Genomic DNA, 288,358 nt, shown 5'->3' with positions numbered 1-288,358 from the left:
GAAATTCATTTTTTAACTAATTTTAGCGTACAATCTAACTTTTTTACTCAAAATAAATCAAAATAATTAAAATAAATAATTTGAAGTTAAAATATAATATATTAAAGTTTGGAAAATCCAAAAGTGCACGACTCATAATGCTCATTTAATTATGAAATATAAAAAAAAAAAAAAAACTTGAAGTTGTTCAAAATTAATTGCCGAAAAAACAGCTGTAGTAGGAAGGTACTGCACAAGCGCCCCTGGTGGAATAAAATGTACATCATATCTATAGATATAGATATATCACCATCCATGTTAATTTTACATGGATACCCGAGAAAAAATGTTTCTATATAATCATATAAAATTGTATATAATTATATATGATTATATATGGAATCACATATATAATTATATACAATTATATATAATTATATATGACAATGGAGCAATATACAGCCATGCAGGATTATATATAGTTCCATATACAATTATATATAAGTATATATAATTATATATAATCATACATGATTATATACCGAATTGTATATGAGGTTATATATAATCATATATAATTATATATGACTATATATGGAGCAATATACAGCCAAGCAAGATTATATATAATCCCATATATAATTATATATAAGTATATATAATTATATATGCTTATATATAATTAACATATATAAAAATTTTTTCTTCGAAAAAAAATTTTATTTTTGGTAATCTCGAAAAGTGTAAAATGATGTTTATAATTACGTTTAAATAATTCTGAAATACAAAATTTGTTACATTTCCTATGAGATGTTTTGGTTTGCTTTGCTACTACCTAATAGTAAAATCATTATTTATTTTATTATTTAAATAAGTGTTATATTATAATGAGATTCGGTCAAATAAATAAATTATGAATTATGACTATCCAAATATATTATAAAATCAATTCTTATATTATATTTATGATAAACTCATATGATACATTATGTAGATCATATAATCATTGTCATCTAAGACAGCAGCACAGCAGACAGAAACTTCAAGACGCACGGAGATCACTAAAATTAAGCAGCATTGAGCAGGGTAAATAGTTGGATGGGTGACCGCTGGTGTTATAGCCGTAAAATTATAGCTAGATATTTTTTTGCATTATAATTGGTTACAGAGAATTGCGTAGGACCATATTAAATACTATATCCATAAAATTAACCCAATAATTAATTAGATGTAATAAATATATAATTAAATATTGTTATATATAATTATATATGATTATATTTGGCCATTTTTCATATATAATCATATATAACCAATTTATATATAAATATATATAATTATATATAAATATTTTTTCTCGGGTATATATAGATATACAGTCTTATAGTTTTCGTTTTTTATTAATTATAATTAAATGACACTGAATAAATTAACCATTCACGTTCAGTGACCTACAATCGTCGATTAGAATTTAAAAAAAAAAAAATTTAACTCAAATAATTGATTTTTTCACAAGTTACAGTGTTTCCGGGGTTTCATACATGACGGACAGGAAAATTTTTTGACATATTTTGATGTTTTTTTCCGTTTCTATTGCAGTAAATCAATTTTTAGAAAGTATGGAATTAATCTCCATTAAATTATCTCGACAATAGTATGCAAAATATCTTGATTCCGTGAACTAACAAGGCTATAATACTAAAAATAGTTGCTAAAATGAGGCGAAAAAAATTTTTCGATTGTAAAGCACTCTCTGATGCTTCGCATCATGAGTCGTGCAATAAAGAAAAGAATCTCATTAAATTATAATTTTTTATTTGAGACATTTATAAAATTTAAAATTAAACAAGTTTTTAACATATCAATAATAGACTAATAGAAAATTTTAAACTAAACTCCACTGAGAAATGACATTTAAGCCATTTGGGAGTATGTGTGTTTTCAAAAGGAAGATAAATCTCCCAAAAACGAGCCGAATAAAATAATCTGAGTCAGTGAATAGGTTATGTATCACATTGGAATTAAATTATAGCCATCTACCGACAATACTTACACTGATAGAAGGATTTATTTGTATTAAATAATATTTGTTAATATTTAACAAATCATTTATTAGAGACCACTTTTTAATATTAAACAAATATTTCTTAGTATTTAAAATGATTTGTTTGTATTTAATAAATCTGATATTCATTTATTAAATATTAATAAATCTTTTTAAATACTAAGAAATATTTTTTAAGGACCAACAAATGGCTTCTAATAAATCATTTATTAAATATTAACAAATCTTTTTAACTATAAACAAATCCTTCTATCAGTGTACCAAAGAAATATTTAGTGCCTACTACTAAATATTATTAAGAGGAAACAAATATTTATTTTGATCTAATATGGCTTTGTTTATATTGATATAATTTATTTATTAAAAAAATGATTTATTAAACTGTAACAAATAATATTGACGGATAAAAAATATTTTTCTCTCCCAAATAAACATTTTGTTACTAAATCAGTTTAGTACTCCGTACTTAATATGGAATATAATATTACGGTATTACCTTGTAAGTTTAAAATCTACTTATTAAATTTAATAATTTTTGTATACATTTCCTTCAAAAATAAGCTTATTATATATTTAACAATATAATGATTAAATTACTAGACGAAAACACACTAAAATAAAATTTTGAATTTTATAAAAGAAAAAAATTAAACTTTCGTAAACATAACTTACAAAATAAAAGATAAAATTGGAAAATTTTATGGTAATTTTAATTAAATATTTTAATAATTTTAATACACATTTGCGAAATTTTAGTAGATAAAATGAAATTTTTAAATAAAACCGTTTTTTGTGGTTTTACATACCCAATTTTGTAAAATTACATGTTAATCATAATTTATAAAATAAAAAAAATTTTTTATTAAATTTTTTACTAAACATAAACAGTTTTTTTGATATAAAATAAACGTGTCAAAATATTTCAAAAATAACTTTGATAATTGACGGTGATTTACAAAATAAATGATTTAATTCGTACGATAAGAAGTCTTTCAACTCTCACCGCCCATAGAAAGATTGCAACAGGTAATACTTAAAAGTTGTTATAGCTTAATGATATTGTATGCGCTTTAACGCTAACTTTTCTACTTACAATGTACGAGTCTCTCACAAAACTTTTCAGTGAATTATAGGTTAATATATAACTCAATACTGTTTAATTTATTTGCATATTCTTTATATTTATAGAATTAGTTCAAAAAGTTTTATAAAACTTTTATATTATTCGATTTTTATAGAGTAGCTTTTTTTTTTCTTGAATCTGAAATAAGACGAACTGTCTTCTTCATGAGTCGTGCAAAATGATTAGTCACTTACGGTAATTGCCAATACATAAATCAAATGAAAATATTTTTAATATTAGAAATCGCAATATAGTTAATAAAAAAAACAAATTTTTTTAATTAAACTCTGAAATTTTATCAGATTTAGACAGTTTATAAATAATTGCTTAGAAACACCTACGTAAATAAATTCAAACGTAATTATTCTGAATAGAGTTGAGAGATAAAACTCTCTTGATCCAATTACCCGACTCCCATTAATGGAAAGTAGACCGCAGTAGAACTTTCAATTTCATTACAATAACTATACATAAAAGTGTCTTTCACTGGTACGATCTCCATTTTATTTATATATACATTTTCACGTTGTAATTGTTCCAACTAACTCTACATCTACTTGACCTCTTCCTTGTTATTACTAGCTTTGCCGATGCACTCTTCCGATTAAGAAAGTGATCTACATAAATTTATGCAAGGAAATATCTCAAGAATAACGAGTAAAAGTGGTCACTTATAAGATACTATTATGTTTGTATTGTTATAGTATATTACACACCTGTGGCAAGAAAAAGAGAAATGTCTCAGAACACATATATGTTGCCCGAGGCAAAGCCGAGGTCGACATATATGTGATCTGAGATATTTATTATTTTCCTGCCATAGGTTTGTATACTATTTTTCTGTCCGACAGAGGCGGAAAGCGGCAATTTCGTTTAGCGCAGCGGGCCGAAAGTTGCCACTTTCCGCCTGGAGGGTAGAAAATTTGTTTTTCGGGTTATGAAAAATAGTATATTACACCCCTTGGGAAGGAAAATAAGAAAAGCCTCAGATCACATGTAATTGTTGGCCGAGGCGAAGCCGAGGTCAACAAACATGTGATCTGAGGTTTTCTTTTTTACTTCCCAAGGGCTGTATAATATTTTTTTGTCCGAGGAAGGAGGAAAGCGGCAACTTTGTTTAGCGCAGTGAGACCAAAGTTGCCACTTTCCGCCCAGAGGGCAAAAAAAGTTATAAAAACCGAGTACACGGAAAAAAGTAAACTGTAATATTCACTCGGATTCCGGTTAATTTTTAACTTCCCGCTAAGAAAATTGAAAATTTTCAAAAATCGGGAAGTTATTGGTTTTACCCCGTTTTTCGAAAATCGAGTTTTCATCAGATCTCGACGTTCTGAGGTCCTAGGAAGCTTTCCTGACTATTCCCGCGAGGGTGTCACTATGTCTGTATGTATGTGTGTGTGTGTGTGTGTGTGTGTGTGTGTGTGTGTGTGTGTGTGTGTGTGTGTGTGTGTGTGTGTGTGTGTGTGTGTGTGTATGTGTAAGTATGTAAACCTCTTATAACTTTTGAACGGTTGAACCGATTTCATCGCGGTTGGTGTCATTCGAAAGGGCTTCGCCAAACTTAGATTTCCTGTTAATTTGAACCGATAGATTTTGAGAAATTTGGAGAAATCTAAAAAAAAGTAGGAACAAAAATTTTTTCTGAAGTGGTTTTTTTGGGATAACTTTTAAACGGCTCAACCGATCGATTCCAAAAACTAATCAGCTCTCAACCTTAAAAAACCACGTCGATCTCCACCAATCCGGTCAAAATCGGTTGATTCGTTCGAGAGATATCGTGAACGAAAGAAAACCGAAAAAAGTGTTTTTTCAGAGTTACTCCGAAATTTCTAGTTTGACCAATTGAAACTTAGAAATTATTTATAAGGCTTAAAAAACTACGTAGAATGCCGCCAACCACGTAAAAATCGGTTCATTCATTCAAAAGTTATTGCGGTATAAACATTCAAAAAATAGTGTTCTATGAAACTTCTATCAGACTTTTGAGCTCAAAGAGCTCAAAAGCATAGAAAAGGTATCTTTTTGAGCTCAGAGAGCTTAAAACAACACACAGATTGTACTTTTGAGCTTGAAGAGCTCAAAAAAGCGGCCAGGTATTAACGGAAGTTGCAGGGATGGCCTGTAGGGTCAACCGTTTTCCTAATTTTTATAGTTTCAAACAGTTAAGCGGACATCGGGGTGGCAAAAATATAAATATTACAGAACTTAATATAGAAAGTATAAAAGCCACAAATTATAATTTAATATCCAAAATAAGTGATTAGTAGCTGTCACTATAGTAAATAGGGACTCTTTCATCTTAAAAAATTACAGTTTTAAACAGTAAAAATTGCCATTTCAATATATAATCCATATTATGAGGAGAAGGGGAACTCGGATGAAAGAGAAGGGGGTCTCACTCTGGGAGAATTTAACATTTAAAACAGTAAAAATTATACTTTTAAAATATACATTTTACCAGTCCAAGCAAGTCAATAATTACAGTTTGATTTTTAGCGTTGCGATTAAAATTTACCATTTTACTTTGTAAATATTGACATTGCATGTATTAAAAATTTACTAACTTTATTTTATACTTTTTACATATAAGATCATTTTTTAGGTACGAAATGATAAATATCAAAGTCTGAATTTTTAATTATTATACTTAAACATTTTAGACATTTACATAGCGAATATTACTGTTTGAAATAGTATTTTCTTCCATGTTAAGAGTAAATTGTAACGTTTAAATGGTAAATATTATAAAGTGAATAGTAAAATCACGATTTTACTGTTTGAAATGGTAATTTTTAGCAGTTGATCATTACTTATTATAAATCGACTGTTATTTATTACAGTTTACTTTTTTCCGTGAAGAAAAAAGTGAAACTTATTACTGTCGATTTGAATAAATTCTAGTTAAATAGCATCACCACTACACTGATAGAAGGATTTAGTACAGAGTACTAAACTGATTTAGTAACAAAATTTTTAAGCATTTATTTGGGAGAAAAAAATATTTTTTACCCATCAATATTATTTGATACATTTTAATAAATCGTTTTTTTATTCTAAATAAATTATATTTATATAAACAAAGCCTTATTACATGGAAATAAATATTTGTTTCCACCAAATAATATTTATTAGTAGGAACTAAATATTTCTTTGGTAAATATTGTCGGTAGATGGCTATGCTTTAATTCCAATGTGATACATAACCTATTCACTGACTTAGATTATTTTATTCAGCTCGATTTTGGGAGATTTATCTTCCCTTTGAAAACACACATACTCCCAAATGGCTTATATGTCATTTCTCAGTGGAGTTTAGTTTAAATTTTTCAATTTATCTATTATTGATATGTTAAAAACTTGTTTAATTTTAAATTTTATAAATGTCTCAAATAAAAAATCATAATTTAATGAGATCATTTTCTATATAATACCTTATATTTTTACTTAAAATTATTTATTTTAATTATTTTGATTTATTTTGAGTAAAAAAGTAATGTTGTACGCCAAAATTATTAAAAATTAAAAAGTTTGGAAAATCCAAAAGTGCACGCCTCATAACGCTCAATCATTTTTTAAGAAAAAAAATTAATTGTATAATTAATTAAAAAAAAAATTATAATTAAGTAATTTCTTACAGAGTATTTTTTATTTTTTTTTAAATATCGGCGCCCTTTTTTCTTGTCATATGCGCACGCAGTCTAAAAAAAAATCTAGCTTGATCAAGTGGCGCCATAGTTTTCACGTGACAAATAAGAAAAGTTCGTTTGGCTTTGTACGGTTGTATCCGTGAATTTTAATAAAAATTCAATTAAAAAAAAAAAATACATAAGCTAGGCCACTGATATGAAATACGGACCCAGTTCATCGAATTCTTAAACTAATAAAAAAGGTCCGGTCTTGAAATATCAATTTGTTCGGGAGTAATCGTTGGTACATCCAAAATGGGGTGACATCCGGACGTCCACGTAAAATTTTTTTCAAAACGTTTTTTTTTTTCAAAATAGCAACATGAAATGATTTTAGAAAGTAAAAGATAGTTTAATTTAAGTGTTTTTCGATGTACATCTACTTATATTATTGAATAAGTGTAATATAGTTGTGATAGAGGCATTTAAAGATCACAAAATTGTTCGATCTTGACGAGTCGAGTATAAAGCACAACCTCACGCGCTTCGCGCTATGAGGCGTGCAAAAAATGAATTTCTTCAATACCAATAAACGATTTATTGATAAGCAATAAATAATTTATTAAATACTTCTAAATATTTATTTAGCGGAAATAAATAAGCTTGAATAAATGATTTAGTAACTATTACTAAATATTTGGTAATTAAATTTTTGTTACTAAATTATTTAGTAACTTTTACTAAATCTTATTAAATAGAACTAAATCCTTCTATCAGTGTACACAGAAAAAAAAATTAATTTGAATGAAGAAAAAAATTCTTGAACCAAAAAAAATAATTTTGAAAAGTTTGACTGTCTTGTCTTGAGTCAAGACGAAAAATTCTTGAATCAAGTAAAATTTTTTAATGTTTTAATTTGTCAATTTTTTTACTTGATAGAAATGATTGCTGAAAAAGGAGAAGAAAAATTTTTCGATTGAGAAGCACTCTCTAATGCTTATCACTGTGAGTCGTGCAAAATGAGTCATTCAGCTATTCGATATATAAGAACAATAGACAGATTAACGATAATGATTCTTAGCTCATAAATTATTGAAAAATATCATAAAACGTGAGTACGTGATGGTTGGAAAAGTATAAGTCAATCATAGGCGTGGATGATCCCGAGATTGAAAACGATGACCTGAAAGAATAAGAAACGAGAGTGGTTAAACTTTCTTCATCTTCCTAGTTTGGAATACAATATTATGGTACAAGTATTTATATAGGTTAAGCTAGGCAGTTTGTATTTACGAAAAATAGAGAATAAGTATCTATCTTACTATACAGACAGTCACGCTCTTGATATGATGGCGCTTCCGGGACAGCTTTATTGAAACTGCAACTGTGAGACAATATCTAATTTTACTTTTCCCTCATTTTACATTGTCCAGCTGGTTAATTGGTTTCTTTAACTTTCTCATACTTCGATTGCAAATTAAGATTTATCATTTTTGCAATTATTTATCGTTTGTTCTAAATTAATTACCGATTTTATACTTTTTTCTGGATTAATTTATGAAAAAAAGGAAATTTTATTTTCTTTATTTTGTGCATTAACAAAATAATTTTTAATTGTGAATTTTTAATTCATCATCTAGATCTTACAATTTATAAACATATAAAAAATTTTGTGTCAAAAAATTTTTTTGTTAAATATTTAACATAAAAATTTTCAACACAAAATTTTTTGACACAATGACGCAAAATTGATAGACATTAAAAATTTTTTTAGAATTTTATAGCAATAAAATTATTATGAAAAAAGTTTAATAAAAAAATTGTACGTGTAAAAATTAAAAAAAATTACTAGCGGAAATTTTTCAAAACATTTTTTTATTGTAATTGATTTGTTATAAAAACTTTTAAAATTGACAGCTGTCAGCTAATTTCAGTATCATAAAATTTTTTACTGTGTAACTTCCTATCAGTTTTATTTTATAATGCCCATCAAATATAGTTCACATACGCATTAATCACACAACCTTGGAATTCGTCATGGATTAACGAAACGTAATCTTGGTACAAAATTGACTTACCGATTTATTTCGTTCCGTATTAATTAAAATTTATAATTTAGTAGAGTAATTTTTTTAATTAAACTTTTTTCATAATAATCAAAAAGTAAATAATAATATTTTAATAAATGTTAAATGATGATTTTAATTTTTTTTTATTAATTAAATTAGAACTACAAAAATATTTAAAAAAAATTGCACGTATAGTTCTTAAAATTTTTTACATTTGAAATTTTTTCTTTTAATTTTTTCTTGATAATTTTTCAATAAAATATATATTACAAAAATTTTCAGATGTCGGCTAATTTAATTTTCAATGATACTAAAGTTAGTCGACGTTTTTAATTTTTTGATTATTTTTTATTAATTAACTTAGAACTAAAAAATATTTTTTAAAAATTAAATTTGTAATTTTTCAAGTTGTTTATTAAAGAACATTTTATTTTCATTTTTTCGTAATAATTTTTTCGATAAAAAAAAAATTCTAAAAATTTTTAGATTTCAACTAATTTAATTTTCATTGTTAAATAAGGTATGATTTGGTGTTTGTTTCAGTAGCTGACGAAAACGTAATATATTCTCGTGACTCGAAATTGAAAAGTTAATATTACGACATGAGGACAACAACCCGAAGTAAACGCACTCAAATATCCGGGTATTCTGACATAACAATAACTGGTAGTTATATTGGTATTTAGCGAGTTAGATAGCGTTGTAACCTACTTATTGTTTTAATAGTTTCATAGTTACATACTTGCTTCTATATCGTTTCCTAGCTCTATGAAACACTGGAATTAATTACTCATTTTTCTCTCATTAAAATCTACAAAAAATTATCCAACTATAGATTGTGTTTTTTTTTTTTTTGGATAAAATATTTTACATTCGTCAAATTCAAAAGTCGATCATATGCAATGGAAATAACTGGAAAAAATTTTATATGGCCTGAACTAATCATATATGGCCATATCAAGCTAGGTAAGTACACCAATAGATGGACAAATATTATTTTTTAAAGTCAATCACATTAAACTTAAGAACAAAAATGTGAAGTCATAATTTTTTTAATAACTACACATAGTTCGGAGAGCGAAAAATGTTTTTTTGAATTTTTGTATTAAAAATTATAGTTGCAAAAAAATTTTTTAATTTGATGTCACAAATTTTATCTTAGAGAGCGCTGTCACTATTAGTTAGCATCTGGTAGCTAGTCGGTAAACGTTATTTGTTATTACTGTTGAAAATAATGAAAAAAGTAAGGTATGTAAATTTGATTATAATGATATTCTTCTAAAAAAAGCTATAAATATAGTTTTTTTATAAGAAAATAGAAAGAAAATAAGAAAATTGAGTGTCTATCTATTGGTGTATAAAATTAAAAAAAAAATATTCAGTTTTTATTTTTATTTTAGAACTTACCTCTTCTATAACGAGACGATTCAACGATCGTAGGCCATCTGTCGGAGATTCTAAACACTAAATTTGGTAGAGAAATCATATATGAAGCCAGAAATTTTTCGATATGGCCAATTTCATTATTAGACCATTCATGGAGTTATTAAGTTATATCAGAAAATTATTTCGCTTTATATAATTAAATGTATAAACTGAAAAAAAAAAAAAATTAGGAAAACGGTTGACCCTAAAGGCCATCCCTGCAACTTCCCGCTAATTCCGTTAATACCTGGCCGCTTTTTTTGAGCTCTATGAGCTCAAAAAGATACCTTTTCTATGCTTTTGAGCTCTTTGAGCTCAAAAGTCTGATAGAAGTTTCATAGAACACTATTTTTTGAATTTTTAAACCGCAATAACTTTTGAATGAATGAACCGATTTTTACGCAGTTTTTGACATTCTACGTAGTTTTTGAAGCCTCATAAAGAATTTCTAAGTTTCAATTAGTCAAACGAGAAATTTCGGATTAACTTCGAAAAAACACTTTTTTCGGTTTTCTTTCGTTCACGATATCTCTCGAACGAATCAACCGATTTTGACCGGATTGGTGGCGATCGACGTGGTTTTTCAAAGTTGAGAGCTAATTAGTTTTTGGAATCGATCGGTAGAGCCGTTTAAAAGTTATTCCAAAAAAACCACTTCTGAAAAAATTTTTTTTCCTATTTTTTTTTAAATTTCTCCGAATTTTTCAAAATCTATCGTTCTGAATCGGTTCAAATTTATAAGAAATTTGAGTTTGGCGAAGCCCTTTCGAATGGCACCAACTGCGATGAAATCGGTTAAGCCGTTCAAAAGTTATGAAAGGTTTACATACTTACACACACACACACACACACACACACACATACAGTGACAACCTCGCGGGAGTAGTCAGGGAAACTTCCTAGGACCTCGAAACGTCGAGATTCGATGAAAACTCAATTTTCGAAAAACGAGGTCAAACCAATAACTTCCCGATTTTTGAAAATTTTCAATTTTCTTAGCGGAAAGTTAAAAAAATTAACTTGAATCAAAAGAAAAAATTTTGAACCAAAAAAATAATTTCAAAGAGTTTTACTGTCTGGAATTACACCAAGAAAAATCTTTTATATTTTAAGAATTCTTCTAGTCAAATCAAAACGGTAAAATTTTTTAAAACCTAGAAAATCAAACGCGCTTTGCGCGTTTCTGTCAAAATGTTTATTATCGACAATTTAATTAATCAATATATTAACAAATTTTACTCATTAATATTTAACCGTTGCTAAAGTTGTCACCATAGCAACGAAAAGCGACAATTAAAACGTCACATCAACTTTTTAATAAAGGATTATTTTCTTGATTCAAGATTTTTTTTGCGTACACAAAAAATGTTTCTAGATTGAAGAAAAACAATCTTAATTCAAAAAATAATTATTTTTAAGATAAAGGGTCATATTTTTTATAAAATTTCTTAAGTCTCTTCATCTTGGTTTAAAAAATCAGTATCTTCAGTCGATAACTATTATCATTTTTCAAGAGTATCTTATGTTCTATTGATACAATCAAATTCTTTGTCTTAGAATAATTTTATAAATTTAGAAAAATTTTAGATAATTGGTTCAAAAATTGATTTTTTAAATAAAAAAACAACCGAATATCTCAGAACAAGATTCCAAATTTAAAAGAAATATTTTTCTAAAAAATCTAATAGTTTTTTTTTTTCTAAAATACGTCAAGTTTTTAACATCTCTTGAATATTAATAATAATTAACGATTTCTCGGATTTGTTTCTAAAAGTGATTTATTGGATATTAATATAAGTAATACATAAACACTTATAAATATTATTTTTTCTGTCATTTTGTGAAAGTATAGACAACCATGCGCTCTGTCTGTCTACACTTTCGAATCTCACGAGAAGCACGTTAAACTGAGTCAACAATTATGTTTATAAGAATAATATGCATTTCCTATATGATAATGATAACCATGTGCTTATAAATAATTATTTATAATGATCAATTGATTTGAATATATTACATAAAAAATAATTTTTCTAGTACCGACACATTAACAAGACAGTTTTTAGAAAATAATAATAGTATATAAAGGTAAATTGTTTCGGTATTTATTTTAGAATTGTCAATTGGTACACTTTAGGATAAAGTGAAAAGATGTGCTGGTATTATCTAGGCTTCTGGGCCAAATAATTTTATTTTATTTATTCAAACACACATGAATGAAAAGTAAAGTCAATTGGAAATGCGACCGCTCTTAGCGGATAACTGTGATACGACATTATATCGCGAGAGAAAGTGAAGAGAACACTTTTTCCATGTACGTAATTTATTATTACTTTTTTTTTTTTTTTCTAAATATCATCATGGGCTGATGCTCTTAATCACTTTTCCTTGCAAGCGCAAGATTTACGGACAAGAATTTATTAATGGAACATTTGCGAAAATTATTACTTGGCAGCGTTTCAAAAAATTTAATTCGCGGAAATTTATAACTTTAAATTATTTAATTAAAGGTCATAAAATTATATTATGATTTAATTAAATAATTTTTAAGCTAAGAAATTGCTCGAGAATCATCCAACAATAATTAATGTAATTTCAGAGACTTTTAAGCAAAATCGAGGATTTCCACACAGAGAATAATTTATTAGAATCGGAGACTCGTTTATTATAAAGAAATCTCTTATTTAAATACCACCAACTAATACTTATTTGACATAATTAAATGAATTTTCTTGCTCTCTTAGCCGAAAGTATGCTCTTCCTGGACGCACTTTACTCCAGGAAGAGCAACTTTTATCGCCTGCTCTAACGCATATTTTTTGGCCGGCAGCATAGAACCTCGCTTTCTTTCGTATTTTCGTGGCGCGACCGGCCTATACAGCGAGTTTCAACTGTATATAACAGTCACAACATCGTCTGTATGTAACGTGTCAGCGCAGAAACTAACCAAAAAATGTCAAATAAATAAAAATAATTTCTAACTAGATTATTGTTAATGAACTATTTAATAATAATACAGCATAAATAATTTATATAAAAATTTTAGAAAATGATATAAAAGTTTTTTAAATTTTATTTGCTTTCTTTTATATTTTGACAGCTGGTAAAGCAATGTTTATAAAACAATCCATGTACTCTACAAGCTTCTAATAATTTAATTTCAATCTTTCTTAGCCGTCTAATTAAAAACTAATTTTTAATTAACTTAAAAAAATTTATTTTGTTATTAAATCGAGTTTAAATATTTGTGACGAGTTCTGTGCATGTTATCTCTCTTAATCAGAGCATCTGTTAGTAAACTTTAAAATAACTTCATTTTTTTTTTTTTATTTATTAATTTTTACTTTTTTATTATGCCCGCCCCGACCAGCAAAACCTCGGCTTTGCAAAAGTCGGGCGGCGCTCCCCTCACCCCCGGAAAAACCTCGGCTTCGCCTCGGTTTTGCAAAACCCCGTCAACGGGGTTGCGTACTTTCGGCTGGAGAGCAAGAAAAATAGTATACAACCCCCACGAAAAAAATTTATAATTAGAATATAAAAAAAATATATTTCATTTTATACACAAAATATATGTGAAATATATTTGAATTATATTCAAAATATACTTGCATATATTTCAAGTATATTTCAAATCTAAGCAAATTATAATCGGTTTACTGAACTTTTGGCTGTTTTTGGTATATGAGAAATATATTTCAAATAAAAGTAAAATATATTATTAATATATTTATTTTATATGATAAATATAAGTTATGAAATATAATCGGAACATATAAGAAACATACTTACTGTGTATGAAAAATACAAGCTGCAAAATATATTCAAAATATATCCGAATTATAATTTTTTTATATGAAAAGTATAATAAAAATATACGGAAATTATACTTAGAATATATGCGTCATGAGTCGTGCACTTGATAACATATTCATTTAAATAAACATTAGTTCTGATCAGTTTCTGGTGCATCCGAAAATTTCAGACATTCAAAATTTTAATACATATTTCAAATATATAATTTTCGTATATTTTTTATATAAACAAATTATAATTCGAATATATTTTGCAGCTTATATTTTTAATATACAGTGAGTTTATTTCTCATATATTCCGATTATATTTCATAACTTACATTTATCATATAAAATAAATATATTAATAATATATTTTACTTTTATTTGAAATATATTTCTCATATACCAAAAACGGCCAAAAGTTCAGTAAGCCGAATATAATTTGCTTACATTTGAAATATACTTGAAATATATGCAAGTATATTTTGAATATAGTTCAAATATGTTTCAAATATATTTTGTGTATAAAATGAAATATATTTTTTTTATATTCTAATTACAAGTTTTTTTCGTGGGGGAACCCATGACCAGAATGTTGGATACCCTGACGTATGTGATATGATGGCCGAGGCTACGCCTCTGCCATCATATCCCATAGGCCGGGAAATCCAACTTTCTGGCCTTGAGTCGTAATATACTATTATTTGAAACAAAGATATGGTTTATTCAGTGTATTTATTTTAATGAAATAGTTATTTATTATAGTTAACAAATATTTCTTTAATACTTTAAAATCATTTATTTCAGTCAAATCAGATTTGTTAACTATAAACAAATGTGACATTTAAATGTCGATAAAGGAATCATGCTCTGTAATATAGTAAATAATATCTGACATATTTTTAGGGTTATGAAAGCAATGAGGATGAGTTTATTTATATAATTTATATTGGGGTATCTTCTAATAAACTAAAATTATTAGATCCGAGTTGGATTTTTATAGTTTTTTTTTTCCATTATTAAATTCATCAAAAATTTATGTGTATAGATAGATAGATAGATAGATAAAAAATTTATTTGGCTCTGGAACCTAAGCTCCCTCAAAGCCATCAATATTTAAATTACATTGGTTTACATAGGTTACAAGATTACTTAACTAATTAAAGGTTTACAATTAGATTTAATTTCAAATGTTATAAAATCCAAATAGATTATTTAATACAAACAAATAACTTAATTTAAAGTCATAATAATTCTACAAGAAAAAATATTTAAATACGATCCAAAATAAAGATTGCAATTGTTAATTGTCATGTTCAAAAAAGTGATTGAAGCAAGCATTTTTATATAAAAAATTACTCAATTATAACAGGCAACGATAAAGGTATTAAAATTTTAAAATTACGATAACTCAAATAGCGACAATAGTGACACAAACGTCTTATGATTTATTTAAAACGAGATTTGTTAACTATTAACAAAATTTGAATGAAATAAATCGGCGAATTCAATCAAATAAACCAAAACAAAATAGTATTTGGTTGAAAGTAATCCAAATTTAAATCAAACAAATTTGTTCATATTATATACGTATTTTTAAGCTATTTTAAATAAATCTACGGAATTAAATCAAACAAACTGTTTTCTTAGTGCAGCAAGAAAGGATCACGAAGTTTAATCTATTGACCTTCAGAATAATAGACTACTGGTGATGTTATTTGACCAATTCTTGTAACTTTGCAGGGGTTTTTACACGCTTTATATTAGCTTCACTTGTATGTCAGTTTGTCAGTATGTCAGTAACTCTCCGTGGGTAATCTGCGCGCCTGCGGCCTTCCTTGGTTCTGGTAGCCGTTTCTCAGGCTCGCTCTCCGAAATCGAACTCTGATTCCCCGTATTTATAATATTTATAAATAATTATTTTTTATTAGCTTCACTTGTATGTCAGTATGTCAGTATGTCAGTATGTCAGTATGTAACTCTCCGTGGGTAATTTGCGCGCCTGAATATTTTTGATAATCAACAAATAATAGTTTAAAAAAACTAAAAAATCACGCTTTTATAAATAAATCAAACTAAAAAGTAAAAAAATAATAGTTTAAAAAAACTAAAAACACGCTTTTTATAGAAAACCAAACTAAAAAATAGAAAATAAATTTAAATTAAGAATAGTGTTAAAAATTTCAATAAATATAAATTAATAATAGTGTAAATAAAAAAAATGTATTTTATTTTAAAAAAAGCGTGGGGTGCTTTTTAAGATATTATCAAAATGATAATCACTCTACTCATATCTGTCAATAAAATATTTATAACTATTGACACAATGCACCTCACGCTTTTTTTAAAATAAAATACATTTTTTTTATTTACACTATTATTAATTTATATTCATTGAAATTTTTAACACTATTCTTAATTTAAATTTATTTTCTATTTTTTAGTTTGGTTTTCTATAAAAAGCGTGTTTTTAGTTTTTTTAAACTATTATTTATCTTATCTGTGAGAACCCTTCTGGTCCAAAGAGTTGGATTAGTTGACGTATTGACGTATTAAAAAAAATTGTAGCTTTATGGTTTACAAGAAAATTGACTTCAATTTGTGAATAAGAAGAGTGGTGATGGTAATAACAATAAATCTCACCATAAAATAAATTTTCTCGATAGTATCCTGGTGTTTTATGATAGTGGTGTTAATTGAATTGGAAGATAATCCATAAGAACCGTACGTCATATTGTCATGCTTATTTAATTTAATTGGATATCTTCTGAATCTCCAATAGGAACTAATAGAGGAAACTATACACTAGAAAAAAAATTATTACCAGATTCACCTTTTTCAAAATATTTGAATCTTAATAGTCAAATAGTCAAATCCAAAATATTTTGCATCTTAACCCAAAATATCACAAGAAATGCCAAAACACAGCTCCTGTTAAAAGCAGAACTCAAAATTCCAATTTTAAACGGTTATAATTCGTGCACTTTTGAATTTTCAAATTATTCTTTTTAAAAACTAAATTAACGTTAAAAACAATAAATAACAAATTTTTTAAAAAGTCCAATTCATAGACGCAGCTTAGTTTTCAAGATATAATTAATAATTTAGTAAATTATTCGAAAATAATCGTGATTAAATGTAAATAAGAGATAGTAAGTGAAAGTGTAAGAAATAGCATACTATTTCTGTACTATACCGTACTTAGCACGCTAGTATGAGGAATAACTGCCTTAATTTAAGAATTAACTCTTGCACTAAGACTAAGATTAAAATAGGCGGTAACATTGGTTCAAAATATTGCAAACTTTTTCAAGCAAGCTGTTGAAATTAAAAATTGTCAAAGTTCTGATATCTTCCATATTATCACACGGAAAAAGTCTACGTTTCAGTAAAAATTTCATTATTTTTTAAATATTTTTCGCCATTTCGGATTCACAGTAAAAAATATTGTGTATTTGTGTTGAAATAATGTAAAGTGTATAATTCTGTTATTAGATTTCAAATTTTGGGTCTACCGTATTTAATACGAAAATTTTGTTGATTTTATACAATATTGCACGACTCAAAATGCGTGTCTTTTAGTTGCAATTAATAAAATTAAAAAATCAAAATATTGTAATGCAGGACTCATGATATGAAGCATTAGAGAGTGCTTTTCGATCGAAAAATTTTTTTCACTTCATTTCGGCAACTATTTTTATTATTAAACCCTTATTAATTATCATAATCAAGATATTTTGCACATTATTATTAAGATTATTTAATCGAGATTAATTCAATACTTTTCAAAAATTTATTTAGTGCAATAGAAACGAAAAAAAACTCAAAATAGTTTAAAAAATTTTCTCGTCCGTCAAGTATGAAACCTGTAAACACTGTAGTTTGCCAAAAAATCTATCAATTCAGTCAAATTTTTTTTTTTTTAATTCTTTGAAGGAATTGTAAGTCCTCTATTGCGAATGGCTATGTAGCTCAATGTCGCTTAATTGCAATTAATAAAATAAAAAAACCAAAAGACTGAGTATCTTCAAATGACAATTTTAAAGATGAGGTAAAAATGGCTTATAAAAAATTAATATTCATCTAAAAACAATTTTTATCAATTGTATTTTCTAAAAATACTATCGTATTTATTTTTAATCTGGTTTATATTTTTTTTAGTAACGCATTTGTAATTAATTATTCAATTTTCAGTAGAACCCTTTCATCTTCAAAAATCGAGATACGTGGTTGCGTTAGAAAACCCTCGATATGTACATATATCCCACTAAGAGCGATTAAGCATTATCGTCCTATTACAGCTGTTTTATATTTTTTTTTTCACATTTTTTATATTATTTCTATGCCATAATTAAATGAGCATTATCAGTCGTGCACTTTTGGATTTTCCAAATTTATTAATTTTTTTAACTGTGAGAAAAAACTAAATTTTGAACGAAGAATTTACAGCTTTAGAGAAAACTCAATTATTATTCTCAAATAAAGAACTATTCAGCCAAAACCAAACGATTAAAAGCAAGAAATTTTTGTGGGTTGTCTTCAAAATAATTTTTTTGGATCAAAAATATTTAATTTAAATCAAAATATTTTTCTGTGTTTGTTCTAAATCTCATTTTAAAAAAATCCTAGGTCCCCGTGCAAAAAAAAATTTGTTTCATTATGAATTTCATTGTGAATTTGATAATGAAATTCAGATTTTGAAACAAATATGAGTTTGATAATGAATTAGCTATAAAAATCCTCTAATTTTCTATTGCAGCTGAATCTAACAGCTAACCAACAGCTGAAATCTAATAATTTAATGGGTTATTTTTAAAAACTTACTTGTCAGTTTAAACAAGTGATAAGTACATTATAAAAATCGTATATTTCCAGCTTTGAAGAAGATTCAAAATTGTTGAATCTAAAGAAATTAAGACAACGAAGAGGAGTAATTCATGATGAATTTGATGATAATAAATCTATTTAAAAAAAAATTATTTGTGACTCTTATGTAAGCGTTAACAAGATTTAAAATTTATTTTTAAAAATATATATCTATTGTTTACAGTTCGTTGTTTGTGCTATTACAAAAAAAAAATTTATTTATTGAATAATTTAAAAAAGAAATAAACTAAAAAATATATTTCATTCTGCATTATTAAATTAAGTTTATTTATTTATTTATTTATTTATGATAATTATTTATGATTTATAATAAACTTATTATGAATCAAGTATTAAGGTAAGATCAAATTAATATAAAATTTATAACCTTTTTATGATAAATTTATTATGAATCAAGTATTAATTTTATATGGTTCCATGATTTTTGTTGATTACTGTTAAATTAGTAATACATTTCCTCTAAGTTAAATAAAATAGTTTTTTTTTTTTTTTTTTGAAATTTCGGGGTAAAACAAAAAATACAATTATAAAATAAAACATATTTATCTTATAATTAATTCAATATGACTCTCGTACTAAATTGATAATCATTATCATCAAATTCATCATGAATTACTCCTCTTCGTTGTCTTAATTTCTTTAGATTCAACAATTTTGAATCTTCTTCAAAGCTGGAAATATACGATTTTTATAATGTACTTATCACTTGTTTAAAGTGACAAGTAAGTTTTTAAAAATAACCCATTAAATTATTAGATTTCAGCTGTTGGTTAGCTGTTAGATTCAGCTGCAATAGAAAATTAGAGGATTTTTATAGCTAATTCATTATCAAACTCATATTTGTTTCAAAATCTGAATTTCATTATCAAATTCACAATGAAATTCATAATGAAACAAATTTTTTTTTGCACGGGTCATTGTTAAAATGTTTGTCTTTAAATGTATACAATTTTTTTTTTACAGTGATTCAATGCAACGCAACTATTGATGAATGCATATGACTGGTTCAGTATAAAATCATAAAAAATAAAATAGAGCACTCGAGTATTAGTTGAAACCGTTATCGCTATTCTCTTGATCAATCAAAAAGCCTCGACCATTTGACTTTTGTAGCTGCAATAATTTAAAGAACCGACATAACCAAGGTCCTCGATTGACGGTTAGTCATATAATACAACAGTGTGTGTAGATTACGTGGAACAATCAAAACCAAGGACGTTTTATAGATCGGCTTGTACGCCAAAACTGCTACAAATTTTTTTTTTTAATTGATAACACAACAGTATGGCAATAACACCAATCTGAAGCTAGAATTTTTATCTGGCGTCAATTAGCGACGGTATTACTCACGTCGAAAAAAAATACGACATAAATATGTTTACGAGTTTAAAATTCTTGTGAACCTTGCCACTGATAATTTACAGTGTCAACGACACTGAAACCTCATCATGATTGCTTATTTAAATTGTCAATTTCATACCAAGAATTCACCCACGACTGCCCTTCAAAAATGTTTTCCGATTCAACGCTCGGTAATAATAAAAAAAAATTCTTAAAGAAAGACATTTAGCTTAAATTTATAGCGATCTTAGGCCCAAATTTACACGATGATACACCACAACCAATAAATATCGCACTTAAGTATAAGTATAAGGTGTTTTTGTGATATTTTTAGTAAAATTGTTTTTCTACGACGAAATAAGAACAGTAAGAAAATATGTGAGTGAATGAACGATAATTGAACACATTATCTTTTAAATTTGTATTCTTGGTGTCGTGTTTTGCTATTATTGTGCCAATGACCGAATTACAACGAAAAATTTTAGCAAAAGTTTATATTTTATTGACTCAATATTTTTGAGTTAAGTTAAGAAAAAAAATTTATTTCGAAAATAAAATGGGCATTATTGTGACAAGAAATTAATTTGATGAAAATTTTAAACAGTTTTATTTCTTAGCTGAAGAAATAAAAAACTCACAGTAACTTTCTTCGTAAAAAATTTTTTTTTGATATGGAAATAAATAATTTTAGATTGAAAACTAGTGAATTTTTGTTTAAAATTAATTTTCCCAAATCTAGAAAAGTTTTATTGAAATTTTTGAAGATATAAGCTCATTCTGAAGTTACACTCATCGAGAGCTTTCATTTGAGTACCTACATGCATTTTTGATATATTTATCATCTATATATATTAGGGTGGCGCAAAAAAAACGACTATTTTGTTTTTTTTTGAGTCTCGAGTGAAAAAATGTTAGTTTTTGATGTTTTAAGAGCCCTCTCCAAAGAACAGCTCAAAAAAAAAATCTTTAAGAGGTCTCTCCAAATTTTTTTAAATTTCAAAAATCGAAATTTTTTTTTTTTTATTTTTTTTTCTCGTTACGTCATAATTTTATAGACCAAAAAAAAATAAGTTCCTGAAAGTTTCAGCTCAAAATTAAAATTTTAAAAGGTCGCTCATAATTTTTTTTAAATTTTTTAGTGCATTACTTTAGATTTTTTGAGCGACCTTTTAATATTCAAATTAAAATTCCATGCATTTCTTTTTTTTTTTTTTTTTTTATTTAGTATAATAATTGATAAAAATACACCACGTAATGTGCTAAAAATTAAGCACAATATAGAAAACATAATTTTTTTTTTAATTTTATAATTTTACAAAGAAAATGTATCATTATATTTAATTGTTTTTTCTTTGAGTTCTTAATATTTCGTAAATTTATCTGAACGCCTCGTTTCTTCGCTAAATTCCTACTATCGCCCCGAGAATTGATTTACAGTTACTAAAAGATCTGTTCAATTAAAAGAACAAAATCAAAAGTTAGGTTCAGCAGCACTAAAAAGTTTTTCTCGACATTTATGGTACATTAGTGACTATTTAATTGGATTAGCATTTTTTGACTCTGAAATTTAAAAAAAAATTATGAGCGACCTTTCATAATTTGAATTTTGAACTGAAACTTTCAGGAACTTATTTTTTTTTGTCTATAAAATTATGACGTAACGAGAAAAAAAAATAAAAAAAAAAAAATCGATTTTTGACGATTTTTGAAATTTAGAAAAATTTGGAGCGACCTCTTAAAAATTTTTTTTTGAGCTGTTCTTTGGAAAGGGCTCTTAAAACATCAAAAACTAAGGTAAAAGCCCCAGTTATTGACGCTATAAGAGACAAAGTTATGATTTCATTTTTTTTAAGCAATCAAATATAAATATCGATGAATTTTGTTTGTGGTAATGTCTTCAGTAATGTTTTAACTAATCAATTTCTTTTTTTAAAATGATAATCAGTGATATTTACTAATTAATTTGAAATAATTAAATATATGATCTGGATACACCAATTATTGACGGGTTAAAAAACTGATTGATCTAATTATTGACGTACCGTAACCCCAATTATTGACGCCCCTACTGCACATGCGTCGAATCATTTGGTTATATTGTTATTTATCAAAATCTTGATATAAAGTAATCAATATTATTAAAGTTAATTAATAATAATTTCTATGAATGAATAATTATTATGAAAAATATAACAATTTATTTAAAAACTTATTTAACACTAAAACACGCCGAGTTATTTGACAGTTAAAAGCCTTGAATATAATCGCGTATATAACGTATTTTATACTTAAAAAATAAAAAGCGTGTAAAAAGGCGTCATAGCGCTGTCGACTGGCTGTCAATATGGGATTCACCATAAAAATTATGAACTAGTTATTGACTCCCATTATTTAAATATCATAAAGCATACAATTAATTTCGATTATTTAATTTTATAAATATTTCATATATTGTTAATTAACAAAAAATAGATCATATAATTACATGGAAAAATTAATTTAAACTCGGCAGTTAAAAAAAATGCTTTTCTAACCAAAGTTGTTAAGAAAATAGACGCTCGTAAGCTGATTTGATGGACTGGTGCTAACTTTATTTTTTTTTAATAATTAATATTTAATATTTTGAACTGAATGTGATTTTTTTCAATTTTTTAATTAATTAGAATTTAATAAAAATTTATTTGATCGTTATTCTTATTACAGATAATTTAATATATTTAAAAATAATTTAGGGTGTCAATATTTAGACCCCCGTCAATAATTGGGGCTTTTACCTTAACATTTTTTCACTCGTCTCAAAAAAAAAAAAAAATAGTCGGTTTTTTTGCGCCATTCTAATGAGTGTACCATCGGAATAAGCTTATATAGTTTCAAAAATATGATTAGTTGACAAGATACAATGAGATTTATTAATTATTGAGATTTTTGAAGATATAAGCTCATTCCTATATGCTTATATCTTTTCGGCTAAATTTTAAACAAATTAATTCCTTATTACAACATTGCTCATTTTTTTCAATATAAATTTTTTATTTCAGTGTGGAATAAATAATCGTGAAAATAGTATAAGGCATTCATCTGTTTCAAACTTTTCGGATGTTAATGGAAGAATTACCTGTCATAAGGCTCATTAAAAGTTTGATTAGATCATGCAATCTAATTAAAAAAAAAAAAAAAAAAAAAAAAAAAAAAAAAAAAAATCCCTAGGTTTATAAAACCGAAAAATTTCCCAACAGGATCAGCTTACTGTTGCAATCTAGTTAGGAATAAACCTAGCAATTCAAATAATAGTTAACTCGATCAATGAGCAAGAAATGAGGCCACATGTGAGCGCCATAGTGAAAAAAAAAAAAAAATTAGTGAAAGCAAATGTGGACAGAATACTAAATCAAGTCTCATTAATCTCTGGCATTGAAATATTTTCTTAAGATACTTAACAAGTGATACAAAAGTTTGTGATAAAAAATTTGTCTAAAAATGTACCGATGGTCAAACAAAGTGTATCGGAGTAAAGGGAGTTATAAAATAAATCATATGAAACAGAATTTATTGCTCAAAGTTATCCACACAGAAAAAAAAAATTAACTTGAATTAATAAGTTAATAATTTTGAAGAACATCTTCTTGATTTGAATAGAAAAATTCGGTAATTATTTACAAGTGGAAGCAGCCCTATTTTGCCCTATGTTTAGTCATAGAAATTTTTTTTTTTTTTATCAAATTGATCAATTTTTCTTTTAATTTTTTTTTTTTTTTTTTTTTTTTCAGAAAAAAATACATCAAAATGTCAAAAAAAATATAAAATAGAAATTTTATCCAAAAACAGTAAAGCCAATATCTTTTCCAATTTTTAAAGGCAAAAAAGCTATCAAAATCTAAATTTTTTTCTTTTTTGACATTTTTCATCATAAATGCGCCGTAAAAATAAGCAAAATCAAAAAGAAAATTAAAAAATGTTAATTTTTCACCTAGTTACGGTTTAATTATGGTTTAGTTGTGGTTTAAATAAATTTTACTTGATTCAAGAATTTTTTGTCTTGATTCAAAACAATGAAACTCTTTAAAATATTGTTTCGGTTCAAAAATTTTTCACTTAATTCGTTAATTTTTTTTTTCAGTGCAGATGCAGAACTTCAGAATAAATTATTCTGAACCTATAATAGAGAAATTAAAAATGGAATCTAGCTATACTAATTAAAAATTTTTATTTGGTAATTTTGATATGGCATTTCTATGGTCACACTGTAAAAAAAAACCGAGGTAAGTCCAAAGCGATATAGGTGTTAAAATTTGCGGTGTTAAATTCCAACACCGAAAGCGGTGTTAAAATATTTTTTGATGTTGAAGATATTTTACTCTGTGAATACTTTTATTCACTAAATTACTACTATTGGGCAATATATTTATTAATTCATAAAACTATTAATTATTGAAATGGTAGGTGTAAAATTGTATAATTTTTAAACAAAGTCTGTATTACATAGGTAACAATTTAAATAACTACAAACTGAAATTAAAATTTGTTCTGGATGATACTCATAGACTTTTTATATTTTTTTATGTCATACATTTTTTTCTTAACTTTTATAGGCACAATTTTGTTTATTTCAGTAAAAATCATAAAAATTACACCGGCCCACAAAAAAAAGTGGTCTGTACTTTTGACCGGACCTACCTATCTTTATGTATTTTGACGTGCTGAATCCGAATCTGAAGTCAGTTTTGCCCGTACACCCTCAAAATTATGAGTAAAATGCAAAAAACCCCCCAAAAAAGGCAAAAAATTGCGAAAAACTACAGTCACCGTTCTCTTCATTCTACTTATACTTCATTTTTTATAGATTTTAAAATTTTGTGAATATTTCAATTCTAAGACCATATTTCGTTCATTAAAATGCACCTGAGCCATTAACAATCGTGATTAATAGATTTTTTCTCATATTTAAAACTGCAATTTTCTCGATTTTTTTTATTTTTTGAGATTTTTTTTTAATTTTAAAACGTCAATAGGACAAGAAAACTTCAGATTAAAATTCAGTGGAACAAAGTACATAAAAATCATACTCAATCTGAATCCAAAAAATTTTTTCATCTCGATAATTTCGATTTTTCATGATTTCTTGCCTTTTTTTCAGTTTTTTGCAATTTTTTCAAATTTTGACGAATCAAGGGGCTACTTAATGTTTAGATTTAGATTCAGTGAATTGACGTACATGAAAATCATACTTGATCTGGGTTCACAAAAATTTATTCATCGCTGTGACTGAAGTTTTTCGCAATTTTTTGCTTTTTTTGGGTTTTTTTTTTTTGCATTTTACTCATAATTTTGAGGGTGTACGGGCAAAACTGACTTCAGATTTGGATTTAGCGCGTCAAAATACATAAAGATAAGTCTGGTTAAAAGTATAGACCACTTTTTTTTTGTGGGCCAGTGTAATGAATACTACTTTAATATATTTTCTATTTATTTTTTTAATTTAAAAACTAAATTTTATTATGTTTTATAGATTTTATAATCTTGATATTTTAAATAGAATGGTTACTCCTCTTTTACACTGGTATTTCTCCGTTTTACACCAATTTAACACCGGTATTTTAATACCGGAAAAGTTACGCCGGTGTTATTTAATTTTAACACCGCGCGGTGTTAAAATAAGTCCATTTTTAACACCGCTATTTTTACAGTGCAATAATGATTTTATCATTGCATTGACCTTCCGATAATAGTAAATTTTCTGATTAATTTTTACTATACACCTCAATAAAAAAATAACGAATACAAACCATACCTAATTATTTTACCGCAAATCCATGATAATTAAATTTCTTGCAAGTTCTATTCAAATAAATTACATCATATTATTTTTCAAATGTACTCTTCTATTTAAAAAAAAAAAAAATCAAAGCTTCTTTCACTAAAACATAGATTGGGTAACTTGTGAACAAATCGTCCTTAAAGAAACGTCGTAATAAAAAGTTATTTTTTATGGTCGACTTTAAGGTTACTTTGTAATTTATCGAGTAGACCTTGAATAAGTTTAGCCACAGTGGCAATTGGCATAGGCAAGCGATGGGAAAGACCCTCTTATTCTCTAAAACCTCCAAATATATGAAGGTGAATTCAGCCTCTACTCTGCTTGTACCAATGAGAGAGTTGTCGAATAGAAAGAGTGTTACGTATTATATATACTTGTTAAGATGAGAGTATTATAAGAATTCTAAATGCCTCATATTTCTCTCTCTGTCCATCTCTACCTCGCTATGTATTTAAATCTTAGACGGCCCCTAATGTAAGCTCTTCAGGTGATACACCAAAAGATTTTTTAGTGTGTCAAGGATACTAATCCGACGTTTTTTGTGTTGTTGTGGTCATTTTTTTTTGTTTTATAAACACCAGATCTATATTCTAGATCATCTATTATTTTTTTTCGATGACAATAATCTTCCAAATATTTTTTTTTGAAATTGTAACACTAATTAAGAACATGTAAGACAGGGACTATTTAAATTTTGAACAAGATACTGAGACGCTTTTTGTACAAGTAATTATTGAATCAAAAATCATTAAACTTGGCAGGAGTATGTAATAGTCCTTCGTAAATTGATTCTTTTATTTTTAAATTTAATCATTGAAAAAAAAATAACTAAATGATAAATAAATAGGTAGTTTGCGCATAAAACTGCCTTATCTCAGGACCCATCACATATTCAACTAAATAAACTTTACTATAAAGAAATTACTAATAAACGTACAACCAATGTAATCGGAGAGATTAATTTAATTTTTTGGTAATTCTTTATTTTAGTTTAGATAACTTATAAGACAGAATTATTAAAATGCATCTAGGTTAGGGTAGAAAACTAATTATTAACAAAAAATTTCATTTGCTATACTTTGATGTAGACCGCAAGAGAGTACCAAAAGTAAATTATCTAGTTTAATTTTTTTAACCAGTGTTTAGAGTATTTACAGTCAGTCTGATAACCTCCTTCAGTGCATTTTACATGTGATTCAAATAAACAAACCGATATATTCAATTGACATTTGTTGTCACTGGTCCAGACTGGATTACCGACATCAGGCTGTACTACATGTTCTTAAAGATTTTTTTTTTTTTTCAAAAATATCCAAGAAAAAAAAATCAATTATTAACAGATGATTTTCTTGAAAAAGTTATTTTATTTATTGATATCAAGGGGTATAAAGTATCAAATATCCTCAATTGAAAGCGAAATTAATTCTATTCAATTACATAATAACATTCCGAATAAAATTGGCTTTGATCTAAAAAAAAAAAAAAACGTGCTTCAAGCAGATGACCCTGGGATAAGCTAGGGTGATACACGCGCTGGATTTCTTATCGCTCAATGCTTCCGGGTCTGGTTAGTTCTTTATTCGTACTATGTGTAGCTAGCCACATATATTTACTAATTTTTTCTTTTTATAAATAATTTTTTAAATAGGACGAATTGATTACTCAGTAAATTGATCAAGAAAATAAACATATGCCGGGTTATAAACATGACATATGTGTGATTGTGATGAAAATTAGGTATTCTTTCATAAAAAGTATATGTTGGAAAAGCTCTAGATAATCATTACATGAAAAAATTTCAATTATTCTTAATTTTTACTTTTAAATTTTTATTTTACTGTAAATTTTGTTTAATATTTTACTAATTTAAAGCAATAGAAGTTTTTTATTTTTTATTATGAATATTTCACTAATTAAAATCAGTAATTATTTTAAATTCAACAATTTTAAACTCGAAAAAAAATTGAATTTCATTTTTGATAGTAATTATAAAGATTTTTTTATAAGCTTAACAATTTTTTCTCTAATAGTAGAAAATTAAAACTGTAATCAAAAATAAATTTTTCGAATCGATCGATTTTTCGTAGAGTTGAAGCTATTCATGTGGTATTACCAAATTTTTTATTAAAAATTAATGTATGAACTATTTGTTGTAAAAAGATTGAGTCTTACTCATTGAGTTAGTTAATTTTATCTCTAAATTACTTTTTATAAACATTTTGATTACTTTTTGTTAAGTTAGTACCCTCAGTTAGAGATTTACCGTTCAGAATTTTATGAAATTTGACACATTAGTAAATTATAGTAAGATAATAAGCCCACTAAATTTTAGAAAATCTCTAGAGAACCACTCAAAAAATATTTACCTTTTAAAGTCTTAGAGTTAAACATTGTCTTATAAAAAATTACATTTTTATTTTATTTTACAATAAGTTACCTTCAGATTTAAATAAAAATTTAGGTGATGAAAATAAATGACACATTGAATACTTTGCGTAATTAAAAGTACAGATTCAGAGCATGTGATAGTAATAATTAATAAGAAACTTTAAAAAGTTATCTCTGTCTCTCTTTCTCTAATGCGACTTTGCATAGAAAAATCAACTACGTTAATCAAATAAGGCTTTGTATGGAACATTTTACGCTTATGGTATCTGTGGTACTACCTTAAGTAAATTTTACTTGATTCAAGATGTTTTCTTGTGATTCAAGTTAATTTTTTTTTTTTTTCAGTGTATAGAGAGAAATTTTTCTTGACTCCATCGAGCATCCTTCCAAGTTCCATTACGGCGCCGTGGCTTAGTTGGTTAAAGCGTCTGTCTAGTAAACAGGAGATGGGGGGTTCGAATCCCCCCGGAGCCTATGGGAAACACACACTTTTGCATAAATTACACAGAGAAAAAGATTTTGCTATAGGAACTCTATAGTAGTTAGTTAGTTGTAAAAAGTTCCAGTAGGTTAACGTATTCTTATAGTAACAATATCGTTTAGCTCCTGCAACTCTACATCGTTGAGCTCTGAGAGCTAAACGTTATTTACCTCTCACAACTCTACAGGATCGTTCTGAGACTATAACAAATTTTTGGAAGTCTGCTTAATAATTTTTTTTTACGATTTAGCATTGATAATTTAATAAATACATGCGGCAGAAGGAATTTATATTGCCAACAATAATTGTAAATGACAAATAAGAATAGTATTATAATAGAAATAAAATAATAATAGAACTTACATTACAAATAAAAATTATTTGTAAAATAAAAATATGGTCGTCACAAAATTATCTTATTTTCTTAATTATATCAATAAATATTGGACATAAAATCATTACCGTATATGCACGAGAAAAGATAAATAAACAAAAACAAATTTTATTTTGTGTTAAATTGGGTCTTTTTAATGTATTCCGATAACTTATCACTTATCACAATATCTTCAACTAATAAATTTAATTAACAGTCACTGGAAATAAACGTTGAAAAACCATAAATACAAAACTGTTCTAACGAAATTCAATTTGACAAAAAAAAAAAAAAAAAAAACCAATTTCTTTAAATAAATAAACTGGAAACTTAATTGTCCTCATATATTTTTAATAATTTGGATGAGTAACAAAATAATTCTGTTTGTCATTTTAGAAGGCTATGAAATATGTCAGCGCACTCTACTACTGCGCAACGTAGGGCGCTCTCAACTATACCGTTTGGCTCTGAGAACAATCCCGTAGAGCTCTGAGAGCTCAACAACATTGAGTTATCAGAACTAAATAACATTATGTTACTGTAACTCTACAACGAATAGTAAACTGTGCATAGTTGTGGTAACTCTACAGTTAGGTTACCAGAACGAAATTTTTTTTTCTGCCCTCCGGCCGGAAAGTGGCAACTTTCTGGCCGCTGCGCTAAACAAAGTTGCCACATTCCGGCTACGTCGAGCAGAAAAATAGTATACACACCTTGGCCAGTAAATAAGAAAGCCTCAGATCACATGTTTGTCAACCTCGGCTTCGCCTCGGCCAACAATTACATGTGATCTGAGACTTTTCTTATTTTACTGGCCTAGGTATGTAATATACTATATCCGTGCAATTTTTTTTTCAATCTTCCTTTGAGATTTTTGTAAAAAATCTTAGTGCAAAATTGTAGGCCAACATTATTTTGTTTCATTATAATTAATTTCAAGATAATTTCAAAATTTAATTAAGTCAAGATGATAAAATTCAAGGCAAAAAATTGTTGAAACAAAACAACTAGCTGTCTTTAAAATAATTTTCTTGGATCCAGATTATCTCTTTAAAATACAACAAAATTTATTAATTATCTTGACAAAGTACAATAAAAATAAGCTTTTTGTAGGGCCTGTGCAATTTAATTATTAGTCCAAGTTCATAAACTTTATATATATTGTTGTAAGCCTTAAAAATCCTTGTTCTACACAGGACTCATGTGTTATGTAAATAAACAATAAGATATTTTTTTGAAACAGTGCTTGGAGTATTTACAGTCAGTCTGATAACCTCTTTCAGTGCATTTTACATGTGTTTCAAATAAACAAACCGATATATTCAATTGGTATTTGTTGTCACTGGTCCAGACTGAATTGCCTCCATTAAACTGTACTATATGTTCTTAAATATTTCAAGAGTCATTTAAAAAAATAAGATATTTACCATCACGAAAAAATACTCAAAGGAAAAGTCTTGAAATTTCAATAATTAAGAATTAACATGGAATCTTGTCAACTAATGATATTTTTAAAGATATGTTCATCCCGACATTACACCAATCGAGACCTTTTATTCGAGTACTCACATGAATTTTTCATCTATTTTATACATTTCACAAATATAAAATATATGAAAAATACATATGGGTGCTCAAATGAAAGGACTCGATGAGTGTATCATCGGAATGAGCTTATATCTTCAAAAATGTCAATAATTAATAAATGAGATTGTATCTTCTAAACTAATGATATTTTTAAAGATATGAGCTCATCTCGATGCTACACTAATCGAGACCTTTCATTTGAGTACCCACATGCATTTTTTGTATATTTTATATATATCACAAATATAAAAAATATCATATATATAAAATATATATGAAAAATACATGTGGGTATTCAAATGAACGGTCTCGATGAGTGTGATATCGATATGAGCTTATATCTTGAAAAATATCATAAGGTGATGAAATACAATGTAATTTCTCAATTATCGACATTTTTAAAGAAATAAGCTCATCATGATGTCACACTCATCGAGACCTTTCATTTGAGTACCCACATGCATTTTTTATATATTTTATATATCACAAATATAACGAATATCATATATATAAAATATATATGAAAAATACATGTGGGTATTCAAATGAAAGGTCTCGATGAGTGTATCGTCGGAATGAGCTTATATCTTCAAAAATGTCAATAATTAAGAAATTACATGAAATTTTGTCAACTAATGACATTTTTGAAGATATAATCTCATTCTGATATTATACTCATCGAGACCTTTCATTTGAGTACCCACATGCATTTTTTATATATTTTATATATCACAAATATAACAAATACCATATGTATAAAATATATATGAAAAATACATGTGGGTACTCAAATGAAAGGTCTCAATGAGTGTATTATTAGAATGAGCTTCTATCTTCAATAATGTCCTTAGTTTTGAAAATACAATGTATTTTGTAATTTCGTAATTATTGACATTTTTAAAGATATAAGCTCTTTATGATGTTACATTTATCAAGACCTTTCATTTAAGTACCTACATGCATTTTGTATATATTTTATATATATCACAAATATACCAAATATCATATATTCAAAATATATATGAAAAATACATGTGGGTACTCAAATGAAAGGTTTCGATGAGTGTAACATCAGAATGAGCTTATATCTTCAAAAAACTCTTTAGTTTTGATAATACAATGCAATTTCTTAATTATCGACATTTTTAAAGATATAAGCCCATCTCGATATTACATTCATCGAGACCTTTCATTTGAGTACCCACATGCATTTTTTATATATTTTATATATATCACAAATATATCGAATATCATATATACAAAATATATATGAAAAATACATGTGGGTACTCAAATGAAAGGTCTCGATGAGTGTAACCTTAGAATGAGCTTATATATTTTATATATGTGATATATATGATATATGTGAAATACACATATAATAAGCAGCAGTTTTGTCCACGTGAGGATCTATTTAGTTGAATCAACTAAATGTATTATGAGCTCTGGTCCGGCACTACAATATCCTGTACTAAAAATTACAATGCTTTCATAGTATTTTTAAATATATTTTTCTATCCGTGTAGGATTGATGACGTCAACTATAACTCGTTAATGTTATCTATAAGACTACTAAACTTATATTATCAAACCATTATGTTTCTAATTTATCACTTATCACTTTATATTTATAGATTTTCAAATAGTTATCACAAGTGTTGTAAAGAATATAATCAATTTTTCGATAAGTTTATAATTTTTAAATCTGAAGCCAGTCGATAAAATCTTTTCGATAATGACAGTCATAAAATATAGAGCGTACTTTGATCAATTTGGACACCTAATTAAATTTTAGCGGTACGCAAAGATACTGTAACGTGTTAGAGTGTCAAAGCATTATTTTTTAGCCTTGGTGTCAGGGTTCGAAGTCTCACAGAGCCCGTTGCAATGTCAGCCGGTAGCCTTGTCCTTACTTGGAGGATAGAAAAGCAACCTTCGTGGACGATCAATGCAATTATAACAGCTATGAGCCACCGACTGCATAAACATTGTTCCAGTATCAACTATCAAACACGCAATTTTTTTTTTTAAAAAAAATTATCTAATTTTATTAAAAGTAACTATAATTACTGCCTCAGTACTTTTTAATATTTGAAACAATTATTTTTAAGTTACAGTTTGGGATTTATTGTAGTAAACGCTATAAAAAACTTTTTTTAATATTAAATTATAAATTTTGGCTTTTATACTTTTTAACATGATCCTTTGTAATATTTAATGTTATGTTGAGTAAATTTTATAATTTAATTTTTTTCGTGAGGGCTTAAGGTAGTTTCTCCGTGAAACGACATTTCGACAGATTTTGTTAATTTTTTTTTTCACGGTTTAATAATAACGTTTATTAATAAATTTTGAAGTTTAAGAATTTTTGACCGTTTTGAAAGCAGAACACCACCGTTTTGAAAGGAGAACACCACTGTGACGATCGAAAAAAAAGAGGTGATTTTCGGGAATTTTTTCGACAGGGAAAATAAAGGAATTTGGGATCGGATTTTTTTTTATTTATTAAGGGTACATTAAAGATCCACAGATTCGGTAGAATCTGGCGCCAAGTTCCGTTCAAATCTGCTGTAAACGGAGCGCCAGACTACCGACTGTGTTTACTGTAAGCAGAACGGTATTTTGAGGTTGCAAAATTTTAATTAATTCTACGGTACTTTTTTTTCCTAAATTGTATATTATAACAGTAATTCATACTTTATTTGACTGTTATTAATTAATTATATTCACTTATAACAATTAATCTACTTGAAATTATTATATTTAATCAGCACAAACTATAGCAACGCAAAAATTTCGATCCTGACTTTTTTTTCGATGGGCAAAGTGATCTGCCACAGACTAAATAATTCGAGAATGCATAGTAATCCTTCATTAGATGGGAAACTACAGTTAAAAATAGATATTTCACAGCTTGCATCTACACCCGCCAGGGTGCGCTGGAATTATTTTTACATAAACTGTAGTTTCAAGGGGATAGTTTGCTGTAAAAAATGCAATCAACGCGAGATTTAATTATTAAGTTGGTACCAATTGTAAATTTTTATTATAATTACAAAAAATACTAAAATCCGAACAAAAACAGTTTCACTGTAAAAAATCGCGCCAAGTCCACGTTCATAAGACTATTAAGAAAAAAAATTTGTTTTTTTCTTTACAAAAATATATAAAATAAAAAAATAAAAAAATCCAAGTAACCGATATGATTGTTTATGATTTTAGGAAATTAAAAAAAATTTTGTTATAAATTTAAAAATTAAGAAAAAAATTTTGGAACGTACTTGGTGTGCGTCATTGTGTATTTCAATTTTTTTTAATTTTGCAACCGCGCACACTAAATACGTACCAAACTTTTTTTTTAATTTTTAAATTTGTACCAAAATTTTTTCTAATTTCCGAAAATCATAAACATTCATATCGGTTACTTGGATTTTTTAATTTTTTTATTTTATATATTTTTGTAAAGAAAAAAACAAATTTTTTTTTCTTAATAGTCTTATGAACGTGGACTTGGCGCGATTTTTTTACAGTGAAACTGTTTTTGTTCGGATTATTAATACTCTAAATTTTTATTAAAAAATTAGGTATAGTATATTAGGTATAGGTATGGTATATTTTTTAAGAAAAATCACTCGGAACTTCCGTTCTTTAAAGTCTTGTATTTGACTTGGCAACACCGCTTGCGCAGTTACTCGGCGCATAAGTAACCGCGATTTTTTAAATACTAGAAGATCTTAGTCATTTTAGTTAAACAGTAAACATAAATAAATTTTAAGGTTAGGGAACTCTTGCGGTGTTGTAAAGTATATACCGGTAATTCAGAGTGCTATATTTTTTATTAGTCAATTAAATGTTAATAATTATTTAATGAGTAAATTTATCGGAAATTTCCTCAAAAATGTTATTAATTAATTTAAAAATGAATTTTAAGATGCATAACAAAAGTATTTCTACGTATTATTTTTTTATATACATTCTTTACACTAGAAGGATACTTGAATCTCTTTAATAATTAAAAATAAATTGGATCAAAAATTTAGTTAATAAAAATTCCACTAGGTGGCTACGGCTCTCATAGTTAGAATGTTAAAATCTGAGTATTGAAGGAGATCCACGCGAAGTAGTAAAATTTTTAAAACTTCCTGAAAATTTGTAAATTCAATCTACGTAGCCTAATAATTAATAAAAAAAACTTGAAAAACAGTAGCTTTCCGGGATATTCAATCAAATAATTAGGTTTGAAAATTGTAATTTAAACATGTAAAATGGAGACTCAACCAGCCATGTATTTGGTTAAGAATTTAATGCAATTAACGATTTAAAAAAAATTTTATTTTCATTGAATTTGATTGAAAAAATAATAATCTTTCGATTAAAACAATAAAAAAGTAGCTTTCCGAACGTATTACGGAGATATTTTATATTTTTTATGAAAAATCACTCGGAACTTCCGTTCTTTAAAGTCTTGTATTTAACTTGGCAACACCGCTTGCGCAGTTACTCGGCGCATAATCAACCGCGATTTTTTAAATACTAGAAGATCTTAGTCATTTTAGTTAAACAGTAATCATAAATAAATTTTAAGGTTAGGGAACTCTTGCGGTGTTGTCAAGTGTATACCGGTAATTCAGAGTGCTATATTTTTTATTAGTCAATTAAATGTTAATAATTATTTAATGAGTAAATTTTCCGTAAATTTCCTCAAAAATGTTATTAATTAATTTAAAAATTAATTTTAAGATGCATAACAAAAGTATTTCTACGGATTATTTTTTTATAGACATTCTTTACACTCGGATCTCCTTAATACCAAAATTCGGGATTTTAAGGCTCACTTAATTGATAGTTAATAGTAAATAATTATCTGACAACAGTAAATGCTCTCTGATCACACTATACAACGGAGGAATTACCTTAACTACAGTAACAAAAAAAAAAGTTGAATAACGTAATAAGAAGTCGGTGCTAAGTAACGTCTAGTCATTTGTGATCACGTAACCTTGTCCTTCACATATACATAAAAATGTAAAGTAAAAATATTAAAACTTAATTGTTTTGTTCTAATTTAAAAGTGAACTTGACTTGAAGTATTTTTAAGCTTTACATGATTAATAACTTTGATGAAGATCGACTGTGTCAATTAATACAGTGCTCATTAAATAATTTTCTGAAAAACAAACAAAAAACATAAACTTAGATCGTGACTCGCTAGATTGCGCAATGTTATGATAGTTTTAACGTCAGCTTGGATATTATCTTGTCAAGGACGATAGTTATGATAGGGTCATTTTGTCTGATTACGATGACATTCCAATGCTCTAGAAAAATCGTTATGGAAATTGTTGTCTGCAATTTTTATTATCAATAGTGATATTTCTTTCTTACATGTATTTGTATACTTTGTTTATTTATTACTAATTAGCAATGCAATTAACTTCTTACAGACTTAAATTAAATTGGGCAATAATATTTGTAATTAGTAAAAAAAAAAAATTTACAACTTCATCAGTGAATTTAGCTTTCAAATCGATAATTATTGCACGACTCATAATGCGAAGCGTCAGAGAGTGCTTTATGATCGAAAAATTTTATTCGGCAACTATTATTATTATTATAGCTTTGTTAGTTAATATAATCAAGATATTTTGCGTACTATTGCCAAGATTACTTAATGGAGATTAATTCCATACTTTTTAAAAATTTATTTAGTGTAAAAGAATCGGACAAAAACATCAAAATAGTTTAAAAATTTCCTGTTTGTCAAGTATGAAGAGTAAACACTGTAGCTTGCCAAAAAATCCATCAATTGAGTCAAATTTTTTTATTTTTAATTCTTTGAAGGAATTGCAAGTTCCCTATTGCAAATGACTATGTAACTCAGTGTCATTTAATTGCAATTAATAAAGTAAAAAAATCAAAACTGATAGAAGGATTTAGTACGGAGTACTAAACTGATTTAGTAACAAAATTTTTAGTCATTTATTTGGGAAAAAAAAATATTTCTTACCCATCAATATTATTTATTACAGTTTAATAAATAATTTTTTTACTCTAAATAAATTATATTAACATAAACAAAGCCTTAGTACATGGAAATAAATATTTGTTTCCACCAAATAATATTTAGTAGTAGGTACTAAATATTTATTTGGTAAGTATTGTCGGTAGATGGCTATGCTTTAATTCCAATGTGATACATAACCTATTCACTGACTTAGATTATTTTATTCAGCTTGATTATGGGAGATTTATCTTCCCTTTGAAAACACACATACTCCCAAATGGCTTATATGTCATTTCTCAGTGGAGTTTATTTTAAATTTGTTCAATTAGTCTATTATTAATATGTTAAAAACTTGTTTAATTTTAAATTTTATAAAAGTCTCAAATAAAAAATTGTAATTTAATGAGATTATTTTTTTTATAATACCTTATATTTTTACTTAAAATTATTTATTTTAATAATTTTGATTTATTTTGAGTAAAAAAGTTCGGTGGTACGCTAAAATTAGTTAAAAAATGAATTTTTTTAATACCAATAAACGATTTATTGCGTAGCAATAAATCATTTGTTAAATACTACTAAATATTTATTTGGTGGAAATAAATGAGCTTTAATAAATTATTTAGTAACTATTACCAAATATTTGGTAATTAAAGGTTTCTTACTAAATAATTAAGTAATTATTACTAAATCTTTTTAAATAGAACTAAATCCTTTTATCAGTGTGTCATTTAATTGCAATTAATAGAACAAAAAAAATCAAAAGACTATATATCTGTCTTATATTTCTTTTTCCACATTTTTTATGTTATTATTATTTCATAATTAAATGAGCATTATAAGTCATGCACTTAAAAATTGTTCAAATTTTTTAAGTACACTTTCTCGGCAATTTTTTTTTATAATTACTATTTAAATCAGTTAATTTCTTTACTTATATTACTTACAATGCCTCTTAAGAAATTTTACTTGTAAAAGGTCGCAATTAATCATTAATCATTACAATGTAAAATATTATCTAAGAAAAATTGAATTAAAAAATGAGTTAAATACAAATATTTGATAATTTATCAGAATTTAACTATCATAACTTAAAAACAATTTGGAAAACGATTGACCCTAACGGCCATCCCGGCAACTTCCCGCTAATTCCATACTTAAGCGCTTAAAATTGCACTTATTACTTTTTGCGCTTTTCGAGCTCATAAATATAATTTTCGTGTCATTTTGAGCTATCCAAGCTCATTCAAAAAATTATTATCGTTAAGACGTGAGTAAAGAAAAAAAAAAACAGGGTGAAAACAATAACTTCCTAATTTTTGAAAATCTTCGATTTTGTTAGTGGGAAGTTAAAAATGTCGCAGTGATTTTAAAAAAACACTTGTTTTCAAATCTTTTATTGACGATATCTTTTGAACTAATTAACCGATTTCTACGTTTTTGGCGGCAATCGACGCGGTTTTTTAAGCTCTATAAATTATGCTATGTCATCAAAAGTGATCCGAGAAGAAATGACGAAGTTATGTGAAAAAAACACTTTTTTCGGTTTTTTTCGGTTTTCTTTCGTTCACGCTATCTCTCGAACGAATCAACCGATTTTGATCGGGTTGACGCCGATCGGCGTGGTTTTTCAAGCTTAAGGGCGGATTAGTTTTTGAAGTTGATCGATAGAGCCGTTTAAAAGATATTCCAAAAAAACTACTTTCAAAAATGATTTTTTTCTTATTTTTTTTAAGATTTTTCAAGATTTCTTAAAATCTATCGGTCCGAATCGGTTCAAATTCTCAGGAAATCTAAGTTCAGCGTAGCCCTTTCGAATGGCACCAACCGCGATGAAATCGGTTCAACCGTTCAAAAGTTATAAGCGAGTCACATAGTCACACACACACACACACACACACACACACACACACACACACACACACACACACACACACATACATACAGACATAGTGACAACATCGCGGGGGTAGTCAGGGAAGCTTCCTGTGACCTTCAAACGTCGAGATCTGATGAAAACTCGATTTTTGCCAAACGGGGTAAAAACAATAACTTCCCGATTTTTGAAAATCTGAGATTTTTAGCGGGAAGTTAAAATACAGAAAAAAATGCTAAAAATAAGATTTTATAGAACTATCACCTTGAAATCTCCGATAAAAATTTTAGTGGTGCGACCAATATTTCCGCTTAGCCCGAGGCAAAGCATAATACTTAATAGTTAACATTTAACATTGTACTTGATACACTTGTACACTTCCATACAGTTATTTGTCTAAATGGAATCTTAGATATGTGTAATAGCAGTAAGTAATAACTAATAACTTAGTATTGGTCTGGTCTGAAAGTCATGTATAAATGCTGGGTCTCATTGGTATTAGGACCTTGGCTTCGCGATAACAATTATTTTTATGATAATTCATATTTACAAGGGAATGACTTTAACGATGTCATAAAATTACGTTTGTTCAATACATTTTTTACTGAATAATTGAGTTTTATATTTTCAACAACTCTGCTTGTTTATTTGCAACATTAAACAATAAATTTAAATTTTTTATCAGTTTAAAAAAAAATAATTTAATTATTTTGTTATTGTTGACAAGATTTTTTATTTATTAGTTAAAAATTTATAATTTGCAATTACAAAAAATAATCATTTATAAATTTATATAAAACTGTTAAAAAAAAAAAGCCATTATTTTCCAAAATATTTTTGAAGCAAATTTCCGGGAGGATAATTGTTTTTTTTTAATACTGTGTCTGGTAAAAAATTTTTTTATTTTTGTTAATTATAATTATAGTAGACTAGATATTTTGGGTAAATGTTTACAAGTGTAATCATCCATGTTTTAGGCCATAATTAGGTGAAAAATTAAATTTTTATTCTGCTTGTTTTTACAGCGCATTTATGATAAAAAATCACGTGAAAAGAAAAAATAAAGATTTTGATAGTTTTTTTGCCATTAAAAGTTGGAAAAAATATTGGCTTTCATGTTTTTGATTAAAATATCTATTTTATCTCTTATTGATAGATTTTTTTTTTTGTAAAATACATAAAAAAATGAACAACTTAAAGAAAAAATTGATCAATTGGATAAAAAAAAATTTTTCTATGGTCAAACATATTAGGGCAAAATAGGGTTAATCCCCCGCTTCTAAATAATTACCAAAAAATGTTTTCATTTTTATAAATTATGATTGGTAATAATGATAAAAATGTAATTTTCCAAAATCGAGTATGTAAAAATACAAAAGGAGGTTTTAAATAAAAATATAATTTTATCTACTGAAATTCCGCAAATTTGTTTTACAATTACTAAAATTTTCTAATTTAATCGTTTATTTTGTAAGTTGAGTCTACAAAAGTTTGATTTCTTTTTTAATAAAATCCGGTATTTTATTTCACCGCGTTTAAGTCTTGTAATAATAGGAATAATAATAATAATAATAATAATAATAATAATAGGAATAATAATAATAATAATAATAATAATAATCTTATGTGGAACCTTTTTTGAATAATCTTAAAACATTTTTTTAACTATTTGAGAACAAATTTTGAATACTTTTGCGACATTTTTCGGATATTTTTGAGACAATTTTGGAACATTTTTTGGACAGTTTTAGAGTGTTTTTACAACAAAGTTGAGACATTTTTAGAACAATTTTGAACGTTTTTCAAATGATTTTCTTATAGATAATTCATTTTTGCACAGCTGTAGATTTGTCATGTTTAAAACATCCATTATATTATGAGAAACATCATGGTTACGATAAAAATAATTATTATATTGTTCCTAAACATTTAATATTGTAAATACTATTTAACTTGTATAACATTAATTAAATCGATTTCTGCGTAATTTTATAAATTGAAAATTCTTAAATAAATGTTACTTGTCTCATTTTGATAATTATTGAATATTAATTGTGTTTTATGGATCATGTAATATTCATACCCCGATACGGTGTAAAATTATTCTGCTGTTACACCGGTATTACACCGGATTTTTAACACCGCAAAAGAGCACCGCTACACCGGTGTTAATACACAGGTGTTACATAGCGGTGTTAAAATGAGTCCATTTTAACACCGCTTTTTTTACAGTGTATTATTAAATTTAATAAATAGGTTTTAAACTTACAAAGGCAACATCTAAATATTACCATCCATAAATAATTAATTTTTTTGGTAAACTCGCTAAATTTAAAAGTATGTTTGTATCCTAAAAAATTACTCCCAAATTTACGAAAATTTTTATACATAGACAAATAATGACATATTTGTGAAATCCGAGGGTAAATTCTAATTTGAATATTGTTGACTATTTTTTGTTCTTCGATACGAGTAGTAACGGTTAGATGGCAAAGAATATCAAGCCTCGACGTCGTCCGATAACGAGAAAAGATTAATCTCAAGGACAAGGTCAACCGCGTTCGTCGCGCTCCTCGGTTTTCTCATAATGTTATGTCCATACACACCGATAAGTTTGATATGTATATATAATATCATACCACTGTATGTATACTGACTAAATAAATACTTGTCACCGCTTAAATAATAAATTATAACTTATAACTAAATCCTAATGTATTAAAATCTAACTATAACTAATTTAATGACTATTGTAAATTATTTAAAACTCACCGGAAGATTACATTATTCAAATGAACTTGATTTTCATTAACGTTTTAAATAAGTCAAGGTTACTTTATTATTTCATAACATTTTTAATTATAATCTAGTGATTATCTTTTTTTTTTTTTTATAAATAAAATAGCAAATTTTTTTAACGATTAATTTTATCGATAAAAATGAAAAACATCAAAGAAACTAAAACTTAAGTTGGATTTGAATGAGTCATTTTTGAATGACAACTTGGCGCTTGGACGAGGTCATGAGAATAGAAGAAACGAGTCATCATCCAAGCGGAAATTACGTCGTTTAACTTAAACATAATATGTCATCAAGATTTATCCAAGAGGTTGCTAATAAATAATAATAGTTTCATTATTTATGAGTAATTTTAGCTAATCAACAACTCTTAAGCCAATATCTTTTTGCAATAATATTTGTTTTATTTGTTGATAAAAAGATGAATAATAATTATCTTTTTTACTGAACCAATATGTATCCTTCAAACATCTCGTGGTATTGACCAAGATATATCCGAGGTAATTAGTGGAATAATTAACGAAATTAACCAGATAATGATAATGATAATTGATGCGGTATTGAGTTTATTTTAAACTTTTTAAAGTGTGTGCACTGGTGATAAGTGGAATGTTTCTGATTTTTTTTTTATGTAGGATTTTTAGCGATTGTTTGTTATTGAGAAGAAATTTAGCTATGAAATATTATTAGCTGAGTTTTTTTAGAGACTAATAATAGTTTGAAAGCTTCAGAATTTTTTACTATTTAAGGAGATCCACGTGAAGTTAAATTTTTAAAACTTTCTGAAAATTTGTAAATTTAATCTACCTAATCATTAATAATTAATAAAAAAACAGTAGGTTTTCGGGATATTTAATGAAAAATTAGGTTTGAAAATTGTAATTTTTACATGTAAAATAAAGATTCCACCAACCGTGTATTTAGTTAAGAATTTAATGCAATTAACGATTTAAAAAAAATTTATTTTCATTGAATTTGATTGAAAAAATAATAAGCTTTCGATTAAAACAATAAAAAAGTTTGGAAAATCCAAAAGTGCACGCCTCATAACGTTCATTCATTTTTTAAGAAAAAATAAATTGTGTAATTGATTGAAAAAAAAAAAAAAAAATTATAATTAAGTAATTTCTTACAGAGTATTTTTTTTTTTTTTTTTTTTTCAAATATCAGCGCCCTTTTTCCTTGTCATATGCGCACGCAGTCTAAAAAAATTTAGCTTGATCAAGTGGCGCCATAGTTTTCACGTGACAAATAAGAAAAATTTGTTTGTCTTTGTACGGTTGTATCGTAGTAAATTTTAATAAAAATTCAATTTAAAAAAAAAAATACGTAAACTAGACTACTGATATGAAATACGGACCCAATTCAGCACATTCTTAAACTAACAAAAAAGGTCTGATCTTGAAATATCAATTCGTTTGGGAGTAATCGTTGGTACATCCAAAATGGGGTGACATCCGGACGTCCACGTAAAATTTTTTTTAAAACGTTTTTTTTTTTTTTCAAAATAGCTACATGAAATGATTTTAGAAAATAAAAGATGGATTAATTTAAGTGTTTTCTCGGTGTACATCTACTTATATTATTGTATAAGTGTGATATGGTTATGATAGAGACATTTAAAGATCACAAAATTGCTTGACCTTAACAAGTCGAGTATAAAGCACAACCTCACGCGCTTCGCGCTATGAGGCGTGCAAAAGTAGCTTTCCGAACGTATTACGGAGATATGTTATATTTTTTATGAAAAATCACAAGGAACTTCCGTGCTTAAAAGTCTTCTTTTTGACTTGGCAACACCGCTTGCGCAGTTACTCGGCGCATAAGTAACCGCGGTTTTTTAAATGCTAGAAGATCTTAGTCATTTTAGTTAGACAGTAAACATAAATAAATTTTAAGGTTAGGGAACTCTTGCGGTGTTGTAAAGTATATACCGGTAATTCAGAGTGCTATATTTTTTATTAGTCAATTAAATGTTAATAATTATTTAATGAGTAAATTTATCGGAAATTTCCTCAAAAATGTTATTAATTAATTTAAAAATTAATTTTAAGATAACAAAAGTATTTCTACGTATTATTTTTTTATATACATTCTTTACACTAGAAGGGTACTTGGATCTCTTTGATAATTAAAAATAAAATGGATCAAATAATTAGTTTGAAAAAATTCCACTAGGTGTCTACGGCTCTCATAGTTAGAATTCTAAAATCTAAGTATTTAAAGAGATTCACACGAAGTAGTCAAATTTTTAAAACTTTCTGAAAATTTGTAAATTCAATCTACGTAACCTAATAATTAATAAAAAATTAAAAACAGTAGGTTTCCGGGATATTTAATGAAATAATTAGGTTTGAAAATTGTAATTTAAACATGTAGGTAAATGGACATTCCACCAGCCATGTATTTGGTTAAGAATTTAATGCAATTAACGATTTAAAAAAAATTTTATTTTCATTGAATTTGATTGAAAAAATAATAATCTTTCGATTAAAACAATAAAAAAGTAGCTTTCCAAACGTATTACGGAGATATTTTAAATTTTTTATGAAAAATCACTCGGAACTTCCGTTCTTTAAAGTCTTGTATTTGACTTGGCAACACCGTTTGCGCAGTTACTCGGCGCATAAGTAACCGCGGTTTTTTAAATGCTAGAAGATCTTATTTTAGTTAGACAGAAAACATAAATAAATTTGAAGGTTAGGGAACTCTTGCGGTGTTGTCAAATGTATACCGGTAATTCAGAGTGCTATATTTTTTATGAGCCAATTAAATGTTAATAATTATTTAATGAGTAAATTTTTCGGAAATTTCCTCAAAAATGTTATTGATTAATTTAAAAATTGATTCTAAGATGCATAAAAAACGTATTTCTACTTATTATTTTTATATTAACATTCTTTACATAGAAAGAAAAAATTATAGAAAAAAATATTTATGATAATAATAATAATTTTTTTAATAAGTTTGGATTATTATTAATATTATTACTATCCAATGACGAGCATCAATGAATAATAATTTGATTCTCATATTCATAAAATATTGAAAAACTTTTATAAGTATATTATCTGATAACTTATCTAACATATATATATTCTTCCGTCAAGAAATAATACTTGAATTGTTTTAATTAATTAGGATAGATAAATTCTTGCCTAGAGTTCAAGGAAACAGTTCAAAGAGTCACGGGCGTACTCAAGGGAATGCGTTCGTTTTTTTTATTCATTTTATCAATGACGTAACTATAATAACTTTTAATGTCATGATTTTATTTGATGTATTCATCTAAATCGTTATTTGTATTTAATTTTGTAAATATTTAAATTAATTAAGTTATTTAATCCAATAATCGTAAAAACAATAGAGATAAGCAGATAACAATTGGTTTATTTTAAATTATGATCATCTATTTAGGTCTTATATTTTTAGATAGATTTATATTCTTTTTATTGTAAGTATAAAGCTATAGTAGCTTCACTATCTGAAGACTTTTTTTATTTTATAAGACCAAACTTCTGCGAAGTTAGTCACTATCTTCGTCCTTGACTCGATCAAAGTTCCAGTTCGACACGTGTGTGAAGACTTGACAAAAAAACTAATAATAATTTGTGGAATTATTTCCCTCATGTATAATATAGAAGTAGACATACGTAGAAATACTTTTGTTGTACATCTTAAAATCAATTTTTAAATTAATTAATAACATTTTTGAGGAAATTTCCGAAAAATTTACTCATTAAATAATTATTAACATTTAATTGACTAATAAAAAGTATAGCACTCTGAATTACCGGTATACACTTGACAACACCGCAACAGTTCCCTAATCTTAAAATTTATTTATGTTTACTGTCTAACTAAAATGACTAAGATCTTCTAGCATTTAAAAAACCGCGGGTTACTTATGCGCCGAGTAACTGCGCAAGCGGTGTTGCCATGTCAAATATAAGACTTTAAAGAACGCAAGTTCCGAGTGATTTTTCATAAAAAATATAAAATATCTCCGTAATACGTTCGGAAAACTACTTTTTTATTGTTTTAATCGAAAGCTTATTATTTTTTCAATCAAATTTGATGAAAATAAAATTTTTTTAAAATCGTTAATTGCATTAAATTCTTAACCAAATACACGGCTGGTGGAGTCTCCATTTTACATGTAAAAATTACAATTTTCAAACCTAATTATTTAATTAAATATCCCGAAAACCTACTGTTTTTTAATTTTTTTCATTAATTATTAAGTTACAAAGATTGAATTTACAAACTTTTAGGAAGTTTTAAAAATTTTACTTTGCGTGGATCGCCTTAAGATTACTATTGATCATAATATAAAAAAAAATTAGGAAAACGGTTGACCCTAAAGGCCATCCCTGCAACTTCCCGCTAATTCCATACCTAGACGCTTAAAATTGCACTTATGACGTTTTTGAGCTTTTCGAAATCTTATCAAAGTTCGATGAAACACGATTTTTTTAAATTTTGAAACTGATGTAACTTTTGAATGAATCAACCGATTTTCACGTGGTTGGCGGCGATCGATGTAGTTTTTTAAGCTCTATAAATAATTTGGAACAAAAAAATCGATCTGATGAAAAATTTCGGAGTTATTACAAAAAAAACACTTTTTTCGATTTTTTTCGACAACGATATCTCACGAACGCATCAACTGATTCTGACGCTTTTAGTGGCGATCGATGCAGGTTTTCAAGGTTAAAAGCTGATTAGTTTTTGAGCTCGATCGGTTCAGCCAATTCGGAGATATTTAAAAAAAATGAAAAAAAAAAACAACTTTTTTTTCACTTTTTTTTGCAATTTCTCGAAATCTACTAGTCCGAATCGGTTCCACCTCACAGGAAATCTAAGTTTGGTGAAGACCTTTTGAATGACACTAACTGCGATCAAATCGGTCAAGCCGTTCAGAAGTTATAAGAGGTTTACAGACACACACACACACACACACACACACACATGCATACATACATACATACATACATACATACATACATACATACAGATGTACGGACATCATCGTATAAATAGTCAAGAAAGCTTCTTAGGGCTTCAAAACGTCGAGATCTGTTGAAACCTCGATTTTTGCAAAACGGAGTGAAAACAATAACCCATGTAGGAGTCCCCAGAGTTGAACGACGGGGCCAAGCTTGCGCCAACACTGGGACGCCAGGCTTGGCGTCCCAGAGTTGGGCCAAGACTAGGGAACTCAGCCTTTGGCCGTTTCTTTGGTGAACCAGACTTGGGCCAAGGCTGGGTTAACTAGCCTCGGCCGTCCAATGGCGCGCCAGTCTTGGGCCAAGACTGGCTCACCTAGCTCTGGCCATTTGATGGTATGCCAGACTTGGGCCAAGGATGGGTTACCTAGTCTTGACCATTCAATGGAAAATCTAAAGTTAAATAATCATTAAGTAATATAATTCTTAACAGTAAATATTCTTTGTTTAACGAATATTTATTAGCTAATGCTACAATCGAAAATTTATTATTTAACAAAAACAATTACATATCATCAAGATTGATATGGTATTAAAAAAATTAAAATATAATAATTTACAGTTGAATTTTTAATGTTGATAATTTTAAACATTAAAATTTATAATAAAATATTAAAAATGTACAGAACGATTTACAAAGTCTAAAGTAATATAAGAAATTGACTCTTACATTTTTTTACCTAATAAACATTTGTAAAAAATAGTTATTTTTCATCAAAACACAATATTAAATATCATAAGTTATATAAATAAACCGTCACCTTATAGATTTAGTTTATGAGAATGATGAGATGTATTTCAATATATCAGTCGTACGGTGTAGGGGTTAGTCATCGGTCTGGCAAGCGCGCGGCTCGGGTTCGAATCTCGGTTAGGACGGATGCGAATTTCACTTTATTTCTTTACTTTGTGAAAATTAGGTTCAAATTAAGAGTTAAGCGGTCTGAATTTACGTTAGCTCTACATCAGAAATAAAATTTAAAATTTTTTGAAAATTAACTATGGCTCAGCCCTGGCAACCAAGCTTGGCCCAGTCATGGCAACCAACCGTGGCCCCATGTTATCATTCCAGACTTCCACCAAGGCTGGGCCAACTCTGGCTTACAAGCTTGGGCCAGAGTTTCACAGAGTTGGGCCAAGCCTGGGCCCGTTGTTCTTTCCTATATGGGAACTTCCCGATTTTTCAAAAATCTTCGATTTTCTCAGCGGGAAGTTAAAAATGTATTAAAATGGAAAAAAAAAAATATATTTTAAATAATTATACACCAAAAACTGTACTATGAAATTGAATTTTTATTTTTATTTTAAAGTTTATTTAATAATGTGATTAATTAATATAAAAACTAAATTTTAGCAATGAAGTAATTGAAATAAAATTTGCGATCTCTTTTAAATGATTCATGAAAATGAAGTTGTATTAAATTGAAAATTTAACAAAAGTTTTATCCTAAACTAAAGCAGTAAACCCAAGCTTCATAAGTTATAAAACTATGAGTAGTTATTCATGCAACAGTAGTAGGAAATGCGACCCTCGATTATTTACGACAGGTAATCAAACACTTGTTTATATTATCAAGCATCGTTGATAGTTTTGTGGTAATAATGATACTGATAATCACTGACAGTATTCGTGAGCTTATTGTTTTATTAATTTTATCTCGCTATATGATTCATATTTGCTTATAATAAGAATAACAATAGTTGACATATCAAAATACAAAAAAAAAAGCCGGTGTAATTTTAAATTGAAAAATAAATAATAACTAAGAAAACTGAAAAATACGCTTTAATATTTCTTATTATAAAAAGCATGAATCGTATTGAGGGATAGTTGACTGACCTCAGACTGGGTCACTCCGTCGCGTCATTTGAAGCTTTTCGTTACTGGTATATATACATCATATCGTTATACATATACTGGCAAGTCATTTTTGTATCATTAATATTATAATGATGTAAATTATTATACAAGTAAATATAGTAAGTCATCAATTATTTAGTATTTATATAGTTGCTCCAATAAGGGAAACAATTGTTTCTTAAGAACATGAAGTACAGTTTGATTTCGGTAATTTAGTCTGGACCAGTGATAACAAATGCCAATTTAATATTTGCATTATTATAATATGGTCTAATAATTCAATTGCACTGGCCCTGCAAAAAGCTTATTTTTATTGTACTTTGACAAGATAATTAAAAAAATTTCTTGTATTTTAAAGAGATAATCTGGATCGAAGAAAATTATTTTAAAGACAGCTAGTTGTTTTGTTTCAACAATTTTTTGCCTTGAATTTTATCATCTTGACTTAAGAACATGTAGTACAGTCTGTCGGTAATTCAGTCTGGACCAGTGACAACAAATGCCAATTGAATATATCGGTTTGTTTATTTGAAACACATGTAAAATGCACTGAAGGAGGTTATCGACTGACTGTTAATACTCCAATCACTGTTTAAAAAAATTATCTTATTGTTTATTTACATAAGACATGAGTCCTGTGTAGAACAAGGATTTTTATGGCTTAAAACAATATATATAAAGTATATGAACTTGGTCTAATAATTAAATTGCACAGACCCTGCAAAAAGCTTATTTTTATTGTACTATGTTAAGATAATTAAAAAATTTTCTTGTATTTTAAAGAGATAATCTGGATCCAAGAAAATTATTTTAAAGACAGCTAGTTGTTTTGTTTCAACAATTTTTTGCCTTGAATTTTATCATCTTGACTTAAGAACATGTAGTACAGTCTGTCGGTAATTCAGTCTGGACCAGTGACAACAAATACCAATTGAATATATAGATTTGTTTATTTGAAACACATGTAAAATGCACTGAAGGAGGTTATCGACTGACTGTAAATACTCTAAACACTGGTTAAAAAAATTAAAGTAAATAATTTACTTTTGGCACTCTCTTGCGGTCTACATCAAAGTATAGCAAATGAAATTTTTTGTTGATAATTAGTTTTCTACCCCAATCTAGCTGCATTTTAATAATTATGTCTTATAAGTTATCTAAACTAAAATAAAGAATAACCAAAAAATTAAATCAATCTCTCCGATTATGTTGGTTGTACGTTCATTAGTAATTTCTTTATAGTAAAGTTTATTCAGTTGAATATGTGGGTCCTGAGATAAGGCAGTTTTATGCGTGAACACTACCTATTTATTTATCATTTAGTTATTTTTTTTCAATGATTAAATTTAAAAATAAAAGAATTAATTTACGAAGGACTATTATTTACTCCTGCCAAGTTTAATGATTTTTTATTCAATAATTACTAGTTCAAAAAGCGTCCCAGTATCTTGTTCAAAATTTAAATACTTACCTGTCCTAACATATTCTTAAGTGTTTTACTCGATTTATATTTTTCGAAACTATTTTTTTAAATACTCTTAATTGTCAATGTTTAATCATTTATTTTATTTATATTTTACCCAAAAATAAATTTTGGTAATGTCATTCTTTTTTACGCCCGAAAGCGAATATTTTTTATATTCGTAATTGAAATATCCGTAATTGAAAAAATAATCAGACAGCCCAGACTGGGAATCGAACCCAGATCTTTCGGTTACGCGCCAAGGGCTCTACCTAATAAGCTATCCGAGACAAGTACTGACTACTTTATTCAGTCACGTATATAAGACCCACCGAGCAAACAACGCCACCGTCCATCTTACGGTAAAGAGCCATATCGTCTCAATAACGTTTGTATCATAATAATAGATAATTCATGGTCATTTACTCTATCAAATTTTATTTTATATTAAATGTAGAGTTTTATAACCAATTGCACGGTTATGACTTTTTAATTGGAGCAAAAACAATAAACCGACTAAAAAGTGTTATGCTATAAATACAGTTGTAAAATTGTATAAGACGTGATAATAAGCCCAATATTTCGTAACTTCTTGCTATACATTTTAAATTTGAAATTTGAAATTTATTTTTTCTTGATTTTTGAAAATTTTTATGTGCTACTTATACTGCAATAAGTTAAAAAAAATTTTTTTCGTTCTAAAAATATTATAATAATAATAATTATCAAAAAATTTTCCATAGAATTAATAGAAAAAAATCAAATTAAATTGAAAATAAATTCTAATAAAATGAATCATAAAAAAAAATTTTTAATTTTAGGTTTATTAAAATTAAATTATCATCATAATTTTTGAATTTGTAATTGAAAGAGGAAAATTAAAAAGAAATTTTAATCAATAATGAATCGAGTTCTCTAAAATAAATAAAATAAAAAATTTTTTGTGTGCTCTATAATTCGTATTATACTTAACTACACAGAAAGAAAAATTTCTTGACTGGAGAACAACATTCTTGGCTCAAGAAAATTTGTCGGGTGCCTGAGGGAAGACCAAAGTTGTGTTGGTCGAAGTAAAAATTTTTCGAAAAATTCTATTCTTGGTGGAAGTCATTTTTTCTTAATTCAAATTATCATAAATACTTGATACAATAAATTTTTATATTTGATCAAGATTTTTAGATACTTTAGGGAAGCAGCGCCACCTACTTCAGCTGAGAAAAAAATTTTCTCACCTTGAGAAAATTTTTCTCGAGAATATTTGATACCTATTTTATATTATTTTAGCGTGCAATTATATATATTGAATGAAAAAAAATTATGAAATATTATTTGATCTTCCCAATTGACATGTTAATCAATAAAAATATTAATGAAAATTTACTTCTATCTTTATATTTAATTTTTTGGAGCAAGAGAGAAATTTTCTCAAGACAAGAAAATTAACTTCTATCAAAAACTAAATTTTTTGGAGCAAGAGGCTGAATTTTCTCAAAACAACAAGATTTTCTTGACAAATAAATTTTCTTGGATCAAGATACATATTTCTTAAAGCAAGATAAATAATTTAGTTGGAATAAGTGGTTAAATTTCTTGTGTCAAAAAAAAATTTTTTTTTCGCGTAATAATTGTAAGATGGACGGATAGCTTTTGGAATGTCTTTCGTAGACATGTCTTACATGTCTAATTTGTGTGAAATTACAAATTACAAATATAAATAATGCTGTGAAGCGGGAAAGAATAGGAGTTACGGTAATTATTACGTGAAGCGTTCCACATTCACGTAACAGGATATTGGTAGGAAAGGATTGAGAAAGGAATGTGGAGAGGATCATCTTAATGTGAGTTTATAGAATATGCGAGAAAAATCGTTAGATAGCTCGGACTGGGATTCGAACCCAGAACCTTCCGAAGACATGTCGGCTACTCTACCATTTGAGCTATCCGGTCTATACTAAATTTCCTTTCGCTTATTCTATATACATTAAGCCACACAGTCCATCTTACGGCAAGCATTTTTACAAATATAAATAATGCTGTGAAGCGGGAAAGAATAGGAGTTACGGTAATTATTACGTGAAGCGTTCCACATTCACGTAAGAAAGTAAGCAGGAAGAAAAATACTTTCTTGACTCAAGTGAACCTTTTTTTCTGTGTATATTTTATTATAGTATTTTTTTTCCTCAGCTTAGAATTATTGCGCCACTAAACCATAGCAGAATTTTATGTTTTTTATTATTTTGTTTTTAATATTTTATTTTAATAAATTTTACTGTGGAAAATGAGATTATGAGGCGTGCACTTTTGGATTTTCCAAATTTTTTGACACCTCTGAAAAAAATTTAAATAATTTTCTACAAGTGGCTTAAAATTTTAAATTAATAAATAATATCAGGTCAACTACATTAAAATTTATTTTAATAAATAAAAGTCAACGTTTCACAGCAATGTTAATAAAAATGTTATTTTTAACTCAAAAATGTCTTTATTCAATGTCAATGATTAAAGTTCACGCCTTTCTAGGTTTTTCCAAACTATATTTATAATTTATATATATATATATATATATATAAAGCTTGAGATAAGCCTATTGTGTTATACGTTCTTTAAACTCTGTCATAAAATTTTTATTTATTGGGAAACATGTAATACCCTGTTTATTTTTACCTGAATTTATTTTCAAAAAATTATGATACTGATATTGCTATGATATTACTAAGATCATCGTCCTCAATTCACATGAAACATGTCATCAAACTCGAAAAAATAATTTTTTTTTTGTTGTGTGTGTGTGTAGATTGTGATTATTTGTTACGAAAACAAAGTTCTTTGAACAAATAAAAACTGATTGACTCGGGGAATTTTGATATCTTTAAACGAGTTTTTAATCGATTATAGTTTTATAGGCTTATCTAAAGTATTTTTTAAATTTTGTCAAGTAATTTTTTTACTGATAAATACTTTAAATAAAACTATTACAAAATTTTTTATTTCAACACAATAAAATAATTTATATTTTATTTTAAAGACACTTATTGTATTAATATAAAAATTTCCTGAAAAATCCGTTTAAAAATTACAGAAAAAAAATTAATTCTAGGCGCAAAATTGAATTTAAAAAAAATTTACTTTTATTTTAAAAATTCAGTGACATTTTTGTCAATATTGATAAAATAAATAATACAATTTTTACTTCTCAATATGTCTCCAAAATTATGATGAATTTAGGATAATTTTTCCAGATTGATTAAAATTTTTAAAATAATTAAAGAAGTAAATTTTATTTCTCAAAGAGATCCAAGTACCCTCCTTGTGTAAGGAATGTCTTTAAAAAAATAATCCGTAGAAATTCTTTTGTTATGCATCTTAAAATTAATTTTTAAATTAATTAATAACATTTTTGAGGAAATTTACGGAAAATTTACTCATTAAATAATTATTTACATTTAATTGACTAATAAAAAATATAATACTCTGAGTTACCGGCATACACTTGACAACAAAAAAGAGTTCCCTAACCTTTAAATTTATTTATGTTTACTGTCTAACTAAAATGACTAAGATCTTCTAGCATTTAAAAAACCGCGGTTACTCATGCGCCGAGTAACTGTGCAAGCGGTGTTGCCAAATCAAATACAAGACTTTAAACAACGGAATTTCCGAGTGATTTTTCATAAAAAATATAAAATATCTCCGTAATACGTTCGGAAAGCTACTTTTTTATTGTTTTAATCGAAAGATTATTATTTTTTCAATCAAATTCAATGAAAATAAAATTTTTTTTAAATCGTTAATTGCATTGAATTCTTAACCAAATACACGGCTGGTGGAGTCTCCATTTTACATGTTGAAATTACAATTTTCAAACCTAATTATTTGATTGAATATCCCGGAAAGCTACTGTTTTTTAAGTTTTTTATTAATTATTAGGCTACGTAGATTGAATTTACAAATTTTCAGGAAGTTTTAAAAATTTTACTACTTCGCGTGGATCTCTTTCAATACTCAGATTTTAACATTCTAACTATGAGAGCCGTAGCCACCTAGTGGAATTTTTTAAAACTAAATTTTTGATCCAATTTATTTTTAATTATTAAAGAGATTCAAGTACCCTTCTAGTGTAAAGAATGTATATAAAAAAATAATACGTAGAAATACTTTTATTATTCATCTTAAAATTAATTTTTAAATTAACTAATAACATTTTTGAGAAAATTTCCGAAAAATTTACTCATTAAATAATTATTAACATTTAATTGGCTCATAAAAAATATAGCACTCTGAATTACCGGTATATACTTTACAACACAAAAAGAGTTCCCTAACCTTCAAATTTATTTATGTTTACTGTCTAACTAAAGTGATTAAGATCTTCTAGCATTTAAAAAACCGCGGTTACTTATGCGCCGGGGTACTGCGCAAGCGGTGTTGCCAAGTCAAATACAAGACTTTAAAGAACGGAAGTTCCGAGTGATTTTTCATAAAAAATATAAAATATCTCCGTAATACGTTCAGAAAGCTACTTTTTTTATTGTTTTAATCGAAAGCTTATTATTTTTTCAATCAAATTCAATAAAAATAAAATTTTTTAAAAATCGTTAATTGCATTAAATTCTTAAACAAATACACGGCTGGTGAAATTTTCATTTACCTTCATGTAAAATTACAATTTTTAAATCTAATTATTTCATTAAATATCCCGGAAGCCTACTGTTTTTTAATTTTCTTATTAATTATTAGGTTACGTAGATTAAATTTCCAAATTTTTAGGAAGGTTTAAAAATTTGACTACTTCACGTGGATCTCCTTAAATTAAATATTTTCAAGTGATCCAAAAGAATTATTTTTGTAAAAATTGGAATCACCAAAAATTTTTTTTATTATTCTTGGTAGTCAATAGTAAATTTTTTTGAGTCAACAAAAGGGGAAAAAATTTTTTCTACACCTAAAAATGTATATACTTAATATAACTAATTAGTTCATAATACTTATGATATAAATTGACATTCTTCTTATATTATGTTACATTAGTTGACTGCTCGCTACAGGTACAGTTCATAGAATAAAGGTCACAATGCAAACAAAACTTCGAATTCCTGATCATTTCTATAGTACATGATTATTCATGATCAAATAAAAAATGTTTTTCAATTTATTATCTCTCTATATTTATATTAGAGTGAATTTGAAATTTAAAAAATTAGTCTGGTATTGAATTTAATAATCCATAACAGCATAACACTAAACTTAATAATATAATAATAATACTATTCTTATGTTATTTAATCACCTGACACGAAGATAGGGTCTATTTTTGATGATGAGTAAATGTAAATGAATAACTTTGTATTGTATTTTGTTGTTGAAGTTCAACGATCGAACCTGGACTATTGTATATTGTATAGACGAACAATTGAATATAAAACGGTATATGTATACATTTGTGTTCATATTATATCGTGGTATACCTGTAGATGACGAGTGCGTGTCAAATATGGTGTAATCTAAAAATTTTGTGATAAATAATAATAATTGAATTTAAAAAAAAAATTATCAAGTGATTTTTATGGAAGATATAAAAATTTTTAATCATAAAAAAACTCGGTGACTTTAATATCGAGATGAGCTTATATCTTTAAAAACGTCAATAATTAAGAAATGATATTGTATCTTTTCTTCTAATAATATTATTTAAGATATAAGCTTATCCCGATATTAAACTCATTGAGATCTTTCATTTGAGTACCCACACGAATTTTTTCATATATTTTATATATTTCACAAATATCATATATATTAAATATAAAATATATGAAAAACTCATGTGAGTACTCAAATGATAGGCCTCGATAAGTGTAACATCAGAATGAGCTCATATCTTTAAAGATATCATTTGTGTAGAAGATACAATCTCACTTTTTAATTATTGGAATTTTTTAAGATATAAGCTCATCCCGACGTTACACTCATCAAGAGCTTTCATTTGAGTACCAACATGTATTTTTTATATATATTTTATATATTTGATATTCGTTATATTTGTGATATATAAAATATATAAAAAATGCATGAGGGTATTCAAATGAAAGGTCTTGATGAGTGTATCATCAGAATGAGCTCATATCTTTAAAAATATCATTAGTTTAGAAGATATAATCTCATTTTTAATTATTAGAATTTTTAAGATATAAGCTCATACCGATGTTACACTCATCAAGAGCTTTCATTTGAGTACCAACATGTATTTTTTATATATATTTTATATATTTGATATTCGTTATATTTGTGATATATAAAATATATAAAAAATGCATGAGGGTATTCAAATGAAAGGTCTTGATGAGTGTATCATCAGAATGAGCTCATATCTTTAAAAATATCATTAGTTTAGAAGATATAATCTCATTTTTTCATTATTAGAATTTTTTAAGATATAAGCTCATCCCGTCGTTACACTCATCAAGAGCTTTCATTTGAGTACCAACATGTATTTTTTATATATATTTTATATATTTGATATTCGTTATATTTGTGATATATAAAATATATAAAAAATGCATGTGGGTATTCAAATGAAAGGTCTTGATGAGTGTATCATCAGAATGAGCTCATATCTTTAAAAATATCATTAGTTTAGAAGATATAATCTCATTTTTTCATTATTAGAATTTTTTAAGATATAAGCTCATCCCGACGTTACACTCATCAAGAGCTTTCATTTGAGTACCAACATGTATTTTTTATATATATTTTATATATTTGATATTCGTTATATTTATGATATATAAAATATATAAAAAATGCATGAGGGTATTCAAATGAAAGGTCTTGATGAGTGTATCATTAGAATGAGCTCATATCTTTAAAAATATCATTAGTTTAGAAGATACAATCTCATTTTTTAATTATTGGAATTTTTTAAGATATAAGCTCATCCCGACGTTATACTCATCAAGAGCTTTCATTTGAGTACCAACATGTATTTTTTATATATATTTTATATATTTGATATTCGTTATATTTGTGATATATAAAATATATAAAAAATGCATGTGGATATTCAAATGAAAGGTCTTGATGAGTGTATCATCAGAATGAGCTCATATCTTTAAAAATATCATTAGTTTAGAAGATACAATCTCATTTCTTAATTATTGATATTTTTGAAGATATAAGTTCATTCTTATGTTACATTCATCGAGACCTTTCATTTGAGTACTTACATGTATTTTTCATATATATTTTGTATGTTTGATATACATGATAATTGTGAAATATATAAAATATATAGAAAAATGCATGTGAGTACTCAAATGAAAGGTCTCGATGAGTGTAACATTAGATTGAGCTTATATCTTTAAAAATCTCAATAATTAATAAACCGCATCATATCTTGCCAACTGATCATATTATTACAGATATGAGCTCATTTTATTGTTACACTCATCAAGACCTTTCATTTGAGTACCCACATGAGTTTTTTATATATTTTATATATATGATATTTGTGATATATATAAAATATATCAAAAATGCATGTTAGTACTCAAATGAAAGCTCTCGATGAGTGTAACAATAAAATGAGCTTATATCTTAAAAAAAGTCAATAATTGAGAAATTACATTGTATCTTGTCTCCTAATGATATTTTTAAAGATATACACGGAAAAAAAAATTTCGTTCTGGTAACCTAACTGTAGAGTTACCACAACTATACACAGTTTACTTTTCGTTGTAGACTTACAGTAACAAAATGTTATTTAGTTCTGATAACTCAATGTTGTTGAGCTCTCAGAGCTCTACGGGATTGTTCTCAGAGCCAACGGTATAGTTGGGAGCGCTCTACGTTGCGCAATAGTAGAGTGCGCTGACATATTTCATAACCTTCTAAAATGACAAACAGAATTATTTTTCTACTCATCCATATTATTAAAAATATATGAGGACAATTAAGTTTCCAGTTTATTTATTTAAGGAAATAGGTTTTTTTTTTTTCAAATTGAATTTCATTAGAACAGTTTTGTATTAATGGTTTTTCAAGGTTCATTTCCAGTGACTGTTAATTTAATTTATTAGTTGAATATATTGTAATAAGTAATAAGTTATCGGAATACATTAAAAAGACCCCATTTAACACAAAATAAAATTGGTTTTCGTTTATTTATCTTTTCTTGTGCATATACGGTAGTGATTTTATGTCCAATATTTATCAATATAATCAAGAAAATAAGATAATTTTGTGACGACCATATTTTTATTTTACAAATAATTTTTATTTGTAATGTAAGTTCTATTATTATTTTATTTCTATTATAATACTATTCTTATTTGTCATATACAATTATTGTTGGCAATGTAAATTCATTCTGCCGCATGTATTTATTAAATTATCAATGCTAAATCGTAAGAAAAAATTACTAAGCAGACTGCCAAAAATTTGTTATAGTCTCAGAACGATCCTGTAGAGTTGTGAGAGGTAAATAACGTTTAGCTATCAGAGCTCAACGATGTAGAGTTGCAGGAGCTAAACGATATTGTTACTATAGGAATACGTTAACCTACTGGAACTTTTTACAACTAACTAACTACTATAGAGTTCCTATAGCAAAATTTTTTTCTCCGTGTATAAGCTCATTTTTTTGTTACACTTATCAAAACCTTTTATTTGGGTACTCATATCCATTTTTTATATATTTTATATATGTGATATATATCATATATATGAAATATATAAAATATATAAAAAATTGATGTGGGTACTCAAATGAAAGGTCTCGATGAGCGTAACATCAAGATGAGCTTATATCGTTAAAAAAATCATTAGAAAACAAAATACAACGTCAATTCTTAATTATTGACATTTTTTAAGATATAAGCTCATCCTGATGTTACTTTCCCGAGTAAAAACAGAATTCCGCCGCACCACCGCCGCAACACCGCTGCACGGCTTTTTAAGTGCCGCACCACCGCTGCACTACAGCTGTGAAAATTTTAGTTATTTTACAAGTGCCGTATCACCGCCGCACCACCGCCGTGACAAGTAAAGAATTTATCTATTCGCCGCACTACCGCCGCACCACCGCTGCACCACCGCCGCACCATACCACTGTTTGATGGTATATACATTGAAATAATATATTCGTTGATCATTCAAATAGCTTAACTAAATTTTTTAAGTTAAGTATGGCTTGCAGTGCAGTTGGCAATGTTCGAGACTTCCATGCAGACGATCCAGGTTCGAATCCCATCACAGTTCAATTTTTAAAATTCTTTCAGAGTATTTCAATAGGCGTACCGCTTCTGTGCAACCCGAGGACGAAATTAAAAATCTACATCAACAATACGACTAAAAAAATCAATAATTTCGCGGTGCTTTGGCCTGATTTAAAAAAAATTTTTTTTTTTAATATTAGGCATTCGATTAAAAGGAGGTTGATCAATAGGTCTTACATGAAGATTTCTAGTCGCATTATTTATTAATTAATTATTGCGTGATAAATTCATTATGATACCATTTTTTGTGAAATTGTAGGTATGATTTAGCATTGGTGCGGCGGTGGTGCAGCGGTAGTGCGGCGATGCTAGGGGGAGTAAATTTTTAGCGTGCGGCGTAATAGTCCGCCAAACGGCGGTCGTGCAGCGGTGGTGCGGCGGTATGGTGCGGCGGTGGTGCAGCGGTGGTGCGGCGGTCGAACGAAATTTATTATTTTTCCGTAAAAAATAATAATTTCATTTTTACTCGGGTTCATCGAGACCTTTTATTTGAGTGCCCACAAGAATTTTTTCATATATTTTATTCATGTGATATTTGTGAAATATATAAAATATATGAAAAATTGATGTGGGTACTCAAATGAAAGGTCTTGATGAGTGTAATATCAAGATGAGCTTATATCTTTAAAAATATCATTAGTTGACAAGATTCAATGTCATTTCTTAATTATCGAAATTTTTAAATATATATTTGCGGATTGAGGTATCGTACTTTCCTCTCTAGCTGCTTTGATATTTATTTTTTGTTAAAAATTAAAACCAGTATAATGAATAATGCATTTTTGAATTTTCCAAAATTTTCTAATGCCAATTTGATATCTATTTAAAATAGTCCCGCTGTAATTATCGATCAAACTCTAAACGTAAATAAAATTTATAAAATTGCTAATAATAATAAAATTAATTACAATACAAGTAATTAGTATTAGTATATCACGTCAAAGATGGATAATATTATAATATAAATATATCAGTATCATTGCACAGTCTATCGTCCCGCAAGCCATTAAGTCTCATTCAACGTGTGATGCATATTCACGGGGAATTGACTCGACAGCGGACATTCACCCATTGCTCTTGAACCCCGAGGGTCAGACAGACAAGCAAAAGTATCTTATCAAACTCATTTTACTAATCTAATAGACTTCAATTGTGATTTTTATTTCAATATACAGTTACTAATTAACATAACATTCACTACTTCATTGTATTATCTTTTATTTTATATTTACACTGTCGAAAAAATATAATTAGATAGTTCATTTCCGGTTTTTAAAGAATCGCTCATATTTCCGTTGATGGTTAGTATCACTCCCAAGAAACGATAATCGTGATTAAATTCCAAGTAAGACCAAACAAATGTTTCTTTGATTACATATGTCGAATATCACTAACTAGAAACAAAAACTTTTGCAATTGTCACTTGTTAAATATTTTTACAAAAAAAAAAAAAAAAAATTGAAAATTAAGTAAGGTAAAAGCCGCAATACATGATCATGTACCAGTATATGATCACTCCATGTATTTGTATACCTATATTTGTGAATATAGATATACAAATACATGGAGTGATCATATACTGGTACATGTTCATATATTGGGGCTTTTACCTTATTGTAATAATTTAAAAAAAAATTTCCACTAAATTTAGATTTAATAAAAATTTAAAACGAATCGATGTAATAAATTAAAAAAATAAAGATTTATAAAAGTATCTAATTCGCGCTTGAACATGAAAATAATTATTTATTTAAATATATACATTTTATATTTATTTAAAAGATTTTTTTATAGGCTATTGTTTATTTAACATTTTTAATTTCTGTAAATTTTCCGAGAAAAAATTCATACGATATGCTAGCGTCAAACGAGTGCTAACTTTTAATGAAATTTATTGGGGTCTTGAGAAAAATTTTAAAGTATAAATGGGTGATTCTCTGTAAGGATGTTTTTTGTTGTCCCAAGCATTTTTTTATTACAAAAATTGTTATTTTGTCACTAAAAAAAATTTATTACGAAAGTAAAAAAACATTTCTATTTGGAGCATTGAAAACTAAAATGAAATAAATTTTGGTTTTTTTGCTATAAATTCGTAAACCACCGAAATATCAGTCCCCTGGGCTGTCCCATTCCCAAAATTAAAACTAAGATTAAATTTTAAGTTATTCGTCCATAATATATAATTTGGTCCATAATGTTTATAAACTTAACTAGTTAACTAACAATCTTCTTCAATAAAAAGTACCGAAAATTAATTTGTTTCATTAAATTCATTAAGCCAAAGTTTATCCCAGGCATTTTAAGATCAGTCTCCTGCCAGAAATTCACAGCCAAAAAAAAAAATTAGGAAAACGGTTGACCCTAAAGGCCATCCCTGCAACTTCCCGCTAATTCCGTTAATACCTGGCCGCTTTTTTGAGCTCTTCGAGCTCAAAAGTACAATCTGTGTGTTGTTTTAAGCTCTCCGAGCTCAAAAAGATACCTTTTCTATGCTTTTGAGCTCTTTGAGCTCAAAAGTCTGATAGAAGTTTCATAGAACACTATTTTTTGAATGTTCATACCGCAATAACTTTTGAATGAATGAACCGATTTTTACGCGGTTGGCGGCATTCTACGTAGTTTTTTAAGCCTTATAAATAATTTCTAAGTTTCAATTGGTCAAACTAGAAATTTCGGAGTAACTCTGAAAAACACTTTTTCGGTTTTCTTTCGTTCACGATATCTCTCGAACGAATCAACCGATTTTGACCGGATTGGCGGCGATCGACGTGGTTTTCAAGGTTGAGAGCTGATTAGTTTTGGAATCGATCGGTTGAGCCGTTTAAAAGTTATCCCAAGAAAACCTCTTCAGAACAAATTTTTTTTCCCACTTTTTTTTAGATTTCTCCAAATTTCTCAAAATCTATCGGTCCAAATCGGTTCAAATTAACAGAAAATCTAAGTTTGGCAAAGCCCTTTCGAATGGCACCAACCGCGATGAAATCGGTTCAACCGTTCAAAAGTTATAAGAGGTTTACATACTTACACACACACACACACACACACACACACACACACACACACACACACACACACACACACACACACACACACACACACACACACACACACACACACACACACACACACACACACACACACACACATACATACATACATACATACATACAGACATAGTGACACCCTCGCGGGAATAGTCAGGAAAGCTTCCTAGGACCTCAAAACGTCGAGATCTGATGAAAACTCGATTTTCGAAAAACGAGGTAAAACCAATAACTTCCCGATTTTTGAAAATTTTCAATTTTCTTAGCGGGAAGTTAAAAATCCAGCGTGTTATTTTACCTTTTGTAAGGTTTATAAGGATCTAACTAGCCTTGAGTTAATAACCATAGGGCTGTTAGCGCTTTATCGGCATTTTATTTAGTATCAAAACACCGTTTGTGCTGGAAATATGTGTCTGGGCCACTTGAAAACTCAGTTCCCTGGCAACTATTTTTATTTATAATTTATTTATAAAATTCAATCCATAAGTCTTAATATTATTCTAATTAATGTAAACATTCATTGAGAACTTGAAAAGTTGAATGCATTGAAATAGTTTGCTTGATTTTTCTCAATTTGATAAAAAAAAAAGTCCCCTGGCAAGCAGTCCCCTGTCATGTTATATGGCAAAAGATACACAAATATCGAAAAAGCAAAAATTAATTCGGCTGTTTATTTATTATGATTAAGCTGATAGTTTTGTAGCCCTTGTTAATTTTTTTTCTAATAAAACCAAAAATAATTTGGTCGGACAAATGTGTACAGATTTAAGACGTCCTTACAGAGAATCACCCATATCAATAATCTTATAATGATTTATAATTTTCTTTTTATTTACCTGAAATATTTTTTAGGGATCTATTTTAAAAAACCAGTAAATATGAATTAGACGTTGATTTAACGTCCATCTTTATTGTTTATTAAATTAGACAATTCAGTAATTTCTAACGATGCTATCAGCTGTATAAAGGTGGTTGTTTTCAGTACGGTCAAAAATCAACTAAAATAATTTTAATTATACCAAGCAAAATAATAAATAATTAATTTAAACGGTCGATAACACCATTGTTTTTTAATGCAATTAATTAAACTGCATTGTTCGGATAATATTTTAAAGAATTATTTATTATGGTATCTACTTTAATAATATAAGTATAATAATTTTAAATATAAAAAAGGGTGTTCTCTCATATGGCTCTATGTTAAAACTTGATTTTTAAATCGTTAATAACTTTTTTAAATTATCGATAAAGAGTTTTTAATTTTTTAGGGAAGATATGTACACGAGTAAACTTGTCAAAACTTAAAAATATTAATTTTTATCTACTATATTTACGCATGAACGTCCTTAAGCGTACGTAAATGCACGAAGAGTATGCTCTATTATGGCTTTAAAATCAAATTCCCGATCTTGTCACATTAAATTGTGTTAAACAGTCATAATACAGGGAAAGGATGGGGAAAATAGGGTACTTAAGAAAATGCTGAGTTTTTGGGACCCTGATATATTTTCTTCTTTTTTATAATTGCATTCAAAGTAAATGAAACAAATGAAGATAAAATTCTTCAAAATTATTTTCTTAATTCAAATTAATTTTTCTTTTTTTTGTGTAAAAAGAAAATATTAGTAGATTATTTAAAGCAAAACCAGTTTTTTGTTATCAATTATTTTTTACAAAAAAAAATTTAATAGTAGCCCAAATCAATTTTTAGAACACACGTAATGTATATACAACGACAATAAAAATGTCAGAAAAGTTTTACTCGTCCCACGCAATATGTAGACAGTAAATGCGTAATACAGTTAAGGGCTGAACGTATAGACAAATTAATATTTAATTCCGATCGAATAATAAATTATGGAGTTTGTGTATTATCCGTTACCGTCAAAATAATTACTTGTATACGATACGATAATAATAATAATAAAATTTATATTGTAAAATTATTCTAAATAAAATCACATGTTGAATCAATTGATGTGAAATTATTTAGTGTATATAAGAGAAAAAAAAACAAATTGAAGGTTATAGAAACCGATGAGCGTCCTTGATACACCGTCGAAAAATAAAAGAAGCTTAACGGCTTCACAAGAATTTAGACGTCGTCAGGTCAGACACAAACTAAACCGATTGTAAATGTGGGATGGGATATAAGATAAGGTCACTTATTTTCATCAGCCCAGCTGCATATACTTGTTTTGTATTAACACGATAAAATAAAATGGTCATTAAATGCAACAATTAGATTTTAAAATAACTTATTTAGTCATTCTAGTCCAATAAAGTGGTTTTAAAATATTTAGAAACGAATTGAGGTACACTGAGAGAAAAAAATTAATAATATTTTAATCTATATTATTAAAAGAATAAGAAAAATTTATTATGATAAGTATTTAGTCTGCATTTGAAAATACTCTATCTCTAGATACATAAGTAAGAAATGACCTTGTATCTTGTGAACTATTGACATTTTAAAAGATATAAGCTCATCTTGATGTTACACTCATCAAGACCTTTCATTTGAGTACCCACATCAAATTTTCATATATTTATATATATAATGTATATGTATACATGAAAAATATATCAAAATGCATGTGGGTACTCAAATGAAAGCTCTTAATGAGTGTAACATCGAGATGAGCTTATATCTTTAAAAATGTCAATAATTAAGAAATGAACTTGTATCTTGTCAACTATTGACATTTTTAAAGATATAAGCTCATCTTGATGTTACTCTCATCAAGACCTTTCATTTGAGTACCCACATCAAATTTTCATATATTTATATATATTATATATATGTATACATGAAAAATATATCAAAATGCATGTGGGTACTCAAATGAAAGCTCTTGATGAGTGTAACATCGAGATGAGCTTATATCTTTAAAAATGTCAATAATTAAGAAATGAACTTGTATCTTGTCAACTATTGACATTTTTAAAGATATAAGCTCATCTTGATGTTACTCTCATCAAGACCTTTCATTTAAGTACCCACATCAATTTTTCATATATATTATATATTTATATATTTCACAAATACTATATATATATATAAAATATATAAAAAATGCCATGTGGGTATTGAATGAAAGGTCTCGATGAGTGTAACATCAAAATGAGTTTATATCTTAAAAATGTTAATAATTAAGAAATGACCTTGTATCTTGTGAACTATTGACATTTTAAAGATATAAGCTCATCCTGATGTTGCACTCATCAAGACCTTTCATTTGAGTACCCACATCAAATTTTTATATATTTATATATATATATATATATGTATACATGAAAAATATATCAAAATGCATGTGGGTACTCAAATGAAAGCTCTTGATGAGTGTAACATCGAGATGAGCTTATATCTTTAAAAATGTCAATAATTAAGAAATGAACTTGTATCTTGTCAACTATTGACATTTTTAAAGATATAAGCTCATCCTGATGTTGCACTCATCAAGACCTTTCATTTGAGTACCCACATCAATTTTTCATATATTTATATGAGTGATTACAGATTATCTGTAAGGATGTTCTTGGCTGCCCCAGGCATTTTTTTTATTAGAAAAATTGTTATTTTGTGACTTAAAAAAATTTATTACGAAAGTAAAAAAACATTTCTATTTGAAGCATTGAAAACTAAAATGAAATAAATTTTGGTTTTTTTGCTATAAATTGGTAAACCACCGAAATAACAGTCCCCTGGGCTGTCCCATTCCCAAAATTAAAACTTTAAGATTAAATTTTACGTTATTCGTCCATAATATATAATTTGGTCCATAATGTTTATAAACTTAATTAGTTAACTAACAATCTTCTTCAATAAAAAGTACCGAACATTAATTTGTTTCATTAAATTGATTAAACCAAAGTTTGTCCCAGGCATTTTAAGATCAGTCCCCTGCCAGCAGTTCAAAGCAAAAAAAAAAATCCAGCGTGTTGTTTTACCTTTTGTAAGGTTTATAAGGATCTAACTAGCCTTGAGTTAATAACCATAGGGCTGTTAGCGCTTTATCGGCATTTTATTTAGTGTCAAAGCACCGTTTGTGCTGGAAATATGTGTCTGGGCCACTTTAAAACTCAGTCCCCTGGCAGCTATTTTTATTTATAATTTATTTATAAAATTGGATCTATAAGTCTTAATATATTTCTAATTAATGTAAACATTGCAAAAATAATTGCAAATTTTAATTCAAAATTTTTTTTTCTTAAACCCAGAAATTATTTTTAACAAAAAAATTACTGCAACAAAAAATTGTTATTTTTTTAACCAAAAAATAAAATTGTTTAAAATTTTAAACAAATTTATTTATTAATACAATATTGCTCAATATTTTTAAAAATAAATTTTTTTTTTTCAGTGCATTCATTAAAAAAACAATAGTATCAATTATGTATAATTACAAAAAATCTAAAGCTCCAAAATTCTAATTTGTATATTTTTACAAAATTTATAAACGTCGCAAAAATACATAATTTTTATAGTTCGTCTCTAATTTTGTCTATATAAAAATATTTTTCATCGTAAAATTGTTATTTTTCAACCCGTATAAAATAATACTTTTTATACTGTACAGAACAATAACAATAAGCCGGCTTGGAAATAAATTTAAGTATTTAAATCACAATGTTACGTCTAGCAGTTAGAATTTAAATATTAAAAAGTTATTCTACAACGCAAAAGGCGTTGAAGAATTGTCGTAGGTCGGGCTTGTTTTAAAGTGCACTAACCTTGAGACTGCTATGTATATATGCGATTGGAATTGAACCTATAACTCAATCAGATAAGCAGCTTTAGCGTTGCGTACGACACCAAATTCAGTAGCAATAATAAAATGATAATAAAAATTTTGTATACAGCTGCAAATCATTTTATATGCTTTTTTTTTTCTAAGAAATATATTTACTAACAATCAAAACTAAACAATATAATTTACATATTTAATTTTTTTTTTATTTTTTATTTAAACAGACCACTTTGGGTCCGGATTTCTTTTTAACTTATTTTTAATGATAATTCTAAATCCGATGGTGTTGACGACAAAGATATACTCTGAAGGTCAATTTGACCTTTACTGTTATTTATATAGATATATATTAGCTCATTAGCATACACGCTTTCATAATTGTAAAACATTTGTATTATCTACAACCCAACGATCATTTGTTTGTCACATTCGTCTTCAGATTATCGATGACGCTTGTAATAAATCTTCTTGTATTAATTAAATCGTATCTTATTTCATTTAATAATTAAAGACTACACGGAGAGAAATTTATAGGAACCTTTCCAAAAATTATGGGAATGATTCCTATAATAAAATGATCATTATAGATATCAATCCTATGCTCATTATGGGAACCATACCCATAGTTTATTGGAAACGTTCCTATACAATAATGGAATAGCTTCAATATATTATGGGAACGGTTCCTATAATATTATAGGAATAGTCCCTATATTATTAAAGGAGTGGTTCCTATAATATTATAGGAATGGTTCCAATGACATTATGGGAATGACGCACATAATAATAGAAAAATGTTTATGTTCATAATAATGGAGCAATCACATCAAAAATATAAAGTAATTATTTAGTATATTACATACCTAGGCCAGTAAAATAAGAAAAGTCTCAGATCACATGTAATTGTTGGCCGAGGCGAAGCCGAGGTTGACAAACATGTGATCTGAGGCTTTCTTATTTACTGGCCAAGGTGTGTATACTATTTTTCTGCTCGATGTAGCCGGAATGTGGCAACTTTGTTTAGCGCAGCGGCCAGAAAGTTGCCACTTTTCGGCCGGAGGGCAGAAAATATATTTTTTCTTGCTCTCCTAGCCGAAAGTACGCTCTTCCTGGCAGCAATTTACTCCAGGAAGAGCAACTTTTATGGCCTGCTCTAACGCATGCGCGCTACGCATATTTTCTGGCTCGGCAGCACAGAACCTCGCTTTCTTTCGTATTTTCGTGGCGCAACTGGCCTATACAGCGAGTTTCAATTGTATATATAACAGTCACAACATCGTCTGTATGTAACATGTCAGCGCATAAACTAACCAAAAAATTGAATTGAATTGAATTGAATTTATTGATTTATGCCAAAGCCTTCACTGGCCAGATGGCAAAAGAAAAATATACATTTTGTGAATACAATACATTTTTCTGCCCTCCGGCCGGAAAGTAGCAACTTTCTGGCCGCTGCGCTAAACAAAGTTGCCACATTCCGGCTACGTCGAGCAGAAAAATAGTATACACACCTTGGCCAGTAAAAAGTAAAGCCTCAGACCACATGTTTGTCAACCTCGGCTTCGCCTCGGCCAACAATTACATGTGGTCTGAGACTTTTCTTATTTTACTGGCCTAGGTATGTAATATACTATTTAAAAATTTTTAATTTAAACATAATAATTAGAACTTATGTATAATTATACATGATAAAATATTAGTAAAGGTAATATTGCTTATATGCTAATTTTGAAGAAACTGTTAAAATGAAAATAAGAACTAATAGATTACAATATTTATGATTATGATTTTAAAGATTTTAATTTTAATAATTTTAGTGATTTAATAAAAATGTCAAAACAATAAAAATAATTTTTAACTAGATCATTGTTAATGAACTATTTAATAATAATACTGCACAAATAATTTATATAAAAAGTTTAAAAAATAAAACATAATAGTTTTGAAAATTTTATTTGCTTTTTTTTTATATTTTGATAGTTAGTAAAGCAATGTTTATAAAACGATCCATGTACTCTACAAATTTGTAATAATTTAATTTCAATCTTTCTTAGCCGTCGATTACTAATTAAAAACTAATTTTTAATCAACTTAAAAAAATAAATTCTGTAATTAGAATGAGTTAAATATTTGTGACAAATTCTGTGCATGATATCACTCTTAATCAGAGCATTTGTTAGTAAAGTTTAAAATAACATTTTTTTTCAATTTATTAACTTTTATTATTTTTTTTTTTTTATACCCGCCCCGACCAGCGAAGCCTCGGCTTTGCAAAAGTCAGGCGGCGCCCCCCTCACGCCCGGCAAAACCTCGGCTTCGCCTCGGTTTTGAAAAACCCCTTCCACGGGTTTGCGTACTTTCGGCTGGAGAGCAAGAAAAATAGTATACAACCCATGACCAGAATGTTGGATACCCTGACGTATGGGATATGATGGCCGAGGCTACGCCTCGGCCATCATATCCCATACGCCAGGAAATCCAACTTTCTGGCCTTGGGTTGTAATATACTATTCCGCTAATAAATTTCTTTTTTGTAAATAAAAATTGATCTTTTACTAGAGTGAAAAAATTTCTTTTTCATAATTTTTATTCACGTGTGTACTTAATCTTAAATTGTTTATTCCAACTCAGTTATTATTGTGTTAAATAATCTTGAAAAATATTATAGCAATTCTAAAGTTTCTCTAATAAAAGGGATATTTTCTCACTATACAATTAGAAGAGCAAGGTAGATATGGAAATTCATTGGTTATTTTTACAATTTTATTTTATTTTTAAAACAAATTATTTATTTACAATACATACGTTAAATATTTATTAAATCCACCTTTTGGGTATGTAACTTTTATTGTTTACATGAACAATATTACTTATTTTACATATTTCAAATGATGTTATTGGGAAGCAAGTAAAATTATCGAAATTGCTAATAATTTCAAATGTTTCAAAGTGGTCATCAAAGTCACAAATAACTTGAGTTGTAATAATAAAATATCTCAATATTATTAGGCATCATCAGTATAACATTATGGGAATGGTTCCCATAATATTATAGGAATGGTTCCTATAATATTATAAAAACTATTTCTATATACTATGGGAACCATTCTTATATATTATGGGAATCATACCGATATTACAGTTATAATTATAGGTATCATTCCTATAATTATAGGAACCATTCCAATAATTATAGTAACATTTCCCAAAAATTATGGGTACAATTCCCATAATTTAAGTAATCGCTCCTAAAATGGTATAGGAAAACATTTCATTATAATTATTTATAGGAATGATTTCCATATTTTTCTCTCCGTGTAGTAGAATCATTCGACTGAATTAAAAAAGAAATTTTTCCTTTCAATGTAGGAAAAATTCCTACATACGGTAAAAAAAATTGAAATTGTTTTTGAAACAGTCAAAAAATCCATTTTTTTTTTTATCAAATCGCCGCTACACTGAGAGAACAATTTATTAGAATCGGAGACTGATTTATTATAAAAAAATCTCTTATTTAAATACCACCAACTAATACTTATTTGACACAATTAAATGAATTTATTTGAGACAAAGATATGGTTTATTCAGTGTATTTATTTCAATGAAATAGTTATTTTTTTATAGTTAACAAATATTTCTTTAATACTTTAAAATCATTTATTTCAGTCAAATCAGATTTGTTAACTATAAACAAATGTGATATTTGAATGTCGATAAATAAATCATGCTCTGTAATATAGTAAATAATATCTGACATATTTTTTGGGTTGTAAAAGCAATGAGGATGAGTTTATTTATATAATTTATATTGGAGTATCTTCTAAAATAAACTAAAATTATTAGATCCGAGTTGGATTTTTATAGTTTTTTTTTCCATTATTAAATTCATCAAAAATTTATGCATTTATAAAAAATTACTCAATTATAACAGGCAACGATAAAGGTATTGAAATTACGATAACTCAAATACCCGACTAGAAATTGTAGTGAGGAATGCCGAAGAATTAGTGAGGGGCAAGTTTGGCTTGCCTAACTTAGGCAAGCCTAATTTGCGCCTTCTTAAATCCATGTTAGGCAAAACGAAGATTGGCATGCCAAATTTGCATATAATTTGGGACATCTATGGCAAGCCGAACTTCGGCGAACCTTTGGAATGCCTGACTAGCTGGAAGTAACGATAACCAAAGATTTGCCGAAGTTTGGCTTGCCATAAGTGTCCCTAATTACCTTTAAGTTTGGTAAACCGAACTTTCGTAAGCCTTTGGATTTTATAATTTCCTGCAAGTTAGGCATTCCAAACATTCGCCAAACTTCGTCTTACCATACCCGAGAAAAAATGTTTCTATATAATCATATATAATTGTATATAATCATATATGACTATATATGATTATAGATGGAATCACATATATAATCACATATATGCACAGGTGCTTCTTGCACCTCTATAGAATGTTTTACCAGAAGTAAATAAATAAATAAATAAATAAATCTATAATTATATACAATTATATATAATCATACATGATTATATATAATTATATATGACTATATATGGAGCAATATACAGCCATGCAGGATTATATATAATTATATATATATATGTATATATATATATATATATATATATACTGCTATATATATATATATATATATCAAAGGAAATTTTAAGGGAGTTGGGAAAGAACGGATAGGGGAAAGGAGGGACCTACTCAGTGGGGATTTTTTTTCCGTAATTGAAAAAATAATCAGACAGCCCAGACTGGGAATCGAACCCAGATCTTTCGGTTACGCGCCAAGGGCTCTACCAGTTAAGCTATCCGAGACAAGTACTGACTACTTTATTCAGTCACTTATATAAGACCCACCAAGCAAACAACGCCACCGTCCATCTTACGGTAAAGAACCATATCAAAGGAAATTTTAAGGGAGTTGGGAAAGAACGGATAGGGGAAAGGGGGGACCTACTCAGTGGGAATTTTTCCGTAATTGAAAAAATAATCAGACAGCCCAGACTGGGAATCGAACCCAGATATATAAGTATATATATATAATTATATATAAGAGGTCGCTCATCATCGGCGTAGCGTCTCACTGAAATTTCTAGTCGGGTAGCGACAATAGCGACACAAACGTCTTATGATTTATTTAAAACAAGATTTGTTAACTATTAACAAAATTTGAATGAAATAAATCGGCGAATTCAATCAAATAAACCAAAACAAAATAGCATTTGGTTGAAAGTAATCCAAATTTAAATCAAACAAATTTGTTCATATTAAATACGTATTTTTAAGTTATTTTAAATAAATCTACAAATTTAAATCAAACAAACTGTTTTCTCAGTATATTTTGCGAAAAAATATTTTTTTAACTCCCTTTTAACCTCTTCAATTTTTTTTTAGTTTTTGAACGTAATCTAATTTATATTTTTTTTTGAAACTCTTCGTGATAAAAAGACATTTTATTTCTTATCCGACATTTAATTAATATCTCTTGAAAGCTAATCAAACAATTTAGCCACGGTAAAATTTCTCCTAAACATTGATTGGCCTGTAAAACTATAATAGTTATTTCAGAATTTTGTTAATAACAATATTTTTTTAACTAATTATTTAATTTTAATCGAGTAAGCGATTTTCAAGACTTTCAAGATTTTGAATTGGATTTTAAAGTGAGAAAAAATGAAAAGACTTAATATTTTTTTCAACGTTTTTAAAAATAACGTTCAAAAAATTTCCAGTAAATAATTGATTTGACATCGAATACTTTATAGATGTGAAAAAATTTTTTTTTAACTTAATATAGAGACGATTGTATCTCGTTGACGTCATGATAAATTTTCCCTTACTCTTGTTACATTGATCGAACTCATTAATTAGTTTCTTATCTCGAAGGGTGAAACGTTCAATAAACAACAGAATAGCCTTACATTCAAGGCCAATTTGAATGATATTGGTAATTTCCACTTCAACACATCCTTAATATAACTTATTGTCATCGTTTTAGAATCAGTAAAAAAAATACTGCCCAGTAAAAAAGTTTATATTGAACTAAGAATATTTTAGTCTTTAAAAAAAATTTTTTTTTTATTTGAATCAATTTTCTTAATTTAAGAAATTTTTTTTTCAATAAATTTTTTTGAGTAAGAAATTTAATTAAGAAAATACATTGTTTTGAGTACAGATGAACTTGATTTTAAAATACAAATTTTTTCACCAAATAAAAATAAAATACACAAAAATTAAGGGAGCAAGAAAAAAATAAAAATTTTTGGGGGTTTTTTCAACGGGCTCTGAAGAAAAATGATCGTATTACAGCAAATAAAAAAAAGAAAATCGTAGCTCTAAATGTCTAGTTTTTAGGTCTGAGTTCCAAAATTTTTTTTCAAATTTTATTTTCGAGTAATCTCAAGAAAATCACCAAGAAAAAAATTTTCAAAATTTTTTTGGTTTTTCTTTTTAGTCTACAAACTTAAAAAAAAAATTTTTTTTTGACTCAACCTCTATTATATCGACCGGATAATTTATTTATTTAGTTTCAATTCAATTTTTATCAATAATTAATTTTTTTGGAAAATTAAGCGCCTAATAAAATTACTATTAAATTAATAAAATAAGGAAAATTAATAAAAATTAATAAAGTATTTAAAAATTATTAGCAATATTCTTCGAGTCTATTTAAGTAGTGTAATGTCTTCAGATAAAAAAGGGATTGTGTATTACGTGACAAGTGTTTCTTAAAAGATTTTCAGAAACAAATCAAAGAACCCGATTGAAGTGCGTAAAAAAACCGAAGCTTGAAAAAAACCTTGACTGAGCAGGGTGAATAAATATATAGATATTACGCATAAAAAAAAAAAAAAAGATTACTTAAGGTCGTTCGGTGGGTTAGCTGACGCGCTGTAAGGGTGGTGAATGACTTTCTCATCGCTTCGACTGTAACTTTGTAGGGTTCAACCGAAGGTCACCTTGCCACGTGGGACTTTACTACGGGGGTGAGATTCGGAAGCTAAATAAAAATAAAGATAAACGTTAGTCGTAATAGAAGATGAATTCAATGGACGATTTCCTACGTCATCGAATTTTTAGTTGATTATTTTTATTTAGAAATAACTCAAGGCTGAACTCGATTTATTTTCAGATAATTATGGTGGTTTTTTTTAATACGCATATCAGAAAAAATAAAAATTACACAATACAAGTAATCTGTCATTATATTATTTTTGTAAACATAAGTCGCATACAAATTTAAAATTTAGACGAAGTTTTGTTTACTTATAGAAACAACAAATTTTTTTAAATTGATTAATTAATTATTTAATTAATAAAATTATAAAAGATATTAGAAGATTAAGTTTTAATTATTTTTTCTAATTTAATTGTAGCAAATCATAACTTGGAAAAAAAAAATAAAACTTCAAGAGAATACCAATGATATCTTACTTAATTAAGAATTGGGCAAACCCTTGTCACTGACGGACACTTGCTAAATAAAACAGAACCCAAGTACTGCCACAAATGTAACACTCAATCTACGGTAGAACATATTATCATCGAATGTCCAAAACTTGAAGATAAAAGACGAGATCACACAGAAAGAAAAATTTCTTGACAGGAGAACAAAATTCTTGGTTCAAGAAAATTTTCGGGTGCTTAAAGGAAGACCGAAGTTTTGTTGGCCGAAGTAAAAATTTTTCTTTAAATTCAATTCTTGGTAGAAGTAATTTTTTCTTAATTCAAATTATCATAAATACTTGATACAATAAATTTTTATATTTGATCAAGATTTTAAGATACTTTAGGGAGCAGCGCCACCTACTTTAGCTGAGAAAAAAATTTTCTCACCTTGAGAAAATTTTTCTCGAGAATATTTGATACCCATTTTATATTATTTTGGCGTGCAATTATACATATTGAATGAAAGAAAATGATTCAATATTATTTGATCTTGCCATTTGACATGTTAATCAATAAAGATATTAATGAAAATTTACTTCTATCTTTATATTTAATTTTTTGGAGCACGAGAAAAATTTTCTCAAGACAAGAAAATTAATTTCTATCAAGAACTAAATTTTTTGAAGCAAGAAGCTGAATTTTCTCAAAACAACAAGCTTTTCTTGAAAAATAAATTTTCTTGGATCAAGATACGTATTTCTTAAAGCAAGATAAATAATTTTGTTGGAATAAGTGAAATGCCTTGCCAAAAAAAAAAATTTTTTTCGCTCAAGAAAATAATTAGGAAGAAAAATATTTTCTTGACTCAAGTGAACCTTTTTTTCTGTGCACAGAAAGAAAAATTTCTTGACAGAAGAACAAAATTCTTGGCTCAAGAAAATTTTCGGGTGCTTAAAGGAAGACCGAAGTTTTGTTGGCCGAAGTAAAAATTTTTCTTTAAATTCAATTCTTGGTAGAAGTAATTTTTTCTTAATTCAAATTATCATAAATACTTGATACAATAAATTTTTATATTTGATCAAGATTTTGAGATACTTTAGGGAGCAGCGCCACCTACTTTAGCTGAGAAAAAAATTTTCTCACCTTGAGAAAATTTTTCTCGAGAATATTTGATAACCATTTTATATTATTTTGGCGTGCAATTATACATATTGAATGAAAGAAAATGATTCAATATTATTTGATCTTGCCATTTGACATGTTAATCAATAAAGATATTAATGAAAATTTACTTCTATCTTTATATTTAATTTTTTGGAGCACGAGAAAAATTTTCTCAAGACAAGAAAATTAATTTCTATCAAGAACTAAATTTTTTGAAGAAAGAAGCTGAATTTTCTCAAAACAACAAGATTTTCTTGACAAATAAATTTTCTTGGATCAAGATACGTATTTCTTAAAGCAAGATAAATAATTTTGTTGGAATAAGTGAAATGCCTTGCCAAAAAAAAAAATTTTTTTCGCTCAAGAAAATAATTAGGAAGAAAAATATTTTCTTGACTCAAGTGAACCTTTTTCTGTGCACAGAAAGAAAAATTTCTTGACAGGAGAACAAAATTCTTGGCTCAAGAAAATTTCGGGTGCCTGAAGGAAGACCGAAGTTGTGTTGGCCAAAGTAAAAATTTTTCTTTAAATTCTATTCTTGGTGGAAGTCATTTTTCTTAATTCAAATTATCATAAATACTTGATACAATAAATTTTTATATTTGATCAAGATTTTAAGATACTTTAGGGAGCAGCGCCACCTACTTTAGCTGAGAAAAAAATTTTCTCACCTTGAGAAAATTTTTCTCGAGAATATTTGATAACCATTTTATATTATTTTGGCGTGCAATTATACATATTGAATGAAAGAAAATGATTCAATATTATTTGATCTTGCCATTTGACATGTTAATCAATAAAGATATTAATGAAAATTTACTTCTATCTTTATATTTAATTTTTTGGAGCACGAGAAAAATTTTCTCAAGACAAGAAAATTAATTTCTATCAAGAACTAAATTTTTTGAAGAAAGAAGCTGAATTTTCTCAAAACAACAAGATTTTCTTGACAAATAAATTTTCTTGGATCAAGATACGTATTTCTTAAAGCAAGATAAATAATTTTGTTGGAATAAGTGAAATGCCTTGCCAAAAAAAAAAATTTTTTTCGCTCAAGAAAATAATTAGGAAGAAAAATATTTTCTTTGCTCAAGTGAACCTTTTTTTCTGTGTAATAAAAATAAAATTTGAAAAATCCAAAAGTGCACGACTCATAATGCTCATTCAACTATGAAATAAATAAAATAAAATTTTTCGATCGTTAAGCAATCTTTGATGCTTCGCATCATAAGTCGTGCAAAAATGAATTTTAGTTTTTTTTTTTTATTAATTGCAATTAAACGACACTAAGTTACATATCCATTCGCAATAAAGGACCTACAATTCCTTCAAAGAATAATAAAAAAAAAAATTTAACTTAATTAATGAATTTTTTGGCAATTTACAGTGTTTACACTTCATACTTGACAAACCAGAAAATTTTTTTAACTATTTTGATGTTTTTTCCATTTTAATTGCACTCAATAAATTTTTGAAAAGTATGGAATAAATCTCGATTAAATAATCTTGACAATAGTATCCGAAATATTTTGATTATGTTAACTAACAAGGGTATAAATAATAAAAATAGTTGCCGAAAAAAATTTTTCGATCGTAAAGCACTCTCTGATGCTTCGCATCATGCCGTGCAGTGAGACTTAAAATGTGACAACATTAATTTAAGGTTATCTCGAATATAACATTGTAGTAACGCTTACTGCGGTGGAAAATAAAGGTTACTAAAGCGTGTGACATTTATACGCTGAACTGTAGTTCAATTTATTAAAACTGTGACATAATATTATAAAAATAAATTATGCGAAGTCTAACTATTCTATAAAGAAAATAATTATGAGTATAAAAGAGTGGAAAAAAATGGCACCGTATTTTTTTGTAGAAGCCTACGTTACCGACGACGCGTAACATCTTGCAATCTCCATTAATTGTTACTGTGGAGGCGGGTTAGGTACAAGTGGGGACAGATCCGTGGTGGCTGTGGTTAGATATTCACGCAGTGGATTGTCGGATTCCAGGGTTATGCCAACGTTGTCTTTCGATTAAGTTTTTTTATGACCTTCGTAGATTCAGGTCACGTTGTCCTTCGGGAAGACCTTTGAAGTCTTCCAAGATATAATTGACTCTGTTCATTTCAAAAAATTACTTTTGTATTTATTTTTTTTTAGCTAAATATAAAAAAAAATTCCTAATTGATCAATAAAATATGATTAATTTTTGTATCAGGCTATTTATCCGCCAATTTAATTGGCTATTTATAGAAGCAGTTAGGTTCTAGTTTCTTAAATAAAAAGCTACCATGCGAAGTAAGATAATAACTTAACCTTTGTTTTTCCGAGTAATTTAAAGTTAAACTTACTTCTTTTGGAAATATCGAAGATAAACGATAACTTAATCCTCCTTTGATTGGTAACGATAAAACCTACCTTTCGATGTGTAAAACGCAAAAAATGAAGTATTGGCATCGTATAGTTAGAAGATAAGATATAATATGATTGACAGTATATATTCGCTACCTAACCGGAAGTCATAATAAATAAAATAAAATTAAAAATAGTAATTTTTAGAAAAATAATTAAAAAGTTTGAAAAATTTTTAAGTGCACGACTCATAATGCTCACTTAAGGAGATCAAAGTACCCTCCTAGTGTAAAGAATGTCTATAAAAAAATAATATGTAGAAATGATTTTGTTATCCATCTTAAAATTAATTTTTAAATTAATTAATAACATTTTTGAGGAAATTTCCGAAAAATTTACTCATTAAATAATTATTAACATTTAAGGGGGCGTCCATAAATTACGTGAGGCATTTTTGAGAATTTTTTAACCCCCCCTCCCCCCTTGATAAGATTTCGTAAGATTTTCCTCAACTCCCTCCCCCCTCCCCTAATCTCACGCGAGATTATTCAAAATTTATGTTTTGGCTGTAAACGGGTTGGATTATTGAGAAAAAAAGTGCCATTCGGCTACACCCGACATGGATAGGTAGATTTCTTGTTTGAATATTGAAAAAAACACGTTATTAAAAGACCGTAATGTCCTAAAATTCATTTTTTATTATATTTTTGCAAATAACGATATGAGACTGACTACAGCTAATAGATATTTAAAGACATCTATCTAAAAAATAGGATTTTTACATATAAAAGTCATTTGATAATAAAAGCTAAAATTTAATTTATTATTGATTTTTTTTGAATTTTCTCAACTACGAAATAAATTGAAAAAAGTATTAAAAGTCGACGCACAATAGTTTAAATTGAAGATAATTAAACATATTATGACAAAATTGTATTAAAATTACGACATGAGACCGGCTACCACCGATAGATTTCTAAAGAAATCTATACTTAAAAAATTAGTGAATTCTATCGATCAATAATCAAATTAAACAATCGAGCGCTACTTTGCTGCTCTGCAGGGTTCAGACGAATACGACAAACACTATTGTGTCAAATTTGGCCATATTTTATTATAGAAATACTTTTTCACGCAATTTTACACTGTTTTCTGCTAGAGAAAAAATTACGTGATATTTGTTAAGATCCCCCCCCTTCCCCCTAAGTGAGATTTGGTAAGATCTAGCATGATCCACTCCCCCCCTAGAACACCTCACGTAATTAATGGACGCCCCCTAATTGACTAATAAAAAATATCACGTGACTAATGCAAAAAGGGTGCATGGCAAAGTATGCGCCCTTTTAGCTTTGCAAAGCTAAAAAGGCGCATAATTTTTTTTTTATCACCAATCGATTAGTTGACATATTCTTCGTCGAAAAATCAAGCATTGATTTCCTAAAGCTAAAAGGGCGTATGTCTCTAATTATGCGCCCTTTTAGCTTTAGGAATTCGAAAATTTTATGACCTAAAGCTAAAAGGGCTTACAAATTTTTTTTCTAAATAATTCATTAAAGTGCTCATTTTTAGCCTAAAAATTAAAAATAAAACGGTAGATTCACAAGAAAGAGGCGTATTTTAACTCAACATACACTCTTTTAAAATTACAATTAAAAATATTTTTAAAAAATTGCAAAATATGCGTGATTGTATTAATTTATTTGTTATTTGAAAATTATTTCAATCCCATTAGTTTTCGATTAAATTAATTATCCATTGCTTGCATAAAAATAGTTAGAAATTATTATTTTTTCAATATTGTTCAAGTACTTAAAAACAGCCGATCCCTTCTTTTTCTCGCATCGCACTCACTGCAAAAAACGGTACTATCCTCGGTGCATTCATGATTATAAAGCTAATGAAGTTTTATATTTTTTTTTTAAACAAATGACAATATTGAAAAAAACACCCTGCTATACGAAATAGATAGCAGAGTTTTTTTCAAAATTCTTCTTTGTCTAGAAGAGAAATATGAAGCTGCAATCGTACGCGAAAAGAACAAGATGACACTGAATATCATCCCGGATTATATTGAGTAAAAAAAATTTTCAGATAGTATTTAGTATAATCCAGATTACAATGAGTATAATCCAGATATCACGCAGTATAATCTGGATTTTTTTAGCTACTATCTGAAATTTTTTTTTACCACAGATATCACTGAGTATAATCTAGGATGATACCCAGTGTCATCTTGTTCTTTCCGTGTAGGGACCGGCTGTTAAGAAATTTTTTTTTATTTATTAAACTTTTTTATTTTATGTCTAGTGAAGCTATTTATCAAAATTTTTTATAAAAACTTAAATTTTTTTTATGTGCCCTTTTAGCTTTAGGCACTACTTTTCTAAAAGCTAAAAGGGCGCATGTCTTGAGTTACGCCCTTTTAGCTTTAGGATACTCGAATTTTTTTTTTTACAGATTTTTGTGTTTTGAGCGATTTCAAAAAGAATGGCAAAAAAAAATTTTTTTATGCGCACTTTTAGCATAAATCCCTACTAACGTGTAGCTATGCGCCCTTTTTGCATTAGTCACGCAATATAGCATTCTGAATTACCGGTATACACTTGATAACACCGCAAGGGTTCCCTAACCTTCAAATTTATTTATGTTTACTGTCTAACTAAAATGACTAAGATCTTCTACGCAGAAAAAAAAGTCATCTTGACTCAAGAAAATCATTTTCTTCAAAATTTACTTCTTGTTTCAAGTTATTCTGCTATCTTAATTGAAAAAATTTATTCTTGAACTAATAATCTCATATACTTATCCCAAGTAAATCTTTCTCTTGGTTTGAGAAAGTAGCGCCAACGTTGGCGACGTGATTTTTTGGAACTAAACCGAAATTTTTTTAATAAAGAATTAAATTTAAAAAAATAACCTTAAGCATGATTTTTAGTTTTTGTGTTCATTTAATTAGACATTTTTGATTAATTTTTAACGTGCTGATTTTCCATTATATTACTGCTTTACAGTTAAGTGTGTAGTGACAAAAATATATGTATATACAAGTATTTGCTCGACTCATACAAAGTACACGGTTAGAAATTTGTTGCGTTAATAACTCAATAACTATAAGTGATATCGACAATCAGAAAAAAGATCCTTAAAGAGGAGGAAATTTCTGAAAAAAGTCTCGACTCCCGGAACTCTAGCTCCATAAACAATAATTTTTATTTAATGTTGAAAATGGGTTTCCGCGTGGCTGCTGTCCTACTCGGGCCTCGATGCGCCCGTGTGTACATCAAGCAAGTTCAAAAACCAAGAAAATAATTTACTTGGATTAAGAGGTTTTTTTCTTCACTTAAGTTGGTAAGCTTGTTGGAACTAGGAAATATTTGCTTAAACCAAGATTGACCAATACAAGAAAAAAATTTACTTAACTCAAGAATATATTTTATCTTCAGTTGAATATACTTGGATCAAGTAAATATTACTTGACTCAAGATGACTTTTTTTTCTGTGTCGCATTTAAAAAACCGCGGTTACTTATGCGCCGAGTAACTGCGCAAACGGTGTTGCCAAGTCAAATACAAAACTTTAAAGTACGCAATTTCCGAGTGATTTTTCATAAAAAATATAAAATATCTCCGTTGTACGTTTGGAAAGCTACTTTTTTTATTGTTTTAATCGAAAGCTTATTATTTTTTCAATCAAATTCAATGAAAATAAAATTTTTTTTGAATCGTTAATTGCATTAAATTCTTAACCAAATACACGGCTGGTGGAATCTCCATTTACCTACATGTAAAAATTACAATTTTCAAACCTAATTATTTGATTAAATATCCCGAAAACCTACTGTTTTTTAATTTTTTTATTAATTATTAGGCTACGTAGATTGAATTTACAAATTTTCAGGAAGTTTTAAAAATTTGACTACTTCGCGTGGATCTCCTTAATTATGAAATAATAATAACAAAAAAAATGTAAAACAAAAATATAAAACAGCTGTAATAGGACGAGAAGGCTTAGGTGCCCCTCGTGGGATAAATCTACATAATAACATAGATATACAGTCTTTAAGTTTTTTTATTTTATTAATTGCAGTTAAACGATACTGAGTTACATAGCCATTCTCAATAAGGGACCTGAAATACTTTCAAAGAATTAAAAAAAATTAAATTTGACTCTATTGATGGATTTTTTGGCAACTTACAGTGTTTACAGGTTTCATACTTGACGGACGGAAAAATTTTATAAACAATTTTTATGGTTTTTTTTATTAGTTTCTATTGCACTTAATAAATTTTTGAAAAATTGAAATATTCTAAAAAAATTAGACTATTGATTACACAGAAAGAAAAATTTCTTGACTGGACAACAAAATTCTTGGCTCAAGAAAATTTTCAGGTGCCTGAAGGAAGACCGAAGTTGTATTGGCCAAAGTAAAAATTTTTCTTTAAATTCTATTCTTGGTGGAAGTCATTTTTTCTTAATTCAAATTATCATAAATACTTGATACAATAAATTTTTATATTTGATCAAGATTTTTAGATACTTGAGGGGAGCAGCGCCAACTACTTCAGCTAAGAAAAAAATTTTCTCACTTTGAGAAAATTTTTCTCGAGAATATTTGATACCTATTTTATATTATTTTAGCGTGCAATTATATATATTGAATGAAAAAAAATTATGAAATATTATTTGATCTTCCCATTTGACATGTTAATCAATAAAAATATTAATGAAAATTTACTTCTATCTTTATATTTAATTTTTTGGAGCAAGAGAGAAATTTTCTCAAGACAAGAAAATTAACTTCTATCAAAAACTAAATTTTTTGGAGCAAGAGGCTGAATTTTCTCAAAACAACAAGATTTTCTTGACAAATAAATTTTCTTGGATCAAGATACGTATTTCTTAAAGCAAGATAAATAATTTAGTTGGAATAAGTGGTTAAATTTCTTGTGTCAAAAAAAAATTTTTTTTTCGCGTACTAATTGTAAGATGGACGGATAGCTTTTGGAATGTCTTTCGTAGACATGTCTTACATGTCTAATTTGTGTGAAATTACAAATTACAAATATAAATGATGCTGTGAAGCGGGAAAGAATAGGAGTTACGGTAATTATTACGTGAAGCGTTCCACATTCACGTAACAGGATATTGGTAGGAAAGGATTGAGAAAGGAATGTGGAGAGGATCATCTTAATGTGAGTTTATAGAATATGCGAGAAAAATTGTTAGATAGCTCGGACTGGGATTCGAACCCAGAACCTTCCGAAGACATGTCGGCTACTCTACCATTTGAGCTATCCGGTCTATACTAAATTTCATTTCGCTTATTCTATATACATTAAGCCACACAGTCTATCTTTCGGCAAGTATTTTTACAAATATAAATAATGCTGTGAAGCGGGAAAGAATAGGAGTTACGGTAATTATTACGTGAAGCGTTCCACATTCACGTAAGAAAGTAAGCAGGAAGAAAAATACTTTCTTGACTCAAGTGAACCTTTTTTTCTGTATATATTTTATTATAGTATTTTTTTTATATTTGATCAAGATTTTTAGATACTTTAGGGAAGCAGCGCCACCTACTTCAGCTGAGAAAAAAATTTTCTCACCTTGAGAAAATTTTTCTCGAGAATATTTGATACCTATTTTATATTATTTTAGCGTGCAATTATATATATTGAATGAAAAAAAATTATGAAATATTATTTGATCTTCCCATTTGACATGTTAATCAATAAAAATATTAATGAAAATTTACTTCTATCTTTATATTTAATTTTTTGGAGCAAGAGAGAAATTTTCTCAAGACAAGAAAATTAACTTCTATCAAGAATTAAATTTTTTGGAGCAAGAGGCTGAATTTTCTCAAAACAACAAAATTTTCTTGGATCAAGATAAGTAATTCTTAAAGCAAGAGAATTAATTTTGTTGGAATAAGTGAAATTTCTTGTGGAAAAAAATTTTTTTTTCGTTAAAAAAAATAATTAGAAAGAAAAATATTTTCTTGGCTCAAGTGAACCTTTTTTTCTGTATAGATCTATGATCTAGAAAAAATTTAAATAATTTAACAAAATTTTTTCCGGGTTGATAATAAAATATATTTATAAAATTGTAATCGAAAGTTATAATTTTCTAAAACTGTGATGACTATAAAATTTAGAGATTCTTCCGAAAAAATAAAAAGCTAAAACTCGTCAAGGTTCCAAGGACCTAACCGTGGGTTCCCTATCTTTTGATGTTTATAATATATAGAATATATGTGTATAATGCTTTTCTATAACCTTTTTTGTCTGGGGATTTGAAGAGAAATAGAATATGGAAAGACCACGACCCTAGCTATCTTAAAACATTCCCAGACTGGTCCTGTTTCAAGTCTTCAGGACGCCCTCGTACTCCTTTTGTTCGTACCCCTCTTCGTCTACTTGTTTCTTTCTTTGTTGGATAGATATTTAAACTTGAGAAGAGTATTGGCCTTCCTTAGCTCTTCGTTACTCTTGTTCAAGGTCTTTCAGCGAGGTCCGATCGAGCAGTCCCTTCTTCTTCGTTGATTCAAAAATGACCACCGAGACTCCAAGTATACTCGCCGATTATACAAGGTCAATGAAGTCAAGAGTAATGATGATAGTGAATGGTAATGATGATGCTAACATACTAAGGTTCCTACCAGTCATGTCATCAACCTTGGGTTATTCTTCAATGAAACTCCAACAAGTCATTGTTCTATTTTTTCCGTTTTGCTACCGCTTTTTTTGCTCCTCTGGCTCTGCTGGGTTAAACTTTTTTATGCTTATACATATTAGTATACTAATGACCTCGTCGCTTTAAATTAACTCATATTTTGTCTCTTTAGAGAAATAAAATTATTTTTGTTCATTGACTTTTCAATAATACATCCTCATTCCATCTCAAGTATAATGGCTATAATGTAAATATTTTGCATACTACTCTGATAGAAGGATTTAGTTCTATTTAATAAGATTTAGTAATAGTTACTAAATTATTTAGTAACAAACTTTTAAGGAAGTACCAGCACCAAGACAACTTTTGATAAAAGGATTTTTTTTTTAATATAAAGTTTAAATATGTCTAAACAAATTCTGAAAATTTGAAAGAGATTGCCCGATTATTTAAATAAATAATTAACTTTGAAGTTGAGCAATTTAACATTGGTCTTATGGGGTATCCTCCAAACATTGATACATTTTTGTATTTTTCTCGTAAAACTGTCGGTGAATATTTTTAAAAAACTTATGGATGAAAGTAAATATATTAGTGATAAATTTAATTCAAAAAAATTTACACTTGCCCGACTAATTAAAGTGTATTAATAAAAAGAAAAATACATGCCACCACTAGCAAATGTAAAATGTATATCTATGTATTAAGAAAAATCATGTGGTTACTGCTCTCCCCTTACCGCGGTAGAGTCGATACCTATCCCCACCCCGCCTAGCGCTCATACTTCCTTAATTGCCAAATATTTAGTAATAGTTACTAAATAATTTATTAAAGCCCATTTTATTTCCACTAAATAGATATTAAGTAGTATTTAACAAATGATTTATTGCTACGCAATAAATCGTTTATTGGTATTAAAGAAATTCATTTTTTAACTAATTTTAGCGTACAACCTAACTTTTTTACTCAAGATAAATCAAAATAATTAAAATAACTAATTTTAAGTAAAATATAAGGTATTTTAAAGAAAATAATCTCATTAAATTATAATTTTTTATTTGAGACATTTACAAAATTTAACAAGTTTTTGACATATCAATAATAGACTAATTGAAAAATTTAAACTAAATTCCACTGAGAAATGACATGTAAGCCATTTAGGAGTATGTGTGTTTTCAAAGGGAAGATAAATCTCCCAAAATCGAGCTGAATAAAATAATCTAAGTCAGTGAATAGGTTATGTATCACATTGGAATTAAAGCATAGCCATCTACCGACAATACTTACCAAAGAAATATTTAGTACCTATTACTAAATATTATTTGGTGGAAACAAATATTTATTTCCATGTAATAAGGATTTGTTTATATTAATATAATTTATCTAGAATAAAAAAAGATTTATTAAACTGTGATAAATAATATTGATAGGTAAGAAATATTTAGTTCTCCCAAATAAATGATTAAAAATTTTGTTACTAGATCACTTCAGTACTCCGCACTAAATTCTTCTATCAGTCTAATTACTAAATGATTTAGTAACAAACCTCTAATTACCAAATATTTAGTAATAGCTACTAAATAATTTATTAAAGCCCATTTATTTCCACTAAATAGATATTTAGTAGTATTTAACAAATGATTTATTGCTACGCAATAAATCGTTTATTGGTATTAAGGTAGTACCCTCGCCAAAGTCGTTTTCTTAGGATTTTTTTTTAATTTTGGCAGATTAATGTTCATATAATTCTGCGTCGATTGGCGCAATTTGAGAATTTTTGACCATCTAGTTTCCGAGATATTTAATTTTAAAGTTTGAGTTTTGAACGCTCTTATACATTACAGTATACGGGATATCGAAAAATTTACCTACAAACATTTTTATATCTTAGAAACTTTTCTTAGGATCTTTTTAAAAAACTAGAGTAACGTTAAATAACAACTTAACAATTTAAAAAAAAAAAATTAATTGATAATTACCACACAGTTTCAGAGATATTTATTAATAAGTAATGAAAAATTTACCAGACTTTAACCGAGGAGGGGATACGTTAATAAAGCTGTGGCAACAGCGCAAGTTTTGTGAGCCGCGAGAGAAGTATGAGACGCGCATGCGCTGACAAATTTGAAAAGTTTAATTTACGTTAGGTGTAATATTATAGTTATTAATTTTATTTATTTAAAAAAAAAAACTATGATTATTTTATGAAAATAAGTATTTTTTTATGATACTAAAGTTAGTCGACATTTTTAATTTTTTGATTTTTTTTTTAATAATTAAATAAGAAAAAAAATTTTTTTTTTTATATTGCATTTACAGTTTTTGAAGTTTTTTTCAAGTGAAATTTTTTTTTATTTTTTTGTAATCATTTTTTCAATAAAGAAAAATTCTAAAAATTTTTAAATGTCGGCTGAATTAATTTTAATTTTTGTTTATATTTATTAAAAATTCAAAAAGTTAACAATTTTAATATAATAATATACATTAATCTTTCATAAGTTATAAAAATAATAGTCAGATGAAATAATAAAAAATACTTAAATTTAAAATCAGTTAATACATATAAACACAAAAATTTAATTACTTATTTTTCTGAAAAAACAAAACAATATTGTCAATTATTTTTTTTCTATTTGTTATTTGTATAGTTATTTGCATATGTGCTAGAGATTTCTGTCGTTTTTCAAGGACTTTTTTTCATGAATCGTCTTTTATAAGTCGATTTTTCAGACATTGTAACTATATTTCCAAATAAATGTATGTAAATAAATAAATAAACGCATGTATCAAAACAGAAGTTAGTCTACAGCTAGTCCAAAACACTACAGTATAACCACAATAAAATATCTTAACGCTCACGCAGTGTTGCCAGACTTTTCAAACGATCAGCTTCTCGTTCGTGATTGGCTGAAATAAGTACATAAACAGCAAAAAGTTTTAGGCTTGTCAATAATGACTATCCGGTATGTGTACCGTATACTCTAGCATAAACTTTTGACGACGGAAGTCGCGAGGGTAATACCTTAAAGAAATTCATTTTTCAACTAATTTTAGCGTACAACCTAACTTTTTTACTCAAGATAAATCAAAATAATTAAAATAAATAATTTTAAGTAAAAATATGGTATTATAAAGAAAATATTCTCATTAAATTATAATTTTTTATTTGAGACATTTATAAAATTTAAAATTAAACAAGATTTATCAAAGTTTAACAAATAATATTAATGGGTAAAAAATATTTTTTTTTCCCAAATAAATGACTAAAAATTTTGTTACTAAATCCTTCTGTCAGTGTACTTTTCAAAAATTTATTTAGTACAAAAGAAATGGAAAAAAAACATCAAAATAGTTTCAAAAATTTTCCCGTCTGTCTAATTTCATAAAGTTCTGAACTGTAAATCTCTAACCGAGGGTGCTACCTTAAAAAAATAAAAAATTGTTGATAAACTTCATTAGTCCTAAACTTTAATCCGCTCTGACATTTTTTCGATAAAGTTTACATTTACGTTTACTGTAAACGTGAATATATATTCAGTAAAATAGCTTGTTGCTTTTATGAATGAAAGTACAATGATCGAAGGTCATTTACATGGACGGAGGTATGCATGTCGTACTCTCATTCATTTAGTTCTCATGCGATAATATAGACAAATTTTACGTTGTCAGAGTGTTCTTATATATATCACCCTACTTATGAATTTCCTACAAAACAATAAATTGACTTCATAAATATCTTTTAGATAGACTACTTGCTAATTTTCATTCAAAATTGTTTTTTTGTCCAAAAAAAAATAAAAAACTTTTTTTTCAACAAGAAAATTACTATAAGAAAAATTATTATTTCTTATTATTTTTAAAATATCACATTGTCAAGGTAAAAATAAGAAATAACAAGTAGTGATTAAATATGTAACTATTGCAATTTTTCATTTACTTCATATTTTTTTGTGTTAAAAGCTTTCGGTTTGCTTTCAATAAATAAATAACAATAAAAAAATGCATACTTACCTTTATCAGTAAATCAAACCTTTCTTTTAATCCAAAAATTCATGCACTGAGAGAACAATTTATTAGAATCGGAGACTATTTTATTATAAAAAAATCTCTTATTTAAATACCACCAACTAATACTTATTTGACACAATTAAATGAATTTATTTGAGACAAAGATATGGTTTATTCAGTGTATTTATTTCAATGAAATAGTTATTTATTTATAGTTAACAAATATTTCTTTAATACTTTAAAATCATTTATTTCAGTCAAATCAGATTTGTTAACTATAAACAAATGTGATATTTGAATGTCGATAAATAAATCATGCTCTGTAATATAGTAAATAATATCTGACATATTTTTAGGGTTTGAAAGCAATGAGGATGAGTTTATTAATATAATTTATATTGGGGTATCTTCTAATAAACTAAAATTATTAGATCCGAGTTGGATTTTTATAGTTTTTTTTTCCATTATTAAATTCATCAAAAATTTATGTATATATAAAAAAAGTTTGGAAAATCCAAAAGTGCACGACTCATAATGCTCATTTAATTATGGAATATAAAAAAAAAAAAAAAAAAAAAAAACTTAAGTCGTTCAAAATTAATTGCCGAAAAAACAGCTGTAGTAGGAAGGTACTGCACAAGCGCCCCTGGTGGAATAAAATGTATACAATATCTATAGACATATCACCATCGATGTTAATTTTACATGGATATATATAGATATACAGTCTTGTAGTTATCGTTTTTTATTAATTGCAATTAAACGACACTGAATTAATTAATCATTCGCATTCAGTGACCTACAATCGTCGATTAGAATTAAAAAAAAAAAATTTAACTCAAATAATGGATTTTTTCACAAGTTACAGTGTTTTCGGGTTTCACACATGACGGACAGGAAAATTTTTTGACCTATTTTGTTGTTTTTTTCCAATTCAATTTCAGTAAATCAATTTTTAAAAAGTATGAAATTAATCTCCATTAAATTATCTCGACAATAGTATGCAAAATATCTTGATTCCGTGAACTAACAAGGCTATAATAATAAAAATAGCCGCCAAAATGAGGCGAAAAAAATTTTTTGATCGTAAAGCACTCTCTGATGCTTCGCATCATGAGTCGTGCAAATGACTCAATTATAACAGGCGACGATATACACGGAAAGAAAATTGAAGGAGTTTTTACTATTTTACTATTGTAATTTTTACTAAATAAAATAGTAACGGTGGACTATACTTCTCATTTAGTAATTTTTACGATCTACTATTGTAAATTTTATCCAACAAATAAGACTAGCAAGAGTCTTAAAAAGTCGGATACTATAGAGCAAATTATACAATATGTGTTAGTGAACTTTACAATTTAACTATTGTAAAAATTCACAGTTGGTTTTTTTAAAAGAAATAATAGGGAGGGAGAGAGATAGAAGGTTGGAATAATTGGTACCTGTACAGTAATCGAAAAAAGAAACCGACATTTTTGTGTTATCTGGGAATCGAACCCAGAACACTGTGGTGGCAGCCAGAGACTCTCCCTCTACGCTATCCAAGCTAAACTAAGACCCATACCATTTAACATTTACATAAACTCGGAGTCTAGCGCTGTCACGGCCATCACTCACACTAATTGAGAAACATTCCAATTCAACTATTGTAAAATTTGCTATAGTTCTATTGGAAAGATACAGAGGCAGCACTGGAAATTTTCATCTCTTACTTTTTACAATAGTAATATCGTAATTTTTCATGAATAAATAGTATTTTTTCTTCTAAAATATTTGACAATTAATAGTAATAAAAGTATAGTCCAGCTTTACAATAGTTGTATCGTAAATTTTCCCAGAAATTTTTTCCCGTGTAGATATTAAAATTACGATAACTTAAATAGCGACAATAACGACACAAACGTCTTATGATTTATTTAAAACGAGATTTGTCAATTATTAACAAAATTTGAAAGAAATAAATCGGCGAATTCAATCAAATAAACCAAAACAAAATAGTATTTAGTTTAAAGTAATCCAAATTTAAATCAAACAAATTTGTTCATATTAAATACGTATTTTTAAGTTATTTTAAATAAATCTACGAATTTAAATCAAACAAACTGTTTTCTCAGTGTAATTAAAGTGATTGTGAGTCTAGAAAAAAATTTTTATTATTAAGTGATTATCCATACTTACCGCTTAATGTCCACATCATTGGCCATTGTAATCCACCTGTCGATGCCCGTTGGGTGAAACAGCTGCGACTGAAGCGAGCGACACTTGACCTTCGATAAGAGCCTTAAGTATCAAGTAGTATCGAATTAAAGACGCTTGGAAAAAAATCAAAATCCTTTAAAGAATTATTTTTCGTCATTCTAATTCAACTTATTAATTAATTTCCGGAATCACATCAATTAACAAACTAATTCCACTTACGAGGTTTATTGTATGATGCAGAAACTTAATATCAAAGTTCACCATGAGATTATCTCTCTCTACTCAAAGCAGGTCGTCAAACGACGTACGTCCACAAGCTTTCAGCCGGCACGTGCTTTCTATAAAGGGGAAAGTATTAGCAACTGTGCGTAGGTTGATAAAGATGTCTATTAAGATGCAGCGTGCCTTCTTAAGTAGTTCCAATAAAATATAAGATAGTTTGTTGCACGCCTCATAGCGCGAAGCGCATGAGGTAGTGCTTTACTTCCGACTCGTTAAGGTCAAGCATTAATGATAATGAATAGGATGTACACAGAAAGAAAAATTTCTTGACTGGAAAACAAAATTCTTGACAAGAAAATTTTCGAGTGCCTGAAAGAAGACCGAAATTGTGTTGGCCGAAGTCAAAATTTTTCTTTAAATTCTATTCTTGGTGGAAGTCATTTTTTCTTAATTCAGATCATAAATACTTGATGCAATAAATTTTTATATTTGATCAAGATTTTTAGATACTTTAGGGAGCAGCGCCACCTACTTCAGCTGAGAAAAAATTTTCTCACCTTGAGAAAATTTTTCTCGAGAATATTTGATACCCATTTTATATTATTTTAGCGTGCAATTATACATATTGAATGAAAAAAAATGATGAAATATTATTTGATCTTCCCATTTGACATGTTAAACAATAAAATTATTAATGAAAATTTACTTCTATCTTTATATTTAATTTTTTGGAACAAGAGAAAAATTTTTTCAAGACAAAAAAATTAACTTCTATCAAGAACTAAATTTTTTGAAGCAAGAGGCTGAATTTTCTCAAAACAACAAGATTTTCTTGACAAATAAATTTTCTTGGATCAAGATATGTAATTCTTAAAGCAAGAGAATTAATTTTGTTGGAATAAGTGAAATTTCTTGGCAAAAAAAATTTTTTTTTTCGCTCAAGAAAGTAATTAGGAAGAAAAATATTTTCTTGAATTAATATAAGTGAACCTTTTTTTCTATGCACAAAAAGAAAAATTTCTTAATTGGAGAACAAAATTCTTAGCTCAAGAAAATTTTCGGGTGCCTGAAGGAAGAACGAAGTTGTGTTGGCCGAAGTCAAAATTTTTCATTAAATTCTATTCTTGGTGGAAGTCATTTTTTCTTAATTCAAATTATCATAAATACTTGATACAATAAATTTTTATATTTGATCAAGATTTTTAGATACTTTAGGGAGCAGCGCCACCTACTTCAGCTGAGAAAAAATTTTCTCACCTTGAGAAAATTTTTCTCGAGAATATTTGATACCCATTTTATATTATTTTAGCGTGCAATTATACATATTGAATGAAAAAAAATGATGAAATATTATTTGATCTTCCCATTTGACATGTTAAACAATAAAATTATTAATGAAAATTTACTTCTATCTTTATATTTAATTTTTTGGAACAAGAGAAAAATTTTTTCAAGACAAAAAAATTAACTTCTATCAAGAACTAAATTTTTTGAAGCAAGAGGCTGAATTTTCTCAAAACAACAAGATTTTCTTGACAAATAAATTTTCTTGGATCAAGATATGTAATTCTTAAAGCAAGAGAATTAATTTTGTTGGAATAAGTGAAATTTCTTGGCAAAAAAAATTTTTTTTTTCGCTCAAGAAAGTAATTAGGAAGAAAAATATTTTCTTGAATTAATATAAGTGAACCTTTTTTTCTATGCACAAAAAGAAAAATTTCTTAATTGGAGAACAAAATTCTTAGCTCAAGAAAATTTTCGGGTGCCTGAAGGAAGAACGAAGTTGTGTTGGCCGAAGTCAAAATTTTTCATTAAATTCTATTCTTGGTGGAAGTCATTTTTTCTTAATTCAAATTATCATAAATACTTGATACAATAAATTTTTATATTTGATCAAGATTTTTAGATACTTTAGGGAGCAGCGCCACCTACTTCAGCTGAGAAAAAATTTTCTCACCTTGAGAAAATTTTTCTCGAGAATATTTGATACCCATTTTATATTATTTTAGCGTGCAATTATACATATTGAATGAAAAAAAATGATGAAATATTATTTGATCTTCCCATTTGACATGTTAAACAATAAAATTATTAATGAAAATTTACTTCTATCTTTATATTTAATTTTTTGGAACAAGAGAAAAATTTTTTCAAGACAAAAAAATTAACTTCTATCAAGAACTAAATTTTTTGAAGCAAGAGGCTGAATTTTCTCAAAACAACAAGATTTTCTTGACAAATAAATTTTCTTGGATCAAAATATGTAACTCTTAAAGCAAGAGAATTAATTTTGTTGGAATAAGTGAAATTTCTTGGCAAAAAAAAATTTTTTTTTCGCTCAAGAAAATAATTAGGAAGAAAAATATTTTCTTGGCTCAAGTCAACCTTTTTTTCTGTGTAAGTAATATATCTGTTAAAGAAATTTAACCGTATTTAACAACTTGTTTGTACTAAAATTTTGTAGAATAAAGAGTATTACAGTTAACATGTGGTAAAAACGTTTTGTCAAAAATCAAAATTCAAACCAATAAATTTTCGAGTAATTCAAATTATGTATTTAGCATAAAGCTTTTATTTCGAGTTGTCAGTGAAAAAGCGATAAAAATTTTTATCCAATTGATGATGGAGTAAAAAAAACTAAGGAACATTTTTTTTTAAATAATAGATAGAAAATAAATAAACTTTTTTTTCATAATACGAAAAAAATTAATTTTATATGATTCAATAAAATTATGAATTTTTGTCGAGAAATAATTTTTTTGCACACCTCATAGCGCGAAGCGGTTGAGGTAGTGCTTTACTCCCGACTCGTCAAGGTCAAGCAATTTTGTGATCTTCAAATGCCTCTATCACAACCATATTGCACTTATACAATAATATGAGTAGACGTACATCGAGAAAACACTTTAATCAATCCATCTTATAGTTTATAAAAATAATTTTGTGTTGGTACTTTGAAAAAAAAACGTTTCGAAAAAAATTTTACGTGGACGTTCGGATGTCTGTGCGCTGACTTTGTATGTAAACACGATAACTCCCGAAAAAATTGATGTATCACGACCGGGCTTCTTTTATTAGTTCCATAATTCGTTTAACTGGTGCCGCATTTCATATCAGTAGCCTAGTTGAAGTAGTTTTTTTTTTAAATGAATTTTTATTAAAATTCACTATGAATCACACGTACAAAAACAAAATAACTTTTCTTATTTCTCTGACGTGAAAACTATGGCGCCACTTAATCAAGTTAAAATTAGATCAACCAATCATATTACTAAATTCTTTTAGACTGCGTGCGCATGACAAGAAAAATTGGCGCCAATAATTCAAAAAAAAAATATAAAATACTCCGTAAGAAATTACTTAATTATTTTTTTTTCTTTTAGAATCAATTATACAATTTATTTTATTATAATAATTTAGAAAAATAAAGTAAAATAGATTTTAAGTAACCTTGAACATCTAATGCGCATTAAATTTTATTTGAAAAGATAAACTACGAAAAAAAACCTAGTACTGGCAATTATATTATTAAGCTTGGTACATCAATTAAAAAAAGTAATATTTTTTAAAAATTCTTTAAATTAATCCGCAGATAAGCCTTATCAAGAATTACAACTGCGTCATTATTAACCTTTAAGCCATGAACGATTAGAAGGTTCAAGGTAATTCATAAAATAATAGTCATGCTTGCGCGTTTACAGTTAAACTTTGATAAAGTTTAACACTTAGCGATATCTAATAACTCATAACTAGTAATTAAATATAAAGTATTGTTACGTGGATAGATAATAAAAAATCACGGAATAAGGAAAAATAATTTTTAAGGAAGTAAGGAAGGTACTTATTGTAATAAATAAAAAATGACAGATTTATGTATAATTCACCAGACAATGTTTATTCAGACGACCTCACAACTCCCAAGCGTACAAAATTACGTGCTCACTGGGCAATATGCGGGGCTGCTTTGTATTCATGCGCATTTTGTTTTTTTCATCAAAAACAACTGATTTTACAGTTTTTCTTAATGGATAGAGAAATATATCATACTTTATGTATCGTTTATTATAATTATTATTTATGTGTAGTTTATGCATAACAGTATTACGAATATCAATGCTAGATTTTTTAATTATTTTTTTTTATCATTTTTATTTCCAATCCTGTTTTTTTAAATTAATTACCTTTATTGCAAATTTTATTGAGTTGAAAAATTATTTTTTTTTTCTTTTTAATTAAGGGATTAATTACTGGCTTGTGCTCAAGCATACATATTTATATATTTAAATAATTATTTTTATACAAGATATATGAGCACAGTAAAATTGAAAAAATAAAAAAATTTTTTTTTTAATGCAATATTTTGACAGGAAAATAAAATGAAATTTTTAAGCAAAAATTTTTTTTTCAAGACAAAAATTTTTGAAAAAAAATTTTTTTTCAAAAATGATTTTTTTTTTAAAAAAAATTATTTTCAAAAATAAAGTTTTTTTTTGAAAAAAAAATTTTTTACAAAAAAAAAATTTGTTCAAAAAAAATTTTTTTTTTAACATTAGTTTTTTTTTTGAAAAAAATTTTTTTTTAATATTGAAGTTTTTTTTTTTTTAAAAAAAAATTTTTTTCAAAAATGAAGTATTTTTTTTTGGAAAAAAATTTTTTTACAACAAAAAATTTGTTCAAAAAAAAATTTTTTTTCAAGAAAAAAACTTTTTGAAATTTTCAAAAAAAAAATGGAATTATTTTAGTTATAATTTAAATAAATTATTTTCCGTGTAAATATTTTTAATACTATGCAATTGTGAAATGCTAATAGGATACAAATGGCAGATTATTTGTGTGGGGGGATAAGGCGGGCGTCTCAACAACATGTCGGCGGCGGCCCGCCGCATATTTCGAAAAAATTAAATTTTTTTTTTCAAATCATCCACAATTTTGAATAAATTTTGACTTTTTTTTTTATAATTATAAATTATTATTATCATCACCATTAATAATAATATTATTACATTATTATCATTATAATTATCATAATTATTAAACCTAATTATAATTAATAATTAATATTATTTTAGGAAAAATTTATCGCCAAAACTGAATGAATGTTTTTTTTTTTTTTTTTTCTAAACTACATCTTACATTAAATATGTACATCAGAAATCACTCTAAAATATCTCACACATCCACAATAATATAATTCCTACAAACTAACACCCTAAATAACAGGACATTTCATTAAGATTAATAACTCCTGTATTATATTCAATAATTATTAATTAAATTTTCATTAAATCATTCATCTAATACGATGATACATGATATAAAGGTACAGTAATTGCAAACTGGAGGGCCAAAAAGCCAATCAGTCTCAAAAAAAAATGATATTTCTCTTTAGATAATTTGCCAATTCAAATAGCCCCGACTCGCACAATTACATTCATACTGTGTCTAATTATTACAGACACAAATTTTAAATGTACGGATATAATTATTCTTAAAATAACAATAATTATCTTAAATAATAGAAATTAAAATTACATTATTATAGAGTAATGATTTATGAATGAGATGGATACTATACAAGATGCGCGATATTCATGATTATCACATAGAATATTTTATTTTAAATTCATTTCAACATTATCAATCAATTAATATCTAGACTGATTTCTAAGACATAATTATCGATGCCACTTTAAGTGTCCATCTTCCTTTTAGCACTATAAAATAGGTGGGGGGGCACACACGGATTAGATATTACCTCCGTATTAATTATCTTATAATTATTATCAGTTAATTTTTAAATAATAAATTATTTGGTTTGTCACGCGCAATTAGAGCGTCCTGGCACTGATACAATTTTAATTTTTCCACAACAAAAACACTAAATTTTTCACAGGTAGGATCAAAAAAAATTAACAGGACTACGCTTCAAGAGAAAGAACCTTGCATTGTCCAACAATAGGTCTGGGCGATGGGGACGGCGATTTTTTGGACAAATTTAAGGGTTGTTGACTGTCAGCAATGTCTACTTGCAGCTCCATCATATTATTAGGACACCCTGATAGTACTAAAGTAGTAGAATTGCTAGAATTCAGCCTGGGACTCGTGCTAGTACTCGTTGCTGCAGCGGAAAGATATCTAGGTGACCCGGGTGTTCCAATAACGAGGTAGTTAGAATTTTGCTGCTGTTGTTGTTGTTGTTGATGTTGTTGTTGTTGCTGCTGCTGCTGCTGCTGCTGCCTACCGGTAGTAGTGGTAATAACCGAAGTAGCAGGCCACCTAGAGTACCCAGTAGCGCACTGAAGCAGCCCCTGATTCTGCGAAGGCGACCTTGCAAGGGTAGTAGTAGAAGCGCACTGTTCCGCAGGTGAGGGACTTGAATTTGGCGACCTGGGACTTGCTTCACCGCGCATAATATAGTTATGAATAATATCAGTCCGTTTAAGCTGCTCAGCAGTCATTCTTGGCCCCTCCATCAAGCTTTTAGCCAAAGTCGAGTGCGTGCTGCTGAGCAAGCTTGCAGTTTGGGGACATTGACTCGCGGAAGGGCTCCTTGCGGGGGAGGTAAGGTGTAAATGCAATTGAGATTGGGTGTGTTGAACAACAACAGGTTCTGCTTCAGCGCTGTCCTTTTGCCTGAGCGCCCTGAATTTTTTGTGAGGTTTATAGGCTTCGTCCATCAGCGAATTAGTATCGTAAAGCGGAGGCGCCTGAAGGACTCTTTTTAACACTGGCATGTCTTCGACCTCTTTGTCTTCTGACCTGGGACTCGAACAAACAGAAGTGGGCGCGCTGCTAGCGCTGCTGCTTGCTGGCTTATCAGTTTTTTCAGTGCCAGATTCTATTCCGCTGTCGCTAGGCGAATCCAGTTTGCGAAATCGCGGACATTGCGGCGGTTGGGGAGTTTTGGACATTGCAGTGCGGTGTAATTCGTCGTCACCTGAACTGGTGCTTCCGGAATTAGCGCGGCGCCGGTGAGGACACAGTCCACCGGCTAAAGTTGCTGCTAAAAGGGGCGCACTTGATGCGTGATGCCCCGGGGTTGAATGGTACTCGGTTAGGGAAGCTACTTCGCCGCTGCAAGTGCTTTCGGTGCTTGAGACACTTCCTAAAGGGCTTTTTACCGCTTCGTCTAGGGTCACGTCCGATGCAGATCCCCAGGAAACTGTTGGTTCTTCTTCCATTGGCCATTGCTGCTGCTGCTGCTGCTGTTGTTGTTGCTGCTGTTGTTGATGATGTTGCTGCTGTTGTTGTTGTTGTTGCTGTTGCTGCTGCTGAGCTTGCAATTGTTGCTGCTGTTCAGTCATTTTAAACGCAAGGAGTTTTTCTGAGTGTAAAGTATTAAGAGTTCTGAGATCGGGAATTTTTTTGAGCAATTCGCGAAGAATATCCGGATGCTGAGGGTGATTTTGCGCTAAAACAGTCTGGAGGGCATTACGGAGTTTGTTATGCATACGCTCGACAAGATCAGTATTACGCAAACCCGGCCTATCAGCCGCAATCACTACCACTGAACAGAAAAGTCCTAATTCGGCATCGGAAAGCCGTAATGAGTTTACGCGCTCGGCAAAATCAAACATTGAGTCCATTAAGAATCGCGCGTTACTGTTGTGGATGGAATCTCTTTTGAGCACTTGCCCGTTTAGACAGATCATACTATTTGTTTGGGCGTCGAACATACACGCGAGTCTTACTAGAAGGACTTCAAACACTCCGGCTTTTAACAGGGTCACTTGGTCGTCCTGGGCCAGCAGGTTGAAACCAGGAATGCGTTTTGCGAACTCCACTACTCCACGTATCGCAGGGGAAAACCTCTTTGAGAAGTCCTGAAGGAGCTCTTGCTGACCGGTTAGTGGCTGGGGGTTTGGGTTCAGCGGACATGCCTGCAATCAGAAAGATTTTGGGATTGTTAATTATTTGTACTTAGGAACAAAGGCTTGTTGAAAGAATTGTTGGTGACCTCCGAGAGTGACTTTTAACTAGATGTTTACTTCCGTCTTTTAGTCTCGAGGACGCCTTCATATAACTATTTCCGCGTTACGAGGTAATCTTTCAAGGTTCGGGTGATGCCACGAAAGTTTTTTCAGTCGAGGTCAATGTTTTGTTATTGCGTAATAATTAAATAGTCAATTTAAAGAATTAGGAAAATTTATTTTGGGTGAATTATATGATAAAATGAATTTTTGAAATTAAATTTAGTTCACGGAAAAAAGAAAAATTACATTATACAATGTAACGTGGCGCTCCTTGATGAAAACTGGAAAAATTACAGTTTCAAATTGTAATTATTACAGATTTTGTAAAAATTACATTGTAAAATGTAAATATAACATCGAAAGCTCTAAAAATTAACATTCAAAGTTTGAATTTAGAAAAATGCTATTTCGATCTGTAATTTTTCTAGTTTTTAATTAAATACGACGGGACACATTACTATTTGTACTGTAATTTTTCAAGTTTTATTTTTTCCGTGTATTTTTGGAAAGGGAGAGACTTAAATTTGTGCCTTTTTAATGTTTTATATGCTTTTTTTAAACTAGTTAGTTTATAATGATAAATTTTTGAATAAATAGATTAGAATTTCGCGAATAAAGAAAATTTGGTTCATTTATATTGTTTTGTACATGTTAATGTGGTTATATGTCAAAAATTTATGTAATTAAGAGACTAAGAAAAATTTTTTAACGGGTATATCTTTATCGTAAATTGGGTTTGATATTTTTTCAGCGATGTTTATGATTTAAATAATTGAGAGAATAAGGAAAATTTTGTGACGAGCTTATTGTTTTTTTTTAAAGGAATTATTATAGATTAATTTTGTATCATCAGAAAGGTCTTGATAAGAATTAGTGTCGGTGGTTTTATGTATTTTTTAGTAGTCAATTTTTTATATCAAGTTTTTGGAGAAGTTTTTATTAGTTTGTTGGTTCTATAAATTTGTTCGGTCACATTTGTCCATTAAATTATTTGTAAATGATCTCATAGCATTATTCAATTTTAAATTTATTTAAAAAGTATCCAAACTACTACACAGAAAGAAAAATTTCTTGAGAGAACAAAATTCTTGGCTTAAGAAAATTTTCGGGTGCCTAAAGGAAGACCAAAGTTGTGTTGGCCGAAGTAAAAATTTTTCTTTAAATTCTATTCTTGGTAGAAGTAATTTTTGCTTAATTCAAATTGTCATAAATACTTGATACAATAAATTTTTATATTTGATCAAGATTTTTAGATACTTTAGGGAAGCAGCGCCACCTACTTCAGCTGAGAAAAAAATTTTCTCACCTTGAGAAAATTTTTCTCGAGAATATTTGATACCCATTTTATATTATTTTAGCGTGCAATTATACATATTGAATGAAAAAAAATGATGAAATATTATTTGATCTTCCCAATTGACATGTTAATCAATAAAAATATTAATGAAAATTTACTTCTATCTTTATATTTAATTTTTTGGAGCAAGAGAGAAATTTTCTCAAGACAAGAAAATTAACTTCTATCAAGAACTTAATTTTTTGGAGCTCGAGGCTGAATTTTCTCCAAACAACAAGATTTTCTTGACTTAAATAAATTTTCTTGGATCAAGATACGTATTTCTTAAAGCAAGAGAATTAATTTTGTTGGAATAAGTGAAATTTTTTGTCAAAAAAAAATTTTTTTTCCCTCAAGAAACTAATTAGGAAAAATATTTTCTTGGCTCAAGAAAACCTTTTTTTCTGTGCAGTGCCAAAATTTTCTTATTCATAAAATCTCGGAAGTCTAGATTTCTAGTAAAAAATTATTAAAATTTATGAATGACAGAGTACTTACCAAGGTTGGTGGGCAGGCTGTATAATTGGGTGTTTCTCGTGCCCTTGTGAGTACCGGAGCGACCTTATCGCGGGTAAAATCACATGTGTCAAGGTGAGCACGCACTACTGTCGCTAGAAGACGCTGTTCATCCTCCAGTTCGGCAGCAACTGCTTTCTCTTGAGAACGACTATGGGAACTCTGCTGCATCGCTGCCAGAATTCGGGCTTTTTCACGTTTTGGCACACGGCCGAATCGAACCGCTGAAACAATAAAAAAAAAACATTTTTTTTTATTAATAATTGTCATTGATTTTAAAGGAAAATACAGTTGCATGATAAATTGTTAATGGTATATAATCAATGGATGAATCATCAGCGCAGGGTCGAGACCAGGGAAGTTAAATAACCTTCAGAGACAACCATGGTTTGTCGTATCGCGTGACAAGTTAAAACTGTAAGAGTCTAACTATTTTCACAATGCAAGGTCAATACAATACAATTCAATGTGTTACAATTTAATTATATTTTTATTGTTGATATTTTGTTGTATAAACTACGTTTCATTATCATCATGTACAGAGTCATTCGATCAGGAATTGAAAAGAGGGAAAGCGAGAGCGAAACTTTCTCAACAGATGAAAGTATTCCCGGTTATATTATGGAAAGTTCCCGATTCTTAATTGAAAGTCAACAATATTGTTTATTTATTTATTTATTATAATTAATTAAATATTGACAATTTTTTTTTATTTTTATGACAAAATTCTTTAAAAAATTTTCATTAATAATTTTTTTTAACTTTCACTTGTAAATTATTTTATTATAATAATTGAATTGATTAAAAATTTTCTGTCATAATATAATGAGAATAAAATTAGCTGACAAATATCAATTTTTTTAATAAATTAATTTCACTAAAAAAAATATTAAAAAAAATTTTTTTCATAATCTATATTAGTAAGAGAATAATTAAGAATTGACCTTTTATCTCGTGAACTATTGACATTTTTAAAGATATAAGCTCATCCCGATGTTACATTCATCAAGACCTTTCATTTGAGTACCCACATCAATTTTTCATATATTTTATATATTTATATATTTTACAAATACTATATATATAAAATATATGAAAAATGTCATGTGGGTACTCAAATGAAAGGTCTCAATGAGTGTAACATCAAAATATGTTTATATCTTAAAAAATGTCAATAATTAAGAAATGACCTTGTATCTTGTCAAGTATTGACATTTTTAAAGATATAAACTCATCCCAATGCTACACTCATCAAGACCTTTTATTTGAATACCCACATCAATTTTTCATATATTTTACATATTTATATATATCATATATATGTATTTATCAAAAATATATCAAAAATGCATGTGGGTACTCAAATGAAAGCACTTGATAAGTATAACATGAAAATGAGCTTATATCTTAAAAAATATCAATAATTAAGAAATGACGTTATATCTTGTCAACTATTGACATTTTTAAGGATATAAGCTCATTCTAACATTACACTCATCGAGACCTTTCATTTGAGTACCGACATCAATTTTTCATATATTTTATATATTTATATATATCATATATATGTATATATCAAAAATATATCAAAAATGCATGTGGGTACTCAAATGAAAGCTCTTGACGAGTGTAACATCAAGATGAGCTTATATCTTTAAAAATGTCAATATTTAAAAAAATACACTGCAATTACTAAATTATTAAAAAAAGCTTTCACGTTTATAAATTAAAAGTGAAAATCAAAAAAAAGAATTAGATGTCAACTGATTAAATTTTTTTTATAAAAATTTCGTCTTTTTTTTTTCAAATAAATTTAATTTAAAAACTTTCACTGTCAACCTTATCAATAAAAAAGACACCTACGTGCATTATGATAGTTGACAACACCATTAAGGATCCCCTTGAGGATAGGTAACTCGTCTCCCATGATTTTGGGCATGAGTATAATTTTCATAAACAATTTATGTATTTAAAAATTTATAAACAATTATTAAAGCTTGTTATTATCCACGCGAGCACTGTCCCGCGCAAAAAACAAACACTTCACATTGATAGTTTAAATCCACTCCATAAATATATATATATAAATATAATTAATCACAATAACAAAAACAATAACCACAAAAAATATTGTACCGGCTGACTTTAATTAATCAAGTCACTCCGAGCGTAAAAATGGCACGTACTATTTACCGCATGTAAACTCAAGCGCACATTTGCGTTAATAAAAGACGGGAGGAGACAGCGCGTGGTTACGCGAGACAGCATCACCGCCAACTAAATGACGTCCCGCGTCCGCGAGTTGCGTTCAACAATCCCCCTCCCCCATACGATCCCGCCCCCACTTATTCACCTATCACCGCGCTCCCCCTCCCTCCCTCCCACTGCGCCGCGAGCTGATTGTGGCCTTTACCGAGCCTTTGGCCTTGAACTTGGTTTCAGTGGTAGCCGCGTGAGGCGTACCACCGACCTATATATATACTTGTGTGTACATCTCTATAAAAATAATAATCATAATAATAATAAATTAAGCCCAACAAGCAACCAGCTGCTTTATATTATTACAAATAGAACGTTCAACAAGCCGACGATTCTCTCTATCTGTCCTTTTTATTTAATTCACCCGTATTCTAGGACTTCTTTTTACTTTTTAGGGTAGCTCACCCCTATGGGTGACCTTCGACGCCCTCCGAGGTGTTTTAATACTTCCTTGAACCTATTTGTGCTCATTTTCATCACTTTCATGTGTTTGTTTTTATTATTGTTAGTAATTATTCTTTGTGGTGATTAATTGTTAAAAAGATAAATTTATTTATTTATTTAAAGCAAAATTAGAAATTTTTAATTATTTTATTTACTTACTAAAGAAATTTACTTACTGTAATTTTTTTGGTTAATTTACAAGTTTAAATTTTGTTTTTCTTTTCTATTTTATGACACTGAAGTTAGCAGACGTCTAAAAATTTTTGATTTTTTTTATTCATTAAATTACAACTAAAAAAATTTTTATAAAAAATTGCACTTGTAGTTTTTTAAGTTTTTTACATGTAAAATTTTTTTTTTTATTTTTTAAGTGTAATTTTTTTAAAAAATTTCTAAAAATTTTGAAATGGCTAACTCTTTTATTAAGGAAATTTATAAATTTGTACACTGAAAAAAAAATTAATTTGATTCGAGAGAAATTTTTGAACCAAGAAAATAATTTTGAAAAGGATTATTGTCTTGAAATCAAGTAAAATTTAATTTAATCAAGAAAATTATAAATTTGATTTAAGAATATTATTTTTTCTGGGTATAAAATTGTGAAATTATGCAAATAAAACTCTATAGTGAATAAAATAATTATTAGGGAAATTATTGTGAGATAAATTTTTATTTCAATAAATAAATAAATAAATTTCTTTTAATTAAGACTTGAAATCGTTTGAAATTTTAAACAAATTTATTTATTTTGTCAAAATTGATCAATTTTAAAAAAAAAAAAAATTTTTTTTTCAGTAAAAATATATTTGTAAGAATTTTTGAGATTTATTTTTGTAAATTAGAAAATGTGAAGCTTAAAAAAAATATAAAATGCTTTAAAAAATTTTTAAAAATTTTATAGTAAAAAATAAAAATTAATTTTTAGAAAAATATTTAAATTCTTACCAATTTATTTAGATACTGAGAAAAAAAAATTTTTCTGAATTGAAAAAAAAAAATTATTTTGGATGAAAATTTACAAATTGTATATTAAAAATTGTTTTTTCGACGAAAAAAAATTTTTTTTTCATTTAAAAATTAAAACTTTTAACAAATTAACTTTTTTATCTTAAAAAAAATTCAATTTTTTCTTATAAATTTTTTAAACAAAAAACCGCAAAATAATCTATAAAAATTCCCAATTTTTCATAAATTTTCTTAAAAGAATTTTTCTAAACAAAAAACTGCAAAACAATTTATCCAAAAAAATTTATAAAAATTTCCAATTTTTCATAAATTTTTAAAAGAATTTTTCTAAACAAAAAACCGCAAAACAATTTATCCAAAAAAATATATAAAAATTTCAACTAAAAAAAAATTTCCAATCACAAAATTGCTAATTATTTCAAACAAAATAACATAACTCATTATCAATAAAGAGCGAGGGTATTTATTACGGCGTATGCCCGCTGTCACGTAGATGAACCCTAGTGGTTAACTCGAGCATGCGTCGTCGGATTTGATCAGTGAGCCGCTTATAGAAAAGGGGTCGTCGGGGAAGGCAAGTAATCCTTAGGTGGGGGAAAGTATATCGATAAGACTCCATAGTGGGGAGCAGCAATAGAGTGAGTACAGCAATAGAAATTGAGACTAAAAGTTCGCGAGGTCTCCGTTCTCGTGGTAGCGCCACGTGTCGGCGTACGCTCGGGTTTAGAGTGGGAGGTGGGAGGTGGGAGGTGGGAGCAGTGCACAGACCGAACAACGAACATCGAACCGACATACGTATGGAACAGAAGATTCGAGCAGCTACCAAATAACCTCCGTGGGAGATTCGTGGGAGTGGGAGGAATGGGTGGGGGCGGGGTGGGAGTGGGAGGTGGGGGGTGGTAGTGATACTGCACGAGTTGAGGCTGATAAGGACAGAAAACTCGGCGTCGGCGTAGCGGTACTCTTTCTACTGACGCCAAGCCGTCAGTACTTATCCAGGCTACGCCGTCTATTGACCCCTCGAGCTTTTACGTGTCTTTTAGCTGATTAGTGATCACTGATTAGTGATTAAGATTTGTTGTTTGCCAATATAATGACTTTTTTTTTATAATAGTGACTAATTGATGACTGATTTTAATTATTAATTATCCAACTTGATAAAATTCAATATTTTGAGATTATTTTAGAATTTAAATTTAAATTCATTAATAATTTATCAACTGACATACTTTGATAAGATTTTAAATGATTACCAATTAATTGAATCAATAAAAAAATGGGGGAGGTCATTGAACCAACTGTTTGCTTTTTGTCAGGTCATTCGCGGGTCGCGGCTCATTTTTCGCAATTTTTTTTTATAGTTTTATGTAACAATTAATGATAATTTTTATTTATTATTTATCGTATGTTTTTTTTAGTTTACATCGCCTGTTACATTGCATTACAGTAGATACTTTCTCGTACAGACACTTTCGCCAGTTGCGACAGCCCGTGTCGCTCAGAATATTGCGTAAATGGTCAATAACCTCTTAACCCAAATTTCTATAATATCCGTAATATTATTCAGCCCTTTTACGTTTAATTTATTTTATTTTTATATTAAATTTCTTTTTTTTTTAATTTATTTATTTATTTTATGTTATTTTTATATCAAACATTTTTTTTTAATTTATTGCATGTTTTTTTTTTAGAAATTATTAGTGAAAAAAAAAAATTTAATTGAATTAAAGAGAAAAATTATTGGATTAAAATAATTTTGAAGGTTTTTTAATGGTAAAAAAAAAATGTTATTTTTAGAAAAATTTTTTTGGAGCAAATTTTAAAAATTAATTTTTAAAAAACGGGTAAAAAATTTAATAAACCATTTTTTTATTTTTAGAAATTATTAGTGAGTAATAATAATAAATTAAAGTGATTTTATTTTACAAATTTGGCGGTGTAAAAATAAAAATTTCATTTAATTTATTAAAATTCCACAAATTTGTATTAATATTAAAATTTTTTAATTTTGTAAATTTAGTTAAATCAATAAAAAATTTCTTAATAAAATTAAAAAAATAGATTTTTTCCTTGAATTAATATAAAATTGGAGCGTGATTCATCCTTTAGATTATTTATCAATCACTTTCATAATTTATAAGTTGATTTTTATCAAGTTAAGTTTATAATAAGCTAATTTTTGGAGCGTATATGCACAAAATAAATGATTAAATTTAATAAAAAAATAATTTATTAATTTTTTTTGTCGACTAAATATTTTTTAAAAAAATATTTTATTATTTTAAAAATTAAAAAAATTGATTAAATCAATAAAAAATTTCTTAATTAAATTAAAAAAAAATTGATTTATTTTCTGTATTTATTAAAATTGGAGCGTGATTCATCCTTTAGATTATTTATCGATAATTTAGATTATTTATAAGTAGAAAAAAAAATTAAGTTGAATTAATTTTGATAAATTAATAATTTTAAAATTAATAATTTTGTTAATTTGAGTAAAAAAAATTCAAAAACCAATAAATTTTTTTTCAATTCAAGTAAATTTAATTAAATTAAAAAATATTTTGTCTATTTAAGACAATAAAACTCTTCAAAATTTTTTTCTAGCTTCAAGGATTTTTCTCTTGATCCAACTTAATTTTTTTTTAAATGTATGTAAATTAAAAAAAAAAAACTTACCATCTCGACTCATGCCTACAGCAATGCACTTCTTAAGTCTGCAGTATTGACAGCGATTCCTGTTGATTCTCAAAATGCTGCACTGTTGATTTTTGGTGCAAGGACGATATTGTATTTTCTGTTGAATACTCCTCCGAAAGAACCCCTGTGAATCACATCCAATAAAAGATTCGTCAGTTTGGCTATCACTGTCGGAGGAAGATTCAGAGGAACAAGCGCTACCCGCTCTAGGAGCTATATCACATTCGCACAAGCACCCCATGTGTCAATATAAAATAAAAAATAACAAACAAAAAAAAAAAAAAAATAAAATTGTCGAGCGAAGAAAAATCTTGGAAATCTGATAATTAATTTGTGATTAATTTGGAATTAATTTGTAATTAATTTGTAATTAATTAATCACAAAAACTAATACACAGTCACTGTCACCAGATGTGATTTCACGAATAATGATTTTATTATCCAGATAATTGAGGAGCAATTGATATTAAATTGGAGTAAGAGGAATCTTTGCTTGAAGAAGCAACCGTTTGTATCGAGGCTTGTCAGTCGACTGGTTTACTCTAGCACAGAGGATAGGAGCCTCAGCACATTGCCGTTGGCACCGGGCAGGGTGGGGGCCTTCTGACCCAATTCCCGGACATTCACCCGCAGTTCACCGCGTGAAAGTGAGAGTCCCCTGCGCGTAACGTTTGGGTCTCGCTCGTGCGCTTGGTGTGCATTCTCCCCTTACCCTACTCCACCCCCCTGGTCTCCCGAAGTACCGACGAGAACATTTACCCACTACACCTCCTCATCATACATACCCGATCTCCAGCTCTACCATCGCCAACTATCAAGAGTACGAGTGCCGCTCTACTAACGGGTTTTTCGCGCCCCCTGCACTGTTATGATCATCACGTTTTGCTAGACCATAATACTATTCTTGCACCTTAGCAATAGTTGCCACCATATTCATATAAACTTTTGCTAGTATGAGGAATTAATTAATTAATTATCAAGTTTTTGATGTAATAGATTTACTTAAAGGAATTTTATTTTAATATTCATTTTTTTTTTATTATTAATATGTCTCATGGTTATTTTCTTTGGGATTTAAGAGTATTTATAGATTATCTCCACGTGGTATTATTTTTTTTAGACTGAAGTTTACTACAAAAAATTTTTATTTTAACTTTATAAAAATAGAAAAAAATTTTTTTTTAGTGTAATTAATTTGTTATAAAAAATTTTTTGGAATTAATTTGTAAAAATTTTTAAAAATTGACAGAAATTTTTTTATTATTTTATAAAAATGAAGAAATAAAAAAATAATTTTTTATAAAAATTAATTTGTAAAATTTTTTTGTAATTAATTTGTAATTAATTTATTGTAAAAATTAAGAAAAATGGACATTAGAAATTTTTTTATAATTTAATAAAAATAAAAATAATGAAAAAAGAAAATTTTTTTTTTCATTATTTTTATTTTATGTAATTAATGTACCTAATGTAATTAATTTGTTATAAAATTTAAGAAAAATTGATATTAAAATTTTCTTTATCATTTTATTAGAAATAAATTATTATTAAAAAAGTTGACAAAACAATTTTTATTTTATAATTAATTTTTTATCATCGTAATTAATTTGTTATAAAAATTAATTTGTAAAATTTTATATGTAATTAATTAGTTATAAAAATTTTTAAAAATGTACATCAGAAATTTTTTTATAAATTTATATAAATAAAATTATTATTTATAAAATTGAAAAAAATATTTTTCCTTTTTATTGTAATTAATTTGTTATAAAATTTTATTTGTAATTAATTTATTATAAAATTTGATAAGTAATTAATTTATAATAAAATTTTATTTGTCATTAATTTAATATAAAAATTAAAAAAAATTGAGGTTAAAAATTTTTCATAATTTTATAAAAATAAAATTATTAAAAAAAGTTTTTTTTGTAATTAATTTTTTATAAAAATTAAAAAAATTGATAACTGTCAGCTAACTTTTTTTAAAATAAATGCATCCAAATTTTTTCTTAAATCTTTATTAATCCTAAATTTTTTTAATAAAAAAAAAACATTTATTTATTTCATAATTATGTCATTAATAAAAAAAAGTAAATAGACAAAAATATTGGACTTTAGTATACAGCAAGTGAATCACGGTTACTTTGAAATAAATATAATTAACGATTAGTCTTGTGACAATGACGTTCTCTGGGATACGAATGTTCTAGCGGACTATCGGTCATCGACCTCAGCTGGGGTCGCACGAGCTCGAGGAAGTAGATTATGCAACAGGGATTTCGGGCATTAAATATAAACTAGGACAGCGAGAATCACGTGAAGAAAATAATTTTAACCAAAATAATTTAATGTCTCAATAATTTATCTGTTTATTTTTTTATTTAATTTAATTTAACCAAAAAAATTATGAATTATAAATTATAAATTTTAATTAAAATTTACAATTTTTCTTTTATTTTTTTACGGCAAATTTTTACAAAAAAATTTTAACTAATTTTTGTAAAAATTTTAACTAATTTTTGTAAAAATTTTAACTAATTTATGTAAAAATTTTAACTAATTTTTGTTAAAATTTTAACTAATTTTTGTAAAAATTTTAACTAATTTTTAATATTTTAAAAGCGAATGACTTCTAACTCCAAACGTGACGTCATATTCGCGACCTCGCCTACCTCAACGTGCACCGAGCGAGAGCGAAGTACCGTTGGCTCCAGCGGCGCCGACCGCTCCCGATCAGCTATAGCTATATAGCTCCTGAGGCTTCACCGTACCTGAGATAATTCTAGAATTAATAACATACAACTTCAATGACTTGTTCCCGGCAAGCAGGTGATTAGAATTTTTGTTTAAAAATTCTCAATAAATTATTCTAAGAAATAATTTTATTATTATTATCAATAATATTTAACTATTGCAAATAATTTTGTTAGAATTTTTTATTTTGGAGGGAGATGTATTAAATGCCCGGACGAGGGCAGCAACCCTGGATGAACCTAGCAGTATGTGGAGAAACCAACGGGGAGAGTGACGAAGGGTGTTAGTGCATCGATTTCTCAATCTATTCAGTAACTAGGTCAGAGGGCAAACACTTTTATAATTTGTCTCAAGTCATTTATAAATATATATCATTTATTATTTTTAGGATAAATATTTACACAGACGTACGATTATTATTTTTTTAAATTAACAAAGAGATTAATTTATTATTTTATTTTTTAATTTATATAAATTTTATTATTATTAAGAGAATAAGAAAGAATTCGGTTTTTTTAGTAAAATTTATATCTTTAGATACATAATTAAGAAATGACCTTTTAGTTTGTGAAATATTGACATTTTTAAAGATATAAGCTCATTCTGATGTTATATTCATCGAGACCTTTCATTTGAGTACCCACATCAATTTTTCATATATTTATATATTTTGTATATATTATATATATGTATATATGAAAAATATATCAAAAATGCATGTGAGTACTCAAATGAAAGCTCATAATGAGTGTAATATCAGGATGAACTTATATCTTTAAAAATGTCAATATTTAAGAAAATACAGGGCATTTTAATAAATATCTTGTGAACTATTGACATTTTCAAAGATATAAGCTCATCCCGATGTTAGACTCATCAAGACCTTTCATTTAAGTACCCACATCAATTTTTCATATATTTTATATATTTATATATTTCACAAATACTATATATATAAAATATATAAAAAATGCCATGTGGGTACTTGAATGAAAGGTCTCAATGAGTGTAACACCAAAATGAGTTTATATCTTAAAAAATGTTAATAATTAAGAAATGACCTTGTATCTGGTGAAATATTGACATTTTTAAAAATATAAGCTCATTCTGATGTTACACTCATCAAGACCTTTCATTTGAGTACCTACATCAATTTTTTATATATTTATATATTTTATATATATTATATATATAATATGTATATATTAAAAATATATAAAAAATGTATGTGGGTACTCAAATGAAAGCTCTTGATGCCTGTAATATTACGATGACCTTATATCTTCAAAAATGTCAATATTTATGAAATGACCTTGTATCTTGTAAAATATTGAAATTTTTATAGATATAAGCTTATTTTGACATTACACTCATCAAGATCTTTCATTTGTGTACCGACATCATTTTTTCATATATTTATATATAATATATATATGTATATATGAAAAATATATCAAAAATACATGTGGGTACTCAAGTGAAAGCTCTTAATGAGTGTAACATCAGGATGAGCTTATATCTTTAAAAATGTCAATATTTAAGAAAGTTCAGTGCATTTTGACAAAAGTAATTATTTAATAAAGCAAAATTATAATTATATGAAAATATGTTCGAATTATTATTATTATTATTATTATGATTATTATATTTATGAAATGAAAAGCCTAGATAGTGTAAAATAAAATAGATACTAGAAAATGAGACAGACCGAGGAAGAGAATAGGAAGAGAAGTAAGAAGAGCAAGGATTGGTTTATGACCAGTACTGCGAGAGTTAAAAGATTACAAAGTATGGGATTCACTGGGAATACTTGAGAGCTGAGGGCAATGACCGGAGCCGCATGCGACCGCCACTAAGCTCGCGGCATATCGCTAAGTGGAAGGGGTCTTAGGACAAGTAAACCTACGGCTACATGCATATACAGCAGATTGGCTAGGGGAACATTGAATAAGGGCGGGGGAGGAAGAGCTACTCGGGAGCCCGCGAAACTAAGTAACGGTGATGTACGTAAGATCTGCGCATGCGCGAATAAACGTGCATCACCGCACTCTTCCTCGAGGGCATTCACCGCAAAGAATACGGCCTACAAGAATTAGTACCCCGGTGTATAATACAGCACACTTAGAACAGATATCCCGGTGATCGCTTTATTTGGCATGGTCTATCTCCGGTCATCCTCTTTGCTTGCTTCGCATAAAAAACTTTGCCTTTTTTTATGGAATTCCCCGCTGAGGTGCATGACTAATCCATAGCTGATTAATAATTCAATGGGCTAATCGTCCGAAAATAAATCAGATACAAAGATGGAAAAATTTCTTGACTGAAGCATAAAATTCTTGGCTCAAGAAAATTTTCGGGTGCCTGTAGGAAGACCGACGTTGTGTTGGCCAAAGTAAAAATTTTTAGAGAAATTATAATCTTGGTGGAAGTCATTTTTTCTTAATTCAGATCATAAATACTTGATACAATAAATTTTCACATTTGATCAAGATTTTTAGATACTTTAGGGAAGCAGCGCCACCTACTTTAGCTGAGAAAAAAATTTTATCACCTTGAGAAGTTTTTCTCGAGAATATTTGATACTCATTTTATATTATTTTAGCGTGCAATTAAACATATTGAATGAAAAAAAATGATGAAATATTATTTGATCTTCCCAATTGACATGTTAATCAATAAAAATATTAATGAAAATTAACTTCTATCTTTATATTTAATTTTTTGGAGCAAGAGAGAAATTTTCTCAAGACAAGAAAATTAACTTCTATCAAGAACTAAATTTTTTGGAGCTCGAGGCTGAATTTTCTCAAAACAACAAGATTTTCTTAACTTAAATAAATTTTCTTGGATCAAAATACCTATTTCTTAAAGCAAGATAATTAATTTTGTTGGAATAAGTCAAATTTGTTCTCAAAAAAAATTTTTTTTTCTCAAGATAATAATTAGGAAGAAAAATATTTTCTCAGCTCAAGTAAACCTTGTTTCTGTGCACAGAAAGAGAAATTTCTTGACTGCATGGAAAGAACAAGATGACACTGAATATCATCCCAGATTATATTGAGTGAAAAAAAATTTCAGATAGTAGCTAGTATAATCCGGATTATAATGAGTATAATCCAGATTATAATGAGTATAATCCAGATATCACCCAGTATAATCTGGACTTTTTTAACTACTATCTGAAATATTTTTTCACCACAGATATCACTGACTATAATCTCGGATGATATCCAGTGTCATCTTGTTCTTTTCGTGTGGAGAACAAAATTCTTGGCTCAAGAAAATTTTCGGGTACGTGAAGGCTGACTAAAGTTGTGTTGGCCGAAGTAAAAATTTGTCTTTAAATTCTATTCTTGATGGAAGTCATTTTTTCTTAATTCAAATTATCATAAATACTTGATACAATAAATTTTTATATTTGATCAAGATTTTTAGATACTTTAGGAAAGCAGCGCTACTTACTTCAGCTGAGAAAAAAATTTTCTCACCTTGAGAAAATTTTTCTCTTGAATATTTGATACCCATTTTATATTATTTTAGCGTGCAATTATACATTTTGAATGAAAAAAAATGATGCAATATTATTTGATCTTCCCATTAGACATGTTAATCAATAAAAATATTGATGAAAATTTACTTCTATCTTTATATTTAATTTTTTGGAGCAAGAGAGAAATTTTCTCAAGACAAGAAAATTAACTTCTATCAAGAACTAAATTTTTTGGAGCAAGAGGCTGAATTTTCTCAAAACAACAAGATTTTCTTGACTTAAATAAATTTTCTTCGAACAAGATACGTATTTCTCAAAGCAAGAGAATTAATTTTGTTGGAATAAGTGAAATTTCTTGTCAAAAAAAAATTTTTTTTTGCTTAAGAAAATAATTAGGAAGAAAAATATTTTCTTGACTCAACTGAACCTTTTTTTCTGTGCAGGATCTTCGATGTTTAATTAGATCAATAATTGAAACGACTTGATAAGAGGATAGTGAGTTCAAAATTATAGCAATAAAATAGAGTTGAATTATCTATCTTTTGACTTCCGTAGACATGACGCGGAGAACACCTACTACAATAATAAGCGGATGACCTGATTGTGTAGTAGATGCACAAGGGGTCAGTAACCCTCGTGGCAGCACCAAAATACCCGCGCGCGCAATCAAATGAAAATGAGATCACGACTCGTTACGACATCAAAAGTGATGGCGTGCTAGTGGGAGAAACGAGGGAATAGCTACTATACACCGCGCAACAAGCAACACACTACAAATATATATTCTATATTCTACAGTTTGTATATTACTGTCTATCCTGTATAGGAAAACGCGAGGGTGACGTATCTGGTTCGCGAGGTCGACGACCGGAGGGTTAATGCACCCTCGAGCCTCATTTCAACCCTCCGTAAAAACCCAAGCGATTGACCGGGATACACACCCTCCTTTTGTATTGATCTCGTTATTCTATTTCAGTTGTGTACACTCATCTCGAGTATTTTAAACTTTCTGGCTTCGATTTTTAGACTAAAAAAACAGACAACTGTTAAAGACACTCTAATTATAACTTGTCATTACTTTTAGCACTGAACAAAAAATTTTTTTATGGAAAAATATGAACAATTTTGGAGTAAAAAATTTTTTTGCTTTAAAATTTTATTTTTTTGGCAATTTTTTATTATTAAAAAATTTTTTTTCTTTGTAAAAAAATTGAAAAAAAAATATTTTACATTTTTTTTTCAGCTTCAAATTTTTTTATTTACACTTTTTATTACTTTTTGCACTGAGAAAAAAATTTTTTATGGAAAAATATGAACAATTTTAGAATAAAAAATTTTTTTGCTTTAAAATTTTAAACAATTTTTTATTTTTAAGAAATAAATTTTTTTTTAATTAAAAAAAAATTAATTTCTTATTAATTATAAAATTGACAATAATTTTTTTTAAAGATTAATTTTTATTGTTTAATTAAAAATTTTTATCTTTGTAAAAAAATTGAAAAAAAAAAATTTACATTTTTTTTCAGCTTCAAATTTTTTTATTTACAATAATAATAAAATATATGTTAAAAAATTAATTTTTTCTTTGCAGTGAAATTTTGTAAAGAAATCTACAGATTTTTTAATTTTCTAACATAAAAATTATTAGAAAAGAATAATTTTAAAAACACGCACGAATGATGATCAAAATATGCTGGTGCAACAGTAGTACGACCGAGCGACCTAGTCTCTCAGCAAAGATATACCCAATACTCTTCCGCGTTCTCTTCCCTTTCCACAACTTGGTCAAAACATTTAACGATACTTTAATAGTATTTGTCGTTTAACTTTGAGTTATAGTTGAGCTTAACTTATCTGTGTCATAAAATCATTCTGACCGCTATAGAGCAGGTTAATATTCGCGCAATAAAAGTTAACCTATCTTCGTTATTGTCTGTAGCTAGAATACATTCAAAAGAACAAGAGAAAGCACCAATTTTTATTTAAATTCCAAAAATAATGAGCTAAAATTAAGGTATTAAAAATTTTTGCTTGTTTTTATTATTATAGCCTTGTTAGTTAACATAATCAAGATATTTTGCATACTATTGTCAAGATTATTTAATCGAGATTAATTCTATCTATCAAAATAGCTTAAAAAATTTTCCAGTTTGTTAAGAATGAAGTGTAAACACTGTAGCTTGCCAAAAAATCCATTAATTGAGTCAAATTATTTTTTTTTTAATTGTTTGAAGGAATTGAAGATGCTCTATTAAGAATGGCTATGAAATTCAATGTCGTTTAATTGCAATTAATAAAATAAAAAAAACAAAACATAGAAGGATTCAGTATGGAGTTATAAACTGATTTAGTAACAAAATTTTTGGTCATTTATTTGGGAGAAAAAAATATTTTTTACCCATCAATATTATTTGTTACAGTTTAATAAATAATTTTTCCACTCTAAATAAATTATATTAACATAAACAAAGCCTTAGTACATGGAAATAAATATTTGTTTCCACCAAATAATATTTAGTAATAAGTACTAAATATTTGTTTGATAAGTATTGTCGGTAGATGGCTATGCTTTAATTCCAATGTGAAACATAACCTATTCACTGACTTAATCCAGCTCGATTTTGGGAGATTTATCTTCTCTTTGAAAACACACATACTCTCAAATGGCTTATATTTCATTTCTCAGTGGAGTTTAGTTTAAATTTTTCAATTAGTCTATTATTGATATGTTAAAAACTTGTTTAATTTTTAATTTTATAAATGTCTCAAATAAAAAATTATAATTTAATGAGATTATTTTCTTTATAATACCTTATATTTTTACTTAAAATTATTTATTTTAATTATTTTGATTTATTTTGAGTAAAAAAGTTAGGTTTTACGCTAAAATTAGTTACAAAATGAATTTCTTTAATACCAATAAACGATTTATTGCGTAGCAATAAATCATTTGTTAAATACTACTAAATATTTATTTGGTGGAAATAAATGGGCTTTGATAAATTATTTAGTAACTATTACTAAATATTTGGTAATTAAAGGTTTGTTACTAAATAATTTAGTAACTACACTGATAGAAAAATTTAGTATGAAACTTAAATAACAAAATTTTCAGTCATTTATTTGAGAGAAAAAAATATTTTTTACCCATCAATATTATTTGTTACAGTTTAATAAATCATTTTTTTATTCTAAATAAATTATATTAATATAAACAAAGCCTTATTACATCAAAAAAAATATTTGTTTCCACCAAATAATATTTAGTAGTAGGTACTAAATATTTATTTGGTAAGTATTGTCGGTAGATGGCTATGCTTTAGTTTAAATTTTTCAATTAGTCTATTATTGATATGTTAAAAACTTGTTTAATTTTAAATTTTATAAATGTCTCAAATAAAAAATTATAATTTAATGAGATTATTTTCTCTATAATACCTTATATTTTTACTTAAAATTATTTATTTTAATTATTTTGATTTATTTTGAGTAAAAAAGTTAGGTTTTACGCTAAAATTAGTTAAAAAATGAATTTCTTTAATACCAATTAATGATTTATTGCGTAGCAATAAATCATTTGTTAAATACTACTAAATATTTATTTGGTGGAAATAAATGGGCTTTGATAAATTATTTAGTAACTATTACTAAATATTTGGTAATTAAAGGTTTGTTACTAAATCATTGAGTAACTACACTGATAGAAGGATTTAGTACAGAGTACTAAACTTAAGTAACAAAATTTTCAGTCATTTATTTGGGAGAAAAAAATATTTTTCACCCATCAATATTATTTATTACAGTTTAATAAATCATTCTTTTATTCTAAATAAATTATATTAATATAAACAAAGCCTTATTACATCAAAATAAATATTTGTTTCCACCAAATAATATTTAGTAATAGGTACTAAATATTTCTTTGGTAAGTATTGTCGGTAGATGGCTATGCTTTAATTCCAATGTGATACATAACCTATTCACTGACTTAGATTATTTTATCCAGCTCGATTTTGGGAGATTTATCTTCCCTTTGAAAACACACATACTCCCAAATGGCTTATATGTCATTTCTCAGTGGAGTTTAGTTAAAATTTTTCAATTAGTCTATTATTAATATGTTAAAAACTTGTTTAATTTTAAATTTTATAAATGTCTCAAATAAAAAATTGTAATTTAATGAGATTATTTTTTTTATAATACCTTATATTTTTACTTAAAATTATTTATTTTAATAATTTTGATGTATTTTGAGTAAAAAAGTTAAGTTGTACGCTAAAATTAGTTAAAAAATGAATTTTTTTAATACCACACACAAAAAACAAATTTCTTGCGCCAAGAAAATTTTAAGGAAAACGAAAATTATTTTGGAGCAAGAAAAAATTTTCTTGACTCAAGAAAATTTTCTTGGCTCGAGAAACTTTAACTTCATTCAAGAAATTTTCAACCTTCCTTAATATTTTCTTGAGCCAAGAAAATTTATACTTCAGTCAAGAATTTTTTTTTTCAGTGCAATAAACGATTTATTGCTACGCAATAAATCATTTATTAATACTAAATATTTATTTGGTGGCAATGGGATTTTGAATTATTTAGTAACTATTACTTATTTGGTAATTGAAGGTTTGTTACTTAATTTAGTAACTATTACTAAATCTTATTAAATAGAACTCCTTCTGTTTTATATTTTTTATTTTATTATTTGATAATTAAACAAGCATTATATTGTGCACTTTTACATTCCTAAAACTTTCTTTTTGTCAACTATACTTGCAACAAAAATCTTTTCATCTGTAAAAGATCTTTCTGGCTCTACCTGAGCCAGTATCCCATTCTTCGGATCATCAAACTACTCAATGGGCTCTTTGATCTTATTTTCTGTGGCCAGTGGGATAATTTCTTCCGTACATATTTAAGATTTCTGTACCTAGCTGAAAAACCTTTTCTATTAATTCCCGCTGCGAAAAATATTTTTTAAAGTTTCACCGATTATTTTCTGGTCAAAAAGGTCGCCGTACAATAAAACGCTCTGCTGGAGAACAGCCTAATATTTATCGTACCCAAAAATTAATACAAATTCCCGACAATATTTACTTTATTTACTTTTATTTAAAGTTATTAAATTAATTACAGCATAAATATGATAAGATATTAACAGTAAGAGTGCTGAGAGGCATCTGAAAGCTGAAAGTTCGCTGATCTAAAGTACCAGGTAAACGCGAAGTTAATATAAAGAGAGAAGGGGGATTGTTAAAGTAGTAAGTAGTGGGGAATTACAGTGGAGTCTGCAAATATGCCATTATATTATTTTTATTATTTTTATTTCCCCTTCTTATTTACTCGTAACCTATTCCTTCCCACACTTCCCCTCTGCCACCAGCACTTCGCCAAGACCACGAGGACGTTGACTTGACGGCCTTCGAGAAGTAATTGCCAATCGTGCAAAAAAACCGTTTCGCAAAAAAATACTACACTAATAAAAAATTTTCCTTATCTTTTTTTTTTTTTTTTTTATTCTGTACAATCATTAATAATTCAACGAATTTATCTGATATATGCATAATAAATATATAGAATAAAAAAAATTTTTTTTTTAATTAATAGTTCAATTTTTAACATAGTAAAAATTTAATTATAAAATTTAATAAATTTAATATTAAAAATTACAATGTAAAATTTTTTAAATTATAAAATTCAAAATTTATAATTTAATATTGAAAAGATTAAAAAATTGTAACTTGTTAAAAATAATTTGTTTTTATTATTGCGGTAAAAATTTACTATTTTACTTAGTAAAAATTAACATTAGCAATTTTAAATTTAAAATTTTTATTACACGGAAAAAAAAATTAATTTGAATCAAGAGAAAAATTTTTGAACCAAGAAAATAATTTTGAAAAGTTTTGGTGGCTTGAATTAAGACGAAAAATTTTTGAATTAAGTTAAATTTAATTAAATTAAGAAAAATTTCTTAGTTTAAGAATTTTTTTTACTTAAATTTAAAAGATTAAGTTCTTCAAAATTATTAACTTGATTCAATTTTTTTTCTGTGTATAAAAATTTAGTAATTTTTCTTAATAATTTTTGGTAATTATGCAGAACTTATTTTTAAGTATAAAAAATTGATCTTTTTTAATATTTATTCTTTCAAATTGTTCTTCTGTATGGTAAATTTATGATAAAAATAAGAAAAAGTATAAAAATTAAATATTTTAGTAATTTTTTTTCAATTAAAGTTCAAAAATTTACAATTTTAAGTGTTTTTCAATGAAATAATGATGATGAAATTTTTTCCGGTTTTTAAAATATTTTTTGTCTTAGAGAGCGATAAAAATAGAATAAATTAAAAAAAAAATTTAGAATATAATTTGAAAATTTTTTTTAAAATAAAAATTAACAAAATATTCAATTTTTATAAATCCGTAAAAAAGAACAATTAAAAAAAATCAATTTTTCGATTTTTTATTTCATTTAAATTTTATCTAAAATAAAACAATTTTTGTTTTTTTTTTCAAAAATTAAATTACAAGTAAAAAAGTTGCCTAAATAATTAAAAAAATTTTCTATGACATTAAAGTTAGTTTAACTATTTAAAAATTTTTCTTAATAAATAGATTTTTTCCAAAAAATTATTAAAAAAAAATTGCATTTTTCATTTTTTAAAATTTCAATTTTTTTTCTACTTTTTTTTGCCATAATTTATTTGTTAAAAAAATTTTCAAATATCTGCTAAATTAATTTTAATAAATTTTCTACATGTTAAATTTTTTCTTTTAATTTTTTCAATGAAAAAAAAATTATTTAAGTTAAATTTTTTCATTTAATTTTTTCAATAAAAAAAATTATTATAATTTTTAAATGTCGGCTATTTTTTATTATTATTTTAAATAGTATTTATTATCAATCGATTATTATTATTATTTATTGTAGTTTTTTCCGTGAATTTTAGAGCGATAGAATACAATAACAAATTTAGGCCATGAAGATAATCGATGATCGATCATCCATAAAAATAATCTGGATCATTCAGGAAAAAATATTATACCTGAAGACTCTTTACAATTTTACTCTGCTTTCAGAAAAGTGAAAGAAATTTAGAAAAAAAAAAAACTGAATTTGCCACATTTGGTGCCTCGGTTTGTGTGTTAGTTTGCGTAAGCGCGTTTAAATGTATTGTGATTTCGAGGTCGTATTTATACATAATAGATTTCACTCTCTCTAATAGTGAGTCTGGGCCACCGCAAATTTCCGCCTTGAGATGCTCCTCAGTAGGGAGTAGAGGGAGAAGATGGGTCACGCGGATGTCTCTGGTTTCGAAGATAAATTTATATTGTCCTTGTAAAAAATTGAAACGGTCATGACTAGTTAAAAAAATTTTTCGGCTGTATTTTGTTCTTCCGGATAAGTTTTTAACGAAATGTCAGAATGACTGGATTATATTCCAAGTGGTATGGACCTTGACGGTTTTATACGGTCATGCCAATGAGTTAATAGTTTTTTGAGGGTCATCTGGCAAGTAACATTTATTAACGAGCTTCCTTAAACCTTGGTCACTCCAGGAATATTATTATATACGGACTCAGGTCGACAACTTTATTTTTTTTTTTTTTTTTTATATATTTTTAACCGCTTATCATCACATTCAATCACACTAATTATTTTAAATAGTTATTATTACATTTTTATTTTTTGAATTATAAATTTTAAACTCAAATAGTATTTAAATATTTTACTAGTAATTTTAAAAATTTTTAAATGAATAAAAATCATTCATTTTTATTTAATAAAATTTTTTTTGAATTGTAAATTAATTTTTTGAATTATAAATTTTTATTTAAACTCCAAAAATGTTTAAAATTTTATTAATAATATTTTTAATTTAAAAATTAATAAAAATCATTTATTTTTATTTAATTAATTTTTTTTAATCGCAAATTAATTTTTTGAATTAAAAATTTTTATTTAAAGTTAAAATAAAATTCAAAATTTTATTAATATTTTTAATTTAAAAATTAGAGAGATTTATTTTTATTCAATTAAAATATTTTTTATTTTAATTGCAAATTAATTTTTTAAATTCAAAAAATATTTAAAATTTTACGAATAATTCTTTTTAATGTAAAAATTAATAAAAATCATTCATTTTTATTTAAATACATTTTTTTTTATTGTTAACTAATTTTTTGAATTAAAAATTTTTATTTGAACTTAAAAAATATTTAAAATTTTACTAATGATATTTTTAATTTAAAAATTTTAATAAAATTCATTTTTATTTAATTAAAATATTTTTTTTTAATTGCAAATTAATTTTTTGAATTAAAAATTTCACTAATAATATTTTTAATTTAAAAATTACTAAAAATCATTGATTTTTATTTTTATTTAGATTAAATTTTGATCATCAAATTATTTAAGCAATTTATTAGATAAATTTATGAATAAATATATTTAAAAATAATATTTAAACTTAAAATAAATAAAAATAAAATCCAAAATTATGAAAGAGTTATAAAAAAAAAATCTAAATATCAATGAGAATTTTTACAACACTAAGTGAAATTACCTTAATATTTACAATGCAAATTTTTAGTAAAAGCCCAAGACTAATATATAATAACATTTAGTAACAAAAATCTAAATTTCTAAATACTTGTAAAAAAATTCAACCTCTTCTCTCTCGCAATGAAACATTTATAGCGCAAAAATACTAATTTTTAAATAAAAAAGACCGCTTAGAAAATACTTTCACCTCCGCAAATACAACAGGCTGGTTATAGAATAGAAAAACCAGGTACTTTCGCGTGAAAAAAGGAGAGTTTACTGAAAACGTTCTTAGATTGAATTTAATTACCAAGTCATTGATATCAAGATTAATTACTCATAAAAAAAAAATTAACTTAAATCTCAATCTTAAAAAAATTCAATAAAAAAATTTATCTTGATTCAACACAAAATTAAAAAAAAAAATTTCTTAATTCAAGAAAAAGTTTAAAAAATAATTTTCTTAATTTAAGACAAAATTTTTTTAATTTGAGACAAAATTAAAAGAAAAATTTTCTTAATTCAAGACAAAATTTTAAAAATAATATTTTTTAGTTTAAGACAAAATTTTTTAAATTCAAAACATTAAAAAAAAATTCTTAATTCAAGACAAAATTAAAAAAAAAATTTCTTCAATTCAAGAAAATTTTTAAAAAATTTTTTTGACCCAAGTAAATTTTTTTGTTTAATAATAAAAAATCTTACCTTGCATCCTTCACAAGAATGTACACCATAATGAAACCCAGAAGCTTTATCTCCGCAAACTCGACATAAAACAGTCGTCCCATCAAATTCTGCAACATTAAAAGAACAACAAAAAAATTAAAAAATTAATCTTAAAAATAAAAGCACGTGTGCGCTAGCGTACTAAGAGAAAGGAGAGAAAAAGAGTTTACTTTCTCCAGTTCACCAGAGTTACAGCATCGTGTATTACAACTTTCTGCTTTCACTCTGTCACGCTCAGTGATTAGTTTATTATTTTATACATTAAAAGATTCGCAAAAAATTTCCCTAGATTAAAAATTTTCCCCCCAAAAATGACCAAAAAAATGAGGAAAAAAGTACCTATATTAAGTTCAGGTTCAGGTCTAGCGGAAGATACAGTAGAGTCCATGGTAGGCATATTAGGAACAACATGTGGGACCTGTGCGATATGATAAGGACTAGAGATGGTGACACTGGAGGGTCTGGAGGAGGATTTGTTGGAGGCAATGGACACCGGTGAGCCGGGACCAGAAGGGACCAGGCTCTGATGAATGCTGCTGTCCGGTGTCAAGATCATGGTGTCGTACCAGGGCTGCATCGAATTGGAGCGCTCTATCGTACTATCAGCCACAAGTTTTGGAATCATTAAATCCTCTAGGTGTTTTAATCCGGTGTTAAAGCACACATAGCACTTAGCCACAGGCCACAGCACTTCACAGTATGATCAACAATAAAAATTCCACACAATTTACAGAACAATTTAAGAACAATGTTGATAAAAAATACAAATAAAAACACGAAAAAAAAAATACTGGAGATAGTGAAAGTGAGTCTTCGCTCGAGGGAGGCTCGCGTTCGTCTGACTGGAGGTTGATGCCAGGCGGTAATGGTTACCTGACTAGCTTGTAGCCTGTACACCCTTGCTAGTGATCGTGTTGACGGTCTGGTGTGCCAGGAGTGGGGGGCTAAGCTACCAGCAGCCAGAACTTGCTATATAATACTGATGGTGTTGTCAGTTACTTACACCAGTTGTGAGCTAGTGTAAGTAGACAAGAAGAGAGGGACTGGAAAAGCCAACTGAGTAGTAAGTACAGAGGACAGGAACCCTCTGCTCTGTTACATTAGCACAGACTTGTTGATCGTATTTTCAGTCCTGGAGGTCACTGACAACACCGGGCCCCGACACAACATCCAGATGCCCAATCAAAATTCACTCGGGGAGCATCCACGGCTTCTGGTTGGTTGGAGGAACCCCACCACCCAGGGCCCTCCTTCTACCGACAAGTTCATCGTCCGAAACCTTGACTGAATTACTCGCCGGCAACGGCCAAGGCCAGAGTCTCTAGGCTCTTTCTTCTTCCTCACACGCTTTGCTACAGGGAATGATGGTCTTTCTTACTTACTTGCTTGGTCGTTGGATTACTATAGGTATACCAACTCTTTATCTTTGGTGAGCGTGGTGATGCTCCAGAGGTTGTTTGATGTTTTTCGATCGGTTTACTAACAGATTATGATACATTGAGAGGAAATTTTGTTTTGAAAAAATTTAACATGGGAATGGAAATTTATTTAGTTTATTTCAGGAAGAAATTAAAATTTTCTTGGTACACTGAAAAAAAAAAAATTCTCGAATGAAGTCAAAGTTTCGTGAGCTTAGAAAATTTTCTTGAGCCAAGAAAATTTTTTCTTGCTCCAAAATAACTTTTATTTTCCTTAAAATTTTCTTCGTGCAAGAAATTTGTTTTTTGGGTGCATATTTTTAAAATTGGAAAACTTTTTTTTTTTAAATACTCATTTTCTTTTTTAAATTATACATTGAGGGGAAATTTTTTATTTTATTTGCTGAAGAAATACAAATTTTCTAGATTTGGAAAATTTTTTTCCAATAAAATTTTTTTAAAAATGATAAATAATTATTTGTAAAGATTTTAAATCAAATTTGGAAGCAAAATATTAGAGATATAGAAAATTTTACAAGAACTTTTTTTAAAAATTAGTAAAAATCATTCATTTTTATTTAGTTAAAATATTTTTTTTTTAATTTTAAACTAATTTTTTGTATTAAAAATTTTTATTTAAACTTAAAAAATGTTTAAAATTTTACTAATATTTTTAATTAAAAAATTAATGAGAATTATTTATTTTTATTTAATAAAAATTTTTTTTTTTAACTAAAAATTAATTTTTTGATTTAAAAATTTTTATTTGAACTCAAAAAATATTTAAAATTTTATTAATATTTTTTTTTTATTTAAAAATTAATAAGATCCATTCATTTGTATTTTATTAAATTTTTTAAATCAAAAATTTTAATTTAATTAAAATATTTCATTTAAAAATTGCAAATTGATTTTTTTAAGAACTTTTTTTATGGAAGGTTGAATTTTCTACAAAAAAAAAGGTTCTTATTTTTTTTTTATATCTTCAATATTTCGCGCGTAGTTTTAATTTTTAATAATTGATCCTGATGTTTAAATCTAAAGAAGATCCACGAAAAGTACACAGAAAAAAAGGTTCATTTGAGCCAAGAAAATATTTTTCTTCCTAATTATTTTCTTGAGCGAAAAAAAAATTTTTTTTGACAAGAAATTTCACTTATTCCAACAAAATTAATTCTCTTGCTTAAAGAAATACGTATCTTGATCCAAGAAAATTTATTTAAGTCGAGAAAATGTTGTTGTTTTGAGAAAATTCAGCCTCTTGCTCCAAAAAATTTAGTTCTTGATAGAAGTTAATTTTCTTGTTTTGAGAAAATTTTTCTCTTGGTCCAAAAAATTAAATATAAAGATAGAAGTTAATTTTCATTAATATTTTTATTGATTAACATGTCAATTGGGAAGATCAAATAATATTTCATCATTTTTTTTTCATTCCATATGTATAATTGCACGCTAAAATAATATAAAATGAGTATCAAATATTTTCGAGAAATATTTTCTCAAGGTGAGAAAATTTTTTTCTCAGCTGAAGTAGGTGGCGCTGCTTCCCTAAAGTATCTAAAAATCTTGATCAAATATAAAAATTTATTGTATCAAGTATTTATGATATTTTGAATTAAAAAAAAATGACTTCCACCAAGAATAGAATTCAAAGAAAAATTTTTACTTCAGCAAACACAACTTTGGTCCTCCTTTCGGCACTCGAAAACTTTCTTGAGCCAAGAATTTTGTTCTCCTGTCAATAAATTTTCCTTTCTGTGTATCATTTTTTTGTATCTTCAATATTTCACTTGTAATTTTGATTTAAATTTTTTACCGCCAATTTTAAAGTAAATAACGTTCACATTTGAGACATTTATAAAATTTAAAATTAAACAAGTTTTTAACATATCAATAATAGACTAATTGAAAAATTTATAAACCATTTAAGAGTTTGTGTGTTATCAAAAGGAAAATAAATCTCCCAAAATCGAGCTGAATAAAATAATCTAAGTCAGTGAATAGGTTATGTATCACATTGGAATTAAAGCATAGCCATCTACCGACAATACTTACCAAATAAATATTTAGTACCTACTACTAAATATTATTTGGTGGAAACAAATATTTATTTTGATATAATAAGGCTTTGTTTATATTAATATAATTTATTTAAAATAAAAAAATGATTTATTAAACTGTAACAAATAATATTGATGGGTAAAAAATATTTTTTTCTCCCAAATAAATGACTAAAAATTTTGTTACTAAATCAGTTTAGTACTCCGTATTAAATCCCTATATCAGTGTAGTTACTAAATGATTTAGTAACAAACCTTTAATTACCAAATATTTAGTAATAGTTACTAAATAATTTATTAAAGCCCATTTATTTCCACCAAATAAATATTTAGTAGTATTTAACAAATGATTTATTGCTACGCAATAAATCGTTTATTGGTATTAAAGAAATTCATTTTGTAACTAATTTTAGCGTACAACCTAACTTTTTTACTCAAAATAAATCAAAATAATTAAAATAAATAATTTTAAGTAAAAATATAAGGTATTATAAAGAAAATATTCTCATTAAATTATAATTTTTTATTTGAGACATTTATAAAATTTAAAATTAAACAAGTTTTTAAGAAATCAATAATAGACTAATTGAAAAATTTAAACTAAACCACTGAGAAATGACATAAAAACCATTTGGGGGTATGTTTGTTTTCAAAGGGAAGATAAATCTCCTCAATTCGAGCTGAATAAAATAATCTGAGTCAGTGAATAGGTTATATATCACCTTGGAATTAAAGCATAGCCATCTACCGACAATTCTTACCAAAGAAATATTTAGTACCTACTACTAAATATTATTTGGTGGAAACAAATATTTATTTCCATGTAAAAGGCTTTGTTTATATTAATATAATATTGATGGGTAAAAAATATTTTTTTTTCACCAAATCAATGACTAAAAATTTTGTTACTAAATCCTTCTATCCTTCTAAATAAATCAAAAATAAATTTCGATAATTTAATTTAGTATATATTTCTTTCATGACGAAACCCACGACACAGTTCAGTGTACTCAGTATACTATTCAAGGACTTTTCTTATTCCTGGCGATCTCTCGTGGCCTCTGACACCCGACGGTCCTTCGCCGTTATGGGAAGCCAACGTCCGGTCGTACGTGGTTGAATTGCAAAGGAAGGACATGAGACTCTACGTATCAGCAAATATTTTGCGCACTAGAGTGTGTGTGTGTGTCTCTGTGTGAGTGTCTGTACGTACGTACATGCGGAGAACTGAATAAAAAGTATAATTATACATATAAATATTATATAGAAGAGATAGACGAAGGTGTAATAGACAGGTGTTCCCTTACGAATTGGACACTATTTTTTATTTTTTTAAATTGTATTAAGTTACTCGTCTCTTTTATCAAGTTCACCGAACTTAAGTAATGTTCGGTAAACTGCAATTACTGCATTTAATGAGCCATACAATTCAATTCTGATGTAAAAATTTTAAGTATTAAATATAATAAAAATATTTAAAGTAGATTAATCAACATTAATATCAATTGGAATTAGATTTGATCCGTATATATATATAACGCACTGGGATATAAATATAACAAAAAAAGTATAACGATAATAAATTACCGAGTGAAAGGATCAGAGAGCTTGATATCTATAGAAAATAAAATAAAGTGGAGAAGATGAAAACCGAGGCTGAATCAGAAAGAGTTGCTCGGGTTAGGTTGTCTCATCTTCTATTATTGTAATAAATTTCTTTTGAAAATAATAAACATTTTTATGACAATAAAGATGACAATAAACATTTTTATGACTAAGAATTAAAATTTTCAAAAATTTATTTTTAAAATAATAAAAAATTATTATTTAATGAGATTATTTTCTTTATAATACCTTATATTTTTACTTAAAATTATTTATTTGAATTATTTTGAGTAAAAATGTTAGGTTGTACGCTAAAATTAGTTAAAAAATTAATTTCTTTAATACCAATAAACGATTTATTGAGTAGCAATAAATAATTTGTTAAATACTACTAAATATTCATTTGGTGGAAATAAATGGGCTTTAATAAATTATTTAGTAACTATCACTAAATATTTAGTAATTAAAGGTTTGTTACTAAATAATTTAGTAATTATTACTAAATCTTATTAAATTCTTCTATTAGTGAAAAAAATCATCAAAATACAAATATATAATTTTTTTATAGGCGCGCAGTAGCCCTATCGGATCCGGCCCTTGCTTACCAAAGCATTGGACCGGGTTCGAGTCCGGCGTACACCAATGAATATTTTCAATATTTAAGTGTATTATTCTGCTTAGCCCGAAAAATAAAATGAGTTCCAATCTCAAAAGTTTACCCCCTACCGTAGTCGCTCATGACCTTAGTAGTTTATGCGACTTTAAACAAATTAAAAAAAAAAAAAAAAAAAAAAAAATCAAACAAATTAAAAAAAAAAAAAAAAAGAAAATTGTTATATATGGATGATTCTCTGTAAGGACGTCTTAAATTTGTACAAAATTGTCCGACCAAATTATTTTTGATTTTATTAGAAAAAAAATTAACAAGGGCTACAAAACTATCAGCTTAATCATAATAAATAAACAGCCGAATTAATTTTTGCTTTTTCGATATTTGTGTATCTTTTGCCATATAACATCACAGGGAACTGATTGCCAGGGGACTGATTTTTTTTATCAAATTGAGAAAAATCAAACAAACTATTTCAATGCATTCAACTTTTTAAGTTCTCAATGAATGTTTACATTAATTAGAATAATATTAAGACTTATGGATCGAATTTTATAAATAAATTATAAATAAAAATAGTTGCCAGGGGACTGAGTTTTCAAGTGGCCCAGACACATATTTCCAGAAAAAACGGTGCTTTGACACTAAATAAAATGCCGATAAAGCGCTAACAGCCCTATGGTTATTAACTTACGACTAGTTAGATCCTTATTAACCTTACAAAAGGTAAAATAACACGCTAGATTTTTTTTTTTGGCTTTGTACTTCTGGCAGGGGACTGATCTTAAAATGCCTAGGACAAACTTTGGTTTAATGAATTTAATGAAACAAATTAACTTTCGCTACTTTTTATTGAAGAAGATTGTTAGTTAACTAATTAAGTTTATAAACATTATGGATCAAATTATATATTATTGACGAATAACTTAAAATTTAATCTTAAAGTTTTAATTTTGGGACTGGGACAGCCCAGGGGACTGACATTTCGGTGGTTTACGAATTTATAGCAAAAAAACCAAAATTTATTCCATTTTAGTTTTCAATGCTCCAAATAGAAATGTTTTTTTACTTTCGTAATAAATTTTTTTTAGAAAACAAAATAACAATTTTTCTAATAAAAAAATGCTTGGGACAGCAAAAAACACTCTTACAGAGAATCACCCATATATCAAAAATTTATAAATAATTTTTTTTAATATCAAAATAAAAATTCATAATCTTTTAGTAAAGCCATAATGTTTAAAAAAAAAAATAAATTTATTTATTACTTTATTTTACGACAGAAAGATGGAAGAATTATTTTGAAAATAAAAATTTATTCCCTTGGCATAATTTATACCTCAGCTCCTCGATTGAAAGAAGTTCTTTCAACAGCATAACAGGAAAAAGGAAGGATTCAACATTGTTATGGTGTACTCGTTGTCTACTTTTATTTTACCCTTACTTTCAAACCTAAATTCCCGAACCTCAAAGTCAACATCATTCTGTACCCTCATATTTAACAGACCCGATGATTCAGGTAAAATAAAATGTAGGTGAGTTTTAAACCTGAATAAGAAAAAAAAAAATAAATTTGTGTAGTTTATGGAAAATATTAAATTTCAAGGAAGGATTGCATCCTGATAAAATTTTTAGACTTCCGGTATTTTTATTTATTGCATTAAAAAAAAATTATTTATAAATTTATTTTTAAAAATTTATAATTATTTATTTAAAAATAAATTATAAGGATTATTTTTTCTAAAAATATTTTTTGTTTTAAATAAAATATAACTTTTAATTTAAAATTAAAAATAAATGTATAAAGTATGCACTTTTGAATTAAATGAACTAAATATATATTAATATTTCACCTTGAACCCAGCTATTGGTCGTTGATACAAGTGCATTCATATTCAATGGATAAAAATATGATACGAGAGGGACGAGACAAAGGGGACACGCGACATGGAAAGGAGTCTGTTTTCATTCGGATATCTCGTATCGTATGACATGTTTTTTTTTAGTTTTTATTTTCTTGAGTCAACAATTTTGTCATTATTCATTATATTACATTGGACATTGCTAACGAGTACAATATGTATTATTCATTTTCATTATATTAATAACAAAAAGAATAAATAAATAAATAAAAAATTAGAATGACAATACAGAGAAAAAAGTGACAATATCATATTGATTGTATCATGAACGTCGTTTGGTTAGAATATTTAATTCTCAACATTTACAATATTTTTATTCAGATAATTTATTCTAACCACGTCAGTGAAAATTAAACTCTAGTGAATTTATTGTTTTTTTTTATATTTTGGTAATTAAAATTGTTAAACAGTTAATTATTTTTATTCTATTGATTACGCTTATCATTAATTTAATATTTAATGGAAAAATATTGATAAAAAATATTAATGACTAATTATCACCAAACATTTTATTAATTCCACGATTTTTAAAATTAGGATGAGATAAAGATTGTCATTAGTGATTTATTTAATTATTTATTTATTGGGCAATCAATAAAGTCAATTATTAATAATGTAATATTTTTAGGAAAAGAAAAATAAGAAGAATTTAATTTCTTTTAAATAAAAAATTTATTTATTTAAAAATTTCATTTTTTTATTGAAGAAATAAAATATTTTTTTGATTTAAAAAAAATAATTTTAAATAGATAAATTGCAAATTTGAAGTCAAATGGTTTTTTTAATAAAAAAGTTAAATTTTTATTTTTTTAGTTAAAAAATATTTTTTTTTAAAAAAATAAATTTTTTTTTTAGATTTAATTTTTTTTTTTTGAAAAAATGAAAAAAAAAATTTTTTTTTAGCTTTACATTTTTTAATTTAAAATAAAAATAAACAAAATTCTTACAAATGCATTTATACACTGAAAAAAAAAATTTTTAATAAAAATTTATATATTATGGCTTTATTTTATTAAAAAAAAAAAAAATTCAAGAAAAAATGACTTATTTTTTTGAAATATTAAATTTCAAAAATTTTATAAATAATTATTTTTAATACTAAAAAATCATCAAAATAAAAATATAAAATTTTATTTTTTTTAATTTGATTTTTTTTAATAAGCTTCATATTTTTTAATTTAAAATAAAAATGTTGTAATAAAAAATAAAATTAATTTCTTGTCACAAAAATGTCAATTTTTTTTAAAATAATTTTTTTTTTCTCAGCGTAGTAATGTCTTTTGATTTAATTGAAGCGAGTGTTGGATAATTATTGATGCGCTGTATCGAAATGACTCTACTTCAGTATTCTCTTGCCGCCGATGATGGCAAAGATACGAGTAGAGTACAATACACTTCCGTAGCAGGCGCTATACTATGGCTAGCTATGGATAATATGGATATAACGGTGCGCAATGAGCGTCACGCACATGCGTGTGTGATGTCACTGAACTTGCAGCGGACGCGCTTTTATATAAATAAATAAATATATGTACAAACAAAACGACACGTGTACAGTTTATTGTTATGTATTTTTTATCTTTAAGCTGTTTTTTGGTTGTCGTGTCTAACTAGGTAGAAAAAACACATACGACAATTCAATTAACCTTCGCTGTTAAATACTGTTATTATTTATTAATTTTCATTACAAGAGACACTCCTCCGAATTTATTACTTCATTTCAAGTTATGTAATCACTATTTTTTACATTTAAATTTTATAATAAAATATTCAAACAAATTATACTCCGTAATATTATCAATGAACTTTTTTATTTAAGAATTAAAAAAAATTTTTTTGTTTAAAGAAAAATTTTTATTTATATTTTTTATTTTATAATTCAATTTTTAATAAAATTATTATTATTATTATTGCAATTTACTTTGATGATAAGTTGAAAATTTTTATAAATTGAGTAAATTTTCGGTATAAAAAAAAAATTTGGTTTAAAAAAAAACATTTTTAACACTGAAAAAAATTAACTTGAATCAAAAGAAAAATTTTTGAACCAAGAAAATAATTTTGAAGAGTTTAATTGTTTTTAATGAAGAAATTTTTTTTAGTTTAAAGTTAATTAAAATGACTATTAAACCCATATTTATTTAAAAATAAAATTTATTTAAAAATGAAGTAATTATTCGGGTTTAATAAAAAAAATAATTTTAGGTATAAGAACTTTAATTAAATAGTAGTAATGCTATTTAACTTATAGCAAATATTGACAGTAACTATTTATTTTAAAATTCAAGCTAGTCCGAGTTAATGGGATTAAAGGCAAAATATATGACTACTGTGGTCTGGGACTTTTGTCTGCCTATTTTTGTAAATTATTTTTGTTCCTTTTAGAATTTCCAAAACAATAAAAAATAGTGACTTCTGTATACTTCTTTCTGATACCCGTAGCAGGGTGAATTTTAAAAAAGAAACTACTTTGACAGTGTGACCACGGTGTGATTTTATAATAATAGAAAAGTCATTATGCTGTGGCTAGCCTCTTGGGTTTATTTATTTGAAGAAATAAGGCGTGGTTGCTTTTCTATTCACTTTTAAGTTTTACCTATCGACCCCAATCTTCACTTACAACTGAACATCTCTGTCCGAATATTTTCGAAAAGGGTTGACCCCTTTCTATTTTCTACCTCATCATTTCACGGTCTTCAATTTAAGTCAAAGTTTAATCCTTTTATTTGTATTGGGTTTAAATTTAAACGAGTGGTCAAGAAAATTGTAGGTAATGTAATTTTTTTTCACTATTTATTGATATATTAATTACACAGAAAGAAAAATTTCTTGACTGGAGAACAAAATTCTTGGCTCAAGAAAATTTTCGGGTGCCTAAAGGAAGACCGAAGTTGTATTGGCCGAAGTAAAAATTTTTCTTTAAATTGTACTCTTGGTGGAAGTCATTTTTTCTTAATTCAGATTATCATAAATACTTGATACAATAAATTTTTATATTTGATCAAGATTTTTAGATACTTTAGGGAGCAGCGCCACCTACTTTAGCTGAGAAAAAAATTTTCTCACCTTGAAAAAATTTTTCTCGAGAATATTTGATACCCAATTTATATTATTTTAGCGTGCAATTATACATATTGAATGAAAAAAAATGATGAAATATTATTTGATCTTCCCAATTGACATGTTAATTAATGAAAATATTAATGGAAATTAACTTCTATCTTTATATTTAATTTTTTGGAGCAAGAGAGAAATTTTCTCAAGACAAGAAAATTAACTTCTATCAAGAACTAAATTTTTTGGAGTAAGAGGCTGAATTTTCTCAAAAAAACAAGATTTTCTTGACAAATAAATTTTCTTGGATCAAGATACGTATTTCTTAAAGCAAGAGGATTAATTTTGTTGGAATAAGTGAAATTTCTTGTCAAAAAAAATTTTTTTTTCGCTCCAGAAAATAATTAGGAAGAAAAATATTTTCTTGGTTCAAGTGAACCTTTTTTTCTATGCACAGAAAGGAAAATTTCTTGCGAGAACGAAATTCTTGACTCAAGAAAATTTTCGGGTGCCTAAAGGAAGACCGAAATTGTATTGGCCGAAGTAAAAATTTTTCTTTAAATTGTACTCTTGGTGGAAGTCATTTTTTCTTAATTCAAATTATCATAAATACTTGATACAATAAATTTTTATATTTGATCAAGATTTTTAGATACTTTAGGGAAGCAGCGCCACCTACTTTAGCTGAGAAAAAAATTTTCTCACCTTGAGAAAATTTTTCTCGAGAATATTTGATACCCAATTTATATTATTTTAGCGTGCAATTATACATATTGAATGAAAAAAAATGACGAAATATTATTTGATCTTCCCAATTGACCTGTTAATTAATGAAAATATTAATGAAAATTAACTTCTATCTTTATATTTAATTTTTTGGAGCAAGAGAGAAATTTTCTCAAGACAAGAAAATTAACTTCTATCAAGAACGAAATTTTTTGGAGCAAGAGGCTGAATTTTCTCAAAAAAACAAGATTTTCTTGACAAATAAATTTTCTTGGATCAAGATACGTATTTCTTAAAGCAAGAGAATTAATTTTGTTGGAATAAGTGAAATTTCTTGTCAAAAAAAAAAATTTTTTTTGCTCAAGAAAATAATTAGGAAGAAAAATATTTTCTTGGCTCAAATGAACCTTTTTTTCTGTATAGACTGAGTATAATGCTCGATAAATAAATTAAACCAAAGGTTGAGCCTAAAGACAGTATAAAGAAAAAATAGAGTGGGTGTAGTTAAATCAAATGAAATTGTTATATTAATAAAAAAAAATAAAAATAAAAGGTTTGATCGACTTATATACATGTATGATCTGCTAAAAGTGGCAATGGGGAGCAGGGCATCTCGAGGCCGCGGCTAGTGGAACAAACTTTAGCACTCTTTCCTTTTTCTTCGCATCATTTCTCTTCTACTTACTACTGTATGCTGTATACATGTATAGTAATGCATACTGCATGTATATATTGTATATACATATATATATCAACATTGCTATACATGTAGCCGTAGACTCTTACCTTGACGTTCGATTATTCGCGTGCTTCCCACGTTGTTTCTCACTCAACTCTTTTTATTGCCGGACAGAAGCTTTGTAGCTCTATCTTCATTTTTGCTCTCATTGTATGTATACTTGTGTGTATATATAAGCTTACTCTAGAGTTATTGAGACTCTCAACGTGGGCTCTTCGCGGTTCAACGACGCTAGGCGCAACGACCTACGATTCACATTTATCTATAGGTATACATTTAGTGTCTTTATTTCTGTAATTGGTTTACTATTCATATTACAAATGAATTATAGTAGAAGAGTTGTTTTATTTATTAATTATTATTCTATTTGTAATGAAAAAAAAAAATTTTTTTTTAATTAATAGTTCAATTGTAAAAATTGATAAAATAATTGTGTCGATGTGTAAATTTTAGGTAATTTTTATGCAATATAATTTTAATGCACTGAAGGAGGCTATCAGACTGATTGTAAATACTCCAAATACTGTTTAAAAAAATTATCTTATTGTTTATTTACATAACACATGAGTCCTGTGTAAAACAAGGATTTTTATGGCTTAAAACAATACATATAAAGTATATGAATATGGTCTAATAATTAAATTGCACTGGCCCTACAAAAAGCTTATTTTTATTGTACTTTATCAAGATAATTAAGAAATTTTCTCGTAATTTAAAGAGATAATCTGGATCCAAGAAAATTATTTTAAAGATAGCTAGTTGTTTTGTTTCAACAATTTTTTGCCTTGAATTTTATCATCTTGACTTAAGAACATGTAGTACAGTCTTATGTCGGTAATTCAGTCTGGACCAATGACAACAAATGCCAATTTAATATATCGGTTTGTTTATTTGAAACACATGTAAAATGCACTGAAAGAGGTTATCAGACTGACTGTAAATACTCTAAACACTGGTTAAAAAAATTAAACTAGATAATTTACTTTTGGCACTCTCTTGCGGTCTACATCAAAGTATAGCAAATGAAATTTTTTGTTGATAATTAGTTTTTTACCCTAACCTAGCTGCATTCTAATAATTCTGTCTTATAAGTTATCTAAACTAAAATAAAGAATAACCAAAAAATTAAATCAATCTCTCCGATTATATTGGTTGTACGTTTATTAGTAATTTCTTTATAGTAAAGTTTATTTAGTTGAATATGTGATGGGTCCTGAGATAAGGCAGTTTTATGCGCGAACACTACCTATTTATTTATCATTTAGTTATTTTTTTTCAATGATTGAATTTAAAAATAGAATCAATTTACGAAGGATTATTTACTCCTGCCAAGTTTAATGATTTTTTATTCAATAATCGGTCAAAAAGCGTCCCAGTATTTTGTTCAAAATTTAAATATTCCCTGTTCTACATGTTCGAGTAATCATGAAAAAAATAGAATACTATATTTTTATATTTGTGACGTTATAATTCAGCTAACTATCCAATAAATATCCTACATAAAGGCTCGTTGAAATTAAGCTATCAATCTACGGCGTAAAAAAAGGATATTGGGTAAATTTCACCGGGGAATGCTTAGAAAATTGAGGGAAGACGATCTAGGAAACAAAGGAGGAGTAGGAGGGCGTAACAAAGGGGACCCCAGGTTCCGCGAATATTACGGTACTACATAGCGACGTGGGAGTGTAACAACTGCATCCACATGCACGTGAGCAGCTGCATTCATACAGCACATGCCGGGTATATATATATATATATATATATATATATATATATATATATATATATATATATATAACTTAACTTTGCAAAATACATGTGTATGGATGTATATAATATAAAAAGAGAGGGAAACATAAAGAGTTCTTTCCATATAGCTGATGGGAGTGCGCCGACCCCTTCGACGCCACGCAAACGGTCGATGAACTCTCTCTCTCTTTTTCTCGTATTATGATTTTTTCTCTCCTCAAATCACTCACTCAATCATAGGACACTAATGTGAAGACAATCTGACGTCATCGTTAATGTCATGTCTTAGTCTGGGTTAAAAAGTATTCGTATAGCCTGCTGGTGACTACGCATTACCGTTTTGGGGTTTTTTGATCTTTTTTATTTAAGTTATCTGATTAATTATTTAATTATTAATTAATATACCGCTTGTTGGATAGAATTATAATTTTTTTTTTTTGATAAATATTTATCAATTTTTTTTATAAAAAAATTGAAAAATTTTTTAAAGTAGTTTATAAATTTACATCCTTGCAATTTTTACAATAAAATTAAAATAGAAAGAAATAATTTTAGAAAAAATCTAATCAAGTTTATAATTCTTATATTTTAAAATTGAAAATAAAGACTGGATATTCAATTGTAGTGTATTCTTTTAAATATTGACGTTTTTTAAGATATAAGCTCATCCTGATGTTACTCTCATCAAGAGCTTTCATTTGAGTACCCACATGCATTTTTGATATATTTTTCATTTATAAATATATATGTTATATATAATATATATAAATATATGAAAAATTGATGTGGGTACTTAAATGAAAGGTCTTAATGAGTGTAATATCAGGATGAGCTTATATCTTTAAAAATGCCAATATTTCTCAAGATACAAGGTAATTTTTTAATTATTGATATTTTTTAAGATATAAGCTCATCCTGATGTAAAGTTCATCAAGAGCTTTCATTTGAGTACCCACTTGCATTTTTGATATATTTTTCATATATACATATATATATATATATATATATATATATATATATATATATATATATATATATATATATATATATACAATATATATAAATATATGAAAAATCGATGTGGGTACTCTAATGAAAGCTCTCGATGAGTGTAACATCGGAATGAGCTTATATCTTTAAAAATGTCAATAGTTGAAAAGATACAAGGTCAGTTCTTAATTATTGATATTTTTAAAGATGTAAGCTCATCCTAATGCTACACTCATTAAGAGCTTTCATTTGAGTACCCACTTGCATTTTTGATATATTTTTCATATATACATATATATAAATATACAATATATATAAATATATGAAAAATTGATGTGGGTACTCAAATGAAAGGCCTTTATGAGTGTAATGTCAGGGTGAGCTTATACCTTTGAAAATCTCAATAGTTCACAAGATACGAGGTCATTTTGGTAAGAATGATATGAGGTCTTAAAAAGGCAAAAATTCAAATCAAGACCTTTGCAATGACACTAAATTTCACTAAAAAAAAACCGATTTTATCATATGACTATCATGGACACTAAATTTTTCTTAATAATATAAATAATAAATATTAATTATTTAATTACTTAATTAATTTGCAAAAATTAAAATTGCAAGATGAACTTAAAAAATACAATACTCAATTGTTCAATTTATAAATTAAAATTTGTAGAAATAATTTAGAAAAAAAACTTTAATTAAAAAATAAAAAAATTAAAGTTATAATTATATTAATAATCTTATACATAAATATTTAATAGTACTATTAATACAAAAAAAAAATAAAATCAATATTATTTAAAAGTAGAAATTATTTTACGTATGACTCAAAGTGTCATTGAGCTCATCAATACACTTAAAAGTATTCTCGGTATCGTGAGTAGTCGAAAAGTTCATCGACTTTAAAATAAAACAAATATATGTGACAATTGAGAAATTAATATATAAAAAAAAAAAAAAAACATATACTTATAGTATCTTTAATGACTCACGTTACAGCGATCACTAGGTTATCACCATAATTAAATTGAAATGAAAACCGTTAGCCTACTATTAAATTACTAGCTAGATTCGATGAAGTAATCGTTGAGAAACATATTTATATTTATTATTTTTATTAATATTCCTTTTGTTGGGTCAAGTGAGTAGAAAAATTTATTCAATTAAATGTAAGTCTAATTACGAGAGTATAAGTACATAAATTGTATTATTTTAAATAAAACGTTGTTATTTTTATCTAATAAATTTCTCTCTCTGTATACTGCACGTATATATTGCTGGTAAGCATTAACAGGGTCATCGTCCTAAGAATCGCAAAGAGTCCAGTCTCTCGGTCATGAACATCGAGCACCTCAGTTGCAGGATCAACGAACCCCATTACGAGAGTTCAGTAGACTCAGAATTGATTAATCTAGTTTAATTTGTTTCAAGCTAAAAAAATTTTTAAATATCAATATTATTTTTTTTTTAAATAAAAAAAAGAAATTAATCCTTATACAGAAAAAAAGGTTTTGAGCCAAGAAAATATTTTTCTTCCTAATTATTTTCTTGAGCAAAAACAAATTTTTTTTGACAAGAAATTTCACTTATTCCAACAAAATTAATTCTCTTGCTTTAAGAAATACGTATCGTGATCCGAGAAAATTTATTTAAGTCAAAAAAATCTTGTTGTTTTGAGAAAATTCAGCCTCGAGCTCCAAAAAATTTAGTTTTTGATAGAAGTAAATTTTCTTGTCTTGAGAAAATTTCTTTCTTGCTACAAAAAATTAAATATAAAGATAGAAGTAAATTTTCATTAATATTTTTATTGATTAATATGTCTAATGGGAAGATCAAATAATATTTCATCATTTTTTTCATTCAATATGTATAATTGCATGCTAAAATAATATAAATTGGGTATCAAATATTCTCGAGAAAAATTTCTCAAGGTGAGAAAATTTTTTGCTCGGCTGAAGTAGGTGGGGCTGCTTCGCTAAAGTATCTAAAAATCTTGATCAAATATAAAAATTTATTGTATCAAGTATTTATGATAATTTGAATTAAGAAAAAATGAATTCCACCAAGAATAGAATTTAAAAAAAAATTTTTACTTCAGCCAACACAACTTCGGTCTTCCTTCAGGGACCCGAAAATTTTCTTGAGCCAAGAAAATATTTTTCTTCCTAAACATTTTCTTGAGCGAAAAAAAAGTTTTTTTTGACAAGAAATTTCACTTATTCCAACAAAATTAATTCTCTTGCTTTAAGAAATACGTATCTTGATCCAAGAAAATTTATTTAAGTCAAAAAAATCTTGTTGTTTTGAGAAAATTCAGCCTCTTGCTCCAAAAAATTTCGTTCTTGATAGAAGTAAATTTTCATTAATATTTTTATTGATTAACATGTCAAATGGGAAGATCAAATAATATTTCATCATTTTTTTTCATTCAATATGTATAATTGCACGCTAAAATAATATAAAATGGGTATCAAATATTCTCGAGAAAAATTTTCTCAAGGTGAGCAAATTTTTTTCTCGGCTGAAGTAGGTGGCGCTGCTTCCCTAAAGTATCTAAAAATCTTGATAAAATATAAAAATTTATTGTATCAAGTATTTATGATAGAATTAAGAAAAAATGACTTCCACCAAGAATAGAATTTGAAGAAAAATTTTTACTCCGGCCAACACAACTTCGGTCTTCCTTCAGGCACTCGACAAATTTTCTTGAGCCAAGAATTTTGTTCTCCAGTCAAGAAATTTTTCTTTCTGAGTAAACATGCTAATTAATAATCAGGCAATGATAAAAAAAGTTAGAATAATTATTGGCGAAATATAAGGGCAGCATAGAGCAATAAACTTAGGTAGGGCATTGCACTTGAGTGCATAAGATATAAAAGAGTCTTTGGCCTTACTCGCAAGCTCGCAAAGAGTTGCATCGCGTCCAGTGACCCGCCCTACCGTTAGGACGGCCCCGAGGATGCGTTCCCCTCTCTCTCAAACGATTAACTCCCTTCTCTTTATCTCGTCCTGTGCTTCTTCTTTTTCTTCTTCTTCGTTGACTTATTTTTCAACTCCTGTGTGTTTGTTTTCTTATCACATGCTCCTATTTGACTTACCATAGGTGATCTACATAGGGAAGTCGAAATAGGTATAGAAATTGATTTATTTTATTTATATAAAGAGAGAACAATTTATTAGAACCAAAGACTCGGATATTATAGAGAAATCTCTTATTTAAATACCACCAACTAATACTTATTTGACACAATTAAATGAATTTATTTGAAACAAAGATATGGTTTATTCAGTGTATTTATTTCAATGAAATAGTTATTTATTTATAGTTAATAAATATTTCTTTAATACTTTAAAATCATTTATTTCAGTCAAATCAGATTTGTTAACTATAAACAAATGTGATATTTGAATGTCGATAAAAAAATCATGCTCTGTATTATAGTAAATAATATCTGACATATTTTTAGGGATATGAAAGCAATGAGAATGAGTTTATTTATATAATTTATATTGGGATATCTTCTAATAAACTAAAATTATTAGATCCGAGTTGGATTTTTATAGTTTTTTTTTCCATTATTAAATTCATAAAAAATTTATGTATATATAAAAAATTACTCAATTATAACAGGCAACGATAAAGGTATTAAAATTACGATCACTCAAATAGCGACAATAGCGACACAAACGTCTTATGATTTATTTAAAACGAGATTTGTTAACTATTAACAAAATTTGAATGAAATAAATCGGCGAATTCAATCAAATAAACCAAAACAAAATAGTATTTAAATGAAAGTAATCCAAATTTAAATCAAACAAATTTGTTCATATTAAATACGTATTTTTGTTATTTTAAATAAATCTGCGAATTTAAATCAAACAAACTGTTTTCTCAGCGCACCTTGCTTTTTAATTCACAATATTACCAACTGACCTCACCTCTATTCAACTGATTGCTCTTCTTTATTTTTACTATTTCTTTTATCTTACAACCTAACGGATAAGATTATTGACGCGTATTAAACGAACAAAGGATTTTAGCTTTACTATTTCTACTTTATAGGCTTCGTTATTTTATTTCAATCGTTGGCTAAATATTGACCCACTAATTTTATTAAATTTTTGATTATTTAATTTAATTAATACTTGAAAAAAGTTTATTAAATAATATTATTTATTTTTTTAAATAAAAATTAAACTTGTAAAAAATTTAATTAAATAATATTATTTATTTTTTTAAATATTACGTCAATAATTATTAATAATAAATTTAAATAGCTCCGCAACAGCCGATAGGTGGCGAAAAGTAGTCTAAAGTTTTCACTTACAAAGCGGTAAATTAAGCTAATATTTATATTCAATATTTATGCATATATTTTTTTTTTTATAAATATAAATCTAATTACTTATAAATTTTTTTTTCTTATAAATTTATAAATAGCTTTTGATATCTTTTATAAATTATGTATAACAAAAAACAATTAATATTTTTATTGTGACTTAAGTTCAATGAACAGGAATTATAAAAAGTAATAAAAATTATTTTTGTATTAATTTTTTTTATTAATAAAACTTTAATTAAAATTTACTATTTTATTTTCAAGCAAGAAAATTAGATTCAATTTTTTTTTTAAATTATAAATTCAATATTTTGAATCTTAAAATAATTTTTAGAGAAGATTTGAATGTTTTTTAATGGCAATTTTTAAGAAAATAAAATTCTTGATTTTTTAATGCTTTAAAATTTAATATAATATATAAATAAAATAATGAATGATAAATGTAACTGTACTTAAACAATACGTTGATAAACATATGCGTGGAAGTGTCGAATGTGCGTGCGTAAGAGTGACATGAATGACATAATGTCGATGACTGCGTGACTCCTATATACTTAGAATGGCCGTCGATCCTATGATACAAATTACATACTTTTTTGTGTATTATACTTTTATATTAAATTATTGCTCGCTGAAATTTAATAAAAATAACAACCGATACTTTTATGATGAATAATATAACAACCAATGAGTCATTTTTTAATTTTATTTTACTTAAAAAAAATATTAAATGTTTTTTTTTTTTTTTTTTTTAAATAAGTCTTATTTAATTTAAATTAGGTTGGACGACCTTTTTTATGAATATAAACAAATTTAAATATGATATATCAATGCAAGTAGTATTATATAACTTTAAAAAATTTAAACATTTATATCTCATGAATAAACATTACCAATTGATCACGTTCTAATTAACTTTATGATTTAAGTCTTAAAGTGTTTACATTTAAGCTAAAAGGTAAAATAAATGATGTACATACTTGGGTATGTTTGTTATTTTTTTGACCCACATTATTTGAAGTCATTGCTCGCGATCGCTTTTATGTTTTAATAAAATTTAAACATTTTTATCTTATTATATTTATTTTTTTTTTACAAAAAAAAATATTTCTTGCATTGATAGAAAGATTTAGTTCTATTTAAATTAATAAGATTTAGTAATAGTTACTAAATTATTTAGCAATAAACCTTTAATTACCAAATATTTAGTAATAGTTACACTGATAGAAGGATTTGTTTATAGTTAAAAATATTTATTTATATTTAACAAATCATTTATTAGAGACCACTTTTGAGTCCTTAACAAATATTTCTTAGTACACGGAGAGAAAAGAATAGAACTCATTCCTATGCAGAATGGTAACCATTACCATGTTACATAGTAACAGAAATTTTTGTGAGAACCCTGTGTGAATTTGCTAATAAAAATCTTAGAAATTATGATAAAAATATGAACAATCACTCATTCGATGCGGAATGAAATTCTGAAAATAATGTTGTTGTTTTTTTATTTTTTTTAAAGAAAATTTCAATTTTTTATTAACAAAAAACATAACCAAGATAAAAAATCTCAGTTTTTCGTGAATAACTCAATAACTATTGGTGATATCAAAAATCGGAAAAAAGATCCTTAAAGAGGAGGAAATTTCTGAAAAAAGTCTTGACTTCCGGAACTCTAGCTTGAAAAACAATAATTTTTATTTAATGTTGAAAATAGGGTTCCGTGCGACTTTAGTCACACGGCCGCGCCGATGCTAAAATACGACAGTAGTTGCGCGAAACCCTATTTTCAATATCAAATAAAAATTATTGTTTTTCAAGCTAGAGTTCCGGGAATCGAGACTTTTTTTCAGAAATTTCCTCCTCTTTAAGAATCTTTTTACCGATTTTTGATATCACCAATAGTTATTTAGTTATTTACGAAAAACTGAGATTTTTTATTTTGGTTATGTTTTTTGTTAATAACAAATAGAAATTTTCATCAAAAAAATAAAAAAACAACAACATTATTTTTAGAATTTCATTCCGCATCGAATGAGTGATTGTTCATATTTTTATCATAATTTCTAAGATTTTTATTAGCAAATTCACACAGGGTTCTCACAAAAATTTCCGTTACTATGTAACATGGTAATGGTTATCATTCTACATAGGAATGAGTTCTATTCTTTTCTCTCCGTGTATTTAAAAAGATTTATTAACATTTAATAAATGAATATCAGATTTATTAATTACAAACAAATCACTTTAAATACTAAGAAATATTTGTTTAATACTAAAAAGTGGTCTCTAATAAATGATTTGTTAACTATTAACAAATATTTTTTAATACAAATAAATCCTTCTATCAGTGTACTAAATAATTTATTAAAGCCCATTTATTTCCACCAAATAAATATTTAGTAGTATTTAACAAATGATTTATTGCTACGCAATAAATTGTTTATTGGTATTAAAGCAATTAATTTTTTAACTAATTTTAGCGTAAAACTTAACTTTTTTACTCAAAATAAATCAAAATAATTAAAATAAATAATTTTAAGTAAAAATATAAGGTATTATAGAGAAAATAATCTCATTAAATTATAATTTTTTATTTCAGACATTATAAAATTTAAAATTAAACAAGTTTTTAACATATCAATAATAGACTAATTGAAAAATTTAAACTAAACTCCACTGAGAAATGACATATAAGCCATTTGGGGGTATGTGTGTTTTCAAAGGGAAGATAAATCTCCTCAATTCGAGCTGAATATAATAATCTGAGTCAGTTAATAGGTTATGTATCACATTGGAATTAAAGTATAGCCATCTACCGACAATACTTACCAAAGAAATATTTAGTACCTACTACTAAATATTAATTGGTGGAAACAAATATTTATTTCCATGTAATAAGGCTTTATTTATACTAATATAATTTGATTAGAATAAACAAATGATTTATTAATCTGTAAAAAATAATATTGATGGGTAAAAAATATTTTTTTCTCCCAAATAAATGTCTAAAAATTTGGTTACTCAGTCAGTTTAGTACTCCGTATTAAATCCTTTTATAAGTGTTAGTGAAGATGAAAAAAATATTTTTTTCTAATGTTAAAATTAAAAATATAGAGAAAAAAAGGAACGAGAACACAAATGAAAACTTATTTGATCTACATAGAGATAACAAGCATGCGAGAAATTACAGCGAAAGCACTTTCGCGTAAAACTAAAGAGAAAGATTTAAAGGCAACGACCTGCAATTTACGTGATATTGTTAACCCGCGTACTTCACATATATCTATGTATGCCTATTTTAAACTTTAGAACGAACAAGTAACAGCAATAGCTCACACGAGCATCTACACAACCAATTTTATTATTGCACATTAAAATTCAAAGTCAAACTCTCATCATAACTATTTTCTCTTGATGGTATTATTTATGTATATATATATATACGTAAAAATATATATACATATATACCTTTATGCGTGAAAGATCAACAAAAGAACAAGTAGCTTTTTTGTATCCTCTGTCTTTGTTTTGTTGGCGAGGAGATTGGGATTAGCCAAGCTGCAGGAAGAGGGCTGATGCCAGTGAACTCGGTTGCCCGGTCACTAACCAGGTAACCCACACTAGCGCCCGACGTCAACGTGCTATGCAGCAACGGTTAGACTACGGGCTTTTTCACCGTTCGCCAGACGAGCGTAGTTACTGCTCAGGGTAATTGCGTCCACGGAATTCTTACATCTTTTTTATTCTTTCAACATTCTTTTTTCCAATGTTCTTTTCATTTTTCACATTCTATCAAATTTATTTTATCAGTGACAATACTGACCCAAAAAAAACATTATTATCTCTATATATGGTCTTAAATATCCATATTTAATTTTTTATACGACTCAATATGCTCTTATTAGGCTTAATAAGGTCATAACTAATTTTTGGATGGTCAGTAGTACCAAAAAACTCCGACGGAGGACGCATGGTCGCTAAATCTTCTCCTATCCAGAGAGTTAATTTTGAGGGTATATATTTCAAGACAAAAAATTTGATTCTTGAATCGAAACAACCAGAGTGATAGAAAGTTCTTGAATCAAGGTAGCCTTTCTATGAATGTAAAGTGTAATACAATAAAAATAGGCAGTGGATGATTATTGGCTAATATACACTTGTTTTACTCCATCCGGTTAGTGTTTATATATGAACCGGGTCGTCGACCCCAAACGTGCACTCTAGACGTGAAGAATGGAGTTAATGAATTGTTTACGACAAATGTCGTGCGTCGTTCCAGAGCCAAGCGTCGACTCAACTCAACTTCACTCCACTCGAACACGATATAGACCGCTATTCATGACGCCCAGAAAAGATCCACGTAATCTCGAACATTCGAGAGTCTTCTCTTTACATCTCATTCTTTTTTACATGATTCATTATGTATTTATAAATATCACCATTACATATTCTCGAATGTTCGTTTAAATTATGTAACCTTTCATTTTTTGCGTGTCAAAAAATTTTTAGTCATTTATTTGGGAGAAAAAAATTTTTTTTAACCATCAATATTATTTGTTACAGTTTAATAAATTATTTTTTTATTCTAAATAAATTATATTAATATAAATAAAGCCTTATTACATGGAAATAAATATTTGTTCCCACCAAATAATATTTAGAATCAGGTACTAAATATTTCTTTGGTAAGTATTGTCGGTAGATGGCTCTGCTTTAATTTAAATGTGTACATAACCTATTCACTGACTTAGATTATTTTATTCAGCTCGATTTTGGGAGATTTATCTTCCCTTTGAAAACACACATACTCCCAATTGGCTTATATGTAATTTATCAGTGGAGTTTAGTTTAAATTTTTCAATTTGTCTATTTTTGATATGTTAAAAACTTGTTTAATTTTAAATTTTATAAATGTCAAATAAAAAATTATAATTTAATGAGATTTTTTTCTTTATAACACCTTATATTTTAACTTAAAATTAATTATTTTGAGTTAAAAAGTTAGGTTGTACGCTAAAATTAGTTAAAAAATGAATTTCTTTGATACCAATAAACGATTTATTGCGTAGCAATAAATCATTTGTTAAATACTACTAAATATTTATTTGGTGGAAATAAATGAGCTTTAATAAATTATTTAGTAACTATTATTAAAAATTTGGTAATTACAGGTTTGTTAGTAAATAATTTAGTAACTACACTGATAAGAGGATTTAGTACGGAGTACTAAACTGATTTAGTAACAAAATTTCCAGTCATTTATTTGGGAGAAAAAAATATTTTTTACCCATCAATATTATTTGTTACAGTTTAATAAATCAATTTTTTATTCAAAATAAATAATATTAATATAAACAAAGCCTTATTACATGGAAATAAATATTTGTTCCCACCAAATAATATTTAGTAGTAGTTACTAAATATTTCTTTGGTAAGTATTGTCGGTAGATGGCTCTGCTTTAATTTCAATGTGATACATAACCTATTCACTGACTCAGATTATTTTATTCAGCTCGATTTTAGGAGATTTATCTTCCCTTTCGAAAACACACATACTCCTGAATGGCTTATATGTAATTTATCAGTGGAGTTTAGTTTAAATTTTTCAATTTGTCTATTATTGATATGTTAAAAACTTGTTTAATTTTAAATTTTATAAATGTCAAATAAAAAATTATAATTTAATGAGATTTTTTTCTTTATAACACCTTATATTTTAACTTAAAATTAATTATTTTGAGTTAAAAAGTTAGGTTGTACGCTAAAATTAGTTAAAAAATGAATTTCTTTGATACCAATAAACGATTTATTGCGTAGCAATAAATCATTTGTTAAATACTACTAAATATTTATTTGGTGGAAATAAATGAGCTTTAATAAATTATTCAGTAACTATTATTAAAAATTTGGTAATTACAGGTTTGTTACTAAATAATTTAGTAACTACACTGATAAGAGGATTTAGTACGGAGTACTAAACTGATTTAGTAACAAAATTTTCAGTCATTTATTTGGGAGAGAAAAATATTTTTTACCCATCAATATTATTTGTTACAATTTAATAAATCAATTTTTTATTCAAAATAAATAATATTAACATAAACAAAGCCTTATTACATGGAAATAAATATTTGTTCCCACCAAATAATATTTAGTAGTAGTTACTAAATATTTCTTTGGTAAGTATTGTCGGTAGATGGCTCTGCTTTAATTTCAATGTGATACATAACCTATTCACTGACTCAGATTATTTTATTCAGCTCGAATTGAGGAGATTTATCTTCCCTTTGAAAACACACATCCTCCCAAATGGCTTATATGTAATTTATCAGTGGAGTTAAGTTTAAATTTTTCAATTAGTCTATTATAGATATGTTAAAAACTTGTTTAATTTTAAATTTTATAAATGTCCAAAATAAAAAATTATAATTTAATGAGATTATTTGCTTTACAATACCTTATATTTTTACTTAAAATTATTTATTTTAATTATTTTGATTTATTTTGAGTAAAAAAGTTAGGTTGTACGCTAAAATTAGTTAAAAAATGAATTTCTTTAATACCAATAAACGATTTATTGCGTAGCAATAAATCATTTGTTAATACTAAATATTTATTCGGTGACAATGGGTTTTAATAAATTATTTAGTAACTATTACTAAATTTTATTAAATAGAACTTAATCCTTCTACCAGTGCATAATTAAATAAGCAATATTCGTCGTGCACTTTTAGATCCTCTAACCTTTTTTTAAAAATAAATTAACACGTCGGAAAAACCACAAGATACTTTTGTATATATTCTAAAATTTATTTACGACCGGTGATAAGACAACTTTTGAGAAAATAAATAGCTTTGTAGTTGTAACTCAACATGCAATTCTAGCTCGTTCGTCAAACTATGTCATGTGGATAGGAAAAAGTTTTACAGAGTTAACAACTTTTATTTACCCTGTTCCGTGTCTAATTGTCATTTTAAGGTAACACAAAACTGTGAGTTGAAGCAGTAATATTAACCTAACTGGTCAATCGACATCCTTTGCTTTTAAAACTAATTCTTACTGTTAGTTACAGAACATAATATTTTAAAAGTTAAATGACGTCGAGCCTTTTTGTCACTGGGTATCTCAAATGTGAATTGATGAGGGTCTACTGCTCTACTATTATACACAGTTCACTACAGTTATACCTAACCCTATGAATTTAAGTAATAGAAATCTATTTCAGTGCTATAACCTTGCGCAAATCTATTCAAACTCTTTCGCAAATTTATTTCTTGTGATTATATGGTACTTTAGAAGTTAAATACCTCAAGGATATTCACGTAAGGGTCTGCGACAGACCCTTCGACTCAGGTATGAGTTTAAATTTTCAAATTTAGTCATAGCATATGTTTACATTGTCAAAAAAATTTTTTTTAAAGCAAATTATCAATTTTATCTTAAAATTTTCTTCATAATTATTGATTGGAATGAATGAAACAAATTTTTTAAATTGAAAAGTCAAAGTGGATCGAAGCTCGATGACTTTCGATGAAAAAGCGAGTCGAATTGAACTCTCAATCGGTTCCCGAAGATTCTCGATTTCGTGAGCAGGGTGGTGGCAAGCATCAAGGAGCGATGAACTCGGTCACCGGGCAACAAACTGCAAGCCAATGTAGGCATCCTACCGACACACCTTTCAACGTAATGTGCACATGTGCTAATACATCATTCCTCTTTGTGTATGTAGAGTGTATGGCTGTATCAGTACATACGTTTGTAACTTACACAAAACAATAAAAACACGTGAACATATTTACAGGATTGAAAACGTGACGGCTGACTGGACTGTATTATACTTTTTTTTATCATATTTAATTTCTTCGAAGGAGAATTCTGGGCTTTAATGGTATTTTTCATGGAAATTTTATGGCTAAGATTTAGTAATTGTCATTAAATTATTTAGTAACAATTCTTTAATTACCAAATATTTAGTAATTGTTAATAAATAATTTATTAAAGCCCACTGCCACCAAATAAATATTTAGTATTAACAAATGATTTATTGCTACGCAATAAATCGTTAATTGGTATTAAAGAAATTCATTTTTTAACTAATTTTAGCGTACAACCTAACTTTTTCACTCAAAATAAATCAAAATAATTAAAATAAATAATTTTAGTAAAAATATAAGGTATTATAAAGAAAACAATCTCATTAAATTATAATTTTTTATTTCAGACATTTATAAAATTTAAAATTAAACAAGTTTTTAACATATCAATAATTGACTAATTGAAAAATTTAAACTAAACTCCACTGAGAAATGAAATATAAGCCATTTGGGAGTATGTGTGTTTTCAAAGGGAAGATAAATCTCCCAAAATCGAGCTGAATAAAATAATCTAAGTCAGTGAATAGATTATGTATCACATTGGAATTAAAGCATAGCCATCTGACGACAATACTTACCAAAGAAATATTTAGTACCTACTACTAAATATTATTTGGTGGAAACAAATATTTATTTCCATGTAATAAGGCTTTGTTTATATTAATATTATTTATTTAGAATAAAAAATGATTTATTAAACTGTAACAAATAATATTGATGAGTAAAAAATATTTTTTTTTCCCAAATAAATGACTAAAAATTTTGTTAATAAATCAGTTTAGATCGTACTAAATCCCTCTATCAGTATAAATATACAGTCTTTTAAGTTGTTTATTTAATTAATTGCAATTAAACGAAACCGAGTTACAGAGCCACTCTCAATAAAGCACACAGAAAAAAAGATTCACTTGAGCCAAGAAAATATTTTTCTTCCTAATTATTTTCTTGAGCGAAACAAAATTTTGTTGACAAGAAATTCACTTATTCCAACTAAATTAATTCTCTTGCTTTAAGAAATACGTATCTTGATCCAAGAAAATTTATTTAAGTCAAGAAAATCTTGTTGTTTTGAGAAAATTCAGCCTCGAGCTCCAAAAAATTTAGTTCTTGATAAAAGTTAATTTTCTTGTCTTGAGAAAATTTCTCTCTTGCTCCAAAAAATTAAATATTACGATAGAAGTAAATTTTCATTAATATTTTGATTGATTAACATGTCAAATAGGAAGATCAAATAATATTTCTTCATTTTTTTTTCATTCAATATGTATAATTGCACGCTAAAATAATATAAAATGGGTATCAAATATTCTCGAGAAAAATTTTCTCAAGGTAAGAAAATTTTTTTCTCAGCCGAAGTAGGTGGCGCTGCTTCCCTAAAATATCTAAAAATCTTGATCAAATATAAAAATTTATTGTATCAAGTATTTATGATAGAATTAAGAAAAAATGACTTCCACCAAGAATAGAATTTAAAGAAAAATTTTATCTCCGGCCAACACAACTTCGGTCTTCCTTCAGGCACCCGAAAAATTTTCTTGAGCCAAGAATTTTTTTCTCCAGTCAAGAAATTTTTTTTTTTGTGCACCTACAATTCCTCCAAGAATTATAAAAAAATTATTTGACTCAATTAATGGATTTTCTAGCAAACTACAGTGCTTACACTTCATACTTGGCAAACTAGAAAATTTTTTTAAACTATTTTTCAATTTTTTTTCATTCCTACTGCACTAAATAAATTTTAAAAAAATATGAAATTAATCTCCATTAAATAATCTTGACAATATTATTTAAAATATCTCGATTATGTTAACTAACAAAGCTATAATAATAAAAATATTTACCGAAAAAAATTTTTCTATCATAAAGCACTCTCTGATGCTTCGCATCATGAGTCGTGCAAAATATTCAAACAATTATTTTATGGAATAATAAACGGTACGAACTTCCTTACCCGGTACAATGTGTTACAGATCGAACAAACGCCCCAAATTGATTAGAGCGACACACTACACCGACGGGAGCACACATTCTGTGTATTGTATTTGTACATTGTACATTGTGCATATATATACATATATATGAGAATCGACACGTCCTACAATAGCACAGAGTGAACAAAATGAAAGGAGAGCAAACAGGAGAGTAAGAGAGAGTAAGAGATAGAGGGAGAAGGTAAATGGCGAGTAGAGAGGGTGGTGGGAAGAAGTTGCCAACGTGAGGTTAGTGAACGCAACTGGACGCCGGTCAATCACCTCGATTATTGCTAACCATATTGCTCTATATCCACATATCTTCCGTATACCCGGAAAATCCTTATTTTCTTCGCTCCCTTTAAAATCCTCCAATAAAATCTCTATTTAGCGACTGGTGCTTATTTTTAAGCCACTTTTTTTTATAATTTACAATTTTTAACCAAACTCGGCTCTTAATTAGTTTTACCGGAATAATATTATTCTTAGTGCAAAAAGTGCACTTTCATGAATACAATTTGACTTGTTTGGTAGGGAATCAAACAGCGAGAGTTATAAGGTTCAGGTCGAGAGAGTTTAATGAGTAGACAATGGACAATGACGCCTCTCTCAGGAGAAAGTAAATTTACAGTGAAAGCCATTGTAATTCGTATTTTTAGTTTTTATTTTATATTATTTATAATATAATTATTTATTGGTTGTTATTGACAGTCAGTGACTTGCTCAGTCGTATGACTGTCTCCGATTCGAGTCATTAGGTTAGAGTTATATTTTAAATTGAGAGAAAGTATCATCGGATCATCATATACACTACTTTTGGTTAATTTTAATCAAATAACGTAATATCTGGAATTTATTTAAGGAATTTTTTTAATTAAATAATGATAAATTTATTTTTTTTTTAATTTTTGGAATTTAATCAATTAAGTTTATTTTTTATTTAATTACAAAATTGAAAAACTTTTTTAATAAATGCAAATAATTTTTTTTTTAATTTTATTATAAATATTAATCTTTGTTTTTTTTTTTTTTTTTTATTAGTAAAATAATTTTTTTTTAAATTGTAGAATTTGATATTTATAGAAAGGATGATTAATGATTAATTTAGAAATGTTCTGAGATTAAATATAGATAATAATTTATATTATTGAGAGAATGAGAAAAATTTTGTGGCCAGGATATAGTCAGAATTAAGAAATGACCTCGTATCTTGAGAACTATTGATATTTTTAAAGATATAAGCTCATCCCGATGTTATACTTACCAAGACCTTTCATTTAAGTACCCACATCAATTTTTGATATATTTATATATATTATATATATATATGTATATATGAAAAGTATATCAAAAATGCAAGTGGGTACTCAAATGAAAGCTCTTGATAATTGTAGCATCGAGATGAGCTTATATCTTGAAAAATATCAATAATTAAGAAATGACCTTGTATTTTGTCAACTGTTGACATTTTTAAAGATATAAGCTCATCCTGATGTTATACTTACTAAGACCTTTCATTTGAGTACCCACATCAATTTTTCATATATTTTATATATTTATATATTATATATATATATATATATATATATATATATATATATATATATATATAAATATATATGAAAAATATATCAAAAATGCAAGTGGGTACTCAAATGAAAGCTCTTGATAATTGTAGCATCGAGATGAGCTTATATCTTGAAAAATATCAATAATTAAGAAATGACCTTGTATCTTGTCAACTATTGACATTTTTAAAGATATAAGCTCATCTTGACATTACACTCATCAAGACCTTTTGTTTGAGTACTCACATGAATTTTTGATATATTTTATATATTTGATATATATGATATTTGTGATATATACGTAAAATATATAAAAAATTGCATGTGGGTACTCAAATGAAAGGTCTGGATGAGTATAACATCGAAATGAGCTTATATCTTAAAAAATGTAAAAAATTAAGGAATACTAATTTTTTATATATATTTTGTACAGTTAAAAAAAATTAACACGTTTATTTTATTTAAAAATTTTATTAACTCATTTAATTTTCTTGAATTCGGTTCGTCTAACTGTAAAACGTTGTGTCTAAGTCACTGATTTAGTTGAAAGTCCGCGGTAATAGGAATAGGTTAGGTCGTGGTTATCTATTTAGTGTTTAGAGCACACGTGACGCCTGCCGGGATTTAGAAATCCTTGAGGTAGAGCTAGAGTTAAACAAATTTCCCACGAAAATTAAACTCCTGGATAGCATCGACCTTAAAACAATCTAGAAAATGATCATCATAGTTTAAATATACCTATATAATAGCTAACATTGTATAGAAGTTTATATGCATACTCGTTTAGTATTGGAGCGTGTTGATTTTCAAATGCAAGCAGTGTCTTAGTCTGCCCGAGAATCTGACGCGGAAATAGTACCTAGTGCATAGATAACATGGTTTGCGGTTACCCACGGTACATCAGTCGTCTTTTCCAGTGACCAATGTGCGTTGGCGTGGTCGCGTATTCACTTAACATCGATACCGAGGTTAGGTGGGTCACTGAACTCAACACCCTGTACTCTATGCTCTTTACTCACTAAAGACCTGTTTTTGCACTAACATTATACAGGTCTATATTACGCTACATACTCCTACACATATTCTAAATTTTGCTTGATTATAATTACTAATTTTTTTTATTTATATATCACACATACTTTTTTTTTTTCTAACATGTTATGTAACAAAATCATTGACCGAATAAATTTAATTGCTTCTAGTCTCGATTTTTTTTTTACATAATGAATTTTTTATTTATTACATATTTATTTATTAAATTTTCACTTGTTTAATTATTAAAAAAATAAAATCTTATTTTTTCTGGCTGGTTTAAAACATTAATTAATTTTATAAAAATTAACAAGTTCAAATCAAAAATTTTGCTTTATTAAATAATGACTTGTGTTAAATTGCACTGTACTTTCTTAAATATTGACGTTATTAAAGATATAAGCTCATCCCGATGTTACACTCATCAAGAGCTTTCATTTGAGTACCCACTTGCATTTTTTATATATTTTTCATATATACATATATGTAATATATAAAAATATATGAAAAATTGATGTGGGTACTCAAATGAAAGGTCTTAATGAGTGTAACATTGGAGTGAGCTTATATCTTTAAAAATATCAATATTTTACAAGATACAAGGTTACTTCTTAATTATTGATATTTTTTAAGATATAAGCTCATTCTGATGTTAGGCTTATCAAAAGCTTTCATTTGAGTACCCACATGCATTTTTTATATATTTTATATATTTCAAAAATATCATATATATCAAATGTATAAAATATATGAAAAAATCATGTGAGTACTCAAATGAAAGGTCTTAATGAGTGTAACGTTGGAGTGAGCTTATATCTTTAAAAATATCAATATTTTATATGATACAAGGTTACTTCTTAATTATTGATATTTTTTAAGATATAAGCTCATTCTGATGTTAGGCTTATCAAAAGCTTTCATTTGAGTACCCACATGCATTTTTTATATATTTTATATATTTCAAAAATATCATATATATCAAATGTATAAAATATATAAAAAAATCATGTGGGTACTCAAATGAAAGGTCTCGATGATTCGAATATCGAGATGAGCTTATATCTTCAAAAATATCATTAGTTGAGAATAAATAATGTAATCTTTTAATTATCGACATTTTTAAACAGATAAGCTCATTTTGATGTTACGCTAATTGAGACTTTTCATTTGAGTACCCACATCAATTTTTCATATATTTTATATATATGATATTTGTGATATATATAAAATATATGAAAAAATCATGTGGGTACTCAAATGAAAGGTCTCGATGAATAGAATATTGAAATGAGCTTATATCTTTAAAAATATCATTAGTTGACAATATACAATGCCATTTCTTAATTATTGACATTTTTGAAGATATAAGCTCATCTTAAGGTTACATTCATCGAGACCTTTTATTTGAGTACCCACATGCAATTTTATATATATATATATATATATATATATATATATATATATATATATATATATATATATATATATATATATATATGATATTTGTGATATATATAAAATATGTAAAATATTGATGTGGGTACTCAAATGAAAGGTCTTGATGAGTGGAATATCAAGATGACCTTATATTTTTAAATATATCATTAATTGTATATATATATATATATGTGAAGTATATAAAAACTGGATGTATATCTTTATAAATTTTTTTATTAATTTCTAAGCAAAAACAAAATATAAAAATAAATTTTCTTTTATGATTCAAAAATTTTTATTACTAGTAATTCTAATCTATCGACAAAGACATTCAATAGAATATACTTTTGTTGAGTAGATACAAAAAAGTTACTGACTGAAGAAGGACGAATAAAATAAAAGAAAGGATTAGTTTATAAAATTACAAGGATAAAGTTCTTAAGATTTGACCGGAAATAATAATCAGAATGTTTTAAATTAAAGTGATCGATCGGAACGAGGATAGATTGTGAATGTAAAATTTTTTTGGATTCTAAATAATATATGTTCTTGAATAAATTCAAGGATGTAAGAGCAATAAAATTTATCGTTTTTCGTTTCGAGTCCTTGAAGCTTTGCGAATAGACTTATTCCCTTGTATTGAAGGAGGATAATCACGAGAGAGGAATAAAGCATTGACTGGCCGTGACCGAAACGCGAAAAGTTCGAAGACCTCGCTCCTTCTGTTTCGCAAACTAAAAAATCATTCCGCGTATTATTAAAAAAAAATTCAATTAATTTAAATTTTAATATTACTGTTAAATGTTTTTTTTTTTTTTTTTTATTTATTATGTGTTTTATATTTAATGATTCTTTGAAAAGATTTAAATTATACCCAGAAATAAAATATTTATTTAAAAATAAGCAATTTATTTGTACAAAATTTTAAACAATTTTATTTCAAGAAAAAAAAATTTTTTTTTTATTTGGAAAATATTTTTTTTTATTTTTATTTTTAACAAAAATATTTTAAATTTTAATAAAAGTATTTTAAATATTTTTTATTTTTTCAAATAAAAAAAAAAATTTTTTTTATTTGAAAAAAAACAATAAATAATTTTAATTCTTAAATTTTATTGTAAAAATTTGATTTAAAAAAATTATGAATGAAATTATTAGTCTTGTTTTTTTCATTGTTGTCATATGAATGAATTAATATTCAAGCTGAAATTATTTATAAGGAAAAGACCAAGTGACCTCAATTCCTTAAAAAAATTTTCAACCTACTAAATTTTAAATTAAATCAAAGAAATTTTTTATAAAAAAATTTAATAAAAGTCACGAGTTAATTCAACGTGATAAAAAAAATAAAATTTTAGGGTAAAATTTTTCTCACGTGGCAAATCACGTGTCGCAATTTTAATATTGCAGTTGAGAGAATATTGGCTAATGATATTGAGATTGTAAAAATAATCTTAGAGATGCTCCACAAAATTGAGTCCCTTAATAACAATGAGAGCTTTTAAGGTTAATAAAAGGATAAAAAATGTAAATGAGGGAAGAATTTTTATCTCAAGGTGTCACTGACTCTCGTACGTAGGTGATCGACCTCCATCGTCCCCACCTAGTGAGTTTTCTTCCCCCTCCGCAAGCTGTAAGTTGTTACTCGCGAACTCACTACGCGTTCCTTGCTCCTCTTACCTCTTTAGCTTTAAAACACTTCGGCAAACGTGAGCCAGTGACGTAATGCCGGTTATTCAACTTGCCCGGCTAATGACGAAATGCCATTGGCCTTATACTTAACTCTTCTCGACTTCTTTTATTATTATTAAAAATAAAAAAAAAATTTATTTATATACAAAAAATTCTATTACAAGTGAGTAATATGTAATTATTTATACTTTTTGGACTTTGTTTTCCTTTTATATAAGCTGAATACTAAATTTTTAATTTTTAATTTGAAATAAAATTTTAGCAATCAAATTTTTTTTTCATTTCAAGATTTGAAAAAATTTTGGATTTATTTTTTTAATGATAATTTTGAGAGAAACAATTTCTTTTGAAAAAAAACGAGCAATATTGTAATAAGAAATTAATTTGTTTGAAATTTTGATGAAAATAAAATTTTCTTGATTTGGAAAAAAAATTTTAGAAGGAAATTTACAAGTTTTTCTAAAATTTTCGAAGATAAATATTTAAAATCAAAATTACGGGTGAAATCTTGAAAATAAAAGAAAATTACAAAAAAATTATTTGTAGAAAATTTAATTTTCTGCACAGAAAGAAAAATTTCTTGACTGGAGAACAAAATTCTTGACTCAAGAAAATTTGTCGAGTGCCTGAAGGAAGACCGAAGTTGTGTTGGCCGGAGTAAAAATTTTTCTCCAAATTCTATTCTTGGTGGAAGTCATTTTTTCTTAATTCTATCATAAATACTTGATACAATAAATTTTTATATTTGATCAAGATTTTTAGATACTTTAGGAAGCAGCGCCACCTACTTCAGCTGAGAAAAAAATTTTCTCACCTTGAGAAAATTTTTCTCGAGAATATTTGATACTCATTTTATATTATTTTAGCGTGCAATTATACATATTTAATGAAAAAAAATGATGAAATATTATTTGATCTTCCCATTTGACATGTTAATCAATAAAAATATTAATGAAAATTAACTTCTATCTTTATATTTAATTTTTGGGAGCAAGAGAGAAAATTTCTCAAGACAAGAAAATTAACTTCTATCAAAAACTAAATTTTTTGGAGCAAGAGGCTGAATTTTCTCAAAACAACAAGATTTTTTTGACTTAAATAAATTTCCTTGGATCAAGATACGTATTTCTTAAAGCAAGAGAATTAATTTTGTTGGAATAAGTGAAATTTCTTGTCAAAAAAAAATTTTTTTTTCGCTCAAGAAAATAATTAGGAAGAAAAAATATTTTCTTGGCTAAAATGAACCTTCTTTTCTGTGTGGCTCTAGAAAATTTTCGGTTGCCTGAAAGAAGACCGAAGTTGTGTTAGCCGGAGTAAAAATTTTTCTCCAAATTCTATTCTTGGTGGAAGTCATTTTTTCTTAATTCTATCATAAATACTTGATACAATAAATTTTTATATTTGATCAAGATTTTTAGATACTTTAGGAAGCAGCGCCATCTACTTTAGCTGAGAAAAAAATTTTCTCACTTTGAGAAAATTTTTCTCGAGAATATTTGATACCCATTTTATATTATTTTAGCGTGCAATTATACATATTTAATGAAAAAAAATGATGAAATATTATTTGATCTTCCCATTTGACATGTTAATCAATAAAAATATTAATGAAAATTAACTTCTATCTTTATATTTAATTTTTGGGAGCAAGAGAGAAAATTTCTCAAGACAAGAAAATTAACTTTAATCAAGAACGAAATTTTTTGGAGCAAGAGGCTGAATTTTCTCAAAACAACAAGATTTTTTTGATTTAAATAAATTTTCTTGGATCAAGTGAAATTAGCTATTAAGAGAAAAAAAGTTATTTAAAAAAAATCAGTAATATTGTAATAAAAAAATTAATTTGTTTAAAATTTTATTTTTTAACTGAAGAAAATTTAACTTTATTGTTAAAAAAGTTTTATAGATTTTGGATAAAAATTCAAAAATTTTCGATCTTAAATTATTTTTTTCCAAATCAAAAAAAGTTTTTAGAGAATATAGAACAGTAAGTTATACCAAAAGTGTATTATGTTTACAAAGTGTCACACGCGTTTTTTCGTCAGTGTCAAGACAATTGTAATCATTACCAATTTATTTCAATTACTGCTTTGTCCTACTTATTGATTCACAGATTACCTAAATTTAAATTGAATTAAATTTTGTCGTCTGAGTATAACATCAAAGTGATTTCGGCGCGAAGGTTTTATTTTAATCCGCATCCACTCCAATTAAGAAGAAATTTATTATTTTTTATAAAATAATTATTAATATAATATACATAAAAATTTTTTTTTATTACTATAAAATTTATTTACTTGCTCCAATAAATATTTGTAAATTTAAACTCAAAAAAAAATTTTTCTTTAATTTTTTTTAATTAAAAAAAAATAAATAAAAAATTTGACTCAAGTGTAAAAATTTTGTTGATTCACAAATAATTTTTTAAAGATAAAAATTTAATAAATTTTGTCGAAAAAAACAATAATAAAAAAATGTATTTTTATTTTTTATTTTCTGTAGATATTTTAAATATTTTTTATTACGTACAAAGCAAAAATAAAGCAATACATAAAAATTGAAATACTTAAATTAAATTTCAATTGACTCACTTGTCAAAACACTGAGATTTAATCATTCAATAAAATCGGATGATTGCAATGAAATTGAAAAAACAATAAATATTTGGAAAGATAACCGATAAGCGATAAAAAAATAAAAAATACATAAAACATTATCATTCAGGACGATGATCCTTTGCCACGTGTGTCCACGAAGTCCGTTATATCCTTGACATGTCGAAGGATATACGCGGAAGGGGATATACACGCGTAACACAGAGACAAGTATAAGTATATATGAACAAGTTGTATGTCCATATTAAGTCACGTATATATATTTTTATGTGTTATATATATGTATATGCATGTGTACTATTACTATTACGTGCAAAAGCAAAGCACTAACACATAAGAGGTCCATCGTAATGTGAATAGTGTAAAGCACGTGGCGCGAACTCTCTAGCTTACAATCCGGTGAGTGACCTGTAGATTCGCATATTCGCAACCTCGCAAATATCCCGAGTCAATGTCCCGACGTGATTCAAATGTTTTTCATCTGGTAACGAGGCCACGTTGATTGAAATAATACAAATATAAAACGATATTTTATTTTTTATTTTATGGACAGTTATTTTTTTTTAATTGCTCAGTAAGAAAAAATTTGTTTTTTGACGAATGAGCAATTTTATGATAAGAAATTAAGTTGTTTAAAATTGTAGATGAAGAAATTAAAAATTTTTTAATTTTTACATTTTTAAATATATAAGCTCATTTCGAGGTTACACTCTTCGAGACTTTTCATTTGAGTACCCACATGCAATTTTTTATATATTTTATATATTTGATATATATTATATTTGTGATATATATAAAATATATAAAAAATTGATGTGGGTACTCAAATGAAAGGTCTCGATGAGTGGAGTATCGAGATGAGCTTATATCTTTAAAAATATCATTAGTTTACAAAATAAAATGTCATTTCTTTATTATTGACATTTTTGAAGATATAAGCTCATTTTGATGTTATATTCATTGAGACTTTTCATTTGAGTACACACATGCAATTTTTCATATATTTCATATATTTGATATAAATGATATTTATGATATATATAAAATATATGAAAAATTCATGTGGGTACTCAAATAAAAAGTCTCGATGAGTAGAATATCGAGATGAGCTTATATCTTCAAAAATATCAGTAGTTGACAAAAAACAATGTTATTTTTTAACTATCGACATTATTAAATATATAAGCTCATTCTGATGTTACACTCATTGAGACTTTTCATTTGAGTACCCACATGTAATTTTTTATATATTTTATATATATGATATATATGATATTTGTGATTTATATAAAATATATGAAAAATTCATGTGGGTACTCAAATGAAAGGTCTTGATGAGTGTAACATTAAGATGAGCTTATATTTTTAAATATATTCTTAGTTGACCAGAAACAATGTCATTTCTTTATTATTGACATTTTTAAAGATATAAGCTCATTCTGATGTTACACTCATCGAGACCTTTCATTGGAGTACCCACATGCAATTTTTAATATATTTTATATATATGATATATATGATATTTGTGATATATATAAAATATATAAATAATTGATGTAGGTACTCAAATGAAAGGTCTCAATGAGTGTAACATCAAAATGAGCTTATATCTTAAAAAATATCATTTTTTGACAAGTTACAATGCTATTTCTTAATTATTGACATTTTTAAAGATATAAGCTCATTTTGATGTTACACTCATTGAGACCTTTCATTCGAGTACCCACTTGCAATTTGTCATATATTTCATATATTTGATATATATGATATTCATGATATATATAAAATATATAAAAAATTGATGTAGGTACTCAAATGAAAGGTCTGAATGAGTGTAACATCAAGATGAGCTTATATCTTTAATTTCTGCCTATTTTGTCCACTTTACTTAATTTTTCCAAAGCTATTATTTGTAACCAAAGATCTGCCTGGCAGTTTGTAAATAATGAATAATGAAGTTCAAAGGATATAAAACATTGTAGTACTTAACTTCGTAGAGAAAGAATGCGGAGGTGGAAGTGAGAAAAAGAAGAATAAAGAATAAAGACATGCATTACTTAAAACGCTGTAGACTCGCTAATAGCTGAGGGCAATGACCAACCATGATCTATAACTACAACTATATAAGATCCCATAATAAAATAGAGATGAATTGTATGTGGCATCAAACTATTCGTAACGTGATTGGTCGAATATATCATAAGCATGAAAATATATACAAACTCCATAGTCAGGCGCACGCTTGTGCGCGTAAATTACATTCTAGTATAAGATATAAATACATACAGGTATAGTAAACTACAGATATATATATTTATACATATATATGCATGTAATAATAAGTGTTTTTCAGTACTCCCGTAATGCTGGTTAACTTGTTGACAACCGTTGAAATTAAGTTTTAAACTATACATGGGCATTGCGTAAAAGTAACGCTTTAATTTTTACACTTAGGGGAGAAAGATTTAGGTCGCTGATAAGATCGAAGATTGGCACGTGCACCGCCTGTATGTTATATATTTTATGATTAATATTTTATCCAAATATTTTATTGTTTGTTTTACTTAAAATTTTTTAATTTATCCGTTATTTAAAAAAACTAATATTTTAATTTATTTATTATAATTATTATCAATAATTTAAGAAAAAAAATATTTTTTTTAAATATTAATTAAAAAAAAAAAAATATTTTTTTTTAAATATTAAATTAGATAAAAAAATATTTTTTTTTAAATATTAAATTAAAAAAAAAATAAAATTTCAATTTTAACACTTAATTTAATTAAACTCTTTATTATATTCTATTGTTATAAAAATAATCAATTTCATAACTCGACAATTAAAGAATTTAATAATATTTATTTAACATGATATTAAAGCATGTAGTCGACTGAAGATAAATTGTTTTAGACTTGAGATATAAATTTAATAATAAATAAAAATAAAAAAGAATCATTACGGCCTTGATTCACTTAGGGGTTATAGTGCCCGATATTGTCAGACAAATAAAATGCCGTTTAATAAATTTATTTCTTCGTTCAATATTTTAAATAAATTATCAAAAATAATTTTTTTTTTTTTTTATTTAAATTGTACTTAATCCATTTAAATTGACCAAATTATAATTTACACTATTGGTATTAATGTTTTATATATTTAATAAATTGTTGATATAAAAGATTAAATCTGGTGAGCGCTTTCTCCGAGCATTGCCCGCCAGCGCTATTGAGAGTAAAAGCTTTCTTCAGAGAAAGAAGCACAATAACAAGGAGAAAGAGCTGAGAGGGATAAGAACAGGTAACCGCAACTGATACGACCACTCGAAGAAAGGTGAAAGCACTCTCACCATTGCAAAAGAGAACGAATATGTTTCATACCTTTCAATTGCAATATAAATTTAAAAAAAATTTTTTTTTTGCAATTTTTTAATTAATAAAATTTTTTTTTTAATTTTATAAATTTTTATTTGATAAATAATTTAATAAATTTTTTTTTTATTAGAAAAAATTTTTTTTTGCACTTTTCAACTTAAAAATTTTAATTTAATTTAATAAAATTTTTTTTTATTAAAAAAAATTTTTTTTTGCAATTTTTAACGTAAAAAAAATTTCAATTTAATTTAATAATTTTTTTTTAATTAAAAAAATTTTTTTTTGCAATTTTTAATGAAAAAAAAATTTTTTTTTAACTTAATACATTTTTTGCTTAATAAATAATTTAATAAATTTTTTTTTAATTAAAAAAAAATTTTTTTTTGCAATTTTCAACTTGAAAAAAATTTTAATTTAATTTAATAAATTTTTTCTTAATTAAAAAAAATTTTTTTAATTAAAAAAAATTTTTTTAATTAAAAAAAATTTTTTTTTAACTTAATAAATTTTTCATTTAATAAATAATTTAATAAATTTTTTTTTTAGTTAATAGTATATTACACACCTGTGGCAAGAAAATGAGAAATGTCTCAGAACACATATATGTTGCCCGAGGCGAAGCCGAGGTCGACATATATGTGGTCTGAGATATTTATTATTTTCCTGCCATAGGTTTGTATACTATTTTTCTGTCCGACAAAGGCGGAAAGCGGCAATTTCGTTTAGCGCAGCGGGCCGAAAGTTGCCACTTTCCGCCTGGAGGGCAGAAAAAAATTTTTTTTTTGCAATTTTCAACTTTAAAAATTTTTTTTTTCAATTTAATAAATCTTTTTTTAACTAAAAAAAATTTTTGTTATTAAAATTAGCGAATTTAAAAATTTTTTTAACAATAACTGTTTTTTAAAAAGAATACAATACTGTAAAATGAGACTACGCCGTATTGATGTATGTATATTATATGAATGTTGAGTAAGAGAGAATGAAAAAAAAAAATAAAAATAATCACGATGATGGAGACCTCAATAGCGGACGTAGACCCTGCTCTGTTACAAAGTAGTACTATTATTTATTTTTTTTATCTTTTAAAAACAGGAATATTGATTATGATGTAATATTTTTAATTTTTATCGTAAATTTACTTAAACACACACTTTTAATAGACTAATTGATACAATTTATAAAGTCTAGTACGGTCAATCAGAAATAAATGAAAAATTAGAATAATGTGAAGTAGAGTCGCTTTAATTTTAGTCGCGTTGCGTAACTAAGTATTTTCGGATAGAATTTAAAAACATATTGGAATACCTTGGAGTTAGTAAATTGAGTTGTTTACATAAAAAAGTATGTAGGCCAACGGCACATTCGCCTCTACTCTATTACTATTCCACAGACACCTAACCCGGACCGTATAATATAAAAACCACTTGTGTATATATAATATATAATATATATGAAGCATGACAGTGACCAACTCTTAAGATTACGCGACTATTGGTATTTTTGTAAATTAATTATGTGGTAATATTATGAGATTTTAAGTTTAAAATTTATTTATTTAATTGAATAATTTTTTGATATATTTTCTTTAAAAATTTGTTTATTATATATTTAACATATATAATTACTAATTAATAATTATTAATAATTAATTGATCATTATTTATTATTACTTGTTTAATAATTTATTATTATTATTATTATTATTATTATTAATAATTAATTATTAATAATTATTAATTATATACAGAAAAAAAAATTTGTTTGAATTAAGAGAAAAATTATTGAATCAAAAAAATAAATTTGAAAAGTTTTTTAGCGTCTTTGATCAAAACAAAAAATTTTTGAATCAAATAAAATTTATTTAAGCCAACAAAAATTTTTTAGTTTAAGAATTTTTATTAAAATTAATTCTTAAAAATTCAAAATTATTTACTTGATTTAATTTTTTTTTCTGTGTACAAGACGAAAATATATTAAAATAAAATACCAGACTCGTGTAAAAAAAAATTGTCTTAAGTGTGGATATCCAAACGCGACAATTTTGGGACATCATATAAATAATAGGAAATTTTAAAATAGTGCATTTAAGTATTTTTTTTTTAATTTTCGGATTAATAATTTTTCTAAATAATTTTAGAATCAACGCAATTTATTTTAAATAATTTAGTCAAAATTTTGTCCTTAAAATCTTAAATAGAACTTTTTTTGAATAATATTTTTTTTGCAGAGATTTTATAAAAAAAAAATCAAGGATTAAATGAGAAAATTTTATTGTAATTTTAATAAAATTTTTGTAATCTTAATACAAATTCGCAGAATTTTAGTCAATAAAATTTTATTTTTAATTAAAACAAAATTTTATATTTTTACAAGCCCAATTTTGTAAAATTATCTCTTTATCATTATTATCGAATAAGAATTTGAAGAAAAAGAAAAATTTTTTACCAGACAAAGTATTAAAAAATTACAATAGTTTTTATGAAAATCTCCTAAAAAATTAAAAAAAATTACTATTTCTTTTTTTTTAAGTGTATTATTTAATTCACAAAAAAAATTTTTCTTGTACAATTTTTTAGATCAATAAATTTTTAATTAAAACTACATTTTTTTTTGCATGACATTAAAAAAAGTTAAAGGTCATTTAACCATTTTTTAATTTTTTTTAATAAATAATTTTGCTCCAAAAAATTATTCCAAAAAATTGCATTATTTTTTTAATTTTCTAAATATCAATTTTTTTTGACACAATTTATTTATTAAAAAAATTCCTAAAATTATAAAATATCTGCTAAATTAATTTTAATTTTTTTTGCACCCTTAAACATAATTTTTAAAATCACTCAAAATTTGCAATCTTCCCTTATTTAAATTTTTTTACAAACCATGAAAATTATTAGTTTAAAATTTAATAAAAAAAAAAACAATCTTTTTTATTATTCCACATTAGACTTTTCAAAAAATTGTATTATAATCAGCAAAAAGTTAATAGACAATAAATAATAAATCCTAACAGACAACAAAAACTAGCATTTAAAAAAAATATTTGACGATACTTTGATTAGATCGTTGATCCTTATGGTTGCACATAAAATGTCGTCATAAATTGACCTGAAGTCTATCCCCCGTTGCTCCCACGATTAACTAGTCACCGGTACCGTAAGGTTCTCACGAAGAAACAGTCACAATGACGGAATTTGCGTCTTCCGCTTCTATTAACGGGAAGTAGCTAAGTTACTAAGCTTACTTTATAGCAAATTTTCCCTTTTTTTCCACAATTTTCCAAAAAATCTCAATTCAAGTATATGAAAATTATTAATAAAAAAAAATTAATCCAAAAATTTCCATATTTTTCTTGAAATTCTCGCGAATTTCATAGCATCAGAGTCATCGGACGGTTTTAATGCGAAACATTAATGCGAATATATATAAGATTAAGTCGTTTTACATCCACTAGATGGCAAGACTTTAGCTCAGGGACAATGTCAATGTCAGTGAACACGTGAAACTGCTTACCGGTGGAAAATCGATACTACCATTTAATAAACCTCGATATTATCCAGGTTTCCTTTTTTTTTTTTTATCAAAACTTCCATTAAATCCGTATTTTACTTTCATTTAAATTCAATTTCTTTCCACTAATTAATTAAAACTTGCTTAAATTTAAAATATAAAGCCTAAACTCTATTTTATTACAATAGACTCTTCTTCAATAATTTACTGCACTAATTTTTAACAATTTCTAATTATTAAAAATTTTTTTCAACTGCAAAAACTAATTTTTTGGTCCAGAAAATTTTAATGAATTAATTAATTAATTAACGCACCTTTTTCACGATAAGATCGTTGAGGTTTAATTTTTTCTGGTTCAGTAATAACGATGGTGACTTCACAGACTTGAGCAGGGTCCAAATTAGGTCCATTCATTTTTTTATCGGGTAAATTTTCACTCACACACTTGTAAGATATTTCTGACATTTTATTACGTTTAAATTGTATTATGTAACTAATTAGAAGACAACGAGCATCCGTTTAATCAAAAATGTGTTGAGATACTGTTCATCAGGATTTGTTGGGATACTCGTTTAGGGGTTGATACATTAATGGAGGGGGATTCGACAGGATCTTTCCAGCGCAAGCGTCAGCTTTTATATTATTTACTGGATATTTTTCATGTTAAAAATGTCCTTTGTAAATTTTATTATCAATAAATTTTAAATAAAATATGAGCTCTTATTTTTTATTTTTAAAATTGCTTATTGTAAGGAAAATTAATTTAAAAAATTAATTTTTAGTCTAAGAGTTCATTGACGTCATTGTTTTGATTAGAAAAGGAGGGATAGCTCTACAAAAAATTAATAATAAATATAACTACTGAATTAATATTTGGATTATTTTATATTAATTCAAGAAAATTTATTGAGTTTATTTCTGACCGGCGTCTCAGGTTTTTCTTAAGTTTATATATATTTGCTCATCAGAAATGTATATATGTATGAATTTATAAATAAAAGTGCATCGTAGAAAGTTCACTCACCTAGAGTGCAATTGAAGTTGATAATAATTTAATTTATATTAGCTTTGATATTTGTGATGTATTATTAGAACAATTTTAATCTATAGAATGTTCGGATTTTTTTACTTTTTAGTGTTGAATTACTTATACACGGAAAAAAATTAAAATTGTACGATATTATATTGTAAAAAGTAGTAAATTTCCAAATTTTTACCATTATTTTTTAAGTGTGAAATTATCCAAATGTTTAGAAATTTTTCAAACCAAAACCAAAACAATAAAGTCCTTCAAAATTATTTTCTTAATTCAAATTAATTTTTTTTGATAATAGTAATTTTTCCTACAATTTTTTTCCGTATTTTTATGAGGCATATCATTAAATTAGTATTAATTGTATAGTTATTTTTATCTCATTTTTGTGAATGAATAAACAAGTGTTAAATACTATTTTTCTCGTATAAATAGCAAAGATGTTCAGCATTTAGTGGTAAAAAACTTACATACTGGTGATAATAATTTTTAGATCATCAGATAAAAAGTTGTTGGACTTACCTAAAACAGAAAAATAAAAACAATAATTATAACACTGTTTTATTTGAATTCAAAAATATATTAATTATTTTTCAAAATTTATCAGTATAATTCATATAAGATATTCTAAATTTGATGACCGTATTTTATTTCTCATGTAATAATTACTTACGACAAAATTTCTCATCAATAATTTCTTATACAATATTTTCTCATGGCAAAAATATCTTCGAATATATTTTCTCATACTAAAACTTCTCATTAACTTTTGAAATAATTAAATTTGTAATTGATATTAAATAAATATTTATTTATTTATTTTTAATAAAAGGGCTCAACACCGTAACAAGCTTACGTGTTGGTCTGAAGCTAATAAATTTAAGTTAAAGGCTTTAGAAAGAATTGATCAATTCTAAAAATAAAATTTTTAGTTTTGAATTAGGCTATTAAAATGTGATAAATTGAAATAAAAGAAAACTTACACTATTTGTGTTAAATTTTAATATTTTATTTGATTTAACACAATCATTTGTGTTACTTTATCACAAAGCTGTATTACACTTTTAACACAGAGCTGTGTAATTTTATCGCATAACACAGATTCTGTTCAATTGATATTAAGTTTGTGTAAAAAAATTCGCTAACATACTGTTTTGTGTTAAATTTTAACAACACTGTAAAAAAAGCGGTGTTAAAATGGACTCATTTTAACAACGCTATGTAACACCTGTGTATTAACACCGGTGTAGCGGTGCTCTTTTGCGGTGTTAAAAATCCGGTGTAATATCGGTGTTAAACCGGTGTAATACCGGTGTAACAGTAGAATAAATTTACACTGTATCGGAGTATGAATATTACATGATCCATAAAACACAATTAATATTCAATATTTATCAAAATGAGACAAGTAACAATTATTTAAGAATTTTCAATTTATAAAATTACGCAGAAATCGATTTAATGAATGTTACACAACAAGTTAAATAGTATTTACAATATTAAATGTTTAGGAACAATATAATAATTATTTTTATCGTAACCATGATGTTTCTCATAATATAATGGATGTTTTAAACATGAAAAATCTACAGCTGTGTAAAAATAAATTATCTATATGAAAATCATTTAAAAAACGTTGAAAATTGTCGTAAAAATGTTTCAAATTTGTTGTAAAAACACTAAAACTGTCCAAAAAATGTTCCAAAATTGTCTCAAAAATATCCGAAAAATGTCTCAAAAGTATTCAAAATTTAATCTCAAATAGTTTAAAAAATGTTTTAAGATTATTCAAAAAAAGTTCCACATAAGATTTAAGGACAAAATTTTAACTAAATTGCTTCAAATAAATTGCATTGATTCTAAAATTATCTTAGAAGTATTCCGAAAATCTTAAAAAAAATACTTAAAAATTATGAAATAATTACTAAAATCCACTATTTTAGAGTTTCCGATTATCTATATGATGTCCTAAAATTGTCCTTTAATAATGGTGTTAAAGTAACACGGATCGAAAATTTACACCGAGAGAATTTCACACCATTATTTCACACTACACGGCCATGTAAAGTGCTCTGGGTCCATTTTTACATCGAAATTTTTTACAGTGTATTTATTTTAATCAAAAACTTTTATTTACTTTATATTTTATTATTTAAAACTTTCTAAATTAAATATTAACTTTTTTTTTCATTATTTATCTTTAATTATTAAACATAAAAAGTTTAATTATAAAAATTGTGTTACTTAAAATATTATCAACACCGGAAAATTTATAACACCGATTTAACACCAAAAAAAAATATTTACAGCGCGACCGGTGTTACTGCTACACCGATTTCGGTGTTGAATTTAACACCGGAATTTTGAACACCGTACACCGCATGGACTCACACCGGTTTTTTTTTGCAGTGAACTACTTATTCAATCAGTGAAATCATTAATTTCAATAATGAATATATTATTTATAATCATTAAGATCTTTAGATTAAAAAAATTTTTAATTTTTATTCCAAGTAGAACATTTTTTCATTGAAGGCTAAAGGTGCCACTAATGGGGTCTTTTACTTAAGATGTTCAATGGTTTACGACAAGTTTTTTGTAAACTTCGCGTTAGTTTTGAAATTTGCAACTGTAATACGCAATATGACTTAAACTTACGCATCAAGTTAGCGTAAACCTATTGCCGAAATTTATTCAAATTGTCCGAAAGATCAACTCAAAGTTAACGTTAACTTAACTTAAGTTAGTTATAAGTACAACTAAACTGTTGTCTCACTGATTCCGTAAACTACGTCGTATTCCGTCAACCAATTTACGTCAACTTGATTTCATTTGACGTCTGTAAAGTTAGCATTGACCGACATTATTAATGATTTTTCAGAAAACGAAATTCTAATTAGAGCAATTAATTAGCAATAAATTTATCATCACAAGAAAAATCGCAACTTTATACAGCCTACAGAAATCTACGTCAAAATAATGAATTTTTGTTTATTTTATGGAAACAATGATTATAAAAAAGAGTTCCCTGCATTCTTTGTCACTACTAAGTTATAAAAAATTTATAAACCCGATTATTTATAATCACAATTATTAATAATAATGCACCGAATGTAATTATTAATAAACAAGTGGATATTATTCTGATGAATTAATTTTTTTTTTGTAAAAATTTCATATATAAATTAGTTCCCTGCTTTTATTATTATATTTTTTATATGTGGTTTAAATTTGATTAAAAACTGTCCAAAATTTAGCTCAAAACAATGCACCAAAAATTATCTCATAAAAATGTTATCAAATCTTCTTTCATGGCCTTATTCCAGTTTTTTTTTACAGTGTACACAGTAAAAAATTTTTCGTCATTGTGTAAAGTGTAAAAATGTTTGTGTAAAATTTAACATTTTAGTGTGTATATTGATAGAAGGATTTCTTAGCATTTAAGAAGATTTTTTTGTATTTAAGAAATCATTTCTTAAACATCATTTCTTAGCATTTAAAAAATATTTCTTAGTATTTAAGAAATATTTCTTTGTATTTAAGAAATATTTCTTAGTAGTTATATTTCTTAATATTTAAGAAATATTTCTTTGTATTTAAGAAATCTTTTCTTAAACATCATTTCTTAGCATTTAAAAAATATTTCTTAGTATTTAAGAAATATTTCTTTGTATTTAAGAAATATTTCTTAGTAGTTATATTTCTTAATATTTAAGAAATATTTCTTTGTATTTAAGAAATCATTTCTTAAACATCATTTCTTAGCATTTAAGAAATATTTCTTAGTATTTAAGAAATATTTCTTTGTATTTAAGAAATATTTCTTAGTAGTTATATTTCTTAATATTTAAGAAATATTTCTTTGTATTTAAGAAATCATTTCTTAAACATCATTTCTTAGTATTTAAGAAATATTTCTTTGTATTTAAGAAATATTTCTTAGTAGTTATATTTCTTAATATTTAAGAAATATTTCTTTGTATTTAAGAAATCATTTCTTAAACATCATTTCTTAGCATTTAAAAAATATTTCTTAGTATTTAAGAAATATTTCTTTGTATTTAAGAAATATTTCTTAGTAGTTATATTTCTTAATATTTAAGAAATATTTCTTTGTATTTAAGAAATCATTTCTTAAACATCATTTCTTAGCATTTAAGAAATATTTCTTAGTATTTAAGAAATATTTCCTAGTATTTAAGAAATATTTCTTTGTATTTAAGAAATATTTCTTAGTAGTTATATTTCTTAATATTTAAGAAATATTTCTTTGTATTAAAGAAATATTTTTTAAATACTAAGAAATGATGTTTAAGAAATGATTTCTTAAATACAAAGAAATCTTTTTAAATACTAAGAAATCCTTCTATCAGTGATAGAATTTAACATTTTAGTATGTTGATTCAACACAAATTATGTAAAAAAAAATCATCAACACAAATTTTTATGTTAAATTTAACGAAAAATTTTTTACTGTGTACATTTTCATTTGTGCTAAAAAAATCTCAATTTTTTATTTAAATTACCAATTTTTCGCGGTAATTAAAATAGCAATAATAGCTTCTTTATCGACGTCCAGACATTTGCAACATTCGCGAGCGCGACGTGCAAATAGTGGGGTGATAAAAGAGGGTACCCTTTATTGCCGACGTTCACAGAATCCAAGCATGTGGGAAACTCGCGATCAGTGGCGCCACGATACAGTTTGCCAACTCGCGAAACTACTATCAGCGTCTATTACTAAATTTAAAGGAGGGGGAAAATGACGCGTGCGCGACAATGATAGTTGAAAGGGAGAATGTATTGGTTGTTATATCTTGGAAATTTACCTAGCGTTGGGGGAAGGAACGTTGGGTCGTTGACCGAGCGAGAAGGAAAGTAGGACAACACGAGGCGAACGCTAAGAGCTAATACATCGAGGCCTTGAGATCAGTGACGCATGCGTCTTGTCCTCTTCGTCTTTCTTCACTTGTTTCTTTCAATATGTAACTCTTCTTTCTCTCTTTATTTTATTTTTCTATTAATATATATTATCTAAATCTAAATTACCAAATAACACGTAACTAATCCTTCCATTCAACCCGCCATAGCCTTTTTTTAATTCTATATTTTCATTGTTGGATAATATATTTTAATTATTATTATATCAATTATTTATCATTAAGCATATCGTAAGTTTTTTCGGTAGTCTAAATGAATGATGTTACATAACATCTGAAAGATTTAATTTAATTGTCAGCTTTTACGTAATATTTACAAAAAAAAAAGTTATTTTTTTTACCAATTCACGGATTATTATCATATCTATACCAGATAATGCTACGAAAAAAGTATAAATACATTCAAAAATTAATTATATATTCATTTATTTGGAAAAAATCGGCTTGATAAAATTTTTAAAGATCGGTCAAAATTTTTTAAGCTTTTTATTTTTTATCATACTGAAGTAGAAAAAAATGTTTTTTTTAATTAACAAATATTATACAGCTTCTATGAAAGTTAAAGAATTTTTATTTATTTATTATTTCACCCCCTAAAAATATAATTTGGATAAAAAATATTACATGGATCGTTATCACGTTTTTTAGTATCTATACAATGAAAAAAAATTTTTTTTTTGGAAAAAGAATGGGCTTATTGTTTTAAAATTTGATTTTTCAGCTGAAAAAATTAAAATTTAACTTTTTTGTTAAAAAAAAAAAAATTTTTATTGATTTGGAAATCAAAATTGCGAATTTTGATCCAAAATTATTTTTTCTCAAATTTATAAAAATTTTTTATCAACAACAAAGTTAAATTTTTATTTCTTTAATTAAGAAATAAAATTTACTTAAATTTTAAATAAATTAATTTTTTATAACAATTTTACTGATTTTTTTCGTCAAAAAAAATTTTTTTCTCAATATATCACGGAAAGAACAAGATGACACTGAGTATCATCCCAGATTATACTCAATGATATCTGTGGTGAAAAATTTAAAGATAGTATTTAAAAAGTTAATTGACTATCCTAATATTTAAAATTTATAATAAATATGATAATACTAAGTGCGCAGGCGTTAGAAAAAAAATGGCGGAGATATCACTGGGTATAATCCAAGATTATACTGAGTATAATCCAAGATTATACTGAGTATAATCCAATATTATACAGAATACTATCTCAGATTATATCCAGTGTAATCTTACGTGGTATAATCAGAGATATTACTCGGTAAAATCGGAGATTACAATGAGTATAATCCAGATATCATTCAGTATAATCTTGATTACACTAGCTACTATCTGAAATTTTTTTCACCAAAGATATCACTGAGTATAATCTAGGATGATATCCAGTGTCATCTTGTTTTTTCCATGTATAAATAAAATTTTTCAATGTACACATAAATGTTTTTAATATTTTAAATTAAACTTAAACATAAAGGTAAAAAATAAAGAATTTTTGAAATTTTGAAAACTCTTAAAAAACTTTTTTTTTCATGATTAAAGTTCTGCAGAAGTCTTTTAAAGAGTGATAAATATCCATTTTTTCATATAAGACTTGAGGAATAATACTTGGATCATTTTTGCCATTTTAGTATGCATGTATATTTATATATTTATATATAAAAATATACCGCAGGTTGTTGGCCGATGTAGAAAACGAGAACAGCTAGAAAGTTTTGTGAAAGTCGTTTCAGAGGAGCCAAGTGCAATTGCATGTTGCACCTTGTAGGTCCACTTATACTCTACTCAGTTTATACTTAAATTAAATAAAAAGGAAATACATTGAAGCGAGAGTGGAAGCCGGTTACACAATCTCCAGAGTATTACATCGGTGATAGCTGATGCGTTATGTATATGACAGTGTAACCCGATTTTAAAATTATATGGAAATTTATTGACGTTATAGGGACAATAAATCTGAATAAGTGTAAATTATATATATAAATAGATATAGTTATAGGTTACATGTAAGAGTGATTACAATTAAAGTTAGCTGGTTATGTACCAGTTACACAATTGTATTGTCACTTTATTAGCAGCTCCTGTCAGATTTAGACCGGTGGAAACTGTGCTGGGAAATATATAAACGGTGGTGAAGGTTGTCCGACTTAAGGGTCGTTGCAAGTTCATTGCCCCGGAGTTCTGTGTGCTAGTTAGGCTGAGTTCACTTCCCCGGGAGTACGAGAATCCAGGTAGGGAGGAAAGCTATGACGTCAACCGAGGCTTCATCGATAATGTTCAAGATTACTTTTTTTATTTTTGTCAACTGTTTGATAATCAAAAGTTTTTTTTATGGAATATTTATAGAGCATGTTGAAATATTTATATTCAAATGAAATTTTATTCTCACAGATTTTCCGGTTATTATGCACACTGGTAAAAAATAAGAAGTACACGGAGAAAATTTTATAGTAGAGTTTATTATCTAGTTATGTTAAAATTTACTAACTGAATTCGATAGTAGTAAATATTATTTAAATAGTTAAATAAACCATCTGAATTGTAGTATTTACCATCCTGATGGTAACTACTACTATTATGATGGTAATCAGTTATAATAACTGTTATTATTTTAATTACTTACTACTATTATCAAAATCGTAATTCCTAATATAACCCGATGGTTGCAGTTACCATCAGTAATAATAATAACTACTATTTAAGCTAGTAAAAAATATTTAAAAAATTAAGAATCTGCGTTACCGTAGATGCATTTCTGAATAAACTAAAAGCAGCTGTAGTGCAGTGTAGTGCACAAAAAATCGGGATTAAATTCGGATTGAAATTATATTTATAAATTTTTATTTGTCTAAAACAGGTTTCAACGCCAAATTTTTCAAAAAGAATTTAAAATTTCCAAAAAAAATCAAAATTTTCAATAAAATTCAAATTAAAATTTCAAAAAAAAATTTTTAAATAAAAAAAATCAAATTTTCAAAAAAAAATTTTGAAGGGAATTTAAAATATTTTAATATTTCAAAGAAAAAAATGTACATTAGCTAAAATATGGATGTAAATAAAAGATTTAATTAAATAAATTTATATTATTTTTTCTTTCAGTATTTTTACAATCTGAGATGGTTACAGTTACCATCTTTGATTGTAACAGTTATAATTTATAATAATTACAATTATTATTTTCAATAGTAATTGTTACCATTATTAATAGTAACTATTACAATTGTCAATCATACCACCTATTATTTTGTACCATTTTAGATAGTAGGAGTTACTATTTTTGTATAGTAGGTAGTATAATTAATTTTTCTCCGTGTAGTTATTTTCTAGAATATTTTGGAAGCGAATAGCGAATAGCGTGAGGATTATTGTCATTTTTTAATACTATGTCTGCACGGAAAAAAGTAAACTGTAATATTCACTTGGATTCCGGTTAATTTTTATAGTTTCAAACAGTAAAGCGGACATTCGGGTGGCAAAAAAGTAAATATTACAGAACTTAATGTAGAAAGTATAAAAGCCACAATTTATAATTTACTATCTAAAATAAGTGATTAGTAGATGTCACTATAGTAAATAACGACTCTTTCATCTTAAAAAATTAAAGTTTCAAACAGTAAAAATTGCCATTTCAATATTTAGCCCATATTATGAGGATAAGGGGAACTCAGATGAAAGAGAAGGGGGTCCCGCTCTGGGAGAATTTAACATTTGAAACAGTAAAAATTATACTTTTAAAATATACATTTTACCAGTCCAAGCAAGTCAATAATTACAGTTTGATTTTAAGCGTTGCGTTTAAAATTTAACATTTTACTTTGTAAATATTGACGTTGCTTGTATTAGAAATTTACTAACTTTATTTTATACTTTTTACATATCATAAGATCATTTTTTAGGTACGAAATGATAAATATCAAAGTCTGAATTCTTAATTATTATACTTTAACATTTTAGACATTTACATAGTGAATATTACTGTTTGAAATAGTATTTTCTTCCATGTAAAGAGTAAATTGTAACGTTTAAATGGTAAATATTATAAAGTGAATAGTAAAATCACGATTTTACTGTTTGAAATGGTAATTTTTAGCAGTTGATCATTAATCGACTGTTATTTATTACAGTTTACTTTTTTCCGTTTGGTAAAAATTTTTTTATTTTTATAAATTATTATTGGTAATAATATATAATTTCTTGACTGGAAAGCAAAATTCTTAGCTCAAGAAAATTTGTCGGGTGCCTGAAGGAAGACCGAAGTTGTGTTGGCCGAAGTAAAAATTTTTCTTTAAATTCTATTCTTGGTGGAAGTCATTTTTTCTTAATTCTATCATAAATACTTGATACAATAAATTTTTATATTTGATCAAGATTTTTAGATACTTTAGGGAAGCAGCGCCACCTACTTCAGCTGAGAAAAAAATTTTCTCACCTTGAGAAAATTTTTCTCGAGAATATTTGATACCCATTTTATATTATTTTAGAGAGCAATTATACATATTGAATGAAAAAAAAATGATGAAATATTATTTGATCTTTCCATTCGACATTTCAATCAATAAAAATATTAATGAAAATTTACTTCTATCTTTATATTTAATTTTTTGGAGCAAGAGAGAAATTTTCTCAAGACAAGAAAATTAACTTCTATCAAGAACTAAATTTTTTGGAGCAAGAGGCTGAATTTTCTCAAAACAAAAAGATTTTCTTGACTTAAATTAATTTTCTTGGATCAAGATACGTATTTTTTAAAGCAAGAGAATTAATTTTGTTGGAATAAGTGAAATTTCTTGTCAAAAAAAAATTTTTTTTGCTCAAGAAAATAATTAGGAAGAAAAATATTTTCTTGGCTCAAGGGAACCTTTTTTTCTGTATATTTTTTTTAGAATAGAAATTTTTTCAAATTTCTTAATGACCAAATTTTTTTATACCAAAAAAAAATATAGAAAATATTATTTAAAAGCATTAAAAAGTTACAATAAAAAATTAAAAAAAAAAAATATTAAATAAATTGATAATAGAAACCCCACATAAATATGCGCTTATGTTTACTATTCAAGAATATAAAGCATCGTCTAAAGTCTAAAGACTGTATAATAGACATTTATATTTATACATATGTTATATGAAAATACGTCGGCACAGAAGTCGAGGGCATAAAACAATTATCCTCATTGTAGATCAATGAACCAACAGTTGTTTCTTTTTTCGAAGGACGTACTCATCCGTTCGCAACGACCTCTCATCTCTGTTAATTAAAATCTATATAAAAAAAAAATTATTTAAATCCATTCTTCGCACACTAACTCAAATATATATTTAAATTGGTTAAGCCGATACAATATCTCAACATATCTTATTGTGTCGTAACTAAAAACAATATTAAATTTAACAATATTTATAAAAAAGGCAATAATCACCTCGCAGCATTTCATTAATAATCCATTATGTCAGACTGATTTATTGCTCAGTTGATAACAATGGCCCCACAAGTAATATTCGATTTTTATTTTCAATAATTAATAAAATAAGATTCTTTTATTTTCTAGCTTTAGCTTAAGTTGATCATCGATCAAAAAATATTTAGGTCAATTTTTGTATTTTTTATTACAAATAGGTGTTAAGACAAAATTTCGATGGCAATTTATTTAAAATTTTTTTATATTTAGTAACTTATTTTAATACAAAAATATTGTAAAATTAAATTTAAAGTCTATGATAAAAAATTATTAATTTATTAAAGGTAATTTTACGATATTGTTAGTTTAATATCTATTTATTAAATTTAATAATAGAAAATTTAATTTAAGTCAAGAAATTTGTCTTTCTGTGTACTTAAAAATATTTTTTTGGTTGATATAAAATCTTAACAATCTAAAAATAAAATTAATCATTAATTTAATGAGGTGAAACGTAATAAGAAAAAATGAAAGTGATAATTTATAACTTTAAAAAATGTTCAGTGAACTTTAATTAACAATTATAAAGACTTCCTTTTTATATTTTGAAATTCCAATAATTAAAAAGAACATTAAAGATTTAAGGAAATGAGATCAAATTTAAACACAATACTATTTACGGCATGATCGTCAACATAAATGTAATGACCGGAAAGAAGTAACGTCTGAAGGGTATTAAAATGATTATTTTTAAATAAAAATTTTCAATATTTTTTCCTTTAAAAGTAATTTTTAATTTAATTTAAAAATTTTATTTTTTGAACATTTTTTTTTCTTTTTATTCCATTATTCTTAATATTTATGACTTTAGAATAAAAAAATAAGGTTTATAATTCTTTCCGGTTTAAAGAAAGGTGAAAGACTTTTCCAAAGTAAACCCAAGTAAAATTTAAATAAAATTTATGCTGTTATAGTTCTAACGGTTGACAAACGATTAAAAAAAAAAAAAAAAAAAAAAAGGATTTTCTCAATACAGATATTACGGTTAAACTTTTAACAGCCCGTATATTTTTACCCGTAACTGTAATAAAAATAAAACGGAGACTAGCTTTTGGTAATAAATGTTAAATGAAAAAAAAAGGTCACATTGAGAAGTTAACTGGGCTGTATATAACTTAAGTAGGCCGAAGGGCTTGAAAAAAAATTTTCATATTTTTAAGTTAATAGAATTTTTGCTCCAACTTTTTTTTCGACCTTTAGTAATAAAACTATTAAACTGAAAAATTTTTCATGGTCATTGTATTCACTTTTCTAACCTTAGAATCTTCTATTAATCCTTTTACTTTATGGAGGGAAAAAAAAGTGGTGAAATTTCTAGACCTTTCTAGTTGTTTGTTCGGTCAATCGGTCAAGCCATATATTTTAGTTATTCTATGCAAAAAAATTTTCTCGGTAAAAATTTAAAATAAGAAAAAAGAGCTTGAATTTTTTATAAATTTTACGGCACTAAATTACACTGATAGAAGAATTTAGTAACAAAATTTTTAGTCATTTATTTGGGAGAAAAAAATATCTTTTGTCGTGACTTCTGAACTATGAATAAATAAAATTTTGCTTTATTAAATAATGACTTTTGTTAAATTGCACTGTACTTTTTTAACTATTGAAGTTTTTAAAGATATAAGCTCATCTTGATGTTTCATTTATCAAGAGCTTTCATTTGAGTACCCACATGCATTTTCCTATATTTTTCATATATACATATATATAATATATATAAATATATGAAAAATTAATGCAGGTACTCAAATGAAAGGTCTTGATGAGAGTAATGTCAGAATGAGCTTATGTCTTTAAAAATGTCAATAGTTCACAAAATACAAGGTCATTTCTTAATTATCGATATTTTTAAAAAAATAAGCTCATCTTGATGTTACACTCATCATGAGCTTTCATTTGAGTACCCACATGGATTTTGACATATTTTTTATGTATACATACATATAAATATACAATATATATAAATATATGAAAAAATGAAGTGGGTACTCAAATGAAAGGTCTCGATGAGTGTAATATCGGAATGAGCTTATTAATATCTTTAAAAATGTCAATAGTTCACAAAATACAAAGTCATTACTTAATTATTGATATTTTTCAAGATATAAGCTCATCTTGATGTTACACTCACCAAAAGCTTTCATTTGAGTACCCACATGCATTTAAATATATTTTTTATATATACATATATGTAATATATATAAATATATGAAAAATCGATGTCGGTACTCAAATGAAAGGTCTTGATGAGAGTAATGTCAGAATGAGCTTATATCTTTAAAAATGTCAATAGTTCACAAAATACAAGGTCATTTCTTAATTATTGATATTTTTAAAAAAATAAGATCATCTTGATGTTACATTCATCATGATCTTTCATTTGAGTACCCACATGCATTTTGACATATTTTTCATATATACATATATATAAATATACAATATATATAAATATATGAAAAAATGATGTGGGTACTCAAATGAAAGGCCTTTATGAGTGTAACATCGGGATGAGCTTATATCTTTAAAAATGTCAATATTTCACAAGATACAAGGTAATTTCTTATGTAAGTATCTAGAGATAAAGAATTTTTGAATGCAGTCTAAATACTTATCATAATAAAGTGACTGTGGGTGAGAATGATATGAAACCTTGAAAAGGCACAAATTCAAATCAATACCTTTTTAATGACTCCAAATTTCATTTTAAAAAACCGATTTTATCATATGACTATCTTGGACAAAAAATTTTTCTTATTCTCTTAATAATATAGATAACTAAATATTTGGTAATTAAAGGTTTGTTACTAAATAATTTAATAACTATTACAAAATCTTATTAAATTGGACTAAATCCTTCTAAAAATATTAATTATAATTCCTAAAAAAATTGAAAGATTAATACAAAAAACGTATTTATTTTTTATATCTCGAAACTAATGGATACGAAAGTAAAAGTAATCTAGAGTTACTGGACCCATGAGCCAAGAATGACGCGTCGAAATGCCAGTGAAAGGGAGAAGATACTATTAAATAATTTTATTGCCTTTCACTTATACATAAAATGTAAACACAATGTTTTTAACTTATAATTTCTATTTATCAACAATTATCAGTAAATTAGGATATTGTAATAATTTGTAAAATGACATACATAAGTTTTGATAACAGTAATACACACTTAAAAAAAAAAAAAAAAGTTGTGCTCAATAAAACGTACATTTGACAGCTGTAAACTGTGATGCGATCGTGCGCTTAGAACATATATTATAGAGATTACTTATATACGACGGAGTTTGATAGGTCACCGAAGACAATGACCTCTAACCCAGCGAATGAGCCCGGAATCGTCGATCTCATCGACCCAGCTTTGCCCGGTACTAAGTATATCATTGCGGGAAATATATATCTTTGATCCAGTTATTAAATTTGGTCTTTAAAGATCCAGCTGCGGTATTTAAAAATTATCTTGTATTTTTGTTATTTTAATCGTAGTAATTAAAAAAAAAAAAAAAAAAAAATATTAATTTAAAAAAAAAAGTTGCGTAAATATAATAACAATATTTAGTTTTAAAAAGTCCATCTGATGTATACAGTATCTTCCCCTGGGAAGAAACCTGGCCTAGTTTGAGCGCAACTAGCACACTGCCCGGTGAACGAACCCGTGACCTCGAAGCTCTGGATAGCAGAGTCGATGAGCTTTTCCACCCTCTTGCACACATCCCCTATCATTACATCCGTAACTACTTGTGTTATATTTGTATTATTTTTTTTTACGCTTTGTATTTTGTAATATTTATTTTTTTTTATTTTTATTTACAAGTCAATTAGATTTATTAATTCTAATAAAAAATATTGGAATATAATTGAATAAATAATAATAAAATTATTTTAAAATATTTATCGAGGACTTTGATAAAAGGATTTAGTAAAAGATACTAATTTATTTAGTAACAAACCTTTAATTACCAAATATTTAGTAATAGTTACTAAATAATTTATTAAAGCCCATTAATTTCCACCAAATAAATATTTAGTAGTATTTAATAAATGATTTATTGCTACGCAATAAATCGTTTATTGGTATTAAAGAAATTCATTTTTTAATTAATTTTAGCGTTCAACCTAACTTTTTTACTCAAAATAATTAACATGGGTGATTCTCTGTAAGGACGTCCTAAATCTGTACAAAATTGTCCGATCAAATTATTTTTGATTTTATTAGAAAAAAATTTAACAAAGGCTACAAAACTATCAGCTTAATTATAATAAATAAACAGCCGAATTAATTTTTGTTTTTTCGATATTTGTGTATCTTTTGCCATATAACATCACAGGGGACTGATTGCCAGGGGACTGATTTTTTTTATCAAATTGAGAAAAATCAAACAAACTATTTCAATGCATTCAACTTTTCAAGTTCTCAATGAATGTTTACATTAATTAGAATATTATTAAGACTTATGGATCCAATTTTATAAATAAATTATAAATAAAAATAGCTGCCAGGGGTCTGAGTTTTGAAGTGGCCCAGACACATATTTCCAGCACAAACGGTGCTTTGACACTAAATAAAATGCCGATAAAGCGCTAACAGCCCTATGGTTATTAACTCAAGGCTAGTTAGATCCTTATAGACCTTACAAAAGGTAAAATAACACGTTGAATTTTTTTTTTTTGGCTTTGAACTTCTGGCAGGGGACTGATCTTAAAATGCCTGGGACAAACTTTGGTTTAATCAATTTAATGAAACAAATTAATTTTCGGTACTTTTTATTGAAGAAGATTGTTAGTTAACTAATTAAGTTTATAAACATTATGGACCAAATTATATATTATTGACGAATAACTTAAAATTTGATCTTAAAGTTTTAATTTTGGAAATGGGACAGCCCAGGGGACTGACATTTCGGTGGTTTACGAATTTATAGCAAAAAAACCAAAATTTATTCCATTTTAGTTTTCAATGCTCTAAATAGAAATGTTTTTTTACTTTCGTAATAAATTTTTTTTAGAAAACAAAATAACAATTTTTCTAATAAAAAAATGCTTGGGACAGCAAAAATCATCCGTACAGAGAATCACCCATATAATATATATAAATATATGAAAAATTGATGTAGGTACTAAAATGAAAGGTCTCGATGAATGTAATCTCGGGGTGAGCTTATATATTCAAAAATGTCAGTATTTGACAAGATACAAGTTTATTTCTTAATTATTGATATTTTTAAAAAAATAAGCTCACCCCGACATTACACTCATTGAGACCTTTCATTTGAGTACCCACATCAATTTTTCATATATTTTATATATTCATATATATTATATATATGTATATATGAAAAATATATCAAAAATGCATGTGGGTACTCAAATGAAAGCTCTTGATGAGTGTAACATCAAAATGAGCTTACATCTTTAAAAATATCAATAGTTAAGAAATTACAGTGTAATTTAACAAAAATCATTATTTAATAAAACAAAATTTTATTTATTTATAGTTCACAAATACAGCAGTCACATAGTGACTGCAAGTTTGGTGGTTATTATTATTATTATCTATTACTTTTATTATTTATTTATTATTACTATTTTGTTTATAAATTAGCTTGATAAAAAAATTTTGTAAAGATTTATAAATAATTTTTTTTTTGCTAAAATTTTTTTTTTTAATTTTAAAAGTTGCTTAAAAATATTTTAATTAAAATTAAAAATATTTAAATTTTACAATCTTCTAAAGATAAAAAAAGATTTTACAATTTTTTTTATTGCGACAATTTAAATAGAGAGGGCATTAAAAAAATGACAAACTAAAATATTTAGCTAAAAAAAAAAAATCTAAAATATTATTACCACCCTAATACTTGTATAATATTACAAGTGTTTTATATTGAATAAATATTATTTAATGAAATAAAAACAGAAAATATTGTAAAAAGATAAATCTTAAATACTCGAGTATTTTTGTAACGTGTTCTTGGCACGAAAGAATCGTCCGATAAGCGACTGAGAGCACGAGATAAGAGCCCCCGACACAGTTAGAGGTTGTTCACCTTGATATGAGGCGACCGAAAGAAAGAGAATTATATATATAAATAAAAATCAACCGAGAGGATTATTTTGTAGGAGTTTTTAAATAACGACCAGAGGGGTTTGCATCATCCACATTAATAATAATAAATAAATATTTTATATATGTTGTCTTTACACAATAGACATTTATACATAAACCCAAGGAGATTTAGCCATAATTTGACCCCGAATAAAATTTAGCATAACTATACTGTTATAAAACACAGAGGGGTAACACTCTCGGAGGCTTTCAGCGTATCTGATCGAGGTCAACGGAGACCGGGAGGAGCTAGGCCATTGCCCGCGACTTCATTTTGAGGTTGCCGGTTGAGTACAAGTCACCATCACGCAATTAGAAAATACTCAAGGAAAGAAAAAGAGAGAGAGAGAGATACCAAAAATTATAAATATATTTTAATATGTAATAGATAATTGAAATTACCGAAAATTAGAGTTGATTCGAGCAGCTGGAAGGTACATAAGTACCGTATAATCGGTTTGTAACTCTCAGTGAAAGTATGAGGTAATATATAGAGTAAAAAAAGAAACTATAATCAACTGTTGAATGGACAGTGAGGTAAGAAATACCTTCGGGTTTATTTTTAAAGTAACTGTTTATAAAAAAAAAAACATTCAAGTTACTTTTTAGATACTTGTAATAAATTTGTTTAAACTTGGAAAAAAAATTTATTTAAGAAGTTTTCGTCTTAATATTGTTGAAAATTTTTTGAAATTTGGTGAAAATAATTTTAAATTTAATTTTTTTATAATGAAAAAAAAAATTATTGACTAGGAGGTAAATTTTCTTGGCTCAAGAAAATATTAAGGAAGATTGAAAATTTTTTAAATAAAGTCAAAATTTTTTTAAGCCAAGAAAATTTTTTTAAAAATTAATTTTTCTAAAGAATATTTTTGATCTAAAATGACTTTTGTCTTCCTTAAATTAAAATTTTTTTTAAGCAAGAAATTTTTTTTTTTTTTTGTGTAGTTTATAAAAGAAATTAATAATTTATGGTTGACAAGATGAAAAAATGGTAGAATAAAATACAGAATTTTATAAAAAAATAAAAATCAAATTTTTTTAGACTGAACTGATAAAATTAGAAAATTTTATTGTAATTTTAATAAAATTGTAATCTTAATACAAATTTGAGGAATTTTAGTAGATAAAATTTTATTTTTTAGTTAAAACCATTTTTTTTATTTTTACATACCCGATTTTGTAAAATTACATACTTATTATTACTAATAATAATTGATAAAGAATAAAAAAATTTTTCTCCAGAAATGCACTATTAAAAATTTGCATAAATTTAGTAATTTTTTATCAAACAAAGATAATTTAATATAAAATGTCTAGTTTATGAATAATTTAATTATTTATGAAAGATTAAAATATGATATTATAAGTTTAAAATCTATTTATTAAGTTTAATAATTTTTCTAAGCATATTATGCTTTAAAAATTAGTTTATTAAATATTTGACAAAACAATGGTTAAATTACCAGACAAAAATACGCTAAAATAAAATATTAGATTTTATAAAAAAAAAAATCAAATTTTTGTAGATTAAACTTAGTAAATAAACGATTAAATTATAAATTTTTATTGTAATTTTAATTGAATTTTTGTAATTTTAATAAAAATTAGCGAAATTTTAGTAGATAAAATCCGTATTTGTAATTTTACATGCCCGATTTTGTAAAATTACATATTATTATAAAAATAAAAAAATTTTTTTATTAAACCTAGTTTTAAAAAACTACAATTATTATCACGCAAATTTGCTTCAAAAAAATTTTTTTTAACAATGTAATTAGGTACAATTACCAAATTTGAAAATTTTAATAATCTTAATACACATTTGCGGAAATTTATTAGATAAAATTATATTTATAATTAAAACCGTCTTATTTATTTTTAAATTGCTGAGTTTATAAAATTCAATGACCAAATTATTACCAATTATAATTTATAAAAATAAAAAAATTGTTAAATAAATTTTTTACCAAACATAATATTCAAAAAGTACAATTATCCTCCTAAAAATTTGCTTTAAAAAACATTTTGGAAAATAACAGCTTCTTTTTTTTTTTTAATATTGAAGACGATGAAACTTTTTAAAATAATTAATTTAGTTCATTAATTATTCTCTTGATTAAAGTTTTTTGATTAATTTTTCTTTAGTAAAGTATCTCGGTACATTATAAACTTTCGTTACTTATACTGTCAATTAGGGTAACTCAAGTCTGCAAAAGATAACAATGTCCGCCCCAAAAAAATGTTTAAACATAATTTGAATAATTTTTTATACACGTGTAATCACAGACCCCGTATTATCTAACTTAAAATTTAGAATGAAATAAAATCGAATTATACCTAATCGAGTTAACAAATTTTATCTTTGCATCAATATTTACTCTACAAAAGTTATTGTAATTAATAACAATAATAATACATAAAATTAATATTAAATAATAACTCTTTAGTAGGATTTTTATAGGAAATAATAAAGATTATTTTAACTTGAATGATTACATAAAGTAAATGAACTTTATTCTTTAATTGTAATTTATAATTAATAATGTTTGTTAATTATTAACACTGCATAATTTATTTTAATAAATGTAATATTTGCTATTGATAAAAAAAATGTTCAATTGTTTTAATTTAAACTAAATTTTGTTTTCTTAATTCATTAACTTTTGTGTGAACAATTTTTAAAATATGATAAGACATACTTTTTATGTTAATTTATTATTTTAGATAGATTAAAGTCTTATGAGATTTTTATTTCAATGGCATAAAAATTAATAATCCAAAATTGAAAGAAAAAAAAATTTTTTTTTTACCATTAAAATTAAAAGAAATTAGAAACAAAATTTTGTAACTTGTGAATTATTGATATTTTTAAAGATATAAGCTCATTCTGATGTTACACTCATCAAGACCTTTCATTTGAGTACCCACATCAATTTTTCATATATACATATATATATATATATATATATATATATATATATATATATATATATATATATATATATATACATATATATAAATATATATATATATATATATATATATATATATATATATATATATATATATGTATATATGAAAAATATATTAAAATACAAGTGGGTACTCAAATGAAAGGTCTTGATGAGTGTAACATCAGGATGAGCTTATATCTTTAAAAATATTAATAATTAAGAAATGACCTTGTATCTTGTGAAATATTGACATTTTTAAAGATATAAGCTCATTCCGATGTTACACTCGTCAAGACCTTTGATTTAAGTACCCACATCAATTTTTCATATATTTTATATATTTATATATTTCACAAATACTATATATATATATATATATATAAAATATATAAAAAATACCACGTGGGTACTCAAATAAAAGGTCTTGATCAGTGTAACATTGAAATGAGCTTATATCTCAAAAAATATCAATAATCAAGAAATGACCTTGTATCTTGTCAACTACCGACATTTTTAAAGATATAAACTCATCCCGTTGTTACACTCATCAAGACCTTTCATTTGAGTACCCACATCAATTTTTCATATATTTCATATATTTATATATATTATATATATGTATATATAAAAAATATATCAAAATGTATGTGGGTACTCAAATGAGAGCTCTTGATAAGTGTAACTTCAAGATGAGCTTATATCTTTAAAAATCTCATTAGTTGACAAAATTCAATATCATTCATTAACAATTGATATTTTTAAGGATATAAGCCCATTCCGATGTTACACTCATCAAGAGCTTTCATTTGAATACCCACATGCGTTTTTATATATTTTTGATATATACATATATATAAATATATAAAATATATGAAAAATTGATGTGGGTACTCAAATGAAAGCTCTCGACGAGTCTAACATCGGGATGAGCTTATATTTTCAAAATCGTCTATATAATTAAAAAAGTACAGTTTAATTTAACAAAAGTCATTATTCACCAGTTAAATTTATTAGTGAAAAAATTTTTTATTAAAAAAAAAATCCAATAATAAGTAATAGGACACTTTTAATTTCATTAGAATTAAGAGTGATAGTGGATAGGTCAGTGCCCTATTGTGTTTATAAAGAAGGAAATGAAAGGTTGTAAGATGACGTGGTAACTCTGGGTGAAAGCATTCTTTCTACCTGGCTCGGTATAATCCCCTCATAAGAGAAAGGTGAGTTAAGGTAGCCCAAGACTCACAACATCAACAACAACAATAATAAGAAGACTAAAGAAAGAGGGGACAAGTGAGAGTGATCATTGCATCGGTATCCCAAGCTTACTTTCTCTCATTATAAGTAAACCATAAAAATTTGTCTTTTTAAAAATTTATTATTTCACAATACATAATAAATAAATAATAATAAATAAAAAAGAATTACATAATAATTTTTTAAATAATAGAGGAGAGTAGAAAATATCGAAAGGAATCGATAGCGATGATAGTAATGATTGCTACATAGTGTAGTAACTAGTGTATCGTGACCTTCGATGTGTGATGAAAGTGGGGGAGATATTTGTTGAAGAAGGGAACGACAAGAGTAAATGTTGTGGGAGGTGGGGAAAAGTCCCAGTTGAAGTTTGTTGAACTTTATCAGTACCGTCATGGATAGTTTTATTATACACCCAGAGAGGGAGTAAGAGAGAGTGAGAGAGTGCTAAAGTTAAAGAGAGAGAGAGACAGAGAGCAACGTCAGTTAATTTCATCTTGCCCCAGTTACGGGTCGAGCAGGGTGAACGAACTAGCTAAGCGCCAAGGCCCCACCGACCCACTTTCGTGCCATGACTCTCAGGCCAATGGGACATTGAGAGTGGGGTTTATGACACATGCACACATGCACACCTTCACACCTTTATAAACACACACACACACACACTTGTTAAATAGCAGAATAGAATACCGTCTAGGTGGGAGTAACCTATACTATGTACTAGTAATCATTCTTGAGCGTGTGTGTGTGTGGTGTGTGTGTGTGTGTGTGTGTGCAAATTGGGAGCCACTGGTGGGGAGAAGTATGGTGTGAACCGATATTTCCTCTGGTAGCCTCCTCTACAGCTATCTAGGCTATAACTAGTGCGGCCACATGCGAAAAATATTTAAGAGGGAGAAAAATAGCCAACCAAAGAGTGGAAGGCCGTTGAGGGGCAACGAACTAGCCTCGCACTGGGTCCCTCGACCTACATTCCAACGCTGGAAAGTGAAACTGCCGCCTCCGCGTACGCCGCGCCCGCTAAACAGTAACTATTTCCGAATTTTATCATCAAAACCGAGAATTAATTAATTAATTAATTAATTAGTGTTATTCTTACCAGCGAGGACCCTTCCCAAAAGATTTTCACTGTCCTGAGGAGGATAGGCGTCCCGAAAAGAGTCCTTATCGTTCTCCAGGACCTCTGAGGGTGAAAGAATGTCTCCGGATCCATTATTTAGGCCCTCTGCGCCCCCCCGGGGCTTCAATTCTTGGACAGTCATAGTTTGCACACACCAGGTTTCAACCTGTCTGTCAATCATCACCCACAAGTGATTTGTTGGAACTAAAGTCTGTTTAGAGAGTCTTTAAACCTAAAACTAGAGCTATAGAGCTATCACTGACACTTAGACCGAGCACGTCACTAAGATTTAGAGTTTGATTGAAAATAATTAATTAATTAGTTATTTAAGGGTGATGCTAGAATAGTCACCTGTTTCTCATTGAGTTGTTAAATGAAACTGTTATTTTGCGTGGAGAACCAGACGGCGTGGTCACGTGTAGCAAAAAAAGAGCTAAGCGTGGTTAGTGGTTGTGTATGGCATGCTGTACAACGCGCGAGTGAGTTTACCGCGCCAGGATATATCGCGGAGTTCAGCGCTTGCGCGAATTATTCCTCACCACTGTACACTGTACTTGTCTTCTTAAATGCTGTTGCTATAACCTATCTCCTTCTTTTGGGGGCTCTTTGTTGCTCACGTTATTTTGATTTTTTGTATTGATAGATTTTGTTGGAAAATTTATTACACTGGAGAAAAGTCTAGTAAAAAATATAGTTTTAGGACTTCTTTTAGAATTACTTGAATTATGCATTAGTTTCAGTAATTGTTGATAAATAGTTAGATTGACTAGATTTTAATAAATATTTTTCTATTGTGTTGAAGAAAAAAGTATTAGGTGACTGAAAGGTTGTAATGGACGATGTCTCAGATAGCGTAACTGGAAGAGCCCTTAGTGCATACCCAAAAGATCCAGGTTCGATTCCCGGTCCGGGCTGTCTGAATTATTTTTCTGTTTTTTGAGTTAAAGTTAATCAAGATGAATATTAAGCCCTTATTTAGCTAAAAATAGTTTAAGTAACTATTGGGGTTCGATATAATAAATAATTTTAGGTATAAGAACTTCAATTAAATAGTTGTAATGCTATTTAACTAGATTTTCTTAGTTTTATTTTCTATACAAAAATATAGTTTTTTGATTTTTTTTTTTACAGTTACTCGCATTAGTTTAATTGATAAATATTTATGTTGACTGTATTTTAATAAATATTTTTCTATTGGTGTATTTGAATAGTTTTCATTGAATTTTAATATTTTGTTATCAAGAAAGCAAATGGTAAAATTAAAATGTAATCCAGATATATTTTTGACAGATTATGTGCGCTTAAAATTCATGAATAAGTAGTGATTTATTAACTAATCTAAAGGGAGCATGCTTCTAGAGACTGCCTCGCCAATTAATCACTAAAATATTCATCTTTCGGACAAGAATATAAGACAGTAAGATGTGAATTTTTGGTTACTTATTTTTATTTTAATTAATTGAACAATTATTCGTAAGTGTCTTTATCGGTAGTTTGTTGAATCGAAAGGTATACAGAAAGGCAGTATCAAAGACGTCACACTGAAATAAAAGTGCATAGTTAGCTGAATTATAGCGTCAAAAATATAGTTTTCTGATTTTTTTTATAGTTACTCGAACTATGCATTAGTTTAAGTAACTATTGATAAATAGTTATATCGACTATATTTTAATAAATATTTTTCTGTTATCGTGTTAAATTCCCGGTCCGGGCTGTCCGAATTATTTTTCTGTTTTCTAAGTTAAAGTTAATCAAGATGATTAAGCCCTTATTTGACTAGAAATAGTTTAAGTAACTATCGGGGTTCAATATAATAAATAATTTTAGGTATAAGAACTTCAATTAAATACTGGTCATACAAACGGATGCTAAAAGTTTTTTTTTTAACGCTTAAATTGAATTGTTTTGTATTTGAGTTACTTTACCGCTCTATAGCTTGTAGGTTCAAACGCCAATTGGCACGAGTAACCCGTCATTAGGATCAAGGATTATTTTCATGACACCTCGTCTCCTTGTCGCTTTAACGGTTTTTTCAATGTCTGAGTCAATTTCGTAATTTAATAATACACTTTTAGAATTCAACTGTTTTGGATGATGATACTTAATTATTGTCGGATGATCTGTAGGTTAAATACGAAGAACGGAAAGGAACAGGTGGAATAAAAAATACCTATTTTCATCACTTAAATTTTTATTTAAATCTGAAGGTAATTTTTTATAACATAAAATAAAAACTGTAATTTTTTATAAGACAACGTTTAACTCTAAAACTTTAAAAGGTTAACATTTTTTGAGTGGTTCTCTTGAGCTTTTCTAAAATTTAGTGGGCTTATTATCTTACTGTAATTTACTAATATGTCAAATTTCATCAAATTCTGAACGATAAATCTCTAACCGAGGGTACTAACTTAATAAAAAGTAATCAAAATGTTTATAAAAAGTAATTTAGAGATAAAATTAACTAACTAAATGAGTAAGATTCAATCTTTTTACAACAAATAGTACATACATTAATTTTTAATAAAAAATTTGGTAATACCACATGAATAGCTTCAACTCTACCAAAAATTGATCGATTCGAAAAATTTATTTTTGATTACAGTTTTAATTTTCTACTAGAGAAAAAATTGTTAAGCTTAAAAACAATCTTTATCATTACTATCAAAAATAAAATTCAATTTTTTTTCGAGTTTAAAATTGTTAAATTTAAGACAATAACTGATTTTAATTAGTGAAATATTCATGATAAAAAATAAAAAATTTCTATTGCTTTGAATTAGTAAAATATTGAACAAAATTTACATTAACATAAAAGTTTGAAGTGAAAATTAAAAATAATTGAAATGGTTTTTTTTAGTGTTTCTCTAGAGCTTTTCTAAAATTTAGTGGGCTTATTATCTTACTATAATTTACTAATATGTCAAATTTTGCAAAAATTTGGCCAAAAAAATATTGCAAAATTATTTAAATTAAATACCAACACTTAATTCAAACGTTTGAATTATTCAAAAAGTGGGAGTAGCTACTATAGAAGTAATCTAACGCTCAACTCAATACCTGACCCGTGTTTCGGTAGTATATGTTGAGAAACGAGTTAGGAATAACAATTATTAAGTCATAAGTTAACGGTAAAGTTAGTGGCCTATCTCAATCTTGGTAGATACTAAGACAAACCTTTTAACGGGAACCAGTAATTTAACTTGTAACATTTTTTTTTCTTCGTATTGTGTCTGTCCTTTCGCTTTCAGCGTCGTTCAAATAATATCAAGTCTACAAAACTGGTTTTACTGGCATACTATTACATGGCCTACAATTCCGAAAGCCTAAACACTAAACTTTATTTAAATAGATTAATGCGTCTGAAAGTATGTCAGAAAATATGTCTTTTCAATACGTATCATTTTATTGATCCTAAAAATTCTAATTTTATTTATTTCAAACAAACTTCTTGCTTTGCTGAAGCACTTTCATTTTTCTTAATGTCAAAGGTGGAGATTTATAAGGAAAGCTGTAAAGTTTGCGGCTAAATTCTATAGTTGTGCGGTTTTCACACTCTTCACTTAAACTTGTAACCATAAATTACCAAGAGTACCTCAGTGCCTGACGTGACTACTGAATAATCTTTCATCCATTGAAATGCTAAGCTTGTTGCCAGTCTAAGGATTTAAACAAATTATTTTTCAGGATTTTTGGATAGGTCTCCTGCTGCGAGTTCAAAATTATTAGTCTAGACTAAGGCTAGAATTTTTAGCTAACATTCTTTAAATTTTAATTGCAAGTCATGCTAAATGACAACTTTGCTTGTAATTACATATCTTACAATGTATCTTATTTAAATTAACAGTTATTTTGAATTTAAACCACAGTTTAAAGTTTTATGTTATTCGTTGGGGTTAATGATATTTGTTGCCGAAATAATTTAAATAAATTATCTACACTTGTTTTTTTAAATGATTATATTCGATACTAAATCCTGTAATTTATTTAAAAAGTATTTTTTAATTCAATTATCGATTGGATACATTAAGAGAAAAATACAAGGAAAGTCTAGTTAAATAACATCACCACTAATTCAAGTTCTAAGACCTTAAATAATTTATTATATTGAACCCCAATAGTAACAAACTATTTTTAGTTAAATAAGGGCTTAATCATCTTGATTAACTTTAACTTAGAAAACAGAAAAATAATTCGGACAGCCCGGACCGGGAATCGAAACCGGATCTTTTGGTTACGCACTAAGGGCTCTTCCAGTTAAGCTATCTGAGACATCGCCCGCAACAACCTTTCAGTCACCTAATAATTTTTTGTTTAACACGATAACAGAAAAATATTTATTAAAATATAGTCGATATAACTATTTATCAATAGTTACTTAAACTAATGCATAGTTCGAGTAACTATAAAAAAAAATCAGAAAACTATATTTTTGACGCTATAATTCAGCTAACTATGCACTTTTATTTCAGTGTGACGTCTTTGATACTGCCTTTCTGTACACCTTTCGATTCAACAAACTACCGATAAAGACACTTACCAATAATTGTTCAATTAATTAAAATAAAAATAAGTAACCAAAAATTCACATGATACTGTCTTATATTTTTGTCCGAAAGATGAATATTTTAGTGATTAATTGGCGAGGCAGTCTCTAGAAGCATGCTCCCTTTAGATTAGTTAATAAATCACTACTTATTCATGAATTTTAAGCGCATATAATCTGTCAAAAATATATTTGGATTACTTTTTAATTTTAACATTTGTTTTCTTGATAACGAAATATTAAAATTCAATGAAAATTATTCAAATACACCTATATAAAAAATTCTAATAACAGAAAAATATTTATTAAAATATAATCGATATAACTATTTATCAATAGTTACTTAAACTAATGCATAGTTCGAGTAACTATAAAAAAAAATCAGAAAACTATATTTTTGACGCTATAATTCAGCTAACTATGCACTTTTATTTCAGTGTGACGTCTTTGATACTGCCTTTCTGTACACCTTTCGATTCAACAAACTACCGATAAAGACACTTACGAATAATTGTTCAATTAATTAAAATAAAAATAAGTAACCAAAAATTCACATGATACTGTCTTATATTTTTGTCCGAAAGATGAATATTTTAGTGATTAATTGGCGAGGCAGTCTCTAGAAGCATGCTCCCTTTAGATTAGTTAATAAATCACTACTTATTCATGAATTTTAAGCGCATATAATCTGTCAAAAATATATCTGGATTACATTTTAATTATATCATTTGCTTTCTTGATAACGAAATATTAAAATTCAATGAAAACTATTCAAATACACCTATATAAAAAATTCTAATAACAGAAAAATATTTATTAAAATATAGTCGATATAACTATTTATCAATAGTTACTTAAACGAATGCATAGTTCGAGTAACTATAAAAAAAAATCAGAAAACTATATTTTTGACGCTATAATTCAGCTAACTATGCACTTTTATTTCAGTGTGACGTCTTTGATACTGCCTTACTGTACACCTCTCGATTCAACAAACTACTGATAAAGACACTTACGAATAATTGTTCAATTAATTAAAATAAAAATAAGTAAACAAAAATTCACATGTTACCGTCTTATATTTTTGTCCGAAAGATGAATATTTTAGTGATTAATTGGCGAGGCAGTCTCTAGAAGCTACTCCCTTTAGATTAGTCAATAAATCACTACTTATTCATGAATTTTAAGCGCACATAATCTGTCAAAAATATATCTGGATTACATTTTAATTATATCATTTGCTTTCTTGATAACAAAATATTAAAATTCAATGAAAACTATTCTAATGTGCCAATATAAAAAATTTTACATATTCTATTACAATATTTAAATATCGCAGTAGCAAAATTAATCTCTATTTTGGAAAATGCACTTATACAGGATATAAATACACTGTCTTAAAATACAAAAAATGTTGTTATTCTTCACAAAAATGTAGAAATATTTTCTTTTTTTCGTGAAAACTATGTTAATGTTGATCCATATTTACTTTATTAACTAATAATAGTAACATTAATAATTTGCACATGATATTTGTCTTGGTTCCTTTCAATATAAATTGAAACCTAAATTTATACTTAATGTCCTTAATCGAGGTATTGCCGCGAAAATTGAAAATAACATATAGATGACTTGAAAGCGATAAAAGATAATGACAAAAGTAGGATAACAATGCAGAATTAAAGACTTAAAAGTCATCGACCGACGAACCTGAACGCCACAAGATTAAAACAAGCGGTTCTAAATTCGTTGAGTTCAACGAACGAATATAGCCGCTTGAACTCGAGCAATCTATTTAAATCCGAATTCGTCATTAGCAGATACTTATTTTCTCTCCTTTTAAATATACTTGCAATTTCATTATTTCCGACCGCAGGACCTCGCAACATTACTATATTTATATTAGTATTTTACTCTCTAAAAAATTCAAACTGTCGGTTGATAAATCAACGCAGCCTACGCATCAGCAAATGCACGGTAATGTCGACAATAAAGGTGGACATTATTTGCAATGATAAAATTTTCAGGATATAATGCGCTGCATACTAAACTACAGGTCAAATTTACGAATGAAATATTATTTCTTTTCTTCAATTAACTTAAGAACATGTAGGACGGGAAATATTTTAATTTTGAACAAGATACTAAGACGCTTTATGACCAATTATTGAATAAAAAATCATTAAACTTGGCAAGAGTAAATAATCCTTCGTAAATTGATTCTTTTATTTTTAAATTCAATCATTGAAATAAAATAACTAAATGATAAATAAATAGGTATTGTTCGCGCATAAAACTGCCTTATCTCAGGACCCATCACATATTCAACTAAATAAACTTTACTATAAAGAAATTACTAATAAACGTACAACCAATATAATCGGAGAGATTGATTTAATTTTTTGGTTATTCTTTATTTTAATTTAGATAACTTATAAGACAGAATTATTAAAATGCAGCTAGGTTAGGGTAGAAAACTAATTATCAACAAAAAATTTCATTTGCTATACTTTGATGTAGACCGCAAGAGAGTGCCAAAAGTAAATTATCTACTTTAATTTTTTTAACCAGTGTTTGGAGTATTTACAGTCAGTCTGATAACCTCCTTCAGTGCATTTTACATGTGTTTCAAATAAACAAACCGATATATTAAATTGGCATTTGCTGTCACTGGTCCAGTCTGAATTACCGACATTAGACTGTACTACATGTTCTTGAGTCAAGATGATAAAATTCAAGGCAAAAAATTGTTTAAACAAAACAACTAGCTGTCTTTAAAATAATTTTCTTCGATCCGGATTATCTCTTTAAAATACAAGAAAATTTCTTAATTATCTTGACAAAGTACAATAAAAATAAGCTTTTTGCAGGGCCAGTGCAATTTAATTATTAGACCAAGTTCATATACTTTATATATATCGTTTTAAGCCATAAAAATCCTTGTTCTACACAGGACTCATGTGTTATGCAAATAAATTATAAGATAATTTTTTTAAACAGTGTTTAGAGCATTTACAGTCAGTCTGATAACCTCCTTCAGTGCATTTTACATGTGTTTCAAATAAACAAACCGATATATTAAATTGGCATTTGTTGTCACTGGTCCAGACTGAATTACCGACATCAAACCGTACTACATGTCCTTAAAAATGTCAATAGTTAAAAAAGTACAGTGGAATTCAACTCAAGTCATGATTTAATAAAGCAGAATTAGCAAATTGTCAATCTAAAATTGTTTTTAGATTTAAATCATTTAAGGGGCTTTGACCCGAACTATAGAGTCGAAATGATGCTACAACCTTTTTTTATTTATAGTGATTTCAAATATTTATTATTATTGAAGCTTCTGTACTATAGCTTTAATCGACGATTAATTTTACTACAAAGTAGTACGATTATACGATTATAAGAATAATTTGTACTGATACAAAGATATCAATAAAATAAATTATTTATCATTCATTGACATTATTCGATTTTGAAATAATTAATATACTCAAGCCTTCTATCATTTATTTGACTTAAAAAAAAAATCCAGCTATGAAAATAATAATTTTTTGTTCTCAAAAATTGAAAACTTAATTGTAGAATAATTTGACAAAAAATCTGCGACAAAAGATAATTAACCGTTCGATTCACATGTAATATAAAGTTCACAGAAGTTTAAAAGTGTTCCACATAATCTACGTGAGTAGCACGGCAATTTTTCCCAGGAAATTTTTCCCGTATTGAAACCATCGTTGAGTGACAGTTATAATGTTATCATATCAAGATCGTTTAATATAGAACACGCTGAGAAATCATGTAACCATACATTTTCACTCGTAAATATTTTCTTTTCACTTGGATATATATTCCATTGCTCAACTATTTACTTCATGTAATTTAAATCATCAAAATAAAAACAAAACACTGATTTAGTAACTTAATTAATTGAAGAATGTTTTAATTTATTGAATTACGCGTGTGCTTATTACTTTTTTTTACGAATGTTGTATCACTAATGTAATATTTCATTTATTTTTCAAGTCAGCTGTTTTTGTATTTGGTAACTGATCTGATTTGAATGAACCTTGAAAATTTTTTCATAACACAGTTTATTATTATGAAATTTATTTTTTAAATTAGACGTAAGTTTAATCATCAATACATACGTTAGTATTTTCCTTCTAGCTTCAGAATCAATTTTTTTTTTACATTATTGTTCATAAAATGTTCAATGAGCTCAAAAATAATAAATACGTGGGTGATTTTCTGTAAGGATATTTTTTGCTATCTCAGGCATTTTTTTATTGAAAAAATTGTTGTTTTGTTACTAAAAAAAAATTGTTACCAAAGTAAAAAAACATTTCTATTTAGAGCATTGAAAACTAAAATGAAATAAATTTTAGTTTTTTTGCTATAAATTCGTAAACCACCGAAATAACAGTCCCCTGGGCTGTCCCATTCCCAAAATTAAAACTTTAAGATTGAATTTTAAGTTATTCGTCAATAATATATAATTTGGTCCATAATGTTTATAAACTTAATTAGTTAACTAACAATCTTCTTCAATAAAAAGTACCGAAAATTAATTTGTTTCATTAAATTCATTAAACCAAAGTTTGTCCCAGGCATTTTAAGATCATTGCCCTGCCAGAAGTTCAAAGCCAAAAAAAAAATTAGGAAAACGGTTGACCCTAAAGGCCATCCCTGCAACTTCCCGCTAATTCCGTTAATACCTGGCCGCTTTTTTGAGCTCTTCGAGCTCAAAAGTACAATCTGTATGTTGTTTTAAGCTCTCCAAGCTCAAAAAGATATCTTTTCTATGATTTTGAGCTCTTTGAGCTCAAAAGTCTGATAGAAGTTTCATAGAACACTATTTTTTGAATGTTCATACCGCAATAACTTTTGAATGAATGAACCGATTTTTACGCGGTTGGCGGCATTCTACGCAGTTTTTTAAGCCTCATAAAGAATTTCTAAGTTTCAATTGGTCAAACTAGAAATTTCGGAGTAACTCTGAAAAAACACTTTTTTCGGTTTCTTTCGTTCACGATATCTCTCGAACGAATCAACCGATTTTGACCGGATTGGCGGCGATCGACGTGGTTTTTCAAGGTTGAGAGCTGATTAGTTTTTGGAATCGATCGGTTGAGCCGTTTAAAAGTTATCCCAAAAAAACCACTTCAGAAAAAATTTTTTTTCCTACTTTTTTTTAGATTTCTCCAAATTTCTCAAAATCTATCGGTCCGAATCGGTTCAAATTAACAGGAAATCTAAGTTTGGCAAAGCCCTTTTGAATGGCACCAACCGCGATGAAATCGGTTCAACCGTTCAAAAGTTATAAGAGGTTTACATACACACACACACACACACACACACACACACACACACATACATACAGACATAGTGACACCTTCGCGGGAATAGTCAGGAAAGCTTCCTAGGACCTCAAAACGTCGAGATCTGATGAAAACTCGATTTTCGAAAAACGGGGTAAAACCAATAACTTCCCGATTTTTGAAAATTTTCAATTTTCTTAGCGGGAAGTTAAAAATCCAACGTGTTATTTTACCTTTTGTAAGGTTTATAAGGATCTAACTAGCCTTGAGTTAATAACCATAGGGCTGTTAGTGCTTTATCGCCATTTTATTTAGAGTCAAAACACCGTTTGTGCTGAAAATATGTGTCTGGGCCACTTCAAAACTCAGTCCCCTGGCAACTATTTTTATTTATAATTTATTTATAAAATTCAATCCATAAGTCTTAATATTATTCTAATTAATGTAAACATTCATTGAGATCTTGAAAAGTTGAATGCATTGAAATAGTTTGTTTGATTTTTCTCAATTTGATAAAAAAAAACAGCCCCCTGTAATGTTATTGGCAAAAAACACACAAATATCGAAAAAGCAAAAATTAATTCGGCTGTTTATTTATTATAATTAAGCTGATAGTTTTGTAGCCTTTGTTAAATTTTTTTCTAATAAAATCAAAAATAATTTGATCGGACAATTTTGTACAGATTTAAGACGTCCTTACAGAGAATTATCCACGTACAAAACAAATTAATTTTTTTTTGAGTGTCTTAGAAAAACTGATTTTAGCATATGACTATCCTGGACACAAAATTTTTCTTATTCTGTTAATAATATAGATTACAATATTGCTCATTCTTTTTCAGTTCATTTTAGGGCAAAATGGTCAGTTAAATAATTTAATTATTAAAGTTTATAATTATTTACCGAAGAAATATGATTTAATTTATTTTCTGTTTAAAATAATAAAATTAATTTTTAATATTAAAATTCAAATTTTTTAAAAAATAATTTTTTACTTTATATGTGACAATTTTATTAGATTTTTTTACTCTTAGTGCAACAATATTAGTAAGCCGTCATAGGAAATTGTACACTTTTATCCTACTGAACATTGCATACTTATAAAATAACTAGAACAAGTACAAGAGAGTGATATTTTGTTTATATAGCGTTTGCGCAAATATTACTTGAATGATGAGAATTTTTACACTTTCGCTCTATCAAGCCTGTATAACTTGATTCAAAATAAAAACAACTTTATACTTTATAGAAGGAATGATTACAATGCGAATTATAAAGAGGATGAGCGAATAAATTCGTGATTTGCGTTCATTCACCTTTTGAGGCACTCTCGATTCTAATTCGCAATAAAACAACTTTCTCGCGACTTTCATCGACGGAAACTCCTTATTGCCTTTGTCTTAGTTGATAATAAAAGTTTGTCTACTTAACACGGTGACCTAACCATACCGTCGATATCTTTTTATACTGCTGTAATCGTAATTTAATGAGAATCTTGATTATAGGTCTCTGTTTACTTCTAGAACTTCTGAACGGCTTTGTTGTATAACACTTACATCGATTTTCAGATTTTCGCTTCCAATCAAGAAAATTTTATCTTTTTTAACAAATATTTTTCTGTTATTGGAATTTTTTATATTGGTGAATTTCAATAGTTTTCATTGAATTTTAATATTTTGTTATCAAGAAAGCAAATGGTAAAATTAAAATGTAATCCAGAAATATCTTTGACAGATTATGTGCGCTTAAAATTCATGAATAAATAGTGATTTATTAACTAATCTAAAGGGAGCATGCTTCTACACAGAAAAAAAAGTCATCTTGACTCAAGAAAATCATTTTCTTCAAAATTTACTTCTTGTTTCAAGTTATTCTGCTAGCTTAGTTGAAAAAATTTATTTTTGAACTAATAATGTCATTATCCCAAGTAAATCTTTCTCTTGGTTTGAGAAAGTAGCGCCAACGTTGGCGACGTGATTTTTTGGAACTAAACCGAGATTTTTTTAATAAAGAATTAAATTTAAAAAAATAACCTTATGCATGATTTTTATTTTTTGTGTTCATTTAATTAGACATTTTTGATTAATTTTTAACGTGCTGATTTCCCATTATATTACTGCTTTACAGTTAAGTGTGTAGTGACAAAAATATATGTATATACAAGTATTTGCTCGACTTATACAAAGTACACGGTTAGAAATTTGTCGCGTTAATAACTCAATAACTATAAGTGATATCGACAATCAGAAAAAAGATCCTTAAAAAGGAGGAAATTTCTGAAAAAAAGTCTTGACTACCGGAACTCTAGCTCCATAAACAATAATTTTGATTTAATGTTGAAAATGGGTTTCCGCGCGGCTGCTGTCCTATTCGCGCCTCGATGCCCCCGTGTGTACATCAAGCAAGTTCAAAAACCAAGAGAATGATTTACTTGGATTAAGAGGTTTTTTTCTTCACTTAAGTTGGTAAGCTTGTTGGAACTAAAGAATATTTGCTTAAACCAAGATTGACCAATACAAGAAAAAAATTTACTTAACTCAAGAATATATTTTATCTTCAGTTGAATATACTTGGATAAAGTAAATATTACTTGACTCATAATGACATTTTTTTTTGTGTAGAGACTGCCTCGCCAATTAATCACTAAAATATTCATCTTTCGGACAAAAATATAAGACAGTAACATGTGAATTTTTGGTTACTTATTTTTATTTTAATTAATTGAACAATTATACGTAAGTGTCTTTATCGGTAGTTTGTTGAATCGAGAGGTGTACAGAAAGGCAGTATCAAAGACGTCACACTGAAATAAAAGTGCATAGTTAGCTGAATTATAGCGTCAAAAATATAGTTTTCTGATTTTTTTTTATAGTTACTCGAACTATGCATTAGTTTAAGTAACTATTGATAAATAGTTATATCGGCTATATTTCAATAAATATTTTTCTGTTATTGGAATTTTTTACATTGGTAAATTTGAATAGTTTTCATTGAATTTGAATATTTTGTTATCAAGAAAGCAAATGGTAAAATTAAAAAGTAATCCAGATATATCTTTGACAGATTATGTGCGCTTAAAATTCATGAATAAATAGTGATTTATTAACTAATCTAAAGGGAGCATGCTTCTAGAGACTGCCTCGCCAATTAATCACTAAAATATTCATCTTTCGGACAAAAATATAAGACAGCAACATGTGAATTTTTGGTTATTTATTTTTATTTTAATTAATTGAACAATTATTCGTAAGTGTCTTTATCGGTAGTTTGTTGAATCGAAAGGTGTACAGAAAGGCAGTATCAAAGACGTCACACTGAAATAAAAGTGCATAGTTAGCTGAATTATAGCGTCAAAAATATAGTTTTCTGATTTTTTTTATAGTTACTCGAACTATGCATTCGTTTAAGTAACTATTGATAAATAGTTATATCGACTATATTTTAATAAATATTTTTCTGTTATCGTGTTAAACAAAAAATTATTAGGTGACTGAAACGTTGTTGCGGACGATGTCTCAGATAGCTTAACTGGAAGAGCCCTTATTGCGTAACCAAAAGATCCGGGTTCGATTCCCGGTCCGGGCTGTCCGAATTATTTTTCTGTTCTCTGAGTTAAAGTTAATCAAGATTATTAAGCCCTTATTTAACTAAAAATAGTTTAAGTAACTAATAGGGTTTAATATAATAAATTATTTTAGGTATAAGAACTTCAATTAGTAGTGATGCTATTTAACTTAATTTTCCTAGTTCAGAGAACCAGATTTTTCTCTCATTGCAAAAAAATAAAAAAATCCATTTTTTATATACAATGAAACAACAAGTATTAAAAATAAAACGGTTTGAAGTGTAGGTATAAGTTCGCCGCAAGATATAAGGATGTGTATATAATAAACGTGTGTAAATAAGCTGATTGATTGAATGTAGCAATAAATGTATATCTCGATAATAATCGTGCACTCTCGGCACAACTCGGATGACCTCGGCGGATGGGTGAACGTCCTCTCACTGGGACAATCGGTCGCTGCTTCCAATGCGCCGAATATATTACAAGTTGTTGTGACGTCCAAAATTGTTAATTACTCTCAAGCGCATTTTCGTTCATTTTTAAACTTCAAAGCGATTGCATTTTAAGATTTTACGCATAGTTAGTTCATAATTCTGTTTTAAAAACTTAATATGGTTTATTAACTTATTTACCAACCAATTACTTCATAATGTTATAATCAACATCAAAAGTATCCAATTATTTAAAATAAAAAACTTTCATTGGAATAATCACATGATTTGTATATGCATTTTTAATTTAAAACAATAACTATTATTAACGATGAGAATAAACTTTAAAGTTTTTTAAATTTTGATTGTAATCTACCTAATACTGAGAATTAATGAAGAATGAACGTAGTTAAGTATACACCCGTTTAACCTATCGACCAGATGGAACGCCGATTACGAATCCAAAAGTTGCAGCAATGAGTGTATCGACCCGTATTTGAATCGAGTGTCGAAACACACGGATAAAGACAGAGTTTACGATTAGAGACTTTGAGAGTATAACATAATATAAGCGCCACCGCTTGATGCACTATATTACAGCAATGCAAGTGCTATGTGTCCTGTTTGCTCCAATTATTGACATGCTCTAATATTTAACGTGTTGCAATTTAGATTCTTCTTTTTTATTATCCATCTTTTCATTCTTTGAACATGTTTTTGAAAATTTCAAAAATATTTGCTGAGCTAAAGAAAAAATCTGGTTCTCTGAACTAGGAAAATTTAGTTAAATAGCATCACCACTAATTGAAGTTCTTATACCTAAAATTATTTATTATATTGAACCCCAATAGTTACTTAAACTTTTTTTAGTTAAATAAGGGCTTAATCATCTTGATTAACTTTAAAAACAGAAAAATAATTCGGACAGTCCGGACCGGGAATCGAACCCGGATCTTTTGGTTACGCACTAAGGGCTCTTCCAGTTAAGCTATCTGAAATATTGCCCGCAACAACCTTTCAGTCACCTAATAATTTTTTGTTTAACACGATAACAGAAAAATATTTATTAAAATATAGTCGATATAACTATTTATCAATAGTTACTTAAATTAATGCATAGTTCGAGTAACTATAAAAAAAAATCAGAAAACTATATTTTTATACTTGTGACGCTATAATTCAGCTAACTATGCGCTTTTATTTCAGTGTGACGTCTTTGATACTGCCTTTCTGTACACCTTTCGATTCAACAAACTACCGATAAAGACACTTACGAATAATTGTTCAATTAATTAAAATAAAAATAAGTAAACAAAAATTCACATGTTACTGTCTTATATTTTTGTCCGAAAGATGAATATTTTAGTGATTAATTGGCGAGGCAGTCTCTAGAAGCATGCTCCCTTTAGATTAGTTAATAAATCACTACTTATTCATGAATTTTAAGCGCACATAATCTGTCAAAAATATATCTAGATTACATTTTAATTTTACCATTTGCTTTCTTGATAACAAAATATTCAAATTCAATTAAAACTATTCAAATACACCAATATAAAAAATTTCAATAACAGAAAAATATTTAATAAAATATAGTCGATATAACTATTTATCAATAGTTACTTAAACTAATGCATAGTTCGAGTAACTATAAAAAAAAAAATCAGAAAACTATATTTTTGACGCTATAATTCAGCTAACAATGCACTTTTATTTCAGTGTGACGTCTTTGATACTGCCTTTCTGTACACCTTTCTATTCAACAAACTACCGATATAGACACTTATGAATAATTGTTCAGTTAATTAAAATAAAAATAAGTAAACAAAAATTCACATGTTACTGTCGATATAACTATTTATTTATCAATAGTTACTTAAACTAATACATAGTTCTCTCTGCATGGTGCAGTTTTCAAAATTTTAGTGCTGTATTGATAATATTCGCTTAGTTAAGGCTTGAATAAGCTGTTACATGTGCCTTATGTCTCCTGATAGTTATATTGCTTCAGCAGCTATAACATCATTAATAGGTATCTTATTACCAATCTCTGTAATCGTAACACCAACAAGGTCAATCTACGGGAACGGATTAAGTGTTTTATAAAAATGGATATTGACAAAGCTACACGTTAGCTACTTAAATAATTAAATAATCAGATTTGAGCGTTCCCCATATTTATAGAAAAACTTAGAAGGTTATTTTGAAAATATTCTCTTTTCTTCATTCTAGAATTTTTAGTTTTAAAATTGTTTTTGAAGTACATTGCACAGAAAGAAAAATTTCTTGACTGAAGAACAAAATTCTTGGCTCAAGAAAATTTTCGGGTGCCTGAAAGAAGACCGAAGTAAAAACTTTTCTTTAAATTCTATTCTTGGTGGAAGTCATTTTTTCTAAATTCAAATTATCATAAATACTTGATACAATATATTTTTATATTTGATCAAGATTTCTAGATACTTTAGGGAAGCAGCGCCACCTACTTCAGCTGAGAAAAAAATTTTCTCACCTTGAGAAAATTTTTCTCGAGAATATTTGATACCCATTTTATATTATTTTAGCGTGCAATTATACATATTGAATGAAAAAAAATGATGAAATATTATTTGATCTTCCCAATTGACATGTTAATCAATAAAAATATTGATGAAAATTTACTTCTATCTTTATATTTAATTTTTTGGAACAAGAGAGAAATTTTCTCAAGACAAGAAAATTAACTTCTATCAAGAACTAAATTTTTTTGAAGCAAGAGGCTGAATTTTCTCAAAACAACAAGATTTTCTTGACTTAAATAAATTTTCTTGGATCAAGATACGTATTTCTTAAAGCAAGAGAATTAATTTTGTTGGAATAAGTGAAATTTCTTGGCAAAAAAAAATTTTTTTTTCGCTCAAGAAAATAATTAGGAGAAAAAATATTTTCTTGGCTCAAGTGAACCTTTTTTTCTGTGTACAAGATTTTGTTCAATTTTCTCATATATTTTATTTTAAAAAAATAAAGAAAGAACATAAAAGTTTGTAACTCTAAAAACTTTTTAAAAGCAATTTTTGCGATCAAATTTTGTATACAAATATAATTTAAATGATTATTCGATTGAAGATAAATGAATATAAACTGTTCATAATCTAAATGTATAAATAAATAATGAAGATCATTACATCAATAATGAAAATATCCACAAGAGTCTGCTCATTGGCTTCATTGGCTCATATCACGAGAAGTGTACAAATATACACGAATAATGCATTATTGTATGACTAAATGTGAGTGACATGCGATTTCTTTGACACTTGTAAGTAAGTTCTCCCTCAAAGCCATCATAATCGCAGGTTCATGGTGAAACGTTGCTCTAGTGATAGACAGAAATAAAACTTCGACCTGTCTGACTAACTTTATTTATTGATTTACGGTATCTATTATTTACCCAGTAACTCTTGAGTACTACAGAAATAAAACGAGACAAATATTTTTATCACAAGTACAAGTATGTATATAAGGAATTTTTAAAAATAATTTTTATCTTTTAATTTTAAAGCAATAACAATTACATGTATTGTTTTTTTGGGTAATAAAAATGATGTATGTTAATGTTTAAGTTGGCTTTTTTATTAACCATCGTAAATGGTCCGATCACATGGAGACGTAATCTAAATTAACCCAGAAACAACTAGACGAAAAGTGCACTCGCTTTGATATTAGTCCGAGGTTTGACCTCGACAGGCCATCGCCCTGGTACACGATGACCTCCACCTATGTAGGGCGCTGCAACCAACGCTCTGACGTCATTTACATGAGCACAACTTGCACCCGGATTATTAAACGCTTAATTTATGTCTTCTTAAAAGTACTTTCACGCATTTTATTTTCATTAAAAATTTTATTTAAAATTAATTTTGATAAAAAATTAAATTTTTTATTTATTTATTTATTTTATTTTACACGTAGAATAATTTACTGATGGAAAAATTTGAGCACGTTTTCTCTTACAACTATTGCGACAACACAAGCTGGAATTAACTTTCATCTAAATTATGCAGCAGCCAATACAGTCCACGCACCTAATATGATATTGTAACCATTGTATTGAAGTTTAAGTCTAATAATAAATAGTGAGTAGTCATTTTAATTACATCAATAAATACTGACAGGTTCAATGTGTTTGCAAAGTGACTAAATCATTTGTTTGATATGTACTTTTCCTCAATCAATAATTGTGATCCGAGGGAATTGATATGGAGCAAAAAGAATTCGAAAATGAATTGGATGAATTATGACGTAATTTTTAAGCTTCGAATGTTTTGCGGGATTTCCTATTTTAAAGAAAAAAACGCGCATGCGCTGATACTATAGATCAGTTAATTAATAGTGCGCATGTCTGGCCTAAGACTTAACTTCAATTGCATGAAGATGAACCCATATAGGAAAGAACAACGGGCCCAGGCTTGGCCCAACTCTGTGAAACTCTGGCCTAAGCTTGCAAGCTAGAGTTAGCCCAGCCTTGGTGGAAGTCTGGAATGATAACATGGGGCCACGGTTGGTTGCCATGACTGGGCCAAGCTTGGTTGCCAGGGCTGAGCCATAGTTAATTTTCAAAAATTTTTTAAATTTTATTTCTGATGTAGAGCTAACGTAAATTCAGACCGCTTAACTCTTAATTTAAACCTAATTTTCACAAAGTAAAGAAATAAAGTGAAATTTGCATCCGTCCTAACCGAGATTCGAACCCGAGCCGCGCGCTTGCCAGACCGATGACTAACCCCTACACCGTACGACTGATATGTTGAGATACATCTCATCATTCTCATAAACTAAATCTATAAGGTGACGGTTTATTTATATAACTTATGATATTTAATATTGTGTTTTGATGAAAATTAACTATTTTTTACAAATGTTTATTAGGTAAAAAAATGTAAGAGTCAATTTCTTATATTACTTTAGACTTTGTAAATCGTTCTGTACATTTTAAATATTTTATTATAAATTTTAATGTTTAAAATTATCAACATTAAAAATTCAACTGTAAATTATTATATTTTAATTTTTTTAATACCATATCAATCTTGATGATATGTAATTGTTTTTGTTAAATAATAAATTTTCGATTGTAGCATTAGCTAATAAATATTCGTTAAACAAATAATATTTACTGTTAAAAATTATATTACTTAATAATTATTTAACTTTAGATTTTCCATTGAATGGTCAAGACTAGGTAACCCATCCTTGGCCCAAGTCTGGCATACCATCAAATGGCCAGAGCTAGGTAAGCCAGTCTTGGTCCAAGTCTGGTTCACCAAAGGAACGGCCAAGGCTGAGTTCCCTAGTCTTGGCCCAACTCTGGGACGCCAAGCCTGGCGTCCCAGTGTTGGCGCAAGCTTGGCCCCGTCGTTCAACTCTGAGGACTCCTACATGGGAAGATAAACCCGAGTTTGGATTAGTTTTTAATTAATTGTAAAAAAAAAAAAACAGAAATTCTTATCGAAATTACAGGGAAAGATTATAAAAATTCTAGAAGAACTAGATACAAATTTGGAGCTAAGTACTAATATTTACTGAAATTAGATAGCTATTTTTAATAGGGTATTGCTTAGGGTGATTATCCAGCTAATAAAACAAAAATGATGTTAATATATTGAATATTTTGACTACCAGAGTGTTTACGGAGTGAAATTGTAAATTCGAGCTGCTTGAAAGTCTTCAAAAAAGAAGTCCAATTATTTATTAAACTTCGATAAATAAAATAACGTCTAATGAAGAGTAAATATATGATAAAATCTCAAATACTGTGTAACTAAGTCAGAAATTGAGTTTTTTACTGTGACAAGGATAAACAGTGCAATACGTAAAATTATTAGTTGAGCTAAGTAAAAGTGAAATTAAGACTTTATACCTTAAATAATTGTTTTTTAATAATTATTTACCAAGTGAATATTGATGTAGTTGTAAACCAAATTTATCTAAAATATTCTTACTTTGTATAGTTGTACTATGTACTTACATTAACTATATATTACCTTATGTAATAAATGTACTTACTGTGTAATGAAATTTGCCATTTGGCCTGTGCTTTAGCATTGATAAACAAAATTCTAAATTCTAAAATTAAATATAGTCTACGAAAAAAATTAATAATTTATGGATGGGAATATTATTATATTGTCTTGTAAGTTTAAAATCTATTTATTAAGTTTACTAATCTTTGTATGCATATGCTTAAAAAATTAGCTCAATATGTATTTAACAACATAATGGTTTAATTACAAGACTAAAACGCGGTAAAATAAAATACTGAATTTTATTTAAAAATAAAAATCGAACTTTTGTAGGTTAAACTTAAAAAATAAAAGATAAAATTATAAAATTTTAATAAAATTTAATATTTGAGTTTGTAAATTTATATTACGTTTATTAGTCATTATTACCAATTATCATTAATAAAAATAAAAAAATTTTTTTATCAAACATAGTATTAAAAAAGTTCAATTACCACAACGGAAATTTAATCCCTCAAAATTAACTCTCTTGTTAGGTGATGATTTAGCGACCATGCGCCCTCCGTCGGAGTTTTTTAGTACTACTAATCCAAAAATTAGATATGGCCATATATGACCATATCAGACCTAATTAGAGCATACTAAGTCATATATAGCGATAAAAATTTTTTTTCAAGTCAGTATTGTCATTCATAAAATAAATTTGATAAAATAAACGATTAAATTAGAAAATTTTAATAAAATTTTTGTAATCTTAATACACATTTGCGGAATTTTAGTAGATTTTTAATTAAAACTGTCTTTTGTATTTTTACATACCCGATTTTATAAAATTACATATTTATTGTAATCACTAATAATAATTTATAAAAATAGAAAAATTTTTTATCAGACATTGTATTAAATAATACAAATATCCTCACAAAAATTTCCTTACAAAATATTTTGCACAGAAAAAAGTAAACTGTAATAAATAACAGTCGATTTATAATAAGTAATGATCAACTGCTAAAAATTACCATTTCAAACAGTAAAATCATGATTTTACTATTCACTTTATAATATTTACAATTTAAACGTTACAATTTACTCTTTACATGGAAGAAAATACTATTTCAAACAGTAATATTCGCTATGTAAATGTCTAAAATGTTAAAGTATAATAATTAAGAATTCAGACTTTGATATTTATCATTTCGTGTCTAAAAAATGATCTTATGATATGTAAAAAGTATAAAATAAAGTTAGTAAATTTCTAATGCAAGCAACGTAAATATTTACAAAGTAAAATAGTAAATTTTAAACGCAACGCTAAAAATCAAACTGTAATTATTGACTTGCTTGGACTGGTAAAATGTATATTTTAAAAGTATAATTTTTACTGTTTCAAATGTTAAATTCTCCCAGAGTGAGACTCCCTTCTCTTTCATCTGAGTTCCCCTTCTCCTGATAATATGGAATGTATATTAAAATGGCAATTTTTACTGTTTGAAACTGTAATTTTTTAAGATGAAAGAGTCGTTATTTCCTATAGTGACAGCTACTAATCACTTATTTTAGATATTAAATTATAAATTGTGGCTTTTATACTTTCTACATTAAGTTCTGTAATATTTATATTTTTGCCACCCCGATGTCCGCTTTACTGTTTGAAACTATAAAAATTAACCGGACTCCGAGTGAATATTACAGTTTACTTTTTTCCGAGTGAAAAATTGCATCTTTTTTTTTAATGCTGTTCATACAAATTAATTTTTTTTCTTTACAATAAACGAATTAAAATACTTTTTGAAACATTTTTGATACTTTAAAAATACTAAACGCGCTTTGAGTCGTGCAAAATAAATTTTAAAAAGTAATAATAACAAAATTTACTGGAAAATTTCAAGAAATATAAACAAAAATAAATAAATTTGATTTACAGTCAGCAAAAATAAAAAAAAAAAAGAGTTTTATAAATATTTTTTTATAATTGTATTAAAATACAAAGCATAGCTAATCTTTAAAAGATATATTTAACAGATTTATATATATAAGTACGTAGACAAATATATGTGTAGGTCACAATAGCTTACCCCGTCCTCGACAGTTCATCGGCCTCTCGGCCTTCGGAATTGGGGGCGCTGGGTTCGGGGATGGGGATGATGATCAAATAGAAGAAAGACGATTTTGCGCGCAGCCACAGCGAGCTTTTTAGTGTTATATGTTATATGTGTTGATGTATTGCGTGCTTTAACATCACTCTAAATTAACATACACTAGTACACCAGATGGCTGATACCCGAGATATGAAAAGTAATAATAAAAAATGAGGATTAACGAATAAGAGAAAGAAGGAGAAGAGCACCTAGCAGGACAGGCGTGTATGTACTGCAAGAGTATTTTCTATTGTTCCATCTCTTTTCTTTTATTTTATTCTCTACAAGTTTCTTACTCTTCAAGAGTACACCAGGGCACAATGCACTCGCTGTAAGACCTTGTATTGCTCAGCGGTGCTCACTACCAGCAAATCTTTATGGAAATTTTGCGTAATTGTAACACTCGCTGCTTTCCTGCGATCCGGATACTCAAGCTGTTTTCTTTCAACAAAATAACATCATTGTTACTTAATATTTTTTATTTTTAAGATAAAATAAATATTTACTTTTATGTGAGTATTATCAAAGCAAGCTGCTTGTTATCTGCCATTAATTCAATTGATTATTTTTTTTTTTTTAGAGATTAAAGGAGGCGGAAAAATTTTTCAGGGGGATTTAAAAACTGAAATTAAAAAAAAAAATTTTTTTTTTTTTATTTAATCAAAGTTTATATATTAAAAAATATGTATCTAGAGTTTTATATGAAAATTTCGAATATTTTTCGAGTGATAGTCATTATTGTGACAGCGCGCCCACAAAAACTTTAAGGAGATCCAAGTAACCTCCTAGTGTAAAGAATATCCGAACAAAAACAGTTTCACTGTAAAAAAAGTCGCGCCAAGTCCACGTGCATAAAACTATTAGGAAAAAAAAAATTTTTTTTTTCTTTACAAAAAGATACAAAATAAAAAAATTAAAAAATCCAAGTAACCGATATGATTGTTTATGATTTTCGGAAATTAAAAAAAATTTTATTGTAAATTTAAAAATTAAAAAAAAAATTTTAGAACGTATTTAGTGTGCGTGGTTGCAAAATATTTTACTTTTAATGAAATTCGTAAAATCTATTTACTAGGACTTTAAAAAAATTGAAATACACAATGACGCACACCAAGTACGTTCTAAAATTTTTTTTTTAATTTTTAAATTTACAATAAGATTTTTTTTAATTTCCGTAAATCATAAACAATTATATCGGTTACTTGGGTATTTTAATTTTTTTATGTTGTATCTTTTTGTAAAGAAAAAAAAAATTTTTTTTTCCTAATAGTCTTATGAACATGGACTTGGCGCGACTTTTTTACAGTGAAACTGTTTTTGTTCGGATTTTAGTATTTTTTGTAATTATAATGAAAATTTACAATTGGTACCAACTTAAATCTCGTGTTGGCTGCATTTTTTACTGCAAACTATCCCCTTGAAGCTACAGTTTATGTAGATGTAATTCCAGTGCACCCTGGCGGCCGTAAATGTAAGCTGTGAATTACTTTTTTTAACTGTAGTTGCTTATCTATAGGAGGATTACTACACATTTTTATTTTATCTAGTCTGTGGCGCTGACCTTTCTCCATAAAAAAAAAGTCAGGATCGAAATTTGTGAGCGAGCTATAGTATGTGCTGATAAAATTTAATAATTTCAAGTAAATAAATTGTTATAAGTGAATATAATTAATTAATACGGTGAAATAAATTATGAATTACTGTTATGATAAACAAATTGGGTAAAAAAAGTACCGTAGAATTAAATAAAATTTTGCAGCCTCAAAAAACCGTTCTGCTTATAGTAAACATAGTCGGTAATCTGGCGCTCCGTTTACAACGGATTTGAACGGAACTTGGCGCCAGATTCTACCGAATCTGTGAATCTATGAAAAAATAATACGTAGAAATACTTTTGTTATGCATCTTAAAATTAATTTTTAAATTAATTAATAAAATTTTTGAGGAAATTTCCGAAAAATTTACTCATTAAATAATTATTAACATTTAATTGACTAATAAAAAATATAGCACTTTAAATTACTGGTATACACTTGACAACACCGCAAGAGTTCTCTAACCTTCAAATTTATTTATGTTTTCTGTCTAACTAAAATGACTAAGATCTTCTAGCATTTAAACAACCGCGGTTACTTATGCGCCGAGTAACTGCGCAAGCGGTGTTGCCAAGTCAAATACAAGACTGAAGAACGCAAGTTCCGAGTGATTTTTCATAAAAAATATAAAATATCTCCGTAATACGGTCGAAAAGCTACTTTTTTATTGTTTTAATCGAAAGCTTATTATTTTTTCAATCAAATTCAATGAAAATAAAATTTTTTTTAAATCGTTAATTGCATTAAATTCTTAACCAAATACACGGCTGGTAGAATCTCTATTTACCTACATGTAAAAATTACAATTTTCATACATAATTATTTGCTTAAATATCCCGGAAACCTACTGTTTTTTAATTTTTTATCAATTATTAGGCTACGAAGATTAAACTTAAAAATTTTCAGAAAGTTTTAAAAATTTGACTACTTCGCGTGGATCTCCTTAAGGAGATCCAAGTATTCTCCTAGTGTAAAAAATGCCTATAAAAAAATACGTAGAAATACTTTTGTTATGCATCTTAAAATTAATTTTTAAATTAATTAATAACATTTTTGAGGAAATTTTCGAAAAATTTACTCATTAAGTAATTATTCTCCGCTTGTAATTGAAAATTTGTAAGTTTAATTTGTGTAGCCTAATAATTAATAAAAAAATTAAAAAACAGTAGGTTTCCGGGATATTTAATGAAATAATTAACTTTGAAAATTGTAATTTTTACATGTAGACTGAGAAAAAAGTATTTTGCTAATCAAAATACCAAGTATTGTGATTATCAGAATATAAGTCAGTTCAAGGCCTATACTCTGCGCAGTAAACTATAATATATGCGCTGTCACTGTCATCGACGTTTTAACACTAACAGTTAGTTTATTTGATTTATGCACTAGTAAAAATAGAATTCAACTAATATTTATTATATTAGCTTGAAAAAAATTTATTATTACACTTAATTTTAATTTTAATTTGTTTTGTTAGCTTTATAAGTCAATTGATTTGTGCCAGTAAAGTGAGGTTATAAACATCTAATAGTCTGTTAAATTGGTATACTGATAATCAGTATACCACTAGGTACTGTGAAAATCAGTATACTTATTGTGATAATCAAAATACCACGTATTCTTAGTAGCACAATACCAAGTATTCTGATTATCAAAAAAAATATCCTTAGTAGCAAAATACTTTTTTCTCAGTGTAGGTAAATGGAGATTCTACCAGCCGTGTATTTGGTTAAGAATTTAATGCAATTAACGATTTAAAAAAAATTTTATTGTCATTGAATTTGATTGAAAAAATAATAAGCTTTCGATTAAAACAATAAAAAAGTAGCTTTCCGAACGTATTACGGAGATATTTTATATTTTTTATAAAAAATCACTCGGAACTTGCGTTGTTTAAAGTCTTGTATTTGACTTGGCAACACCGCTTGCGCAGTTACTCGGCGCATAAGTAACCGCGGTTTTTTAAATGCTAGAAGATCTTAGTCATTTTAGTTAGACAGTAAACACAAATCCGAACAAAAACAGTTTCACTGTAAAAAAATCGCGCCAAGTCCACGTTCATAAAACTATTAAGAAAGAAAATTTTTATTTCTTTACAAAAAGATATAAAATAAAAAATTAAAAAATCCAAGTAACCGATATGGTTGTATATGATTTTCGGACATTAAAAAAAATTTTGTTGTAAATTTAAAAATTAAAAGAAACAATTTTGGAACGTACTTGGTGTGCGTCATTGTGTACTTCAATTTTTTTTAAAAGTCCTAGTAGATAGATTTTAGGAATTTCATAAAAAGTGAAAAATTTCGTAACCACGCACACTAAATACGTTCCAAAATTGTTTCTTTTAATTTTTAAATTTACAACAAAATTTTTTTTAATGTCCGAAAATCATATACAACCATATCGGTTACTTGGATTTTTTAATTTTTTATTTTATATCTTTTTGTAAAGAAATAAAAATTTTTTTTCTTAATAGTTTTATGAACGTGGACTTGGCGCGATTTTTTTACAGTGAAACTGTTTTTGTTCGGATTTCAGTATTTTTTGTAATTATAATAAAAATTTGCAATTGGTACCAACTTAAATCTCAAGTTGGCTGCATTTCTTATAGCAAACTATCCCCTTGAAGCTATAGTTTATGTAAAAATAATTGCAGCGCACTCTGGCGGGTGTAGATGCAAGCTGTGAAATTTATTTTTTTAACTGTAGTTTCCCATCTATTGGACTATTACCATGCATTCTCGAATTACTTAGTCTGTGGCATGTCACTTTTTACATCGAAAAAAAGTCAGGATCGAAATTTTTGAGCTTGCTATAATTTGTGCTGATAAAATTTAATAATTTCAAGTAAATTAATTGTTATAATTGAATATAATTAATTGATATCAGTAAAATAAAGTATGAATTACTGTTATAATATAAAATTTAGGAACAAGATGTACCGTAGAATTAAATAAAATTTTGCAACCTCGAAATACCGTTCTGCTTACAGTAAACACACTCGGTAGTCTGGCGCTCCGTTTACAACGGATTTGAACGGAACTTGGCGCCAGATTCTACCGAATCTGTGGATAAATTTTAAGGTTAAGGAACTCTTGCGGTGTTGTCAAGTGTATACCGGTAATTCAGAGTTCTATATTTTTTATTAGTCAATTAAATGTTAATAATTATCTAATAAGTAAATTTTTCGGAAATTTCCTCAAAAATGTTATTAATTAATTCCAAAACTAATTTTAAGATAACAAAAGTATTTCTACGTATTATTTTTTTATAGACATTCTTTACACTAGAAGAATACTTAGATCTCCTTAAATTGAAAGCATAATATCATTGAACCCCCAAGGTCCCTCATAGTTATTTAATATGTATCACTTGTAATTTTTTATTAAATAACTAGGCTGTAATTTATTGAAATAAGGTTAACGCACTCAATACTCTATACTCTATACTAGCGATTGCTGATTAGAGTTTTCTCGAAAAGCGGGAGATAACTTGACAACATTTTAAATTTCACAACATAGCGTGCTTTAATATGCAAATACGATTGACAATCTCATTACTATTTCTGACTTGCTTTATATCTCACACGGACCTTCGATGCCTTACATACTACACATTCTCATACAATATGTGCACATGTTGCGAGATTGTGATCGTTTTAGGGGTTATTACTAAATCACCGGGTTAAATTTTCGGAAAATTTATTACTGTTAGGTAAAAGCATGCTTCGAAGCTATCGTACCTAAAATTAATTTTTTTTATCAATTTTTCTGATTGGCCGGGCAAATAGAGACTAACTTAGGGGTTACAGATATATAGTAGCTGTTATTTGTTTGGTGTTTTATTTTATTATGAAATGGAGAGTTGTCAGCGCAGGCTCGTTATATGATCGTAATACTCTCGGGCGTTTGTGGCGCTTCGCGTTGGAGGAGAGGCGCGGCGTATGTACTATACTCGGGCATCGAACCCGGATTGCTCGCATTACGAAATAAGGAACTTTCGAATTGGAATTTACAATTACTTTAATCGTTACTTCTTATTGCTAATTTTTCATTTTCATCTCTTGCAAATAGAAACATTGCGAAGTGTTAACTGTTTTCGCTTAACGAATCTTTTTTACACTAAGAAATTTTTCTTTATTTAAGTAAATTTCACTTGATTCGAAATTTTTTTGTCTTGATTCATGATAATAAAACTCTTTAGAATTATTTCTTGTTTCAAAAATTTACCTTTTAATTTAAGTAAATTTTTTTTCTGTGTATTATGTAGATTTATGATTTTAATTAATACTTCAAATATCTTATTTTTAAATGACTTAGTTGTAATAATTTTTATTTTAGTCAGTTAAAATTATTTGTAACAAGAAATTTGCTTTAATTTATTCAAAATATTTTTTATTTTTATTCTAGTTTTAGAATTAATTAAAAAACTGTTTTATTAAACCGTAGAAATTTTAATGAAAATAAAAAAATTTATTTATTGTTTCAAAATTATAAAAAAAATTTTTTTTTGCACTAAATAGTTCCGCGACAGCCGATAGGTGGCGAAAGGTAAGCCAAAGCTTTCACTTGCAAATCGGTAGATTGAGTAATTAAGTACCATTCAATAGTTAATTGCTATTCTTTGTACTAAAATAATGTTCTATTATATTGTTTTAGAATCAAAATCTATTAATTATAATCTACATTTGATTATAATTGAAGGAAAAGACATGTTTTATAGACATGTACCGAATAATTTGCAAGTATATTGAAGTGTCTATAGCTTAGAACAATATTATATTTGTTAAATATTTTTTTTAGAATGTTACTGTCAGATACAATAACTTTAGACTTGTATGTTTGTAATAAATATAAACGAACTTTTCTTTATCTAAATTATTCTAATTATAACTGGTGTTATATAACTCAATATCGTTGTATTTCATTCAGCCTATTCTTATGAAATTGTACTCATTATATATAGATATGGACTAAATGCAGCAAGATTGTTGATAGAATAAGAATATAAGAATAAAATGAGTGGATGAGTCCAAGGATATACCGCCCACGGGGTTCAGTCTTTGCCGTAATCTCGATGTGTCTTGTTAGGAAATTAATTACCAACTCAATATGACGAGATTGTGAAGGGTGCACCAACGTTATAAACGTTACACCTTACATGTCTCATTGCTTTAAGACTTTATTAAGCCTAATCTTGGTTCAAGTAGCAAAATTAGATTTATTTAAAATAACTTAAAAATACGTATGTACTATGAACAAATATGTTTGATTTAAATTTGGATTACTTTCAACCAAATACTATTTTGTTTTGGTTTATTTGATTGAATTCGCCGATTTATTTCATTCAAATTTTGTTAATAGTTAACAAATCTCGTTTTAAATAAATCATAAGACGTTTGTGTCGCTATTGTCGCTATTTGAGTTATCGTAATTTTAATACCTTTATCGTTGCCTGTTATAATTGAGTAATTTTTTATATATACATAAATTTTTGATGAATTTAATAATGGAAAAAAAAAAACTATAAAAATCTAACTCGGATCTAATAATTTGAGTTTATTAGAAGATACCCCAATATAAATTATATAAATAAATTCATCCTCATTGCTTTCATACCCCTAAAAATATGTCAGATATTATTTACTATATTACAGAGCATGATTTCTTTATCGACATTCAAATATCATATTTGTTTATACACTGAGAAAACAGTTCATTTAAATGAAATGAGGCTCGTTAACTATAAATAAATCTCTTATTTAAATATCACAAGAAATATTTATTTGATACAAATAAATTGATTTATTTGAGACAAAGTTACAGTGTATTTAAATGAAATCCAGATTTGTTTATAGTTAACAAATATTTCTTTGATGCTAACAATGATATATTTCAACCAAATCAGATTTGTTAACTATAAATAAATGGTATGTTTGAATATACTCAAAGCAATGATTTTTAGTTTTAAGTTAGGAAAGTAGTAAAAGTAGGCATATCGAACGTTTGGGGTTAAATGGGCAATTCTTTTGGAATTATTAATTATACTGAAATTAACAATAATACTATAAAGTTAGTCGACGTTTTTAATTTTTAATTTTTTTTTTTATTTATTAAATTAGATCTAGAAAATATTTTTTTAAAATTGCACTTATAATTTTTCAAGTTTTTTACGAATGAAGTTTTTTAAAAAAATTTCTTTTGTAACAATTTTTTCAATAAAAAAAATTCTAAAAATTTTTAGATGACGGCTAACTTAATTTTCATAAATTAACTAACATCTGTCAATTTTTAGGACTTTTATAATAATAAAATTATCACGAAAAAATTTTAATTAAAAAGTCCCACGTCTAAAAATTAAAAAAAAATTAAAAGTGCATTAAAATATGTGTTTTATCGTTGATCTGTAATAAAAATTAAAAAAATTGACAGCTGTCTGCTAACTTCAGCATCATAATTATTAATGTCTATTATAGTTAACTATTTCAATACATATTTGTCTAAGCATATATATATATTTTTTTTTATTTTATTTATTTCTACAAAAATTAAACAAAATACATTTGTAAACTGAGTTAATTTTCATTATTTATTTTTTACAAATCACGTCGAGAAATAACAGTGGCGACCGTAGCGACACCAAGCGTAATTTACTTAAAGTGAGATTTGTTAATAGTTAACAAATCTTTATTTAAATGAAATAAATGAGTCGATTCAGTTAAATAAACCAAAACGAGGTAGTATTTGATTCAAAGTAATATATATTTGAATGAAAGAAATTTGTTAACATTAAATATATATTTTTAATTTATTTCAAATAAATCTGCGCATTTGAGCCAAACAAACTGTTTTCTCAGTGTAGTTAACAAATCTGATTTGACTGAAATAAATGATTTTAAAGTATTAAAGAAATATTTGTTAACTATAAATAAATAACTATTTCATTAAAATAAATACACTGAATAACCCATATCTTTATCTCAATAAATTCATTTAATTGTGACAAATAAGTATTAGTTGGTGGTATTTAAATAAGAGATTTCTTTATAATAGCACCCTGAGATAATACTTGGTACTCAAAGACTGTCGAATAATCACAATTGATTTTTATATAATTCACCCCAAATTGATTTGAAATACCTCAACTCTTTATTTATCCAGCTGATGGGGATGGAGATAAGCAAGATTAAGTGAAAGAAGTTGAGAGTACCGAAGGACAACGAACCCAGGTCACAAGTCCAGGCTGAAGTGCTCTATAACTCCCACCCTTATCACCATCCTCTCCTCGCTCCTGTTTCTACATTTATCCCCCTCTATATCCTTTACTCTCAAACATTTACATTTTATCCTACTTGAGGCGGGGGTGGTTAAAGGTGCTTGCTTGCGCCCCTCACTAAATCGATAAGTACATAAAGCTTCAAGACTGTGACCTCGTACTGTCATGGATACACCATTGTTCTTCAAAAAAATTTGTTCGATAAAATAGTCAATTTTGAAGAATTTACAATTTGTTGTAAATAGAAATCAAAAACGAGAGCTTTCAATTTTGTCTGACAAATTTGAAATGATTAATTATTTAATAAGATTTAGTAATAGTTACTAAATTATTTAGTAACAAACCCTTAATTACCAAATATTTAGTAATAGTTACTAAATAATTTATTAAAGCCCATTTATTTACACCAGATAAATATTTAGTAGTATTTAACAAATGATTTATTGCTACGCAATAAATCGTTTATTGGTATTAAAGAAATTCATTTTTTAACTAATTTTAGCGTACAACCTAACTTTTTTACTCAAAATAAATCAAAATAATTAAAATAAATAATTTTAAGTAAAAATATAAGGTATTGTAAAGAAAATAATCTCATTGAATTATAATTTTTTATTTGAGACATTTATAAAATTTAAAATTAAACAAGTTTTTAACATATTAATAATAGACTAATTGAAAAATTTAAACTAAACTCCACTGAGAAATGACATATAAGCCATTTGGGAGTATGTGAGTTTTCAAAGGGAAGATAAATCTCCCAAAATCGAGCTGAATAAAATAATCTGAGTCAGTGAATAAGTTATGTATCACATTGGAATTAAAGCATAGCCACCTATCGACAATACTTACCACACAAATATTTAGTACCTACTACTAAATATTATTTGGTGGAACCAAATATTTATTTCCATGTAGGCTTTGTTTATTTATTTATTTATTACTTGTACATAGACCCAACAGCGATAGCCATTGATAGGGTCATTTAATATAATTTATATTAATATAATTTATTTAGAATAAAAAAGTGATTTATTACTGTAACAAATTGTATTTTTTCCCAAAAATTTTCCGTCTATAGGGTTGTTGAATAAAAGAAGCAAATTCAAACTCAAAAAGCCAAGTTGGGGACGGATGTATAATATATGAAGGAAAAAATATAAATGGTAAAATACACGAGGTCGCAAGTCAATTAGTAATAAAGGGTCGTGCGAATGGTGGGAGGAGGAGGAGGTCAACGACATTGCCAATCTCAGAATAACTGCGTTGCCCCAATTACGAATAAAGATTCCACCACTACATTGCTCAGTACTTTACGATCTATATTGTACAAGTTAATGAGCTAGCTCCGGTAATTTTACTAGAATAAATAAAATTTACTGTATTAGATTTTGAACTTTGATTAACTGCAAAAATTTTTCACCACTTTTTTTTTTTTTTTTTTTTTCAATGTATGACCGGTATATATATATATATATATATATATATATATATATATATATATATATATATATATATATATATATATATATTTATATATATATATATTTATATATATATATATATAAATATATATAAATAAATATATATATATATATAACTATATATATATATATATATATATATATATATATATATATATATATATATATATATATATATATATATATATATATATATATATATATATATAAATAAATATATATATATATATATATAACTATATATATATATATATATAAATATATATATATATATATATATTTAGGATGAATTTCGGTATAGATAGCCTAGACTGGACTAGTGTGAAGTAATCAATGATTTAGCCATTTTAAGACGTTTATAAAAGTGAGACAATTGAATCAAGAGTGTGTGGATGAACGAGAACGCGAGTGGTTAAGAGCGAGCGCATGCGTCACAGACAAGGTTTTCTTCTATCCCACGGGCTATTCGCTCTGGTGTGTGTCTGTGCACTCATGAGCTGGCCTAGATTCTCGCGGGTTCAACACTCGCTATCGAGGTGGCTGCTGCTACTGCCTATACTACTACTACTACTACTGCTACTGCTACTGCGACTGCTACTCCTGCCTGTTTGCTCGCTTGCTCAATGCAACACTCTACTCTTGTGACCAAATACTTCGACAACAGACTAAACACAATCCTTTATAATCAACAATTGTTGTTATGATAAATTACGTTAATTGGATTGTTAATCAATTGCTTTCAAAATTTTACAAGTTTTTATTTTATACCCCATTAATCATTATTTCATTTTTATTTAATCTATTTTGGTCATATTTGTCAAAAAAAAACTTTACTACTTTCGTTTTTATTTTAATTCCAATTTTATATTTTTAAATAATTTCATTTATGACGTAATTTCAATTTTTTTTACTCGAGAATATTTATAAGACCATGAAGAATAAATTGATTTATTTATTAATAGCAAATTTAATTAATGGAAAAATTATGCAGTGTCTTGGGATCTAACCTAAGTCCTCAGAGGTGATGAGTTATGTATTGCGACGCATCGCAATTAGATCTAATATAAATATACGTGAATACTGTTAAAAATTTTTCTAAATTTAGTAAATTTAAATCTATTTAATAAGTTCATTAATTTTTGCATGCATATCGACGTTCTAATTAGCAAATTGTCTAACTTGATTTCCAAAAATCTTCCATTTGTACGAAAATACAATTAGTTCGAAATTTATTATTACTTTTATAAACCAATTAATATTTAATAAAGGTATAATATTTTAGTTTGAATCATTTGAATAATTTATAATTAGACTTTTGCTACATTAAAATGTTTACCTACATTAAAAAAATGTTTTGCTACATTAAAAAAATTACCCTCTTAAAAATAAGGAATTAGACCAATTGCTAATTAGACCGTCGATGTGCTTTAAAAATTAACTTCTTATGTATTTAACATAATTGTTAAATTACAAGATGAAAATTCGCTAAAAAAAAATACTGGATTTTATTTGAAAAAAAAAAAATCAAACTTTTGTAGATTAAATTTAGAAAATAAATGATTATTTTAGAAAATTTCATTGTAATTTTAATAAAATTTAATTCCTGAGCTTGTAAAATTACGGTAAAAATACGGTCATTAGTAATTGTTACCAATTATCATTAATAAAAATAAAAAAAATTTTTAATAAATATTTTACCAAATATAGTATTAAAAAAATTCAATCAATATCACGGAAATATAATTCCTCAAAATAAACTCTCATGTTAGGAGAGGATTTAGCGGCCATGCGCCCTCCATCGGAGTTTTTTAGTACTAGCGACGATCCAAAAATTAGATATGGGTATATATGACCATATGGAGCCAAATAAAGGCATATTAAGTCATATAAAGACGCTTAAAAAATTACACATGAACATATCAGACCATATATAGAGACAAAATATTTTTTTCGGGTCAGTATTGTCATTAATTAAATGAATTTGACAAAATAAACAATTGAATTTAAAAATTTTAATAAAATTTTTGTAATCTTAATACAAATTTGCAAAATTTTAGTAGATAAAAATGGCCTTTTGCATTTTTACACACCCGATTTTGTAAAATTACATATTTATTATTATTACCAATAATAATTTATAAAAACAAAAAATTTTAATATTAAAAAAATCCAATTATCTTCCCGAAAAATTGCTTCAAAATTATTTTGGAAAATAACTGCTTCTTTTTTTTAACTACATAATTTTTCTACAAAAATTATTTTTTTTTTTAAATTAAAATTTGATAATTATTCTATAAAAAATGTACCAATAGTTAAAATAGACTCTTTTAAATTTGACTAAAATTTATTTCCAATTTTTCTTTCATTATAAAATAATATTCTGCTGAAGAAAAAAAAATGAACCAAAATTAAAAATTCTACACGGTAAAAAATTGTGTATTAAAAAATTTAGCGTTAAAAATTTTTATGTTAAATATTTAACACTTTTTTGGGTTGATTAAACAGAATAAATTAAAAATTTACACATAAAAGTGTTAAATATTTAACACAAAAATTTTTACTGTGTAAACATTAAAGTTTAAATTATAAAAACAAAAATCTAAATTATTTATAAAAAAATTTATTTATCAAAAAAAAAACATTTTAAATATAAAATTTACTTATAAAAGTGTTATATATTTAACCCAAAATTTTTTTCCGCAATAACGCAAAATTTTTTAAGTGTAAAAATAAAACTTCAAATTATAAAAAATCTAAATTATTCCCAAAAAAATTTATTTATTAAAAAAAAATCCTTCTAATCATATACAAAATAAATTTTTTGTTTTGTTTGTCTGTGTAATAATCATCTATGGTCAGGTTACTCAATAAATCGAATGAGTTTTTTACGGTGCAGTGACCGTTCGAGGACGCATTCGGAACTGTTTAAAGCGTACACCTACTTTTACTTTTGTGACATCAACTCGACTAGATCTTAAATCTATTATTTAATTCAAAAAATTCTGATAAATAAATAACAAAATAATTACCGACAAATAATTCCAATTTAAATTAGCGAATAAGAAGATATTGAAAGCTTATGAATAAATATGAATGATAACCACATAGTACGCGAAGTCGGTGAATTTAACTGTTAGTTTCATCGAGAAAGTAATAAATGCGTAAATAATGTAAGTTTTAATGAAAGTGAAAGATCCGAGAACTGAGAGCCACTGAGTAGTGTGTAATAGTTTCGATTGAAAGGAGGTTACGGAGTGATTGAACTTTGCAACTGTATTTGTGTACGCTATACTGCACTTGTCCGACACACCAGTACACGCATTTAAATGCGGCACATACACTAGTAACTAAGTACTGTTTCATGTAGACTTCACTACTTAGATAGATAAATGCATACATCATCAATCCCTCGATATTATATATTAAATCTTGAGATATTAATTGTTCAATAAACTTGCCATAGGTCAATTTTAGTCGGATTAATTATCTATATCCATCAGCCTCTGTTACTTTTTATAACTCTCTAATTAATTTATTAATTTATTAATCACTAATCACTGCATAAATACTTAATTGGTTTTGATTAAATATAAAATTTACAAGGAATAAAATAAAGTAAACATTATTTAATTCAGATAATTTTAATCATTTTATTTTATTGCCTAGAGATCATTTACATTTAAATACTTTTACTTTTATCAATTCAACTGGATTAATAAAATTGGCAAATAAGTATACCATTATTTTAATTATTTTAGTGTTTAAATATTATTTTAATCTAATTAATTTAATTATTTTGTTATATTTAATGATTTTGATTCTTATTTTGTAATCGGACGGATGAATCAAATAGATAATAGATATGTATGACTCATTCTTTATTAAAGACCAATAAAAAGTATCTTAATAAGTGATATGTTGATTTTTGAATGATTAATTTAGAGGAAAGATGAATCAGGCAAGATTTTTTGATAAGAAAAGTTATCAAAATATTAAATTAAAGATTTTTTTTCAGCTTAAATGTCTTTTTTTCTTTTGATAATAGGTATGGGAAAATTTTGAAAAAAAATTAAGGATCTGCGAAATTTATCATACTTATTTTTATTGCCAATTGTCTAATAAATAAATAAATTATGATCAGTAGTTGTGCAAAATTAGCAGAAATTGATAAAAAAAAAGTTTTTTTTCTGGACTATAATTTTCCATTGATTTTTAAAGACTTTAAAAGGTAACAAGTTGAGTTGACACTGATAGAGAAAAATGTATTTTGAAAAAAAAATAAGCAATTTTGAATTGAAAGAAAAATTGACTAGAATAAAGAAAAAAATTTTAAAGAGATTAAATTGTCTTAAATCAAGACCAAAAATAATTTGAGTAAAATTTATTAGCTTAAGAATTTTTTTACTCAAATTAAGAAGATCAAGTTCTTCAAAATTATTTACTTGATTTAAATAAAAAATTAATTTGTTGAAAATTTCATTTTCTAATTAAAGAAATAAAAATTTTTCTTACAAAAAAAAATTTTTGGATGAAAATTTGCAAGTTTTCTATCTAAAAATTATTTTTTTCTAAATCAGAAATAATTTTTATCAACAAAAAAATTTATTGTAAGAAGATTTTTGTTTCTTCAGCTAAAAAATAGAAATTTTGAAAATTTACAACAAACATTTCTTACAGCATTGCTCATTTTATCCAAAATTAATTTTTCTCTCTCAGGTACAAGGTCTTTCAGTAAAGTTGCAATAAACAGGTTCATTATAAGCTTAGATATTCATCATATTGTATTTATTTATTATTTATTTGCCTTTATGTAAACCCAACTGCCCAAAGGGCCAATAACAGTGTTACTAAATTTGTACAAAGTTGAAAATTTTGAGAGTAAAAAACAAATAAAAATATGACTTTATATAAACTATAATTTCTAAATTTTAGGCCAAAAAAATTAATTTTTATTTTATTGCTGCAAGAGAGATTTTTATAAATTAAAAAACAATATTTTAGCTACTAACGCCCATTTATTTTTTGCTAAATAATTATAGGTTTTAATTCGAGTTTAAGAAGGGCTTACATTTTTTCTCTCTCTCGTCCTCTATTGGACAAACGAAAGTATCTCTGTCATACTTGTACAACTTATGGAATCTTAAAACACATTTTATGCATAAATAAATGAAAATTTTCTAAAAAAGCGCTTCGCTATTCGATAGATAATTAAATTAGTTATCGAAGAGCGAAGCGTTTTTTTTCAAAATTTTATCTCATTCATGAACAAAACTCGTTTGAAAATCAACTATCAACCGCTCTTAAGATTAATCGCTTAAAGAAAATTGAACTTTAATAAGTTAAAAAATAAATCTCTAATTAATATAGGGTTTAAATTCAATCATTATCGTCAATTTGAATTAATCTTGAAGACAAGTTCCACCACTGTAAATTTGCATTTTGCGAACTTACCGTCAACTTGGAAACTTTGTTATCTAGGGTAACTGATATTACAGTAACTGATATTACGTGTTAGTAATTACTAAGCGAGAGTAAGTATTATTCTGAGAATTCTGGCTGTATTTACTATTGAACCAGTAGATAACTTCTATACCGAGTAAGCAAACACTGAGTCGAAGTAGTAGATGCCAGTTCTCACCGACCGCTCTCATCGCGTGCATCAAACACGTCGCTTAACACAACGAGTGTCATCTGACGTCGAGCTTACAAACTACTAAAAGCCCGGAATCTCAGTCATTAACGTCTGTTGATTATTATTCATCAATTGGTACAAGATTTATTTGTTAAAATAATCTTTGTTGTAATGATAAGAATGTTTTATGCGAAAAAATAATTGCATTTATTAATTTATGGCCCAATTTAATAGATTTTTTCAAATTTATACCATTGAAACTGCAGTAACCGATTGATAGCAAAATTTTATGGAGCTTTTTAAAATCTGCCCTGATAACTTTATATTGCCGCGTTTTCTGAATGAATAAATTATCTAATCTGTTGAAATTTTTGTTAATTTAGTAACTTTTTAGTATACAAAGATAAATTAAAATTAGATATCTAGTCTATAAAAAAAAAATTAATAATTTATAGATGGAAATATTAAGATATTGCCTTATAAATTTAAAATCGATTTATTAAGTTTATTCTTTGTATGCATATGCTTTAAAAATAAGCTTATTATATATTTAAAAACATAATGGTTAAATTAAAAGACGAATAAAACACGTTCAAATAAAATACCGGATTGAAAAAAAAAAAAATCGAACTTTTGTAGATTAAACTTACAATATAAACGATTAAATTAGAAAATTTTAATAAAATTTTTGTAATCTTAATCCAGATTTGCGGAGTTTTAGTCGATAAAACAAGACATTCGATCTTTTGTATTTTTACAAACCCGATTTTGTAAAATTACATATTAATCATTATTACCAATTATAATTTATAAAATTGAAAATTTTTTTTACCAGATATCGTATTAAGGAAGTTCGAGCGTAACTAATGAGTCAAAATAATGTTAAAATTTTTTTTAAATTTCAGTCTTCCCAATATTTGTCAAAATTCTTTATTTTAATTTAAAATAATTTAATAATTGATGATTTTTACTTACTTAATAAAGTAAAGTAATAAAATGACTTTGGTATTTATAACTTGCCGGAATAAATAAACAGATTTGGCAATAGCGCGCTTGATTATACCCATAACAGAGACGTGGATGAGTGTGTGAGTTAAACATTTCTCTCTCTGTAACTATATTTCTATCCTTTTCTTTTTTCTCAGCTGTTGACGCGATGTTGTCACATCTTTATTCGAATAAATGGCTGACGATAAACGAATTACAAACATAAAATTTGACTTTAAATATTTCAAAAATTATATCGGTAATGTATTATTATTAAATTGTTTTTATATTTTGCAATAATCCAAGTTTCTTGAGTATAGTTTTTTATCCATTAAAGTTGGGAGGTTAATAATGAAAAAAATAATTAAAGTCTCGACATAAGTTTGTCCGCCATAAGAGCCCGTGTATAAGGAGATAAAATATGTGATTTTTAAAATTTAATATCTAAGTAACTAAACGGTGAATCTTTTTCAAATTTTGGGATTAAATAAATGACGTATTTATTTATACGTATACTTAATTTCAAAGCTCAAAGTTGGAAATTATTTTTTACATTAGATTCGCTCGAACTTCCTTAAAAATTACAACTAGGGTAGAAGTACTGGTTTTGGCCATCTTAGGACTATTTTTGGTCACTTGATATTTTAGTTAATTTGTAAAAAATTTAACTACACGGTGAGAAATTTCTGTAGAAATTTACTATGCATACATAATACGACTGAACCTTAATGACTCAATTCAAAATATTACCATAAAAATTTAAGAATATCATATTGTACCAATCAATATTTACTAGGGACCATAGTAAATTTGACCATGCAACTGTTACATAAACATATATAAAAAATTTTCGTAAACTGACAGAACAAAAACTGTTAGTGTGCTTAAAACTTTTCATTATAGTTCCATAGTAAAATTTCTGTTGCTCAGTCGACAATAAAAATTTATAAAAAAGTTTCACATTTAGTCACGTGTACTCGGTTTAAATTTAAAATTGTGACTATGAAATTTTCAAATGTCCCATAGTAAACGTATGCGCGTCAGTCGCGACGCGCGCTCTTTCATTTTTTCGTGCTGCTTTGTTTTGTCAACATAAGTCTACAGACGCTATCAGTAGTGGTTAACGGTTTAATGAAAATTGCAATAAACATTAAGTTTTAAATAAATATTAGTTTATAAATCCATCAACACGTAATTAGTTAATGAAAATTTGTAAGATCCATAAATAATAAAATATTTAATAATTTACCGTGAAAAATTAAAATGAAAACAAACATTTGATGGTTAACCTGCAACCGACACTTCTAATAATAATAAAAAATAATTTAAAAGTTATATATTGTGTTTATAATTATTCATAATAAAATTAACTGCCAAAATAAATCCTACGTTCATTGTTAAAAATGAAAAAAAAAATTAAAAAAACTATATTTTAAAAAAATATTTTTAAAAATTATTGCAAACAAAAAAAATCTTGTTTGGTTTGATATTTTTTTTGATTGCTAAAAACATTTTTTACTCTAAAATTTTTTATTTTTTACAAACGTTTTCTTATTTTTTTTGCTATAGTACATTCGGAAATTTAAATTATTGCATATTTCATTTTACTATGGTACATTTCAATTTCTACCATTTACTATGTCTGATTTCATTTGTTTCGGAAATTTCTATGGGCCATTGTAAAATTTTATTCTGAGTCAATAAGGTTCACTAGTAATATGCACCATTGTAATATCTAAAATCCATGCAGAATAAAAAATAATGGAAATTTCTCACCGTGTACTCAAGTAAAATTTTTAAATTAGTACATTTATACGAATTGAATTCATAAAGTTTTACACTTATAGAAATATTTATACAATAATTTGAAAATAAAGTAGCCAAAAAAGGTACACTGGCCACAAACGGTTCTATTCTATCTTCAGAGAAATTTGCTTCAAAATAATTAATTTTGAAAAATATCTGATTCTTTTTTTTAAATTTAATTATTAACTCACGTAACGAACAATCCATTTCCTCAAAATGATGTAATACTTCAAAGGTAAACTCACCTGTAACAAAAATAAAATTACTTGATAAATATTTAGTTACGTAGAAAGAATTTTTGTATTAGTTATTTTTCATAACATAGTAAAGAATGAAACATAACATAATATAGAATGAAATAACGTTAACAACGTAACAAACTACAATGAGTATAAATAATAAATCGGAAAAAATGTATATCGTCCACCCTGTGACCGTCCATGAACGCCGCATTGTGCGAACACTCTTGCATCGTCGACGGGTTAGTGACCGGACGTCCACCCCTTGCAACTACACACGTATACATTGAACCGTGAGTATGTAAAAGTACATGTACGTGCATGGATGCCGTATATAACATTGCGTACGTTTGAATACAAGCATACTGTATACATATATAGTTGAAGGCAGTTAATGCGATGAAATACTGTCATTATAGTTGTCGTTTTGGTAATGACACTTAGAAGCGGGTATTGTTTATAAGAGATATATATCATGTATGCAACGCATGTGTCGTGATACTAACTTACTCCAATCTTGTTTGCTCTAGGTTAGGGGCCCAAACATATTATTATTATTATTACTATTATTATAAATTGAAACGGTAAAATAATAATAATTTATTCATTTAGCTCACAGATATTTTTTACAATACTCTTACATATTTTTTTTATAATCATTAAAAAATTTATCACAAATATCACAGTATTAAGTATTGCTACCATTTAACTTATCAAAAGGTCTTATGTTCTCAGATATATATTTTTTCAAATCAATTTTAAAAATATTAATTCTATTTTTATTTCTAATTGAATCAGGTAATTTGTTATACCAAATTATGCCACTGTAAACAATAAATTTTTCAGTGGTCTTGTTTTAAGCGATGATATAGATCTCATTTTATACTGCACATTATTGAAAACGAATTCATCAAACAAATACTTAGGTAGCAAAATATTAAAAATTTTATGAATGAAAAAACATGAATTAAGGAAGTTCGAGCGTAACTAATAAGTCAAAATAATGTTGAAATTTTTTTTAATTTTAGTCTTCCCAATATTCATCATATTTCTTTATTTTAATTTAAAATAATTTAAACTATTTAATAATTGATGATTTTGACTTATTTAATAAAGTAGAGTAATAAAATGACTTTGGTATTTATTACTTGCCGGAATAAATAAACAGATTTGGCAATAGCGCGCTTGATTATACCCATAACAAAGACGTAGCTGAGTGTGTGAGTTAAACATTTCTCTCTTTCTGTAACTATATTTCTATCCTTTTCTTTTTTCTCAGCTGTAGACGCGATGTTGTCACATCTTTATTCGAATAAATGGCTGATAATAAACGAGTTGCAAACATAAAATTTGACTTTAAATATTTCAAAAATTATATCGGTAATGTAATATTATTAAATTGTTTTTATATTTTGCAATAATCCAAGTTTCTTGAGTATAGTTTTTTATCCGTCAAAGTTGGGAGGTTAATATTGAAAAAAATAATTAAAGTCTCGACAAAAGTTTGTCCGCCATAAGAGCCCGTGTATAAGGAGATAAAATATGTGATTTTTTAAATTTAATATCTAAGTAACTAAACGGTGAATCTTTTTAAAATTTTGGGATTATATAAATGACGTATTTATTTATACTTATACTTAATTTCAAAGCTCAAAGTTGGAAATTATTTTTTACATTAGATTCGCTCGAACCTCCTTAAATACTATTTTTTACCTTACTGATAACCGACACAAAGTATCAAGCATGGTCTCCACACGGAAAAAAGTAAACTGTAATAAATAACAGTCGATTTATAATAAGTAATGATCAACTGCTAAAAATTACCATTTCAAACAGTAAAATCATGATTTTACTATTCACTTTATAATATTTACAATTTAAACGTTACAATTTACTCTTTACATGGAAAAAAATACTATTTCAAACAGTAATATTCGCTATGTAAATGTCTAAAATGTTAAAGTATAATAATTAAGAATTCAGACTTTGATATTTATCATTTCGTATCTAAAAAATGATGTTATGATATGTAAAAAGTATAAAATAAAGTTAGTAAATTTCTAATACAAGCAGTCGCAATATTTACAAAGTAAAATGGTAAATTTTAAACCCAACGCTAAAAATCAAACTGTAATTATTGACTTGCTTGAACTGGTAAAGTGTATATTTTAAAAGTATAATTTTTACTGTTTCAAATGTTAAATTCTCCCAGAGTGAGACCCCTTTCTCTTTCATCTGAGTTCCCCTTCTCATAATATGGACTATATATTGAAATGGCAATTTTTACTGTTTGAAACTGTAATTTTTTAAGATGAAAAAGTCGTTATTTACTATAGTGACAGCTACTAATCACTTATTTTAGATATTAAATTATAAATTGTGGCTTTTATACTTTCTACATTAAGTTCTGTAATATTTATATTTTTGCCACCCCGATGACTGCTTTACTGTTTGAAATTATAAAAATTAACCGGAATCCGAGTGAATATTACAATTTACTTTTTTCCGTGCAGTTTAATATATCTATTAACGCTTAAGATTACATGCATTGCTTGATTCTGTAAGATTTGAAATTTATCTAAAATACTTTCATTATAATTTATAATTAATCATAAGCGGATTGCAATATTAAAAATGCGGAAATGCTATTATTTTATAGATCTGACATTTAATGAAGTTAGTGACATTTCTATTCAGTCTGCGAATGATATTAATTTTTGTAATGATTTTTTTCATAATTTATTCAGTAGGGTGGCGTAAAAAAAACGACTATTTTTTTTTTTATTTTTATTAATTTATATTAATAAAAATTTATGTCTCAACGAAATGAAACAGCGGTAATTTTGGATTATTTATTACAAAACTAATCAGAATTAAACAAAATATTAAGAAATCAGCGAAAAAACAATTAAATATAATGATACATTTTATTTGTAAAATTATTAAATTAAAAAATAATAATTTTTTCTATACTGTGCTTAATTTATAGTTTATCTCGTGGTGTATTTTAACCGATTATTGTCCTAAATGTAAAAAAAAATGTATGGAATTTTAATTTGAATATTAAAAAGTCGCTCGAAAAAATCTAAAGTAATGGATTAATAAATTTAAAAAAAATTATGAGTGACTTTTCAAAATTTAAATTTTGAACTGAAACTTTTTTTATTTTGGCCTATGAAATTATAATGTAACGAGAAAAAAATTAAAAAAAAAAAAATTAATTTTTGACGAGTTTTGAAACTTCAAAAAAATTTGAAGTGACCTCTTAAAAATTTTTTTTTAAGCTGTCCTTTGGTAAGTAGGGGAGAGGTGCTGCAATTGTAACAAGCCAGAAAATATGCGTAGCGCGCATGCGTTAGAGCAGGCCATGAAAGTTGCTCTTCCTGGAGTAAATTGCTGCCAGGAAGAGCGTACTTTCGGCTAGGAGAGCAAGAAAAATAATTTTCTGCCCTCCGGCCGGAAAGTGGCAACTTTCTGGCCGCTGCGCTAAACAAAGCTGCCACATTCCGGCTACGTCGAGCAGAAAAATAGTATACACACCTTGGCCAGTAAATAAGAAAGCCTCAGATCACATGTTTGTCAACCTCGGCTTCGCCTCGGCCAACAATTACATGTGATCTGAGACTTTTCTTATTTTACTGGCCTAGGTATGTAATATACTATTAATTGATATAAAATTTGAATAAAATAAAATAAAATGTTTGAATAAATATTTGAAACTTGTAAAAAAGTATTTTCCCAACAATTATTTAGGAACCCTTAAAGTATCACCAAATGGCACGTGTAGGAGTTTGTGTTAGATTTGAGTGATAGGGAAAAGAGAAGAATAATCAGGAACTAGGGAATAAGAGGTTGATAAAGGCATCGAGTATTTCCTCGTTTTCACTCTCTCGCACTCAAAACGATCTATATTGTATGGGAGAGTAAGGTGAATGTTTGTCGCACGTGCCGCTCGGTCCAGCATCCCATCCTGGCAAGCTATTCCGAAAGACCTTCACCTTATTCAGCCTTCACCGAGCTCGTTCAATTCCGGGCTTTCAAGCTCTATAACCGTTGAACTTTCCCCACAACATGACATAACTACCTCTAAACATATTCCATCATTAATTCACAAATTTAACACCATTCGAGTTATTTTTTTAATAAATTTATGAGAGAAAAAATTGTTAAGCTTAAAAAAAATCTTTATAATTACTATCAAAAAATGAAATTTAATTTTTTTTTTTAATTTAAAATTATTAAATTTAATATGACTGATATTAATTACTGAAATATTCGCAATAAAAAATAAAAAATTTCTTTTGCTTTAAATTAGTAAAATATTGGACAAAATTTTCATTAAAATGAAAATTAATAATACGTCAAATTTCATCAAATTCTGAATTCCAAATGAATTTTTTTTTCACTTTAACACTAAAATAAAAAATATCACAATTAATATTACACTACTTAATTACACTACTTACTTAGTTAATTTAATATTATGTATTAATTTTTATAAATGTATTATATTTTTCTGGTGTCTATGCACAGGTGCTTCTTGCACCTCTATAGAATGTTTTACCAGAAGTAAATCAATAAATAAATAAACAAATAAAATATTACAACAATCATCATATTATTAATTAAAATTATATTTATTATAGTTGATTTTTTTTCCGTGCGGGTGTAATAACTTTTTGTCTAGCCATAATTTAAAAAATAATAATAATGACTGTGAAAGTGGAAAAAGTCTGTGGTACATTATTACCATACAATTTTTTTTTCTACTCAAAGCTTTATATAATTTTAAAAAATACATCCTACGCGTCTCCTCCTGTTTATGTGAGGGTAAAGAGAGAGAGAGGACTCATAAGCACGTGCCGTGTGGCGTTGCTACGGTTACCACGACCTTGTCCCGCGCAACCATCTTCGGAATTTCGATTTCGCGTGAAAATCTCTTCCGGTAGCTGGATATCTAGCATGTGGCGATAACAGCTGCCATTAAATTTACAAAAACTACTAAATAATAAATATTCTATCTTAAATTTATACAATTATAATAAAACAATACTAAAAGCTGTCAAAATAAATTTTTCGATGCAGTGCAATATAAAAATTGCAAATGATAAAAATTATTTTGAAGAAATAATCAAAATTATATTAATTTAATTTAAAAAATTATAACATTTAAATTATTACTCATTTGTATTTTTTTTTTATAATTACAAACAATTATTTTCATCAGTAAAAAATATCAGATAGAAAAAAAAATTTGAAAAAAATTATGGTACTTAAATTAACAGATACTTGAAATTTTTTTATTTTTCCTGAAAAATAAACTAAGCTTAGAAAATTATTGCTAAAAAATTGCATCAAGAGATCATTTTGGTTTGTAATTTTCAAAAAAATTTTTTTTTTACATTTTTTGAAAGTACATATATATAAAAGTATTGTTAAAATTTTTAAGTGATCAAACTGTAACTAGATTATTTTACGATGTTTATGTGAATTTTCGAGTGAAAGAAAATAAAATTTTTGAAAAGGTTCAAGGGATTTTGTATGGTCCCGGCATCGCTGACTGACTTTAGGTAAGATTTTTGTTTTTAATTAAAAAAAACTTTAAATTTGTTTATCTCAGGAGTATGTTTTTCTGGTTTAAGTACATGATATCTCCGGTACCACTGACCCGATCTTAATGAAATTTAAACGACATATTCTACATAGTAGTAGCTATTGCATCAGCTACAACCAAATCAAAATTTTTATTTTTACTATTTTTTTAGGACTAAAAACTGTGAAAAAAAGCCTCAATTTTCAGTTTTTTTTTTAAATGTCCGCCACTTTGTTATTTATCAATAAATATTAATCTCCTTCACTGGTGCAATAGCTACTTATATATTGAAGGTAAATAATTTTGGTTTTAGTGTTTTAGATGAGCTGTTATCAAGTTGTCATGTACGTGAGCTTTATACCAACGTTTTGTCAGAGCTCCGTTCACCTGTTGTTTATTCATATAAAAAATATTTTAAAAATAAATTTAGATATTTTTTGTGTTATTCAAGAGTGTAATTGTTGAGCTAAATAAATTTAACATTAATATCTACAGGGGAAATGGGGAAATGACTAAAATTTAAAAATTTTTCTTATTGATTCTAATTTACTCCTAATTTATTATTAAAAGTTTATAATTTACTAATTTTTAAAGAAAATTTTTTTTAATCAATAAGAAAATCGATTTTTCTCTCCTAGTAACTTTTCAGCCGTACTAACTTGTATCCAAGTCAAATGTTGTTTTAATAGTTTTAAGAACAAATTCATTTTATGTTTGTTATTAACTAACATATTTATTATTATAGTTTTAAGAACAAATTTTTTTATGTTCGTTATTAATTAACCCCTAATTTTATCAATATCGTGTTGTCAGCATGCTAAATCCTTTATTTGTGTTTTTTAATTAGTTTTTTTTAATTATCCTAAATAATTTATAATTAAATATATAAACAATAATGTTTGTAAGGTTGAAATAATATAAAAGTCTTTTTAATAAACAACTTGATGTAGACATTTTGTACTTGTCCCACCAGTCACAATAAAAATAAATTTTTTTAATTGTTTCTAAGTAGGTAATTAGTCTAATTCTTCATAATATTGAATTTTTGTACACAGTAAAAAATTTTGCGTCATTGCGTCAAAAAATTTTGTGTTAAAAATTATTATGTTAAATATTTTACACTTTTTTGTGTTAATTTAACACAATTAATGTTAAATTTACACATAAAAGTGTTAAATATTTAACACAAAATTTTTTGACGCAATGACGCAAAATTTTTTACTGTGTAGGATAAATTTAGTATTGAGAGGGAAGTATTTTTTAAAAGTTTAGTGGTCGAACTGAAATTGGACTTAAAGTATACTTTTGGTACACTGATAGAAGGATTTGTTTATAGTTAAAAAGATTTGTTAATATTTAACAAATCATTTATTAGAAGCCATTTGTTAGCCCTTAACAAATATTTATTAGTATTTAAAAAGATTTATTAATATTTAATAAATGGATATCAGATTTATTAAATACAAACAAATCATTTTAAATACTAAAAAATATATATTTAATATTAAAAAATGGTCTCTAATAAATGATTTGTTAGCTATTAACAAATATTATTTAATACAAATAAACTCTTCTATCAGTGTAAGAGAGAAGGATTTTTCTTAGTCCCACCAGTCACACTCAGTCAAATGATAATTACAAGAAACTTAAAAAGTAATGGAGGTTTTTGACAAAGGGATCTTGTTAATTAGCTATTCTTCTATATTATAAGATAAATTTTACTATAGTATAAGTCTCAGTCCTATAATTTAGCTTATAATTGATAAAATTCCAGAGTCAAATGTCCCACACTATCGAATGCCCCTATAATAGTTTCTGTGTAAAAAAATCATGAATATTGGCTTATTTTTCATGCGCCGGTGATCCCTCAAAACATGTGTGTCTTATCATTTATCATCAATAAATCACAAATTAAACAAAAATAATTAATCCATTACACAAAGAATAATATTACAGAAGAAGTTAAATCAAACAAATGTATATTTGACATGTAATGGAACATGGAAATCCACCGAAAGCTCATATGAGTGTGGGTGTCGTCATAGCAACCACAGAATCGATAGATTGCAACTTTGAAAGCTTTAGAAGCCCGCAATTAGGCTTCGTAAATTAATAAAAAATAATCTCCAAATTTTCACAACCTGTCGCTTATTTTTCTTCTAGTTTCTAACGATTCTATAAAAATATATATTAATACTAGTTCTGTTATTATTTTACTGACCAACTTAAGAAGCTTTGAATGAGAACCATCAAAATTAAAATTTCTTTTGAATAAAATAACCATGGATATTTTATTAATAGTGACTATGATTAGTTATGCAGAAAGAGATGAAATTAACGTTATATAAATGTTCCATTGAAATAATAATGGAATATAGTCCTAGGCCGTTGTCTCGAAGTTCCACCCCCGAGCAGTGCCCTTCGATTCTCGTTCAAGGTCCTTGATGGGGTGCAGCGTATGGTTAGCTGTCGGGGTTACCATGACGACCGCCACTCAACTACCCTTGCACCGCATACACCACCCATAGAAACTGCGCCAACTTTCCGCCTGTCTGGCTGCCTTTGCTTTTCATGCAGGAAAAAACTCATGAGACATCATTTTATTCTATCTTTTTTTTTAATTTAACACTGATAGAAGGATTTGTTTATATTTAATAAGCTTTGTTAACTGTTAATAAATGATTTTTAACATCAGGATTTAATAAATATTTATTACCAGTTAATAAATTATTTATTAAATACGATTTATTAAATGTTAATAAATATTTATTAATGCACGCAGAAAAAAATTTTGTTAAAATAACCTAAGATATGTTCTAGTAACAAATACATTTGTAAACATAGGGATAACAAATTATATGTTAAAATAACAAAATTTAGGTTATAGCAAGTTATTGATATGTTATAACAACAAAACAATTTGGTTACAACAGCAAAATCTTTAAGTAGATTTGACAAAATAATTTAGTTGGTATAACAAATTTTTTTGTTGAAACAGCAAAATTATTCTATTAAAATAAGAAATAAATTTACATTAAATTTTATAAGAATCCATAATTTAAAAATATGCTATAATCAGTGATATCTGATTTGGAAAATATTTTAGCAACAAATTAGTTTTGTTATTGCAATAAAATGATTTCGTTAGGACAACAAATTGATTTGGTGATTTAACAGATTGGTTTGTTAGTACAACTTAAAACATTTTGTTAATGCAACTAATGGATTTGTAACTATAACTATACTCATTTGTTACCAGAACATATTTTTCAGTTATCCCGTCTTTTGTTATTTTAACAATAGTATATTACACACCTAAGGAAGTAAAGTAAGAAATGTCTCAGATCACATGTAATTGTCGGCCGAGGCGAAGCCGAGGTTGACAAACATGTGATCTGAGGCTTTCTTATTTACTTCCCGTGGAGTGTATACTATTTTTTTGCTCGACGAAGGCAGAAAGCGGCAACTTCGTTTAGCGCAGCGGGCCGAAAGTTGACGCTTTCTGCCCGTCGAGCAAAAAAATCATTTTTATGCGTGTGGTTAATGAATATTTGTTAACTGTTAACAAATATTTATTTAAAATAAAAAGCAAAAATAGCAATTTTCTTTTGACACTTTTTATAACTCTATAGCTGGAATATATGATAATAATTAAATTCATTAAATAAATTAACGTTTTTAATATTTAAAAATATAAAAGATAATTATGAGCTGTGATAGAATTTGCTATTTTACAATAAACGTTATTATAATGTAATATAATTAATGCAAATAATTTATAAAGATGATTTTTGCTTATAAGCAATCTTTATATCATATGACATTGCAAGCCAAACAAATTCACTCAACAAAATATTTATTAACTGTTAATAAATATTTGTTAACTATTAATAAATACTTATTAATTATTAATAAATGTACTTTCCTCCTAAATAAATATTTATTGAATGTTAAACAATATTTATTAAAATTTAATAAATTAAATAATTGTCTTCAAATAAATTAATTATTAATAGTTAATAAATCCTTTTATCAGTGTATGACAAAATAGTAATTGTCCAAAATTTTTGGGTTCTAGGAAGCTGTTTTCACCTTTTTTGATTACTTATGTCATGATTGATCAATAAGAGGTGCAAATTATAAAATTTTATATTAAAATTTAGTCGCTAAAAAATCCTTTACTGTAATCATATAGTAAACAACACACCTGCAACATGCAATGCGGTGTTCGTGAGGTGATTTTAAAGAATTGGCGCCGAGATCTTTCGTCTCGTATTAGAGATCGACGCCCTGGTCACCGACATCTTGATGGCGACTGTGCTGTGCCAATAACAGTGTGTAGTATGCAATCCAAGTTTATCGCATGCTAACTTTAGCAGTCATGTTAGTGTTAAGTTTTTTATCGCAAAATATCTTTGAAAGTATATTTTTTTACCAATGTCATGATTAAAATTGTTATTTTTTTTAGTAAAGGTCTTGCATCAGGGAAACTCCTAATATATTAATTATTTGACGTAGGCGAGCTTATAAAAATACATAGAGCTTCTACTGACAGAAGGATTTAGTTCTATTTAATAAGATTTAGTAATAATTACTAAACTATTTAGTAACAAACCTTTAATTACCAAACATTTAGTAATAATTAATAAATCATTTAGTAAAGTCCAATTTTTTCCCACCAAATAAATAATTAGTAGTATTTAACAAATGATTTATTGCTACGCAATAAATCGTTTATTGGTATTAAAGAAATTCATTTTTTAACTAATTTTAGCGTACAACTTAACTTTTTTACTCAAAATAATTGAAATAAATAATTTCAAGTAAAAATATAAGGTATTATAAAGAAAATAATCTCTTTAAATTATAATTTTTTATTTGAGACATTTATAAAATTTAAAATTAAACAAGTTTTTAACATATCAATAATAGACTAGTTGAAAAATTTAAACTAAACTCCACTGAGAAATGACATGTAAGCCATTTGGGAGTATGTGTGTTTTCAAAGGGAAGATAAATCTCCCAAAATCGAGCTGAATAAAATAATCTAAGTCAGTGAATAGGTTATGTATCACATTGGAATTAAATCATAGCCATCTACCGACAATACTGACCAAAGAAATATTTAGTAACTACTACTAAATATTATTTGGTGGAAACAAATATTTATTTCCATGTAATAAGGCTTTGTTTATATTAATATAATTTATTTAGAATAAAAAAAATGATTTATTAAACTGTAACAAATAATATTGATTGGTAAAAAATATTTTTTTGCTCCCAAATAAATGACTAAAAATTTCGTTACTAAATTAGTTTAGTACTCCGTACTAAATCCTTCTATCAGTGTAGTTACTAAATGATTTAGTAACAAACCTTTAATTACCAAATATTTAGTAATAGTTACTAAATAATTTATTAAAGCCCATTTATTTCCACCAAATAAATATTTAGTAGTATTTAACAAATGATTTATTGCTACGCAATAAATCGTTTATTGGTATTAAAGAAATTCATTTTTTAACTAATTTTAGTGTAAAAATTAACTTTTTTACTAAAAATAATTGAAATAAATAGTTTTAAGTAAAAATATAAGGTATTATAAAGAAAATAATCTCTTTAAATTATAATTTTTTATTTCAGACATTTATAAAATTTAAAATTAAATAAGTTTTTAACATATCAATAATAGACTAATTGAAAAATTTAAACTAAACTCCACTGAGAAATGACATGTAAGCCATTTGGGAGTATGTGTATTTTCAAAGGGAAGATGAATCTCCCAAAATCGAGCTGAATGAAATAATCTAAGTCAGTGAATAGGTTATGTATCACAGTGGAATTAAATCATAGCCATCTACCGACAATACTGACCAAAGAAATATTTAGTAACTACTATTAAATATTATTTGGTGAACAAATATTTATTTCCATGTAATAAGGCTTTGTTTATATTAATATAATTTATTTAGAATAAAAAAAAATGATTTATTAAACTGTAACAAATAATATTGATTGGTAAAAAATATTTTTTTGCTCCCAAATAAATGACTAAAAATTTCGTTACTAAATCAGTTTAGTACTCCGTACTAAAAATCCTTCTACACTGAGAAAACAGTTTGTTTGGCTCAAATGCGCAGATTTATTTGAAATAAATTAAAAACATATATTTAATGTTAACAAATTTCTTTCATTCAAATATATATTACTTTGAATCAAATACTACCTCGTTTTGGTTTATTTAACTGAATCGACTCATTTATTTCATTTAAATAAAGATTTGTTAACTATTAACAAATCTCACTTTAAGTAAATTACGCTTGGTGTCGCTACGGTCGCCACTGTTATTTCTCGACGTGATTTGTAAAAAATAAATAATGAAAATTAACTCAGTTTACAAATGTATTTTGTTTCATTTTTGTAGAAATAAATAAAATAAAAAAAAATATATATATATATGCTTAGACAAATATGTATTGAAATAGTTAACTATAATAGACATTAATAATTATGATGCTGAAGTTAGCAGACAGCTGTCAATTTTTTTAATTTTTATTACAGATCAACGATAAAACACATATTTTAATGCACTTTTAATTTTTTTTTAATTTTCAGACGTGGAACTTTTTAATTAAAATTTTTTCGTGATAATTTTATTATTATAAAAGCCCTAAAAATTGACAGATGTTTGTTAATTTATGAAAATTAAGTTAGCCGTCATCTAAAAATTTTTAGAATTTTTTTTATTGAAAAAATTGTTGCAAAAGAAATTTTTTTGAAAAACTTCATTCGTAAAAAACTTGAAAAATTATAAGTGCAATTTTAAAAAAATATTTTCTAGATCTAATTTAATAAATAAAAAAAAAAATTAAAAATTAAAAACGTCGACTAACTTTATAGTATTATTGTTAATTGCAGTATAATTAATAATTCCAAAAGAATTGCCCATTTAACCCCAAACGTTCGATATGTCTACTTTTACTACTTTCCTAACTTAAAACTAAAAATCATTGCTTTGAGTATATTCAAACATACCATTTATTTATAGTTTACAAATCTGATTTGGTTGAAATATATCATTGTTAGCACCAAAGAAATATTTGTTAACTATAAACAAATCTGGATTTCATTCAAATACACTGTAACTTTGTCTCAAATAAATCAATTTATTTGTATCAAATAAATATTTCTTTTGATATTTAAATAAGAGATTTATTTATAGTTAACGAGCCTTATTCCATTTAAATGAACTGTTTTCTCAGTGTATCAGTGCATACCTAAAAATTCCTAGTCATTATTAGTAAAAACCGAGTCATGCCAATTGAATGAAAGACCATTTCTCGACATGAATAGAATTTTTGTCGTTTCAAAAAAAAATGTCTCCCCGGTTTGGCCTCATACAGTCCAAAACTATTTTAACATCTCACTTTACTTCTCAGTATGTTTTTACTGAGTCAGAAAAACTACAAACCTTTAACATATCCAAAGATGATGGTTTTAAGCGAACACAACATTGAATTCTACGCTTAACCCGCAAGGTCAAATTTTTTGTGATGTTATATATGCTATTAATAGAGAGCCTTGAAAATAAATAGATTACTGTAAAAGAAAAACCCATCGATTAGCTTTGGGTATGGATACAAAAGTCACTTAAATTCCTAAGAGCACAAGAAAGAAAGATATTTTTAAATCCTCTAGCTGTCGTCAAAATGAGATGTTGCTCTTTTTCATGTAGGCCATCGAGTCTTGTTTATACAGCGTGAAGCCACCCGTGGTACTGGGTACTGCTGAGCTTTACCTTCAAGTCACAGACCTAATAAGAACTGGTATGACCTCGGACCGCAATAAACCTATAATGTTATTTGTACACTTAATTATTCGACCCTAAGGTTAATTTATTATGGTGCAAGTTTGGTAAGTTATTTATGATAACTTCTCACAGAGCACTGTTCCAAATAATCTATCGTCAGTTTAGTGTTACATGAAAAGAATGACGTTTTTTTTTTTTTTTTTTAAATAGCAGGCTGTAATTTCCATTCTTTCGTTCAAAGGAAAAGTGTGAAAAGTCACTGGAAAAATTTCGTTATTATTGGACAATAATATAGAATATGATGGGTCCCATGTGGTCAGTCACACTCAGAGGAAAAATTTGTTTTGAAAAAAAATGAGCAATTTTGTTATAACACTGATAGAAGGATTTATTAACTATTTATAATTTAATTTGAAGACAATTATTTAATTTATTAAATTTTAATAAATATTTTTTAACATTCATTAAATAATTATTTGGAAGGAAAGCACATTTATTAATAGTTAATAAGTATTTATTAATAGTTAACAAATATTTATTAACAGTTAATAAATATTTTGTTGAGTGAATTTGTTTCGCTTGCAATGTCATATGATATAAAGATTGCTTATAAGCAAAAATCATCTTTATAAATTATTTGCATTAATTATATTACATTATAATAACGTTTGTTGTAAAATACCAAATTCTATCACAGCTCATAATTATCTTTTATATTTTTAAATATTAAAAACGTTAATTTATTTAGTGAATTTAATTATTATCATGTATTCCAGCTATAGAGTTATAAAAAGTGTCAAAAGAAAATTACTATTTTTGCTTTTTATTTTAAATAAATATTTGTTAACAGTTAACAAATATTCATTAACCATTATTAAATATTTATTAACAGTTAATAAATATTTATTAACAGTTTATAAATTGTACTTAATAAATTACTTATTAGCTGTTAATAAATTGTATTTAATAAATAATTCATTAACTGTTAATAAATATTTATTAAATTCTATGATGTTAAAAAATCATTTATTAACAGTTAATAAAGCTTATTAAATGTAAACAAATCCTTCTATAAATGTACACTGATGTAAGGATTTATTAACTATTATATACTAATTTAATTTATTTGAAAACAACTATTTAATTTATTAAATTTCAATAAATATTTCTTAACATTCATTAAATAATTATTTGGAAGGAAAGCACATTTATTGATAGTTAATAACTATTTATTAATAGTTAACAAATATTTATTAACAGTTAATAAATATTTTGTTGAATGAATTTGTTTCGCTTGCATTGTTATATGATGTCAAGATTGCTTATAAGCAAAAATCATCTTTATAAATTATTTGCATTAATTATATTACATTATAATAACGTTTATTGTAAAGTACCAAATTCTATCACAGCTCATAATTATCTTTTATATTTTTAAATATTAAAAACGTTAATTTATCTAGTGAATTTAATTATTATCATGTATTCCAGCTGTAGAGTTATAAAAAGTGTCAAAAGAAAATTACTATTTTTGCTTTTTATTTTAAATAAATATTTGTTAACAGTTAACAAATATTCATTAACCATTAATAAATATTTATTAAATTCTATGATGTTAAAAATTCCTTTATTAACAGTTAATAAAGCTTAAAAAATATAAACAAATCCTTCTATCAGTTTAGAATGAATTATTAACTATTTATAATTTAATTTATTTAAAGACAATCATTTAATTTATTAAATTTTAATAAATATTTTTTAACATTCAATGAATATTTATTTGGGAGGAAAGCACATTTATTAATAGTTAATAAGTATTTATTAATAGTTAACAAATATTTATTAACAGTTGATAAATATTTTGTTGAGTGAATTTGTTTCGCTTGCATTGTTATATGATGTCAAGATTGCTTATAAGCAAAAATCATCTTTATAAATTATTTGCATTAATTATATTACATTATAATAACGTTTATTGTAAAATACCAAATTCTATCACAGCTCATAATTATCTTTTATATTTTTAAATATTAAAAACGTTAATTTATTTAGTGAATTTAATTATTATCATGTATTCCAGCTATAGAGTTATAAAAAGTGTCAAAAGAAAATTACTATTTTTGCTTTTTATTTTAAATAAATATTTGATAACAGTTAACAAATATTCATTAACTATTAATAAATATTTATTAACAGTTAATAAATTGTACTTAATAAATTACTTATTAACTGTTAATAAATATTTGTTAACTGTTAACAAATATTTATTAACATTTAATAAATCACATTTAATAAATAATTTATTAACTGTTAACAAATATTTATTAAATCTTATGATGTTAAAAAATCATTTATAAACAGTTAATAAAGCTTATTAAATGTAAACAAATTCTTCTATCAGTGCATTTTATTTTTTTGTTTTTGAGAGAAAGCAATAAAAATTTTTTTAGATAATTTTGATATAACAATTCTATAGAATTACCATATATGGTAAATTATGATTGGACAATAGTAAAATAGAAAATTCTTTCTGAATTATCATTTGTACTTCATTCTTCAACACGTGGTGGCTACATTCTTAGAAGATTATTTTCAATCTTGCTAACTTGATGACAGTGTCTTTAGATTGTACATCTTGATATCGATACATGCTATCTTTATTTAAACCTTGTCAAAATAACCATATATGAATCATTTTTTTCTAATAGGACTATACTGCGGCTTCCTTCTCTTCAGAACCTTTATCGCTTTTCTTTTTTAAGATGTATCTTATCTTAAGATGATGAGTTGATAAAACGGAATGAATTTTTGGCCGAGTAGTTTGAATCATATATACAACAAAAATTATTATTTTCTAAGAAAATTTATTCTTAAATTATGTCGTCTGTGAAAAGTAAAAAAATTTTCAATTTTTTTCCATATTCTTGGAAAATTTCTGTAAGTATTTAATATTGATTAAAATAAGAAAAAAATTGCTTTTATCGTTGAGTAAATATTGACAGTAGTTACATATGTTTTTCGATAATTCATAATTTTTTTTTTCTAATTATCTTTTATCAAATGTCCCGGACTTATTAAAAATTTATTTGACTTCAACAATAATCATTTATTACTTTATATTTACTTCGAGCGTTAACATCTTTATATAAACAAAAAATTATAATTATTTTATTAATGATTGAAGTATTTTGCTGAGGTACTAAACATGTTTTTAACATTCAATACGTTGAATTTACGTCCGACTTACAATTTAAATTTTTACTCAGGTTGATTTAAAATGACCAAACTCTTTAAAATGATATTTTTGATTCAAGATTTTTTTCTCTTTAATTAAATTACATTTTTTGTCCGTCCAAAAATTAAAAAAAAAAATTTTTTATCAATATTTTTCATATTTGTCTAGAAAGTACTTAATTTTAAAGAACTAAGAAATTTTTCTTGGTTCAAATAAATTTTACTTGATTAAAAAATTTTTCGTTTTGGTTCAAATTATTTTTTTTTTTTTTCAGTGTACGCATTAATTGATAGTCAAAGGGAGTAAAAAGTAAAAAATTAAATTCATGTTTTAATTTTGAAGTAAACAAAATCAATATAATAAGCTATGAATAATTTTTTACATACTATTTTTAGAAACTTTGGTGAAAAATTAAATTTGAAAAAAAATCTTGGAATATCCTTAAGCAATTTTTCATAATTTAAATAAATTTTATTTAGCTCCAGATTATTTATATTTAAATAATAGTATCAAGTTTCTTCAATTTCATTTTACGGAAGTATAAAAAAAACATATCTAAAGACCCTGAAAAATATTAAAAATTCTAGAAAAACGGAAGCCGTCATAACAAATGAAAAATCCCGCATCAACTCTTTTACATTCAAAAATGAATTTAATATACGTCCAGATTACTACATAGATCGAATCGACCTAGATAAATAGAATAAAGATGTAACCCTTGATCCACCCCTACAAAAATACTGAAGTAAGGAATATGCCTTGAAAAAAGAGCTCACATCTGCTTTTAACCATTTCTAAAAATTTGGAAACTTCCCACGGGCGATGAAACCGCCGATAAATCGAACGCTCTCTAGGTCACCTTTTTAAATAATTTTTAGGAAAAAAAGAGCAAAATTAAAGGGGTTTTTGGGTACAGGGCAAACTTTTGCTTTAGATACTGTTCAAACTAGATCTCTCTCAAGGGGATTGGACCCTTTTGTGTCAAGTGAGTACCTGAATAGCGTTAGATCTATGTCTAAGGTTTTTTCCTATTACTTTTATTTATATAATTTAGGTATATTTGTATATTTATTTACTTTATACTATTCGTACCTTACTAAAAAAAAACTCTAAAATGACCAAGCCAATAACTTAACTGGTCAAATACAGCTAAATTTTTTTAAGTGATCTTTAAATACATATAACAGTGACATCGACACTCTTTTCATTCATTCATTCATTCATACACGGAAAAAGTAAACTGTAATAAATAACAGTCGATTTATAATAAGTAATAATCAACTGATAAAAATTACCATTTCAAACAGTAAAATCGTGATTTTACTATTCACTTTATAATATTTACCATTTAAACGTTACAATTTACTCTTTTCATGGAAGAAAATACTATTTCAAACAGTAATATTTCACGGAAAAAAGTAAACTGTAATATTCACTCGGATTCCGGTTAGTTTTTTATAATTTCAAACAGTAAAGCGGACATCGGGGTGGCAAAAATGTAAATATTACAGAACTTAATGTAGAAAGTATAAAAGCCACAGTTTATAATTTAATATCCAAAATAAGTGATTAGTAGTTTTCACTATAGTAAATAACGACTCTTTCATCTTTAAAAATTACAGTTAACAAACAGTAAAAAATGCCATTTCAATAAATAGTCCATATTATAAAGAGAAGGGGAACTTAGATGAAAGAAAAAGGGGTCTCACTCTAGGAGAATTTAACATTTCAAACAGTAAAAATTATACTTTCAAAATATACATTTTACCAGTCTAAGCAAGTCAATAATTACAGTTTGACTTTTAGCGTTGCGTTTGAAATTTACCATTTTACTTTGTAAATATTGACGTTGCTTGTATTAAAAATTTACTAACTTTATTTTATACTTTTTACATATCATAACATCATTTTTTAGGTACGAAATGATAAATATTAAAGTCTGAATTCTTAATTATTATACTTTAACATTTTAGACATTTACCTAGCGAATATTACTGTTTGAAATAGTATTTTCTTCCATGTAAAGAGTAAATTATAACGTTTAAATTGTAAATATTACAATGTGAATAGTAAAATTACGATTTTACTGTTTGAAATGGTAATTTTTAGCAGTTGATCATTACTTATTATAAATCGACTGTTATTTATTACAGTTTACTTTTTTCCGTGTTGCTATCTAAATGTCTAAAATGTTAAAGTATAATAATTAAGAATTCAGACTTTGATATTTATCATTTCGTACCTAAAAAATGATGTTATGATATGTAAAAAGTATAAAATAAAGTTAGTAAATTTCTACACTGTAAAAAAAGCGGTGTTAAAATGGACTCATTTTAACACCGCTATGTAACACCTGTGTATTAACACCGGTGTAGCGGTGCTCTTTTGCGGTGTTAAAAATCCGGTGTTAAACCGGTGTAATACCGATGTAACAGTAGAATAAATTTACACCGTATCGGAGTATGAGTATTACATGATCCATAAAACACAATTAATATTCAATATTTATCAAAATGAGACAAGTAACATTTATTTAAGAATTTTCAATTTATAAAATTACGCAGAAATCGATTTAATTAATGTTATACAACAAGTTAAATAGTATTTACAATATTAAATGTTTAGGAACAATACAATAATTATTTTTATTGTAACCATGATGTTTCTCATAATATAATGGATGTTTTAAACATGACAAATCTACAGCTGTGCAAAAATAAATTATCTATATGAAAATCATTTAAAAAACGTTCAAAATTGTCGTAAAATTGTTCTGAAAATGTCTCAAATTTGTTGTAAAAACACTCTTAAACTGTCCAAAAAATGTTCCAAAGTTGTCTCAAAAATATCCGAAAAATGTCTCAAATGTATTCAAAATTTGTTCTCAAATAGTTAAAAAAATGTTTTAAGATTATTTAAAAAAGGTTCCACATAAGATTTAAGGACAAAATTTCAACTAAATTGCTTCAAATAAATTGCATTGATTCTGAAATTATTTTAGAAGTATTCCGAAAATCTTAAAAAAAATACTTAAAAGTTATGAAACAATTACTAAAATCCACTATTTTAGAGTTTCCGATTATTTATATGATGTCCTAAAATTATCCTTTAATAATGGTGTTAAGTAACACGGATCGAAAATTTACACCGAGAGAATTTCACACCATTATTTCACACTACACGGCCATGTAAAGTACTCTGGGTCAATTTTTACATCGAAATTTTTTACATTGTATTTATTTTAATCAAAAAATTTTATCTACTTTATATTTTATTATTTAAAACTTTCTAAATTAAATATTAACTTTTTTTTGATTATTTATCTTTAATTATTAAACATAAAAAGTTTAATTATAAAAATTTATGTATATATAAAAAATTACTCAATTATAACAGGCAACGATAAAGGTATTAAAATTACGATAACTCAAATAGCGACAATAGCGACACAAACGTCTTATGATTTATTTAAAACGAGATTTGTTAACTATTAACAAAATTTGAATGAAATAAATCGGCGAATTCAATCAAATAAACCAAAACAAAATAGTATTTGGTTGAAAGTAATCCAAATTTAAATCAAACAAATTTGTTTATATTAAAAACGTATTTTTAAGTTATTTTAAAATCAACGAATTTAAATCAAACAAACTGTTTTCTCAATGTTGAATTGCTTATTTTTTATTTAAATAACATTAAAAAATTGGCAAAATTTATTTCTTCACACCCTTCGAAACTATTTAATGAACTTAATTCAACTGGATTGAAACTTTTTGACCAATCAATTATGCGAAAAAGTTTTTAAAATTCAATGTTGGAATTTTTGATAGTTAATTTGATTTATTTTTTTTTTTGTAAATTAAAAGTTAAAGCATTATTACATGAATAAAGAATAAAAAGTAAATTAATTTTTGCTTATTAATGGAAACAAAAGTAGGGAAACAAATTTTGATAGCTGGATGATGATTTAGATTAAGTATCCGGGAAATATGTTTTAGAGCTTTCTCTAAATGTAAGATGAAATGGGGAAGTCGAAAAAGTAATATTAAGGGTGACAAAATGAGACCACAGTGTTTCGAGGAAGACTAAGATTCCGAGGGGATGTTACACGTGGCCAAGGTCGGGAATCGTAAATAGCACGATCGTTTCCTTGGCAACTGAAGCCCTTCGAATATATTCTTGTGTTTAACCTTGAATGCCTCCATTTCAAGACAGAGATGGAGTCAAAAGTCCACGTGATTGTCCTTTAGTGATTTAACGCTAAAATAACATATTATATCTATATAATAAGCTCAATTTCTAATGATCTTTCTCAATTCGAACCTGTACACAGAAAAAAGGTTCATTTGAGCCAAGAAAATATTTTTCTTCCTAATTATTTTCTTGAGCAAAAAAAAATTTTTTTTTGACAAAAGAAATTTCACTTATTCCAACAAAATTAATTCCCTTGCTTTAAGAAATACGAATCTTGATCCAAGAAAATTTATTTAAGTCAAGAAAATCTTGTTGTTTTGAGAAAATTCAGCCTCTTGCTCCAAAAAATTTAGTTCTTGATAGAAGTTAATTTTCTAGTCTTGAGAAAATTTCTCTCTTGCTCCAAAAAATTAAATATAAAGATAGAACTAAATTTTCATCAATATTTTTATTGATTAACATGTCAAATGGGAAGATCAAATAATATTCCATCATTTTTTTTCATTAAATATGTATAATTGCACGCTAAAATAATATAAAATGGGTATCAAATATTCTCGAGAAAAATTTTTTCAAGGTGAAAAAATTTTTTTCTCAGCTGAAGTAAGTGGCGCTGCTTCCCTAAAGTATCTAAAAATCTTGATCAAATATAAAAATTTATTGTATCAAGTATTTATGATAATTTGAATGAAGAAAAAATAACTTCTACCAAGAATAGAATTTCTCGAAAAATTTTTACACAATTTACAAAATTTTTCAATACAACTCCGGTCTTCCTTCAGGCATCTGAAAATTTTCTTGAGTCAAGAATTTCGTTCTCCAGTCAAGAAATTTTTCTTTCTGTGAAAATTTTAATTAAATAATTTTTTAAAAATCACCCAAGATAAAAGTAATTTCTTTCCTTTTTAATCTCACGAAATATTCCATGAATATTTTTATAAAAAAATAAATCTTAAAATATTTCAATAAAAAAAAAAAAAAAATAAGGCAACTTCCTAAACATGAAAAAAATTTCCCTCTACAAAATCTCGTTAATTTGGTTACATCGTCCTCTTAATTCTGACCCTCTTGGAATCTTTGTTCCAAAATTATTTCCTGTATCTCAGTTACTTGCTCGATGGATCTAACCCTCGTATTTTTTCACCCTAATATCTCGGAGGGTTTTCGCAAGTTCATGCTTTCTTACTTCCGCGATTCAATGATATTCCTCTTCAAGGTCGATTCTCAGATCGTGCCCAGAAACGCTTCAACGTATTAATCATCTTATTCAGTCATCAATAAGTTTTATGATATATCATCGGTATCTAGCTGTCAAGTTATCAAAATAATATTTCTAAATATAATTCAACCAATCAGTATCGAGCTAAAAGATCTACCAATTTTATTGTATCAGTATACTGTGTAATTATTAAAAGGAAAAAGCATTAGTTAATATCTTAGCTCATGCGCAGATTCTTTGTACTTTCAACAAAAGGGTCAAGAGAAAGACAAAAGACGTAAGGAATAAGGTCTGTGACCGAGAAGGGATCATTGCACGCCGAGGACCTTGACAGAGGTTCGACGTCTTTCTCCATTTATTACCCTCAAATTTCCGCTTTTACGAGCCCTTCAAATTCCCTGATGTCAGTTTTCAGTCTTAGGCTTTTAGTATCTGATTAAAATATGGCGCGGAAATATTACAAAAGAGCTCTTGTACACTTGTTTTTATTATCTTATTGTTTATTTACATAACACATGGATCCTGAGTAGAACAAGGATTTTTATGGCTTAAAACAATATATATATAAAGTATATGAACTTGGTCTAATGATTAAATTACACTGGCCCTGCAAAAAGCTTATTTTTATTGTACTTTGTCAAGATAATTAAGAAATTTTCTTGTATTTTAAAGAGATAATCTGGATCCAAGAAAATTATTTTACAGGCAGCTAGTTGTTTTGTTTCAACAATTTTTTGCCTTGAATTTTATCATCTTGACTTAAGATCATGTAGTACAGTCTGATGACGGTAATTCAGTCTGGACCAGTGACAACAAATGCCAATTGAATATATCGGTTTGTTTATTTGAAACACATGTAAAATGCACTGAAGGAGGTTATCAGACTGACTGTAAATACTCCAAAAACTGTTTGATAAAATTATCATTGTTTACTTACATAACACATGAGTCGTGTGTAGAACAAGGATTTTTATGACTTAAAACAATATATATAAAGTATATGAACTTGGTCTAATAATTAAATTGCACTGGCCCTGCAAAAAAGCTTATTTTTATTGTACTTTGTCAAGATAAATAAGAAATTTTTTTGTATTTTAAAGAGATAATCTGGATCCAAGAAAATTATTTTAAAGACAGCTAGTTGTTTTGTTTAAACAATTTTTTGCCTTGAATTTTATCATCTTGACTTAAGAACATGTAGTACAGTCTGCTGTCGGTAATTCAGTCTGGACCAGTGACAACAAATGCCAATTGAATATATCGGTTTGTTTATTTGAAACACATGTAAAATGCACTGAAGGAGGTTATCAGACTGACTGTAAATACTCCAAAAACTGTTTAATAAAATTATCATTGTTTACTTACATAACACATGAGTCGTGTCTAGAACAAGGATTTTTATGACTTAAAACAATATGTATAAAGTAATGTAAAAGCCCCAATAGATGATCACGTACCTGTATATGATCACTCCTTGTATTTGTATATCTATATTCATAAATATAAGTATACAAATACATGGAGTGGTCATATACTGGTACATGATCATCTATTGGGGCTTTTACCTTATATGAACTTGGTCTAATAATTAAATTACACTGTCCCTGCAAAAAGCTTATTTTTATTGTACTTTGTCAAGATAATTAAGAAATTTTCTTGTATTTTAAAGAGATAATCTGGATCGAAGAAAATTGCTTTAAAGACAGCTAGTTGTTTTGTTCCAACAATTTTTTGCCTTGAATTTTATCATCTTGACTCAAGAACATGTAGTATAGTCTAATGTCGGTAATTCAGTCTGGACCAGTGACAACAAATGCCAATTTAATATATCGGTTTGTTTATTTGAAACACATGTAAAATGCACTGAAGGAGGTTATCAGACTGACTGTAAATGCTCTAAACACTGTTTAAAAAAATTATCTTATAATTTACTTTTGGCACTCTCTTGCGGTCTACATCAAAATATAGCAAATGAAATTTTTTGTTGATAATTAGTTTTCTACCCTAACCTAGCTGCATTTTAATAATTCTGTCTTATAAGTTATCTAAACTAAAATAAAGAATAACCAAAAAATTAAATCAATCTCTCCGATTATATTGGTTGTACGTTTATTAATAATTTCTTTATAGTAAAGTTTATTTAGTTGAATATGTGAGGGGTCCTGAGATAAGGCAGTTTTATGCGCGAACACTACCTATTTATTTATCATTTAGTTATTTTTTTTTAATGATTAAATTTAAAAATAGAATCAATTTACGAAGGATTATTTACTCCTGCCAAGTTTAATGATTTTTTATTCAATAATTGGTCTAAAAGCGTCCCAATATTTTGTTCAAAATTTGAATATTTCCCATCCTACATATACGTAAATGTATTTGAATAAATTGGAACAGCTGTATTAGTTGCGTAAAATTTTGAAGTTTTCATTACTTACATCACAATCGACAGATGTAAGTTTAAGGTTTACTTTAGATGACATACAACGCACTTAATCCATAACTTATAATATTATGCATTTATGTTGATCACAAACCACAAGTGAATATACAGAACGAATTAGTGATTTGAGATGAATTTACTTTCAACAAAATTTATTGACACTTGCTATGCTATCCTAGGCTTTTAAAGAAAATTCATACCTACTCAAGCAGATGTTTAAATTCCAATAGAAGGATTGGGTTTACGTAAAATCGCGGCAGATGTATAAATCTGGAATTTCCTATATATTGTAATAATTTTAGTTATATATTTTCTATGGCGTAAGGATTTTATTTCTGGTTTGAGGAAATATATTATTTGGTTTCTCAATAACGAGCGAAGAAAGGGTTACGTCTCTGAATAAATACTAGAGCAGATGCTCGATGGATCATTCTTGTAAGAATAAATATAAAAATGAATCTTTATCTTTTAGAATATGACGCAGTTATGGAATTTGATCGCATAATATATATACTGATCATTGGGCAGATGTTTCTCATTTTTACATCTAATGATGTAATGGAATTGTATCATCATTTTTGTAACAGCGCGAATTTATTCAATTTAAATTAAAAAATTTTTTTTTATTAAGAACAAAATTGTTATGATGAATTGAATATTTATTTGATATTTTAGTAACAGGAAAAAAAAATTTCAGATCGATATTTTAAGCAATCAATCGATATCCGCTTATTACTGTCTCAAGAGTTTCCGCTTTAATTATATACTATTGAATGCTTAAATATATATAATGGAAAATAAATATATAATTTTTTTTTGCATTAAAACTTTGAAACTCAAAAATTAATTATATTATTATTGATTTTGTGAAATAAAATTTTTATTTTTATATTTTTGTAATTTTGAAGTTTTTCGAACAAAAAAAAAATTCTTTGAAGTTTAAAAATTTTTTTCAAATAAAAATTATGATTCTTTGAAAGAAAATGATGTTATTTTAAAAATACTATATTTTATTTTTAGCTAAAAATAAATTTATACTTAGAAAATTTATATTTTTAAAAAAATTAGTTATGTGGTTATAAAAAATTAATTTTTTGAAAATTTTAAAACAATTATATTGCCATTAATTTCAATAAAGTACAAACATTCGTTGGTTTTTCATAAATTCATTTTCACCAAAACGATATTTTACTACAAAGTGGAATAGACAATAAACCTATAATATTATTAGACTTGTCATTCTTAATAATGCGATATTTGATTTATTAATTTATCTTCAATCCTTGAAATTCGATTTTAACCCTCTGTATTCAAATCTCAGACAGATATATCAATTTAACTAGTTGCTCTTCCAAGGGTTTAGCTTTTTATAAATATTTAAATTCTATCTGTAATAGAGTCTGCTAAAGTATAGTACTATAAGGTGAATGAATTTCATATATCTTAATCTATATTATTAAGAGAATAGGCAAATTTTTGTGTGCAGTGTATTTATCTGATAAAATATCTTTAAAAATATCAATAATTAAAAAATGACCTTGTATGTTATCAACTATTGACATTGTTAAAGATATAAGCTCATCCCGATGTTATACTCATCAAGACTTTTCATTTGAGTACCCACATCAATTTTTCATATATTTCATATATTTATATATATTATGTATATGTATATATAAAAAATATATCAAAATGCATGTGGGTACTCAAATGAAAGCTCTTCATGAGGGTAACATCAGGATGAGTTTATATCTTTAAAAATATCAATAATTAAGAAATGACCTTGTATTTTGTCAACTACCGACATTTTTAAAGATATAAGCTCGTTCCGATGTTACACTCATCAAGACCTTTCATTTGAATACCCACATCAATTTTTCATATATTTCATATATTTATATATATTATAAATATGTATATATGAAAAATATCTAAAAATGCATGTGGGTACTCAAATGAAAGCTCTTGATGAGTGTAACATCAGGATGAGCTTATATCTTTAAAAATATCAATAATTAAAAAATGACCTTGTATGTTGTCAACTATTGATATTTTTAAAGATATAAGCTCATCCCGACATTACACTCATCAAGACTTTTCATTTGAGTACCCACATCAATTTTTCATATATATATATATATATCAAAAATATATCAAAAATGCATGTGGGTACTCAAATGAAAGCTCTTGATGAGTGTAACTTCAGAATGAGCTTATATCTTCAAAAACGTCAATATTTAAGAAAATGCAGTGGAATTTAACAAAATTTATTATTTAAAAAAGCAGAATTTTATTTAATTATAGTTCACAAGTCAAGGCACTCGCATAGTGACTGCAAGTACTATCATTGATTGAATTGTTAATAAACGTTGCAAAAATAATTGTAAAAGCCATTAAATTTTCTAACAAAGGTACAATAATTTCCTGGTGAATGTATTTGCAAAGCAGTTGAAACATGATGTGAAAATAGTCTATAATACCGACAACAAAAAAAAGTATTTGATGGCCGTAATTTATACTTTAGCAGTACACCTCGTAATTTCCAGAGCCGTTTATTCTTAACTCTTTCACTCCCTACCAATAGTAGAGCGCGTGGGAGTGTAGGGCTAGTCGCGAGTCAGTGCCATTGCACTGCACTGGGTGAGGGTCATTACTCTGAACAAGGCGAGCCGGTGACCTCGGCGCCAACGCCCGGAATCGATCCGACCCCCTCAGACGGGAAGGGGTGCAATGCACCGCGACTTTCCTTTTATTGCTACCCCTGACTCTATCCGCGAACCTTCACATTGAAACTTTCTCACATTTATGCACAAGCTTTTCACAGACACATGCCTTTGCCCCTTGCAGAATCTTATGTATGTTTGCTATCTGTCTGAGAAAGCTCTTCTAGCTTTACCACTTTTTTTTTTTTCAATCTAGAAAATGTGTTGATTGCAATTTTTTTTTTTTTTTTTGGAGAATTTTTATGAAAACTTTCTTTTGTTAACAGAGTGACAATTGTTCACGAACTTATGAATGTTAAATTTAAAATTAAAATTAAAAAAAAATTATTATTAAAGTTTTTAATAATAATGTAAAATAATAAATTTCTAAAATGATCAAAATTTTTTTAGAAAAAAAAGAAATAAATAAAAAATAAATTTACATAGAAAAAAAATTTATTTTGAAAAAAATGGGCAATGTTTTAATAAGAAAATAATAAGTTTGAAAATTTTATTTCTTGCAGAAAAATAAATTTTTCTCACAGTAATTTTCTTTTTGAAAAAAAAAATAATTTTTTATGAAAATTTGCAAGTATTATTCTTTTCGACAAGACAGTTACTGTGAGAAAAATTTTAATTACTTCAGCTAAGAAATAAAATCTCTAGATACATAATTAAGAAATGACCTTGTATCTTGTCAACTATTGATATTTTTAAAGATGTAAGCTTATCCTGATGTTACACTCATCAAAACCTTTCATTTGAGTACCCACATCAATTTTTCATATATTTATATATATTATATATATATATATATATATATATATATATATATATATATATATATATATATATATATATATATATATATATATATATATGTGTGAAAAATATATCAAAAATGCATGTGGGTACTCAAATGAAAGCTCTTGATGAGTGTAACCTCAGGATGAGCTTATATCTTTAAAAATATCAATAATTAAAAAATTACCTTGTATTTTGACAACTACTGACATTTTTAGAGATATAAGCTCATCTTGATATCACACTCATCGAGACCTTTCATTTGAGTACCCACATCAATTTTTCATATATTTTATATATTTATATATTTCACAATTATCATATATACAAAATATATAAAAAATGGCATGTGGGTACTCAAATAGAAGGTCTCGATGAGCATTACATCAAGATGAGCTTATATCTTCATAAATGTCAATAATTAAGATATAATCTTGTATCTTGTGAACTATTGACATTTTTAAAAATATAAGCTTACCCCGACATTACACTCATCGAGACCTATCATTTGAGTACCCACATCGATTTTTCATATATTTATATATATTACATATATAAATATATAAATATATATCAAAAATGCATGTGGGTACTCAAATGAAAGCTCTTGATGAGTGTAACATCAAGATGAGCTTATATCTTCAAAAACGTCAATATTTAAGAAAGTACACGGGAAAATATTTCTGGGAAAATTTACGATACAACTATTGTAAAGCTGGACTATACTTTTATTACTATTAATTGTCAAATATTTTAGAAGAAAAAATACTATTTATTCATGAAAAAATACAATATTACTATTGTAAAAAGTAAGAGATGAAAATTTCCAGTGCTGCCTCTGTATCTTTCCAATAGAACTATAGCAAATTTTACAATAGTTGAATTGAAATGTCTCTCAATTAGTGTGAGTGATGGCCGTGCACAGCGCTAGACTCCGAGTTTATGTAAATGTTAAAGGATATGAGTCTTAGTTTACCTTGGATAGCGTAAAGGGAGAGTCTCTGGCTGCCAACACAGAGTTCTGGGTTCGATTCCCAGATAGCACGAAAATTGTCGGTCTCTGTTTTCGATTACTGTGCAGGTACCAATTAGTCCAACCTTCTATCTCTCTCCCTCCCTTATATTTCTTTTAAAAATACCAACTGTGAATTTTTACAATAGTTGAATTGTAAAGTTCTCAAACACATATTGTATAATTTGCTCTATAGTATTCGACTTTTTAAGACTCTTGCTAGTCTTATTTGTTGGATAAAATTTACAATAGTAGATCGTAAAAATTACTAAATGAGAAGTATAGTCCACCGTTACTATTTTATTTAGTAAAAATTACAATAGTAAAATAGTAAAAACTCCTTGAATTTTCTTTCCGTGTACAGTTCAATTTAACAAAAGTCATTGTTTAATAAAGAAAAATTTTATTTATTTATAGTTGACAAAAGGCAGTCACATAGTGACTGCAAGGTTGCTAGTATATTTCCAAAAAAGTTGTAACTCAAGAATAAATCAATTTTTTTTCCTTTTATTTTAGTCGTAACACATCTTTGTACATCGAATAGCGAAAGAGTTTGCAAAAGCAAGTGCTAATTGGTACATCGCGTAGTACGGTCGGCATTGTTAAAGTTGTGCTGAGTAGAGCGTGACTATGAGTCTGGGATCGCGTTAACCAGACAACCCCTCTTACTCTACACCACCCTTTGGACCGCTCGTTTTAATTCTGTCTCCCTTTACTTGTCGTTTGTATGCTCGGCTGCTTTGACTCACTTATGTCACTAGCCCCCAAATTTTAAAAATCTCTTTTGATGTCACCCATTAATTAATTTCTTACAATGAATAAACAAACAAATAATAATTAAATTAATTGAATGTTTGTTTTAATTGAAATTTTGATCATCGATTTTTTAAAATATTTTATTTTATTTTGTTTTAAACTGCAATGAATTTATGTAATGCAGTAAAGATTATTAGAAATCTATGACAATGAGGGTTGTTGAAAATATAAAAATAGTAGACAAAGCATAAAAAAGAGTGGAAAGGAACAAAGTGGTAAGAACTGAGTAGAGGGTAGTTTATAGTATATAGAATACAGTAAGTGGAGGGTTCAGTGTCTCGCAATGACCCCTGCATACTGCAAAGGTGGAATGGCCTAGTCCCCCTTAGGTTCGCGAATACGAATACACCCTCGCCATAAATCTACTTCTTTTATTCTTGTACTCCTACTTGCAAGCACATTGTCGTTTTTCCAAGCTTAACCACTCTAACTCTTGTCACATAACTCAGGGTTGAAGAATTACAAGTTTATTTCGTTAATGGGTGGACCAAAATATTACTTTCAATGTTTTATCATTATAAAATTAATTACTTTTTTTAATCAAAGAAATATTTGGTAATTATACAGAAGTATCTGTGGGGGCTCTACCTGTTTTAGATTAAATTGAAATAAAATAAAGAATTGAAGAATTGATTTTTTTGAACTATTATTTTTTTTGTCATCTCAAAATGTCAATAATTAAGAAATGACCTTGTATCTTGTGAACTATTGACATTTTCAAAGATATAAGCTCATCCTGATATTACACTTATTAAGACCTTTCATTTGAGTACCCACATCAATTTTTCATATATTTTATATATTTATATATATTATATATATATGAATATATGAAAAATTCGTGTGGGTACTCAAATAAAAGGTCTCGATGAGTGTAACCTTGAAATGAGCTTATATCTTTAAAAATGTTAATAATTAAGATATGACCTTATATTTTGTCAACTACTGACATTTTTAGAGATATAAGCTCACCCTGATGTTACACTCATCGAGACCTTTCATTTGAGTACTCACATCAATTTTTCATATATTTTATATATTTATATAAATATTATATATATATATATATATATATATATATATATATATATATATATATATATATATATATATATATATATATATATATATATGAATATATATTTTATATTTGAATATATGAAAAATATATGAAAAATTCGTGTAGGTACTCAAATGAAAAGTCTCGATGGGTATGTCATCGGAATGAGCTTATATTTTTAAAAATATTAATAACTAAGGAATCATATCGTATCGTCTAAACTAATGATATTTTTAAAAATATTAGCTCATCTGGATATTACACTCATTAAGACCTTTCATTTGAATACCCACATGAATTTTTCATATATTTTATATATTTCACAAATATCATATATACAAAATATATAACAAATTCGTGTGGGTATTCAAATAAAAGTTCTCGATGAGTGTAACCTCAAGATGAGCTTATATCTTTAAAAATGTCAATAATTAAGAAATGATATTGTATTTCGTTAACTAATGATATTTTAAACTATATAACCTCATCTAGATAAAACACTTGTCAAGACCTTTCATTTGAGTACCCACATGCCTTTTTCATATATTTGATATATTTTATATATCTCATAAATATCATATATATATATATATATATATATATATATATATATATATATATATATATATATATATATATATAATATAAAATATATGAAAAAGTCATATGGGTACTCAAATGAAAGGACTCGATGAGTATATCATCGAGATGAGCTTATATCTTCAAAAATGTCAACAATTAAGAAATGACATTGTATTTCGTTAACTAATGATAATTTTAATTATATAAGCTCATCTAGATCTTACACTCATCAAGACCTTTTATTTGAATACCCACATGAATTTTTCATATATTTGATATATTTTATATATTTCACAAATATCATAAATGTAATAACATATATGAAAAATTCGTTAGGGAAAAAAATATTAAAAAATATCAATTTTTCTGTCAACATCCATAAGACAACCCAAAGTACCAAAATTTTTAATCTTACATTAAAAGTATATAAATCTTTTATCATAAGTATGTTATTAAGCGACAAAGCTTGTTATTATTTATATAAAAATCGATACACCTATCGTAAGAGATAGTGAAAAGTAAAAGTAATAAAAGTAAACAACAAGCCAGCTGCAACTCATCTTACATGCATAAAATAATATATTGTGTGAATAATATGAGGAGACACGAGGGATTTTAAGATTCTTAGTACTTTCTACGCCTATGAACGGGCCCTGTTGCCCTCGAAAGAGTCTCGATTGTCGAGTAGTGGGGAAACCAGACACAACATCCGATAAAAGCTACCAACCATTGCAGCTTATCATCGGATAGGACGTTTTTCTCTTCAATAAATCAAAGGAAGATCCATATGTGGGTTGTCGGGTTCATTATTCACGCAAACTCAGTAGCACGAAGGTAAACGTGATTTTCCTTTTATGTACTCCTTTTTTTTTTAAATCTGACGGTATATGTACTAATTTAATGACGAGAAAAGAATAGACGATCAGTTCATGCTCATACGAATACATAAATGTTTTTATCTTTATCTTAACTTTTCATTTTTGCAACGACGATTAAATCCCACACGCGATCTCATGTCTCCAGACTTAATCGAGGCTACTAAGTATCGCACTTTCCAAGCATTTATATGGATTTATTCACCATTAGAAAGTTAATTATAATAATGAAGAGTAAATTGTCTAATTGCGAATAGAAAATCAAAAATTCTATTTTTTTTTAAGGAGAAAAATAAATTGTTTACTTTTGTTGTAATAAAAATTTGGAAATTTTTGAACTTTAAATGATGAAAAATCACCAAAATATTTAATTTTTATACTTTTTACCATTTTTATTATAAATCCGCCGTGAAGAAGAACAATTTAGAAGGAAAAAAATTTAAGAAGATTAATTTTTAGATTTTTTACACTCAAAAATACACTGATAGAAGTATTTAGTTCTATTTAATAAGATTTAGTCAGTTACTAAATGATTTAGTAACAAACCTTTAATTACCAAATATTTAGAAATAGTTACTAAATAATTTATCAAAGCCCATTTATTTCCACCGAATAAATATTTAGTAGTATTTAACAAATGATTTATTGCTACGCAATAAATCGTTTATTGGTATTAAAGAAATTCATTTTGTAACTAATTTTAGCGTACAACCTAACTTTTTTACTCAAACTAAATCAAAATAATTAAAATAAATAATTTTAAGTAAAAATATGAGGTATTTTCAAGAAAATAATCTTATTAAATTATAATTTTTTATTTGAGACATTTATAAAATTTAAAATTAAACAAGTTTTTAACATATCAATAATAGACTTATTGAAAAATTTAAACGAAACTCCACTGAGAAATAAAATATAAGCCATTTGGGAGTATGTGTGTTTTCAAAGAGAAGATAAATCTCCCAGATTCGAGCTGAATAAAATAATCTCAGTTAATAAGTTATGTATCGAATTGGAATTAAAGCACAGCCATCTACCGACAATAATTACCAAATAAATATTTAGTACCTACTACTAAATATTATTTGGTGGAAACAAATATTTATTTTGATGTAATAAGGCTTTGTTTATATTAATATAATTTATTTAGAATAAAAAATAATTTATTAAACTGTAACAAATAATATTGATGGGTAAAAAATATTTTTTTCTCCCAAATAAATAATAAAAATTTTGTTACTAAATCAGTTTAGTACTCCGTAGTAAATTCTATTATCAGTATAGTTACTAAATGATTTACTAACAAACCTTTAATTACTAAATATTTAGTAAAAGTTACTAAATTATTTATTAAAGCCCATTTATTTCCACCTAATAAATATTAGTAGTATTTAACAAATGATTTATTGCTACGCAATAAATCGTTTATTGGTATTAAAAAAATTTATTTTTTAACTAATTTTAGCGTACAACCTAACTTTTTTACTCAAAATAAATCAAAATAATTAAAATAAATAATTTCAAGTAAAAATATAAGGTATTATAAAGAAAATAATCTCATTAAATTATAATTTTTTATTTGAGACATTTATAAAATTTAAAATTAAACAAGTTTTTAACATATCAATAATAGACTTATTGAAAAATTTAAACTAAACTCCACTGAGAAATTAAATATAAGCCATTTGGGAGTATGTGTGTTTTCAAAGAAAAGATAAATCTTTCAAAATCGAGCTGAATAAAATAATCTAAGTCAGTGAATAGGTTATGTATCACATTGGAATTAAATCATAGCCATCTACCGACAATACTTACCAAATAAATATTTAGTACCTACTACTAAATATTATTTGATGGAAATAAATATTTATTTTGATGTAATAAGGCTTTGTTTATATTAATATAATTTATTTAGAATAAAAAATAATTTATTAAACTGTAACAAATAATATTGATGGGTAAAAAATATTTTTTTCTCCCAAATAAATAATAAAAATTTTGTTACTAAATCAGTTTAGTACTCCGTACTAAATTCTATTATCAATATAGTTACTAAATGATTTAGTAACAAACCTTTAATTACCAAATATTTAGTAAAAGTTTCTAAATAATTCATTAAAGCCCATTTATTTCCACCAAATAAATATTTAGTAGTATTTAACAAATGATTTATTGCTACGCAATAAATCGTTTATTGGTGTTAAAAAATTCATTTTTTAACTAATTTTAGCGTACAACCTAACTTTTTTACTCAAAATAAATCAAAATAATTAAAATAAATAATTTCAAGTAAAAATATAAGGTATTATAAAGAAAATAATCTCATTAAATTATAATTTTTTATTTGAGACATTTATAAAATTTAAAATTAAATAAGTTTTTAACATATTAATAATAGACTTATTGAAAAATTTAAACTAAACTCCACTGAGAAATGAAATATAAGCCATTTGGGAGTATGTGTGTTTTCAAAGAGAAGATAAATCTCCCAGATTCGAGCTGAATAAAATAATCTCAGTTAATAGGTTATGTATCGAATTGGAATTAAAGCACAGCCATCTACCGACAATACTTACCAAACAAATATTTAGTACCTACTACTAAATATTATTTGGTGGAAACAAATATTTATTTTGATGTAATAAGGCTTTGTTTATATTAATATAATTTATTTAAAATAAAAAAATAATTTATTAAACTGTAACAAATAATATTGATGGGTAAAAAATATTTTTTTCTCCCAAATAAATGACTAAAATTTTGTTACTAAATCAGTTTAGTACTCCGTACTAAATCCTTCTATCAGTGTAGGTGGAGCCCCACTTCTGCATAATTACCAAAAAAAGTTTTCTACAATGAAAAAAAAAATTATTGAACCAAGAAAATAATTTTGAAGAGTTTAGCTGTCTTAAATGAAGGCTAAAAATTCTTGAATCAAATAAAATTAAATAATCTTAGTCTTACATTTTCGAACTCAAAAATTATTTCTTCATATAATACTCTATAAAAAGATTTAATTATAGTCTAATCAATGAATCTTAAAATTTGTAATAACCTTTTAATAAAATAGCCGAAGTAATTTGTACATCATTTAACAGATCATTTTATAGAGATATAACGGCTGTAATTTTAAAAAAACAATTTCAATTAATATTTGATTAAAATTAACGATAAAAAAAAATTTACCTTGCGCGTTATAATTCCAGCTAATGTCCATTTTTAAAAGAATTAAATTCTCTTTTTTATTTAATTAATAATTAATAAATCAGCAGTAAAATTTAATTTTTTTTTTTTAAATTCAACAAATTTAATTTTATTTTCCGTATTTAAGAATTCAATTAAATTTTTCTATTAACAAACTATAAAAAATCCACCGAAATAATTTTTTCCATATCTAAAAATTCCCAAAAAATTTAATTTCTTGGTAAAAAAATATTATTTAAAAAAAATCCTTTTTAGTTCTAGGATAAAAATAATATCTTCTCATGATACCCAAGATAAATAATTAAAAAATTAAAATTCTCTGATAAGTATTAAGTATTTATCAGACCCCGAAATAATATTTAATTTAACAAAGAGGAGATTGAAAGTATGGCGGAATGAACCTCTGTATTTATAACGATAAACGATGACGTTAGACACGACCGTGACCATGAGAAGCCGAAAACTGTCCTATACGTGGGTCGAATATGTTTTAAAAGTTGAGCCGCAAGGACAGAGTCTACAGAGTCAGCTGTTTATTTTTTTCAATTATACACACACGCACACAAACACATGTACTCTATATCATATCATTTAATGGGTTGCTATAAAAATCATAAATATTTTTAAAATTAGTTATTTCTTTTACAAGCCGATTCGTATGATTTATCTAATCAAATAAAATTTCGATTTATATAAATCAAATTATTTTTTTTTCACAAATTAATAATTTTTTAATAAAGATAACACCGTCAATTACGATAAAAATCATACTGTTGTAAAGAATGTTTTTTTTTTATGTTTCTTTGCAAAGAAAGTGAAACTGTACATGATGATATTGAGCGTATATAGTATCTTTTGGCGTCACTCGGTCAATGGAGTTAGAGTTGAGCAAAGCAGTGTTATATTATGTGGCTCCAACTTTGGATTGTGCACACCTATTCGAACTGATTTTATTATTATTTAATCGTACCGTGTGTTCTCGAGGTCATTAAAGTTTAAATTGACGGGGGATTTATTAGTAGATCGGAAACACAATCGGGCTCTTGTTGGTAAATTTTATACAATCCGCCAGATACTTATTTTAAAATTTAAACAGAAAAAAAGGTTCACTTGAGCCAAGAAAATATTTTTCTAATTATTTTCTTGAGCGAAAAAAAAATTTTTTTTTGACACAAGAAATTTCACTTATTCCAACAAAATTAATTCTCTTGCTTTAATAAATACGTATCTTGATTCAAGAAAATTTATTTAAGTCAAGAAAATCTTGTTGTTTTAAGAAAATTCAGCCTCTTGCTCCAAAAAATTTAGTTCTTGATAGAAGTTAATTTTCTTGTCGTGAGAAAATTTCTCTCTTGCTCCAAAAAATTAAATATAAAGATAGAAGTTAATTTTCATTAATATTTTTATTGATTAACATGTCAAATAAGAAGATAAAATAATATTTCATCATTTTTTTCATTCAATAGGTATAATTGCACGCTAAAATAATATAAAATGGGTATCAAATAGTCTCGAGAAAAATTTCTCAAGGTAAGAAAATTTTTTTCTCAGCTGAAGTAGGTGGCACTGCTTTCCTAAAGTATCTAAAAATCTTGATCAAATATAAAAATTTATTGTGTCAAGTATTTATGATAATTTGAAATAAGAAAAAATGAGTTCCACCAAGAATAGAATTTAAAGAAAAATTTTTACTTCGGCCAACACAACTTCGGTCTTCCTTCAGGCACCCGAAAATTTTCTTGAGCCAAGAATTTTGTTCTCCAGTCAAGAAATTTTTCTTTCTGTGAATCTCTAGTTGAATAATTAAGAAATGACCTTGTATCTCGTGAACTATTGACATTTTTAAAGATATGAGCTCATCCCGACATTACACTCATCGAGACCTTTCATTTGGATACCAACATCAATTTTTCATATATTTATATATATGTATATATGAAAAATATATCAAAATGCATGTGGGTATTACTCAAATGAAAGCTCTTGATGAGTGTAACATCAAAATGAGTTTACATCTTTAAAAATATCAATAATTAAGAAATGACCTTGTACCTTGTCAACTATTGACATTTTTAAAGATATAAGCTCACTCCAACATTACACTTATCGAGACCTTTCATTTGAGTACCCACATGAATTTTTCATATATATATATATATATATATATATATATATATATATATATATATATATATATATATATATGAAAAATTTATCAAAATGCATGTGGGTACTCAAATGAAAGCTCTTGATGAGTGTAACATCAAAATGAGTTTACATCTTTAAAAACATCAATAATTAAGAAATGACCTTGTACCTTGTCAACTATTGACATTTTTAAAGATATAAGCTCACTCCGACATTACACTTATCGAGACTTTTCATTTGAGTACCCACATGAATTTTTCATATTTTTTATATATTTACATATATTTTATATGTATATATGAAAAATATATCAAAATGCATGTGGGTACTCAAATGAAAGCTCTTGATGAGTGTAACATCAGGATGAGCTTACATCTTAAAAAATATCAATAATTAAGAAATGACCTTGTATCTTGTGCCCGATTGACATTTTTAAAGATATAAAATTACAATAAAATTTTCTAATTCAATCGTTTATTTTATAAGTTTAATCTACAAAAATTTGATTTTTTTTTTTTTCTAATAAAATCCGGAAAGTTATTTTAGCTCGTTTTGTCTTGTAATTTAATTATTATATTGTTAAATATATAATATTTCCTTTCATAAATTGTTAATTTTTTCGTAGACTAGATATTTAAATTTAAAACATCTTTGTATTCTAAAAAGTTGCCAAATTTACGAACATATTTAAAAGTGTAATTTCAACTAATTAAAAAAATTGAAACAAACTTTAATATATTTTTTTTATTAAAATTTTTTTAATTTTCACCAAGTATCAACAAAAAATTTATTGCTTCTAAATTTACAAAAATTATTAATTAAAATTTAATGAATTTTAAAAATAGAAAATTTTTCTCAAGACCTCGATAAATTTCATGAAAATTCAGTACTAATTTAACTGTAAGATAGCGCATGAACGTCCTTAAAAATGAAACAATATTATGAATAATATTATTGAATTAAATCCCAACAATGAGTATTGAATTAAAACAAGTGCATATATATATATATATATATATATATATATATATATATATATATATATATATATATATAAATAAAACACATTGCATATAAACGGTTGAGTATAATTATATCGAGGACTGAAGTCTCAAGTTCACACAAGTCTCATCATTGACCGAGGTCATGATCATCGGATTCAAAAAGTCCGTCATAAATAATTTTTTTTGATAAAAAATCTTTTAAACGATTATTAACATAAATAAAAATGTTTGTTATCATTTTTAATTACCGTTATCGTGTTATGCCGAGTGACATATGAAATAATTGTTATTAAAATAAATGAAAAGAAATATTTTTAAAATAAATAAATAATAATTTTTCCTCTCGACTCAAATAAAATAAAATATACGTTGGCTAAACATTCGTAAATCTATATCTCTCAAGGTTTGTATCTTGTATCACATCATATAATAAAAGATGACCTTTTAGTCTTAAGGCTTAAAAATTCTTCATTTTTTATTCCGGAATTTTACCAAGAATTCAAAGCGGCAGAGTCGGTCAAACGCATCTGGTTAACAACAGTCAACAGACTGATAAAATTCACTCTCATATTCTTCGGTTTTGTTATTTTACTGTCACTTTGTCTCTCTCTTGTATCCAGTAATATTTTTTTTTAAATGTTGCGCTTAATGTTAACGGTCAAGGTGTAAGATGTATATATTTAGTCATTAATGATATATCTATTATAATTTAATAATTATTATTAAAATTTTAAATTAAAAGAAAAAACAACTGAATAATAAATAAATTATTTAGCTATTTTATTTCATCAACCTTCAATGAGATTAATCATGAGCAATATCGAACATACTGATTAATATAACCCTCCGTTTGTTAATCTAAACTTCCTTTAGTATTTCAATGGCAACCTTCAGTACAACTTGAGTAATTTATTTTCTCTATTTGTTATATTAATTTTATTTCCAGAATTTATTTAAATTTTTAATAAAATACTGGAAAGCTTTTTGACCGATTATTGAATAAGAAATCATTAAACTTGGCAGGAGTAAATAATCCTTCGTAAATTGATTCTATTTTTAAATTTAATCATTGAAAAAAAATAACTAAATGATAAATAAATAGGTAGTGTTCGCGCATAAAACTGCCTTATCTCAGGACCCCTCACATATTCAACTAAATAAACTTTACTATAAAGAAATTACTAATAAACGTACAACCAATATAATCGGAGAGATTGATTTAATTTTTTGGTTATTCTTTATTTTAGTTTAGATAACTTATAAGACAGAATTATTAAAATGCAGCTAGGTTAGGGTAGAAAACTAATTATCAACAAAAAATTTCATTTGCTATACTTTAATATAGACCGCAAGAGAGTGCCAAAAGTAAATTATCTAGTTTAATTTTTTTAACCAGTGTTTAGAGTATTCACAGTCAGTCTGATAACCTCCTTCAGTGGATTTTACATGTGTTTCAAATAAACAAACCGATATATTCAATTGGTATTTGTTGTCACTGGTCCCGACTGAATTACCGACATCAGACTGTACTACATGTTTTTAAGTCAAGATGATAAAATTCAAGGCAAAAAATTGTTGAAACAAAACAACTAGCTGTCTTTAAAATAATTTTCTTCGATCCAGATTATCTCTTTAAATTACAAGAAAATTTCTTAATTATCTTGACAAAGTACAATAAAAATAAGCTTTTTGCAGGGCTTGTGCAATTTAATTATTAGACCAAGTTCATATACTTTATATATATTGTTTTAAGCCATCAAAATCCTTATTCTTCACAGGACTCATGTTTTATGTAAATAATGAATAAGATAATTTTTTAAAACAGTGTTTAAAGTATTTACAGTCAGTCTGATAACCTCCTTCAGTGAATTTTACATTTTTTTTTAAATAAACAAACTGATATATTAAATTGGCATTTGTTGTCACTGGTCCAAACTGGATTACCGACATCAGACTGTACTACATGTTCTTAAGTCAAGATGATGACATTCAAGGCAAAAAATTGTTGAAACAAAACAACTAGCTGTCTTCTAAATAATTTTAATAGATTCTGATTATCTCTTTAAAATACAAGAAAATTTCTGAATTATTTTGACAAAGTACAATAAAAATAAGCTTTTTGCAGGGCCAGTGCAATTTAATTATTAGACCAAGTTCATATATTCTTAATGGAATTTTATTATTGCCCACGCATCTATTATAATTCTGCAAGTTTGCAATAATACTAAGAAAATTAATTTTATTTTAAGTGACGATTGGCTCTTTATTTTGTTATTATTTTTTTTTATCATGAAAATGAATATTAGCATTATATTATTGTCTTGAGCTGTCGATCCTAATAATAAATTTAGAAAATAAATTAGATTTTTCTAGAGATATGACCGATAATCTAAGAGCAAAAATTTATGAATTAAATATTAATTATAAATGTTACGAACAACGCTAAAATTTAATAATATAAAAAAAAGAAATTTTTTAAATGAATCTTGGCACGATTTCTTTAAAAATTGATCGTCAATAGCAGCGTAAATTTTATCGGAATAAACTCATAAATTACATACATTTTTATAATTATTTTGTTACTTTATTATCTGCTCTAAGAGTTGCGCTGTCGACTTATAATTAAAAATTATAAATAGATTATTTCTTTGTTTGAAGATTTGAACATTCTTAAAAAGCAACAAAGAATCTAATCTAATCAAGTCACCTAAAATCTTTTAAAGTAACAAGAATACAATGTAAACATATAACACGCAAACAATAATAATGGAATATATTGAAAATTATACGAATTGTTCAATTGTTCCATTAGTTGCAATTGTATTAATTATTTACAAATAAAATTTTAATAATTTTTTATTATTTTAAATGTCAGCTAACTTAATTTTCATAAATTAAGAGAAAATTCATTTAAAAAATAAGTTGTCTGCTTCCCCACTTTTTCCTTGTATAAATAAGTAAGATTAGACAAAAACAGGATCTGGTCGACGTTTAAATGGTCTAATGATGAATCGATGGTATAAAAAAACTTAGTCTGTAGATGTGAAATATCCATCAATCGAGAAAGTTATCAGAAAGTGAGAAAGAGTATCACTTGTCAAATTCGCATGTTGGGTAGCCATTTAAAGACTAAAGTTATCGAACTATACCATTAGCACATACACTGATAGAAGGATTTATTAACTATTAATAATTGAATTTATTTGAAGACAATTATTTAATTTATTCAATTTTAATAAATATTTTTTAACATTCAATAAATATTTATTTGGGAGGAAAGTACATTTATTAGTAGTTAATAAGTATTTATTAATAGTTAACAAATATTTATTAACAGTTAATAAACCCTTATTAAATATAAACAAATCCTTCTATCAGTGCAGTAAAAAATTATAATACTAAAGCCGACGTTTTTAATTTTTTTTAAATTTAATTATAACTAATTAATATTTTTAAAAAATTCCAATTACATTTCTTCAAATTCTTTACAAATGAAATTATTTTAAAATTTGCAATATTTTTTTTAATAATAAAAAATTCTTAAAATTTTTAATGAAAATTAATGTAGCATATATTTAATAATTTAAAAAATTTTATAACAAATAAATTATCGCAAAAAAAATTGAAATTTACAAAAATAAAAAATGCAATTTTTTAAAAATAATTTTTTGGAACCTTTTTGTTAAATAAAATTAAAAAATTATCAAGTGACTACTAACTTAATAAATCACCTAAATATCACTAAAATATCACCTAACTTTAGAATTACCTCAATAAGGTACCAAATATTTTTTTGAAAAAAAAAAAAGTATCAAAAATCATGACAAAGAAGTAAACAGACATTAGAAATTTTTTTAGAATTTTTTATCAATGAAATTATTATAAAAAAAATTTAATAAAAAAATTCCATATGTAAAAATTAAAAAAAAATTTTTTTATTGTTAGTAATTTTTTACAAAAATTAAAAACTAATGAATTATCATCAAATTAATGAATTTAAAAATAATTAAATTCCCCAAAAAAAACTCACCAAGATCAGGAATGGAGCTGGTGGGTTCCTCATGATGACCTTTGCCCTCAGCGGAGGGCCTTGCCCTTGGAGGTGGGGGAGGGGGTGGAGGCCGCATGCTGCTGGAGGTCGAGCTTACTACAACACTTGTTGGCGGATTAATAGTAGTACCACTAACACTTCTGTGTCCTAATTGCGTACCGTGGATCTGGTTGGATCCGCGATTGGGGCTCGAGGGCGACATTAAAACCGTCTCATCTCGAGCAGATTGTCCACCATTTCCTCGTGGACACCATCCATTGAGTACCCTTATAGTACTCCTCACTTCCGCCTGCAACTCGCTTGTATCTCTCGTGTGAGCCACTTTGTATGTTATTTACCCGCAAAGTCGCGGGTTCAATTAATTGTCACTCCGTTTATTTTACACCCTCTAACAATCCTAATTCCTACAAACCCTTTTATGATTTTTCGTCCTTACCTCAACTTATTTTTTAAGTCTTCAATTTATTTTTATTTTTTCAATTTTAATTTTTACAATAATAAAAAATATAGACACTTTTTTTCACTCATAAAATTTTATTAAAATTAGCCGACTTTTTTTTAGTAACTAATTAATTAATTCATTCATTTATTTATTTTTTTATTTTTTAATTCATTTATTAATTTATTAAATAAAAAAAAAATATTTTTAAAAAATTGCACTTAAAGTTTTTAAAATTTTTTAATAAAATAATTTTTTTTAAATATCAGCTAACTTTATTTTAATAATTTTAATCACCATATCCAGAGTTGTTAACAAAATAATTAATAATATTAATTATTAAACACTACACTTAAATATAAAATAATAATTTATAAATTAATAATTAATAAATTTGTAATAAAAAACACGATGCAAGCTCCGTTTGTATCAGTGACAGAGACACTTTTGAAATGAAACGAGGTACACGCGGCTCAATGGCGTAGCCTTGTTTCTATCCCCACTCCGAGATACGCGAATGATGAGAGAAAAAAAGGAACAAGAGGATGTTGCTGCCCTTCACTCTCTTTATACTTCTTGCCCTTTTCTTCTTCCTATTTTTTATTTATTTTTTTTTAGGTCCTTTTACGAATTAATTAATTAATTAATTAATTCAAAAATGATTAAAGTTTATTTTAAAAAATATTTTTGGAGTAAAATATTTGGATTAATTTGTAAAATTTAATATAAAACAGCTGGAAAATTTAAAAATGCGCTTTTATGACCGTGGGGGTCGTAGTCACTGTCAAGTACTCTACTGTCGTGTGTACTGTCACTGCTATAAGGGGAATGCTGCACGGTAAAACATACAACCTTCCTCGGTGCAGGCGAAAGTGAGAGTGTGTCCGGTTAAAGTGTGCTGCATATTCACCGGTGCATGTAAGCTCTCTTTTTTTAGTGTCATGTCCATATTACACCACATGTCCACTATTTTTTTTTTTTTTTTAGTGTTTATTCGTAGAATTTATTTGTAGAATTTATTGGGGGTGTTTTTAAATATTTAAAAAAATTTTTTTAATTTTGACAAATTTGGGAAATTGTAATACGCACGGTGTAATCACTAGCACACGCTTCGGCCAAAGCCGCCCTGCAAACTCAACTTGTACTCTGACTTAATGCTCAAAAGTTACTTATCGCTATATCAGGGTTTATCCCCCTTGAAAACGAAAAGTTGACACGCGTGCGCATATCACCGGCGGGAAGATAGACGCTGGATTGGCTTTAAATTAATTTCGGGTTGTTGTTTGAGTGTTGAAGGGATTTTTTTAGTTTTTTTGGCAAGTTTGAGACGGTTTTTTAATTTTGGAGAAGAAATTTTTGATTAAATTTTATTAATTGGAGTTGAGAAATTTTTTTTAAGTAATTTGATGATTTTTTTATTTTAATATGAAAATTTAGTGATCAAAATTGGAAAATTGTGAGATGATTATTTTTTCATTAATAAATTTTTTATTAAAATAAAAAATTATCTAATTTCTGCTGATTTTTATTCAACAAAATTTTTATAATTTTTTTTTAATTAGAAAATTGTAAGAGAAAAATTGTTTTTTCATTAATTAATTTTTTAAATAGAATAAAAAATTATCAAAATTTTGGCCGATTTTTATTCAACAAAATTTTTATGTTTTTTGTTTAAAAAAAAATTTTTTAAATCAGAAAATTGTAACAGATAAAAAAATTATTTTTGCATTAAATTATTTGTTAAATGAAATAAAAAATTATCAAATTTCTGCTGATTTTTATTCAACAAAATTTTTATATTTTTTTTTATTAGAAAAAAAATTTTTTTTAATTAGAAAATTGTAAGAGAAAAATTGTTTTTTCATTAATTTATTTTTTAAATAAAATAAAAATTATCAAAATTTTGGCCGATTTTTATTCAACAAAATTTTTATATTTTTTATTTAAAAAAAAATTTTTTAAATCAGACAATTGTGAGAGATAAAAAAATTATTTTTGCATTAAATTATTTTTTAAATGAAATAAAAAATTATCAAATTTCTGCTGATTTTTATTCAACAAAATTTTTATATTTTTTTTTATTAGAAAAAAAATTTTTTTTAATTAGAAAGTTGTAAGAGAAAGATTGTTTTTTCATTAATTTATTTTTTAAATAAAAGAAAAAATTATCAAATTTTTGCTAATTTTTATTAAAAAAGATTTTTTTCAAATTAGAAAATTGTAAGAGAAAAATTATTTTTTCATTAATTAATTTTTTAAATAAAAGAAAAAATTATCAAATGTTTAGAAAAATTTCATTTTTAAAAAACTAAATGCAAATTTAAAAAAGTATTTTTTAGTCATAGTTTAAAGATTGAAAAATAAATAAAAAAAAGTGTCGGATAAATTAAATATTGTAGCTTTAATATTAAAACTAACAACAGAACAATTTAAAAAATTTTCATTTAATAAATAAATTATTTAAAAAAAATTTCAAGTATAAAATTTAAAATTTAAAAAGAAAAATCAACATGAACCAATAAAATTTTTAAGAAAATTAATTTAACAGATATTTATCAATTTTGATAATTTTTCTAATAAATAGATTACTGCAAAAAAAAAATGAGAAATTAAAACCGAAATTCAGAAATTTTAAATAAATAAAAAATGCAATTTTTTAAAAATAACTTTTTTTGTTAAATAAAATAAAAAAAAAATTTTCAAGTAACAGCTAACTTCAATATTATAAATTTCCATTTTTTTAATTTTTTTCTTAATTCAAGATAATTTTTTTATTAATTAAAATTCGCTAAAAAATTAAGTAATAAAATTTTTTATTTAATGAAATATAATTTTAAAATTAAAAAAATAGTTTTTTCTTAAAATTAAATAATAATAATAATAATAAATTATTAATAATTAATAATTATTATGAATAATAATTAATAATTTTTATTCATAATAATTAATAATTTTTATGAATAATTATTCATAATTATTATTAATAATGATTAATAACAATTATTATTATTATTAATTATTATCAATAATTATAATTAATTATTAATAATCATTATTAATAATTATTTATAATAATTATTAATAATGATTACTAACAATTATTATTATTAATAATTATTATCAATAATTATTATTAATAATTATTATCAATAATTATTAACAATATTATCAATCATTAATTATCAATAATTATTAATAATTATCATTAGTAATAAATAAAACTTAAACCAATAAATAATTAACCCTCGAAAATAAAAATAAAAAAAAAAAGATATAAAAACTATTCAGTGTCATTGTCAGTGATATTGAAACAGAATGAACCCGAGAGTGGGGTAACTCGACGAAGAGTTTCGTCCCTGACAAAGAACGTCCCACTGTTGTGCCGGCAAAGCCAAGGGTGGTAAAATGCGCAGTAGCAAGTGCGCGCCCGCTATCACATGGCCTTGTCCTTGAACGAGGCTCGTGAACTCGACTGGGACTTTTATCGATCAGCCTCTACATCGCGACCCGCTTCGACGCACTCACTGCGCCATTCTCTATCTATATCTGTATCTAATGCAATGCAATGCCGTACCTACCGACCGAGTATCTGATCCGCTCATCATGCGATGCTGCAACTGCATCTGCAAAGATTAATTGCCAATTTTCATCAAAAAAATTGTCCGAAATTTTTTTTAGTCCTTCAAAGGAAATTTCAGAATTCAGGAATTTTATTTATAAGAATTATTATACATACATATATATATATATATATATATATATATATATATATATATATATATATATATTATATATATATATATATATATATATATATATTTATATATATATATATATATATATATATATTTATATATGTATATGTATGTGTATATATATATATATATATATATATATATATATATATATATGCATATATATATATATATATATATATATATATATATGCTATATATATATATATATATATATATATATATATATATATATATATATATATATATATATATATATATAATACCAGGTGCAGAGTACAGCTAAGCGCAGACCAGACGGGTGCATTAAATCTTTAGAATTTGGTTTGAGGGCCATGCCAACTAGACAGTCCATTTCAAAGCGGGCGTTGTAGGTCAACCAGTCGAGGTCAAGGCTTATCTTTCTCACTCTTATTGCCTCAAAAACCCCATAATAAATATATATGCATGGTGTATGGATGAATGGTATTATATAGACTCAGCATAGAGGAACTCTGTTGCCCCCAGAACTTGTAAATCATTTATTGTAAGAGCTTACTCGATCTTCAGAACAGAAAAGAGAGAACAAATGTGTCTAGCGAATGACCTTGCCAAAGAATCCAGTAAAATTTAATTTTTTAATTAATTTATTCTAGAGATTTATTATTTATTTGATTGATTAAAATTTATTTAAATCATTAATGAGCTAAATATAGAAGAATAATTTCGTTATTCCTAATTTTGACATTTTAAATAATTATTTGATTATTTATTATTAAAATTTCTAATACAGTCTTTTTACGATCGAGAATTTTGTATTTTTTGCCAGTAAATTCATGAAAAAAATTAATCTTAAAATTTTTCTTTTCAATATTCAATTTTTAATTAATTTGTTGTTAATTCGATTGATTAAAATTTATTAAAATCATTAATAATCTAAATATAGAAAAATAATTTTATTAAAATTACATAATTGAGCTTAGAATAATTATGTGAGGTTTTGAGCAAGCTCAGAATAATTTAATAAGGATTTTTATTTTTTTATACAATTTTTGTTATGTATATTTATTTAAATTAATTATTTATTTATTGTTAAAAAATTACAGGCAATTTACGATCAAGAATTTGTTTTTTTTAACCATTGAGTTCATGAAAAAAATAGATCTTAAATTTATCAAAATTTATTAAAATCATCAATGAGCTAAATATAGAAGAATAATTTTGTTAAAATTACATAATTGAGCTTAGAATAATTATGTAAAGTTTTAAACAAGTTCAGAAGAATTTAATAAGGTTTTTTTTATTTTTATTTAATTTTTTTCGTTTTTCTTCCTGAACATAATAATTTTAAATTTCTAATAATTAATTATTTGCTTGCTTATTATTAAAAAATTTATTCAATTTTCATCTAAAATTTTTTCTTCTTTTACTTTTTAATTAATTTATCCAAATGATTTATTATTAATTTAATCGATTAAAATTTATTAATATCATTAATAAGCTAAATATAAACGAATAATTTTGTTAAAATTACATAATTAAGCTTAGAATAATTATGTAAAGTTTTAAATAAACTCAGAAGAATTTAATAAGAATTTTAAAAATTTTTATTTAATTTTTCCTTTCTTTTTCTCCGCGAACCTCATTTTGACATTTCTAATAATTATTTGGTTATTTATTATTAAAATTTCTAATACAGTCTATTTGCGATCGAGAATTTGTTTTTTTTGCCAGTAAGTTCATGAAAAAAATTGATCTTTAAACTTTTCTTCATAATATTTAATTTTTATTTAATCTATTATTGAATTTGATTGATTAAAATTTATTAAAATTATTAATAAGCTAAAAATAAAAGAAGAATTTTGTTAAAATGACATAATTGAGCTTAGAACAATTATGTGAAGTTTTAAACAAGCTCAAAAGAATTTAATAAGGCTTTTTTTTTATTTTTATTTAAAATGTCAATGACAATACTGATAACATTGCATTTACACTCATATCTCTGCGTAGTGATAATAACTATCTATAATTTTTTATAATAATCCTAATATTGTAGACAACTTGATTTAATTTATTCAAGTAATTTATTATTTATTTAATTGATTAAAATTTACTTTAGTTATTTAATTTTGATTTATAGAGAATTTAATGATTCAGAAAAAAATTTTTATAGCTTTGCTAATATTTTATTATTAATAAATTTTATTATTAATTTATTATTAATAATAGCACCAAAACTTAGAATTTAAAAATAACAATTCAAATTTTTGATATTACGGCGAAAAAAATTGGTCCTAAAAAAATTATTTTTAAACAAAAGTTTAAAACTTAATTTTATAAGAAAAATGTCTTATGATTAAAAAAAAAAAAAAAAAAAAAAAAACAATATTTTCGCTGAATTTTCAAAATTAAAATCCATCATAATTTTTAAAAAATTAGAATCTTTAATTATTAATCTTAATTTTAGAATATTACAGCGAAAATATTAGTTTTTTTAAAAAATCATAAAAGACATGTTTTTAGAAAATTAAATTTCGCACAACTTTTTTTAAAAAAATTTTTTAAGACCAATATTTTCGCGGTAATATTAAATAATTGTAAAATAAAATAAATATGCATGCCATAAAGTCTTAATTGAGAATTAAAAAGAATAATAATTATAAAATATTAATTAAAATTGAAGGATTAATTATTAAAAATTACGAAGAGTACCATGACCTTGATAAGATTGATTTTTTAACGTAAAATTGAATCTTTAAATAAAGATTATTATTTGGGAAAATAATAATTGTAATTATAACAAAAAAAAAAAGAAAAGAACTCCCACATTAATCGACGATTGCAAGCCGGTTATTATAAAAAGGATTTATGCGGCTCGTACATTTAGATCTAGATGAACTTGAATCATTGAAACCGGTCTAGATATTGGCTCGTTGCAGTCTGGGTCAACGCTGTAAGATTTCAGGTTGTATTAGGTTAGGGATTAAACGTGTTATAGCACGCATGAGTTAGAATAAAGAAAGAGCAAGTTGAGAGAAGGAGAAATCATGAGAGGGGAGAGATGATCAAGGTCGACGCCAGATAATAAGCTTTTCGTTATTGCTGCGCTTAGAAATCTTTTTAAGTTTTTAATAAATTTTAATTATTATTTCATTATAATTATTTTGGGCGAAAATTTATGAACGGTGAAATTTTTATTATAATTATAATATAATATAATATAATAATGATGACAATATTTATATGCTGAATTATTAAATTATTCTTTAATAATTATTTAAGCATAGAAAAGTTTAAATATGTACAGAAGTATGAAAATCTAACCTACTTATTATGTATTGTTCAGTTATTGTGATAACTTTCTAAGAGCTCAGAAGTGAAAAATTAGAATAAGAGTGAGAGTACGACTTCTACTTTCATTTGATTGAAGGTGATAGTGAGATAAAAAGCAAACTTATTAACATATCGTTATTTTAATTTCTTTTTGGAAACATTTTATTTCAAAATATTTCTTACAATTTTTTTTAGAGATAAATATAAATAAATTAATAAATAGTATACATATTGTAGCAAATTTAAAACAACTTTAATAAGAAATAATAGTAAAAGGTCATTCGGCAGCCGGAATAGAAGTAGATTTCATACCTCAATAAAAATAATAAGTTTAAAGGCGTTTAATCAATTTAAAGTTTTAAAATTTCAGTTATTTCGAGAAAAAAAAATTAGGAAAACGGTTGACCCTGAAGGCCATCCCTGCAACTTCCCGCTAATTCCATACTTAGGCGCTTAAAATTGCACCAATGATGTTTTTGAGCTCTTCAAGCTCAAAAGTTTGATAGAGATTTGATGACACTATTTTTTGAATTTTTAAACCGCAATAACTTTTTAATGAATAAACCGATTTTCACGCGGTTGGCAGAATTCGACGCAGTTTTTCAAGCCTCACAAAGAATCTTAAATTTTGAATTGATCGCGCTAGGAATTTCGGAGTTATTCCGAAAAAACACTTCTTTCGGTTTTCTTTCGTTCACGATATCTCTCGAACGAATCAACTGATTTTGACCGGACTGGTGGCGATCGACGTGGTTTTTTGAGGTTAAGAGCTGATTAGTTTTTGGAATTGAACCATAAAGCCGTTTAAAAGTTATTCCAAAAAAACCACATTTGAAAAAAAATTTTTCAATTCCAAAAACTAATCAGCTCAACCTCAAAAAACCACGTCGATTGCCACCAGCCTGGTCAAAATCGGTTGGTTTTTTCGTGAGATATCGTTGTCGAAAAAAATTAAAAAAAATGTTTTTTTCAGAATTTCTATGAAATTTTCAGTCTGACCAGTTTACGCTTGAAGATTTTTCAAAGAACTCAAAAAACTGCGTTGACCCGACTAGAAATTGTAGTGAGGAATGCCGAAGAATTAGTGAGGGGCAAGTTTGGCTTGCCTAACTTAGGCAAGCCTAATTTGCGCCTTCTTAAATCCACCTTAGGCAAAACGAAGATTGGCATGCCAAATTTGCATGTAATTTGGGACATCTATGGCAAGCCGAACTTCGGCGAACTTTTGGAATGCCTGATTAGCTGGAAGTAACGATAACCAAAGATTTGCCGAAGTTTGGCTTGCCATAAATGTCCCTAAATTACCTTTAAGTTTGGTAAACCGAACTTTCGTAAGCCTTTGGATTTTATAATTTCCTGCAAGTTAGGTATTCCAAACCCGAGTAAAAATGAAATTATTATTTTTTACGGAAAAATAATAAATTTCGTTCGACCGCCGCACCACCGCTGCACCACCGCCGCACCATACCGCCGCACCACCGCTGCACGACCGCCGTTTGGCGGACTATTACGCCGCACGCTAAAAATTTACTCCCCCTAGCATCGCCGCACTACCGCTGCACCACCGCCGCACCAATGCTAAATCATACCTACAATTTCACAAAAAATGGTATCATAATTAATTTATCACGCAATAATTAATTAATAAATAATGCGACTAGAAATCTTTATGTAAGACCTATTGATCAACCTCCTTTTAATCGAATGCCTAATATTAAAAAAAAAAATTTTTTTTTAAATCAGGCCAAAGCACCGCGAAATTATTGATTTTTTTAGTCGTATTGTTGATGTAGATTTTTAATTTCGTCCTCGGGTTGCACAGAAGCGGTACGCCTATCGAAATACTCTGAAAGAATTTTAAAAATTGAACTGTGATGGGATTCGAACCTGGATCGTCTGCATGGAAGTCTCGAACATTGCCAACTGCACTGCAAGCCATACTTAACTTAAAAAATTTAGTTAAGCTATTTGAATGATCAACGAATATATTATTTTAATGTATATACCATCAAACAGTGGTATGGTGCGGCGGTGGTGCAGCGGTGGTGCGGCGGTCGAACGAAATTTATTATTTTTTCGTAAAAATTAATAATTTTATTTTTACCCGGGCGCGTCACAGCTGTGGTGCGGCGGTGGTGCAGCGGTGGTGCGGCGAATAGAAATTTATTTACTTGTCACGGCGCTGGTGCGGCGGTAGTGCGGCGAATAAATAAATTCTTTACTTGTCACGGCGGTTGTGCGGCGGTGATACGGCACTTATAAAATAACCAAAATTGTCACAGCTGTAGTGCAGCGGTGGTGCGGCGCTTAAAAAGCCGTGCAGCGGTGTTGCGGCGGTAGTGCGGCGGAATTCTGTTTTTACTCGGGAACATTCGCCAAATTTCTTCTTACCATAGATGGCCCCAATTACTTTTAAGTTTGGCAAACCGAACTTCCGTAGACCTTTGGATTTTATAATTTCCTGCAAGTTAGGCATTCCAAACGTTTGACGAACTTCGGTGTTTCTTGCCAAAGTACTCTAAAACGGAGTGGGAGAAGATATTTGGCTTCAAGTCTTTCCAAGGTTAAGTCTTTTAGTTCTATACATATAAAAGTGTGTATTTATGAGAGTATTTGTGTATTGTACATATAAACATGGTGTCTCATGTACCCGACTAGAAATTTCATTGAGGCATATGCCGAAGAACCAATTCGGGGCAAGTTTGGCTTGCCTAACTTAGGCTTGCCTAGGTTGTATTTCATAAAAACCAAGGTAGGCAGAACGAAATGTTTGGCTTGCCATATTTGAACGTAACTAGGAAAGTTTCATGGATTCCTTAAGTCTGATATATCATGGGAACGCTGAACTGGTTTCAAGTAACGATAACCTGAGTTTTGCTAGTTTGGAGCGAACTTGGCTTTCCGAACTTAGGCTAGCCCAATTCGAATCTTATTTGTTTTAAATTAGGCAAGCCGAACATTGGTTGTGCTTATAAGTATCTTGAAGTAAGAGGTCGCTCATCATCGGCGTAGCGTCGCGGTATGGTATAGGGCCCTCGTGCGTCGGGTACCGTGTTCGAGTCTCGCGTTCGACATGTACGATTTTTAATAATTAATAATTTCTAATTATAATTACTATTAAGGCGAGTGTGAAGTAAAGTTAAGTGTTTTATGTGATTAGTGTATCTAACTCCTCCATCATCTCCTTCCCCCTTGACTTATCAAATCTACCAATCAAAAAAACCTCTTCACATTAAAAAACGCTCCAAAAAACAAAAAGAAATTACAGAAAAAATAAAATTAAATAATAAAAATAATATTAAATAAAAGCAACAAAGAATTTGTTTTTTTTATTCATGAAATATTTAAAAAATTTAGTCTAAAATGCCTGGGACAAACTTTGGTTTAATGAATTTAATAAAACAAATTAATTTTCGGTACTTTTTATTGAAGAAGATTGTTAGTTAACTAATTAAGTTTATAAACATTATGGACCAAATTATATATTATTGACGAATAAATTAAAATTTAATCTTAAAGTTTTAATTTTGTGAATGGGACAGCCCAGGGGACTGTTATTTTGGTGGTTTACGAATTCATAACAAAAAACCAAAATTTATTTCATTTTAGTTTTCAATGCTCCAAATAGAAATGTTTTTTTACTTTTGTAACAAATTTTTTTTAGCAACAAAATAACAATTTTTTTAATAAAAAAATGCCTGGGACAGCGAAAAACATCCTTACAGAGAATCACCCATCTATAAACTTTTGAACCATATGTATTTTCTGAATCAGCTCGTCGAGTAATGTCAACATATAGCAAAATTTTTACGAAATCTACTGAAAAATTTGATTGCTTAAAAATGCTCGATACATTCTGACAAACCAGAGCCAATATCTCGATAACAAGTGCGAGAGCAACACTCACGATTTTGTTTACACTGAAAATTTAATTTATTTGATTAAACTATGTATAAATATCTATTATAAGTACACTGATAGAAAAAATGTATTTCGAAAAAAAACAGACATTATTGTGACAAGAAATTAATTTGTTTAAAAGTTTTCAACAATTTCACTTTTTAGCTAAAAAAAATTCAATTTTTTTCACCGAAATTTTTCAGTTAAAAAAAAATTTTTTTGATTTGCAAAAAAACAATTTTAGATAAACAATTTGCGAATTTTTATCCAAAATTGTTCTTTCCCAATCTTAATCATTTTTTTTTCATGAAAATTATTGTGAAAAAAATTTTTATTTCTTCAGCTAAAAAATAAAATTATTAAAAATTTCAACGAATAAATTTTTTTTCTCAGTGAATACGTTGCATGATTTACTTACTTTATTTTTATTAGCAACACATTGGCGATGTGTTTTTTTAATATTCAACACAGTATTAGAATTGTCATTAATATTATATTCTCTTAAAGGTGTACAAAATTGATGAATGAAAAAATAAGCCTTATAGGTAACACAACTCAATTCAAAACAGCAGTCTTTATTTGATGAACACTAAAAGAGAACTTAAAATTATCTTTATTTTTTACAAAAATTAATATTTTAATAATTATTATAATACTTACAAGACTACTGTCGTAAAAACATAAATTTTTTTTAAATCTTCCTCTAATAACAATTATGAATGCAAATAAGTAAATTATAAGGTAAAATTTCATTGTTATTAACTTGACAATAATTTTATTTTTTTTAAACTTTAAAAACGCAATGATCTATCTATTATATTTTTAACCGATTATATTTTTACTTTAGACTTATATAATACGGATTGAAAACTGCTCATGACACTAAAATTAATTAGAGGCAATAATCGAAAATACTTTTGATCGTTAAATTTTTATGATACGTACTATCTGTTAAATTTTACAGCTAAACATAAAAGTATTGAGTTTTTATTAGAAATAAAAATAAAAAATTATTAAAAAAAACTGCGTAGTTTTTACTGAGGAATGTTTAGTATAATTTCAAAAATAAATAATATTTTTTATATAATTAAAAAAAAAGACCTAGTCTTTCAAAGTTCAAAGAATATCAATGATGGAGACAATCCCGACTAGAAATTTCAGTGAGGCAGTGATTTGGCGCAAGTAAGGCATGCCGAATTCCAAACTTGCAGTAAGTGAGGCATCCAAACCAGGCCGAAGTTTGGGATGTAACGCAGTTGCGAGGCTCAGCCTAACTTGGCTTCCTGATTAGGTTGCAGTTTGGAAACCAAATTCGCAACGAAGAATCCAAATCTAATTCTTTCTTGATTTTTAGCTTTTTTATTATCAAGCGAAAATTAATAATAACAAATGCTTATTTTTTTATCTTCTTTTACTATTTTAAGTATAAATATTAAATTTAGGACTAAATTTTTTAAATATTTCATGAATAAAAAAAAAAAATTCTTTGTTGCTTTTATTTAATATTATTTTTATTATTTAATTTTATTTTTTCTGTAATTTTTTTTTGTTTTTTGGAGCGTTTTTTAATGTGAAGAGGTTTTTTTGATTGGTAGATTTGATAAGTCAAGGGGGAAGGAGATGATGGAGGAGTTAGATACACTAATCACACATAACACTTAACTTTACTTTATACTCGCCTTAATAGTAATTATAATTAGAAATTATTAATTATTAAAAATCGTACATGTCGAACGCGAGACTCGAACACGGTACCCGACGCACGAGGGCCCTATACCATACCGCGACGCTACGCCGATGATGAGCGACCTCTTACTTCAAGATACTTATAAGCACAACCAATGTTCGGCTTGCCTAATTTAAAACAAATAAGATTCGAATTGGGCTAGCCTAAGTTCGGAAAGCCAAGTTCGCTCCAAACTAGCAAAACTCAGGTTATCGTTACTTGAAATCAGTTCGGCGTTCCCATGATATGACTTAAGGAATCCATGAAACTTTCCTAGTTACGTTCAAATATGGCAAGCCAAACATTTCGTTCTGCCTACCTTGGTTTTTATGAGATACAACCTAGGCAAGCCTAAGTTAGGCAAGCCAAACTTGCCCCGAATTGGTTCTTCGGCATATGCCTCAATGAAATTTCTAGTCGGGTACATGAGACACCATATTTATATGTACAATACACAAATACTCTCATAAATACACACTTTTATATGTATATAACTAAAAGGCTTAACCTTGGAAAGACTTGAAGCCAAATATCTTCTCCCACTCCGTTTTAGAGTACTTTGGCAAGAAACGCCGAAGTTCGTCAAACGTTTGGAATGCCTAACTTGCAGGAAATTATAAAATCCAAAGGTCTACGGAAGTTCGGTTTGCCAAACTTAAAAGTAATTGGGGCCATCTATGGTAAGACGAAGTTTGGCGAATGTTTGGAATACCTAACTTGCAGGAAATTATAAAATCCAAAGACTTACGAAAGTTCAGTTTACCAAACTTAAAGGTAATTAGGGACATTTATGGCAAGCCAAACTTCGGCAAATCTTTGGTTATCGTTACTTCCAGCTAGTCAGGCGTTCCAAAGGTTCGCCGAAGTTCGGCTTGCCATAGATGTCCCAAATTACATGCAAATTTGGCATGCCAATCTTCGTTTTGCCTAACGTGGATTTAAGAAGGCGCAAATTAGGCTTGCCTAAGTTAGGCAAGCCAAACTTGCCCCTCACTAATTCTTCGGCATTCCTCACTACAATTTCTAGTCGGGCAACCGTTTTCCTGATTTTTTTTTATCAAATTGAGAAAAATCAAGCAAACTATTTCAATGCATTCAACTTTTCAAGTTCTCAATGAATGTTTACATTAATTAGAATAATATTAAGACTTATAGATACAATTTTATAAATAAATTATAAATAAAAATAGTTGCCAGGGGACTGAGTTTTGAAGTGGCCCAGACACATATTTCCAGAAAAAACGGTGCTTTGACACTAAATAAAATGGCGATAAAGCGCTAACAGCCCTATGGTTATTAACTTAAGGCTAGTTAGATCCTTATAAACCGTACAAAAGGTAAAATAATACGCTGGATCTTTTTTTTTTGGCTTTGAACTTCTGGCAGGGGACTGTTCTTAAAATGCCTGGGACAAACTTTGGTTTAATGAATTTAATAAAACAAATTAATTTTCGGTACTTTTTATTGAAGAAGATTGTTAGTTAACTAATTAAGTTTATAAACATTATGGACCAAATTATA

At 26.6% G+C, this 288,358-nt stretch overlaps 1 protein-coding gene, 2 long non-coding RNA genes and 1 other non-coding gene across 8 annotated transcripts; 3 read left to right on the top strand and 1 right to left on the bottom strand.

Moving 5' to 3' along the window:
• The first annotated feature begins 16,584 nt into the window (after positions 1-16,584).
• LOC123270560 lies at positions 16,585-20,228 on the top strand. Its single transcript, XR_006510627.1, has 2 exons — positions 16,585-16,805; positions 19,932-20,228. It is a non-coding gene; the product is annotated as an uncharacterized LOC123270560 (long non-coding RNA).
• An 8,684-nt stretch (positions 20,229-28,912) lies between these two features.
• On the top strand, positions 28,913-28,986 carry Trnat-agu. Its single transcript has one exon. It is a non-coding gene; the product is annotated as a tRNA-Thr (tRNA).
• A 62,167-nt stretch (positions 28,987-91,153) lies between these two features.
• LOC123270853 lies at positions 91,154-93,893 on the top strand. The gene is made up of 2 exons (XR_006510711.1): positions 91,154-91,306; positions 93,846-93,893. It is a non-coding gene; the product is annotated as an uncharacterized LOC123270853 (long non-coding RNA).
• Positions 93,894-96,176: 2,283 nt separating this feature from the next.
• Positions 96,177-274,176, bottom strand: LOC123271088 (nuclear hormone receptor E75). 5 transcript variants are annotated; one of them, XM_044737327.1, is made up of 5 exons: positions 273,685-274,176; positions 122,744-122,832; positions 107,230-107,374; positions 100,864-101,105; positions 96,177-98,936 (listed from the first exon to the last, which is right to left on the bottom strand). In XM_044737327.1, exons 1-5 carry the CDS (start codon positions 273,905-273,907, stop codon positions 96,975-96,977), a joined length of 2,661 nt encoding a protein of 886 aa, XP_044593262.1. In that variant the 5' UTR covers positions 273,908-274,176; the 3' UTR covers positions 96,177-96,974. The 5 variants fall into 5 exon arrangements, with proteins under 5 accessions (XP_044593262.1, XP_044593263.1, XP_044593264.1 ...); XM_044737328.1 differs by lacking the exon at positions 273,685-274,176 and adding an exon at positions 189,918-190,119; XM_044737329.1 differs by lacking the exon at positions 273,685-274,176 and adding an exon at positions 167,371-167,598.
• Positions 274,177-288,358: the final 14,182 nt, after the last annotated feature.

The sequence above is a fragment of the Cotesia glomerata genome, linkage group LG8 (genome assembly GCF_020080835.1).
Source record: "Cotesia glomerata isolate CgM1 linkage group LG8, MPM_Cglom_v2.3, whole genome shotgun sequence".
Classification (NCBI taxonomy): domain Eukaryota; kingdom Metazoa; phylum Arthropoda; class Insecta; order Hymenoptera; family Braconidae; genus Cotesia; species Cotesia glomerata.
This window is presented reverse-complemented; position numbering and strand designations above follow the sequence as displayed.

Coding starts and splice junctions, on each gene's coding strand:
- LOC123271088 (XM_044737326.1), bottom strand. CDS start 123,389: ATGATTCCAAAACTTGTGGCTGATAGTACGATAGAGCGCTCCAATTCG. Junction 107,375..122,743: donor ATTCTTGTGAAGGATGCAAG/GTAAGATTTTTT, acceptor TGTGATTCACAG/GGGTTCTTTCGGAGGAGTAT. Junction 98,937..100,863: donor CAGCCTGCCCACCAACCTTG/GTAAGTACTCTG, acceptor TTCTGATTGCAG/GCATGTCCGCTGAACCCAAA.